Consider the following 253,056-nt stretch of genomic DNA (forward strand, 5'->3'; position numbering starts at 1 on the left):
TCATAAAAGTACTCATTTTCATTTTATCCACATATAATAATTATTTTACAAACAACAAAGTCAGTCTTAATATGCTTTTCATTTTCAATAATCAATAGTAAAATTTGACACTAGTATTACCCTTTTGTCACTCACTCAAGTTACACTTATCAATTTTTTTTTTTATTTGATTTGATTTTGAGGCTGCTTTTTTGTGTCAAATGTGACCGCTTTGTTTACTCAAAAAAAAAAAAAAAAAAAAAAACAGCCGCAAACGTATCAGTCAAATTTGCGAATGAATCATTCAACGGGATTAGAGTGAATCAAATTGGACAGAACTGTCTCAAAAGAAAAATTCAGTAGCCTCAGAGCAGGTTCAGATTTCTTCTAGAGATCAAAGATAACCCATTATAATGTAATGTTTTACTAATTAATTACACAAGTAAGACCCAAGAGTATCAGCCCATAGCTCATGGAGAATTACACTAAAGATAATAATTTCTCTTACCTCAGACAGCTGCTCCGGTGACACTCTTTCGCCTGCTGTGGGTTAGCAGGAAGTTTGGACTGGTTTTTAATCTGTCCCTGCCTTTGCTCAAGGGCAGAACATCCCCTGGAATGATTATTATTAATTTTGTTTTTTGGAACACCTCCAGTAAGTTACAAAAATAGAAAAGTGCTTCACTTCAGATCTTACATTCAGACTTTAGATTAGGTGACATGACAAGTGTCCGTCACAAAGTCAGAAAAACCATCTGTACACACATTCCTTCAGTGAGCTGAGAAAGAACAGTAATGGCAGTGTAGTACTATCACACATTCATTAGTCAAATAATACTAGCTTTAATTTACATGAATCAGATGCCAAAGTGACGGCAACACATTTTGCCTAATTATAAATAATATTACTAATCTGTCCACTGCAAATATCAGCAAAGAGTTAAACTAGGAAATATATAACAATCGTATATAACAAAATTAATTTCCTATTTTGATCCACTTAATAAGTCAAATATTAAGATACCTAAATATTTCCTATAAATGTAATTAAATATATAGTACAGAGTAACATAGCATTGGGGTTCAGATTTGGTTTAGAGTTAGTTACATTCAAACAATCTTAATCTAAAAGTCCTATGAAAATCCCAGAATTCATAATACTAATTTACAGATCTCAACAAACTATGCTTTTGCCCAGCTTTTCTAAGAGTGGACAATAATGCATAAGATATAAATATTACAACATCCTGAATTTCTGTGAAACTGCATTAAAAGTGCAATATAAAATGTAAAACTGACTTGAAGATGAAATGAAGATGTCTAGAGTGTGACCACGAGAAATGTTCTTATTTTTTATTTTTTTTTAAATTGCATAATTTCCATTTAAGATGCTTTCATTGGTTTTTAATTTGTTAATTCTTTGTACTCATGTGTGTGTTTGCATAGCCGTGGGAACATATTTTATCTGGGGGATGCTGGGGGCGGGGCTAGATGTTGAAGGGCAGGGCCATGGTGGGGGATTTTTGACAAAATCCTAATATTAAACAGCCTAGACTCTTCTAGATTAACATACACACGAAGACAGAGTTATATGCAAACTAATATACATTTGTGCTTTTGTGCTTTTAGTTCAATCATTCTTTCTTTAATATTTCTATTATTTAAGGGGATTTTACTAAATATTAACATTGTTAACAGGACTCTGGAGCTGAGCCTCACCTGGCAACAACAACCTTTGGTGGCGGTGTCTCAAAACGAAGGGAGTACCTGGGGATTTCCTGTTGATCTACCTGGCCTTCCAAACAGTGAAGTGAGTTTAATTAACAACACACTCAATGCTCCAAGGTATGACATCTCTACAATGCCTCCCAGTCATTTGACAAGATTAAAAGAAACGTCAGTGTATACCGCAAGCGCTTCCCTGTTCTGAAATCCTGCAGTAAGAAGGCAGTCATTGTGTAAGAGCTTTCAGACTGCTAATCATGCGAAGGTCCTATGGGATCCTAAAGTTAAACCGAGAGGACTTTTTTGCTGGTCATCTGAATATAAGAAGCATTGTTGCAAAGAGCAAACAGTTGACACATTTATTATCCAACTCAAATCTGGACTTCCTTGGTATCCCTGAAACGTGGTTGCAACATTCATCATCTTCTAGTGTGTTTATTATGCCTGGATATCAATGTTTTAGACGGGATAGATCTTCTGGAAGAGGAGGGGGAGTGTTAATATATGTTAAAGACAGTATTAAGTGTGAACGTCTCATGTTTAACACTGTTAATGGTTTAGAATTTGTGGGGCTGAAAATGATTTTATCTCCTCAAATGTCGTTCACTGTTTTATGTGTATATAGACCCCCTTCAGCAAACAATACATTCTGTGATCAACTCACAGGAATTTTAAAAGAATGTAATCATAACAAAGAAATAATTCTTATGGGTGATTTTAATTTTTGAATTGGGAAGATAAATTAAAAAGGACATTTTTGCAGATAAATTTCATCTAAATTTCATCAATTAGTAGCTTTTGATGAGGAAATAGCTGATTTAAAGTGGAATGATATCTTATCTTCCAAGGATATAGATTATGGTTGTAATACATTTTATAATAGAATTAATTCTGTAAGAGATAAATTTACTGTTAGTTTTCAGAAAAAACAAACAGGCATAAGAATGTTTTACCATGGTTCAATGAGAATTTATGGAAGCGGATGAAAAGTAGAGATTCCGCATTAAAGAAAGCTATTAAGACTGGGAGAGACACTGATAGGCCTTGTTACAAAAGTTTGCGAAATAAAGTTATTCGAGAGTTGAGAGTTGCTAAATCCAGTTATTATCTTCATCAAATTAATGAGGCTAAAGGTAATAGTAAGTTAATCTGGAAAAAACATAAATACTCTTTTATGGAAGGAACCAAATTTTATAGGAGATGTTAAGCTTAAAGTTAGAGGAAATCTAATTAAAGATGATTGTGCCATTGCTACTATTTTTAATAGTTTTTTTATTAACTCTGTTAAAGAATTAGGGGATACATTTGCAAGAAGGGAAATAAATATTATTCCGAATGAGGATGTATGTAAAGGTTTTAATCTAATTAAGACAAATTTAATGTTTATAAAGTTATTAGCTCATTGAAAAATTCTAAATGTAAAGATGCACATTATTTTGATAATATTTTTGTTGTAATACTATTGTTTTTCCTACTGCGTAGAAGAAAGCCATTGTTACTCCTATTTTTAAATCTGGAGATCATTACGAGGTAGTAACTACAGACCCATAAGCATACTGCCAGTACTCTCAAAGGTCGCAGAGAAAATTGTTTTTGAACAGCTAACATCCCATCTTAACATCATTGAGTCTTGGCTTACATTGTATGCAGTTTGGCTTTAGAGCAAATCACTCTACCGAAACAGCGACTTTACATTTATTAGAGCAAATAAAATCTAAAGCTTACAAATGAGGATGTGTTGGGGATATATTTTTAGATCTACGTAGCCTTTGATACAGTTAATCATGCAGTGCTCCTTTCCAAATTGTCTACATTTCAACTTTCATCTGAAACTTTAGAATGGATATCCTCATACTTGCTAAATAGAGAACAATGTGTAAAAATCAAAGGAGCTAAGTCTAGCAACTTGCATTATACAATGGGCGTACCCCAAGGATCAGTACTAGGTCCTTTACTATTTAGTTTGTATATTAATGATCTCCCGCAACAGTGTGAAGGGACGCAAGTACAAATGTATGCTGATGATATTGTGATTTTTACACATGCGAGAACAGCTGATTTAGCAGCTGAGAAATTAAAATCTGCCATTGAAAGAGTTACACAGTGGCTGGAACAATCTTGTCTTAGCTTGAATATTAGTAAAACTAAAGGAAATTTTTTCACAAAAACAAAAGTTAAATCTCCTGATGTTGACATTTATTAATGGTGAAAAGATAGAAATAGTTAATGAATTAAATTATCTTGGTTTAACATTGGACTCTAATCTTAGTTTTAAAAAACGTAAAGAAAATGGTGAGGAATATTAAATACAATATGGCAAACTTCAGACAAAGTAGACAATGTCTTTCTTTTGATGTAGCTAAGGCTCTGATGCATGCTACAATCTTCTCTCACATGTCTTATTGTTTGACATGTTGGGGTCAAGCTGGTGAAACTGTTATTTAACCCTTGAAATCGCTATATAAACAGACGTTAAAAATTTTAGATAAAAAAACCTGACCATTTTCATCCTTGTAGGATCATATAGACATCATTTTTTTAAACTTTGATAATTTTAGACTATTCAAGCATGTGTATGGTTCACAAAATTTTAAACGGTCTGGCTCCTTCTGTATTACGTATTACTTTATTCATCTTCGCTGTGAAACTTTTGTGAGATCAACCAGACTATCGTATTGCATATGAGTAACTGTCTAGTTCCCTTTCGTCGTTCTGCATTTGGGCTGTAATCTTTTACAGTGAAAGCCACTCATAAGTGGAATGCCCTACCAGAGGACATACAAGGGTGTAAAACTCATGGTCTTTTTAAATTTAAGTAAATTTTTTTTTTTTTTAAATCAATCCAACTAATTAACCACTAAGACTGTTAACACAGATTGGAGATAAATTGACTGACTGATTTATTTATTTTACAGCCGTTTATGGCCCTGACAGTATGTGTGTATGTATTTATTGTATGTTAATAAATAAGTATTTACTGTGTTTTGTAAGTGTTGACCTGCCCGGGGACTACGGACGAAAATTAGCCTTTGGCTAAATCTGGTGCAATGCTTGAAATGTGAATTTTAAGTAAAAAATTGTGCATGGTCCCTTTATAAATAAATAAATAAATGAATGAATGTTATATGCAAAATAATTGCAAAGTGCACTTTGGCGAATTCCCTGAATTCATCAGAAACAACAAAGTGCAGATGAGCATGGGATGTAAAAAGAGATTCATTCATCATACACATCTCATCAGACAACATCACTGATAATAACAGATTTTTTAGAGTGCTTACACTCTCGCTAGACTGAATTCAGTGATAGGCTACTCTTTGATAATGTAAATATTCTCTGCTCGCTGTATAATTTGTTCATTGTTTGAATAATGGTGGGCATGCGGTGTTATAGCCTAATTAAACTTACAATGTCTTTTTATTAAACGTGATCAGGTTAAATACAAATTAATTCTTATTAAAATATTTTATGTCATAATATGGATAACATGCATGAATGTGTGTGTGTTAATCTATTTGTGCCAGAGACAGAAAAGGACTTCCCTTTCCTGTTGAGTGACATTTATCAGTAAACACTTGTTTCCAAAGAAACAACGATCTTTCATGGAATTCTTCACACACATTGGTAAAGCATTTAACTCTTCTGTCAGCATCCAGGGGAAGTACCTTCATTCACTAGGTGGATGTTTATGTCTGTTGTATCCTCATTCTGTGTAGACCTGCTGATTTACATTCAGTATCTTGAGCAGAAATGTTGTTTTACTGACCAGTCATCTCTATCTCTCATGAGGAAAACAGACTATATCATTTTGAGGGCTTGTCGTACTTTATCAGTGTGATTGTGTGATTGACAAACAATATTGCAAATAGGCAAATACACACATAACAGAGAATATATGTCTGGGATAAAATATAATCATCGAAAGCGCCACCGTAATCTTATATCATTTCAAAACAAATGAAATTTGCATTGTCACATGCTCCTTCAGAAGTCATTGCAACTATATGCTCACAATTCAGACATTTTTCTTACAATTCTGCAGAAAAGTGTCTTCCATACACTACTAGATTATATGTTTATAAAAACCATATAGCACCTTAAAATGCATAAATATATGTATAACATATATATATATAAATCAAGCATCAGTATGGCTAAGGCCAAGCGTTATCTTAATTTCTATGAGCTTTTCTGGTAAAAGGCACCTGCAATGAGCCACCAGACTGGGTCAGTGTTACTCCATATCCAGTATGCTTGTGTTTTGTAGGCCACTTCTCCAGGCAAAAGCAGCTGAGGTCTGAACCAGAGAAACACATCAAAGGATGATTCATGATTTCCTTTAACATGTATCCAGGGCTCTTAACTAGCGGGCTTCACCGCTTCCCTGCTTTAAGCTCAGAAGAGCGGGAGTCTGACTATTAGGAGATGCTCTGTGATCACAGAGGAAAGATGACAGATGAGAGTTATTGATACTTACCCTCCTGAAGGGCGTAGAGATGAAACAGAGACACTTCAGGACCAGTGGGAACTTCATCACTTTATAATATAAGCAGTAAAAGTTGAATTAATTGGGAACAATATTCAGAAAGATACTTCAGCACATTTCTAGAGAAACACGTCCTCAGCACAATGAGAAATGTTGTGTTATCTGTAAATGGCTCTAATAAGCGAGCCACTGTCAAGAGCTTTTATCTCTCGTCTTTTTTCCTGCCAGGAATAACAATATTCTCATTATTTTGTGACTTTGGCCCGTAATTAACATTCGATTAATGAACGTATCTGTCTGCCGGCTGCATGGAAGGAAATGTCTTCTGTTCTTCAAAGGTCAATCAGATGCTGTCCAGATCAGATTGGTGTGATGTCAGATGTCTAAACGCTCACTTCAGGAGATTCATTACGTTCTCACATCTGCCGAGCAAACATCTATATTTAGGGAATAGTTGGTGTGCAACCTGCACACTGTAATAAACAATTAGTTTGTCAGGTACATTACCAGTCAAAAGAATAATTATGATTGTTTTTATAAAGACGTCTCTTTTGCTCACCAATGCTGCATTTCTTTATTTTATCAATCAATCCATCTTTAACAATAAAATACAGTACAAATATTGGGAAATATAAATACAATTGAAAATAATTGTTGTCTATTTGATTGTTTTAAAGTGTAATTTATTTCTGTGATGCGTAGCTGAAATTTCAGCATCATTACTGCAGTCTTCAGTGTCACAATCTTCAGAAATCCTTCTAATATGATGATTTGCTGCTCAAGAAACATTTCTGATTATCAATATTGAAAACAGTGGTGCTGATTCATATTTTTGTGGAAAGCATTATATGGTACCATTCAGCAGTTTAGGGTAAGATTTATCTATTAACTTACAGCAAAGACATTTTTTTTTTCAAATAAGTGCTGTTAAACTTATTTTATCTAAGTTAAAAAATATATAATGCACATTTTACTAAAGACAACTTAACACTTTTTTCACTGCCACGTGATTTATATGTTTTCATTTGATTTGATAACATACATAATGAAATATATTTAGGGAGTAGGATGTTTATGCCTGCATTAGTTTAAATCATATTTCTCAATCGGCGAATTTTACCCCACTCTCCTCCTGTACTACAGTAAATCAATGTCAGCATTATAATGAGATCAAACCTGTAGCTTCTGAGAGTTGCTAGCTATAAATTACCCAGCATAATGCAACAAAAATCAACATTTTATCTAAGATTTCTAACTATTGTGAAGAACAGAGACTGTGTGTATGAGAGAGAGAGAGAGAGAGAGAGAGATGCAAGTCATTTTGAGCTGCAGTTGCCGCTGTATCTCTGCTCTCATCTTTACATCTGGTGTCTATGGCCGGTCTCCTAGCAACGCTCCACGGCGTGTTATTGCTCTGGAAGCACCTGTGGTTTCTAATGATGCCGGTACTGATGCAAATGTGGAATTCCTTTAATCAGAGCATGGAGGAATTAGCCTCACTGTCTGTGCATCTGCAGTCAGAGACACACTGAGTGAATAAGTCTACACCCTCAGCACTGCACAGACTGATGTAGCACACACTATACTTAAAAAAAAAATCAGAACGGACCCTGTTAACATTTCTGTTCTTATAATGAATGATTCATCACGTTATTCCAATGAAAATAATTTATTTTATCAAGATGCACTTATTTAATCCACAGCTGAAATGACTTTTTTGAGTCTGAAACTATTTCTCAACCTCTTCCTTTCTGTCAACCAGGTACGATTCACTTGTTTTACCATCCAATCAACTTTAGGTGTTGAATTTTGGTTGAATATGCTCTTTCACTCATAAATACAGATGAATGTTTCTGTCAGACTGGAGATGTGTTTTTCAGATGAACAAACCAGCTGAGCAAATGTCTGAGATTTTAGTTAAAGTAAGTAGCATTATCATTATTACTTTTATTTTGTTAATCCAAAAACATCTTGTAAAATATAAATTTGCATGGTTTAACATTACATTTTATTATTACATTTTGATTAAAAATGCAAACTTGAAATTTCTTTTTTTTTTTGTGATCTTAAATATATATTAAAAAATATATATATATTATACTAACAAATTGCACTTTGTATTACAGCTATTTATATAATCAATATTTTTATTTATTTCTGAAATGAGTAATATATTTCAATAATTTAATACAATATAACCAATATTTTTTTCTAAAATTAGCAATATGAAATTTGAGTTTTGCATGATCTTAAATATTTTTAAATGTTATATTATTTTTTTATAAAGTTAACTAACATACAACGAATACACAACAAATCAATTACACTCAGTTTAACATCAGTTTCTCTGGAATCTCTTTTTGTTCTTTCTGAAATAATAATATGACTTTTTTTCATGCTCAGAAATATTTGTTTTAATATTTCATTCTATTTTAATAAAGTTAACAACAGAAAAACAATTATATAACACCTATATATATATATATATATATATATATATATATATATATAATGAAATAAGAATATGAAAAATGAATTTTGAAACGGTCGCATTCTTTAAAACCATAATCTGCTGGCAAGTGCCCACATAAGAAAAAAATTGTTTTTTCCCGATTCGTCAATCATGCAAACTTTCAGAAAACTCTTCCTTAAAATTCCTCTTTAAAGAAGCAATAAAAATATCAAACCATGATTTAACAAATAGCAAGATTAAGAATTAATGCATAATGTGAGTGTTTCTTCTCTTCTGGAATGGAAGCTGTGGAGCATGCAGTGTAAAATGAGCAAACTTTTATCTTCTAAAATTCTTTAATATCATGTTCAGCCTATTCAAAATCATCTCATTTTGCGCATGCTTTAAGCAGAAAGGCACTGAAGCGCTTGAAAGCATGGGCCGCTGTAGCAGAAAGTCTCTCGCTTCAGGACACAATGGTAACACAGCAGAAACGCAACCTCAGCACTCGCCTCCAGCCGAATCCCAGAAGAGTGAGTGATCTGGAACAGGCTCTTCATACACACACCACCAGCCCTTCTGCCGTATGAGTGCACATAAACCCCAGCGAATTACAAATGACTCCACAGACCTGCGCTGCACGGTAAATACACTCGGTTTCTGATTCGCATTCCTTAATCAGGAGCATGGAGTGATCGATGTGCTGATGGTTGCCTTGGTAACCTCTGCCAGAAAGGAAGTGGAAGAGGAGAGATTATCAGGACCCTCCACCCCGACCGGCGCTCAAGTGGCTTTTGTTTGTTTGTTTGGTCTTTATAAACCTCTTCAGACCTGCTCAAGGACTGGAAATGACTTCGCCCTCTCCATTATGTTACTGTAGTCTCTAGATACTGAGAGAGAGAAACAAACAAACAGGGAAAGTGTGATAAGGTCACAGACTGAAGCAGAATGAAAAACCTCCAAGAAAAGGAGTGATAGATGATGCCAAATACATCAGTATGTGTGTGAAGACAGAAACACAAACAGAGGAAATTACAGTGCAAATAATACATGTGCTGAGAGATTTGTAAAGCCCTGATGGCTCTGTAAAATGTGTCAAAATTTGGACTTAAACTGACTTTTGTTACCTGACCCGAATTGATTCAAAAGCTTCCTTCATATATATATAATGTACTCCAATAATTTGTATACGACTTTGAAAATTATTTTTTACATTGTAGTTTAAAGATGAAGTGTGTCATTTCCATTGCATTATTTGTGGCACCAAAAATCTGCTAAAAATACCCCCCAAAATACACACACAAACATGTGCGCAAACACACATTGCATTCCGAGTAATCATCAAAACTATAGGATGAATGCATGATTATCACGGCTGCTAAACTTGTCTTATTAAACAGACCATCAGAGCATCCAAATGGGTGCTGAGAAATGTGAAATGTGAGATGAGACTTAAAGACAATACACTGCATCTGTTACAGTATTTAATAAATCCCATCACTGAGGGTAAACCAGAAATGTAGCAAATATATATATATGGCATATTTGGATTAAAATATTTTTTTTTTTGCAACAATTCATGTCAATTTTAAACCATGAAAATTTTTTTTTTTGAAATAGGACACCTGTGCATTCATATATCCACTAAATCATAATATAATAATAAGAAAACAGACGTAGGCATGCGTAATTATATAACTATATAATAAAAGCTATATATATACACATCAGATTTTAAATCAGAATCAGGTTTGGATCTGATTTGTAAACATTAAATTTCATGTGTGTGTTTTTTTTTTGCTGTCTGGGCTGCAGACAAATAGTGATTTCAGTCTGATATTTCCAAATATATAAATAAATTGTATTTTACCACCTATCTGAACAAGACAAAAAGTTTCACATTCTTGTCCGTACAAACAGGTTATTTCCATGAAACATCCAGTATCACTGAATTATGTACGAAAGATCTTTAGTGAATTTTTTCAACTGTGACATTTCTGAACTAGGAAAGCCTGTGCAGCGAGAGTGAATTTAAATGTCTGACGAATAATTCATGTCAGCCAGTGTGTGCGCTTACGTGAAGAGAGGCGTTAAAAGATGAAACCCTGTTCATTACACACAGTCACACAAACCAAAATGTATTAATAGGAAACACACACACACACACACGGCACTAATGCACAGCCTGCTTGATAAATGAAAGTGGCATGTCACGTGCTGTAAACACATTTCACTCAAACCAGATACACACAACGGCTCTGCTCCAAAACACAGTCAGTGGCCTATATGCTGGATTTTACTGGAAAAATTAAAATGTCCTTAAACTTTACTCACCCTCAGGCCATCCAAGATGTAGATGCCACACAATGGATGCTCTGCAGTGAATGGGTGCCGTCAGAATGAGAGTCAAACAGCTGATAAAACATCACAATAATCCACAAGTAACTGTCCATCGTCCATCAATGTCTTGTGAAGTAAAAAGCAGCGTGTTAGTTCGAAACAAATCCATCAAGATGTTTTCAACTGATGCTTCCAGCTAATATACAAGTCCTATATCTATAATATTACTCTCTCCAGTGAAAAAGTCTGAATCAGGAGAGGAATATGGCACTGTTCAAGCACCGTTTACAAATGAAAACAGTTCAAAACAGCTCTAAACAAGCATCTTGGTGACATGTTTGACAAAAGGAGATGGACTTTTCACTGGAGGAAGTGGCGTTATGGATTATGGACTATTATATTTTGGTCACAAGGACTGGTTTAAAGTAAAACACCTGAACGACGGTTTAAAATAAAAACCCAACATGCAGCTTTCGTCTTCTCAAGACGTTAACCGATGGAGTGAGTGCTGTGGATTATTGTGATGTTTTTATCAGCTGTTTGACTGACTGACTTTGATAAACAGAGAAAACAGCTAATTGTCTACTTAAAACTCAACTCTCTTACACAGTATTTGTCTGTAAAGTGCATTTGGAGCTTGCCACTGCTAATCTTATTGAAATCAGTTGTGAAGTGTCTGATGTGTGCGATATGAACCGAATATCAATTTGCCTCTGAGTTACAGAAACTCTTTGGTTTTAATAAAGTGAAGTATTTCTGCACATGCTAAAATGGATTGAGAGAGAACTAAAGTATTTTTCAGGCAGTTCAATATTTAGCGAGCTTCTGTTCTTCAACATCACACTTTTATTTGAGCTAATCACTTTCTAGATTCACTGAAATAGTAGTTTGACTATTAGCATAAAGCCTGGTCCACTTTACAGCTTATTCTGGCTACAATACAGCACTTTTGACCAATTTGAAATGTTTTTGAAGCTTATGTTTAGCAAAGTAAAATTGTATAATAACATTACAATTTAAAACTACTGTTTTCCATTTACACACATTTAAAATTATTTTCAATTATTCAGCATCATTCCTCCAGTCTTCGGAATGACATGATCCTTCAGAAATCATTCTAATATGCTGATTTGATGCTCAAGATATGCCTTTTTTTATTATCAGTGTTGAAAACAGTTGTGCTGCTTCATATTTTTGTGGAAATCATGATGCATTTTACACATGAAGTAATAGACACCAGACTCTGACTTTCAACAGCAAGAAACAAACTGTGACTCATGACTTTTGTGTAAAAATAAATTCCCCCAACTACTGTATCTGTTTAGAAAATACATCAACACAAGAAAGCCAGAGCTAAAGCAACGGACTAATATCGGAGCATTGTTCACCGTGTCACTCGAGTGCCCTGATCGATGTGTTCGACTGGGACCATAGATTAGTGATTATATGAGCCAGGATCAATAGGACAAGGATGATTTTCCTCCGTATATTTGTCTCACTGGCAGGCTTGCCCACAACATTTACATAAAATCGATCAGAAACACACACCTAGTTTGGGATGGTAATTGGACGACTTTATAACGCAGCAAATCGATGCAGTCCTAGCAGTTCCCACATATACAATGTTTTCAGATTCAGCCACAGAAGGATCTATAATGGAAATTTGTAGGAAACATAATACAGTCTTATTAAATTATACACAGAAAATGTGTAAAAATGATAAAGTGATGTGAAAAAGTAAATGAAAAAGGCTTCTCTTTTGTCAAAATGTGCGGGCAAACAGAAAGTGAATCTTCATTTGCACAGTGCTAACAGATAATTTTATATATTAATACCGCACTGAAAATGCCTAATTCAGCCTACGATGGTTTGATAGCTGGTTTAAGTCTTACTTCCCGAGCTGAAATGTGTCCAAACCCCCTCTTAAACCAGCCAACCAGTTTAGGCTGGGACACCTGGTCCTATTCAAATATTTCCATTTTCAATGGGTCACTTATTGCACTACAAAAATAAAAAAAAAAAAAAAAAATACATTGACTTGCGAAAAAATTGGAGTATTACATAAAATATATATAAAGCAGTAAACAAAACATAATATTCCTTTCAATCCCATTACATTCCATTTTGATTAGTGATTTAAAATAAATGTGCTTTAAGTGATGCTATAGAAGAACCATTTTTTGGTTCCACAAAGAACCATTAAGTCAAAGGTTCTCTAGAGGAACCATCTCTTTCTTACCTTTTTATAATCTGAAGAACCTTCTTTTGCCACAAAGAATCCTTTAAGAAACATAAAGGTTCTTCAGATGTTAAAGGTTCTTTATGGAACCATATGGCATCGTGAAGCACCTTTATTTTTAAAAGTGTATTGTAAACTATGACTATTAAATATTATGTTCTTCAATTAAAATGTTATAAATTTAATTTGATAACATTTCACTCCAATTCATTAAATAAAATTACTAAAACCGAAATAAAAAAAGTGTCTAATCAGAATTTTTTCAGAAAACAAACAAAAATGACAAAAGCTAAAAGTAAAAAATGGAATTAAAATACGAAGTTCATAATTTATAAAATCAAGTTTATAATAATTCCAATTTTTTTTAGAACCCAAGTGAAATAAGCTGAGAAACTTGATATGAATAGGGATCATTATGCATTTTTTATTGTACTTTTTGATCATTAATACCTTTTGTGTTTTGTTCCTGTAAAGAAAAGATGACAACACAAGCCAGACAGCGGGAGACAGTTTTATCATGTCATTCTGGCTTTGAGCCTCAAGACACACAACAAAAAGCAAGGTCTCCAGACATCTGAGCCTCGAGCAGAAGCCTTTCGTTAGTTAAACTTGAGAAGCGTGTGTGGACACGAGCATGAAGTTATGCTCACAAATTATTAAACTTAACTTAAACATTACGTCTGTTCTTGAATTTGTGGGATGAGTGTTTGCTTTGAGCTATTAATCACTGCAATAGAACCACCAAGAGCATTTTGCTAAATAAACACAATGCCTTTAAATGCCACAAAAATTAAAATGCCATTAATATCCCTGAGAACAGAATCACACAATAAATAAACCTTAGCTCTCTGTTCCAAAACCTAGTTCGGTAACTTTTAGGATGTAAATGCATGCACCTTAATCATCGATTCTTCCTATTTTGTCACCTACTGTATATTGATGTTAATACTGCCAATATAAAACATTACAAATCACTAATTAATGAATTTACATTCCATTTAAAGGAACCGTACAGCCAAAAAAATTAATTTGATGTTTTTATCAACTGTTTGGACTCTCATTCTGACGGCACCCATACACTGCAGAGGATCCATTGGGGAGCAAATGATAAAATGCTACATTTCTCCATTATCTGATGAAGAAACAAACTCATCTACATCTTGGATGGCCTGAGGGGGGAGTATATTTTTAATAAATGTAGATTTTGAATGCACTACTCCTTTAAGAGGACATCCGTAGGCAGTATGCACCGAGGCAGCTCAATAGGTTTTGTAGCAGAGCTTCTAAAAACACAGACGTTAAGACATTTTTTCTGGGTAAATTCCACAAACGATTGTGTGGGATTGTTTCTGTACCCTGGGATCTTCAAGCTCTCCAAACCTCAGGCTCAAGCTGAGCTCTTGCTGGAAATGAGGGAATGGACAGATAACTCCGAAATAGACCTCGGCCTCCAAGGACTCAGTCAGTGAGATCTGCAGTGGAAACGAGTCGGTCTTTGCTTTTCTCACTGATCTGCTGCTGTAATGGGACCTGCAATAAAACACCACCAGCTGATCAATACCTGCAAGACAAGAGAAAATCTACCATGTCAGACGCTCATAATTCAGCACTGATACAGAAGAAAACTGAGTGAGCACAAATGGCTTAACTCAAGAGTATTCATAAAATCATAAACAATATTTATCCAAAATGACATACAGCGTAGAAAACAAAGGAATAAAAAGTGAGTGCAAACACACTAAATTGAGAGTTTCTCAACCTAAACCAAGTATTAAACTTCACAGAACAGTGCACAAAAAATATATATAATAATATTATATATAAAAAGATAATAAAAATTAAATAGAATCAGTAAATAAAAAGTTTTTGAATAATAAATGCTCCTTTCAAATTCCAAATATGTATTAAAAAAATTAAATAAATAAAAAATTAGTAACGGATGACGGCCGGTTGCATTATTAGAATGAAGAAGAAAAAAAAAACTTAATCAAAAAACACATCACCTTGGCTGTGCATTATTTTCTAATAATTCAACGCCCCTTCATCAATTATTATTTACATTATAGTGATAATACGTACATACATACAACAATAAATGAAGAAAACATGCATGTCATCCAGTCAATCAATGTATTAATTTCATGGAGAAATATCAACTGAACAGATTTTTTCCTGATTTAGATGGAAGTACGAAAGGTGAATATGGGTCTGTGAGTGATTTATTGAGACGGTTGGCTAAAAGCAGGCCAGTTTACCTAAATTCACCCCAGGGTTACACAAGCGAGCCATTTTTGTCTCTGTATCTGTACACAGACGAGGTTCAATGGAGGATGTTCCCCTCCAATCAGAGCCGGCTGTGACAGACCGCACCACAGAGACCAAACACAATCACAGTGAAATATGGATTCAATTTAGCCTCCGGCCCCTCCTGTATGAATATATATCAGTTATATTAAAATCAGAACAGCACAAAGTGATTCATAGAACAGCAAAAGAATTTCAATAAAGGAGACTCGAAGCGTCTGTCGGTAATGAGATGTTTATACGGGTCGACGTCTGAGACGGTTCGTGCAGCTTTGGACTAAGCTCTGCTTTTGCATTACAACTATTGTTTATTGTCAATCAGAAGTGAAGGCAATACATTACACGTGGCATACTCAATCAGCCGTGCCAGGACATCATTTCACACGGACTTACGGCCTGTTATTGATTTCTTGACCACAGATGATATTTGAGCACATAAATGACACTGGGTTTGTTCTCCATGTCTATTTCACTGCCGGCCTTGTAAATTGCTTAAGCAAATGTAATCATCTTTTCTCGCAAGGTGACGGTTTCATCACCTGGGATCTGACACGTATATCGAACAGACTTAAAATGAGGCACAAAAGATTTCTGAAGATGAACAGATGTGGATGTCAGGCACAAGATTCGGTCAACGTTTGAGCTTCAATGAACTAAAAATACTTCTACAAGAAATGTCTATAGAGAACATGAAACAATGGTGGATCCAGACAAAAGAATAAATACTGTACAGTCACTAGATTTGGCACAAGATTGCTCTAAGTCATTTAAATCAAAGTTGCACCAGCATTATTTTCTATCACTGAGATATTAAAATTTTCATTAATATTTTTGAATGTTCTTAATTTTATATTTTTCATTTTCATTTTAGTTGATTTTAAATTAACACTGTTTTGTTGTTAGTTATATCTATGCAATTCATTTAAGCTATTTTTTGTACATCAATTTATACTAAATGAAGAATAAAAATAAAATAAGTTTTATTTATTCTTAAATATTTTAAGTTAACAATTAATTCAAGTAACAAAATGCATTTTTATGTTTTTTTATGAATATTTTGAATTTGTTTTAATATTTTTCATTTTTATTTTTGTTGATGTTTGAGTAATTTCTTTTTTTTTTGGAGGGGGGTAATTAATATTAGTTATTTTTTAACATATCTATATACATTTTATTTCAGTTTTAGTACATCAAGTTATAGTTCATCAAGTTAAACTAAACGAAAATGAGAAAATATTATTAACTTCTTAAAAACTTGTTAAGACATGCAATTTGTTTCACTGGACTATTCAAGGAGCAAATCACATTAGTTCTCACTTAGATGGAAATCTTTTGGGAATGACGGAGTTAAGTTATTTTCTGCCTCTGGTTTAAATAGAAAGTTAAATTTAATTTGCTGCCGCTGTTGTATTAGGCCTCAATAACTCTGTAATTAACACGAAGGAAAAACGACTGACAGTCCAGCAGGATATTTTCTCAGCATCCTCTAATAAACAACAAAGTCATTTGTTTCATGGAAGCACAATCTGCTAAATGAATGCAGCTCTACTGCTCAATGAAGCGTAAAATATAACTTTGGGTTTATTTCAGTTCTGACAGCAGTGTGACTAAAATGATACGAGGTACAAAAAAGAACAGACAATATCTTTTGAAGAAAAAACTAAGCTACTTATATGAAGCTCAGCCTGGAGAGTCTGATTGAATTTGATCATGAAACGCCTGAATATGACCTTTCCTTTCAAAGGATCTTCAGCTGGATGAATCAGGTTAGATGTTGATAGCGTACCGTGGGAAACGGACTCAGTCGGGTATTAAAGACACCTTGAGACTGTTTATCTCGTTCTCGATCATTTCACACGTTCTTGGACTGGACCCAACAGCACCATCTCAAACACACATTTACATGAACACACACGAGTCATTCCTGCCGTGCACTACAACATCATGTCCCATTTACAAATGTGAACACAAAACTTAACTCAGTTACACAGTTAGGTTGGATTACAACAATTTTAAAGAATCAGAGGAGTTTGTTTCTGCATCAGAACAGGTTGGATCACCAATGGATCTTCTGCAGTGAATGGGTGCCGTCAGAATGAGAGTCCAGTTGGAAATCCTAATTGGAAAACGTATATTTTCATGTTCCAAGGACTTGATCACTGAGCTGATGAGTCAGTTTCAACAAGCAGTGATTTAATAAATGAACTCAACTTAACTTACCTCACTATCCAGACAGCGTTGAGCAGTGGTTAACATCACATAACTTGATATCTGCTAAATGTCTGCATTGCACTGGATTAAATTACTATCAAACGAGAGGCACTTTACAAACAGATTGAGTTTATTCAGAAGTCAGTAGTGGATTTGGAGCAGTCAATGTTATCGATATACTTGTATGTGGTTTATATGCTTGATAGGTACAATGACATTTATCACTCCAAATGAGAATGAACAACAACAACAATATAAAAACAATAAAAGATGCATGGAATAATATCTATACTGTCCCGCTCTTAAAAAAAACTAAATGAAAATCAAGCCCTTTTTGGATAAAAATGCCAATTTTTATAAATGGTGAATTAAAGGATAAAATTTACTTTCAAGAAAACAATAAAATAAAATCATATATACAAACCTCTGTACATAAATGTGTATATATCGAGGATAAAAATATCATGTAAAAATGAGAGAAAGAGGAAATTATGCGACACTAAAATGGATTGAATTGGTCACGTGTCTCAAAGATAATGTGCACTCCTGCCTAAAGAGAGAAAACCCTCGATTCATCTCAAGTGGACCTCCCTGACTCCGGTTCCTCTGCATCGATGTGTGCAGTGGTCTGCTTCTCTGAGGTGAGCGTGTACGGTCACCGGGGTCTGATCGGGCACTGGACGATCATCAGCCGTTTTGAGCGGGCCGAGGTGAGGTATTCATCATGCCAGACTGTCAGGGATGTTGACGGAAAATCATTGGAAGAGGCATGACGCGGATGTCTCCGTTTGACAATGCTGTCTTCTGGCTTATTGGACAATTCCCGAATCAATGGAGGTCTGCTTTCGAGTGGTCTTTGGAGGGGGAGGAGGAGGGGTCTTGCTGGGTAGCGGAGGCGGAAGGTGCTGGAAACATGAGGAAAAGAGAATACGGTTTTAAAACACTTGAGTGATTTTTATATTTTACTATAAATAAATAGAAAAATATAAATATAAAATAGTTTGCATACATATTATATACATTGAAAATTTTTAATAAAAGTTACATTTTCTAACTTTATGCAATAACAATAAAAATAAAGTCTCTATGATATGACTGATATATGAAAGCAACAATGAATGAAATAAATGTGTGTATACATACATATATATATATATATATATATATATATATATATACACAGACACACACACAGATATATAGTTATTTTTCAAATAGATAAATTATCAATTAAAAATATTGATTTTATTAAATATCTGTCTAATCTTCAACTTTAAGTAACTATGAGCAATGATAATAAATGATTGAATTAATAATACAGAAGATACTTATACTAAGAAAATAAAATAAAGAGAAAAAAGTAGAAAAAATGAAACATTTTGTATAAACTACTGTTTGGTTTCAGTATTTTTTTAAAGAAATTATTATTTCAAATCATCAAGGATGCATTGAAAGACATGAAAGGATTTCTGTTTCAAATAAATGCTGTTTCATACAATTATAAAAAAATGTCTCTTGTGCACCCAATCAGCACATCAGAATGATTTCTGAGGATTCTGAAAACTAAACTATGCATCACAGGAATCAATGACATTTTAAAGTATATTCAAATAGAAAGAAAAATATTATTTTTAATATAATTCTATTACTGTTTTTGTGATCAAATATATGCAGCCTGAGCATAAGAGACTTCTTTCAAAAACATTAACAAAATCTTACTGACCCAAACTTTGGAACAAGAAGTGTATCATAAAATAACAGCAGTCATAAAGCAAAGCAGCTGCAGAGAAGTTCAGGTTATGAGTTATTAAACTGTGTTAGAGACGAGCATCTGATCAAGGACACCTTCAGCCGCTCTGGTCAAGCTCTGTTTGACCATCACACACACATCCTGCCCTCTTCACACACTGTACATTCATGATGAGAAGAGTCTCACTGCGTCAGCATTCATGACACTGACAAACATCCTCGATATTATACTACACTTCTGCTTGTTTGGCCTCTGAAGGCACCTGACGATCCAGGAACAGACTTCTACACGGTTTTTTAAGCACTAATGATCGTGTACAGATAATGGAAATGAAGGTCAAGCAGTAAACCGCTTCAGGAATATGTACGACGCTCTTTGATGGATATGGATGATGTGTTATACCCGCTGGTGTGGCAGTGGAGGAGGGGGCGTGGTCGGACTGGCCAGGTCTGAGTTGTCCATCAGGTTGCCATAGTCACCCATGCTGCTCTTGACAGGAAGTGGAGGCGGAGTTTCGCCCTTATTTACATAACCCGTCCCATTCAGCTCCAGATCTGTGTAGAAACAAGACAAAGCTCTGTTGAGATCAATATTATGTTAATATTATCTTTTTAAAACATTTCAATCTGTTGTTTGAGGAAGGCTGCGCAGTGATTCGAGCACAGATGACGACACGCGATGCAAACTCTGAATCCAGACAGTGGGCTGAACCCATGGGAGAGCAAACGCCTCGCAAAGCCTGAATCCATTACACGTCTTCACACGCGGCGAGTGGGAGACCAGTTCAGACACGCTTTCATGCGTTCTTTAACAGCCTCCCACAGTCCTGCGCTTGTGTGTCACCACACTACAGAGCACGAGTGCTTTACTGTGCGAGAAAGTTTGGTTGTATTTAAATGGAAGACACAAATTAAACATTTGATCAAATTCAACTTAGACAAAAGACAAGATTGATTAGGGGTGGTGTTGGCGCAGTGGATAAGACACATGCCTTTGGTGTGAGAGACCCGGGTTCGAATCCACTGTGTCCCTGAGCAAGACACTTAACCCCTAGTTGCTCCGGAGGCGTGCAACCTCTGACATATATACTGTAGCAATTGTAAGTCGCTTTGGATAAAAGCGTCAGCTAAATGAATAAATGTAAATGAGTACAGCTCTATACGAGATTCTTTACATGATAAAAATGGTAAAGGTTTTTCTGGGTCCATAAGTCCTTGAAAGTTTGTCATGATAAATGTTTTATGTGGGAGAATTAAATGATCACAGCAAGCCTTTCATTTCCATGGGGAAAATGAAGAAATAAATATAAATGTATACATTAAATAAAGTCATAAACAGAACTAATATTAAAATGAAAATAAATAGTATGAAAATTAAACATATTATATATATATATATATATATATATATATATAATACTACATGCACTACAGTTCAAAAGTTTGGGGTCAGGAAGATGTTTCTATAGAAATTAATAGAAAGGATGTATATTTAGTTGATCAAAAATGAAAGTAAAGAAATGTAGAATAATTTATGTTCTTTTGAACTTTCTATTCAGAGAAAGTTTTAAAATTCATTTTAAAAATGTATTCTAATACAAAACTTTTTTTTTTTTCAATGCTAGTACTTCACAATATTATCGTTATACTGTATTTAGAATTAAATTAATTGGTAAGCAAAAGTTCTTTCAAAGACGTTTAAAGAATCTTATCGACCCCAAACTTTTAAATGATAAATGTGAATCAGACTGAAGGTCTTGGATAATTATCAAGAGCTCTATTTGTTCCAGAAGCTAAAATAGAATTAATTGTTGTTGTTGTTGATGAAACAACACCAGAGGACAATATGAGATGCCAAAACTACTTCTGCTGCATTCCAGTTTTTATTGATTTATTATTATTTGAGATATGCTGACTGCTGTAGGCGTGCAGGTGTGCAGATGTGTGATTGATTAGATATCTCCATGCTGATCTTCTATTTACAGCAGTCTTTCAGCTTCATTTATTCTAATGTCAGCTCTGGATCTTGAATTACGTATGAATGTTCTGGAGTGGCTTTCTTCCCAAAATAGGCAGATCTTCTTGTAAATTTAAGTTACTGTTGTAAATGTATCAGCTATCAACTTGTCAACTATTTATCCTTGCTTGCTTTAGTAAAACTGGCCCAGTTTCATCATGCTTCGAAATAAAACTGGAGGGGGGAATGGCAGATCAGTGTGAAGTATGACATACTGGATCCAGACAGTAAGCTGAAGTGCAGTTTGGCCCGGGGCGTGATGGGAGGTGGGACGCTGGCCACAGACGGGTTGGCAGGAGCTGCTGGAGACACCGAGAGCCTTTTCTCACCCAGCAGGTTGATCACCTGACTCTTGGGCCTCTGGGGCCTCAACGGACTGATCTGGAGAGAGGAAAACATGACAGATAAACATTACAGAGTTGTTTCTGGAAATCACTAATGAAAGGTTTCCTTGAATCAAGACTAAACGTGACCATGGAAATAGAAAGTGAAATGGATGGATACTATAGTAAGGTGTAACGAGTAAAGAACAGCAATTCAAACCGTTCAGGTCCTGTTCCATGAGCATACAGGTTTATCTAATGCATGACTCAGCGGGCTTATGAATTATTCCAGTTGTGCATTACATGTGCATTAAAAAGTAACATCCAATTCTACATTCTTACAAATTTGAAACATTTAGAAACCCCTCCGCAGTGTAAACTGCTGCTCAGAATCGCTAATGAAATTAAACTACATATTGTAAATATGCATATTTTTAACAGAAAGATACTTTTAGCATCAGGAAAAAAAATAAAATAATAATTAATAAGTAATAATTAATTAGTAAGAACATTAAGATCTTTGCATTTTTAACATGTCAGAAAAATACTTCATTTATATTTATTCATTAAACATTTCTATTTTGTTTTCATATTAAGGAAGTTTAATACAAAAAAAAAATCATTTGTAATAGAAAAAAAAATTAACAAATGTAAAAAAAAAAAACAACAACAACAACATACATTTATTTAAACATTTATATTATTTGTCCTTCATCAGATCAAGACATAAACAAATAAAAAAACGCTTGTTAAAGATGTCCAGTATGAAGCAGGTGGGCTTGCTATCGATATGACAGATTAATCGGGCAGTAAATCAGATTATTTAGCTCGTGTTTTATCGGCTGAATGTGAATCGCAGAGTTCAGCAGACTATAGAAAGGGTCAAGGTCATCATGATGATTTATAAAAGACAAACTATGCAGAAGGTCCAGGGCTAGTTTTTCCTTTATTCAGAGTTCAGAGAGGCTCTTAATGGGTCAATTAGTTCTTATTATGTGCTGTTTGTTCTCGAGCACATTCTGTATTCATATTCAAAGAGCTTGAAGAGACTCACAAGTGCTGATTCAGACGCGTGCCTCATTTCACACACAGCCTCAAAAACAGAAACACAAAGACGAGAACAACTGCTCCAGGAAGGATTCATTCAAATGGAAAGCACACAAATGAGAGTCTTTCAGTTTACACTGCATCAAATCAAGTCAAGAACACCATCACGTTTCAGGAAATCACTGCCATCCATTTTACCGTTTTATTATATTTACTATTACTATTATAGTATTTATTAAGATTTTGAACTAGCTTTTGTTTTTACATTTTCTGTTTTCATTTTAATTTTAGTAAATATTCTTGTCATTTGTAATAGTTTGTGCACTTCAGCTTGCTTTATCTTAGTTAGTTGGCTATGCATTTTTTTTTCTTTGTAGTTTTATTTGTAGTTAATAATAAAACTCGGAGGATAAAATTGTTATTTTGTAATTTAATGATATTTTCTTTTTGTAATGAAAAAAATGAAGGATTATGATTTTTCCACTTTTACATCATTTCAAAAATGACTGCATTACAGTAATGAAAATCAAGAGAATTACAAAAATCAAATGTAAAAAATGCGATTGCACATAACTAAAGAGATTCTTGGAGGAAAATGCACTAAATTGTCTTGAAAATGACAAAGCAATGCTCCTCATCTTAATGCTGTTAGATTCTAGACGTCATTTCCTCATACCCTCTTGATTTCGGGGTGAAATGCGAGCCAGATGTTGCAAAAGCAAACATTTTGTCTTTGGTTTGGACGTTTGATGCAGTAGCTCTGCTTTCAGTGGCTGATTCTTCCTTGTGTTTGTGTGGACAGATACTCACGGTCTCGGACAGAATGACCGCCTCGCTGGGCTGCAGCGGGATCTCAGCCGTCTTCAGCTCCTTATCAAACAGCTCCTGGTGTTTGCTGTTCCTCTTCTCTTTCTTCTTCTCCTTCCTGTCTTTCTCAGGTTCGTCTCGATCCAGTTTATCCTGAGACTTGGAGTGCAGCTTCTTTGGTAAGAGAGGCTCCAGGGCAAATCTATCAGATGAGAGAGAGAGAAGAGGAATCAGAGGAGGAGAGGAGGACGGAGAAAACTGTGTTGTGTTGGAGGATCTTTAATATCACAGAGAAGCTCTTCTGAGGTCTTGAGCAAATATTAGCACTCATTTGACATTTAGCTCCAACTTTAAACTCAAAAGCAGGTTTCTGGTGTACAGTCTGAAGTGTCATGGCAACCAACCGTGATTATTAACTGAAAATGATACATTCTATTTGTAGAACATTCTATTTCAGAGATCCGGGCTCAATCTTAGGGATATTATTTTTTCTTTTTTCTGCTGGCTTGGTCAGCGGAGCTGTTCATATTTGTACTTGGCTAATGTTTTCACAGGCCTCACCACAAATCAATCAATGAAAAAGAATTATAAAAACATTAAAATGAAAATACATTTCAAATTTAAATAAAATTATTTACTTATTATACTTATATAAATAACTTTATATAAGAAATCATTTTCAAGTTTTATACAACAGTTTTTCATTTGCATTTTATTAGTATAACAAAAAAAAAATATATATATATATAATAATAATAATAATAATAATAATAATAATAATAATAATAATATATATATATATATATATATATATATATATATATATATATATATATATATATATATATACTGGAATTAAATTCTTTGCATTTTTAAAATGGGTCTGAAATATATTTTATATATTTTTTATATACCATTTATATTTTGTTTTTTCTTTAAACACATTTTCTGAAGAAAGAATTTCGTAATTCGAATATAGTAATATTAAAGTAATTAAAACAAAATATTTTTATAATAAATAAAATCTGCAGAAATATTTTTAGTATGTTTTATTTAATGTTTAATGTTTTCCCATTAAAAAAAGTTTTTTTAAAGTCCTTAGTTTGTATCATAAAAAACAGTGTTATTTTTAACAGAAATAAATATATATATAAATTATATTCCATATATTAAGTAATCTGTTAAAAATAACGGAGTGCTTTGTTTATAATTTAACCAAGTCTAAATGATGCATTAACACACAATAATCAATTATCCTTTTTGTGGGAAAACATTGTGCAAACCAAGCTAATGATACTCAAGTAACATTTAAATCCACAAAAATCTGCAATAACAGTGTTTAATAAATCACAGGAAACCAAATGTTCAAGTTTGCAAAGCACAGCAGCACATGATAGATGAAGGTAAGATACAGCAACACCGACTCGAAATGCTCTCACGCCAAATCCATCCTTATCTGCCATTTCATAAAGTAAATGAAAACCACAGTAAGTGTGCTTGTTAGCACAAATGTACGTGATGCACAGAACAACTGTCATCACTATTGGATTTCTGGTCCAAAGCTCAGAACAAACTAGTTTCTTAAAAACGCAGCGATGCTGGAGAGAAATCTTACATCACCCATGCAAAAACACACGCTGGTTAAAGTGAATATCACTGCATTTAAAGTGTGTGAGAGTGTGTTTTCATATCTGCTGACCCGGCCGATAATCAGACTCGCAGGCAGTTTTGTAAAGTGCGAAGCAATGAAAAAGTGAAGCAGAATCTCTGGCTCAAGCGAATCAAAGCACTTTAATGAGCTGGATTAAGTCATCAAATGCTCCCCTTCACATTTAAACAGCAGCGGAGGGCATCTTTCTTCAAACACGCACTAATGGATGCTTCTGGATGGCATCTGTGCCACTAACCCGACAGGCCACAACACCACGAGCTTTACAGTGGATTTATACATCTAAACCCATCGGCTGATTCTGTCTGAGCTGAAGGAACTTCTCAAAGTGCAGTAAGATGATCTTCTTGGAGAAACAGCAGGTGATTCGGTGCATTACGGCTGTGAGAGTGTGAATGGGAACAGAACGCCCACAGAGACACGAGATGGAAATGACAAAGAGCTGCATTATGGAGACCAGAAAAGTCACTCTAACCGAGGAAATGTTCTGTACTAGTCCTCCAACGGCTAGAAGAAGAAAATACATGACTGTGGACAGAGGTCTGCATCAGTGCTCACTAATACTGCTGTTCCACTGGATCATACTGATCTCACAAGTCAAGCCATTAGCTGTACTTATTAGCTCAATTAACCCTTCAAATATTCACTTTAAATTAACAATTAACATATTTATCTTATTTTTAGATGTATAAATATGAATATATAGTTTAAATAAAATGTGTTGCATTTGTAAAATATTTCAAAAACATACTTTATATATATTTTTGATTAAACATTTACATTTAGTTCGCTCATTAAACAAGTTCTACACCAAAAAAACTTTGCAATAGTAAAATAGAAACTAAATATTATATATTATAAATCTAGAATGAAAATTACTATTCTTTGAGCTTTAAACACATCGTAAAATATATTTCATTTACTTTTCATTAAACATTATTTAATATAAATATGAAATACTGTGTGCGTATGCTAATGTTTAACAGTCTGGGATCAGTGAGATTTTTCATGTTTTTGATAGAAGTCTCTTATTGCTCACCGAGGCTTCATTTATTTGATCAAAATAAATTAAAAATAGTAAATTTGTGAAGTATTATTACAATTTAAAATAACTTTTCTATTTGAAATCTTTACAAGTGTAATTTATTTCTGTGATGCTCCGCTGTATTTTCAGCATCATTCCTCCAGTCTTCAGTGTCACATGATCTTCAGAAATCATTCTGATATACTGATTTACTGCTCTAGAAACATTTCTGGTTATTATCAATGTTGAAAACATTTGTGCTGCTTAATATTTTTGTAGAATCCGTGACATTCTTCAGGAATCTTGGACGAGCAGAAAATAAATAAAAAATTAAAAGCATTTATTTATTTCCAAAAATTGTGTATGAACAGTATAAAGAAAGAACGGTGGATTTCTGCAGATGTATTGCTCTAGATGGTGTGTGTGTGTGTGTGTGTGTGTGTGTGATTACCCGTCTGACCCCGGTCTGGAGGGAGAGTTGTCTGATGATATGGAGGTCACAGACACGACAGACAGCGGTCTCTGAGATGACGGCATGGTGAAGGAGCGAATCATTGACCGCGGACGACTGCCCCGTCGCTCGTCTGACATGGGAGGCTGAAACACACAGGAACACATCACAACATTCAGGTCTTTAAAAGAGGCTATATTTAACACTTTCTTGCACCCATAACAGTCTGAATCTTTCCCCTCTCTCTGACACGGTCTTGTGATTGCCTAATCTCTGTCCGTCTGAAATCACATTATACGTTAATTCACTCATTTTCAGATGCACTCAAGAGTTCAGACCACTCACTGACTCGACAGACAGCAATATAACAGTAGACTCCTGCTGTGTCCTGAGTGTGTTTTTGCTTATTCCCATTGCTTTAGTCCAGTTCTTGCTTTCTGTGTGTGAATATACTGTATGAATCACTCATACCTTCCTTATCCTCTTCCTCTGGATCACACAGTCCTGAGCTGTCCTTGAAACAGATATGCAGCACAGACGACGTTCTCAGTCTTTCACACACTACAGGAGGCTTCGCTGCTAATTCTAGCGCCTTCTCAGAGCGTGCCGATCAATACATGCCAGCTACAGCAACTCTCTCTCTCTCTCTCTCTCTCTCTCTCACACACACACATTTGCTCTCTTTCTCTACCTGTCTGCCTTACTCTTTTGTCCTCATCTCTCATTCCTGTCAGGGATCTCAGGTGCCAAAACTGCAAGTGTGTTTGGGAACGTCTTACCCACGGTTACAAAACTCGCACTGACTCTGGGCGTCTCAACATACAGCCGAGGAAACTTTCTTCACTCAAGACAACGTAATGCCAGACTGCATTCATGTAGGTTAAGGTTTTTGGCACCAAATGCAGTAAAAATTTGCATTGTTCGTGCTACACACATGATTTTCCACAGCAACCAGATGTGAAGGAAAAGATTAGATGCTTTAAACTAAAATTGCAAAAGCATTTCAAACTAAAGGTTTATGAAAGCGAGACTCATCAATCACATATTAAAACTATGCTGTATGAAGTAACTTCATAAGAAATCTTTCTCATTTCAAACAAGGTCATACTGAATAATAACAGAAGGGTGGTTTTGTTCAGTTCATTAGTGACTGGTGTGCTCTTTTGTTAGATTTAATTAAAAGGTAATGATAACAGCACTGATGAACTGCATGAGTCGGTGGCAGGTGTCACAAAAAATGACCAGGCTTTTACAGAAGACAATTTTGATGAGAAACCGATCATAATTTGATTTACCACATAATATCACTGATTAAAAGAGCAATCTTTATATATAAAAAATAAAATTAAAAATTAAAATAAAATTCTGAATCTTGTTAATTTTATTTACTTTGTTTAAAAAGTAAGAAGTTAATTATATAAGGATAAAAAGATTATAATGATACTATTTTTAATAATAAAGTCAGAATTGAGATAAAAAGTCACAATTATCTTAATTTGTTTTTATTCTATAGATTTCCTACAGAATTTATATTCCAAAAAAAGTTTATCATCTAAATAGCGTCATTTTTTCATGTTATTAAAAATAATTGATGACTTTAAAATTGATGACTTATATAAAATTTTGAACGTAAGGTTGTTAAAGATTCTGTTTTACAAAAAAAAAACTAAAAAACTAAAAAAGTATTTATTTTTGCATGCATATTATCATGCTGTAGCGGGAAAGTAAAAAGTATTGAAAAAAGAGTGGATGTTCAGATTTCAGGTCCCAAGATAGTGAGGAAGAAACCAAGAGAGGAAACCAAGATCCAACAAACATGAAACACACAAATCAGAGAATATGAGAGAATATGTGTAGAAGTTAAGAGTGATCTGTTTGTATTGTGAGGAAAGAGTCCATCCAGAGGCAATGTGATGCATGCAAGCGAGCTGTGATGAACAACATCCGTGAAGGGTGAGAGATGAATGCATGAAGGCTGATGTGATGATTCAGGCTCAGTGTGTCTGAAAAGTGACTGTCTGCTGGGACTCACTAGTGTTCTGACGCCGTACTGCTTCTCCACCTTCTCTTTCAGCTGTCTGAAACATGCCTCCAGACGCTCGTGAAACGGACGAAGAGCCTCCGTCACCTTCTCGCCGTGGATACGAACTCCTTCAGCCAGGTTTGGGATCTGAACGAGACGCACACAAACACAAGCAAAGGAATTCAACGACAGAAAAATGCTACAAAGTTACATGAAACTTGCGAAAAACCCCCCACTATGCATTCACCCCAAAAATCAACCTGACATGAATATGTGCGAAAAAAAAAAAAAAAGAAATATTCACCAAACGGCAACAAATAAACTAACGTGTAAATAATGACTTTTAGTATGTGGTAGGTCAAGCATTTATCTAAAGCCAGTACAAAAACATGTACCTAAATAAAATAACTTTAAATGTATTTTTACATTATTTTCTTCTCAAACTTCTATTGCTGTATTAATAAATATACACATTCTTTGTTACAAAACAATTAAGCAAATTAAAAGTCTTATGTCTTTATTCCCTATAAATGCATTTTTATATGTAGCCATGTAGTTAAATTCTATAAATTAAAATATAATATATATATAAAGATAAAACAATAAATCTAGGACAACAATGCTGCATTAACAAACCAAATAAAAAATTCAATAAAAAATCATGAAGCATTTACCCCCAAAAATTCAACCTGAAATTCAATATTTAATGAGTAAATAATGACTTTTACTATCAAATGTCATTTTTCTAAATTCAACCCCAAAAATCTACTTTACCTACCCTAACTTTAAATGGGTTTTCAATAGTTTTTTTGGTAACACTTTACAATAATGGTCCATTTGTTAATGTTAGTTACTTTAGTTAACATGATATAAGCAAGAACAATCCTTCTATGCCATTTATTAATATTAGTTGTTAATTTCAACATTTACTAATGCATTATTCAGATCAAAAGTCGTGCTTGTTAACATTAGCTAATGCACTGTGAATTAGCATGAACTAACAATGAATAACTGCATGTTCATTAACTAACATTAACAAAGAGGAATAAATACTGTAATAAATGTATTATTCATTGTTTGTTCATGTTAAATAATGAATTAACTAACATTAACTAATGGACCATTATTCTAAAGTGTTACCGTTTTATTTTTTTCTTTAACTTCTAAAAAGGTTTTAAAAAATATAAAAAGTTTTTGGTTGCAAAATAATACAGAAAAATAAAATCTTGAAGTCTATTATGTCATTATACTCCAGAAATGCATTTTTTAATTGTGTCATGTCGTTTCTGCCAGTTCACATGTTGCTTTTAAGACTTGTAAAAGTGTTTTGTGGGCGCCACGTTGAGAGAGGTTGAATCTGTCTGCAGTTTCTCTGACTGAATTCTGGTTTCCATACACCAAAGAAAGAGCACAACTTTTTGGATTAAAGGTATTCTTTCAGGGCCACCAGCAGTGCCAGGTTCCTCATCCAGCCCTTGCTGTCTCACGAGCTCCACACACTGCTCAAACTGTGTTCTTGTAAATCGCAGGTGTTTCAGGAACATCCTTGGGCTCTGTCAAGAACTGGCATCCGCACAGTGCCTGATTTCAGTACTGCTGGTGATGCCCTTTTATTTCCAAAGAAAGCTATTGCTGCTCTAAAAAAGGGGAAAACAGATGCATATATAATGTACTTTTAATATAAATGTAAGTCTAAGTGTTACGTAAGTTTTCATACTGTTATTAGGCTACTATTTTTTAATGCTGGCAATAACATATCTACATTGTCGTTGTTAGTAATAACCAAAAAACAACCAAACAAATATTAAGTAATTATTTTTACTTGATGTGCTTTCTGTGTTCTGCAATATGTAGTAGTAGCATACAAGTGTAATGTAATGTTGTGTTTTACAGCAGCCTACAGCATTCTTTCAAGCAGGTTAATTTTGCTGACTGTTGGTAATTACAACATGGCATGAACGCAGCATGATATGCATCCTTTTATTGTGGTGTATGACCCATGATGTCTTTCTGCTGTTGGAGAGAGATGTAACCTGCAACTCTTCTGATTTACTGAAGCCTCAAGTGCAGTGATTCACCTCGGACTGAAATATCACGAGGAGGTTCAATTTTCTGTCTTCTACGTAAAACCTCTGGTCTGACAGACACATAAAACAGGCAAACAGCCACTAAAGCACCAGCGCTGGGTTCTGCAAGCTACTGTGAAAGACGGACCATATTACACAGCATTAAAAACAAACCTTTGTGCACAAGCATGCATCACACAAGGCACTATGTTCTCTCAGAGTCTCCTGCTAATCTGAATGTACAGAATAAAGTATAATGCATCAGAAGGATACACAAACACACACATTCTGAACTGCTCAGCTAATTGTAAGGAGAGGTTACATTATGAGAGTAAAACAGAGGACTATAAAGATGAAGTATTTGCTTCCTGTTAACTGATGCAATGCAGTGCAATGCGATGGAGAGGAGCACTTTCTTTGACATGTTCACGTCGAAATGGTCATCAACCATGAGCCTAAGACATCATGCTTCTCTTCAGACTTTAAGCAATCACTCAAAAAAAAAAAAAAAAAAAAAAAAAATCTAACTTTTGTTTAATCTCTGAAAGAACAATTTTCTACCTCAGTATTTTTGTCTTGGTTTCCAATACAAATATGTCCATTATGACCCATTTATTTGAGATGCAAAATGAATCAAGAAGTTTTGAACTCTGTGAAACTGATAAAAATTAAGTGAGTTTATGCTTAAAACAAGGATATACGCCAGTAAAAAAAAAAAGAAAGAAAAAAGAAAGCAGAGCTCCTGAAAAAAATAAAAAATAAATTCCCTGTGTTTGCGCACACTTGGTGAAAAAATTCTCATTCTATTCTAAATCTTAATTTCTGAATGTTTAAGTACTTGTTGAAATATTTTAAATATTTAAGTATTTTAAACTTTAAAAATTTAAAATGTTAAAATATTTTAAATGCATAAATATGTTTACAAATTTGCAAATCTGAATTATTTTTATTGTTGAATTATGTATAAATATGAAAAATCTTTACACATTTGTCATGTATAAATACAATATTTATATTTTTAATCTTTAACTATTTGTTTAAATATTTAAAGCATTTCAAAAAAAGAATGTTTAATTATTTAAATATTTGAAATATTTACAAATTTAACAAATATTTAAAATATTTAATTTCTTTTGTTTATGTATTTAAATATTTAAAATGCGTTAATATTTTAAAATATACATATTTTACATTTTGAAATACTTTTCATTTTTAATAATTATTTTAAATATTTCAATATTTTAATATTTAATTATTTAAATGTGTATACATGTGATCAGTTTCATTATCATGAACACAGTTGACCTGAAAGACAAAAACAATTGTATATTAACACAATTAATGCTAATTCACTCAAAGCACCCTTTAGCTCTGATTACATTCACACTGTACTGTAGCACGAGCTCTCCAACTTCACCACTTAATTATAGGAATGTATAATCCGTCTAGAAATAATGCAGGGTTTGCTCAGACACAGAGTGAGCGGATCCTCCTGCAGTCCAACAGTCGTGAGTGACACTACAGCAGAGCGAGAGACAGAGAGGATTCCCGCTTTAATAAGAGCTGTTAGCACTGCAGGGAATTTCTGAAAGAGTCAGAGATACAGACAGATAGAGCAGCTGCAGCGCACTCGTGTCTCCAGGGAAACCCACAGCTTTAGAACATGATCAGAGGGAGGGAATTCTGGGTAGGCGGCCGAGCAATGAATCTGCTTTAAAATCACACAAAGACAACGACTCATACACCTCATCAGTGAACTCTGAGTGAGAATAAAACAGATGTATGGACACAGAATGAAGAATACGTGTGGTTAAAAACACCCAAGGTCACGACTCTAGTTAAATATAAAATAAAAACTAGTAATTAACCAGGAAGATATTGTCCACAGATCTGCTTATGGTTGTTTTTGTAGCATTTTATAAAAGTTACAAAGAAGTTAAACTGGAGCACTTATGAGTGAAGTGATATCAGAGTTCATCTGGAGTCTAAATTCTTGTGATCTGCCCTGAAACTAATTATCAGACAAACTAGAGGCTCTGAAAGTGAGTGGGACTAATGTTTTTGCACCATTTATGACAATGCAAAGCGGCAGAAAGATATACATGCTTTGATTTTTCATATGCTTCATCACACAGTCCATCAACACAGCGCTGGATGAATTGCTTGTCATTAACATACAATAAACTCACCAGATCCTCACGCTACGTTACCAGCTGAAGCTTCTGTACTTGCTTGAGGTAAGTGTTTTTCTCAGTGCAAAAGATGCAGGCCGACATGAACGAAGCGGAGCAAACAAAAGCACCTGATTTGTGTGAATAACAGCTCTGGCTCTGCGAGAGAGCAGCACATTCACACAGACCAGACGAGTCCCGGTGGCGCTCTGAGACCAAACGGCACAAAGCAAACGTAATCAAAAGCTGAAATCTGCAGGGGGATTGTCCTGCCTTTTCACCGCTGTTTACAGGATTTCAGTGTCAGCCGGTTTGACAGAGCATCGAGTTCTACCTTCAGGACAAGAGGATGTATCGATCGCCATATCGAACAGAAAAAGTGGCTTTGGGCTCAAACACAAACTCTGTCTCTTTGTCTGTCATGGCATAAACAATAAATACTGCATAAAGAAAACACTGGACACTGACAAATCTATAACAACTGAACATTTAAGATAGCGTCAACACGTGTCTGAGAAAACAGGATTTCATAACCATTTCTCTGTCTATATAATAAAGACAGAGCTTGATTTGTGCGACTCATCTTGTCATCGTCTTTGTGGAGGAACACGTCTTTAAAATGTAAGATAAAGCATGAGACATACTTTATTCTCTGACAGGATGACAGCTGCTGTAACTCATCTCATGCAAATGTCCTGACCTGACATGAATACGAGAGAAAAAACTAAACATTAAAAGCTACAGTAAAAAAAAAAAAATACAAGATTGATACATTCAACAAATAGCATCAAAGAGCTTTCATATAACATCAGAAATGCATTCTGGTTGTTTTACAAAACAATCTCTCTTTAATGTGTGAATAATGACTTTTACTGTCATCACAAGCATTTTTCTAAACTGAATATCAAAAATGCTTGTTTGGTTTTGAATGTTTTTCTCTAACTTCTAGCTGTGTGTTATTTTAGTATCACTGAGATGGCGTTTTAGTTTATTAATGTTTATTTAGTTCATGTATTAATATTTTAAATTGGTTTCAATTTTATATTTAATATTTATATTTAATTTAAACTTTAGTTAAAATGTATTATTTTGCTGTGAATGTTTGCTTTTTTGTAGTTTTTATTTTTTTATGTCTATATAGTTTTTTTTACATTTTAGTTTATTTTAGTAAATCACATTAAACTACATTAAATAAGAAATGTTGAAACTAACTGAAAAAAATATATATATTTTATTTCAGTTAATGTTTATTTTATTAGAAGTAACAAAAATGTTTTTTTTAATGGTTTTAACTATAATAACTGCTGCATTAAACATACTAAACACACACTTACAAAGACATTTTCTGTATTAGTGCTAACGATAAATGAATGTGTTTTTATAAATTACCAATATCATTAAATTAATCTAGATAAATAAATAGAGTAAATAGCTGTTGTTTATTTTTACCTTGTGATAGCTAATGCATTAATTGTTCACAAAGTGCACCAAAAATATGAACTAATGTAATATAATATGCTTGGTATTTTATAATATTTAAAATCTTCCAGGTGTATCTTTTTGAACATGAAAGGCACCGGTTTAATGACCCATTAGTATTTTGTAGGTGACAGCTAATCAAAAGCATCAAAACTTGCTGTCAACTCTCTCAAGATGAGACAACCATGAATCCCCACACATTACTGACATGCAGCAAGACACAGAATCAAGTTTATCCAGCAAACAGGTTTGCTTTCCATCTCTAGACAAAAGCTGTGCTAACTGAAAGAAAACAAGTTGACAAAAAGATCAAATCCAGGAATTGGTGATAATAAAGTACAATGGGGGATTAACAAGCAGTTTAGTAAAGGAGTTACAGCACATCACAAAAAAAAAAAGGAAAAGAAAAAAGAGCCGTCAGCGAGAGACGTTATTGTGCTGAATGACACACAGCAGATGTTGTTTTCGGAGAGAAAAAACGTATTTGTCATTGGCATGGGAAATATTTCCCACTAAACAGCTGCAAATTAAGCTTGATCAGGGTTCAGATCATCTTCTGTAGATCTCTATCTCACACACATACACAGTCTTGTGAGTAAGACAGCAGGAGGAGTTGATGCGCTGCTCTGCCCTGTAACCATCATCTCTGTTTCGACTGAGTACAGAGAGATAAAAGCGTTTCGATTCGATGATAAAGTCAGTTTGCAGCAGCAGACACGTGCTGCTTCACCCAAACATGTGGAGCAGACTCTGCTTTAAATAAAACCTCACACTGGATATTTATACAGCACGACAGATGCTTTAAGATCTTCTGAAGAACTCCGATCTCGCATCGCTCATGCTAGTCAGAAAAGTTAAATACAGCTTTTGATTTTTTGAATCAATTCTTTGAAGAAAGGACAGCTTGAATTGATAAAAAAAAAAAAAAAAAAATATATATATATATATATTTTATACTAACAACAAGTTGCTACTGAATTTTAAATCAAATCTGCTATTAAAATACTGAAACTTAATGCTGCAATTCTTGTGTGACTCTGAATTATTGCTATTATAAATATATAAATATATATAAATATATTATATATATATATATATATATATATATATATATATATATATATATATTTTTTTATATATATATATATATATATATATATAAATATATTATATATATAAATATATTATATATATATATATATATATATATATATATATATATATATATATATATATATATATATATAAGTATATTTCCAGCAAAATAATGACATATAGCTCATGAATATTCAATATATCCTCCAGCACTGCTGTGATTATATTATTACCTGCCAGGCAATCAGATCCTTTAGCTTTTCAATCTTCTCCTGGTCATTTGGATGTTCCTGGATGTATTTCTCAGTGAAAAATGCCTAAAGATGACAAAACAACAACTATCAGTATATATATTTATAAATCAATATTTTTATTCAGCAAGGATGCATTAAAATTGTCAAAATGACAGTAAACACTTTTATAATGCTATAATTTCAATTTCAAATCACAACTAGACTCAAAGCAAAACTGTTTTCAACACTGATAGTAAGAGATGTTTCCTGAGCATGAAATCAGCATATTAGAATGATTCTTGAAGAATAATATGACACTGAAGACTGGATGCCTGAAATTCAGCTGCGTATCACTGGAAAAATTACATTTTAAAATATATTCAAATAGAAATCAGTTATTTTAAATTGCAAATATATTTCATAATTTTACTGCATTTTTGATCACATAAATGCAGCCTTGATGAGCATGATAAAATATTTTCATAATATAAAATGGTTTCAATTGTTCATGCAATCAACTTATGTTGCTTCACGGTGTTTAATCTTGACACAGTTTGGCAATAATTACCAGAATAATCTCATACCTTCTCATAATTAGTGAAGCCGCCCATGACAGCTGGGTCCACGATGCCGTTGAGGAGCATAGAGAGGGGGTTGATGGGAAGGCTGGGGTCACTTAAGTGGCGCTGGACCATGTTGTTGATTTTCTCATTGGTCAGTTGCATTGTCTCCATAGCATTTTCCAGCGGGCTGATTTCCTCCTGCATACAGAAGCAAAAACATATTTATGTAACAAAGGATGATCTAAAAAAAAAACAATAAAAATAAACAGAAGCAGAATGCATTTACAAAAATTTACTAGCAAAGCGGCAGATGATGACTCTTACTTTAACTGGTTGTCTACACAATACTGTTACTCAACAACCAAAGCTGCAATGCAACTCCACTAATGAGCAGCGAAACAACAAGAGCAGGTCAAACTGCGTGTCACATCCTACACTGAACCATTTACTGAAGTACTAATGAACGGCTTAACATGTTCTCTTCCAATATCTGGCTCCCCTAATGCATCTGTGACGGGATCTGAAATCAATGCGTCTATCTCTGGAAACTCGTGCCGGCGAGGCTAATGAGAACGAAAGCACACGTGAAGCGTCAGAGAAAACAATCACATCTGAGCGTGTGGAGAGACAATGAGAAGGAGAGCTAAAAAGAGACTGTGCAAATTAGAACAGATAAACACCAGGGCATGCAGTCTGGGTATCACATGATGCTGGAGCCGGTCTGCAGTCAAATATCTGCATGCAGCGTGCCAGCACACGCAGCCACGATTCCCTCAGCGCAGGACGGATTCAGGGCGACATGATCAGAATAGCATGAGAGAGAGAGAGAGAGAGAGAGAGAGAGAGAGAGAGGGGGAGAGAGAGAGAGAGAGAGAGAGAGAGAGAGAGAGAGAGGGAGAGAGAGAGAGACAGAGAGAGAGGGAGAGAGAGAGAGAGGGAGACAGAGAGAGAGAGAGAGAGAGAGAGAGAGAGAGAGAGAGAGAGACAGAGAGAGAGGGAGAGAGAGAGAGACAGAGAGAGAGGGAGAGAGAGAGAGAGGGAGACAGAGAGAGAGAGAGAGAGAGAGAGAGAGAGATCACGTCTGCTATAATGCAGTGTGGTAAGAGTGAGACAGGTCTATTTTTGTTTTGGGGTTTAAAAACCTAAATTTGACTGCACTGATGATATGATGATATCGGATGAGAACAACACTTGAAGTAATGATATGTCGTCTGTAGAGTCGCTTTATAGATGACTCAAACTCTTAGGGTCACCAAACTTCTTCTTTCTCCTGTCTGGGATTTCTAAACAGCTTAAAATGTCCAGGTTTTGGCTTTGTCCAGAATAGACTGTGAAATACACTCATACGTTTTTATGTTTTTTATTCCTGTATAAAGTGCCTTGAGAAGCTACTTTAAAGGCACTGTATAAAATAAAGTTTATTACTAGTATTTGTTTTTCTTGTTTTGCTGAGGGTAATGACTGACAAGAAGTTTGACCAATAGCATGCAGGCATTGTACATAATCGAGAAGGCATGATCTACTGAGATTGGTGAAAGCAATGCAAATACACATATGAATACAATATGAGGACCGTAAAGAGACAGTTAATAGAAAAAAAAAGCTAAAACTTTTAGGCAATATAGAAAAAATCCCATCTAGGACAAAGAGAGGGTAGGGTCACCTTCTGAACTCTGCAACCTCACAACTGAATCAACACTGAACTAACTTCAGCTGAGAAATGATGCTACTGTCTTCTGTAGAGCGGTTTAGAGCTGAACTGAATTCTGTAATTGATTAATTTTGCAATAAAAAGACGTGTGGAGAGTGCAAGAAAGACATTGCAAATTTACTGCAACAGATCACATCTTGAGACAAGCTCCTTAAAAATATCTACTTAAAATACAAAATGCGTTAAAACAGAACATTGAGTGCTGAACTCCTGTCATGCAACTCCCATCATGCAGTGCAAAAACAAAACAAAACATTACGAATTAAAAGCTTCTGAAGCTTTTCATCTTGATCAGCAAGTCTTTGGAAATACCATCAAATAACACCAAAGACTGTCTTTTTCTTCTTTACATAAGATTTTCTTAAGAAAATATTTTGAGAACTTAAGAACTTTTTAAAAACTGCACTTAGGAACTTTCTTACCTTCTCAATGTTCACATATTTTCTCAATATGTACCTTTCTCTTTAGAAGAATTTACTGAATGTGTTTGCTTGTATTTAAACGAATTCTTCACTGAATCTTAAATTCAGCTATATAATACATACAATATAATAAAAACAAACATCTTATAGAATTCAACTTAGAACAAAAAATACAAGAATTTGCACAAACAATTCTATAAAAGATTCTTTAGATGAACTTTTTTAAATCAGAAATACCAAGACCATATGTTTTATGGACAAGCTGGTGCTACAATACTGACACTTTGGATCTTCTCCACACTTTAATAAATGCCCATGCTTCATTAGAATATTGTGAGAGTGAAACAGGTCAGTTCTACTTCAGACTGAAGAAGAGGTTGAGTTCATTCAAGATGAAGTGAGAGAGGTAAAGGCTGCTCATTTTCCTTCAAACCATCAAAAATGGCTGATATAATGAACCACTGCAGATGCTAAAGCTGTTGAACTCACCGTTGAGACGGACAGCACTTCAAACCAGCGCAGGATGCCAGGAAGCTTATAGGCTGTTACGAAAGTCGTCCTTTCAATCCACATGTTCTTTTGGAAAAATGAGAAAGAGAGAACAGTTAGCAGAATGAAAGCTTTTAGCAAAGGGACACATTTTAGGTAAAGAGTGGCCACAATTTATTCCTGGGTGGTGCTTTTTTTCTTCTTCTTCAATTTAAGCCTCCATTTACTGAATTTTAATGGATGTTTACCAATAGCAGATGTAAGAGGAAGCCACGGAGGTGGGACAGACTTTGTATTTTAGTATAAAGGTCCCGTGTTCTCAGGTTTGATGTATGCTATAATAACTCCACGTGAAGCCATCTTAAAAGGTTTTTAGACATTCGGTCATTTGAAAAGTTCTTCTAAATGAGGAAGTGCAGAGCACAAGCAGCGAGTGAAATAACAAAAGGAGAAATGCTGTAGTCACAGAGAAGCAAAAGAAAACTCACTGCAAACTCATTGTCCGGATCTTTCTCTCCCTTTCGGACCGGCCGTGAATACTGGAATTTCTGGACTTCATTCACGGTGTAAAAGCTGAAAAAAATAAAATGTGAATGATTCATTCCCAGAACGTTTGATGGTTTTGAGAGGGTTGCATTGGGTCAAGAGGCTGGAGATATATGAGCATGCTTCTAAAAGTGGTCTTGATGATGAACAACTATCATGCACCATTCAAGGACGTGCTTGAAAAGAGGAAACTGAAACACTGGACAACACTGAATCTTTGAATGCTGATCATTCTTTGATATTTTGGGCTAATTTGGTCACAAAAAGTACAAAGTGCATATTACCCACAAAAAACTTTTTTTAACAGCTTTGCAGATTTTGTGCATTTCAAGACTGACTATAACACGACTACACAACTTTATATCATTGACTGGACACATTTACTGAACAAATACGCCCGTCACTGAATGTAATGCTGTTTTTATTCTGAACAAGATGCTGAGTGAGAGTGTAAATGACTGATGACTAGCAGTGGAAGTGAAACTCATAATTCATTTATTTTTGCCAATCTGACAAAACGAAGGACAGGAAAATGTAAACATTTGACAAAATTAAGGAAAATAGATCTAGAGCAGAAAACCCTTAAAATGAGTCTCTTTTGAGTCTCTCAATAGACCAGTATACACTTGAAATATAATAAAAGTTAATAAGGCCAAATTCGGTGGTGCTTCTGTTGAGAAAAATGATTCAGTGAAGCAGCTCACAAACTATAGTAACAACTGCAAAACAACAATACATGAAGTCATGTACTTTTCAACTGCTACACAAAGTCATTGAACCAAGAACGAAAATTTACTCTTCTCATGTCATGTCTTTCTACTGTGGATCATAAAAGATGTTTTCAGTGTTTTAACCATACAACTGGAGCCAAAACTGGTTGGTTAAAAAACAACAACAAAAACGTGTCATGCATTTTAAATAAACCCATTCTTAAGTGGAACATAAACTACTCGGTTGCTTTACATATCAGTCATTTAGTCTCTTTCTGTTGGTTCTTGGTCAGAACAAGCTGCAATGGATCTGACGTACTGCTTTTTAGTCAAAGATCTGGTTACGCAAGTTAGATTTCCTAACTACTACTACCATCTTCATCAAAGAAACCACAAACTCGTCTACAGAGCAGCCAAACCATGGTGTCCTCTTTCGCTGTTCCGTTATGCCTGAATGCTAAAATATCTGCTTTGCTATTAAAAGCAAAAGATAGAGAGGGAATAAGGTCAGAATTTAGACCATTTGACCTTCCCAGTTCACCAATCCACATATATTCCAGCTTCGGTCAGACTTGTGCAACGCAGCTTATATGAGCATGACGGCGCCAACATGCTTCGAGTCATGCCTCTGGACTGGGTTATCAACAGATTTAAATCGGATTTAAAAAGACACAGATAACCAATTACAATATTTACAAATGTATCAGCTGCAGGGGAGAGAGATCCAGCCCGGGGCACGAGAGGAGAAACACAAAAATTAACCTCAACTGTGACATGAGGGATCAGGCCGATGTTCAATCACTGAAGTTATCCACCCCTTAAGCTCCTCTACACATGCACGCTCCTGTAAGCTCATAGAAATGTGACCTTTGGCTCCGATGCTTATTTACTCAGAATTGTGGGTAAATAGTGAGTTTTAATTGCTTTTCATGCTCACTGGCGGCTCTGATTGGCTGTGCTAAGCAGCTTCTGACGCTTTATCAAGATCGGTGATAACGCTGTTTACCCCATGGCACAGAATTTAGCCTGAAACAGAATTATGCTTCCGCTGCAGGTGTGTGTGTGTGTGTGTGATTTATTAAAGCACAGAGGAGTGTAGTAAGGTCAAACATGGTTTGCTCACTGCACTTTTCCATTTGAATCAGTCGCTCTGAAACACACAAACCCCAGAGATCTGCCTGCTACTGTTTACTGACCCGTCACACACACACACACACACACACACACACACACACACACACACACACACACACACACACACACACACACACACACACACACACACACACACACACACACACACACACACACACACACACAGGTCAACAGACAGACAGATGGAAAATAATGTGAGATACAACTAAACAAATGATCTTACAATAAAACTAAAGCTAGAACAGAATGATCTAGACAGATAGAACGAAAGATTCAGAAAAACAGAAGAGATAGAACATCTTTAGAACAGCAGAAAGATTGATAGTCGTAATTAGAACAGAAGATAAACCGACAGACAAGTAACTAACAGACAGCCAGAACAAAAACAGACATAGAGAGTGAGAGACAGACAGATGCTCTCTCACCTGACGATCTGCTCTGACACCGGTTTGTTCTGGAACTTTGGGGGCAGCTCTAGGATGGGCTTCACTGTGAAACACTGAATGTCTGGTGGAACCAAACTAAGAAACAATAACAGGAACAATCTGGAGATCTGAAGTCAAACTAAACACAGTTTTACACGTCTGGAGGATACACTGTCCAGAGGAGCTCCTGATGTCCTCGCTGGGAGGCGTCGTGGTCTTCATCTTCTCAGCGTTGGGGAACTGAGTGAGCAGTCTGGCCTCAAAGTCCTCCCGCCGCTCATACTCCTTCCCTCGATAGATGAACATCTTATTCTGAAAAACACCCGCAGCAGACATTCACATCTGGAGAGCAAACAGTCTTCTCCTGATTTATTTGATGACTTCTCTGCGCTCACCGTCCTAATCAATATTATTAGCATGTTATGAATTACAAAGCATCACGTTTTCTGAAAACAGTACTATTAAATTAACACATCAGATTTAATGAATGCACAGAAATATAACAAAAATCAATAAAAATCAAATACACAGATACTATAGGTACCAACATACCCAGATGTGATTCACAGCAGCAGTTTACATGGAAAAACAATGAATAAATAAATAAAGGTTTTCTGGAGCATCTATCAGTGAAGCATGTCTACAAGAACTTAACATTAAACAATAATGAAAAAATATAATGTTATAATGCATTAAACAGCCAATAGAAATATGATTATGGTTCTCGGGGTCATTTTAGTTTTAGCATTGCCAAATAATAAATTGCAACTAACTACGTAATCATGCAGTTCAGATAGTAAAATAACTAGACTTATGAAATATTTAAACAAAATGCTTTGCTGTCAATGTCAAAGGCTGTGTGTCCACACAAACTCCACAGTTTTTTGAAATGGCAGCATTGTGAGATATAAACTTTATAAGCATTGTGAGATATAAACTCAGAGTTACAAACTTGCAATTCTGGCTTTTTTCTTAGAATTGGGAGTTTATAAAGTTATTAATACAGTAATAAAGCCTTGGTAGCATGTTGGGATTCCTTAAGGAAAACCAGTTGAGAAACACAAATCTAGATTGTTCGGTAATCATCATCTATGAATCCAGGGATTTTATGATATATAACAGTAAAATGCCACAGAAAAACGCATCTCATCATCAGAGAAGCTCATTCTGGAAACGCTCGATTATTGCACTTTCCCATAAAGACACTGTCAATCATCTGCGCCCACCTACAACTCCGTCAATATGTTTCCACTGGCAGCGTCTGTGTGAACAACTACACCCAGACCACGGTGTGTGCATAAACACACACACACACACACACACACACACACACACACAGAGAAATATCACAGGGAGAGAGAGAGAGAGTGATGGAACGGGATACTAAATTGTCAATATGTGTGTGAGTTTTTATTGCTGAACAATGCATGCTCACATTTAATATTTCACAAGAGTAGAAAGCAGCATGCTTGTATTCGATCTGAAAACAGGCTGAGAGATGCACTGGTGCACACACACACACACACACACACATATTTCAGCTGCTCAATTAGTGAAATGTGAACCGGAGGTGAAATATGCCCAGGGCTGTTTTCAAATCTGCTTTGAGCGATAAGGTGACAAATTGGACTGAGCTCTCGACGGGTGTTTTCACATCGCTGGTGATTCCAAGCACGGTGGAATAAACCGGCTGTGTTCGCACGACTCTGCACGCATACAGAAGTGACACTTTAAGGAGAAAGAGGAGATTGCAAGACGTTTTGTGTTTTAAAAGGCAAAGCTTCTCTCCACGGAGCAACATGTCAACACTAGCAGGAGGCAACTGGCCGTTAGATGCACATTCATTTTTTGTTTCCCAGGAAGGCTGATGGGAGACGTGTGACTGCAGGCAGCTGGAAGGGTATTAAGAGAATTACAAATATATATCTGAGGCGATTCAGTGCCACAAACACAGGCTTAAACACACACATGATCTGTGGAAGGTGAATGATTCGGTTTCATTAAGAATGACAGAGATTTATATACATATATACATACATATATACATACATACATACATATACATATATATATATATAAAAGAATGCAAACACTTCCACAGTCACACAAAATCCACAGAACATTGATATGTTCCTGTTTTTTTATTCTGTCTGACCTTTGAACTTGATCAACTTTGCATTTCTACTGCATATAAGCATGATATATAGCTATATATATATAGCTATATATATATATATATATATATATATATATATATATATATATATATATATATATTAATTGGAATTAATTGAACAATATGACTGAATTGAACAACAAAAATCATGAATGTAATAAATATTTAGTAAATATTGAGGTTGTTTTTGGTTTTTATTTAAAAAAATAAAACAAATAGTAATCTTAAAAACATGGGCAAATAAAAAAAAAAAAATTGGTAAAAAAAGAATACAGACTGAAATAATAATAATACTTAATTTATAATATAAGTGAATTGAATTTAAATAACTACCTTTATTTAATAAATAATAACTGAATTAGATTTGGTAGTAAAATAATTTAAAAACAAATTATAATTTCATAATTTAACTGAAGAATAGAATTGAATCAAAAATATAAATAAATGAATTCAGCAAATAATATTTAATAAATAGTTGTTTTTTTTATCGTTTTTAAAGGCTTGAAACCATTGGTTTTGAGCGGGCAAAGTGGAACTGAAATAGATTTGGGAAGAAGCTAATAACACTAATACTAATAACAGAATTGAAATTTGAAATTGACAATTATATTTAGAGACTGAATGTCTATGCCTGGGACAAAAAGGTGAAAAGAATAAATTCACAAAAGGTGGAAAGTATAATGGTGAAGGCATGGTAGAAATTGACTTTCATATCTCAAAAGGAAAATAAATCTGTTAGTCTGAATAAAAATCAAGCCCTGGAACATGAAAATGTGTTTCAGTGCAGGTTTCTGAGAGGCCACTGACACAAAGACAACAGAAACTGATTTCCAGGCCTTTAGATACATATCAGACAAATTCACAATGCAATGCATTTACACAGAGAAGCAGACAAATATGCAATATGATAAGATTCACAATTATAAGATGAATTCTCACCCGCAGGAACGAGGGGAAGCCCAGCCCATAATAACCCACAGCGAAGTAGTCCGGCTTCGGCCTGATCACTTTCACGATGTTCTCATAAAACTGAGCCTGCTTCCTCTGAGAGACACAGAGACGATCAGATCATCAGTGCCCCGTTACAAAAACACAGTTCCTGTACAACAGCTGTTACGGATGGTTGCCAGGGCGTTGCTAGTATGGGTTGTTTATTATTAATAATTAAGCTAAATAATTGTACTTTTTCACAAATGCACTGATGATTAGCTCAACTAATTGCATGTATTACTATATATGTACATTTTAATTATATTACATAAATCAATCAGATACATTTATATGTACTGTATATACATACGTTTAAATAAAACACATTGACATTTTTTTGCAAACCATTTAAAAAAACAGGTTGAGATTAATATGTGAAGGGATCCAATAAAAGTTTGTCTCTGCAAAAGATGCTAACGGTTGATTTCAAATCAAATCAGACCACAAAATGTGTTGGCAATTAAACCAAACCGAACTAATGGACAAAATACAGAAAATCATTCAACTCTGACCATTTATATCAGGCTAGTTTATCTACTTTGGTGAACTTTACAAGTCTGGACGACTGACTCATCGGTTGTGTGTTTCACTGTAAAAGCTTGAGAGAGAAAGTTTGTACGTACCAGTAAAGCGCTCAGCTGCTCAAAGTCAAACATCTCGTTCTCGTACTGTTCGGCTAACTCCTTCCCCAGGATAATGGCCTCTTCCCACATCTGTACACAGAGCACCGACACACACATCATATCAGACGTCATCCTTGGAGCTCATTATGTCAAAACACAGTGCTGTGATATCCTTCTAACCATCGGTGAACAATGCGCTGGGAGCTGACTCAAACAAAAAAAAAGGTGCTTTCTGAGATTTATGTTGAAACGAATGCTTGCATTTTTAATGCATTGTTTTGAACAAAAAAGTGAAATATTAAATCAGGCTTCATGCAATTTTTATGAATGTAAATTTTAGACTTTTTAAGACTAAATAAAGACAATTTAAGATTAAATGAAAGGGAATGCAATATGTCAATGTATTGTGTTCTCCTAACGTAGAGGGTCTAATGAGAACACAGTGAGTCACAACTTCCAGGCGATCTTAATTACTTTGAATTTTATATTTCAATAAATAACTTAACTAGAACATGGAAATAAATTGTACAGTGTCCTACACTTTTGTTCTAGGTGTTAAGCATAAACACATTCTCAAAGAAACAAGATTTGATATCTTCATTTTGCATCTCAAGTGAATGTATCTTGAGATAAGAATGTTTTCATATTTGCACTGGAAAACAAGTCAAAATGTATTTTTATTGCATTTGAATTGCATTTAATGCCATCACCTTTTAAGGCCTTAAATTGTCAACACACACACACACACACACTTTCCATGACCTCATCTAAACTCTAAACAGTAATACGGATATTCCACGACTCTGACATTCTCTCATATCAAACTTATAACTTCAAATGCCAAGTGTAAATAAAAACCCAAGCTAGCATCACACTCTTGCTGCACAGGATTTGATATATAACTAATTCTTCTTCAAATGAAACTCTGAGTGCATCCTGGCGGCACTGAGAGAGAGAGAGACTGTGATTATATATCAATATCTGCAGTGCATTCTTATTGAGAAAGCTGCCAGTAATAGTATCTGCAGTCTGTAGGAGACGACATGGATTAGTTATTCAGACCGGAGGAAGAATAAAGCAAGTACGGTGCATAAAGTGAAACTTGCACTGTAAGATTGGACCACATGTTCAGCATGAAAATTACTTTCCTCAATTTTCCTGTCAAGACTGCAGAGCACTAAAAAAAAGAGTTCACCTCAGAATGAGAATTATTTACACAGCCTCACGACGTCTCAAACCGTACGCGGTTGTGGAAAAACAAAAGAGAACATTTTGAAGCATCCCTTTCCATACAAAGGGCTTTTAAAACACCAGATAAGACTACAAAACTACATTACAAGCCTAGTCCACATGACGTTATGTGCTTGAATTCCCAGTCATCTGAAGCCTGTGATAAACTGACTCAAATTTACATTCAGTTATGCACTGATAATTCTCCATTTTTGAATCTAGATTTCAAATTTGGTTACTCCAAACATAAGAACCATTGTCTTTTTTGCATCAATTGCAATCACTGACTGTATTTACAAGCACAAAAGAGTCTGATATTAACCAAATTGTGGTCATGCTATATTATAGTTACCACAGTGCAAATAATCTTGTTTTCCCTTTGAATTAAGTCCAGAGAGAGCAGGCAGGGAAAAACAGGAGCAGTTTATGAGTCTCAGCTCTCAGGAGACGTTCAGTCGTGACATGTGGGTATGTCCCAGCAGTCTGAGCCAGTTCAAAATACACTCTCTGAAAAGCTGGAATAATTTCCCATAAAATGTGTAGAACGGAAGAACTACGGCCCAGAGCTGCTCCTCAGCTCGCTTTCTAGGACTGACAGCCTCCTGCCTGCCGCTCTCCTCCAAACACACACACACACATACATACACACACACTTTCCGGTTCGATCCTCTTGTGTTCTCTCTCTATTTGACACACTGGGTCAAGATTTGGAGCTGCTGAGCCCAGTAATGGGGTCCAGTCCAGGGCAGCAGATTCGCTAAGAGTCCCCCACTGAGAGACCTCAAGGCTGGGAACAGATCTTGGCATGGCCCCTTACAACCCTCAAATCCCCTCGGCTCCTCTGTCCAGCCCGTCAGACTAATAGAGATGTAGCAGCCAATAATCTTCCTCTCTGCGGGTCACCTGTCCGTTACACAGACAGCTGCAGATTCTCTCAGTACTGCAGATGCAGGATGCATCTAAAGAGGTTCATGCAGGCCATTTGTGACATCTGAATAATTGTTGTTTGTTTAGTAATCAATTCATCGAAGAGTTGCATCTCATCAGCTCATTATTAGTTCAAACACAATACAGCTAAAACTCCACTATTCTAAAAACACTCACATTTCCTGAAGTTCATAACTGGTCATCATGTCTACATCAGGTGTTGTGAAGGTAAATATCGTTAGAAGTCGTTACCTTGCCCTTGTCGAAGTAATTGATGATCTCCTGGTACAGCTGGTCTTTGAGTTGACACTGAGTGCTCGCCTGGTAACCCTCTCTCTGCGTCAGGTGGGCGGCACAGGCCTCTTCAGACCACTGACAAAACAACAGCACAATTACACTCTTCAAACACACCGCATTAACCCGCCACTGACCTGCTGAGAGTCTCTATACATTAATACAACCACGACTCAACGTGAAACTTTAAAGGAGTCGTGTATAATTATATTTTCCATCATCTTTTGAAATAAGAAAGTTATTATATGACGAAAACCTAATGAAACTCAAACCTTCCCACGCAAGTGAGACGCAAAGCTGCAACACATCCATCAAAGTGACAATATGTGAATTCATTAACACAGCCGCCCACATATATACATTAAAGGCACCTGTTTGTCCAGTCAAGGTGAGGTAATAAAGATAACACTACTTCAGAACAATATCCCTGATGATTTCAGTCTCATCTGAACAGTTTGAATGACACGTTCAAGCAATGTGATATAAAAAGACCACGTTCAAAGCTCCAGAGAGAGTGGTTATGAAAAACCGACTGTTTTTAGTGCAAAAAAAAACTTTATTATAAGCATTATAAGTGGACCACAGGGAAAAAAACAAATGAAAGAAACAAAAAATTATGTGACCCCACTGAACAATAAATGAAAATCTGCAATATGCAGGTGCACAAACACACACACACACACTTATTGAGCAGTGTGGCCCGCTTTCAGATCGCAGCTGCTGGCGATATTAATTTTGTTGTGCTGAGAATCTGAAAGGTTTTGGCTGTATTCCTGTGCCGGCGTGGAGAGCCCATCTGATAACGCTGATTTATGTGGCCACACTGTAATATTCATTACAGATGCTGCCTGATCCTGTAAACAAGTGATTATAGGGAGAAACTGTGCAGATTAAGAACTCTTGGGTTGTTTTGTGGACTACTCCGTTCAAAGCCACTGTGGAATAAAAACACACACACAGGAAAATGAGCGATCTGATTGGCTTGAGCGTGTCAGCTGACTGTCCTGCTCTGCGATTGGCTGTCACACTGAGCTACTGTATTGTGCTAAAGGCTCGGTCAGGACTGATTCACTGTAGTGTGAACGTAATTGACCTTTCATGGAGCTATGCTAACAGCGGAGGTCGAGCACCGCAGGAAGTGCATCATCGGTGTGAGGATGAACAGAATCCGAGCCACGTGTTTGTTATTCAGCATGAGCGCTTCTGGGGCATTTAACCAGAAGGTTGTTGGAGAAGTTGTTCAGCACTCTGTCATCATCATCATCATCATCATCATCAATAGAGTGGGGGAACTATGACATCAGAATCCTGAAGTCTAATTCACCACGCGTTCCTTCCAGATTTCCCTATGGGGTTTTTCAATTAATGAGTAAAGCAAAGCCTGTGGTAAACAACTTGAGGATACTTTTACGTTTTGTTCTACAATGTCCACACACAAAACACAATTTTCGAAGCAGGTATATTCATTTTTGAAAACACATGTTTTTAATAAGTAACAGAGTGGTCTACATAGTAGAACAAAATGTAAAAGTATTGTCACATTAATAGCCTGAAGGCATGTTTAAAGACTTACTAAATATATTCTGAATCACTGTAGGCAGACATAAAACAGGACTGATCAGCTGCAAAGCTTCAGGATTTGGTGCGGTCTCTGAACAGGACTGAGAGGTGTGTTTGTGTTTGTGAATACAGGAATAGCGTGTGAAACACAAGGTGTGTGTAAGTATGTGCACGTAGCAGCAAACAGAACGACGCAGCTATTTATGAAAACAAGCTGCGTGGGTTCGAGAGAACGTGGTGTTCCCTCGCTCACAATGACAGCCGATTCCCTCGTCGAATTACTTCTGTAAAGCCCAGATTCACTACAGGACACACGCTGAGCCCGAACGCAGATGTGATTAAACAGCAAGCCTATATACATATTAATCCATTTGCTCAACTAACAGTTAATGCCAATTATCAAGACTAACTGCCAAGATTGACTAGAATAAATTAGCATTTCCTAAAGGACACAGCAGTGCTTGCAAAGAGCTTTGCATTGGTCATGAAACGCATCTAATGTGCGTAGAAATGCAGACTGGCTATATGACTATATGCTTTGTGCTTGTTTGGACTCTCATTCTGACGGCACCCATTGACGGCAAGTGAAGGAATTCTACATTTCTCCAAATCTGATGAAGAAACAAGCTCATCTACATCTTGGATGGCCTAAGGGTGAGAACATTTTAAGCAAATTTTGGGTGAACTATATTTTAAACAGATATAAAAAAAGTAACATTTCTATGCAAACAAATGACTCACTCGCAATTTATTATGCAAATATCACTGTCAGTTAAGTATACAAAAACCAAAAAGGGCACCTTTATGTTAAGTGATTCTGGATGAATTAATTACAGAAGTTTTAATACTTGGGTATTTAATGTAATACCTTAAGTTTCATACGTTTTATGCTAAATACTGATGAATTTTAATACTTCAAGCCTTGCGAGCTCCGCAATCATGTCTTTGCCAAAGTTTAAGTGTCTTTCTACCAGAGATTTGTTCTCAAACCTGCACTTGAGGTGACTTTCTAAATGTCAGGTGAGAGCGGCACACACTTGTTCACCTTAACAGAGAAAAAAAACATCCTTCTGTAGAACATCAGCACTCAGAAATGTAAATGCGCATGAATTATTCCCGTCTGAGCCTTCAACAGTGAGATTTCCAATTAAATCATACCAGATACTGTAGATCCTGCCACTGAACGAGTGTATGATCATCATTATAACATGTACTCTAAACCTTCCTATATTTGACATGAGTAAGAATCAATGTAGTGTTTACTGGAGACATCCAGAGACGTCTTCCAAGATAAAAGTCCTATCTAGTGAGATAAACGTGTGTGGAGTTACCTTGAGGAGTTTAGCGTGCAGCAGTAGTGTGTATCCGGCCTCGGTGTAGTTATCACACTCCTTATGCAGGTCACACAGCTTATACAGGTACCTACACACACACACACACACACACACACACACAGAGAGACATTAACAATCTGAACACAAACTCTATTACAAAAAACAAATAAAAAGCTTTAACAACAAACTCACAAAGGCCACCAGCTCAGAGCAGCTACAGAGCTTCACATAACGCACGACTCCGAACACAGGGAATCGCAGACACACTTTTCTTCTGTTTTTATATTCTTCATCAATGCATAGGTGGTTTTCCAAATAATGCAGAATGCATTTATTCTGTGCACTGTACTTGAGTGTCATGTGTTTATTATTTTGTCATCCAACGAGGATGTCTGATAGCCCCTCGCCCAATTACATAATTGAAGTTATGACAACTGAGTGCATGAAGCATCCAACATTACACATTTCATTATACTTTTGAATATTTTTTTTAACTGTTTATTTTAATTTTAGCTATGTAGCTAGTAATTTTCTTTGTGTTTTTTTTGTTTTTTGTTTACCGTATTTTCCGGACTATAAGTCACACTTTTTTTCATAGTTTGCCTGGTCCTACGACTTATAGTCAGGTGCGACTTATTTATCAAAATTAATTTGACATGAACCGAGAGAAATGAACCAAGAGAAAACATTACCGTCTACAGCCACGAGAGGGCGCTCACTGAAGACATAGAGCGCCCTCTCGTGGCTGTAGATGGTAATGTTTTCTCTTGGTTCTAAATAAATGTGATTTATAGTCCGGTGCAACTTATGTATGTTTTTTTTTTCTCATCATGACGTATTTTTGGACTGATGCGACTTATACTCAGGTGCGACTTTTAGTCCGAAAAATACGGTAAGTTGTTTTGGTAAGAAAAATGCTAAAAAGCAGTATTTACTGTATCTGAAATACAATTCTAAATATCTTTACTGTCACTTTGGCTTTATTTAGTGTGTCTTAGCTAAACAAAAGCATAACTTTCTTTGAAAAAACATTTGAAAAGATGGTAGGCTTTATCTTTCCTTCTTCCAAAAGTACGACTTGACGTGCATCTGGAATTCTCACACTCTCTCTCTCACACACACACAAACACACACACACACATATATATACAAAGGCACTCACCTGATGTACATCTCTTCTCTCTCGATCTCCTTGTAGAAATTCTGCAAGAGAAACAGGCACATACAAGATCACTTATTCATGCTAAACACTTCCTGACCTCAGTTCACAAAGACCTACAAATCTGTGTTTCAGAGATAATGGGCTCTAGAAGAATCCATCACCACCCCTGTGATGTCTTCTGTCCCTGTGCACTTGTGTCTACCAAAAAACATGTTCAGTGTGTTTGTAAAACTAGTGATTATGTTTGTGAAAGTACAGCCAATCACACAAACCAATCTTTCAGACGTGGAGTTAATAGCATTGTTTCAGTGAGAGATCATTTTTGATACGCAGTACTGTCCGATTCACGTTCTTCATTGATGCTACCTTTGAACAAAGCTGTAACTTTAATGCTTGTGGGCATCTATAAAGAGTTTGAGCCAATTATAAAGTTACAAAGGAGCTGATGCAATTACTCCACGCCATCAGGACGCCTACACACTCCGCCTAGAGCGTGCTCCGTCAGGAAATACTGGATGCATTTATGTAAGTGAAGATGCACCGTAGAAACTCAAGGGTTTGCTGCATTAATGCTCCATCGAGAAATGAAATGTTCTCCTCACCAGCACGTTAACTGTGCAGCTCATGCGGTTCTCCTTGTTCTCGTCATGCATTATGGTCCTGTAGTCCAGAAGTCTCTCCAACAGACGGACCACCAGAGTTACGAAGGTTTCGCCTGACTTAGCCAGATACTTGTGCTTCCTGCAGTGCTCCAACAGACTATCACAGACATATATACAGTACATTAATAGTGAAAGTCACACTGCTGTTTGAGAGACATTTAACTTAAATGTCCCTAAACTCCTTACGAAAGTCAATATAAATGACCATAATAAAATTTCAAAGCAAAATTAACTTTTTAATGTAAAGACTTAACTAGTTAGGCATTATGTAACTGGTTAATGATTTGCGCATTTGCCAAAGATTACATTGAAAGGAAGAAAAAAATATTTGAGAATCAGAGTAAGTTCCATTAAAATATGTCCAGTAAAAATAAACATTTCATACAAAATGCACTGAAAAATGTAAATAAGAAGCTCAATAAGACTAGAAACAATTATATGCAAAAAATAATAATAATAATAATTTTAAACATTTTATATTCATATTTAATATTAAATACTGGTGTCATGATTTTTGTTAGTATTTAGATTTTATTTTTAGACTTTTTTTTCACTTGAATTTTACAGTTGTGTGTTTTAGTCATTTTTATAAGTGTTTTTTATATGTCCCTTTAGTTTTTATTAATTTGTATTTATTTGTTTTAGCTTATTTAGTTTTAGTTATTTTAGCACTCAATTATAAATGTAGCCTTGGCTATTAGCTTATATATATATATATATATATATATATATATATATATATATATATATATATATATAGTATTTTAGTTTAGTTAAAGCCTATTTTGTTTTGTTAATGGTAATAACACAAATATTAAATATGGACAGTTATACACACATATTCTAATACAAATAAGGTTGAGTTTTGATTTTTGTTTTGTTTGTTGTCACAATTATCTTCTCCTCTATTCATGTAGCATCATGTATTAATTATATTAACATGCGTGTGTGTGTGTGTAATTTGCGCTCACATCTTCTGGAAGAGGATTTTGTATTGTTCATCTCCTCGTCCGCCTTCCACCTCATGATCCAGCTTGGTGATGATCTCGTTCTCAAACTGCAATTACACACAGCGGCCATAAATAACGAGTGTGGCTAATTTTTCTTTTCATTAGCGTCATTTCTTCCATCCCTCCTCTCTCTCCTCCTCCTGGGTTTTCTCGCTCTCTTGTGCTGGTGTCAAGAGAGTAATCAGCCGTTATCAGTCACACCGACTGTGAGCTCAACTTTATCTGCTCATTACCATCACTGCGCTTCACTGGAGACACACACACACACTCAACTCTGCATAGCTATCTTTGGGAGGACATTCATTGACACGGTGCAATCTCTAGCTCCTTACCCTAAACCTACCCATCAGGAATAAAGCCCCCGATATACTTCAAATGAAATCGAACAACGAACTCATATGACGTCATTTTGAACAAAATCAGGCCGAAATGAAGTTCATTTAGATTTTTTTTCCACTGCACTGACTGGAGTGTTTGTGAAGCTAGATCAGATGCAAGATTCGAACTAGCAAATCCTACAAACTACAGGATGTTAAAAATAATGCAAATGAACTTTAAAAATGTGTACCCATGCCTGCTTTTTTGGACTAATATTTCCACAATGCACTGCATTTGCGATGGTCCATCAGAGAAAAATAAGAACATAAAGCAGCGGTTTTTAAACATCATGAACGGCTGTGTTTGATTGTGCACGTGTGTATTTGTACACATGCTCTGGAAAGAGCTCTGCAACGGTCTGTTCATTCAATAATTACTTTAAAAAGCAATGAAGTAATGTTTAATTACTGAGAAACACCTGAAGACCATGCTCAGTTAAATATATTAGCATTTTTATATTTAAACATGATTTTAATATTTAAAAAGCACAAGTGGTAATAAAGAGTCATGATTTTTTTTTCGTATTTAAAAGCTTTTAGTATTTACTACTGAAATGTTGGTCTCCTGACATTACTACTTTAAATCACCATTATATATATATATATATACACACACACACACACACACACACACACACACACACACACACACACATATATATATATATATATATATACACATTATATATATATATATATATATATATATATATATATATATATATATATATATATACACACACATACACACACTTTCTTTAATCAAAACAGTAATATCAAAATAGTAATTGTAATAATCAAAGTAAATATATTTATAATGTTACAAAATATTTTTCAAATGTAAATTTTTTTCATTAAAAAAAAAAAAGTATCACCATTTCCACATAAAACAAAACAAATAAATAACAAAATTAAGAAGCACAACTGTGCTCAACATTATTAATAAAAACAAAACTGTTGTTGTTGTTGTTTTTTAGCAGCAAATCAGAATATTAGAATGATTTCTGAAGGATCATGTGACACTGAAGACTGGAGGAATGATGCTGAAAATAAACATCTTTGATCACAGGAATAAATTACATTATAAAACACTTTTAAATAGATTGAAATTGATCTTTTGTGTGCACAAGAGAAATAAACATTAAAAAATAATAATAATCTAACTGACCCCAAACTTTTGAATGACAGCATACGTTCCCATGAACTGTACTATTAGTATGCAAATTAGGATGCAATGATGACAGAAATCACACAGCTAGTGATGTCTGTGAGAACTGACCGTCTGGAAGCAGCGTCTGAAGTGAAACTCGCACTGCATCATGTCAAAGAAGATGGGAATGGTGGCTTTACGCAGCTCGATCTCAGGAACCAGCGTCATCTCCAGAATCGGACCCACCATCTCCGGGATGAACTTGATTTTGTGTGGACCTGCAGGATGTTGAGAAGACAATGCTCAAGTTAGCATGCCTGAATTCTTCAGTTTGTTTAAGATCTTTTCTGTGTGTTTTGTGAAGTACAAATAAGATTTGTTTGTGATATTTTTGCCGGCAGCTGCAACAGCACAGGGAATATCAACTCTCAGCTACTTCCTTGCACTGCCTGTTTGTGTCTAACAACAACTTTTATGTATTTTTGTGAGCTGTGTAAAACTTCTATTTCAGAGGCACGATTTCTACAGCTCTCCAAAGACAGACTTTCATCTGAGCTCCGCTAATCTTCAGAGTTTCGCGCAATCACAGCGCTGAAAGCAGCCAAACATCTCTGAATCTCTGGTGTGTGTGACTAAACCCGCTATCAAACGCTGCCAGCTAATCAACATCCAACGGCGGCTGAGAACCTCGTCTAGCGTGAGGTGGCAAAAACTCCTTCAGAGAGGAACGTGGGAGCTGAAAATACTTTCACAGCGGTTCCTCCTCAACTGTCCTGCCACTAATTAGCACCTTCACTTTCAGAGCATTTCCATTTGCACGACTCGAAATAACCGCAAGGTGTCTCGGTTGGAAAATAACCCGCCTGAATCAGTGCTAAAGCTGTAAGCAATACAAATGGGCCACACATAAGCCTTACAAAAAGAAGGCTTTTTTTGTTTGTTTCAGGACACACAAGGGTTGCATAAAAACTACATATTTTATGTGTTTTGATTTTATTTATTTATTTATTTTTATATAAATTACTGCTTTCATTCAGCAAGGATGCATTCAGTTGATCAAAAGTGACAGTAAAGACAATATTGCAGAAGATTTCTATTTCAAATGAATTATGTTCTTATAATTATCTATCAAAAAATCCTGAATTAAACTATCACTGTTTTTAACATCGTTAATAATTATAATAATAATAATAATAATAATAATAAATAAGCAGTCAATCTGCATTTTATAATGATTTCTGAAGATCATGTGACACTGAAGACTGGCGTAATGATGCTGAAAATACAGCTGCACATCACAGAAATAAATTATAGTTTTAAATATATTCAAACAGAAAACACTTATTTTAAATAGTAATATTATTTCACATTTTTTTCAGTTTTTCTGTATTTTCGAACAAATAAATGCAGCCTTGGTGAGTAGAAGAGACTTTCCAAAAAATAAAAAAAATCTTAAAACTCAAAAGTTGGTACAATAGTTTAATAGGACAAAACGTTAATTTTGTATTTGTCATTGATTTGTAGTTTTCCCATTGAGTATCTATGCAAAACTGCAGAAAACTACATTCTACATTCTATATAAAATGATCAAAAAATAAGCAGATTTTGCTAAACCATAAAAGCATTTGAGAAAATTGTGCAATAATAAAACCTCACTGTGTTAAGAACTTACAGAAAGACATACCCTTGTGTACTTCACATCTATTTTTGTCTGATTTAATAATGATCGGCTCACCCAGGTTGTACCACATGTCTCGGATCTCGAAGCCAATCTGTCGCCTCATGTCTTGATATCTGTAAAACAGAAATAGGAAGATATTAGAAAAGACTTTAGAAAGATGACTTCATAAAGTCAGAGAGATATGAAAACACAAAATATCTGACAGAACATTTAAATGATTCCTGATACTGATAGTCTCAGCTTGCAAACTTTCATAATAGTGTTCAAACAGGACCGGATGGATGATCAGCGAATCAGAAAGAGGAGTAGAAGCTGTTCAGAATCAATGTCAAACGAGTTTAGGAAACTGACAGAGGATGAGAGTGCAGGCTCGTCCCGAATCGGTGCTCTCATTCAAAGAAAGTGTGAAGTAAGCAGCACGATGACGGATCCCTCCACAGGCCTGACGCACATTCATTAGCGCTGGCATTACACGCTGACATTTTGGGATGCCTGTGGCCCTCGGCTGAATTCTGAGCCACCATTGATTGAATTGTCAATATCCTCTCATTCAGTCACAATTTATGATGACAAGGACGAGGCTCGCTGGAGCCCAGTTACACTCAGTAAAGCCTCCACAACTCCTGTCTTCATTCCTTCAGTTTGACCCTCGTTACTGAGGTTTAATCAGTTTCATGCAAGCACATCATGTGACTTCACCTCGAGTCTGACCAGGACCTGATTTAAACAGGATTTAACCTGTTCGTCAGCACCCCCCATTATGGGACTCACAGCTGAAAATGCTCTACCAAATTAATAATTGTGACAGTTTCCTACTTCAGTGTGTTACAAACATTATTTTGGTGTCTTTGGAAAGAAGAACCTTTGGGCTTTACTTTTTATCAACCAGATTTGATAATGCTCAAAAATATTAAAAATTATAGACTCTGAAGTGCCTTGATTTTTTTTTTTTTTTTACCACACTTAAGTAATTTTTTATTTGATATGAAAATGACATGAAATGAGTCCTGGAGCAATCTAGAAAAGTAATGGGTTGAAAGCCACATGTCTCATGAGTTTCTATTTCAAATCTGAAGAAGATATCATGAAAAATGAGACTCCTGAAAATATTTTTATGAGACTATGTCTACACCCCCCACCTCCCAAATATACAAAAATATATTTACCAACAGTATTGAAGGCTTCTACAAACTATTTAGTCAGTAAACATACCACTGCATAGTTTTTTTTTCCATTATAAAACACTAGACAGAAACTTAGACATCATATAAGTGATTTATTTGAGCAGACTATTATTATATGGACTCAAGGGTGGGCTTGTTTAAATTAGGTTAGAGACCACTTAGCAACTGCATAAAAACACTCAGAACAGCCGAAATACCAAGCAAGCACTCTTAGAAGAACCTATTGACGGTGTAGCAACATCCAACAGCCACTCACCCTAGCAACACCCTAGAACCACCCAGACACCATACAGCAGACCCAAACAGCTAAGCAACAGTGTAACAATGGTTTGGCAAAGCCACAGCACTCCAGCATCTGCTGAGCTTCAGAAAGACACGGCTCACAGGTTCTCCAGGAAACAGTGTTTTCTGAGAGACTGAAGTGAGCGGCCCGGTGCTCCTCTTCTGTGAAGCCAGTTCTCTCAGGTCAGCATGACACCTCCAGCAGAACACAGCGAGAACGCAGAGATGAAAGCTCCGGCTCCGGCTCTGAACCAATCAAAGCAGCTCTCTGAAAGAGGCCCGACGGGGGGCAAACAGCACACAAGAACAAAGACAGAACAGCGCAACAGACTGTTATACGCCGTCCTCAAGACATCAGCACTTTTTCCTGATGAAAGCCCTCAAAATGCCAACGTTGTGCTGCTTTACTTTTAGGGACATGAAGTGCAGTCAGGTTGAAATGCTGTCAGCAAGTCAACAAATTAAACTCCATTACAGCTGACTTGTGTTGAGCTCTGTGCGCTTTCTGCACAAGTTTGGTATTAAAATTAAACAGTTCAGCCAAAAACATCAGCTGTTCATCCTCAAAACAGATTTCCTTTGAAGAAGAGTAGAATATTAGAATATTTCGAGTTGACATTTCCGTGCCACAAGCTATATATTTCAGTCAACTTTATTTCTTTTGCAATGCAATGTTAATTTGTAGTTGAAATATGTTCATGCTATGTGCTATTATTAAGCAATGACTTGCTTTAAAATCTATGATTCTTAATTATAAATAAATGCACAATAATAAAAAGGAGCAAATAAATGTATAAAACACACACACACATATATACACACACACACACACACACACACACACATATAAGGCTCACATTTTTCTAGAGATGCCCTTGAAGAGTTTACTTTCTAATAACTATTTTTAATTTTAAAAAAAATGCACCATACAGTACTAGTTGATACTATAATTTTTTTTTGGTTGATTAAAATTAGTGGCATAATTAATGAATTGTTTAAAATTTGATGCGGTTAAAAAAAAAAAAACACTTTAATTCATCACTACACTATATGTTCTTAGCAAATAACTCAAAAATGCTCTTACGAGACAAGACTGTTTTAAGAGACGCTCTTTAAAGTTTACTTCTTTCAATTTCCCTTTTTAAGTTTGTGCTGAAATAAGATGGGAAAGTAAGCAAAAACAATTATAATAATAATCCATATCCAATGAATGGATATGAAAACGACTGCTATCAGGCTGTTATCATCTGATCTAATACTGTATGACTTCCATTTATCTGAAAAATACTGTATATGTAATGATATTTTCCCCCTTGAGAAAAATAATAATTTGGTGCTGTCGCTGGTTATTCAATTCCTGTGAATCCACCCACAACATTAAAGTGAAAGAGCAGCGCATGTCCTGAGAAATGGGTGGTTTTGGAAACGTGTGCTTGTGTCCCTGAGAAGAAGCTGCTGGAGAGGCAGAAGACTCCTGACAGACAGTGCTCAAGAAGCTCCTGGAGCTGATAACAGGCTCTTCACTGCACTCCTTAAAGGAACAGTTCACCCAAACATGAACATTTGCTGAAAATGTTCTCAAAAACGTCCTAATGCTGGATTTGTTACATTCAAACACGCAGCTTTTCACTTCACAAGACATTAACTGATGGACTGGAGTGGTGTGGGTTACTGTGATGTGTTTATCAGCTGTTTGGACTCATTCTGACGGCACCCATTCACTGCAGAGGAGTCATTGTTCAGCAAGTGATGCAGTGCTACATTTCTCTAAATCTGATGAAGAAACAAACTCATCTACGTCTTGGATGGCCTGAGGGTGAATGAACGATGCCTTTAATGTGACAGTATTTTGCAGCAGTGCATTGTGGGTAAGTGTATGCGATATCAATGCTTACTTTTGGAAGATCTTGGCCCGTTTGTCGCTCGAAAAGTTCTCCAGCTGCAAAGACTCCTGGGTAAGGAACGCCACAGCGAGGTGGAAGTAGTTATTCCACAGCTGAGAGAAACAAAAGAAGAGATCACTTGGTAATGCTCATCAAGTCGGGTGAAGAATCACTCATTTTTATGACACAAAGAAAGAGGGATGGGTTATGCAGACTTGAGATTTGAGCGATGTATGAACAAAGTATGAGGAACAGTCTGTACACACACTGCTATAGAAGAGCTCAAGAAGAACTCAGTTATTTCAAATGAATTCATCGTCTCTTGAAAGCCAAAGTGTGCATCACCAGAGGTTCATATGGAGGTAAAACGAGGACTGGGATAAGAATAACCACCAAACGCCAACAACAACCAAATATTCAAATATATTAGGCTGTGAGAAATGGAATGATCCCTGCTGGAAAGTGACGATTAAAAAACATGCTTTTCATAAATAAACTATACATCCGATTTCATTGCTTTTCAGTAGCACTTCAAGTCTTCATGCATTATATAGATATTAAATGAACAGAAACTGATATTCTTTCTGGCACTGAACACAAAATTAGACTCAATTTAGCTGGTATTATTCCAGTATTTACAAAGTTATATAATTAAATGACAACCAATAAAATTCTGAAAGCATCGATGAAGTAAACACTTCACGACAATCATGATTGTTTAATAAATTATATTAAATACATGAATTCTATTAAAATAAATTATTTTAAATAAATTACATTTTATTTTAAACAACAAGCGTATGACCAGGAACATGTATTAAGAAAATGAATTATATAAAATAAATTAAATCAATAAATACAGCAATATACTACAATATAAAACCCAATATAAACTGATTACAAACATTACAGCCAGTAAATATTATTATCTTAAATTGTGGAAATTGAAAATATGCTCAAAAAAAGCATTAAAAATAAATACATTATAATTAAGTAAACAAACAAACAAACAAACAGGAAAATAAATGAATAACATGCATTTATAAAATAAATAAAAATAAATACTGCAGTATATATATATATATATATATATATATATATATATATATATATATATATATATATATATATATATATATATAAAATGCACATGCAACATGAATACATAAACTTGGATTTACTTGAAACTTGAAACTTTGTTCCGAGCATTAAGGTCAAACAGATTTGTTGAAGTCTCACCTGCAGCTCAAAGTTGGTTTGATCAAGAAACTTCTTGCTGAGTACGGCGGCGTACTGATTGATGGCTCGCAGGAAGACTCTGAAATCAGAGAAAAATTAAATTCAATGAGATCATATCCACACTCTATCCATTCATTTTCATTATCATATTTAAAGAGCATGTTTTTTCTCAACCACAGCCTGTAAATGAAGCATAAACACAGCCAGTTAAACACAGAATAATGTCATTCCTGACACAGATCTACAGCACATAAACTAGAGATGATAAACTTAATCACAGGTCTTTAACTCCGCACACTGAGACCACATTAGGAGGATATTAGAGAGCTTTAAAGACGCTCTATTCACTTAGCTCAATAAAGGCCACTGCTAATGAACTATGAGAGAGAACAAGACATTTCTCTAACTGTGTCACTGCTGAAGAAAAGAAAAGAGCAAACAGAGAGGAAGAACAGAACAGAGAGACTCAAATCACTGCACAATGACAAACTGCAATCAAATCGAGATGAACAGATTCAAAGCATTGCATGTCCAGATCATTTCACATCTGTAATGTGACGTACAGTCATGTGAGTAGCTGTCATGTTCACTCTCTGCTATTTTTCCCTAACATTTCCCAAAAGGAGTCTCAAGATGCATAAGATGCAAATAATGCAAACAATCTATAGTGACTTCTAAAAACAAGAACAACATTTTTTTTTATATATTAAAAGACTTTGCCTGCAACGATATTGGGACAAGTTTTTATTTTTCTATTGTTATATCCATTAAATAAATAAAATAAATACATCAATATACTGCAACAAAATACAATTTGAGGAGATTATTTATATTATATCTAATCTCAGGAGATGTTCTGATTAAAAGCAATTTAATTCATTTGATGCAATGCTATATTTAACAAATAAATACATTTTAACATCAGCATCACCAGGAACGTGTATTAAGTGTACTAACTGAAAATACATAAAATCCATTTTTATTTCATGTTGACTTGACTTGTTCTGCTAGGTGGTGTAATGTCCGACATCATCAAACTGAGAAACATCAGCCAGTGCTTCAGTATCAAGTGTCAAAGTCACCATCTGAAGTAGATCGGATTATTAATTTCCAACATGAAAGTGCAAGCGGTGATGCTAACGCCTGACCCCTCGTGTGTGAGCGTCCGTCAGATGTTTGACATCTCATTAGCATCACTGCATATCAGCAACTGAATTGGAAGTCGTCTTAAAAGGCTCTGGCTGTGTAAACGCATCAGAAGTCTTATTAATCATCCTTTAATCTCGAGCTGAATGAATTTCTGCTTGACGAAGATAAAGAGTGTGAGCGAGCGCTAACATCACCGATCTGGAGGACATTTGACTCCTGCATTGTAACGGAGAGACGGAGAGTTTCTCATCAGGGCCAACCGATACAATCTGTTTATAATGAGCTGCTGAAAAATAGCTGCTTAATGAGACTGGAGACATTAATAATGTAAGTGAGCTTTACTGAATCAACAGATGGACAGACAGACTGACGACAGATTTAATCTGACACGCATGAAAATGAGCAGCAGTCGCTTCAGTACGATGCTTTAGAAACCTTTATTATAATGTTGATACGGCGGTTCATGCACTGCTTTCAATGAGTAGAACTGCTTTTTATTTATTAAGTGTGAGACTGAACATTAAAACAGAGAGATATGAAAATATAGAGAAGGATGTGTCTGATCTGTTGGTTTGTGTGCATAGCATAGCATAAAATAAAATAGGTTTCATTGTGATAATTAACTGGATAATACATACGCTTTGGGGTCAGCAAGATTATAAAATAACAATAATAATAATAATAATAATACTTTCATTCAGAAATGATGAAATATTTCAAATAAATGCTATTTCTTTTGAACGTTATATTTCTTTCAAAGAATCCTAAAAATATGTTTCATGTGCAAGCGGCACAACTGTGCTCAACATTAATAATCAGAAATGTTTCTTGAGCAGCAGATAAGTATATTACACTGATTTCTGAAGATCACGGGACTGGAGGAATGGTGCTGAAAATACAGCTTTAATCTCAGAAATAAATGACATTTTACAATATATTCAAGTGGAAACCAGTTATTTAAAACAGTAATAATATTTCACATTATTACTGTTTTTATTATACTTTTTAATAAATAAATGCAGCCTTGCTGAGAAAAAAATCACTTCCAAAAACAAACAAATTAGTAGTGTAATTAAGCATTAAACACAGGGTTATTTATACATTAATTACTTTTCCATGAAAAACAGCTAACTGTAGATGATCACATAAACCGTTACTGTGATATTAAATTACTCATCCTCAACATTACCCATGTTTCTGTACTATTGTTGTGGAAACTTGATGCGCACGAGAGCACAACGCCTTTCATAATAACTGATCTAGAATACTGAAGTACAGTGACATCTGAAGTCATTTTAACATCAGAAATGAGCTTCCAAACACGCAGTACAAAACTCTGTGAAGAACAGGGAAGAAAACATACAACAGTTTCATTGATTGAATATTCTTTTCTACAGTCAAAAAAACATTGTGTCAGAATGACAGATTGCCTGACATTATAACACAAATCACTGCTTAACGTCATCTTCTGGAAGGTAAATAAGTTATCGTTTCCTGAGCTGAATTTTTGGTTTTATATTATTTCCATCTCAGTTTAATATGCAGAAACAACCGTAAGTAAAAGTGTAATAGTGTAGTACTTTGTGACATTAAACATCACTCTGTCTGTCATCAACTGACAGGCATCAGTTTGTCAATCTACATCAGTATTCAGAAGGTCAGGGTAAGATTATTTGTTTTTTGAAGGAAAACTCTCGACTGCTCTCGAAGGCTGTATTTATTTGGTAAAAAATACAGCAAAACTAGCAATATTGTGTAATATTATTACAATTCAAAATAACCGTTTTCTGTTTGAATAAATTGTAAAAATGTATTTATTCCTGTGATGCGCAGCTGAATTTTCAGCATCATTCCTCCAGTCTTCAGTGTCCACTGATCCTTCAGAAATCATTCTGATATGCTGATTTGCTGCTGAATTACTTTTGATGAATTCAAGGCATCCTTACTGAATAAAAGCATCAATTTCTTTCCAAACAAACTGTTGCAAGGATCTGCAGGATCAGGACAGACTGCTACAGATCAACAGGAGATGTGTATTCTAGTCTACTGAACACTAAAGATTTACTGCATGTCACTGTAAATCACACCTGAGACTCCTGGAGAAAAGCTCATACAGATCGGTAAAGAACAAATTAGGATGAACTACTCCTCTAACTCACCAGACTAATTACAATATTTAAACACAGTTTATGCATTTGCATTATGGCAAAAATCATCATCATCATCATAATCATAATCATCATCATTTTAAGGATAGAGTGATTGCTAAGATGCTAAGACTGCAATTTTAACAAACAAAAACTAAAAATTAAAATACATAAAAAAATGAAATAAAAAAAGTATATATATATATATATATATATATATATATATATATATATATATATAATATATATTATATTATAATGTATAATAAATAGAATAAAATAAATCAAAGTAAAATTTACAAAATAAAATAAGGTCATGGAAACGTCTGTTATTGATGTGTGTAAATGAGAGTAACTGATAAAGGAAAAAAACTTTCTTAAAAAATAAATAAATAACATTAAAGCAAATTATAAAAAACAAATATAAAAATAAATACAATAATGGAATAAAAGTGCAAATAAAATAGAATAAATAGAATACAGATTTAAAATAATAAAATATTATTAAAAATAAAATCTGAATAGAATAAAATTAAAATTAAATAATAAAATAAATAAAATAAATTCAGAGACACCTCCATCATAGGTGTCTGTAAATGACAGTTTCTTATTAACACATTTAGGCTATTTTTAAAATCAAATACACATGGGACTTTATACAGAGGCTTTCAGACGCCTTCGAATGTGGATCACCCGATCCATTTCAGTCAAACTCAATCCGTTTCATCAATTCATTTGGACTCTATAAATAAACTGGATCAACAATCCAAGAGAAACAGCACCAGCACATTCTGTTGGTCTCTAACATGAGTAGCACTGATGAATGTGGCCGTGCTGATGAACTGCTCTCATTCCAGCAACGCACATCTGTTCATCAGAAGACCAAACAACCATTCCTCAATATGAGGCCACGAGGTCAAACGGATCCCACTTTAATGACCCCTGTATCCCTGACATGAGGAATCAATGCATGCAGACACAGTGGTGAGAGCCAAACACAAACATCAGCTGAGCTCTGATCTCCGGAGCAAACACAAGACATCCAGTCACAATTAAAGCCAATCAGTCAGCACGCTTGAGCACGGCAGGGCAAACACTACAAGCGCCAACAGATTTCACCCATTCTGATTCCATAGATTCAGTAACAGATGTGTTTAAGTCAGATCTAATGACGCTAAACATCCATTTACTACATCTTTCTAGCAGAAGACTGAGGTCAGGCTGCTAAAATCGGCTCGTGTGAACATGATACCGCATGCTGCAACTGTATACAGAACTTTCAAACATGAATATTGACATGCAAATAAATAAACATATGCATAGCATACATATAGTACTGGGTGGTAACTGATTAAAATCAATCTGCATTCTGTAATCAGATTCTAAAAAATTATTACTTGTAATTAGATTACAGTATGTTATAAAATGCTCATAATCGGATAGCAGTTACTTTTTTATGAGTCAAGTATGATTACATATAATTCATATTATACTGAGTAAGGTCAAAAGTAGTCTAAAAGTAATAATCTACCAAGCATATATATATATATATATATATATATATATATATATATGTGTGTGCGTGCGCTTTTTTTTTTTTTTTTACAATTATGAACTAAAATATATGAAGACTCATAAATATATGAGACTCACACCATTATGATCTAAAAAAAATATTATAATACATTGCATAAATGTTCTGACTTCTCTCATTGAGAACAGAGACTTATTTTGCATTAAAACAAATAATTATGCTTGGCCACAGCGGGCCTCCGTCTGGCCGTTATGAAGTGAAATCTCAGCTCTCTTCTAGTTTATGGCCCTCACTGTAAATTAATCAGTGCTGCATATTTATGCACATGATTTCTCACAGCCTCAGTCCAAACTGGAAATCTGTGCACAGCTGAAACGTCACCTGTTCATTTAACTCTAATTGAAGAAATCTCCAGCTCAGAGGGATCAGATTAACTTTATAAAGGGCTACACTTCCTTCTGAACAATCAAACCCTAGTGTTTCACAAGTTAATATGGTGCATGACTATGAAAATAAAATTAAATAAGAAATGCGCACTTGAGTAACAGTGAACTGTTGCAGTTGGCAGACATAATATACCATAAAAGAAATAAATAGATCGTGAACAGTCGAAGGAGTCGCTCCAAAACTGCTGCTTTGTGCAGTACACATTCATATATAATTAATTCAGTTCCACCCAAATGTATTTATGTAGCACAAACCCACTGAGCAAGCCAAAGTTGATCAGACGGAGGAAAACCAAACTAAGATCAGTTTTCACACTTTACCAGTCTTTTTTTTAAATTCAGGATAAGGATAAAAGATGGATGAATGAATGAATGAATCAATCAATAATGAATGAATGAATGAATTAATTAATTAATCAATAAATTCATGAATTAATCAATCAATATATAAATAACTGCATAAATGAATGAATGAATGATTTTTTCACTTTGTGCCACATAACCCCCCCCCACACAAACACACACACACACACACTTTTCCATTCTTTTGTGAATCTAGGATAAAACTACATAAATAAATGAAATGAATAAATAAATAAATGCATAAATAAATAATGAATGCAATAAATAAAATTAATGCACAAATAAATGCATAAAAACAAGAACACAAATATATGAATGAATTCCATTGTTTTTTTTTTACCAATTTAATTTTTCACATTTTCCAGTCATTTAGTGAAGAAAAAGAAAGAAAAAAAAAAGAAAGAAAGAAAGAAATGTAGATCTGTTAACTGGCAATCTTGGCCTCAGCTGAATTATTTCCCATTTTCACCATTAGAAGTGTGCAGTCGTGCAACAACTTCACGAAGGTTTTATTTAAAATAATGCTGCTCTGAGTCTGAGAGAGAGAGAGCGAGCAAGCGAGAGAGAGAGAGAGAGAGAGAGAGAGAGAGAGAGCACCTTGTTTCAGGTCTAAGAGCTCCTGTGCTAAACCTCGGGTCGGCTCTGTCTGCTAATGTCTCCTGCAAACGGTGTGTGTCTTTAAACACGGCTAGACAGAGCTGACTGATGAAGACGATGATTCTAGCGTGAGTCGGGAAGATGAGGTAGTTCTGTCTGAACAGGAAATGAATATTAATAATTAAGAGCGGTGGGGGGCTTTTAGCGAGCAGTGTGATTGTCAGTTACAGAGATTTGGCCTGCGTCGATGCTGCATTTACAGAGAGAGACTACATCACCGTTCACATTTCTGCTCTGTTTTACATCACATTTACAACGTCCCTGAGTCACGCTTTCTCTAACTGAAGAAGCTCTGTATCGGCACTTAATCATCCGCAGGGAAAATATTCCAGACAAAACATGACGACCGCCAACACGAACCGACTCTAATTTGCAGCAATAATGAGTAATAATGATTGCTAAAATAGATTTTGCACATTATAAATGGAAGTGTGAGTGTGAAGTTACCCAATATGCTGTGTTTGAGTGGTTGCTATGTGGCTGCTAAGATATTACAAGTCATTTTAGGGATTCTGTGCTTTTTAATCAATCAAATACTGATTTTTTTTTAAGTCTTGCCTGGGAAAAAGTATTAAAATGACATAAAAAAAAAAAGAAAAAAAAAAGTTGCAATACAGTTGCTAAGGTGTTCAAGAGTGATTCCAAGCAATCCAAACTTTTTAACCAATACATTACAGATTTATTTTTTTTCTAAGCTTGTGACGGTTAATGAATGAATGAATCAATAAAAAAAGATCTAAACTTCTGATTGGGAATGAATGAATGAATGAAGAAAAGAATAAACATTTATAAATAAATAACAAATGTTACATAAATAACTTAAACTAAAAATAACTTAAAATAGCAAAAAATAAAACAACGATGTTGAAAAAAATTACATAAAAAAACATTAAATATAAGAAATAAGAATAAGCTGAATGAGTTAAAAGCTTAAGTTTATTAACTTTTTTAGTGAATAAATATAAATAAAATCTAAAATACAGATATACAAAAATTCTAAAATAAAATCTAAAATATCAAATAAGAAATAACTAAATAAAATTAAATAACGCTAAAATAAAATCTCAAATACAATAAAATCACAGCCTTAGCAAACAGCACTAATTGCAGTTAAATGCAGTGAGAAAGCGTGAACACAGACAGAACTGAGAATTTCTTTACGTTTAACATCAGCGCTTCACCTGATGCTCCTCATCCCTCCAGGAGAGCAAATTCTCAGTTTCTTAAACTCCTGGTTTTCACTCTCCTCATCCCAGACAATTTTCAGCAGCAGTGAACACGCAGCAACATGATCCAGTGAAGAGCTGGACACGTGAGACACACACACACACAGCTCTGGGCTCTTTAGAGGATTCGTTCGGTGCTGAGGAAAGACGTTCTCCAAAAGGTACACCACAGAATACACAAAGAAACACAGTGTTCACTTCCCCAAAAACCCTGGAGATGGCCATGGCAAGACTTAGGACGAGACACTGTGGGAAGTACAGAAACAGCCTATAGACACACTTATATGGACATTTTTTGTTTCAGTCGGATTGAAATCATTTCAACTGATGAATCTGAACTTTGAGTTTATACGAACACTAAATAAAGTGATCGGGTTGATGCCGATGATGATCTGAAAACACTAACAAGCTGGAGTTTAGCGATCTGATGAAAGCGTCGTTCAGCCGGTCTATGAGATCTCGACTGGATTGTTTGTGATTGCGTTCACACTTACTCGAACGCTGATGTTTGAATAGAGAAACAGACTTCAGTCATTTGGAATTACTATTAGGGAATTCCACTATTATATTTACCAGTTTTCATAATATAGACAGAGAGAATGCAAAAGCATTTGGTATTCATTTATATAGATTTATATAGAAGAAACCGCTATGTGCTTCAGCAACTAGCTCCCCATCTAAGAGGGTTTTTAGTGTCAGTGGGAACAGTTTCATGCCACAGAGCTTCTCTTAAAACCGCAGACAGTTGACAGACTTGTGCTCTTAGCTAAAAAACGTAACTAAAAATATACTTATCACAGCTGCATAGTTAAAATTGTGAATTGTATATATATATATATATATATATATATATATATATATATATATATATATATATATATATATATTAGTGCTGTCAAAATTAGCGCGTTAACGCATTCGATTAATTTGAAATATTTAACGCGTTAAAATAAAATAACGCAATTAACGCGGTTGCAGTTTTTTTTATTTCCAGTTGTGGCCTATGTGTGTTCAACGTGCAAAGAAATATGGATAAGACCAAGGAAGGACTTTTAGACGGAAAGTTTCAGTATAAAACTCTGCCGGATTACTCTTCAGTCTGCCACAAGAAACATTACTCTTCATTTAGTCTGCCACAAGAAACAGCAACATTAAAATCATGAACTCAAATGTCATTGTTTAAAAAAAAAAAAAAAAAACAATGACTGTAACAGTGCGTAAATCAGACCTTTCTGTAACGCTAACGTTAATAAGCTTAAACGAAATAATTGTGTAGCGGAGTATTTTTTGTACACAGTGCCGCGAACTGTCAATCACTCCTGTGCGCGTGCATCACTGTCCTCCTCAGCTGCAGCAACTTGCGCTCTCTCTCTTCATCAAGCTTTAAAACAAAAAGGGGACAAAAAGATCATATTGTCTTTGTGCATAGGCTATAGATTAATTAGATAAATAAATATCTAAATTTGTGCCTTGCCGTCTACGGTATTTTTTTAGAACTTAGAAAAAAGATGCTGCAGCCAATGAGCAGCCAGCGGGGGCTGCAGGACGACTCAACCTCCGCAGACAGTTTTTAATGTTTATCAGACAATAAATACTCAAGATTTTGCTTTAGTATAACTCACAACGAGTTTCACACACCTTCTCCGGCCACGTTGAGTTGTTGACACTTAACAGCGGGAAAAGCGACACGTGCGCTATTCACTTGTATAACTTAAGGGTGAATGGGTAATGTAGTTTCTGCTCTCGGTGGGATGAATTAGGAAGCTTGCATTGTGAAGGGCGCTCTGAAAATCGGCGGTGCAGGTAAAAGATTATAACCTCTATTAAAACAGATGTCCAAATGAGCGTACCGGTACGCTACAAGCACATTCTGGGCGCACGGAGAGGTGGCCGTACGCTCAAGAGCTATATTTGTAAGTGGCGGTACTGAGTACTGGTGCCTACTGGCCAGTGTTGCCAACTTCTTTCAATAGAAAGTAGCTAAACCCTGCCTGAAAAGTCGCTAAATGTCGCTAAATGACGTCATATGCTAATTAGCATATTCATGACGTAAGTGCGTCATATTATCTTGCCGTTTCTATGCTCATGTACTGCGTTTTAAGGCAGCCAAAATTCTCAATAAAAGTTTTTTGTTATTATATTTGAATCTTTCTGTTGTCCGACAACGGAATTAATATTATAATGACTGAAACGCGGTCCATTAAGAACACATAACCAGCTCTCAAAGATGTTAATCTCTGCACTAAAATCCAATTCACGACATTGTCTAATGAAATCACATACACATAAGATTAAGATAATGATTGTACTGTGATCTCGGCTATACTTTTATGTAAAATAGCGTTAGAAGCAACAGAATATATTTTTTAACTGAAAGTGCTGCTCCTCTCTGCTCGCTGAACAGATCAGATGCACAGAGAGAGAGACGTGTGCGCGCCCTGGGAGGGAGGGAGGGAGAGAGGGGGAGAGAGAGAGAGGGAGGGAGGGAGGGAGAGAGAGAGGGAGGGAGGGAGGGAGAGAGAGAGAGAGGGAGGGAGGGAGGGAGAGAGAGAGAGAGAGAGCTCGTGCGGCAGTACCGGAGAGTCTCGGAGACTAAATAAGGTCTGTCAAAAAAAGTCGCCAGATTTGTCGCTAGTCGCTTTTTTTGGAAAAAAGTCGCTATGGGGGTCTGAAAAGTCGCTAAATCTAGCGACAAAGTCGCTAAGTTGGCAACACTGCTACTGGCCCACTTAAAGCACTGGCAATGACTATACTTTGGAATTTTTTTGCAGTCCACTTAGAATTCAACATGGAAATCATTTTTGTTTTTCATTGGCATTGATTGTTTTGAAATTCAAATGGTACTTACATGCCTGTGTTTTTATTTCTGTAATAAATATGGCTTTCAAGCCAACAGTTAATTTGGAGGATATTGATGGTTTATTGCAGGTATGTTGTTTACATGAGAAAATCTGTGTTACGAGTTAAACAAAATTTCCAATAAACAATCATATTTTGAATTTAAATATTTTGAATTTAAATTTAAATGTCTTGAGTTTACATTAATTATTTACATTTTACATTTACATATCCAAAAAGTTTCAGTCTTTTAATTGCGATTAATCGCGATTAATCGCGATTAATTTTTAAAAATTGTGCGATTAATTAGTTAATTTTTTTTAATCGATTGACAGCACTAATATATATATATATAGCCCAGCCCTACTAACCATCCTCCTTTTCTTTGTTTTAGAATTAATATTTATCTGTCGGATCCTAATTAGGAGACGACAAGCACACAATGTTTTGTGCAATGATGCTTGTATTAATCAAGCAGTACAAAAATGCATTCTCACCTAAAACAAGACGTCTGCAGATGAGAGCTCAAAGCAAGCTCTTGTGCCACAAGGTTATCATACACCACTCCACAGAAGATGAGTGGGAAAAGAATTTTAGACGAAAGGTCATTCATTATATTCAATGAAAACAATATTGGCTACTTCCATGTGTCATGCGTCATTGTGCCATTTCTATGTCATTGCATTTTCATTCAGACTGGACTTTTAAAATAATTGTAATCAGAACACAATGCTCCGTGTAAATGCATCTACTGATTCTCACGTAACTACCACAGACAAGACGAACTGTGATTGGTCGAGCTGGATTCAAAGATACTGTAAGATGCCAATAAACAGACAGGCTATATTAATACTTCATGCTGCTAGGAATCATAAAAGCCCTAAAAAACCTCAGACTAACTACAAGTAAAAAGTTTTGATTATTAATGTTAACTATGTCACCTATTTATGTTTTCATCACATTGCTGTAGCATAAAAGAAATAAACAAAAGTTTTTTATTTTTTTTTTACACACTTTTCCAGTCTTGCATGAATTCTGGATGAATGGATGGATAAATAAATAGATACATAACATGTCAAATAAATAAAATACAATACACTTAGTTTAAAACTGGACTTTTAATATTATTCAGAGAATGTTATATTATGTAAAACAAGTTTTAGGCAATCCTCTTCTGAGAGATTTCATGGATTCAGTGCTTTGACAAGTACATTTCTGAGACCCCCCACCTCATAAATAATAATAAAGTAATAATAATAATAATAAAAAAAAAAAACGTTTAAGACAAAACTTTACATAAACATGAGTGAAGCCGAAGAAGTTTAATACAGAATCACAGGTCCTACACTCCTGGTTTCCAGCCAGCTCTCTTAAGCTGAAAAACACACACACTTGCTAAATGGTTCTTAATTAGTGTTAGATGAGTGTGTGGTGTCAGCGGTGGAGTGGGTGTGTGGGATAGATGGGTCAGAACAGCACACGGGATAAAACCCTTCCTAAAGTGATTCCAGTAAACCCATTAGAGAGCCGCACACATCCACACTGATCCACAGCACCTTCTGCACTACATAGGGCACTACTCTTCTCTCATTCTCAGTCCTGAATTGAAAACAGCACACAAAAGTCATTCAGATTTGAGCAAGGGAAAAAATATAAATAATACAAGCCGCCTAAATAGCGCTAAGAAAATGTTCCCAACTTTCGCTAAATTTAAGCTTTTGGAAACCTCATCACGCCACATTATGCTAAGTCAATCATGATGAATTCGTCACCCTCAAACGAATAAGCCTGTTCTTTCTGATTAACGACTAAATTTATGCATTTCTCAGTCTTTATTTAGCCCGTAGCTGCTCTCTGGATGCTGAATGATCTGCACGCTCATCTAGCTTTAATGCTAATGAGAGTTTATCAGACAATCACGCTGCTAATTGAGTTCAGAAAGCGGCAGCGATAGCGATCAGCATCCATTAGCATGCTAGCATGAATAGACTCCAGCTCATTTTTGTGCTTAAAGATAAAGCAAGGTCAAACCCTCCACCGCCGGACTGATTCATCTTCATATCACTGCAATTTAGCATTTGTGATCTGATTAATAATTACCTTTGCAGATAAAGCATAAAGGAAATTCACCACCTGACTGCTAGAATCCACTAGAAATGTACCATGCTACCGTTCAGACATACTGTTAGCAATCCAGTTAACACTACTCCTAAAGATAGTCAGGCTGCTTAACCTAAACCTAATCATACAAGGCTTGATAAGAAGACTGACTAGTCTACTAAGGGTTTTGAGGAAGAAAAAAAACTGGGAAAATGATTTAATGGATTATTTAATTTAAAGGATCTAATACTACAGTACCATAGAGAGCACAACACAATTGTAAGAATGTAATGCAATTCAAAATAAAGGTTTTTATAAATAATATTTTACATGCATTAATGATAACAATAATAATACTAAATCTAACACTACAGTACTATAGTGAGTACAAAAAATCTTTTTTACAGTATAAATTGTATTTTTACATTTTCACAGTATCAATCTGACAAAAATTAATAAAGTCCTATTTTCTGAAAATGATTCAAACTTAACTTTAAAAGTCAGTATATAACGACTGAGTTTCCATTATAAAAGGGTCTATTTCTTTAAACTGAAAAATAAAGGACATCCAACTTTGAAATAAATCTAAATAGAAGAAAAGTAAACTCAGAGAAGACTGCAAAACTCAGCATAGAAAGTCAGATGATGTCTAATGATGTGGTATATGAAAATAATGAACCAGGTATCTACACTACTTCAGAAGAGCATTAAATAAGAACAAACAAACACACACTCATCTGAGATCAGTGCCAGCTCTTCATATCAAAAGTCCTGCGATAATTCAACTGACCGCTGAGAATGACACAGCACAGAGTATTTCCATCTATCTTTAAGCTTTAGTGACTTAGTTGAAATGCTCTCTAAATGAATTCTCAGCAAAGATGACATGGCATGGGATGGAAATAACTCGACCTTTACCTGAACTACAGAGCGGGCATGTGCATTTCAGAGGTCACCAAGCCCAGACAGAGGTCCAGGACTCACAAAAATGGTACAAACGTGAACTTTGATAGCATCACTGTCTGTCTCTGAGTAAATACAGCAGAACCGAAGGGCAAAATGTGAGAGAAAAGTGAGTAAAACTAAATAACAGCCCCTTTATACGGTAATGTTTTCTCACCGGTGAATGAGACATGAGCTAATTCTCACATCATTGCGTTCAATCCTCCACCAACGGCATCTCTCAATGGTTAGCCTCTGCTCGGTGAACGTTCATGTGTTTTGGAGGAGGTGTGGCTTTGGAGAGTGATTTGCAGGGAGGATGGGATCCCATGCTTTCTAAGCTAGCTTGCTATTGCTTACCAACAACAGCATAGCAACATGTTGAGAAATAAAAAACTTACATCCTAGCAACACTTTAAATAACACTCAAAACACCCTAGCAAAACTCTAAATTAAAGATGCACTGATACTGAATTTCCCAGCCGATACCAACAGCAGATTATTCAGACTTATATCAGCCATTCCGATGATGTAGTTTCCTTAAGAAAAAAAAAAAATCTCTCCCAACTAATGCTATAAACTATAGAGCGAGCCCTCTACTTCCGTGTTGAAGAATAAGGTGGATAACTTATTCATTAAAGTGGAAGAGACTAGTGCTTCATGCTGCCACCTGACCTGGAGCGTCTAGAGTGATCGGTGCCAAAATGGATTTAATGTTTTAATTTTGTGATGAAATCTACATGATTTGAAAGCTGAGTCTTTGTTTCTTATGAGAATGAGAAATGGGAAATGTGCTACAAATAATGCATGCTGGAGGGAAAACTGTGGATCTGGCAACCCTGGTTTGAACTACGGGTGATTCATAGAATCCAAAATAGAACCGCATTAACAGCACTGCATTAATGTGTTATTATTGCTTAAACACGGAGAGCCCTTAATTCAACCCAAGAAAAAAAAATCCACTCTGATACATGCTGTCTGACATGTTTTTCCACTCCATTTAGATTGACAGGATATAATTATACAGGATAGAACCAATGGCGGATGCATCCCTACTCTAAATAACACTCAAAACACCTTAGCATCCACATAGCAAGGCCTTAGTAAAACCTCAGCATTGTGATGGCTAGTTTGGCAAGTGCAATCACATTTTCATAAAAAACCACAGACATGTCTGCATGTGTCTGATATACTGTGCTATACTTCAGTTTGTTCTTCTAGCTCTCTGACTGAGACCTTACACAACGTCTCTGGAGGAGAAGCTCTGGATTATGGGTAATTGGGCTCAGAGGAACGAGAGCTGAGACTCCATCACACATCCCACCTTCCTCAAGACATAAAGCAGCCATGTAATAATCCTGAAAATTGAAGAACAGCTCATAATTAAATCTGCCGAACCTTTTAATTTACCCAGGAGTCACAGCTAATACTGCGTCCACCACAGAGTCCAGTAAACCAAACACATAAGACTGTGAAAAAACACAGTAAGACACATAGTGTACAGTCTTCCGTTAATAATCATGTGTTTTTGAGCACCAACTCAAAATATTAAAATATAATCACACAGAAAACTTTTATTTTAAATAGTTAAATGAGAGAGAAAGATTTTAAAATCAATTTCACATTGTTCTTTAATGAATATGAGATTTGTTACTCATGCAAACGAGCAACAAATGATGGTGTTCTCTTCTGGTTAGGAAAGTGATGAAAGTACTCAAGCACGTCATTTTGTGATTGGCTGCAGCCATTTGAAACCGTTTTCCCAGAATGAAAAAAAAAGAGTGAATAAAGGCAAATAAAATCATGAAACATGAATGGATTAGCAGCTTTTTCAATTCACGAGTGTATTATAGGATTACAGGCTGACTGATATTAACATGCTCATCATTATCCCCAGCATAATAATCACAGCTGTATAAATTCTGTGATTGATCAGTTCCATAAATGCATTTTGATACAACCATTCCATGGATTTCTAGGCATCTAAAGCTGTAAATAATAATTAATTTAGTGAATTCACCCCTTACTGTACAATGCTAGCATGTTTGCTCTGTTACACATTTGACTCTAAAAACACTCTACAAACCTTAGCATCTGCATAGAAACACACCCAACAACACACGTAGCAACACTGTGCTAGCTAGTTTTGGTGTCTAGGGCAAACACAGGCAACCAACGCAACAAATGGCTGGTCAGTATGAGATTTACAGCTTTACTCACTAAATTCAATTCTGATTCTTATTTGGAAGAGTTTATTTGAGAATAATAAGGCTCAAAGCTAGAGAGCTGATGGAGGGAAAGATGAACAATCACACAGAGGAGCAACACTGAGATTACGGCTGATAACCATCAGAGCTTTGAAACCAAACACGACTCGCTGAGATTAAAGGGCCGGTGTTCTGACACTCGTGAATCTGAGAGGCCTGAAGGCTTCATTTGATCCACAGCTGGGGATGTCTAAGGTGCGAGCCGGTTTGGCCCAGCTGATGGAGAGCATCTTCACACTGCCAGCGCTCTCCGGCTCATAATAAGATTGGCATCCAAGACATTACACCTCAGAGCCTTTCAGTCACTACAAGTGAATAACGTCAGCACTCTACCATACGGAAGATAAACAGCACAACAAAACACCAGCAACACTTACTCAAGCATGAGGGAGAGAGAGAAAGAGTGCTGGAAACTGTGTGTGTGTGTGTGAATGCAGATGCTTCAAGCTACATAGGACCGATTTCACACATCAGCTGTGTGTTTGTCTGATTCTGATGTGTTATTTCTTTCTTATATGAAACCATATCTCCCAAGTTCAAAACTCCTGTCACCTGCATTAAAATGAGCTGCTAGGTGTGAAGAGGAGCATTCAGGGACAGAGAGAGAGAGCAAAACAATGACACTGACAATGACACTGACGACAGGCCAGTCCTAATGATGTGCCCAAAATATTAATGAGACTGAGAGAAACCGATGATCAGGGTCATGGGGTCAGAGAATCACTCCTCTTCTGTTTTCAGCTCATCAATATATACTTCACATTTCAGCACAGCTCTGTGCGCTCTTCATGATTCTCCCTGGCAACTAGTAGAAAAAAAAAAACCTTTACATAAATATAACAACAGGTGTGTGTGTGTGTGTGTGTGTGTGTGTGTGTGTGTGTGTATTCTTAATAAAAGTACAGAAATAAAACTAATTTAATACAAAAATGAAAATAACTAAAGCTTGCCAATCCTTTTCTTATGGGAGACAGTTTAATTTGTGATTCAGAGTTGGTCTAGACTAAAAAGACCAATAAAAATAAAAAAATAAAGGAAATACATAAATAAAACAATACAATGTAATGGCAGTAGCAATGGTCAAAATAAAATTAAATACAATTTTTAATTAAATAGTACACACAAAAAGTGTGAAAAGTATAAAACACAAGATATTAACGCCAGGGTTATAATAGTAATAGTTATTATAGTTGGCTGTGAGTGACTGTGACCTTATATAAATGCATCATCATTCAATCATAATGTACTAATTAAGCTTTTAATGTGATTTAAACTTTAAAATACATGAAAATAGAAACAAAAAAAAAGTTCTTCAACATGAAAAGCAATAGAAATGTAGTAACTAAGTCATTTCATCAGATAACTGCGCTCTGCAGGGCTGCGGGACACAAATCTTTCATTTCCCTTCCTATGTTTACCACAGTAAGAGATGCCAAAACAGTGATTAAAAGTGAAAGATAATCAAATAAACCTGCGAAATTAGAGGGTTAGACTGTGAAGAATTAGGGACAGAAATAATGCCTAAATGTTAATGAATTTGTGGAAATTCATGACCAACCGGCAAACCAGAACAAAGACACATAAATGAAGGCTATAGACTCGAACGGCATCAAGAGGCATGGTCACGATCTAACATTGTCCAGTTAACTTATTCCTCTAATAAACAGAGGTTTTATACCACACTCGTCATAATCAGAGCTTATAATGTGTAAATAAATCACAGCTGGATTCAAAACAGCAATTAATGGGAGCTATAACTGACACAGAGCATTCAGTGATGTCACTAAACGCTGACACTATCGTAAGTTTCTGCATGGACCTAACTATGGCACAGGTTCTCAAGCCCTGGGACAAAATGGGATGCTTCAAGGAAAATGTATAGCCTATATAAGTAATAGGCCCAACATAAAAATAACAATTTGTTTTCATAATTGTTTCTTTTTTCTAATATGCGAAATATATCCGACTTAAATAATTAAGATAACGGATTTAAAACAGAAGTGTGGTGGTGCTCGTTTTTGCTCATATGAAGAGGATCATCTTTTCCGTCTATGTGTGAATGCATGGTAAGTAGAAGCCTAGTTTACATTATAAATAATAGTTTAACATTCAAATACATTGTGAATATGGAAACTATGGATTTGTGCCGAATGAGACATGAGCTATAACCTCCAAACAAATTTAGTCAAAGCCGTGCTCACTCGTCCTCGTATGCACTGTAACGATCTAATGCACTGTATGCCGGATTTTTAAAGTCAAATATGCCTACTGGAATGCAAAAATTCTAAATCTGACATTTTCTAGAACAGAATCCAGCAGGATCAAATTAATGTGAGCACCAGTGTGTTTAACGATTAATCGATTGTTAATTTAAACGGCGATCGATCATGACAATAATCAAAGTTTGACATCCCTTATGTATATATATATATATATATAATTACTTGAAATAAAAAAAAACACACACTTACTTACAAAATACAATAAAATAAATAATACTAAAAATTACTCAAATTGTAAGAAAAAAATAAATAATAAATTCCATTCTGACAAAAATCGGGGCTGCGCAGAAACCACTGGTGGCAATAGTTCAGTGATCTACTTAAACTTACAATGTATCTGAGAAACACAACTCTTTATTGATTTTACAAAAGGGGCATGAGGAACATCTCATTCAAGCACTTCAGATCACGTGATTCACTCATTCAAACAGGTCAACCCTGAGATCATGCACAGAATGGAGCATCTTAAGGGACCTTTTGCACCCTGTTTCTTTTGTGCTTTTTTTAAATAGTTCATTCTGACTCACAAGAGGCCTGCAACAACAGCAAGCACAAGTGAACAACAAATGTCATGTGCAAATTGAGTCACACTGGCTGAACAGAGAGCAGCTCTCAGCCTGAGAAAGGTCACGCTCACCAGACTACACCGAGAGACTGAGAAACAAGAGCAAGAATCAGCTCCTATCAGAGAGACATGATGTCCTCGGGCAGCACGAGGAGAAGCAGCCCAACCGTTTTAGAAGCAGATGAAACGCTGACATCACAAAAGCCAATCTCTGGAGGCAGAAATCACAAACTTTATGAGACTTTATGCAGGGCAGAGACGTGCTCTTAATAATGCATTGCTAACTTTTACACCGAAACCAAACTCATAAAAACTGCAGTTTACAACGAAAGCCCCTCCAGCTCTCTAGAGGACCAGATTTAATCTAGCAAGTTTAAAAAAATAAATAAAATAAAAACTATCCTGAGCTACAATGTTTCTTTCTCACCACGAGGGAAAACCGAGCGAATTTACAAAACAATCACACCACTCCAGCACTTTACTGCTCCAAATGGTCTTTTACACACAGCAAAATGCATGCAATTAAGCAGAATGCATTTATTTAACATTACATTAAAAACTATTTATTTTATATTAAAATTATTTTATTTAATTCTTTCTTATTATTTTTAATTTTATTCAGCATTATTTACATTTACTTTTTATCATCTCTGTTTTAGTTTATTAAGTATATTTTTTTATTCTATACATATTCTGATTTATATATGTATACATGTACGAATATATATATATGTGTGTGTGTGTGTGTGTGTGTGTGTGTATCATTACATTTTTATTCTTTTTATAAAGCAAGGATGCATTAATGTGCATTAAATTGGTTGCTGAAAATTTAGCTTTGCCATCACATTAATAAAATACATAATAAATAGGAAATATGATCTCATTGACTTCAAACATTTGAAAGGTAGTACAAAGTTTGATATTTTAATATATAATTCACATTACATTATAAAATTCACATGATAGTCATAGAAATGTGGTCAGTTATATATAAAAATATAACTATACAAATGTCTTGCCAGATTCCTATGAATATCAAGTGAATTTTGTGGGTGTGACTGTGGCATTATACCGGATTTGCATAATTACTATAATTAACTGGGTGCAAAGACAACAATATCAGCAGGTGCGGTTCATTCCCAACGAGAGATGTGTTGGAAAGATGGTTTTCGGGTTAAAAACTTGTAAATTTCAGACTATGGGACACTTTTATGAAACACAGATGATCAAAGACATCAAAGATGACAGCTCAAACAGAGAGGGAGCATGTTACAGAGAGGGGAGACGCCCGCTGAGCATGTTACAGAGAGGGAGACGCCCGTTAAGCGTGTTACAGAGAGGGAGACGCCCGTTAAGCGTGTTACAGAGAGGGGGACGCCCGTTAAGCGTGTTACAGAGAGGGAGACGCCCGCTGAGCGCGTTACAGAGAGGGGGACGCCCGCTGAGCGCGTTACAGAGAGGGGGACGCCCGCTGAGCGCGTTACAGAGAGGGGAGACGCCGGCTGAGCGCGTTACAGAGAGGGGAGACGCCGGCTGAGCGCGTTACAGAGAGGGGGACGCCCGCTGAGCGCGTTACAGAGAGGGGGACGCCCGCTGAGCGCGTTACAGAGAGGGGAGACGCCCGCTGAGCGCGTTACAGAGAGGGGAGACGCCCGCTGAGCGCGTTACAGAGAGGGGGACGCCCGCTGAGCGCGTTACAGAGAAGGGAGACGCCCGCTGAGCGCGTTACAGATAGGGGAGACGCCGGCTGAGCGCGTTACAGAGAGGTGGACGCCCGCTGAGCGCGTTACAGAGAGGGGGACGCCCGCTGAGCGCGTTACAGAGAGGGGAGACGCCCGCTGAGCGCGTTACAGAGAGGGGAGACGCCCGCTGAGCGCGCTACAGAGAGGGAGACGCCCGCTGAGCGCGTTACAGAGAGGGAGACGCCCGCTGAGCGCGTTACAGAGAGGGGAGACGCCGGCTGAGCGCGTTACAGAGAGGGGAGACGCCGGCTGAGCGCGTTACAGAGAGGGGAGACGCACGCTGAGCGCGTTACAGAGAGGGGAGACGCCCGCTGAGCGCGTTACAGAGAGGGGGACGCCCGCTGAGCGCGTTACAGAGAGGGGGACGCCCGCTGAGCGCGTTACAGAGAGGGGAGACGCCCGCTGAGCGCGTTACAGAGAGGGGAGACGCCCGCTGAGCGCGTTACAGAGAGGGGGACGCCCGCTGAGCGCGTTACAGAGAGGGAGACGCCCGCTGAGCGCGTTACAGAGAGGGGAGACGCCCGCTGAGCGCGTTACAGAGAGGGGGACGCCCGCTGAGCGCGTTACAGAGAGGGAGACGCCCGCTGAGCGCGTTACAGAGAGGGGGACGCCCGCTGAACGCGTTACAGAGAGGGGAGACGCCCGCTGAGCGCGTTACAGAGAGGGGGACGCCCGCTGAGCGCGTTACAGAGAGGGGAGACGCCCGCTGAGCGCGTTACAGAGAGGGGAGACGCCCGCTGAGCGCGCTACAGAGAGGGAGACGCCCGCTGAGCGCGTTACAGAGAGGGAGACGCCCGCTGAGCGCGTTACAGAGAGGGGAGACGCCGGCTGAGCGCGTTACAGAGAGGGGAGACGCCGGCTGAGCGCGTTACAGAGAGGGGAGACGCCCGCTGAGCGCGTTACAGAGAGGGGAGACGCCGGCTGAGCGCGTTACAGAGAGGTGGACGCCCGCTGAGCGCGTTACAGAGAGGGGAGACGCCCGCTGAGCGCGTTACAGAGAGGGAGACGCCCGCTGAGCGCGCTACAGAGAGGGAGACGCCCGCTGAGCGCGCTACAGAGAGGGAGACGCCCGCTGAGCGCGTTACAGAGAGGGGAGACGCCGGCTGAGCGCGTTACAGAGAGGGGAGACGCCGGCTGAGCGCGTTACAGAGAGGGGAGACGCCCGCTGAGCGCGTTACAGAGAGGGGAGACGCCCGCTGAGCGCGTTACAGAGAGGGGAGACGCCCGCTGAGCGCGTTACAGAGAGGGGAGACGCCCGCTGAGCGCGTTACAGAGAGGGGGACGCCCGCTGAGCGCGTTACAGAGAGGGGAGACGCCCGCTGAGCGCGTTACAGAGAGGGGGACGCCCGCTGAGCGCGTTACAGAGAGGGGAGACGCCCGCTGAGCGCGTTACAGAGAGGGGGACGCCCGCTGAGCGCGTTACAGAGAGGGGAGACGCCCGCTGAGCGCGTTACAGAGAGGGAGACGCCCGCTGAGCGCGTTACAGAGAGGGGAGACGCCCGCTGAGCGCGTTACAGAGAGGGGGACGCCCGCTGAGCGCTTTACAGAGAGGGATATGCCCGCTGATAGCGTTACAGAGAGGGAGACGCCCGCTGAGCGCATTACAGAGAGGGGAGACGCCCGCTGAGCGCGTTACAGAGAGGGGGGCACCCGCTGAGCGTGTTACAGAGAGGGGGACGCGTGTTACAGAGAGGGGGATGCCCGCTGAGCGTGTTACAGAGAGGGGAGACGTTACAGAGAGGGGGACGCCCGCTGAGCGTGTTACAGAGAGGGGGACGCCCGCTGAGCGTGTTACAGAGAGGGGAGACGCCCGCTGAGCGTGTTACAGAGAGGGAGACGCCCGCTGAGCGTGTTACAGTCTCCCGCTGAGCGTGTTACAGAGAGGGAGACGCCCGCTGAGCGTGTTACAGAGAGGGGAGACGCCCGCTGAGCATGTTACAGAGAGGGGAGACACCCGCTGAGCGTGTTACAGAGAGGGGAGACGAGACGCCCACTGAGCATGTTACAGAGAGGGGAGACGCCCGCTGAGCATGTTACAGAGAGGGAGAGACACCCACTGAGCGTGTTACACAGAGTCAGACTGCACAGTGTGTTCCTGGGCTCTCGTGCACCTGCTGGTGAAGGGTCTTCCATCAGTGCTCTGGCACACAGATGGCTGCTGAGAGACTATGTCTGAATTCCAATATGAAAGTCTGACCCACGACCTCTGCGTCAATCAGACCCCAACACACAATCTCAGCAGTGTTGCTCCAGAGCACAAGAATCCGAACATTTAATCCTGCCACATGTCTACAATACCGGCACAGACAGATGGAAAATAACTCTGAACTTTAGAGAAGATCTCATTTCTTTGAGCACAGGAACGTCTCCTCACATTCGCTCCTCTGAAGAGCTGCAGCCCTGCTTTATTTACGACAGCAGATCATCAGGCTTTCTGAGAGTGCTGCTCACACCTGCACGAGAGTGATGCACTGCTGTGTCCTCAAGACACACGGTTGTTGTATACATATATATGCAAACCCAATTCCAAAAAAGTTTGGACACTGTACAAATTGTGAGTAAAAAAGCAATATAATAATTTACAAATCTCATAAACTTATATTTTATTCACAATAGTACATAGATAACATATCAAATGTTGAAAGTGAGACATTTTGAAATGCCACATATTGGCTCATTTTGGATTTCATTTTGCAACTTATTAGGTCGATTGGCAACATGATTGGGTATAAAAAGAGCCTCTCAGAGTGTCTCTCAGAAGTCAAGATGTGCAGAGGATCACCAACTCCCCCAATGCTGTGGTGAAAAATAGTGGAGCAAAATAAGAAAGGATATTTTCAGAGAAAAATCGCAAAGAGTTTGAAGTTATCATCCTCTACAGTGCTCAGTCCCCAGACGTTTGCAGACTGTTATAAAAGGAAGATGGGATGCAACAGAGTGGCAAACATGGCCTTGTCCCAACTTTCTTGAGATGCGTTGATGCCATGAAACTTCAAATCAACTTATTTTTTCCTTAAAATTATACATTTTTTTTTCAGTTTAAACATTTGATATGTCAGGGGGTTTGTTAGATTAATGAAATGCTGATAATGAATGAAATCATAAAAATGTCAAATTAAAAACATTTTAAAATAACAACAATCAAAATAAAACACATACTAAAAAAATCTTCAATATTTTGTTTAACTGCATGTTATATGATCATTAACCAATGTCAGAGAATCATGAACTTGCAAATGTGTTTTTAACTTGTTAGCTTAAAAAAAAGGTTTTGCATACATGCTTTACATGCAAATAAGAAATAACGTGAATTTAAGAGACACAAGCCTTCCAAAGACTAATCATGTGCAATACAAAAGTAACTGTAGTCTAATACTTGTAGTCTGATTACAAGTATTTTAAAAGTACTTCACTTTTGTAATCAGTTACTTCCCAGCACTGACCTATCTCAACATTAAAATGACAATAACGCTGTGAAACTAGAAAACAGTTGGCTCAGATCAGGGACTCTCAGAAAACTCTCCAAATCTGCGACAGGAAACTCAGGTCTGACTTCCTGCTGGCTGTGAAAGCGTGCTAAACCTTCATCTTCACAGTCACGCTGGACGTGGTTTGGCAGAGGAGTTGAGAAAAGAGGCATGAATAAAACAAAACACAACAAGAGACACACACACACACACACACACACACCTCTCCGGATTCATAATTCATGGCTTTCATTTCAGCAGCCGCCACACTTCTGATACACGCAGGTGCACACAGAAACGCTAAATGCCCAACACATGCACAAACTGATGTTGCACTGATGGAAGAAAAAATGTTTTTGCAAACATTCTTGGCCATTTCTGACTCCTGTTTCTAAGCAACAGCAGCATGTGTTAAAGGGAGAGAGAGAGTTAATGTAATCGATGCTCGCTCTACACGACTGCACATTTCTGATGCTGCTCCAGCGCAAAACCAAAAACAGAAAAACTTCACAGAAGGCTGACTCAAAGCACAGGTGGAAATAAACTTGCTAAATGAACGAACAGCATTTCAATCAGTTCATTAGAAGTCAACATGAACCCTTCTCGGCAACTCATTTGACTTCCAGAAAACAGTGCTGGCAAAACGTTGCCCTAACCAAACAAGTTAACATTAAGAAGCATCAGTACTTCCACAGACTGGTTTCTGCTCTGGTGATTGACCTATAGAAACATTGCATTATAGTGGACAGTAGTAACAAACAGCACTGAGCATGTCTACTTACTTGTTCTGCATCATGTTCATTATGACCCAGTCGGCAGGATACACGTTCTTCCCAATGAGATCCTTAAACATGATAAACGTCTCCATGAGGAAATCCTAAAGGAGTGTCACAATGTTTGGGATGAACCAGACATGACAACAACATGCAGGTTGGTGTAACCAACATTTAATACATTTATACAATTGTAATAGATTTTATGATTATAAATATGTATGTAAATCTTTGTCTACATAATCTTTGTATACATTTTACCCATATGTCTGCAAGACGATTTTTAATCATTTTAAATAATCAAATTTAATAAGCTCACTTTTTCGTTAATTTCATTAATATTAATATTTTGATAAGTGCAGATCAGAACAAGTATGTCCTTTCATTTTTACCCAAATAAGTTACGCTGGATGACGAAGCAACATTAATTCGCCCATATTTTGACATTGTACTTTTATTAAAGTTATTTGAAACATTAAAGTAGACCCTTTACTTGAATGAAAGATTTGCTTCCGTGTATATAAAAACACTAATTTGACGTAGACACAAAATTGGACGTCTCATCTTTGACCCATACATGTCTTTTTTTCCCGCTATAATACAGGTTCACAGATGTGGGAGTAAAGTGTCTTGGCATTGAGCGGGAAACTTACCACCACGTCTGTGCGCATCTTCCCAAAGGTGCTGATGAGGTGGGTGTAGTGATAGTCGTCCATCTGCCGCAGAGTGCCGGTCATACACGCCACAAAACTGCCCTGCAAACACAGACAGACAGACAGACAGACAGCTGATCAGTGACAGCAGAACACCTCGAGCACCTGTCAATCAAACACTCACAGGAGCTAAGAGCTGCTGTTAAAGGGCCACAAACCCTTCAAAGCCACTCCACCAGGAATTTCACCCGAGACCCCGAACAACATGAAGACGCGCAGCAATTCCATTAAAAGCATTTCTGACAAAGTAATGTGGTGAACAGTGAGCATTTGATATCAATATTTAAAGCAGTGAGAGACACACTGAAGGAATCTAATGATACTTTCACTTCCCCACATATGGGAATTGAGACCAATTTAACATGCAATTAACCAGAAACCAATTGCTAAAGAAATGAAACAGAGGGGAAAAACTCATTTAAGATTCAAAACACAACAAAAAGGCAGTGAAACACCTCGAACATGGAGTGGGAATCAAATCTGTGCAGTGTATTAGAAAATGTCACATTACCTGCTGAAGAAGCTATTGAAATGTCATTTATGTAACATTACAGAGAAAATTAAAAACTCATGCATAACTTATAGTGTAACGACTCTTTTACCATAAAACTTGAAAATAAGCAATATGCAAAGTCATAGTTTTTTATTATTATTATTATTGCGGAGGACTTTTTTGACCTTCTACAGTAAAGTACAGTGAAAAATAATATTGTAAAATATTACTACAAATTTAAATAACTATTTTCTATTTGAATGTATATGTATAACATTACAATTCATATTTAAGACCATTAATCAGCAATTTCTTAATACCACATTGTGATGTTTAAAAACAAATATGATTATAAAGAAATATATAAACTATAATATAAAACCAAATTATAAAGAACATTTGTAAAGTGCAATTTAAAGTATGCAGCATTTTTCTTCTAATGATTTTTATTGCTATTACAGCGAAACACCTCAAATGACCTCAAGCATTATCCATTTTCCCTCTCTATCTTGTCTTGCAAGAATAGCCTCTTCCAAAAACAGTTCAATAAAAAGGGTCAGAAAGAAAAGAAGAAATGAAAATTACGTGTTTGATGGAAGAAACCTTGACTAACATTATGAGTGGACTTGAGGGAGAAAAAAAGAATAATTAAATACGACAGTGCGTAGGAGTCCTATTAGTTTAAAAGCCACTTCATTCATCTTCGTTAATTTGCAGCCATCTGAAAGCAGGAAGGAGATTTCCAGCAGATTCCACATGAGCAAACACCGCGAATAGCAACCAGTCGCACGCGAAGCCTTTGCACTTTGAAAGTGTGACCGGGGCCATTCCACGTTCGCCTTGATTTTCATTTGCAAGTCTTTCCTGCAGCGTTAATTAGGTCTGGCCTACATAACTCAGCAGAAACACAACACAGCGCATGTTCCAGACAAACTCCCCCCTCTCTCTCTCTCTCTCTCCGTCTCACCTTATGAAGAAAACACTGGAGAGGCTGAGACTGAAGAGGTACAACTGAGGTCTTCAGTGAAATATTCATGCTCTTCAACACGTTTGTCAGCTGGCTGGGTAAAGACACAGCAAACACAGTTAGCCTGGAGAGAGAGATTAGCGCCTCGTGGTTCTGCTAATGCGGTTCAATAGCTAATATTTATGTTTACTGAACATCCAATCTGAGCCTTTGTGTTTGAACAGGACTCATAATGACAGACAACACTGGCATCACATACACACACACACACACAACGCAATGTCAACGCCGTGAAGTCCAGATTACTAATATCAGGTACTCCACTAACTATTAACTTCATAATCAAAAATGACGATGAGGAAAGACTGTTAATATTGAGTGAGAACTATTCTCAATTTATATTCCTAAAAACATGGTGCATTTCAGACTCCTATTGCAAATATGATATGTTTTACAGCAAAGGAGCACTGACAGCTTATACTGATACCTAAAAGCAGAGAAGATACAATGACGTGAAGGACAAACGACAGGTCAGTTCTTCTTATATTAATATTTAAAGAGTAATCGAGGATTACACGAGTGATTTGGGTGATGGACAGATGAAATTCATGAATGGAAGTGCTGGCTGAAAACGCCTCAGTAATTCAGAGCCAGAAATGTTTCTTCTACACGAAGCCAAATCTGAATGAAAGTGCCAGTAAACGCTGGCTTCAAATGAGCCCAAACCAGCAGCCGTTCACGTCTGAAATGAGTGACGGACAGATACGGTGTCCTGCTGAGAGATCTCAAGGGAGGAGTAATAACTCACTCACTCATTCTGCACGTGGAAGCGTGCCATTACTCCTGATGAAGGATCCGGTTTTTTACTAGAAGATAACAGACTCCTGCTGTGTATTGCTCATGCAGGAATTACACATGATTGATTGTTGCTCTGCAGTGGGGTCCTTCAATCACCTGAACACATGGAGACCCCATCGTCACTTCAGAAATGTGTCAGGATGAGACGGGATGAACTGAAGATGACCTGACGCCAGAGAAAACCTCCACACTACATACAGTATGAGCTTTCCAATCTCACTCAGACTGAAAGGGGAAAAATGGATGGATGGATGGATGGATGGATGGATGGATGGATGGATGGATGGATGGATGGATGGATGGATGGATGGATGGATGGATGGATGGATGGATGGATGGATGGATGGATGGATGGATGGATGGATGGATGGATGGATGGATGGATGGATGGATGGATGGATGGATGGATGGATGGATGAAAAATGAGAAATGCATAAAATAAAGGAAAAATGGTTCGAATCATAAAAAAGATAAATGAATTGAAATAAATGGAGAATGAAAGCGAAATGGATGGATGGATGGTAAGAAAAACAAATGAAAAATGGATGGATGGATGGATGGATGGATGAGAGGATGGTAAGAAACTCAATAAATGGATGTGGAAAAATCTAATGGATGGACAGATGGATGGATGGATGGATGGGAGAAAGTTAGGAAAAATAAAAGGATGATGGATAGAAGGAAAGCAATAAAAGGATGGAACGAAGGAAGAAAAAAAACAAATGGAAAAATGGCTGGATTGCTAAATGCAAGTAAATTAGAAACCGATGGATGGATGCATGGAAAGGAAGTAAAGAAAAAACAGACAATCGAATAGAATAAAATAATAATAAATGGAAAGATTGGAAGAAAAAGATGGATGAAAGAAGGAAGGAAGGACAACAACAGAGGGATGGATGGATAGATGAAACTGAAAGGATGTAGATGTGCAGCTCTCAGACTTTAAAATGAACATCATGAATTAAAAAGGCTTTTCATTTAGACCATGTGCTGGTTCAGGTTCTCTCTCTGAGCGGACGGGAATCCTGCAGCCGATTCACTCTCATCTCAGCAGACAGAGACAAAGGCTGCATCCTCTAAGGTTCATCTCATCTGTGTTGTGCTCCTCAACCCGTTGCCATGGAAACTGTTTTCTTAAGGAGGTCGATCAAATGAAAGTCAGAGAGAAAGAATGAGATCTTTCTCAAAAGTTTCCCTGCCTTCAGCTCCAGAGATTCCTCAAGGTCAGTCTGTTCCATCCAGCAGCGGCTTCGTTCTGCACAACAGCAGCAAATAATCCAGCACACCACAAAGATCATCACTCCAGTCTTCAGTGTCACGTGATTCTTCAAGAATCATTCTAATATGTGACCCTGGACCACAAAACCAGTCTTAAGTGTCTTTTTTTTATTTTTTTTTGCAGAAACTGTTACGAAAACAGAAATAAATGACCTCCGTTGGTGAAAGCGCACACCTGCGGAGCAAAAACTGCCACTGTAAGCATCACTTGTGATGTGCTTTGCTGTCAACCCAACACCTGCAGAGCAAATGTCTCTCAATTAACGTTGCAGCTTATACGGTCAGAAGTTGAACATCAAGTAGGAAAACCAGCCTTCGAATGGAATGGTATCATCCCAAAAAGCATATGTACTGCATGCAGACTTTAACTGCAATGTAAATGCAATCGGGCTTTCAGGAGGCAATAGCAAGGAAAAAATAAAGACTGGAAAGAGAGAAGAAAAAAAAAACAAGAGTAAAGAACATGCGCCCGGCTGAACATCTTTCACATCTAATGGTTTCGTATTCTTGCTTCAGGTCGAGTCAGTTTTATTACAGCGCTGGAGCGTGTTCATTTACAGCTAAATCACACTAATTAAATAATGGCTCTGTCAGTTACAAATGGAGCCGCTAAGAACGAATCCCTGTCTGCATAACGGAAGACAAGAGACACCAGCAGGAGCCTGGAAACATCTGGAGCAGCAGCAGGAGAAATGCAGCGCTGCAAGAACAATAGCAAACTTGAAGGGTTTGTTCAGACAAAAATGAAAATATGCTGTTAGCTCACCCTCAGGTCGTCTAAGATGTAGGTGACTCTGTGTGTGTGTGTGTGTGTGTGTGTGTGTGTGTGTGTGTGTGTGTGTTTAGAACAGTAAAGATGATAAGTGATTCATAAAGTTCAAGTCAGTGGCTACCTTCACTTTGAGAGTCAAAAAATCATTTCAAGGAACACAAAATGAATTCCAGTGGCTCCTGATGATTTATGGAGGTCTTAAAGAGCAGGCCATATGGATTTCTGAAAAATATCTCTATTGCAGTTTATAATGTAGCAATTCTTAAAAAAAAAAAAAAAAACAATCTGCAAAGTCATTAATTAAAAAAAGTGCATGATAAATAAAAATAGTGTCTCTCAAAAGAGAGGGTCAGTGGTTATATTTTTGAATCTTTTGCCTGTTACAGGTATATGTTTGCAGCTCGATCAGCACAGATCTACAAGTAACTGACTTCCAGACGCCTGACAGTCACTCTGAAGAACTGAAGAAACAGCTCGACTCGGACCGATGAGCCGCTGATATGCACGTCTGAACCGAGAGCTTGAATGAAGGGGGCAAATTAAAGTTTTAATGTTTCCTCATGGTTTACGCAAATATGAGCTGATGAGAATTCACTTTATATGCTTTAGACAAGTAAAACATCCACGTTTCACATCATCAGTGGGTGCTTTACTAATATAAATAACTGCACATCTTTACATTGCGTGATTACATCATCTAGTGATTCAGTTTTTTGAACCAGTTCATTAAAACAAACTGTCCAAAAGAACCAGTTCACAGAAAATAATCAGATTTCCCTGTTTGCCTGAGGCTATGGATTGCAGGTAATAATGTTGTAAATAATGTTCAGTTTCATGTTACTACTGTTCTACTGAAAATAAAAGTATCACCTACATCTTAGATGACCTGAGGGTATCAGCTATCCCTTTAAAAGGCTGCAAAAACGGCCTTGGAAATCATAATGGTAATGATGTCATAACTGAACATTAACATATGACTGGCACTTTTACGCATTTGCACTGTTGGAGATTAATACTTTGCTACTAAAAATCTAATTCTCATTGAATGAATATAACCGATTAAAAAAAGATGGAAAAATGGTCATGAACAATAAAAATGATGCTTGTTTTGGTGCAAGAAGCCATTACCATTACTATAATTGGACTTCAGGGAAACAAAAGTTATAATGTTAACGCAGAACATGAGCTACTGAATTTGTAATGGACATTTGGTGTATACAGCAGCATCTTAGGGCTGTATCGACCAAAATATTCAGCTAAATAATCTAGATGGAACATCACAGCGTATCTACAGAAACTTCAGACTAACTCATCTCTGCGTGACTACATGTGATCGAGTCTTGTGAGGGTTCATCAAGTCCAGCCAGAACTGCTCCAGAAAGTGTGTTCAGTTGGTGTTCAGCTTAATGAAGTTTATTAGCACACACACACACACACACACAAAGCAGTTCAACACACTGTCAGCTATAAGGGAGTGTAATCAGTGTACTTACAGTACTGGCAGCATTTCAACTTGATTACAGCTACAGCTCTTGCTTTTATTAGCAAACCTGTGGACGTCTTTGTCCTTATGTACTTTTGTTTATAATAAAATAAAATATAATGCAATACATTACAATAAAATAATTCAGAAATAATAAAAAAATCTAACTAAAATAATATTTAACAAATGCTTCATTAGTACACTACAGACACCAGGCTGAATGAAAGACGTGCGGACACTCGCTCCCAACATAGACGGACCGAGAGAGGAAAGATGCCTGGCGTGAGCACAGATCTCAGCAGCTGGTGTTTTAAGATCTTAATTAAACCAGCAGGGATACAGAGCTGAGAGATTCTCATGTATCCCGTACCGTTCTGCAGACATCACACTCATACGCTGTTAGCTTACTATTGACAGATCTAGAAGCCTAATTTCATTAGTGCATGCTTTTATCTAAAGTGACTTCCAGAACACTTACTAGAAGCACAATAACTCACAGGTGCTAAACAGCGATGGTTCATACATCCAATCATATTTTAGTATGACTGAAATACTGTTTATATTTTTATTAGTATTTTATCATTTTTCGCTTTAACTTGTAATTTATTTATTTTTTCTCAGGTTAAACTAAATAAGAAATGTTGCCTTGGCAATTACATGAACAATATGAGTTAACATATTTCAAGTAAAAAACAAAATAAAAAAAAAGTATGTTAACTATGCTAACACTGAAGAGGCTCAATAAGCCATCTTTCCTCTGCTTTAACAAATCATTTGAACCAATCTACTGGGAAAGACCAGACAATTCATCACAAATCACTGGCTTCCAAGCTAGTTTTCATTTACACAAGAACAATATCTAGCTAATTACATTTACATTTATTAATTTAGCAGACGCTTTTATCCAAAGCGACTTAAAAACGAGGACAATGGAAGCAATCAAAAATCAACAAAAGAGCAATGATATATAAGTGCTATATCAAGTCTCAGTTAGCTTAATGCAGTACACGTAGCAAGATTATTATTATTATTTTTTTATAATATAATAAAAAGAAAACCGATAGAATAGAAAAAGAATAGAGTAAGCTAGTGATAGAGGTCATTTTGCTTTTGTTAATTGCATAATAAATGAAAAGAAAAGGGATAAAATACAAAAAGATTTTTTTTTTTTATGAATAGTGCAAGTCTAAAAGCTATTTATTATTATTATTAATTGACTTTTAAGACAGGTTGATAAAACACTTGAAGTTCCTTACAATTTCTAGTTTCTCCATGAAAGTGGAAACCCTGAGCTTCAACGACTACATCACCACACTCAGAAGGAATCTGCCGACTCATCTCTATTTTGATTGCTGATCTTGAGGAAAAAAACAAGGTCAAAGGTATAAGTGTGGAGTATTACACACTGCAAGCTCAATCGAATTAGCCAAACGATTGAATAAACCAACAAACAAGGAGATGACGCAGGTACAGAAACACGAGGAGAAGGCGGAGGACGTGAATTCTGCAGGCACAGAAAAGTGAGGATCTCAGCATCAGCACAGATAACACAGGATAACACGCTGCAGCGGGGCTGACAGCTGCGAGTGTTGAGAGTATGAAACTCGCAGTGTTTCTGGAGTGTGTCTCAGGAGATGGAAGTTCAAAGCCGTTTGTTTGGGGAACTGAGGTTCACACGTTTGATTTCAGTCATGATGGTTGGACAAAACCTGTGGGAATAAAGGCTGACAGATCCTGCGGGTTACACAAAGTGTGAAAATAAAAGTCACTCTCTATATGCATGTGTGCGTACGTACTGGATAACAGAGCAAAAGAACCATAAACCTGAAGAAAATAATAACTCTGCATGCTGAGTCAACAGATGTCAGTCTGGAGGACGTCACGAGGTGGTGTGGCCTTACTAGCAGCCAGGACAATCAAATCAGAAGAAGCTACTTTCCTCTTATGAGGGCAGACAGAACAAAGACAAGCAGAAAACACAGGGAAAAACAGAAGATATCAATGATGAACTGATGGTCTGAATTGCAGTTTCACTCTGTTTGACCCAAACGTTCTTCAAAATGTCTTCTTTTGTGTTCAAGGAGTGGTCTTCATGTAGGTTTGTTAAGACGTGAGGGTGAGTAGATGTTCTCAAGGAGTTCTGGCTTGCATGTCTCAAAAAACATTAACTTTGAATCTATTTCATAAACTTCCTCAAACACCAGTTTGTCCTCTGAAGCAACTTTGTTTCCCAGTAGACCGATAAAACATTTTCTTTTGCAGTGACAGGGTAAGTTTATCTGAAATAACTGAAAAAATGTGGTGACGTGAAGTGAAACTATAATGCGAGCTTGGAACTGCTTCAGTCATTCAGTGGCAGAAATATAATCATCTTAGAATGTCTGACAGCCAATCAGAATCAAGCATTCGACATCTTCATGCCATAATGTCAAACCACAACTGACCAATCACAGTATTCACATATATACACACACACACACATTTCATTTAGCATTTTATCAAACAAATTATACAATAAAAATGGATTTCACTATATATGCATTTAATATGTATATTATTTAAATAATAAATATTATTATTAATATATTATACACGGTCCTTATTTGTAAGTCGCTTTGGATAAAGGTGTCTGCTAAATGAATAAATGGAATTGTAAAAATGTTAAAATATTTAAATAATGATTGGAAAAATCATTTAATAATGTCTATAGAATCATACATAATAATAAAAAAAAGAGATCTGACAGCTACTATGTACATCAGTAGGTCATCACATGACCTAAAGCTGGATTTTCCTGGCAATTCCCCTTCTCTTTCACTCTCTCTCTCTCGCTCTGGTTTGCTGTCTTCCACCCCGCCTCCTCTCTCTCTCTCTCTCTCTCTCTCTGTGTGTGTGTGGCTCTCAGGTCTCTCAGTTCTTGGAGCGGCTGGTTCAGGATGGATGTCTCATATGCACACATGCCATCGCTGAGCTCCGGACCCCGCTGCATCCTGTCAGCAGTGTGCGCGTGAGTGTGTGAGTGTGCGTGCGTGCATGTGTGTGTGTGTGTTGTGTGAGTGAGAGTTGCGGGGGAGCACCGGTCATGTAAAGGCGCGTGTGTGTGTGTTCTGGGGCAGATCTCTTTGGAATCTCTCACTCTGGATGTGTAAGGATCACAGCAGGACTGACTGACTGTTACACGGAGAAACTTCCAGCATGGCAGACCCTCTCTCCAGACTCACATCAGTTCTCGCGCCCTGACGGACTCCAGCTGCACTGAGAGGGAAGACATGTGCTGGACATCTCTCCCTCCCCTTCATCATCATCATCATCATCATCACCACTGATCCGTGTCTGGAGGTGAGTCTCTTCCTCTTCATTTGAGCTCAAGTTTGGACTCGTGATCACCTTTAACCTTCCGGAAATGTACCTTTAGTCATTTCAGCTGGCAAATTCTCAATCTTAATGCTGAGAAAACATACAAATACACGAGAAACTTGAACACCAAAGTTGACTTGAGACAAAACGGCGAGTGCTGCATTGAAGAAGCTCATCAGAACAAACACACTGAGATCATCTGATCCTGTGGTGTTACAACCGGCCATCGCAATGCTTAGTTTAGCATTATAATAATCTTTTATTTTCAACCCACGCAGAGAGAGAGAGAGAGAGAGAGAGAGAGAGAGAGAGAGAGAGCTTATGTGATTGGCTTGACACTGAGTTTAGAGACTGTGTTTTAAGGCCATAGGTTAAATCAGGACTAGTTTGGTGAAAAATGTACATTTGGGGGTCATTTTCTCAGCCCCGTTCAAATTCCTATGTTCTGTGAATAACAAAAAAAAGGAGATGTTTAGCAGAATGTTCACTCAGCTCTATTCCATACAATGAAAATGAACAGGAACAGAAGTCGTTAAGCTTGTTGTGGTCTGTGTTATACTATAAAAGTCTTCTGAAGTCAAATGACAATGTTTTGTGACCCACATTTAAACTTATTCACTAAAAGTCATTCCCTTTACTGTACAATATCAGTAAAAAATGTGATTCTGAAAACTAAATAGCAAAAACCGGACATTTATGAAATATTCTTACAATTTAAATTAACTATTTTCTATTTTATTATATTTTAAATGTATTTTTTTCCAGTGATACAAATAATTTCAGCATCATTACTGCAGTCTTTTCAGTGTCACATGATCCTTCAGAAATATGCTCATTCTAACACCATGATCTGCTGCTCAAGAAATATTTCTTATAATGCTGAAACTTTTTTTTAACCAAACAAATGCAGCATTGGTGAGCATATAAGATAAAAGCACTACAAAATCTTAGAGAAGTACTGAAATATATTTCATGTACCAGCTATCAAGACTTGGTGTGTGACGAGTCTGACGTCAGAGATGCCAAACTGCATGCTTCCTAACACAAATCAGGTTTGAGAGCTACAGCGGTCACTGCGCTTTCATTGCAGAAAGAGTTCTGCATGATGTTTCAGAAAACAAATCAAGTCATACAGGTTTCCAACAAGGGGAGTAAACGATGACAGGATGTTGATTGTTAGGTGACGTGTCATAGGCTCAACTGACCTGATAGCAAGAGCGTAATAGAGATAAATACTGCCTGCTAGAGACCAACCCAACACACGTGAAGAAAACACTCACTAGCACACACTCTGCTCAGACTAACACTGCACGAGTGTGTGTGTGTGTGTGAGAGAGAGACTGAGCATGAGAAGAAACAGTGAGAGACTTTATCTGGGTTCTACCTGAAGGATCACGACTGTCTTTTAATTGGCTGGTTTGTGAACACGTCATCTCCATCTGAAACACTCCCACACTCAGTTGATCTCCTCAACCAGAGAGAGATGCACACTGCATGCTGACCGGCATTATGATGGTCAGACTGCTACAGTATAACTGGGTGAAGCACACACAAATATCTGGGATTTATTTATTTATTATGAAAATAAATATTTATCAATTACATTTGTATGAATAAATGCATCAATATTAAAATAAATATTTATTTACAGATACATTATTATTTAATAAATGCATGTTACTTCTGTGGACCCAGTTATTTCTGTGAGATTGACTACCAGTTATGACATTTCCATGACAGTATATTTGCCCCAATTCTCCTGACCTAAACATAGCATGAACAAATATCCAAAAACAACAGGGCTAAATAAGCTTTTCAACATCCAACCAACAATTATATGACCTCTGTATTTAAAAATATGCTGCAGGACAAAACATAGTGCACATTCAGTAGTTAATCAAGAACAAGTCATAGTTTAAGGCACTAACACTAAAGCATGCAGCAGCAGTAAAGGCAGTTCTGCATCAATACATGCTGAGTGACCAAGTTTAAGGTCACAGAACTTGGCAAAGAAAGCGAACCCTGTGCTGCAGCTAAACACCTGAGATGCATTAGAAATCATTTTGGAATCGGATGGTGACGCTGTCTTGCTCTTCACCTGTCCACACACACAGTAACAGCAGCCCGGGCCGTGAGGAAGCCAGATGTTGTCTTTCATGTGGTAATGGCTTTATTACGAGTCAAAAGCAGAAGAAGAGAGATCACAACCTGCCTGGAATATTGAAAAGATTCACAGAGTCACATGAGACACAAGGTATTTGAAAAGAAAATCTCTGGTCCACACTGCAGCTCTTCTGGCCAAGAATCACCCACTTAAGAAGAAGCCATCTGACCGATGTAAAAGTGACCAACTAAGGGGAATCTCAGACCCTGAACATACTGTACTGTACAGGCGTCTAATTTACATGCTGTTAGGTGCCTCAAACTAAATTCTGATTTCCATTCTGTACATCTGAACTTTAATCCAAACTGTGTTTCATACCTGGTTCGTCCTCAATAATCAGCCTGGAAACATAAGTCTGAGAAATACATAAAGCCTGTTAATAAGATTGGAGATGGCCGGTTTATCCATCCATCCATCAGAATCTAGTTTTTCTTCCATCTTCTCCTTTGTTTACCCGTCAATCTTTCTTTCTTCCTTTCGTCATCAGTCCATTTTGCTTTCCTTCCTTCCTTCCATCCTTCCACCCATTCATCATCTTTTTCCCTTTGCGTCCATCCATTCATCCATCTTTCTTACTTTCATCCAACCATTTTTCTTTATTTGGCATCCATTTTTCTTTTTCTTTCCTACAATCCATATTTCTTTCTTTCATCCATTGTTTCCATCCATTCATATATTTGTCTTTCTTTCCTGACATCCATCAATCATTTTTCTCTTTCCTGACATCCATCCATCCATCTTTCTTTGCTGCCATCCATCCATCCATCCATCCATCCATCCATCTTTATTTATTTATTGCCGTTCTTCCATCCCCCTTTCTTTCTTGCCATCAATCTTCTTTATTTCTCACAATTATCCATCCATCCTTCCATTTATTTTTCTTTCCATCCATCATACATCCATCTTTCTTTCTTTCCCTCTCTCCATCCATTTTTCTTTCCCTCCCCATTCATCCTTCTTTCATGATATCTATCCATCATCCATCTTTTTTTCTTTCCCTCCATTCATCCATCCATTCATTTATACATCCATCTTTCGCTTTACTGCCATCCATCTATCCATCTTTTATTTCTTGCCATCCAGACATCCATCCACTCACAATATCATTTAACAATCTTTATTATTGAAATGTACTATTCAATTCTGAGTGTAAATTGTTTCAAAAGTAAACACTACACATTATTTTTTTCTCAATACAAAAAGGAGAGCATGAACACCTCAAAGATAAAGTATTTACCAAGGACATCTTGTGCACATCCAACAACAATCTCACACAAGAACAAACACACGTGTGTTGAGTGCAGTGTGTGTGTGTGTGTGTGTGTTCTGCCTAGCTGGTCTCCAAGAGCAACCAACTTACAGACGCCACCTTTGCACCACTGCACACCTTCCTAAACCACACTGCACATTAAACATCAGCGCTAATGTTTGCTTGCTGAATTAGTCTTGTTTGGATGTATAGCTGGAGGACAGACAGACAATGCTTCTCTCCACTCATTCTCAATTCTCTGCTTTTCTGGGAAATAAGAGTGGTGTGGGTAATAGAAGCTGCCCCCCGCTGTCTGAAAAGCCACAGAGAGCCTCTCCATGACATTAACTGAGAGACAGACAGATAGATAATACACTGCAGAAGAGTTAAAAATCATTCAGTATTAACCTGAGCAAGTCTCTGGTAAACATCTACAAGAACCTGATTCAGAAATGTTTAAGAGCTTGGCTTCGCATGTGTGTGTTTGTGTAAAGCTCTGGGGTGAGATGTTTTACTACGGTACTCCGCGTCGAGTCAGATACAGTTCAGAGTATGAGTACAGCCACTTCCTCAAAATACTGCAGGTCTATCAGAGCTGAATACTAAACAGAGTAAAAGCCAGAGAAGAAATCTGTTCAGGGTCAGCGGCGCAGATCAGACTCTGACTCCACTGAACGCACCGATTCATTTCCAGTCAACTGACACTCTCATCTGAAACGTTCATTATTCACTTTATTAGATCATATAGTTCTTAGAAAACTTAGTTACTGTAAATGGCTTTACTCTTTGCTTCATAAATTACAACATTTGGATTTAAAGTGATCTGATATTTTAGAAATGTGTGTTTTTCTGCATCACACTGTTGAATCTTTACTCTTTGTGAGCTATCACAAACAAATGACTATCTATCTAGATCTAGCTATCTATCCAACTATCGATCTATTTATCTATCAGTCTATCCATCTATCTAACCATCTACCAACTCTGAGTCCATTTGTTTTAGTAGATTTAAAATATATATATATATATATATATTCAGTGCAATCAGAGTTTATTCTTTAGCGAATCAAACAATCCATGTCACAAATGACTCCTATGAACTGATTCTTATGAAAAGACTCACAAAATCAATTACCATCCTGAAACAATTAGTCAAATTAATCCTTCACAGCAAATCATTTTTTTAATGTTTGAATGTACTTGATCTACGATTTGTAAATGACTGAAGAAAGCAAGCCGCGTCCAACTATGCTATCATTAGTAAACGTTCACAGCAGTAGTCAGAAATGTCACAATGGTTCTTCATCAGAGTTTCAGTGAGGTGGCCGGCTGTAATGCTTGATGAATGTGGATTTAAAGGACTAACTAGCAGGGCAGATGTGATGATCCCGGAGCTCTCGCAGCAGTAAAGCTGCCGTTTAAAGAGTCGTCTCTCTACCTGAGCGTGACGCTTTACAGACCGGCTAAAGAGACGCATCTAATGGAAGGACAGCAAGCTCACTAACTCCAGATGAAATGACAGCCATGCATCATTAAAACATTCTAGCATCAGAGAGCCACGGTTATTAGAAGCACAATCCTCTAATAGCAGCCGTTCAGATGGACGGCCTCATCTTATGGCATTAGAGAAACGATTAACGGACAAAGGATTTGACTCCATACACTGGCTTTAATGCAGCAGTGATCAAACGCTAAATATCCTCCAGACCATCACAAACAGAGCGTCATACATATCTATAGTACAGCGTGCATACAAATGCATTCTAATGCACAGAAATAATTTCGATTTCTGTAAAACATTCAATGCATTCAATTTAATGACAAATTTTTGCAATTGTGGAGGTATGGAAAACTGTCAATGTTTAGACCTCCACCTTGTTCTCTTTAAATGAATCGGACACATCCGAGAACCTGCCAAACCACTTCCTTAAAGAGATGGGTAAAATGCCTGTAACTTACTCTTCTCCTAACTAGTTTTTATCCATCTCAATTATTTTTACTGAATCAAAAACATACAAAGTAGCATAGATGAACAACAACAACAACAACAAAAAGAAGACTTAAGATCTGAATCTTAAATAAAATTTCAAAAAGACAACCGTTTAAAATTCAAAAGATGGAAACTATTTAAAAATCAAAGCATACCGCCAGCCCCTTTTTTTTTTACATTAAATGAACTTAATGACATTTGCTTGTTTTCATTAAATGCAGAGTCATATCAACTGTAGATAATACAATTACTGCACCACAAAAATAATTACCACACATACATTTACAAAAACATTTGAATACATTAAAAATGCCACATGAAGACTAGTAATGAACAGATTCATCTGCTATTAAAAAATCTCGGTATTAGCCACAAGAGAAGAAATTGATGGTTTGGTTGAAACGATTGACAAAAATAATATCCTGGTCATATTACACATGCATATGAATGCTTTTCTGTGTCGTATGTGAACAGACCACATTCTGAGAAAGCACACTAATAATATCCTGCAGGGGAAATCACCAGGAGAAAACCCAGCAGACAAACCAGATAAATAAATAAAGCCGGATTAGGGTGAGCTCTCGACCTCCACATGCTCTCTACTACAAGTGCCACACTTTCATTTGTTCCTGCGGTGTTTTAAGACACCCTGTGCTCAAACACCACCGCACTCCTGTCAGCAAATAAAGAAACATCAACCGGTGGAGGGATCTCCTGTTTTATTAAAGCCCGCAGATGTAGGAGGATGAATATGAAATATGACCCCAGGTTCCTGTACAATGTTATTAGTATTAACACATTTGATTTGATCTGTTATCAAACCCGAAAGCGCATTCTTTACATGCACATTAATAGATAAGCAGATTAAACACCTCATCCTGACTGCACTGCACTTGTGGAAAAGAGTCAGAACACATTAAACGGCTCAATCAGAAACCACACACAAGCTGAGAGAAGCATATACAAGTATTCAGTATACAACAGAAACAAAGCAACAGAAGAATCTCCAAGCTGCTCTTTTCCATTCATTTCTGAAATGTGTAAAAAGGACACGCAAAGCATCCTAAATGTAGCCCACAGGTCAAACCTGTTATTCAAGGAAATCATTCAAATGGTCAGTGGCATCAAATGTGGCACACTACATTACATTTAAGTGCAAAAGTAAAAATATTAATAATATTTTTAAAAACCAAAAGGTCAGTGTTTCAATAAATTTGTAATAAAAATATAAACAATTTCATTTTAACATTCAGGTGAAGAAATTCAATGAAAAAATTATTCAATTTTATTTTATTAACTCAATTACAATTTTGGTCAGAGGCATCAAATGTGGTGCAACCATCTGAAGTGATGCATTAGATGTAATACTACAACTGATGAGTGATCAAATTGCATCAAATGTGGTGCAATCACACTAATTTATAAGTAATACTTAGGGCTGTAAAATTATAAAAATTTTTTATCAAATTAATCAGAATTTTCAGTGGATTAATCAGGATTAATCACTATTTGCAATTACACCTGAATCCTAACCATTTTTTTTTTCTGAAATGCATACCAAAAGATAAATAACAGGACACAGATACATCATTTTCATGTATTGATTCATCAATACACAAGTTCTTTTTTTCTGAATTTCAAAAGTTTAACATTTACTTAGATCAAATTTACCTGAGCACTATATCAAACCATGCCATTTAACTACAGATAGTGTAAGAGTTTTAGGTGAACCAGTGGTTAAATATAGCCACATATCTATGAAATTATGCGTAGAGAAACTCGAAAGAATGAACCCAGAAACACAAACATGCGCCACCATCACATAAGCAGCACTCTGGGCACTCTTGTTTTTGGGAGGTGTTCATTTGCTCTGCAACTATACTTTAGGATCGATATTTTCACGTTCTGAAGGCTTCAAGTGCCAGTAAAACAAGTAAAAATGCATATGCTTTTCCAAACAGCTGTAATTTTCGCTGCATTGCATGTAGGCGTTCTGCGCATGCGCAGTGTGAAACACAGGACGCTATAACAGGAAGAAGCTCCAGCGTATCAACTACCAAAGTAGTCTCTGTTTATCGAGCTTGGCATGAATGTATTTGAGAGTAACTGGGGTAAAACCTTAAGCTTCTTCTGTGTTTTCGTCGCGGCGCTCGTCGCTGTTTTTTACTATCTTGAGAATTCAGAGATCGACGAGACTTTCCTGACCTGAATAATTTGTCACACAGCACATGCGTGAAATGAGTTAAAAATTTTGACGTAATTAACAACAAACAACTAATTAACGTCGTTAACGGGCTATCTTTGACAGCCCTAGTAATAATATAAAAAAAAAAAACATAAAAAAAAATCTATTAAATTTTTTCCCCCATTTAAAAGACAAGTGCATCTAGGATAGTAGGAAGAGAAAATTAAGGCATGGAGAGAGGCTAGGGTCTCAGAAGCAAGTTTACATGATTTTTTCAGGAATGAAGAGGAAGGAGGACAGGATGTCCATTCATCCATCAGAGTGTGATCTCTCAGAAGACTGTATGTTAGTGCTGTGCAGTGTGAGGCAGATGAACCTGTCATCAAGAAAAATAAGATCTTGCTGTAACGCTTCACCTGAGCGAGGTACTAGCAGTTCAGGCACTGTCGATGAGTTACGATTCATAGCCAAGGACCGTCTTACAACCAAAGCCTGCTGAGACACACGTGTGACCGAACAGATGTGGCTCTTTAATTGAAGACACTAACAGCAGCAACACTTGTGCTTGGAAAATTTACAAAAATGGGTTTACTTTCTTTTACTAGTTTTTCCATCCGAAACTTCAGTCACTCAAGTTGCATGATTTGAGGTCCCACTCATATATAAAACTAAACAGCAAGGCTTATTCAACACATGCCCAATAGCAATAGTTAGTCTTGCCATATAAAGCAGCACTAATGAAAGCAGTGTGCAAATAAAAGCACTTTATTTAGTTCACCATCTTCCACCGTTCATTTCAGGGTCTTCAAAGATAAAGATGATTTTCAAGAGCTCAGGTTGACAAAGACCAGGAAGAGAAAACCACTCGGTTGTTGCTATGCTACCACAATATCAAACACCAGGCAACTGTGAAAATATAATTTGATGATTTAATTCTTTAGAGTCTTATGTAAATAAAGTCGCGCTTTGCTGTTTACATAATCCCAGGGCTGCTAATGCTTCTTTGGGGGACTCGAGCCGTCGGCAGTACCCTTTCTGATTAATGAGTTGGAAATGCATTTGGGATGGGCTTTCCCTGACAACCGGGTTACACTAGTAATACATCACACTCAGAAGTGAGTGGGTACGGGGAAGAGGAGAGACACCTACAATGTTCAATCGACTGCTGACTTGATTTAAAGTATTAATACAATCCCATGATTCTTAGCAGCGGTATCGATCTTGTTTGCGTGTTGTTCAGACAGCATGTGTTTGTTGCCGTATTGAAGGTTTGTAATGTTGTCTGCAGCTCACATCGATCCCGAATGGGTCTTGAAGACGGTTTGTCGCCGAGGGTCTGTCACCACTGGTTTATCTTTCCTTCCTAAAGACCCTTAACAAATGATTTAGAGTAATAGACATAATACAATAGAGCAGAGCGCGCTAGAGATGCTCAACAAGACACGCCTACAGAAGTGCAGCTAAGTAACTCTGAGATCAGCCTGCTTCGAAACTGCAGAGGAATCCAGAATCCATTAGATTACACATTATTGGATTTTGAGAACATATGCCACTCCTGTATGGATTGTTATTCCATGCTGTCTACACATGTGCAGAAAAAAAACTAGTTTGAGACTATTTTAGTGGTGTTACATAAGGCTTATACATAGGGTCAGTGACCTAACAAACAAAGAATAATTAAATTACAACCACTTTATTTACATTACAATTTAAATTGTAATACATATATACATACGTACAATAAATATACATACATACGTACGTACATGCATGCATATATATATTCGGTACACACTTGCACCGTACCGAAAGTCTTGTACCGAAACGGTCCAGTACGAATACACGTAACGTTAAACCCCTAATATATATATATATATATATATATATATATATATATATATATATATATATATATATATATATAAATATAAATATATATAAATATAAATATATATAAATATAAATATATATAAATATAAATATATATATATATATATATATATATATATATATATATATATATATATATATATAAAAGGAATAGAATTCATTTGTAACATCATAAAAGTCTTTACAGTCACTTGTGATCAATTTAATGTGCCTTGCTGAATAAAATAATGCATTTCTTACAAAACTAAATAAATTGAACGAAAGACAAGACAACTGCAGAAACTTGAGGGAAAAAGTAGGGAAGATTGTAGGACTAACTGTTAAATAATGAAGAAGGGAACACAAGACCAGAAGGTTGTTCTGCAAGACAAGAAAAAAGATGTCCTGTGCCACAATAAAGATTTACAGCTGCTGCCCCAGACGGTTCGTATCAGTTGTTGTGAATCTTTCATATTTGAAAGACAAGATTACTGAAGCAGAAATCAGATTTGGTTCAAGAGTTCTGGGCTTCCATGTTTGGATATCACCCAGCTTCAATAGTGTTAGCCGTCACTGAAAACTTCACAAAAATCACACTGAGACCTTGAAGAAAGAGTCATTCTTCTGTTTGTAACTCATTTCATAACAGTCTTTCCCTTTCTGTGGAAGAAGAAAATCTATAACAGAGTCGAGAGGAAAAAAAAACTACAGATGTGCAAAAGTACATCTTGCCATAATGGACATGTCGGGGGATTGTATGAAAGCCTAGTTGGTTTTAAGGAAGCCTGGTATAATGAGGTTGACTCATGTCCAACACACAGCATTATGACACATTTTTGTGTTCAATAACAGCTCAATGAAGCACAACAGAACAGAGCAAGTCTCAAGATGCACAAAAGGCTATCCTTTAACTAAACAAAATCATCACAGACCACACAAAAACCAGACCTAATGCACAACAGATGACAATCACAGAAGTTCAAAAGGAACGGTCCTGAAATATATCGGTGAAAGCTTTGAATTTCTTACACATACACATAAATATCTATATATTTATCTATCTATCTACAAACACCAAGTAAATATTTTTTTCTAGAATAAAAACGGATAATCTAAAAAAAACAGAGCATAAAACACAGAAAAGAACGCACATTTCAAAACACTAAAAAAGGCAATTTGACACACAGGCCTCAGAGGGAAGCCGGGAGTGTTTGTCAGGGTGATGATGCTGAATCACAGGGCAGACAGTGTCACTCTTTCTATTAGTTAGCTGAGAGATGGTGAACTCCAGGGAGGTAGACAGATGACGCACTTTCACTCCTATCATTCTCCCTGCATGCCGTCACTACAGGAGCACACAAGATCAAGAAATGCAATTAACTGTCAAAGACAAGCAAGTCATGGGCTACGAAAACACTCATGAGATTGCTCCATACATTTCGCCACAAACAAGCCGAGCAGGTTAGTGGAGGAAAGGAGACTAATTTGCTATATGAAACGTTCATAGAGTCAGAGGATGAAGGATGTTGCAGCTGTTCCCTTTTCTGGTTGCATTACTGATTATTTTCATATTTGTGTCAGATCATTTAAGCACATAAATCTAATCTACTAACACAATTGCATGCAAGATACAGTTGCTGAAAGCAAGCTTGTTTTCCCACTAATAAAATCTCAACCGGTTGTGTTTCGCAGGAACCATGGTGAGCAAGGACGCTGGTAAATGCCCGCTCACCAACTCTGAGTCAGACTCGGAGGCAACGGCAGCATCCATGGCCCTGGAGGTCAAAGGATCATTGGATGAAAGCCGGCAGGTGCGCAAGCGCAACAAAGCCCTTCAGGTGCGCTTCAAGGACATCTGCGAGGCGCAGAATGAACAGGCTGCTGCGGCCCGAGGGGAGAAGCCGGTCTACAAGGTGGCGTACCGCAAGTACATGACTGTCCCAGCTCGTAGATCAATCCCCAATGTCACCAAAAGCACCGGAGTGCAAACATCACCGGACCTTAGGAAGCGTTACCAGACTTTTCCATTTGAGAGGAAGAAAGGACATACGGTCAAGCATGCCGCTGTGGTGGAGAGCTGTAAGGACCAGGACGATGGGTTTGTAATTGATGTAAAGAGGGCGAAAGCTACCGAGGCAGGTAGGGAGTGTGTACCCACTCAAAATGTGAGGAAAACAAAAGCATTAATGCACACCAGCAAGTGTGTCGCAACCATAGAGCAGCATCCACAAGCCAGGGACTATCTGAAGAGAACAGATGGGCCTTGCTCGGACGCTCTGGTTCTCCCTTGTCCGACAGATGGGTCAACAGCAGGTACAGAAAACTCGGACTATCAGATCTGTAGCGTCAGAAGTAAACACAGTAAGGGCTTTCAGGGAGACTCTGAAACTCTTGATCGCTCAGGCAAGCTGCATTTACTGAACTCTGGGGAGAGCGGTGGGAATATTCTAGAGGATTCCTCCTCCAAAGTGACAGGACCCATCGCGTGGAACTCCCTCACGCAGGTGGAGTGCCTGGAGAGTCCATCCGAGCGGACCAAACGCAAGAAGACTCTGCAGCTCAATGGCCTGCAGTCACAGACACTGCCACGGACCAGGTGCACTACGCAGGTCCAGTGTCACGTGGGCACGCTGTCCGCTCGACCGCTGGGGGCCGTGGAGGCGGCAGTGCCGTTGACCCCAGCCTCTTCTACAGCCGTTCCCATGCCAGCGCCTCCATGCAGGGGCGGCACAGGATCAGGAACTCTACAGACTGATAATGAGGTGTGCAAGCAGATAGTGCCTGTCAATCAGGATGGGGAAGTTAAAGCGCAGCTCCAAGCCATGGAAAACATGATCAGCTCCAGCCAGGAAACCATCAAAGTGCTACTGGGTGTCATTCAGGAGCTGGAAAAAGGAGAAGCTCACCGAGAAGGGTAAGAAGATATACATTAACCAGCATGCAATGTGTACAATGAAATTCTGTGCCAAAAGAACTGCATCAAGCAGAATTGCAACAAATGCAATTGAACCACAATTGATTACTTTTTTGTTTCTGTGTATTTATGAAACTATTCCAAGACAGAGATCATGACCTCAGTGCCACATATTGTTTGGTTCACAAAGTGTTATACTAGGTCAAATTAGAATGGATGAGTACAACTTTGTTTGGTTAGCAAGACTTCAAAGGGTTCATATGATGCTTTTTTAAGATCATTATTTTGTGTATTTGGTGTGACAGAATATGTTGACTTGCTTTAATATTTAAAAAAACACATTATTTTTTAAATAATGTACATTATTGTAGGTCCTCTATCCCCCAGTTCTCTCAAACACATAATTTTCTATATATATAAAAAAAAAAAACTCATGACAAACGCAGTCTGCTCTGATTGGCCCAGTGCATTGTAACTGGCCGAACACCGCAAGAGCTCTTTAGAAATGTAACGCCCTTTTCCATAATTGCGAGCTTCATCTTTCAGAATAAATGTGAAGACCTTAGTCCTTAGTTTTACCATGAGTTCAAGCCCAGAATGGGAACAGAGTGGCGTGACGGTCACAGTGATGAAGCTGTCTTTCTCTGCGTGAACATTTTGGCCGCTTACGCAAATATTTCCACATGGTGACGTAAACACGTGGGTGCATGTTTGAATGAGCCGTATTAGGGGTGTGTGGCAAAGTCTTACTTTTATCTTTATCAAACTTAAATAATCTCTTTGGATTTGAGACATTAGTCTTTGCAACTTTACAGACCACCTTCATGCACCAAGAGCTTGTCACACTCTAAAGAGAAAGGAAAAATTTAAATCGCATCATATGACCCCTTTAAGGGAAGTACTCGATTTCATATAAATTCTCTGCCAACAGAACTGCACCAAGGAGTTCCTCACTTCCCCACAGGCTTCCACCAAATTTGTTTAATGCACCAACTAGCCATGATGCACGTTGTTCACAAAGTTGACCTAAAGATGGATTACTTTGGTTATCTCTATGCGTTTATCCATGGGATACAAGTAACTATTTCCAACACATACAACATTAAGTCGGTCCCGTGCATTGTTTGGTTCTCAAAGTGCAATAGCAGGTGCAGTTAGGATGGATGCATATTTGCTTGGTTAGCAAGACTCAATTTCTGCGCCAAAAGAATTGTACCAAGTAGAATTGCATTTCCCCAGACATTTACAACTCAAGCCAACTGCAATGTTTGAATGCACCAACAAACCACAATGTAACTTTTTCGGAAAGCTGACCTAAATATGGATTAATCTGGTTGTCTCTGTGCGTTAATGCATAAAATAAACTATTTAAACAAAGAAAACATTACTTCAGTCTAACCTATTGTTTGGTTCTCAAACTCCATAGTACGCCTAATTTGGACAGATGAGTACAGCTTTGGTTGGTTAGAAAGACTTTTGGTTGGTTAGTAAGAAAGGGAGCACTCGGTTTCATAAATATAAAATTCTGTGACAACATAATTGAAATTCCACACAGGTTTCCCAAAACATCCACACACCAATGCACGCCAACTACAATGTGTTGAAAACGCCAATGAATCACAACGCACACTGTTTGGAAAGTTGTCAAAGATGGATTACCTTGGTTGTTTCTATGCATTTATGCAAAAAACTATTCCAACAACAAAAGCATGACATCAGTTTGAGTATCACCATTTGGGTCTATAGATAAATTAGTTTAATTAGGATGGATTAGTGCATCTGTGGTTGGTTAGTAAGATTTTAAGGGCAGCAATCACGAAAGAATAAGAATTGATTTTTGTGCCAACAGAACTGCACCAAGCAGAACTGTATTTCCCTAAACATCTACAACTCATGCCAACTACAATGTGTTGAAATCACCAACAAACTAATGTACACTGTACAGAAAGTTGATCTGAAGGTGATTACTTTGGTTTTCTCTATGGTTTTCTAAACATTGAATCAGTCCCAGTAATTGTTTGGTTCTTAAACTTACTGCTTTAATATTATATATATATATATATATATATATATATATAATCTAAAGTCAAGGTAATTCAAATTCAAAACCACTGAAGGTAAAACACCAGTAGACTATTATTAGGCCTAACTTTCAGCCTGTCAGCATGATGCAAACATGAAATTTCAGACACACAGTACTTGTACTTTACATGTATTTATTCGATTTTGCTGTTGTATTATCTGAGTAAACATGGTCGTGTTTGACTGCTGCGCTCGCATCTCTTGCAGCTCCTTATACATGAAACAGCATTCTAAAAAACCTAAAGTTAAAAGTTCAACTCTCATCTTGTATTTTTTTCCTATTTCACTGCTCAGATAGCATCATTCTGTGTGAGAGCGTCACGTGAGAGGTTAATCACATGCACTGACATGCAGATGGATCATTGTTTTCTTATTTCTGTAAACACTGGCGCATTTTTAAAGTGTCTAATTCTAACGCTTGGTAATATTTCTATTCAAAATCGTAACTACTCGATTAAAAAAAAAAATTGTGGGAAAACATTACATTCAAATTAATCAATAAAACTGGAAAAATCACCCAGTCCTACTGCTATAGTAGGTCTAATTAGTATAAATAAGTGCATTTTTGGTTGGTTAGCGAGACTTTCAGGGCAGCATGCTTTTTCATATTGACTTTCATCACCATGGACTCAACCTGGGAAATGTGCTGGAGGCCTTCTAAATACTGTTTATTTAATGATGCCAAAAGCCCTTCTACTTTCAAGAGCACCTATTTAATCTAACAATTGAATCCACTCCAAATCAAGGCAGAGACATTAAGCAATGACAACCCTTTTTTAAGAGTGTAGATAAAGGCGATAAAATGTACAAAGACCTCACAGAGGAGAAGATTCCGCAGTATATTTAGATTAAACAGACACTGACTAATTTACTGTACACATGCAGGATATTTACATACATAACAGCTGAATATATACTGTCAGTGATAAACCAGTTCATTCCCACAGCAGGATATCATGCAAATCAGCCTAAACTCTCGCTTTAAACTAATCCAACACTGCATTTAGCATAACACACTGATTAGTTCAGCATTTAAACACAAAACTGTACAACATTTAGTAAGACCCTTATAAGGTTGGTTTGCACGCAATTTAGAAAAACACAAGACTAAATTTTATGTTTATGGGTAGTAAGGATAAGGGAAAACCAAACCGTGAGTTTGCACAGGAAACAGACCCAATCTCCCACATATTCACAAATATTTTCCTAAAGATACTTTGGGATGTAAGCACTGGAACCCTGCCATGATAGAGATTAAAAAACGGCATTAATTACCTGCAAGACTACATGTCTTCCTTATGCTGCATTTCCACCAAAATTACCCAGAACATTTGTACCAGGAACTTTTTCCCCCCAGACTTACTGCTTTCTGTGTTTCCACCGCGGTGTAAAGTACCGGGAAGATTAGGCAAATAGACCTGTGACGTAGGTCTGCGTGCATTTCTCAATGAAAAATAGTATCTGATTTTGGACGTGCATCCTCGGTAGTTCAGACTTGGGAGTGTGATGTCCGCGACGACGCAAACCCGGTAATTCTGCAAACAGCAGCGTACTTGATAACTTCAGTCAGCTGACCTTGACTACTGCAATTTTCCTCACTGTACATTTACAATAAAACGAATAGGATATCAAATACCACTGCCTCCTTTCATTTTCATTTAAACATAATAACAGCTGCAGAAATGTTCTTAGTTCAGGGAAATGTGTATATACAGCCATTACAATGAAACAAAATATATAAATTTGCCTTTTTGATTTTCATTTTAACATATATATAAATTTAATACAAACCAAAGATAATCTGTTAGATTTACCCAAAACTAATGATATTTTTTCTTAATCATGAAAGAGACATCAGAGCCAGCGGCAGATATCAGAAGGTCTAGCCGAGGTGAGGCTGCTCTCGGCGGATACATGATCGAGTGGAGCTGACCGTCTCCGAAACACATTTTTAAATAGGCGCTGTCTTTATAAATAAACCACAGATTTGAGTTTTAAACAACTCTCACTTGAAATACTTTTCAAATTACATTTTATGACACAATAACAGTAATATTTTGAAAATGATCTGAAATGATGGTGGTTGAACCCAAACAATGCTGCGGGAACTCAACCAATCAGGATGTTAAGCGCCAAAGCCCCGCCCCCAAAAGTTCCGGAACTTTGAAAAAGTACCACCTTGCAACCAGGGACATTCTGATGGGCATTTTTTTTTTTTCACCCGGAACTTTATTTAGCTCCTGGTTCCTGCGGTTGAAACACACCAAGTACCAGGCCAAAGTCCCTAGTTCCTGGGTAAAGTTCCTACTGGAAACGCAGCATTATATACTTGAAGCACAATTAAGGTCACAGCAAGAACAGTAAACAACTGATCCAGAGGATGATCAGGAAACTAGACATCATCATCACGAGGATGATTAGAGATCCGCTCAAGCACACACTCTGAGAATCATGGGACAAAGAACCGCTGACTGATCAAAACAACATATTTTGCATAATAGAAATGCATTATGCAGTGAATTATTAATTTTAGCCTGATATTATAAAGTGCTCATCTAAACATCTAATGGCCCGCTTTACATAAAAGCCTTGACAGAAAAACAAATGATACTCAACCTAGGTTGCAGAGGGGGAATTTTCAAGCATTGCCCAAGTAAACGCCTCAGAGGTGCCATATGAATACTGCTTTTCCAGATATTACACTTCAAGTAATATTTTAACGTGTTCTCAAGGCAATACAATGAGTTTTCAATTCCACAGCTCAGATTTGAGAAAGTGCATTTTCCTGTATTCAGCGCAGAAAGAGTTAATGCTTGTGTGGATACGCAACATTAGTCTCATTCCACACACTCAGAAATGTCAATCGCATGACAAAAGACTGGAGGACGTAGGTGAATGTATTCATAATTACATCTGCTACATTACCGCCGGCGTGATGTTACTTTTCAATATGTTCAAAAGCATGCTTCAGACAAAGATGTATAGAAAGAGGCGCTTGACTCAAAAACATGTGGTGCTGTAGCTAATCATGGTAAAAAGTGTGGTGTGCAGTAGATAATGATCAAAAACAAACATGGAGTGATTTGTGGAAACAAACCAACCTAATCATTTCTTTATCATTTTCAATACATAGAACATACTTTTAGACATGGCCTTGGTCAGGAGTTCTAAATAAAATATCAAATATTATATTGTTAATATCAAAGGAGAGAAAGTTTTTCCTCAAAGATATATAGCTATGAAGGTATAAGTCAAGGTATCCAAATGATATCCAAAATTAAACATTTTATACTGCATATTTAATCAATAATATATTTGAAATCGATAATTTCAGGAATCAAATCAATTCAATAATATTTAACTCACTAGATTATCAAAAACATTAAAACATTCAATAAAAAAATAAATAAATGTGGTAAATATATGCAATATTAATAATACTTTCAGACATAATGAGGTTAAAACAAATGGTATTGTTATTAAAAGTTATTGTTATTTAAAAATTTGGTTTAAATATGAAATATCTACCATTTTGCAGCATAATTTCAGCTGGTTGACATTTCTATAAACCCTCATTATTTTTTAAAAATGTGAAGAAAAAAAAAATTAATACTTTTGAGTCCTACAAAAAAAAAAAAAAAAACATTCGGGCAGAACTCATCCATACAGAAAATTGGACATTACAACATTTGTTATTGAGAATAATTACTTCTGACAATTACGGTTTCTCTGTGCATCTGTTTAAATGATAATCGATAAAGTCTGCACAAATAATATGCAGCCCTCCTTCGTGGGAGAATTCAACTTCTGTCCGAAAGGTCTTCTTTCTCTCTCTCTATTGGGATAAAACATAATTGGCTTCCTTTTTACATTCCAACACATTACCTCCCGTGCAGTGCCAGCTGCTCCGGAGGGTTCGGCCTGATCACCGCCGGCAGCCAGAGCCTTGTGACAGACATTATTCTGCCTTCCTCCTGCCCTCCTGTCCAACCTCAGGCTCCCAGCAACTGTGCTATACATCACTGTCCCCATTAGGCATGGGAACTAGCCTCAGACGAACCCCACGCATCAGCAAACAGCACATCACATGCTCTCATTAGAGCCAAAATGGCTGTTGGTGTGCTGCTCTTTTACACGATGAGCCCCGCAGTTTGACCTTTTAAAGGAGGCCGGTGCAGAGCTCAGGAGAGGGGGTGTTGAGATGTAGATAGACCGCCGTTGACTGCCCAAAATGAGCTCTGGACTGTTGTTACCGACCAAAAAAACTGAGTCAGAGTCTCTCTGAGTATCAGAGAAGCAGACCGTTCTCACACTGAACCATTCGCTGCACAGTCCAGTCACAATTAAATAGTTCACTGCAAATGAAATTGTATGTTTTATATATTTCAAAAACATATACATTTCAGATATCACTGGATTATTAAAAATAAATATTACTGAATAGCCAAAAAATAAATAAATAAATAAATAAAATGAACAAACATTGGGTGATTTTGAATAAATCAGCTATCACTGGTTGCCCACTGAAGCTAAGCAGGGTTGAGCCTGGTCAGTACCTGGATGGGAGACCTCCCTCATGCACCATCACAAGAAGCACTATCACAAAGATGAATCCACGAGATTAATCAAAAGGAGAATTTATTTTTAATTTTACATTAATGTTTAAATTGAGATTTACAAGGAATATTTCAACTGCTACTATGTAAAAGGGAATACAAAAAAGCACCTTGTTTGATGTGTTTGCAAACCAAATGTTATTGCACTTTTGATCATACAGCTGTATTTTACAAATAAAATTGCACAGTAGACTACTTTTGAATTAATTATAGAATTTTGCTCATAAAAAAACAACAACAGAAAAATCATTCAATTAAAAATGTATCATCATTCAATTAAAAATGTATCATTGCCCAGCACTAAAAGTGTTGAAAAAAGGGGTTATTTTGGGTCAAAGGGATAACACCAAACCCGTTAAAGCTTTGTTTGTCTTCGGAAAAGAATTTAAGATATTTTGGATGAAAGCCGGGAAGCTTGTGATTGTCCCATAGACTGCCAAGTAAATGCCACTGTCAAGGTCCAGAGAAGTATGAAAGACACCATCAGAATAGTCCATCTACCATCAGTGGTTCAACCGTTACGTTATGAAGCGATGAGAATATGGTTTGTACATGAAGAAATAAAAAAATACTGGCTTTAATCAACAATTCGTCTCCTCTGTCTCTCTCCACATCAGCGTAGCGCCACATGAGCCATATGGAGAATATGAGCTGAATGCAGGCAGTGAACGCTCTTCTGTTTCAGCTCTGCCACAAGAATATGTTTTCTACATTTATTTACTCTTTGATTTGACAGAAAACAGTGCATCCTTGTGGCGTGGCTGACACAGAAGAGCATACGCTGCCTGCGTTCAGCTCATATTGTGCAAAAATGTGATGCGGAGGGACACAGTGGAGACCAATTGTTGAATAAAGTCGTTATTATTGTTAAATTTAGTACAAAATTTATATTTTGGGGTGGAGTAACCCTTTAAAAACCATGAGCAAAACAGTGGTTTAACTACCAACATGTACCAAACTATATATCTCTGACTTGAAATTGTAATCAAAATAAAAATTAAATGTATGCATTTAGCAGACGCTTTTATCCAAAGCAACTTACAGTGCATTCAGGCTATCAATTTTTACCTATCAAGTGTTCCCGGGGAATCGAACCCCCAACCTTGCGCTTAATAAGGGAATGCTCTACCAATTGAGCAACAGGAACACTTATAACTTATTCATAATTTAGCTCTTTCAGCAGAAGTCTAGTTATTGTTTTATGCCCAAAAAACTATTTTGTATGTTTAAGAAAACTGTGATATGAATTGAAACTATTTTCTGTACTAATCAACAGGATGCCAGAGATGCTGTCAATACAGCTCAACTTCTATTCAACCCCTAATATTCCTGCATTGAGAGACTCAGATCGACAGACAGATCATCAGAGCTATTGATCACTCCGTTGGTTTCCCATCAGTCTGACATTGGCCCTCCATCACAGGATCGTCGGACGGGGCAACGGGTCGCCAGAAAAGCAATCATTACGACGACAGGCAGTAATTACTAATGGCAGCCAACAGTGAAAGTAAAGCTTCTCAGATTTTTGGACACTTGCAGTGAACACTTGTTGACGAAAGGAGATTAATGCTATTTGTTTTAGCATTTATTAATGTTAGAAATATTCATCTTCGAGACTATAGCATAATCCTGCTGGAGGGAGTAAACAGGACAGCGTCAAAGCTACCAAACAAACACATACGAGAGACTAGGAATCCGATGTAAACACTGACTGCTGTACACTGAGATCGGCTTCAGAACCAAAGATCCCCAAACTGCAGGCATTATAGAGCTTCAAAGTTTTTATTTTCAATTAAATATGGTGTAAATAAGATTTAAACTCTTGCTGTATGCATAAACCATTTAAGTCTGACAAACCTTCAATACGCAAAACTCTAATTACTCATTTCAGAGACATAAATCACAAAGATTAATAACTAGCAATTTAGTAAGTGAATGAGATGTTAAGGAAACACTCAGCAAGGCAGCATTGAACTGATCAAAAGACAGTAAAGACATTTATTATAAAAGAAAATATTGAGCAGCACAACTGTTTTCAACACTAATAATAATAATCTGAATTATTTCTGAAGGATCATGTGACTGAAGCAATAAAGCTGAAAATTCAGCTTTTATCACATGAATAAATTATACTTTACGATATATTCAAATAGAAATTAGTTATTTAACATTTTAATTGTTTTTACTGTATTTCTGATCAAATAAATGCAGCCCTGCTGAGCAGTTCTTTCAAATTAATATTTCAGCAGTGGAGAACATGCATTTATTTTGCAGATGCTTTTATCTAAACAAGGAATACAAGGCAATCCATCCTAAGATTTAAAATTTTTCCGTGTGTTTTTGCATGCAATCACTTCATGTCATCATTTCTAAATTACACTGCAAACTCAGAGTAATCTTAGAGAAAATACACATTATTTTACCATGATGCTGAAGACAGTGAGCTCGCGCTGAAAAACAAGGCTCAAACGGTCACTAGAAACAGAGCAAACCTCCAGTGATTGACAGTTAAGTGACTATAATGAGATGCATTCTAGTTTATGTATAATTTATTCAGTATTTGAATAACGGTTTTGTTTTTCATGCTGTTAAGAGCGCCGACGTGAAGCTGATTGCTGATTTACAAAACAGTGATGAAGTAATTCAGGAACACAGCTCTGCGCTTCAACAAACATTACACATTACAGAATATGATTGAATCAAATATTTACATACAAAGTTCTACATTTGAAAAATAAAAAAAGAGCGATAAAAGTGAACAGCAAAAATTAGAGGACAGCAACCGAGAAGATCTCACGAATGAGAAACCTCTGAAATCAAGCTCTGGTTTAGTTAATGAACTTCCCTTTTCCCCCTGAGCTCAGTCTATTTTAGGTGAGGATGATCACATCAGCAGAAATGATATCACGCCCGTCTGGACGAACCCAGTGGATTTTGGGAAGGAATTAGTGTCCACTGGTCTAAATGCACACATGAACTCTCCTGTCTGATCATATTCCTTGTTCACCGCTGGCCGGAGGCTCGTGTGAACACAGACTACATGTACAATGGACACAGCTGCATTCTTCTATGGTTGGGCAATGTCTAATTATGTTCCTGTGCACTCTGTACAGGGTTAAAGGACAAGAGGAGACAACTGAAATAAAGGAATTCAACAGAAATTTCTATACAATTAAAGAAAAATGTCTTGGCCGAAAATGACCAGTAAAAGAGTGTTTTTTTGTTTTGTTTGTTTTTTGTTTTTTTACAGTCTAAGTTGAATGAAAATAATAATAAATAATAATAACAATAATTATAATAATACTTATACTTGAAAAAAAGTATATATGAAAAAAAAGAATAAAAGAAAGAAAATATTATAATATATGGAGTAAAACTATAGGAAAAAATAAAGTAAATTACAATCAATATTGCAATTAAGAGAGTAGAAAATGCATTATATATATCAATTTATTATTTAGCAAAAACATTTTTTTTAATCTTACCAACCCAAAGAAAGCTCAATAAAAAGACCTGTTGTCTCGACATTACATTTGCCACAAAAAAAAAAATATATCAACAATCAATAAAGCTTGCATGAACTATTTGAATTTCATTGTAAAATTCAGTCTCTTGTTCAGTTTTTATTTCAACCAGGATGCTACCTTAAAAGGCAGCTGCCTAAGTGCACAGAAGCAGAGCTATATGCAACATCCATCAGCACATATTAGCTCCTGTAAGCAGACAAAGCAGCACGATTTGACATTTCTGCAGCGTTGCCGTGCAGAAACACCAGGATTTGAAGGCCGTTCTGTTCTCTGGTTTCTGATTACACTCACAAACACAGCCGGTGTCCCGCGTGTCCTCTGCAGAACGGCGGTGTGAGGAATGCTAACAAATCTTTCCCGCCGCGTGTATTGACCGTGAGCTGATAATGAGGGCCGACAGGGTGAACGGGGAGGCGGAGCGGCCAAACCGCCTGTGTAATGACTCGTCCTCTCTCTCTTTATCTCCTCACAGGCTCTCCTATCGGACCGGACAGGACACGGCCAACTGCGACACGTGTCGGAACAGCGCATGCATTATTTACAGGTTAGTTGATGTATTTTGTTTCCAGCCCAAGCGAGTGAGATACACAAGCATGCTGCGCTAATAAAGCTCAACTGCAGCCTGATCACAGATTGTGTGAGTAATGAGCGAGATAAAGAGAGGAAATACTGCTGCTGACAGGAAGGTGTAGGCTATTCAACAAAGGACCTTAGTGGGACACCCTCATCACAGGACCTGGCACAACATTATCTGGATGTGGAATAGGAAAAGTTCATCTGAGTATTCAAATGTGGTCATTATTTACTCACACTCCACACCTGCAGATCTTAAAAGTATAGCCTAGGTTTAGATCTTAAAGATCCTGAACAAACGGGAGTCTTGACACTCACTCACACACCAACAATAATCAGTTCAAAGCTTCTGAGTCACCTGTAGAGACGAAGAAATCACAGCAGAAAGGTATGTCTGAGTGTGTGAAGGTCAGGCTGTGTTTTTGTCTCTAAAGGAGCAATGATAGCTGAAGTACGTGCATGAGGGATTCTGGGTAATTGACAGGTAGCAATCGCCAAGAGAGCTTCTTGTGTGGAAAGCAAAATTGTGTTATGCGAGGTTTCAAAAAACTTGAAAGCACATGAGTCACAGGATCGACGTAGATGATGCCTGTTGTTCTGTTTCTGGGAGAATTAGCCATTTAACATGCATGCAAAGCTGAAAAAAAGAGCGGTTTCATTGTGATGTCATGCATAAGACAATCAACGTGAGAAGCGTCTCAGAGGACAGCTAAGAATGCTGCAGACAGAACGAGACTCCCTGCTGATCACAAGCAACATACACACAATCAAACTGAGCAGCTCTATCTGAAGCACAGCGAAGGATTTAACACACACACACCCCAGTGAAAACACTCGACAGGAGAAACACACTGGACAGATCATTACTTCAGCTAGCAGCCCAGTTCATGTCAGGGAACCGCTGAGTTCTGGATAAGTATAATAAATATTGATATTAAATATTGAAATTGTATGTGTGTGTGTGTGTGTGTGAAATTACAATTAATGTAATTATATTTAATTATAATGCATTAACTTAATTCATATTTTAATATAATTTAAATTAATATAATTACACATATATTAAAACGTATTAAAATACAATGAAATAATACATTATAAAATGTATAGTATAATATTTTAATTATTAAATTGATTAAAATCATATTCATATTTTATTGATTTACAGTATATTCATATTAATATACTTTTTTTTACTTTTTATAATCGTATTTTTTTATAATTGTTATTTAAATGTATCACTTATTTCTATCTATGTTTTTGATGCATTTGATATTTTTATTATATTTTGCTGTGTAAAGTCGAACAGTCTCAAATGTAAAGTTGCTCGTCAAACACTGCTATCTGTGTCTCTTGTGTGCATGTGTTTTTCTTGTTCCCATCCACATAAATCATGCTAATAGAGTTCAGTCTGAAGGAGCTAAAGTGTTCTACTTAGCATAATATGTTAGGGAGGAGAAATCTCATGAGCTCAGATCACTGCTCTTCAGTCCGAGTAAGTGTGCACGCAACATGAAGCACTTCTGAACAAACTGAAGCCAAATGATTCACTAAAAATGATTTGTTGTGAACAGAAATTAACTCAATTTAGAAATTGGCACCAAGGCAGTGGTGTTACCTAAAATTATTTTTAAAAAGTGTTTTTGAAAACAGAAATAAAATGTAATACAATTTTAAACAAAGTTGTATTATAAAGTTATAAAAAAAAAAATATTTTTTTTAAAATGTTTCTAAAAATGATGATGCACAAGACAATGTTAACCAAAAATATGCTTGTTAATGAAATAAACCAGAATATTTAATGCAAAATGTAAATATAAAACTATAAAAAAAAGCTTAATAGAAAACTATATAAACAAAATAATAATATAAATATAATACAAACAAAAACTAATTAGTGGACAAAAAAAAAAGTAAAAATAAATAAATACTATAATTTCATAGAAATTCTAAAATAAATGTGGCACGACTGTGTGGACACTTTACCCCAAAAAAACAATCAATCAATCAATCAATCAATCATCCAATATGGCAGACAAGTAGAGAGAAATGCTGATTATTAATATTCTGTGATAACAGAATATGCGTTATTGTAAAAACAAGTTAAATCTAATTAACCTGACTATGTTTCATGCGTTTCTTTTTCTGCTTGTATAGTAGAGAACCGCGCATCAATCATCTCATGTCAAACTCTATTATAATCGACTGTAAAGCGAGGCTCGTATGCAGTGCATTATTTGTGTGGCGTCCAGAGATGCAGCCTATGCAGAGCGTTTCAAATCAACAAGAACACTGACTTTTCTTGCAATATCTTGATTCCAAGGAAACGGATTAATGCACAGCAAGCGTTTTAAACACAGTGTGCGGTTGCTCACGAGGGTGTATTTCAGGCACAAAGCCACTTCACCTAGCCAACAGCAGTGTTTCAGGCTTCAGTTTCTCAGTTTAACCTTCTGCATCTCTCCACCTCTCATTTCCTGCATCATTATCCCTCCATCACTCCGCATTACTCCTCTGATGGGCATTCAGTCTCTCTGAAGGATCTTCCCAAGGCGGACTTCCTTAAAGAACATTCCCAGATCAATACGAGTAAAGCTCAATCGACAGCATTTGCACCGTGAAGTCGGTTTCCGTAATTTTGATGTATATTGTGCACGTTACCAGCATCCAGAGAGCTCACAGGCTGAAATATGAAGCTTCATTCCTGTTAGATCATTTAAATCAGTTTATTGAGAAATAAATAGGTTTAAATTGAATTTCAGCTTAACAATGATTATGAAAACTGGAAAGGTGTGGAATGGGTCACAATAATCATTTTATATATAGATTATTGATGTGTGATTACAGATGTGTGCTTTCACTCCTCAATAAAATATGGAGCGAATGCTTCACAAACAGACGTGAGAAACATATCTACAGAAAGACTGAAGTGTCTTCTTTTAAATAAACAACAACAAATCTTCGAAATACAAATATTCTTTGATAAAGTAATCTATATGAAACCAACAAGCATTACAGTTTTTCCCATCTGAGCTCATATATATATATATATATATATATATATATATATATATATATATATATATATATATATATATATATACATACATATACATACACAAAACATTTTATTTACAATAAATAAAAACCTAATTAATAACAATAATAAATCTAAATAGAAATGTTTAACAAAATACAATGACACAAAAAGTAGTACCAAAATAGATAAAACCTAAAGTAAACTTCCAGAGTTTAAAGGAAGAAATCGCATTTTTGCTATACATAATTTGACGTTAATGAAAATGACAAATGAAAAAATAGTGTGTGTGTGTGTGTGTCATTATGTTATTCATATGAAAAAATACACACACATAATTCCAATTTATTCCTTATCTCTTTTTTTTCCTCCCTGTGTGATGGTTAAACTCATGAAAAGGAAGAGATCGCACACAGTGGATTCAGCTGCATTCAATTTACTGAAGTCCAGCTGCTTTGAGCTAAAACACGTCTTTGTTCTCCCGGTGACCATGTCATCGTGTTCATCTCACTAGACTGCGTTCCCTAATGTGACCGTCCAGACGGGATACGGGTCTCTAGAGTCTATTTGGTGACAGATAACGGTTTAATAGTCAGTGCTTGAAGGGTTTCTGCTTCACTTTCACACTCATTTGTATAAAAATACCAATAGAAATATTCAACAGTAGTATTGATTCTTACCATTAAGATATTGTTACACTCATTAAGTTTTTCTTTTATCCAGCTGTATTTGATCAGACAACCAAGGGTAAAACCACACATAAAGCACCTCAATACTATGGTAAAAATTTAACTATATGATCTGGTATTTATCTGAAAAACTATTTAGTATAAATGCATAAACACCATAGCTTAAATCATAGAAAAATACTGTAATTACATTCCTTTACTCCTTTAATAATACGTCTTCATTAATAATATAATAAAATTCAATACGGATATCCCACATTTCTGCCACAATTAGTATTACTAAGGTAAATCCATAATAAATGATGGATCTCACAGCTCTAACATTACAGTCGTCTTATGCTATAGTCGTAGCCTAATAGAGAGACTTTTAACCTGAAGGTCGCAGGCTCGAGTCTCAGTACCAGCAGGAACATACAAACTGTGTGGTAAGCGGTGTGGTAATTCTATTGGAGCAGAGCTGAAGGGAGAGGAGCTGATCACATTATAGAGATGTATAAGCTCTCAGTGGAGAGATACCTGCAGATCTCTCTCTCTCTCTTCTGGACTAATGACGTTCTCCGTGCTAACACTCAAACTCTGGCTTCATACAGAGCCGCTGGTTGCTATAGATACTACAGTGATACCACGGTGAAGCTGGCGGGCATTGAGAGTGTATTGTGAGAGTGTGTGTGTGTGTGTGTGTGTGTGTGTGTGTGCTCTTTCGAGAAATGCGGATTAATCTGTAGATAGAGCAAAGCAAAGTATGATGGACAGCTGTATTAATACCATACAGAGAGAGAGAGAGAGAGAGAGAGAGAGAGAGAGAGAGAGAGAGAGAGAGAGAGAGAAATGCAAAACAGGATTTGCTGGATATACATCACTATCAGCAATATTAATATTTTGTGATTTTCATTTATAAATGAGTATATATATATATATATATATATATATATATATATATATATATATATATATATATATATATATTATACACCCTCACCTGGGTCCAAAAATACTGTTAGAGGTTGGAGCTGTGGTGCACGAAAAAAAAAAAATACTGCCTGTTAATGTCTGCTATCTTGTTGGTTTTCAAATCTAAAACAGCTTTACGTTATAAATGTGCAAAACGCAGGACCATGAGGCTAGAATAAAATGTGCTGACTGGTTTGCTGATAAAGCATTCTGATGAAAAACTGTAGTTCCATTCTTTAGAATAAAAGTACCTGCCTTTTCATTTCATAAATAAATAAACAAAAACAAATAAACAATACCTTATACCTAAGATTAATGAATGGTCAGAAGCATTTTTCATTCACAGTTTATTAACTAATGTTAACTAATGAAGCTCTAATGTAAAGTGTGAATTTACAATAAAGAATCAAAACACCTTCAAATATCATCTAGGGAATGTTGTAGTCCAGATTAAAATTAAAAGTTTGAAAATAAATAGCGTATTGAGTCTAAATACTTAAGTATTTGCACTGTGATGGACATCATAGCAAATACACAAATCTGAATGGCTATATAAAATTATTTAAATCTGTTTTAGAAAGAGCAGCTGCTTTATTTATGGGGTTTCCAGAGTAAGGGCTGCATTTTCTGCAGTTTAGCGCCATCTGCTGTCAGAGAGTGAATGTGCTTTCATTCTCTCAGCATACAGGGGTTGTGCAGTTTGACCAGTTGATGAGAATAATATTCTTAAAATGCATTCCAAATTCGGAATAATTTTTAATATATAGGTATTAAAGGTAAATGCCCATGATAACAATATTGAACATATTCATTACCGTGATATATCGCATTATAGAATACCGCCACTTGTCTAGTATACACATTTAAAAAAATTAAATAAAAAAAAGTTTAATTAAACAGTCTACAATAATAATTATTATTATTTAAAAATGAATGAATAAAATAAGTCATTAATATACATTTAGTATGCAAGTAAAAAAAAAAAAAACGTATATATATATAGATGTTTATTAACTTCCAGTGTATTGATGAAACATCTGCCTACTTGCTTTTAATTAGTTTCTGGTCTAAGTGTAAGGAATAGTGAAATTTGTTTTGTCAAACACTGATTAGCAGCTAGACTATCAGTATCAAAGGTTTCTCAGTGTTTTCGGACTACAAACACACTGTAGTTTGAGTGAGTCTCAACTAGAGATGAAAGTGACGGAACCGATGCTAAAAACGGAAAAGAGACCGTCTTCATTTTCAGGTCTTGCTTTGTGGCAACAACAAATGAAAGGAGCATGTTTAAGGTGTGTGATAAGTGCATGGCACCTCAACACACAGAGTGAGAAAAAGAATAATGAATGTTTCATTAAAGCTCTTCGGAGTCGTTTTCTCTCATTCAGATGATTATCTGGGCTCGCTGTCCCTCTGCTAATGAGGCTGAGATACGAGCTGAAAGGTCTCGACCTGGGCTCTTCATCTCGGCGTGTGTTTGCATGTTCCTCTCCATTCTAACGAGTGTTAGTGACGCGCGGCAGGCCGGCCGGATCCGGTCGGATGAGCGCTGAGAAACATGACAGACGGCACAGCGTCTCAGAAAAGCATTTGGTGCATTCATGAATCCCCCAGCGGTCGGCATCAAACGCTGTTTACTCACAGATCGGCGCTGGTGTGAGTGATGAGAGGGCATCTGCTACTAATGAGAGACACATACACTTTCACTGGGGTGTCAGTCTGTTGTCTCTGGCACGGACGCGTTTCCTTTCTAAAGCCAGAGTCGCACACAGACACAAACACAACACGTTTACAAATCCTTCCGAATCTCTCAAGACACAAGCCAACTAATTAAACTAACAAACTTTCACAGCTAAGAAAACATTATACTGAAATACACAAGAGGCAACAAGGCTGGGCAATGCAGCAAATAAATAAATACATTTGAGAAAATATATATATGATATGTAATATATAAAGAAAAAGTTTATTTACTATTCAAGTTATTGATTAATTAATGCATACCAAAAAGTATCTATTAAAATACAAATGAATCATTGCTTATTTTTGATCACTGAAAGACTCTGTTTCAACTCAAACAAGCTCAAACATGCAAGCCACTAAACATTGTCACCGAAATAAGTTATGTTTCAGGAACATGTATAAAAATGAATGATTAAAAACATATTTAAATATTAAATATACATGAAAAATATATTAATGCATGCCTACAAGTATGCAGTCATATATACCTTAAAAACAATCCATTATTGAAATGACTTACCAAAAAAAATAAAACAAAATTTGTAGAAATTACATATAAAAAATATTCACATATACACCAATATACAGCCATATTTACCTAAAAAAAGGAAAATGCATTGCAGAAGCATCAATGAAACTAAAAGAAGGAAATTAATTGCTGCATTTTTTGATTCTTTAAAAAAAGTTGCTAGTTAGGAAAGAAACAGATGCATTGACTGATTCAGACTCAAACTCAAAGCTTAAAGTGTTGATAAGTGGAAGAAACTTAAGACTACACTTACGTATATTTCGTTTTTTTTTTTTTTTTTTTTTTTTTGACAACCAAAAGTTGAAAGTGGGTCAAGAACACAAAAAAAGGTCTAAGACTTTCTAAATGATCAGACATCAACATGAAAACAGACAAGACACGGTGGAAACTGACACCAACGAGCTGGAGATGTGGGTGAGATGTTTCTCCAGCATTTTCTGATTTCATTACCTCTCAGACACACACACACACATAAAAACTTCGGGTCACTGCGAGCACTTAACCAACACAGTGATGTGTTTCCTGTGTAAACGCTGAGATCAGAAGACCTCCGACCGTAATGAGCTTAAACAGGAGGAGCAGAGCCAGATCAAACCACTCCTCATCCTCAGGGATGAAGGGAAGGAAAGCGTATATCAGATGAAAGAAAACAGCGCTGAGCTGCACGCGGGGGCAATGAGCGGGGATTATCAACCGCTTTCAGTTTCTAATTAGCAGCTCAGAAACAGAGAAAAGCGTCAGGACTGACAACAGTTGTGGGTGGAGAGCAGGAGACAATCAGGAGACGGCAGAGAGAGAAAGAGATCTAGGCCTGACAGATGTTTGGCTAGAGCTGTGCTTGTGACGCGCTCAAACACTGACGCTCTTCGGACAGCCACTTCACTGCGTTCCTAATGATGCTCTGGTTTATTTTATGGAGGACTGTATTGACCCAGAGAGAAATATTAAACATTGATTTGTGATTTGAAAGCTAGAAATACTGAGCATTGAAATGTATCTCATGCCTCGGCAGAAAAAGAGCCGCACATCAATTCAGAGAACTAAATTACTGCTCCTACTGTATCTTATAGAGTCGAAAATGGGTTTATTTCTTTAGATGTAGAAATGATCTTTCACAATACAATTCTGAGTGTCAGCTCTAATTTTCTAATTAGATTATTATTATTATTTTTGCATATCAAATCCATAAAAACACGTAAAAAATCTAATGCATTTAATAAATAAACATTTGTTGTGATGGCAATGGAAAAAAAAAAAATCTGGTTGACACTATTTGACATCAACAGCATCTCTCATGCAATACTGAACTATAAAGTGCAATGAACTTTCACCAAATTATTAAGTTGCTCTCAGAGAAGCTCAAAGCAGCTTTCAAAGAGCTTCTTGAGACTTCTTGAGATAATGAGTGATTTGTACGTGTCTGTCTGTAGTGAGAACATGGTTATATTGATAAGGGCATAATTAACAGGCTGTGTCGTGTGATTAATCTGCTAATTGCTGCATTGCAGTATGCTTAAATGCAAAGGCCAGACACACAGTGAACAAACACGCTGAGTCTTCAATAACACACACACACCTTGAATAACCTTCCACTCTCAAGCCTGTTCAACAATTTCAAACCAAACACAGGTTTAAATACAGCCTGGCTTACAATATGCTATTCAGTGCATTTATCATGTGAAATGAATGCTTCTGAAAGACAATCTAGTGCATGAAATCAACAGGAAAGCAATGCAATTCAAATAGAGACTTCCTTTCTCATGATGAATGGCAGCACTCTGGATGTCGTCTGCAAAATAAACAGCACTGTGGATGCGTCACATTCATGAACTGTACTGGACAGGGTTCAGAAGTCTCTCTCTATCTGTTCATCTCAACACTCTGACAGCAAGAGAGGAATGAGAGTCTTTCATTTCATTACCACTCACAAACATATTGCTTTTGACTCTCACCACATTACAAGCAACTACTGAGAACTGAAAACGTAAGAATGTCCACTAGATGTTTAAATTGTTTTATTTATTTTTTATTTAAAATTGTCTTGGTTGAAAAAGCTTTAATAAAATATTCCTTGTAACTATGTAACCTTAGTACACATGTGAAGACTATGTTCTAGCAAAAGAAAAACATCCATTTTAACCATTTACACAAACAATAAGACATTATTTACTTATTCAACATTTATAATTATCATATAACATTATTATATAATTATGATATATTATTATTTTTATTGAGGGAGAGGGGTATCAAAAATAATAAAATATATTCTACATTGATCGGTTATTTTTCATACTCCCTTGTTCAGTTCTAAAATCTACCAACACTGGATAATGCAAATGCAAATGATTAAATATTGTGTAAAAGTTAGACAGATATCAGCATTATACCAACCCTCAGCCACAATCAGCTCAAGCAAACTTTTGGAAAACTCAGATTAGTTGACAACTATTTTTCCGAGGCCTTTGAAAATGGCTGATCCTGAACTAAACTAAACAAATCCAGTGTCCAGGTCTGTGAGTACACAAACACTCGGAAGTTTGTCCAGTCAGCTGGAGTGAAATAATCCCTCTCTCCAACACTTTCATCTCTCCATCTCTGCTCTCTAATGGTGGCGTTTAATGTGACTGATCTCGGGAATCAGATGTGTTGAGGACACTGGATTATCTCTGGCACATAAGACGGAGGCTCCAGAGGATAAATCCCACAATGCAACACCCACAGACACCGAACACTTCCACACAGTCAGCAACATCAACTCCACAAATTATACTCTTAAAAAGCATAAAAATGCATCACAGATCATTAAGCTTCTCATCTGTTGAACCTGAAGCTCTTAATTCACTGCTTTACCTCGAAGGAAAGTACAACAAATAGAGGCTTTAGATCATCTGGAAACTCAGTGGTGTCACCGCTACCTTCCTTCAGCCCATAAATATGAAGATTATAAACAAAAATGCTTGAGAAGAGCTGTCAGCAGTAAAGCCCAAAGCATGGAAGTAAAAAAAAAAAATATATATTTTTTTTTTCACACCAAAATCAAAAGTAAATTACAAAATATATATTTTAGGTAAAGAGAATGAAGCCTAAATTTAAGACATTTTTTTTAAATAAAAATGACCAATAGAAATACAATTACAGTATTATTACTATTATTTATAAGAACAATACCACCTTTATGGTCTAAAATAGGTTAATTTTCTTTATGAAATATATACATTAATGCTAGATTTAAGAGATTTTCTTGAAAATGAATGATGATAGTAATACTACTACTAATAAGGAAAATAATAATAATAATAATAATAATAATAATAATAATAATACCTTTGTTGTCTAAATTAGCCTTACTAGTTTTTTTCTGAAATGCATACATATTTACACTTAGATATTGGGTTGAAATGAGAAGGCATTTTATAGAATTTTTATTTTTTTTATTTTGTATTATTTAATTATCTATCTTTAAGTCAGTTTGACTTTATCAGTCTAATAAACGTAACTCTTCAATTACCTGTAAATACACATTCTTGGTTTACTGTGCACAAGCCATCTGTGCATCTCATTAAAAAGTTCATATTAAATAATAACCAAGTATCAATTTAGACACCAATTCAGCAGACTTGCATTCAGTTTTGCCTCAATTCTTTTATGCAAAAACTACTTTTTGTGATCCAACAAATTCTCAGTGGATAAAACTCTAGGTCCAAAACCATGCATTTAACTGATTAAATATCCCGATTGCCTCAGAATTGTCATTATACAGATGCAAACAGTGAAGATAATTTTTGACTGATAGCATGTATTGTGTGTCGTTCAGGGCATCTGACTCACTCTCTCTGTAGTATGCATGTATTAATGTTGTGAAACTGCATTTCTTGTGTCCTTGTGCTGCAGCGTGGAGCTGGACTTTAAACTGCAGGAAGATAAGCTCCAGCCTCTGATGAAGAGACTGTGTCCCACCGAGGAGTCCCCGTTCCCCCCTCTGACGTATCCTCAGGAGACCATCGGCTCCACGCCCAAACGCAAGTCCAAAGCGGAGGCCAAGAAACACGCGCGCTGGAAACTCTGGTTTCTGTGACCGCTGGATTACATACACAGCTTCCCATCATATTTTCAGTACAGGAGTTCAGCAACAGAATGCATCGCTACAGGAGCATCTGTTCACTTGCTTTGTTTTCCGATCAGGATGATTCAGGAAAATCCTATCAGAATGATTTTGGTTTTTGACCCTTTGGTACTTTATGGATGCAAGTACTGAACTAGGTTTGGAAATATTGCAGCTAGTATTAATATATAAAAAATATGTGTATATTTAACAGAATAATGGAATTTTCTCCTGGAAAAAAAAGGAATAATGAGACTATTTCCCTCATGGAAACTGGATCGATAAAAAATCTTGCTTTGCAAAGTTTTTTTTTTTTTTTTTTTTTTTTATCCTGCTAAAGGTTTGGAAAATCAGATGGATTTAAAACACAAACAGGACACAAACTTTTTTTCTTCATTTCGGTCTTCTCTTCCTCACGGAAACCACAGCATTAAATGGAAGCACAACTCTTCAGATGCACTGGATGATGTTTCCCACAGAGGACTTTATGGATCTTACCCGATATCAAGAACGGAAAACTTACTCGAGGATGTGAATATCAAACCGGTGAAGTCACAACAAACGCACTATAGAGGATTTATACAGAAATAATCTTACAAGCCTCTGTGAATTCATATAAACTTTCACTTACTATTATTACCAGGAAAAAAAAAATAAGGAAGAAAAGTGTGACTTATTTTTGTAGATTCGTAATAATCATATTTAAAGATTTTCTAGATGCACTACATGTATAAACTTCTCTCACTTATTGGATTATTGGAATTTTAAGAAGCATTTTCAACTCTGTTAATTTGAAATCATTTAATTCCAATTAATGTTCTTCTATAGAGTGCATTAGTGTCATCCACTTTTTCAACAACGTTGGTTCTGGAAGCAATTTTCCTTTCATTTTCCCATAGGGATTTTAAAAAAAGTCTGTCAAAACATTGCAAGCCATAAAACAAACCATCCAGCTACAACATTACAAACTCTGATTTGAAAAAATTAAATATTTGAAAATCGGAGAAAAAGGCAAAGATGTGTGTACTTAATGGCTTTAGGGAGGGAAAGGACTACAATCCCATGAATCATTGTGAATTAGATAATCAAATTAAATAAGAAAATATATAACTATCCACTTGAAGTTGTTGATCAGAAACAATATATTTTAATATACAATATAAAATAGTCTGCAATCTTTTGGCGAGATTTGCTCGTTGTGACTCTATGATTGGAATTTTCTGTAAAGCATCATGGGTAATGTAGTTTTGTTTTTTTGTTTTTACCAGAAATCTCCACTGTTTACCATGATTATTTAAAACATAAGTTGAAATTCTGCAGACTGATGGCTCAATAGCTTATATCACCTATTAACAACTGAGTTTACAGTAGGTCAGATCTAGCTATAAAAAAAAGAAAAAAAAAATGCACTTCCCTATGGAGAAAATAAATGGCATTCCGGAACCCAACTGTTGCACTCTATTACAACTACAAGTGTAAACACCCACCATGTGAAACAGTCACCATAAAGCTGCAATCACACTAGACTTGATGAACTCTGATCTGCATATAAAATAAGCTGTTGCAGGAATGTAGATTACATTAATATTTTATTGATTTTAAATCTATTTTTAATTAAAAACCTAGCGTGTGACATCACATCCTGTCTAGTGCGACCGCACTCTCTACACCTGCACTGAATCAAACAATGTTCCTGGTGTGAAAATGACAAGGAACATCAGAGCAAATAAGATATCCTGGAGCGTGTGTGTGTGTGTGTGTGTGTGTGTGTCTCACAGGTCTGAGAGAGTAATGAGAGCAGTGCCAGCATTCAGAAAGACTGTTGAGAACGGAGAGAAGAAATGTAGTCACAGGTGAAGGAAAACACCAGAAAAAGAAAATTTATACTGCATAAAGAAAATTGAAAAGGTGAAAAATGTAAATGAAATGGCTCTCAGAACCTATTTTTTATGACATTATTTTACGACAATTAAACAGATTTTGCTCCGAATTCTCATTACCCTAATTAATAGATTGGAACAAATTAATCATATCTAATAATGCACACACACAAATATACTAATTAAATTACAAAATAATATTAGTAATTAGTATAATTTTATAAGTATATATATATATATATATATATATATATATATATACACACACACACACACACACACACACACACACATACACACACACACACACATAAATATAATAAAAATATGTGTGTGTTTGTATGCACATTTTTTTTTTCTAATTTATTTTTATTCTATTTTATTTGAATATCTACTTCAACATTATAATGATGAAATAATGAAGAGAGTTATTTGCATTATGGTAATGAGTACTGAATGCGGCAATATGCTTGTAAACTAAATGTCGATACAAAAAATCTTGGTTACATTTTCTTTAAGCAAAATTTTTCAAAATTTTTACTTGATTTTGGGGAGAATAATACATGTGTTTTGTCATTCAAATTCACTCATATAGCCAAACACAGAGAGAGAGATGATAAAAGGAATCCCACACAACCTAAAGTCATTTCTACAAGCACTGCGATGCTCAAACATCTCACACACCAACAGTCCACAGCGAGAACGCACCTCGTTCTTTCCTGACAACATACAGGCCACATTAGGGTTGGGTGATTTCTACCAAAAAAAACTCCCATCGGATGACGCCTAAAGTGAAACACTGCGATGGATGAAGGGGTGGGGGGTGGATTTCGTCATCAGAAATGTCCGTGGATGTCGGAGCACAGCCCAACATTTGTGACCACCTGGTAAATGTTGAGACCGAGCAAGTCAAGAAGGTGTCGAGCTCAACCATCCACGCTTGAGTATACTTTGAACACTGTGCACAGAGCATTAAAACATTCAACTGAATTATTATTTTATTGTAATATATTTATTATCCAACACCCATGATCGGACCCAAATGTTCTCGTCTGTTTAATCTACTTTAAATTGTATGCTTTGTGTAAAACATCTAGCCTATAATTAGTTTGGTGTTTTTTTACACCATACAATCATTAATGTTTAAATTGTGTTATAATTGGTATTGTGATCGGGAACAACTTAATTATGTTACGTTGAAATGATTTGATGTAACTGTGTGGAAACTGAAAGCTTGGGGCTGGAATCAGGATCATCTGTCACTGTCAGTCAGCCAAACCCTAGGCCACATACAGTACACACCGCAAAATGACACACGTGTTTATTCATCAAATTAATCTGCGTGACTTACTACCACTGCACCTAGAAAAGCCAGACGCACATCTCAGATGCATTAGTTGGTTAGTCCGGAGTGAAATGTAATGAAAAGAACCCTGTGTGTGTGTCCAGAACCAGAGCGAAAGCCATACTGATCAAACATCAAAGATGGGTTTAGATGACAGAACATTTCAGCGACCAAAATATCGAACAAAACAGGGTTTAAATCATCTCCAGTGATACAGATTCCATGACATCACAAGAGCAAAGCATTCTGGGAATGTGACAGCAGAGGCCAAACACATACGTGCCAAAATCTTTTAAGAAAGGGCAAAATAGTCCACTTGACTGATAAAAAAACACAACATCTCCACTGAATTCACTCTCTCCCTGCTGAAACACAGTTCAAACTCCTCTCGTTTCACCACGGCTGTGATTCTCAACAGCTCTACAGTAGCCTAAAGAGACCATTGCTTGTTTTCTATTCTTTTAAAAAAGTGCAATTGATTATGTGCAATATTGTGTATTTTATACAGTTTTTAAAACTATTTACTATACAAAATAAAACATTAAAAAATAAAAAGAGTGGCTCCGTTATCTGAGTCTTTCTGACACTTCTTGGATGTATCATGCATTTCACAGCTTTATTTTATGCACAGGCATTATAAATAAATATATGAGTAAAGTACATTTTACATTCATTTTACTCAACGCGAAAATAGTATTTGGCTAAAAACAAATGATAAATTAATTTTACACACATAAAACTGCGTATTTATCCAATTTTATGAGGGAAGGAAAAAAAACTACAAATCCTAAATCACTGCAAATGAAGTAAATAAATGAGAGTTAGCTGACATTTACTAAGCTCAACTAGCCTGAGGATGAGTTTCAATGGTGGTCTCGTATCAGAATTGTACAATGTCATATTTCACTGGAAAATTGTCACTTTTGATTTCAGGGACCCTACTGTGGCGGAGCAGATGCTAATTGTTGGAATGTGTAATTATGTGTGAATAGCAGCTTTAGATTGGAGAGGATGTGAGATCTGTTCCCCATCATCAGATTACACTGGAAAAGAATAAACCCACTGCAGTGATCTAGGAGCAGCAGGGAGAAAAAAAATCAATCAAGTACAAATACAGACCCGGTGACTACGATTCACTCCAGATGGCAACAGCAAGATCATGGGATTGATTCTGTGGGATGAATTCATATTAGTACAAAGCCTGCTCTGAGGATCATGATAACAGTGTGGAGAGAGAGAGAGAGAGAGAGAGAGAGAGAGAGAGAGAGAGGAGAGAGAGAGAGAGAGAGAGAGAGAGAGAGAGAGAGAGAGAGAGAGAGAGAGAGAGAGAGAGAGAGAGAGAGAGAGAGAGAGAGAGAGAGAGAGAGAGAGAGGAGAGAGAGAGAGAGAGAGAGAGAGAGAGAGAGAGAGAGAGAGAGAGAGAGAGAGAGAGAGAGAGAGAGATTGAGAGCGATTCAGAAGAGCATTTGAGGCGGAATAACCCTCAAAACTAAACTAAATAAAAATAAACTACAATAATAAATTAATAAAAACCTAAATGAAATCAATTAAAAGTAGCTTTGTGTTATATAGTAATTTTAATAAATAATTAGTTCAGACTGTTACATAAAACTGTCAATAATTACATTAAAAATAAAAAAGATAATTTATATATATATATATATATATATTTATATATTTATAAGTTCATTAGTTTGAGCGGGAATAAAACAAAACAAACTAAGCTGTTTTGGAGCAAATATATCATTTAATAATAATAATAAAAAAAGAAATCACTTTTATTTTAGTGATAATAATACCTCCCTCTCATTCCCAGCAGCAAATCAAAAGAGACTGAGAGTTATTAGATTTCTCCAGGTCACAATGAAGGAGTGTGTGTGCATTTCCATGTTTATTAAGCAGGGAATTCCCACGCAGGCTTGCAGAGGGAAACGTTCGGTATTTCCCATGCGAGAGTTTGAAAAACTCATCTGAAAAGCACTTAAAGGAGGACAGTCAGCAAAAACCTACAGAGAGAAAAAAATCAATCTGAAGAGCCTCTCTATCATCACAAATGTATATTTAATGCACAGAGAATGTGGTGAGAATGTAAATCTAAAAGGATATTGCTGCACTGATGCTGCAGACCGCACCTGACGTAAGGCATGAATTGTCAATCAAACAGAGCAGCCAATCAAAGGCCTAGTTTCTCCACCTGGCCCCTCCTACTGCAGAGGAATGGGAGGAGCCTAAAAACTCTGAACATAGACAAGCACTGATCCTGACAAAGAAAAAAGCCTCCTGGATGGTATAGTTGAGGTTTATAAGGCTCTTAAATACAAGACAGGCAGAGAAAAGACTAAAACACTAACTGCAGATCATAAAATACCGGAGTGATGATCCTCCAAATCTTTTTGTCTGATCATGAAAAAACTCATTATATATGCAACACATGATGGTACAGAGGTTGCTCAGAGAAGGTTTAGCATATTGCTTGCTATGCACTCAATGTGTTAGATGCACAAGATGGTTAACATTGCATTTCGAAATGGTTGCTTACGTACATTAGGAGAAAAATAGCAAAATAGCTCCCTCAGATCTAAAGCTAATACACAATCGGGATCCTCCTTTATCCATGGGATTTTTAGACTCTTATTTCATTGTCAAATAGTACATACAAGCCTCTCCTCAACCACTGCATGATGAGATGTGTCATTCACAGATAATAATCCAATACAATCTGTAGGGTTCAGACTTTTTAAAATTTAAGAAGACTTTCTTAACTGTAAGACACATCTGTATGCACGACGTGTGTGTGTGTGTGTGTGCACTGATCAGTCTCATTTAAATTCTACACTCAGATCCAGCATAACCACAGAGAAAAGTTAATGCATAAATCTGAATCCAAGCAACAGAGCCCTGACGAACAAGGTCAGCGTGAAAGAGCAGCCCACAGAGAGAAAATACACACACACATACACACACACACACACACTAATCTACACACAATTCAACTGAATCTGCAGCACATGCATTCTTAAACATACTTACTACATAAAAAAGTCATACACAGACATAGCTTCAAATCACGAGCAGTCAAATCTATAAATCTGAGAACTTCAAGTATTGAAATGCATCATTAAATAATGACATGTTTGCATAATTAAACGCAGGGTCTGGGATATATATTTCTTTATTTTACTTTTGGTTCTGAAAGGCCATCAAATGTTTGTTTTTTTATGATTTGTCAAGCAACATTTTAACAAACGTTTGGGATCAGTAAGACTTGTAATGTTTTTGTAAAGGAACATTTTAAGCCATTTATAGCCGATAAGATCCACAATGTTACATTTTAAATTAACTTAACCAAGAATTAGTCTATTAAAAAACACAATCATTTTTAACTGCATATAACAAATGCAAAAAAAAAAAAATAATCAAATATTTGATTCAATGAAACTGAACCGATTCACAGAAAATATATTTAAAAAGTCTTAATTCTCTGTCAGAATGAAACTAGTTGAATGGCAGTCTAATACTCTGTTTTCATTAATGTTGGATATTTTGCCCAGCCCTCTTGCTGGCAGATGTGCTCAGTTGGCATACGATTGCACAGCATAAGACAGAGGGATTTACTGCAAAGGTCAGCAAAGAGTACAGTATGTGTACCCTGAGAGTGATGAATGGGCATTATGTGGCTCGAGCATCAGGACTTGAGCATCTGGAGTTTGGACCCCTTTTAACATAAGCTCAGTAGAAAGAAGAGGCATAAATCAGAGGATCGTTCTATAGTAACACCACAGCGCAGAGCTACTTCCTGAACTCTAGAGGAGAGAGAATGATGGAGGCAGGAAAGTACTTCAGTGGCACATACATGTTCAAACGTCAGTCACTAGAGACTTCTACACAGTCTCATGAATGTTAGGGGTGTAACACTGCACCAATGCCACAGTTCGGTCCGGTTCGGTTCATGGCACCAGCAATGCTAAAGAATACTAGATTCACTTTTAACTAGCGCTGTCAAACAATTAATGACGATTGATCACACCCAAAATAAAAGTTTTTTCTTTACAAAATATATGTGTGTACTGTTTATACTTATTATAAATATATAAATACACAAACATGCATGTGTGTGTGTGTGTTTGTTTATATTTACATGTGTATTTGTGTGTATATATATATATATATATATATATATATATATATATATGCTACATATATTAATAGATATATTATATATTAATATTTTCTATATAAACACCATTTTTCTTAAATACAGTATATACATGCATGTGTGTGTATTTTTATTTATATATATTAAACGTATATCTTTTTTTTTCCTTCTCTCACTTAATATTATTATTGTTGTTATTGTGTGAGGTTGTTGTACTAGTGTACTACTGCAGCTTTCGAGTCCAAGACAAATTTGGACAATAAAGTATATATTATGTAAACGAAAACATTTATGTTGCATGCAATTAATCATTTGACAGCACTACTTTAAACTTAATAATTGCTCTCTGTTAGTTCACGTTAAATAAGGGACTTTAAAAATTGTTGTTTTGTAAAGTATTAACAAGAATATAATATATTGCCTTGGAAATAAATGTAATACAATAAAACAATGCCTAAATAACGCAAACAAGTCATTGGACAACTTAATTTAGGCTACATATAAAAATGCATGTGCCATGGATAAATAAAATGGAATAGTAGGTTTATATTTTAATGTCTATTTAATATAAATTATATACAGGTCCTTCTCAAAAAATTAGCATATTGTGATAAAAGTTCATTATTTTCCATAATGTAATGATAAAAATTAAACTTTCATATATTTTAGATTCATTGCACACCAACTGAAATATGCTAATTTTTTTAGAAGGACCTGTATTAGAATTTCAATATTGGTGCATTCGCAAAATTCATGGTCCATCTTTGGTACTTTTGCATATTTTGAACACTTGAAAGCTCTATTCTTCATTAACTATTATTGCATTAATGGTTTGGAAAAAATGAAGACTATGCGTATAGAGGGCGAGGAAGAGATGTTTAGCATGCATATGGAGAGATGTGGCTGTAAAAGTCAAGGACGACCACTATCAGCATCTCTGCACTTCTGACAGCCTGGAGCTCTCTGATTAAACTACAGCCTAACACCTGATCTCAAATCAGCTCAGACAGGAGGACTGCAAACTAAAGCAATGTGTGCTTCTGTAATCACAGGAGCTGTAAAAGCAGTGCCAAAAGACGCTGTGAGTTTCCACCATCTGCTCAATATCAAATGAACACAAACACAGAGACACTAACAAACCAAAAGTGATCAAAATACTGAAAAATAGTTACAAACATCAGGTGGAGCGGCTTTGCTCAAATATATGCACTGTCTCAACCAAAGGTGTGAGTTTGGGGGGGGGGGGGGGGGGGGGGGTCTATGAGCTGATGACCAATGAGGATGAGAGTTTGGGGAAACCTGTTTGAAAACAGTCAGAAATGACACATTTCAGCTTTAATGTGTTATTTTTCTGTTTGGATCACAAAGACTAAAAGGATTTGAATTGGATATGCCAAAAAATCTGAAATCTGATTTTTTCTGCCTGCCTGAACAAAGCCAGGCTGTGAGTCTGTGTGTGTGTGTGTGTGTGTGTGTGTGTGTGTGTGTGTGTGTGTGTGTGTGTGTGTGTGTGTGAAGACATTAGAGGATTGCAGACAGCAGCCCAACTGCACTGCTATGGTAGAACACACTGTTACTAACCACAGACACAGGAAAGCCCAAAACTCAGCACATCCCAGAGGAACAAGCCTGTGACAGAGAGAGAAACACTTACTATGAGAGGACAATCTCGGCCCATGGAGATCACAGTCCTGTTTACCGTCCGCAGCAGCTTCTCCATTATGATCTGAACGTGCCACTGCGTCGGGCCCTAAAAAAACACAGAAATACAACACTAATAAATGATTTATCCACATAAGACAACATTTTCAAAACAAACTGTGACAAACACCATTTCGGTGGCCTTAAAGGTACAATTTGTAAGATATTTGAGGAAAAATTTCCAAAAACCACTTGGCTAGTGTTATATATTTTGTCCAGCTGATTACTAACAATATAGTTTTCAACTTCTTGTAAATCATGAGAAAATTCCCATTCTAAACAGCGCCGCGGAGCAGTGCAGTCGCCTGTCAATGACGTTAGTTACTTTGTTAACGATTTTACTGACGTAGAAACCACATGACAACAGTGTTACGGACAAATGCGGAAGTAGTGTCTAGCGTCCGGCAAACCACTAGCTTGCTTCAAGCAGTTTCTTATTTACTATTCTTGCATGTTTTATGGTGGATTGTGTTACTTATTTATGGAACATAATAATTACTGTTTACCGTCTTCCGCTGGTTCTGTTGACAAGGGAAGCTCCCGTAAACGTATAGGACAAGAGGAGAGAAAGAGTGAGGATCAATATCGGTGTTACTAGATGGAGAGAGCTTCGCGACAAACTTCAACTAGAAAGAGATGCCGATCTCGCTTGTGTTTTACTCAACAGGTGAGTTGTTTTGAATCGTATCTTTACAGAAAACGTATGCTATTATAATGACCAACAAGATTAGTATTATGGGGCATGCATGCCAAACGCGGGGCATCGCGTCTCTAGACCCGCGAGAGGACGCGTCTTATCGCGCCTTTGCATTGACTTTGTATGTAATCTACTTCCGCATCGTTGAACTCGCGTTTGCCATGTATGCCCAGTTATTGTGTTTGAATGTACATGAGTGTATATATTTGTTGAAACAAGTGGTAATCGTTTTCAGATCGTCTGATTGATGGCCGTCAGCGGTTGGGTAGAAGACAACAAATCCCATCATTCCACACTCCTCCTTAGCGTCATCAAACCACGCGATTGTTATTGTTTTGGTAGTGCGCCTTCTAGTGGCAGGTCCAACAACCTGTACCTTTAATTGGTCAAAAAAAAAAAAAGATCATGCGTTTTTTACCATTTATCTAGGATTGCAACATTACATAATTTATATCAAGCAGCATGAATGATAATCTTAACCTCGCTGAAATAAGTAACATGAGTGACTGAAATACATATATTTTTCCTTTTATTAAATTTTCAATTTCAGACACGCTGAACATGACCTTGTGTTTATAAAATAAACAAATTCACTTTTAAATGTATTTGGTCTATTCGATGACTTGTGAATGTGAAATGTTGAGTAGAAAAATTGCATCACTGTAGGGAATGTGTGATCGTGGTGGGTGGGTGTGTGGGTGTGTGAACGCTGCTGGAGTCATGTGTACTAGACAAGGACAGATATATAATATATTAGTCAGCACAGTTAACAGATTTCTTGAAATTTCACTAGTGTAAAATCAATCTGCATCAGATCCACCACTGCGAGCTGTGTGTATGTTTGTTTGAGGGCATCCTGATACACTCACAGCAGATCGTCAATTATTAAACAAGCTTTTCCAAGATCCTCCTCAAAGGATGCTGCTGATCTCCAACCAGAGAGAGAGAGAGAGAGAGAGAGAAAGAGAGAGAGAGAGCTCTGCTCTAGACTGTGATCTGATTATTATTTAACACACACTTGCACAATGGTTCAAAGGATGCTTCAGCCACAACACCAGGAAGTGAGGACATCAGTGATGTACATACATGCGTGTGTAAAGCAGAGTTATTTTAGTATCTTCAAGATACTATTATAGTGTTTATTAATATTTTGAATAAGTTCTTGCTTTTTGATTTTCTTCTTAATTTTAGTGGGTTTTAGAGAATCATTTTGTTGTTTTTTAATAAAAAACACGATAGTTTTAATATCTCTACTTTTTTTAAAATAATTGTTAATTTCAGTTTTAGATATTTTATTACATATTGTTTTTACATTTTATGATTTTATTCAATTTTGTTAATTTTACTAATTTTGTTTGTCATTTTTATTTGTTTATGTATCCAGCTGTTTTCACTGTTATTTTAGTTTGTTAGTTTTATATTCTCTACTTCCATTTTTTGTTAAAGTTTTAGTCATTTTTATTAGTGGTTTTAATGTATATATCGTTTGTATATATCGTTTACATTTATTTTATCAGTTTTAGTTATTTTTATTGTTATATTTCCTGCTTTTTAAATGTTAGTTGTTTTGTTACTTGTATTCCTCTTTTTAACTAAGTCTATATAGTTTAAGTTTTCTGTATAGTTTTTATAAATTTTACTTCGGTTTAAATTTTTAGTTAACTTAGTACATCAAATTAAACTAAATGAAAATTAGTTTAGGTTTAGTTAAGGTTTTATAGTTAATTACTTTTCATTTATGAGACATGGACAGAGACGTATTCTGAAAGTAGTGCTAATAGACATTTCCTTTAACAGAGACGTTAAGGAAGTTTTCTATTGATCACGACGGCAGCAATTGATCAAATGACGGAGAAGAGAACAGTGCATCTGGATATCTGCCCGGGTAAATTGCAGTCGAGCGCCATAGAATCCAATTAACGGTCAGAACATGAGCCAAAAATTAATTAATCGTACTTCAATAAACTCACATCTCTGAGTGGGTCACATACAGGTCATGAGAGATGAAGGATGTGACAGGAGATAAACACAAAGAGATTTGCCTTTCAGTGAATACTTCACTTTAGGAGACTTTCCTTTTCCATTGGTGAAATACTCCTTTAAGAAGCAGAGACCTGTGTGTGTGTGTGTGTGTGTGTGTGTGTGTGTGTGTGTCTCACCACATCCTTCCTGTAAAGCACCTCCAGGATGTTGCTGAGCAGCTGACAGCAGGAGTCCAGCTCCTCATGATTCTCCAGGTGAAGTTTGAGCTGCTCCGTCATCAAAGGCAACAGGATCTCTCTGCAGTCTACACACACACACACACACAACAGGTGACATAATCTCTTTACAAGCTGAAGTGAGCAAACTCGCTGACCTGAAATATTAAATATATCAGCCTACAAGCCAAGCTGTTTTTAAATCAATAACTATAGAACACAGTGAAGACATTGAAATGAAAAAATAAATTGTATTACATAAAATAAACAAGAAAGAGTCTTCTGCACTACAGCTAAACCAATGTAAGCTAATGAATTAATGAAAATCTATCTCCATCATGATCATTTACATAAAATAACAGATTTGTTCATTCTGAACTTAGTTTATTTTTTATAAAAAAAAAAAATCTAAATAAATAAAAAATGTAGGTAACTAAACACATGCAAGTAAATAAGCATCAATGATTATAAAGACAATCTGTAATACAAATAAAGTTGAAAAAGCTGCATTTAAAATGACAATTATTTTATTAGAAAGCTCTAAAATTAAAAAAGAACAAATACACAAATGGACAGATCATACTGAAAATGTGAAAATCTAAATATTTTTAAAACCACAAAATCAAGTTAAAGCAAAAAAAAAAAAAAAAAATTGGTCTGACTTACTATACAAGAAATATTTTAGCTTCTTCAGCGTTTATAGATGACTAACCAAAAGTAAATTTATATGATCATTTTTAATAATTAAACAAATCAAAATGTTGAAAGCACTGAAGAAAACGATTTTATTCAAAATTCTAAATAAATAGAAAATAAACAAACTAATGAATAGATCATACTGGAAACGTGAAAATCTAAATCTTTTTAAAACCATAAAATCAAGATTTAAAGAAAAAAGGCAAAACAAATAAATGGCATTAACATCTCACCAAATGAGAGTATAATGAGTCTCTATGATTATAACAATAATTTGTTATAATAAAAGTAAATGAAAATAGATGGGAAAATGCTAAAATTAAAAGAATCAACTATATTTTATTAAAAATACAAACAAGTGTTTGCTATGAATTGTCAAGGAACCAAATGGCCAAATATTTTCTGATTAAAAAGCCTCAACAAAATATCTCTATCCTAATATCCTTATATCTCTATCTCACACACACACACACACAAACACACACACACACACACACAACTTGAAAGTGCAGATTGTCATCTGCTCCATAAAGGAAAGAAAGCAAATGCCATAAAACCAATAAAACAGGAAGTGGGCGTGGCACACAATCTGTCAATCAGCATGGAAGGCGGGGTTTGGTGAGTCTCTGTGTGAGAGCTGAATCAATGTAAATCAGTTTTTCTTCTAGGAGTCATTACTGGAGCAAACACACACAGAAACCCCCGCTGGCCTTCCTGAGAGCTCATTTATCATGCTGTTCAGGCCGGTTTAAACTCGTACAAATAAATCCACACTATCCTTTTACAATACGCTTTTGCATTAAATAACTGACCTGGCCGTGAACTTTGAGACGGCACTTTACCAGGCAGAATTAATCACAGCGTCCGACATCAGCAGCGAGACGGCGTTGCTAAAATGAGTCCTGACTTCTGCTTTCCTTCATTTCACTCAACAAAGACTAATTTGCACAAGCTATTCCAGGACAGAAGTCTGAGACTCCCAGGACGATATATATATAGTACCAAGCTGAAACCATGCATTTTTCAGAGAAACAAATACAGTAACTGCTGAATTATGAGTTTTTACATTTATGTTTTCCATACATTCTATGCAGAGTTATGTTATTAATCAAAAAGTATTTGATTCTGATCATGGTCATCTGTGGCCAAATATTTCCCACATTCACTCTATTCTTGCAACTGAAACTTCAATTGCTTTCTAATAATAATAATGGCATAACGGCAACGTTATTTCAATGAGTTATAACTATTGAATAGCAGTCTATCATTTTGGCATAAAGGATTTTACATTTAATTCTCTAAAAATCACATGGAAATAAAATAAATAAAATCTATGCATAAAAATAAATGTATAAATAAAAAGAAAACACACATAAATAAATGCATAAACACATTCAAATATAAATGTATAAATAAAAATAAAACCAAAATAAATGTATTAAATATAGATTAAATTAAATACTATACAAATACAAATAAATTAATTTAAAAAAATGTTCAATTAAAACAAAAATAAATGCATAAATTAACTGAATATAAATAAATGCATCTAAAAAAAATACATAAAATAAAAAAAGTTAGTACAAAGGCATGGTCGCTGTAAAGGAACTAAATGCAAAGATCAGTCTGCAGGTTCATTTCAGCTCAGGGTCGTTCAGGTCAGCACAATGAAGAGAAGAGTTTCTCTTGTTACCTTCATAAAATCTAAAAGCAGAATCGCAGATGATGTTTTCACACTCCTCTTCAGTCGGACAGAAAAGGTCATTGAAAGTTTTTCCAGCAGTGGATTTACAACCTCAGATGAACACTGATGTTACTTTCATCGGCTGAAAACATTCATCTATCCTCCGTGAATTTAGAGAGGAAAAAAAAACCAGATTACAGGAGACACGGAGAGACTGACCAAAGCTCAGTGAGCAGCTTTACTCGGACTGAAACATCGACTACGGAGCCAATGGCTCCTGTAATTAAAGACTCACTTCTTTAAATTAAATTAAAGAATCATTTAAAAAGATAGTCATTTAGAAGCGCAGTCATCCTTGCTCAAATTCAGTTTTGTGTCTGACTGTTGAGGATATACTGCAGTGGCTGAAAATGCATATGGAGAGACATCAAATTTGGAAAATATTAGGCATCATAAGTAAGATAGATTAAGCATGCTACTGTTTGGAACGGCTTTCGCACATGTGCAATGATGCCTTCAAATACCATCTAGGTAGGAAGCTCAGACCAAGGCTAGAAAGTGAGAGAGACACCAAAGAAACAGAAAACCAGGGGGAAAGTTTAATTATGTTTCATCCGAATTTTTACCCCCTTTACAAAAATAAAAATGTACAATATATAAATAAAAATAATAAAATAAAATAATGCATGCATACATTTTTTTTCATACAAATGCATGCATGCATAATTGCGTTAAACAAATAAATAAATGTATAAATGCATTAATGTACAAATGCATTTTTTTTTAAATAAATAAATCTGTATATGAATGCATGAATAAGGGCAGAAATAAATGCATAAACATATTAATATAAAGTCTTTATTCTCCAAGTCAAAAGGCACAGTCTCCATGAATCTAATGATGATGAAACCAATATCAATCTGTGTTTACAGAAGTGAAAAGCTGTCCATGATTTCAAATTGATGTGTGGCACCACACCAACACTACATCTGACATTTTCTGAAGAAAACATGAGTGGTGCATGACCTCAAGAATGAGCATTAGTAATAGTCACGCTCACTCAGCTTGGAAAAACAACCATTAAAAATGCATATTAGCATGCTGTCAAACTGAATTCAGAAATTAACTTCAGAATAACGCTCATTAGACAGAAATGAAAAGTGAAATCCTCTGGAAACACGTCATTTGCGCAAGTCAACAATCATGTGTAGTTTACATTAGCTAAATCTGTTATAAACGAATAAATGGAAGTTGACAAATCTGTGCTGTAGTGCAATGAACCACACACACAGTCACTCACACACACACATTGCTCAGAAAAACAACAAGTGACACCAGCCGGGAGCGCTCAACACTTCTGTTCAGGTTAGACAGGCCCATCTGAGGGTCATTTATTCCAGTGGATCTGTTGGCACTGGAAAGCGTGTGTTGGAGGAATCAGCAGCCACAAACACACTCTGAGACGAGCCGGCCTTCAGCGAGATACGACAAAAAGATCTACAGCTCAACAACTTCTCAAATCTCAGTTTACCACTACTACTGGTGCCAAACACACTGGCAGAGCACTGCGCCAGAGCTCGGAAGAAAAGACAAACCCAGAAAAAATCAGCTCAACTATTATTTAACCAGCTTACAAAAATAAGTTCTATTATATCATAATAATTCACTGTACATGGGAACTCCAAAAAGGAGTAATAATTTTCAAAAAATAATATTCATTATAATTTAACAAACAAGTAACACTTGTGGATTATTTACCAAATAATCAGATTATTTGGAAATTAAACATTATTTATTGGTCTCATTCATTAAATCCTGATTTCTTTCTGTCGTTCCTTATGAGAGCGATTGAGACTGAAGCGCAAGGACGCGTGATGAGTGATTTAATTCAATCAGAACAGGAGACACATCCACAGATAATTACTGCTGAATGACGTGCATCTACTTACAATCTACCCACAGAGCTGCCATATGACACTGCTTTAACACACACACACACACACACACACTGCATCATACATGCCATTGACAAACATTCATGAGTATTACCTGGATTTCTGCAAGAAAAAAAAAAAGAAAAGAAAAAAACCTAGAATAAGTTACAATATCTGACATATTGCTGCTATTTTTTTTTTTACTTGAATGCCATTGCTTAAATTGATATTATTTATCTTTTTGACATTTAATCGTGTTCAGAAACATTGTTTAATATAATCGCTGTTCATATTTTTATTCAAAGTTCAGAATAAAGATAAATTTATTACTCTTATGTTTCTAATTATAACTGAGATAATGCTGCTAAATTTATTCTCTCTTTACCTTGAATGTCATTGCTCTAATTAATTTTTTATATTTTGACATTTCATATTTTGTTCAAATGTTTAATATATCTGCTGTTCATATGTTCATTTATTAGTGTGTTATATGATTAGAATTTTGTCCCGGATTTAAAAAATAAAGCACAGCAATGATATTTGAGAGTGTATTTTCCCTTTTCAGGAAAAGTATCGAAATTGCAAATCTTGACTAGGTATCGGTATCGAAACAGTAATTTTGTTTTCGTGACAACACTACTGGCCAGGTCATTTAAAGTTAACTAAATTATGCTATTTTACTAAAGTTTAAATGGGAAAATTGAGACCAATATGGGTACTGATAATTTTTTAGTCAAAGTAAAATAAAAAGGTTCTACCACTGCACTGTAAACATAAGGCTTCATTTTACCATCAAAAATATCAGAAGAGATGCAATTCCACCAAACGCACCAATCGCAGCGGCTCATGCAGCTCACAGCATGAAGTGACCTTTAGAGAGAACGTGTGTGTGTGTGTGTGTGTACGTACCATGCTGAGTAAACAGGTCGCTGTGGACGACATCAATCATGCAGTTCAACTTCTGCTTCACCAGACGCCCCAGAGGAACTTTGAGAATAAACTCACTGAACAGCTTACTGCAGAGAGAGAGAGAGAGAGAGAGAGAGAGAGACAGAGAGAGGGGGAGAGAGAGAGAGAGAGAGAGAGAGAGGGAGAGAGGGAGAGAGAGAGGGAGAGAGGGAGAGAGACAGAGAGAGAGAGAGGGGAGGTCAGCACTGCACAACTAGAACTTAGTTAACACTAGCAGGTGTGTGAGAGTGTTTGTGCATGCCTCTCTTCTCATCTCTACTTGCTGTTGAAGTGACAGCTCATTTCTAAAACATGCTAAGTGCCAAGGGCTACACCTCTCTGTCCTCATCTCAACACACACACACACACACACACACACACACACGCTTGAGCCCAGGGTACAACAGGAGAGCAGCGGCTCTTTTTGTGGAAAGAACTGGCACTTGAAGAAAGCGGGATGAGAGAGGTCTGGCAGACGATGACAGAATTCAGAGATGGCCTCATTCAGCATTTGTTTGGTCTGAGTGTGTGTTTGTGTGTGTGTGTGTGTGTGTGTGGAACTCGCAACCTCTCTGCTGGGCAAACACTCTTCCGTGACAATGAACTCTGAGCAAACAACACAATGCTTGCACGGTGTGTGCCAAGCAGGCCTCCAGTCATTTTTTCTATCCTCACTCAATGATAGTCAAAAGTGCCAAACACATTTCCTGAAGCACCTGAACTGGCTCTTCCATCATCGGTCAGCCAAACAAAAGTCCCATCCCCAAATACTGCTCAGGATGCTTCCTGTTCAGAATCTGTGGTTTAACTTTTTAGGAGAATCAACAGAGAAATGACTTCCTTACTTTCGTCTCTGAATATTAAACTGTGCAATAAGATTATGTGATGCTTGTCATGCCCAACAGTGCCTTTTACCAATCACTGCAATCACAAGAATGTAAACAGGCAGGAAAGCAAACAGAAAGAGAAAGATGAAGAAGAAAAGAAGGTGGAAAAGAGAAGATGAGGAAGAAAGGACAGTGGGAAAAGAGGCCAGGTTTATTGTCTGGAAGTGAAGAGAAGCGCAGGAGTCTGAAGAGACACAGGAGGAGCTGAAATCCTCTTAACCACACCAAGCTCTCCAACAGCAGGATTAAAGAACAAGCGATGAAGAGAAGAACAGAAAGAAGACAATCACAGCGAGAGGTCACTTCAGTCAGCACACACAAGTGTTTATCTGGCACATCTGAGCCCAACCAGCTGTTAAATACACCACTAAACTAAACACACCATCAGCTACTGACCAACCCACATCAGCTGACCACTAGCTGTACTTGGCTCTAACTACTCTATATGCATGCACACAATCATTCAACAGCCCTCAGTCTGAAACATCTGCAGCCAAACACAACCACAACACAAATCACTCCGGGAATCTAACAAGATTATTTTTAATCTGTTACAAAATGTCACGTCTAGGAAAATTGGCTTGGTGTAGAAAGGCCTTTGTCAGCTAAACTTGTGAGAAGCAGCAGGATTCTTGCCATCATCTCTCACCACGTGTGTGTGTGTGTGTTTGTGTGTCATCACATGAGCCGCCTAACTCCATTATAATGCCACTCAGGGAGGAACACATTATCCAGACCGACAGACAGGCATCTCCACAGCAACGGGTCACTTTGCACCGATTGTGTGTTGAATATAAAGCGTGCGAGAAAGACCTGAGCGGCAAAGTGATAAAGTAACTGTAATGACATATGAACAGAACTCCATCAGGCAGAAAGATGATGATGATGATGATGATGTGTTTGTGTGAGGAGCATCAGACTGAAGAGCTCCACTATACTCAGACCTGATTTCATTAGCAGCCTCTCACAGTCACTTAGATGGAGACGGACACACGAGGAGATGAAGGGCATGTGGGTTTATTCATTTAGTTTCATTCATTTCACAATTGAAATTTAATTTAAATTTCATAGACATTGACTCATGTGATTATAAAATAAACATAAAAAACAACTCAAAATGGTATATGTTTTCAATTTGTTGCTCATTCTTCAATGACACAACACTGAAACACTCACTTTTTTGCCTATGTGCAAACATGCCAGTATTAAAACATGCTACTGACAACAACCGTTCATTAAAGTCTGTATCCCAAAAAGATATAAACATGAACAATGTCTGATAAACTCACCTGAGCTCCTTGGGATCAAAGACCAGTTTCAGATCATTGACGATAGTCGGGACGTATTTCAGTGCAGCACCCTAGAATTCACAAGAAATATAGATTAGCATGATCAATGCTCTCAAAAATACTTTCAAACATTGTTAAATAAATGGAAAAAGATGGGAAAATCATAGTTAAGCAGCATAAAAAAAGCATTTTAGAGGATTGTGTTAATTTCTGCTGAAGAGTGCTGTTCAAAGTCTGTAAGGATGAACAATGAGGAATCGGAGTGACTTCACATTGTTTAAGGAATGACATGAAGGTGTCAACTGATGATCATCCGAGACGCTAGCTGCTGATAACATGCACCTCAAGCAGAGAAGTTGGTCACAAAACACACATACTAAAATACTCTCCAGCACAGCACTCAATCAATAAAGAGAGCACAGATGAGCCATGAACACGCTCGTTTTCTCCTTTAACTGCTTCTCTAAACCCTTAACACTGACAAACTAACTTACTCTCCAAACAAGCAACTAACACTTATCATAATGCAATGTAATGATATAAATAAACAAATAAATAAATAAAACACAACAAACTATAGAAATTGTTCATTGCCTGACATATAAATAATATGAAATAATATGAAAGTGAAATACATAGTCTGTAAAAAAAAAAAAAAAGTTGATAAAGTTTTAGTATGCAAAAGAAAATGAAAAAAAAATGTAATGAAAAAAAAAACATTGAAAGTTTAAGAATGTTAATTACACTGTCTAAATAATAAATAAAACCAACCAAACAGTTAATAAAATATAAATACAAACAAACAAGTTTCAGAATGTGAAATACAGCCGTTAAAATAATAATAATAATAATAATAATAATAATAATAATAATAATATTAATATATATATATATATATATATATATATATATATATATATATATATATATACTGTATATAAATAATACAAGTTTAAGAATGTTGCTGGGGTATATTTGTAGCAATAGCCAAAAAACACTGTATGGATTAAAATTGTTTGTTTCTTTTATGCTGAAAATCATTAGGATATTAAGTAAAGATCATGTTCTTCATTCAAGATCAAGTACTTCATTCTGACAACTTCAAAGAGAATTTTTTTTTGCTTTCAACAGCCTTCTGGTTTGTATTGGTAGCTTCAATTGTCTTTGATGAAGTTTGACAGGAATCTTGTTACACGATCAACAACAGGAAAACATCGGGAAGCTTTAACAATCTTGTTTAAGGAAAGTCTCAACTCGCAGCTTCTTTCTATAACAGCTTCACTGCTGTTCAGCTGATAAATGTCTGCTTTTATTCTAGTCACACCTGGAGATGTGTGAGTCCTGAGAGTTTACAGATCTGGATTTAAAGCGGCTCCTTCCTGTTTGATCCTCATCATGGTGTCAAACTCTGACGTACTTTGAAATCATTTAAAAGTAAAAAGAAAGCATCTGAAAGCAGAGTGGAACAAGAGTCAACACAGGCAGTGATGGATGGGTTATGAAGTTTCCCATTTGATAAATATTCTCTTCCCAGAAGCCCACATAGCGTCTGATTTAACCTGAGAGTTTGCTGCAAAATGAGCTGTTGGAGTTCAAGTGTTCACTAAAAAAGTGAATATCTGAGGCCATGACTTGCTTTTGATTTAATGTGTTTTGAAACTGTAACACCAGTCAGGCCGAGACTTTTACAGCAGTGACTTCACTGAAAGTTTGTCAGTTTGCTGGAATACATCACATCGACTGCACACATTTTAGGATGCTGGAGAGTCTGGATCACAATTACACATATTTTCAAAGAACCGCACAAGCAACACAAGGAAAAAACAAGTTATAGCTAAGAACTGATAAGATGGAAGATGATAATAATACCAAGACAAATATGTATGTATATATGTAAGTATGTGTAATACATGCATGATGCATTAAAAAAATTATTGTATACTGTATTTTTCTGACTATATGTCGACCTGAGTATAAGTCGCATCAGTCCAAAATTACGTCATGATGAGGAAAAAAACATATATAAGGCCTGGTTCACAAGGGACGATTTTAAAATTGTCGGCCGATTTTCCAAACCTGAGAGACCCCACACACGGCGATAAAAAAAATCATGGGTCTAACAGTTTTGGTCATTCAGTGTGTGGTGTGCAGCCACACGGCAATATCAACACATCACACACGAACCGATTTGACTCCCGAGCATTCCCAGGTCAGACGGGAAATCTCGCAAGATCCCTCGAGACCAAACGTGACTTTAGAGTAAACAATCATGGCGGACAAAGAGGATGCAGTGGCTATAATTTGTGCTTTGTTTTTAACGGAAAAAAACATAAGAAAAACAAGAAAAGGCGATGGTCAAAGAGGTGGAGACAACGCGAGCATGGACTATACTTGCTATATCATGATATGGAGGTAAGTTGTTGTTTTAATCTTTATTTCAAGTGCAGCAGCAATTTCTGCCCAATTCCTCTCCTTGTCATTTTGGTTATGATATTCTTTACACGAAACGTTGTACAAACATTCATGGTGTTGCCACAGGTCGACGAGTTGGTCCTCCATCTCCGACGTCCACCGGACTTTCTGGTGCGCCATGCCGCCGGCTGTTTTGATTTTGTTTCCCGGTACTTCCTCACCGCCTCGTCACTTCACTTTCTGATTGGCTACACTCCACAGTCCACAGGCTGCATGATCGTTTGTCTTTGGGGGACACCACACATGAGAAGAAATCGGGCCAAATAAATCCAACATGTTGGATATCCTCGATTTGAGATCGGAGCGGTCCCGACATTCTTCCGAGCAGAGGAGAGCAGTCTTAACACACCACACATGGCAGGAATATTTGATCAGATTATTTTACGATAATCGGAGCATCCTAAGATTGTCGGAAGGGGTGAATCGGGACTAAAATCGGCCTAATTATCCTGCCGTGTGAACCAGCCTTTAGTCGCACTGGACTATAAGTCGCATTTATTTAGAACCAAGAACCAAGAGAAAGCATTACCTTCTCCAGCCACGAGAGGGCGCTCTACACTGCTCAGTGGTAGACTACAAGAGCACTGAGCAGCATAGAGCGCCCTCTCATGGCTGGAGAAAGTAATGTTTTCTCTTGGTTCATGTCAAATTAAAAAGTTGCACCTGACTATAAGTTGCAGGACCAGCCAAACTATGAAAAAAAGTGTGACTTATAGTCCGGAAAATACGGTGGGGGTGTGTGTGTGTGTGTGTGTGCATATATATATATATATATATATATTTATATATACATGTACTGTCAAGCCTCTGCAAATGATCCAGAATGCAGCAGCGAGGGTTGTCTTCAATGAGCCAAAAAAAGCTCATGTTACTCCTCTCCTCATCAGGTTACACTGGCTACCAGTAGCCGCTCGCATCAAATTCAAGGTACTGATGCTTGCCTACAAGACGACCACTGGCACGGCACCAACTTACCTAAACTCACTGGTTAAATCCTATGTGCCCTCCAGAAGTTTGCGCTCTGCAAGTGAACAACGCCTTGTGGTGCCATCCCAAAGAAATTCAAAATCACTCTCACGGACCTTTTCCTGGACTGTGTCCAGCTGGTGGAATGACCTCCCAATCCCAATTCGTACAGCTGAGTCTTTACTAATTTTCAAGAAACGTCTGAAGACTCATCTTTTTCGCCTGCACTTAACCTACTAACACCAGTACTTTTCATTTTCTTGTCTTTGTTCATTTAATTAAAAAAAAAAAAAAAAAAAAAAAATCCTGGCTATGCGTTCTATACTAGACTAACTGAGACTTGTCATGGCACTTGTATACTGTTGTTGTTCTCCTGTTGACCTGACTGCTTCTATTGCTCTCATTTGTAAGTCGCTTTGGATAAAAGCGTCTGCTAAATGATTAAATGTAAATGTAAATATATATATATATATATATATATATATATATATATATATATATATATATATATATATATATATATATATATATATATATATATATATATATATAAAAATAATGTAAAAAAAAAAGTATTCAAAAGTATAAAAAATTATTAAAGCCTCATGTCATCTCAAAGTTACAACAGTCAGAATTATAAATACATAAATAAATGAAAACGTTTCATAATGTAAGAAAAACAAGTTTTAGTGTGGAAAAAAAATTATCTCTGTAAAAATAGATGAACAAACTAATTATTACATTTTTACAAAAGAATTATAAAAATTTAATCAATGTGTCAGAATGTGAAATAAAGAGACAGACCGGTGTTATTTTCAATTTAGTTTGTTAACAATAATGGTGAAAAAAATTAAACACTTGAGCTTCATTTCCCACTAAAACAACTCAAAGCAGAAAAGAGAAAAACAAACCTGACGTGCAGTAAAAACAGAGCAGCACACGCTGAAACTGTTATACTCTTTAAATAATAAGTGTGAGGGCATGTGAACACAATGTACTTCGAGCTGACACACCGTTTCACTCCCGTCGTCTCTAGCTTTCCTGTTTCAACAAGGCCAGCGGAGAGAAAAGCACATTCCTTCCCTTGACAGTGCGTCTTAAGATCAATTTTTAATTTTCTGACAAAACCACTAAGATCTGAGTCAGCGACAGACCTGCATCGCTCCAGGCCGACTCACGACCCGTCCACAAGGCCACAGAGCATGTGTGTGATGGAACAGAGGTGTGTTAATGCAAAAAAGGAGTGACAGGAAAGGTCAGGGACAAAAATAAATAAATAACGGCACACAAATGTAGGAGGAGCGGAGAAACAGACAGCAGGAGAGGAGGACAGATAGAGTACCTTGAGGAGAAGCTAAAGATTGTGAAGCCAGAGCCACAGTGGACAGAGGAGGAGGTCATGTGACGAGAGAGACACACAAACACACACTTCAACACATCAAAGACAGAAACATACAGATTCATGTCCAACAGAAGAAACAGAGCAGCATTCTGGGAAGACGTCCTGAGACACAGAGCCTCCAGAGACACTTTTTGCTGTACACTACCATTCAAAAAGTAGATTTTGGTTAAACTTTTTCATGTTTTTTTAAAGATGTCTCTTATTGCTCATCAAGGCTGCATTTATTTGCTCAAAAATACAGTACAAATAGTAAAATTGTATATATATATATAAAAAATATAATTTATCTCTGTTATGCAAATCTGAATTTTTTAGCATAATTACTGCAGTCTTCAGTGTCGCATGATCCTTAAAATTTTTGCAGAAACCATGATATATTTTTACTAGAACTGATGTACAGAATAGCATTTATTTTAATAAATATATTTTTTAATTTCATAAATGCTTCAATTTAACTTTTGACCATTTTTAAGCATCCCTGATGAATAAAAGCATTATTTTCTTCAATCAATAATTCAATCTCAGTGATCCAAAACTTTTAAATGGTAGTATACAACATATAGGTGTGCATTTTGAATTCATTTTGAGATGGGATTTTATAGCAATCGAATCAGATTTTTCCTCTCATAAAGCATCATGCTACTTTACAAGAATTGGAATATATCCTACGTCTAATGTCCTTTTTCGGCCTTTGTTATATGTAAAAGAGCAGCATGAACATTTTGAGAAACATCTCCTTTTGTGCTGCATGATTGGAGTGAAGTCACACCAGGCACAAGTGTGTAAATGTTTTAGTTTATTAGCGCATCGCTTGAACGTCCAGCTCATCAGAAAGCATCTGCTAGAGCGTTCTCACCTTCACCCCGCCGCTTCCTTCAGCACTGCTGTTCATCATGCCGTTAAACGAGGCAAAGAGATTCCTCAGGGACTCCATGAAATCACTCTCGCCTTTGTTCTCGTAGAGCCTGACGGAAAACACACAAACAGCAGATGATCAGGGGCTTGAATCATTTCATCTAAATCATCAGAGAGGAAGCAGATCCATGACACCAAACTAGCCGGAGCCACATAAATCCACATCAGAAGCACTGTCTCGAACTCCACACACACACACACACACACACACACACACACACACCTGTTCACTGGCACCTCTAAACTAGCTCCTGATCACAGGCTGATCAGATTGATGAATTGCTTCGTAATCTAGTTTGAAGGGCAGAGAGCTGACGGGCCGTCTCGGCTCTGCTCCAAAGAGCCACACAAACACCAGGAGGATTCCCGCACTCACGCTTTCATTAAACGCTTTCATCCCAGCCGCCTTCGCTGATGAGATTAGTGCCCGCTGGTTTTCTGTGCTCTGGTTCTAGTGAGGGTCAGACATTCTCCACCTCATCCAGAGCGTTTACATTAGACCGGCCCTCCATCAACACAAACACACGCTTCGCTAATGGACTGTCAAATATACCCCAAAACTGTATTCTTCACACTCCCGCTGACCATTCATTACTACAGTTAAGCGGAGATATGGTAGAATTTTTTTATTTTTATTTTACAGTTTCTCGGTCATATGTAATTCCAAATTCAAATAAAAAAGTATATTTTGCAAAAATAATTAAAAACTAAACAAAGAAACTGCACAGAGCAAAATAATTAATGGTAGTATGTCTTGTATACGTATGTGTGTGTGTCCATGGACCACAAAACCTGTTGTATTTAAGATGTATACATCATCTGAAAGCTGAATAAATAAGCTTTCCTTTTTATGCATGGTTTATTAGAATCTGACAATATTTGGCTGAGATACATCTATTTGAAAATCTGGAATCTGAGGATGGAAAAAAATGGAAATACTGAGAAAATTCCCTTTTGAATTTGTCCAAATGAATTCTTAGCAACGCATATTACATATCAAAAATTACATTTTGAAATATTTATGGTGTATATATATATGTATGTATATATATATATATATATATATATATATATATATATATATAATCATATAATTATATATTTATTTATTTATTTATTTATATACACACACACACACACACACACAAACTAGGGGTGGCACGGTTCAACTTTTTCACGGTTCGGTTTGTTTCACGGTTTTCGGTACAGTTCTATGCTTATGAAAAAAATATACTTTCTAATAAAAAAGAAGAAGAACATTATATCCAACTACAAGCCGCAGCACAAATAAATACAATAGAGTAAAGATACAAACAATAAACAGTGATTTTCTGTTTTTTTTTTGTTTGTTTTTTTTGCCAGGTCTAGCATAAGTTTTTAGGTACAGAAATTGAATAAAGTAATCAAATGTAAAACAGCATTGCATATTGGACTATATAAATTAAAGATAATTCTTTATTAAAGTTAAAAAAGCTTTTTAAATCAAGAGCAATGAGTGATTTCTTTGTTGCTGCTGTTTCGATTAATATAAAGACTGTCCCTTTAAGAGAATACACTGATACAGTGGCCTGCGTTCAGCCGGCTCTGTCTGCTGTAGGATACTTACCAAGACAGCCATTTTGACATCATTTTTGTCTGAATTTGTCCATTTAAACAATACTTCAGAGAGAGCACGCGTTCTGAGGCATCTATCAACAGAAACATATATTAACTGCTAATATGGTTTATAGCAAACCATATTACAGATGCTTTGGATTTAAGTTGAATGCACGCGTGTTGTGAACCGAACGGTACAGGTTTTTCTCAGCGAACTGTGCCACCCCTAACACACACACACACACACATACACACACACACGTGTTGTCATCAGAATCATTTGAATGAGAATAATGCGATAGAAAGATCCTGAGCAGGGCTGCAGTAAACACTGAAATTGATGAACATTTGTTGAAACCGCATATCGACTCCGTTTTTATGTCTGACACTGATAGCTATTCAAACTTACGATAATTGTTATTTTTGGCCATATTTCTCATCGTTTCCATGGCGGTGTGCAGCCCTGTCTAGCTGATCTCTGACTCAGGACGTGTGCGGTCGGCTTGGGCTGAGTCAATCAGATCAGACTCTGCTCATTAGTGTCTCTCACAGCGGTCTGCGGTGTCAGACGCTCGGAGCGCTCAGGTCGTTAAAGACAGGCCTGAGAGACACCATCATATACTTCACCTGCAGACAACAAGCTAATCACCAGCGCTGAACTTCATTTAGGCTAACTCATTACTCAACATGTCCACCGTCTCCCTAAATCAGCCCCGCTGCCCATTCCACTTCCTGTCTGCCCAAAACACATCCTCCATCCGTCAGGAAACAAGGGTGCTTCAGTTTGCTGAAGGTGTGGCATTTCAGATCTGCCCAGTAAATCACCCAATCACATCTCTTAGCCTTAACTGCAGCTTATTGGCTGAAAAACACATACATCACGAAATAGGAAAAGAAAAACTTTTTTTCAGAGAATCTGCTGGAATACTCTAACATTTATTATCTGTTATTATCTGCTTGCTTTCTGCTACTCATCACCTACTTCACAATACAGATATTAAAGCTGAGCAATTAAAAAATAATAATAATAATTTGCTGTTTTTGTTTGTAAGGCTGCACAACTTGGCCAAAAAGTTGAGATCATATATCAATATGGCTTTAAAATAACTAATATTATTGGCTATAATACGAATATTGTTGGCTCTGTCAAATTTCTGTCTTCCCCTTTCTTTAAGTGAACGCATAAATGTAAATAGGAATTATAATAAATAAAATAATGACTAAACAATAACTTATTAACCACTAAAATACTAAACAAAAAATATTATTGTCATACTTCACTGTAAAAAAAAAAAAAAATCATTTAAAAATAATAAACAACAAAAAAAAATTATTACTAATAACAAAAATAAAATAAAAAAATTTTTACTAATTGATACCACAGTCCCTGTTTATATATATATATATATATATATATATATATATATATATATATATATATATATATATATATATATATATATATATATATATATATATTTATTTTTTTTATTTTATTTTTTTTGCTAGCACCAATATAAATCACATCATTTTAATTGTTATATTTCTTAATGGTCATCAATGGATAATGGTGCTTCTAGCCCCCAAAGTCTCTCCTGCCAAACCAAGTCAAGCCAACCTTCATTCCCTGGTTCAGACTACAAGCACAACTCCTCGGCTTTGGGCATGACATTCTTAAAGCTCAGATGTGAGTTGAATAAAAGATCTGGGAGCTCTGAATGTGAAGGAAGAACATACTGGTTGAAGAGAACGCGGGATCTCACGATGAACTTGAAGATGTACTCCAAAGCCTTCAGAGCTTTCAGCAGCTGCTCCGTCAGCTTCTCGGCGTTATCCACGTAGTTCTTCAGGACTTTTGTCAGCTTTCTGAAAACATATCCATACACAGGGTGTTACAAATCAAAACAAGGCACATACATACACCGAGACAGCAGAGTTTGCCCCTCACGTGTAAGCCAGGGTGGCACTGAAGTGCTTGCGGATGTACGTCTCCAGAACCGGATTGAAATGATGGAACTTCCTGTCTGCGATCAGTCCGATTATGAACACCTTTCAGAACCAGAAGAAATATTAATTTAAAAAATAAATAACTCAGAAAATTGAACATGCATATTATTATTTTGTTTATTTTTTTATATTATTAGTACTGATAACATGCTATTACTCTAATTCAACACAACACACAATACTCATACGGAGCGGTTTAGATTACGCAAATATTTATTTCCGCCTAAAATAATCCTACGGTTTAAAACTAAAACATTAAATACTGGGGCAAAAAAACATTTGTATAAAACCATTATTAATAAATATTAAACAAGAAACAAAAACAGTTCTTGTTTAAAACTGAATCGAATTCATATTTAACAGATGTGCTGATGACCTTTTATTGTAATTTATAAAAGATAAAAACATTTATTGAACATGACACACATCAGACTCAGACTAAGCTGTTAAAATATGTACATTTACATATGCTTAAATGAATCGTAATATTTTAAAATTAATAATTGTAGGCAAATCTGTAATATATATATATATAAATATATATATATATATATATATATATATATATATATATATATATATATATATATATATATATATATATATATATATATATATATATATATATATATTTTTTTTTTTTTATGATGTTTTTTTTTTCCTGTGCAGATTTATTTAAGCACAGGCCATGAGTATCTTACCAGAGCATCAAACACTAGAGTATCAAAGGTCTCACTGTCCGAGTTCTCCATCATAATGTTGAAGAGGGCATCCAAAGTGTCCTGCAGAAACTAAACACACACACACACACAGAGATTATAAGACGAAACAGGAACACACACAGCATAGTGTGATGGTCAGTGTAACAGGACGATTTTAAAAGCTCTGTGCTTTGCTCTGAATCATTTACTGAAAAAGCATAAATGGGTAAACAGATACGCTGTCAGCTTCATGGACTGTCTGTCTAAAGTACATGCTGTCCACTTTAATGTCTGCTGTCATTCAGTTGATGCTCAGTGACAATCCACCAAGGACATTACAGCAGGAAGAAAATTACAGCTCCACAGACCTAGATGTGCCACAATTAAGACACAGGAGCTGCACTTCCATTCACTCGGCTCACTTTCACTGAATGTATCGGTGTGATACCTAGATTAGTTCTCAATGCCATAGAGCATTCAAAAATGTTCTCAGGAATATATATATATATATATATATATTTTTTTTATGGTTTATAAATAGATTATGGTCCCTTCAAGTGGCAAGAATAATTACTCATCAATTAAAATGAGAATGACAATACTAAGGTGACGAAGATACAAGATAACAAAATGTAAAATAAATAAAAGCAAAAACAAATAAAAAAAATGAAAAGATTAAATAAAACATTCAAAAAATTATAAGAAATTATAAAAATGAAGCAAAAAACAATTAACAAACTAAAAACATTTGGAACAAATAAATGTTAATTTTATTTATTGATACACTGAAAACATCACTAATGTGTAACCACAAAATGATAAACATTATACATTTTCCTGAGAACCACATACTGTATACATCTAAGAGCAAAGTGTATTATATTGCATTATGAAAACAAATGCATGATTCATGTTTCTAGAAAGTGTTGCCAAGGATCTTGTTAAAGCACATTTCACACACACACACACACTTTGAGGTTTATAAATAAGATTGTTCGAACATTTGCTCCATTTCTGCACTTACAAATGTTCAGTGTGAAAACTCATTTAAAAACTGAAAAGCTCAACCTGAGGACGAGCGTTTGTGTTTGGCACATCTGCTGCGAGGAGAGGAAGAATGTGTCCTTGAGGGGAAATAAATAACTGCTCACACTTACGGCGTTCAGGCTGCCCCGTATATTCAGGACAGAACAGGTCACAACAGATACGAGAGTCTAAGTCAATAACAGTCATCAATCTGTCCTCAGTTTTTATCGGGGAACCTCCTGGAAACGCGATTGGGCTAGTTTTTGGACTAGTTTAAGAAGCAACTGGGCAGGATTTGTTGTGAAAACCTGGCAACCCTGATCTGAACGCACGTGCTGGAGATATACTTTTAATTACAGGATCATCTTTCCTGATGAGATGCCCATGAAAATTGCAGCCCTATCTCAAAGTCATGTCAAGTTCCTCCTCAGGTGTTCTGAAAGAAGGTTTCATCCTCCAGATGCCAGATAACAAATAAACCGGGAGTAAAAGTTGCCAGTTCTTTTCTAAGTTGCGGTGACCTTGAATCATTCCGCAGATGTTTTCTCCAGTGTGTTTATAGTGAAGTGAGTGATCTGGGCCGATTCCTGAAGAAACCCCTATCAGGAACACAAAAGCCATTCTGCAGCATTATTACGACATTCACAGCTTTTATGCAGCACGCCTGCATCGTCCGCTGAAATCCAATTCCAAACTTGGCAGTGCAGGAAGGTGTTTTAGTACACAGCGTGAGGAAAGTACATAATCATGTTGAGTGGGACGCCTGCAGGAAACATTAAGGGAAGTCTGTGTGTCTATCGCTCTGGGTGGTGAGCGCTGAATCATTCACTCTGTGTCTGGCCAAAAGACCGTGTGTGTGTGTGTGTGTGTGTGTGTGTGTGTGTGTGTGTGTGTGTGTTGAGTGAGAGTGAGAGAGAGAGAAACACACGTACTGTAATTGTAGGTCGTCCTGTGAGTGTGTGTTCTGCATATTAACAGCTGTTTGAATTAACATCTTCCTTCAGGCCACCCAGAGACAACTTTCAAGCTTAAACACAACTCAGATTTCAATAGTATTCATGTGGTTGAGAAAAATTTGCAATATATCTGTGATGGTGCCTTGTCCCAAATTAAATCAAATTTTTACACATACTGTAAAAAGATCACCGTTCCAATTCCACATACTGATTACAGTAGTTATTACAACAAGTCCAGTCTAATAATTTGAACAAGCAGTGACTGGGTTGATTTTATTCTCATTCATTTTGCATCAGGGTTCCTCCAATGATTATTGTAAATTATTTGGAAAAATTTTAAAATGTAACATTTATTTTAGATATTTTTGCATTTATTTTACACGTTATTTTAAATTTTGTATAAAAAAATAGATGGATGGGTGGCTGGGTGGATGGGTGGGTGGGAGGATAGATGGATGGGAGGATGGATGGGTGGGTGGGAGGATGGATGGATGGATGATGGGTGGGAGGATGGATGGATGGATGATGGGTGGGAGGATGGATGGGTGGGTGGGTGGGAGGATGGATGGATGGATGGGTGGGAGGATGGATGGATGGATGATGGGTGGGAGGATGGATGGGTGGGTGGGTGGGAGGATGGATGGATGGATGGATGGATGGATGGGTGGGTGGGAGGATGGATGGATGAATGGGTGGGTGGGAGGATGGATGGGTGGGAGGATGGATGGGTGGATGGATGGATGGATGATGGGTGGGAGGATGGATGGATGGATGGATGGGTGGGAGGATGGCTGGATGGGAGGATGGATGGGTGGGTGGGAGGATGGATGGATGGATGGATGGATGGATGGATGGATGGATGGATGGGTGGGTGGGAGGATGGATGGATGGATGGATGGATGGGAGGATGGATGGGATGATGGATGGATGGTTGGATGGGTGGATGGATGGGTGGGAGGATGGATGGATGGATGGGTGGGAGGATGGATGGGAGGATGGATGGATGGATGGGTGGGAGGATGGATGGGAGGATGGATGGATGGATGGGTGGGAGGATGGATGGGTGGGTGGGAGGATGTGGGTGGGAGGATGGATGGATGGATGGATGGATGGATGGATGGGTGGGAGGATGGATGGGTGGGTGGGAGGATGGATGGATGGGTGGATGGGTGGGAGGATGGATGGATGGATGGATGGGTGGATGGATGGACGGATGGGTGGATGGATGTCAACTTGAAACATTTGCCAGACTTTTGCCACATACATTAAGAGGTAAAGCGGTGAAGGTCTTCAGCAGCTATCTGAGACACCTGCCATAAGGTTCTGCTTGGCTGTTTTATATTTATGTGGCGAGACATGACAGAAAGGCTACAGAATCTGTTAAAGAGAGAGGTGAGGGGACATTTACAGCACACATGTCTCTGCCTCCATCTTTCTCTCTCAGAGCTGACAGCTCGAGTGTGTTTGCCTTCAAACACGGCCAGAGAAATCACTGCATGAGACACACCGCCTTCAGGAGCAAACTGCCATTCAAACACATCTGCCTCATCTCAGAGGGGCTTTTAAACCATATGCCACATTATATTAGCCATCTGAATATAACACTCTACAACAGACAGAAATCACTAGACGTTCAATGACTGTTGTTCCAATTCCACTTCCTCATTAAAGAAGTTACTACAACAAAAATCACTCGATTCTGAATGTGTAGTTTAATTACAAGAACAACCAGCGAATTGGTTATATACACAACCAATTCATTGGTTCGTTCAATGAATTGTATTTACAATAATCTGACTTCCAGGCCTGGAAAACAATTCAAACATTTGCTGAACATTTCATTTTCAAACCTTAGTAAGCTTATTTTGAGTTAGATATGATGAAAGTAATGACTTGAGTTCACCGATTTAGTGAGTGAGATCATTTAAAGTGACACTTTCTATCCTATTAACGGCAAAAACAAAAAAAAAACAAAAAAAGTAATACAAAAAGTAAAAGTAAAAACAGTCAGTGTGAGTTATTTGTTCAAATCGCACAACAACTTATTTTATTTTATTTCAAGCTAGTAGAACACAATTTAAACATTTTCTGAACGTTTAAATTGCAACGCTTATTTAAAGCTATGCTTATTTTGAACATTTCTATAATTTCACAGGCCTTAACCATTCACCGTACTGCAGCACTTAAAGAAATGCAATTTCTAAAAATATCTCGGGATGTTTTGCTGTTGCCTTCCAAAAAAAACCTAATAAGCAAAAAGCTTTTGAAGTGCATCGTAGAGTTCATTCACAATTTCATATCGTAAATCACAGCGCAAGTCTTCACACCAACTTCAAACATTCATATTAGCAGCACGAAGGAAATCTGCAAGTTTGTGTTTCTGTCCGTCAGAAGATTCACACGTACCTTGACCACCTCACCTCCCTCCACTTTCATCAGGTGACGGAGGTTCTGCTGGAGCAAACTGGTGTTGGATCTCCACTTCAGCAGCCCCAGGAGATCAACTACAGGAGAGCAGAGGAAACCACATTAACACATTCACCTCTCCATCCTGCACATGAAACATTCATTAGACAGAGCCATAGGAGTAACATCTGCTCTCAGTCTGACTGCTCAAACCTTAAGCCATGAGAGGAATGGATTTCACTGCAGTTGATATAATAGAAGAAAATGAAAATCTGCACAAATATGAAGCTATTAAGCACGTTATCAATTCAGCGTTCAATCAGAATCAACCACAATGATCCATGAGGTCACAAACACTCTTTAAATGATTTGATGATTGTCACATGGAGGAACTCTGGGAAACACTCTTGAGCACTGGAGGATACGGAGAGCTCCCTTGAGGACTCACATCACCGCCTGAGCGGCTCCCATTGTGATAGTCATGGTAGGGTGGCCATTCATACGGGACATGTCCCGGCCAGGATTTTAATATTGCCTAAAACATCCAGAGCAGTTTGACCAATAACATGCAGGTATTGTACATAATCAACCAATCGTGGGGCTGCGAGTGAGAAGGTGAGAAACAATCAAAGCGATGAAAATATGCGCAAGTGTTTGTTCGTTCAACTGACTTGAAGCTTTGCTGCGCACAAATCCCCAAAAAACCAAAGTGCACCACAATGCTTCAAGTCAAACGAACGAACAAACACGTGAAAGAGATTCGAAAGCATAAGGAGCCGTCTGCTCTGCTCTTTATATCTCTCATGAATGTTACTCAAACGATCAACCTGCACAGTGCAAATAGCCAAAACCTGGATATTTTAAGCATTATTAAAATCCTGGCTGGGACGTGTCCCGTATGAACAGCGCATATGGTCACCCTAAGTCAGGAGCGGCTGACTTTTTAACCTGAAACAAGGTTTCCAACAATCACTTGGAAATAAACCAAAGTGAAATGACGTAACCTGGTGAGTGAAGAGTTTCTCGAAGGGCCATCATAGAGAGAGACTGACACAAACCTTGGTCCAAGTAGACAACATATTTCAAATTTAGAAATGTTGTTTATAATATTGTGGTCTAATAAATGTAAGTAATGTGAAATATTTTAATTTATCTATATAGTAATAATAATAATACATTTGATAAATTATAATTCAGGTGTATTATGTATTAAATATATATATATATATATATATATATATATATATATATATATATATATATATATATATATATATATATAATTTGAACAATTATACATTGCAAAAATTTTAATGTGAAGTATAAATATATAGTAATAATATATATTATATAAATATAATAATAATAATAATAATAGCTTTTAATACATTTATCATTATGTATTTGCATTCACTATTTATATCTAACGTTATTTGTAGATTGTGTTGTGATTAATTGTAGATTTAAATAATCAATGGAATTACATAACCTTTATGTAAATCTATAAACATTTTCAAAATGATTTAAATAAATCAAAAAAATATTAATACACTGAACTGATTAAATTTTATTTGGCCAAGACAAGATGTACAGTCGACCGGTCGTACTCGCAAAATAAACCCCAACACGTGATCAGGACTCTGACACTTACGGTTTCCTGATCAAGTATGTAGTTAAACATTAATCAAACAAAAATAAAATGCCACGACTGACCAATCAGAACCAAGAGAGCTGCATAATACATAACTAAGGCAGTGGATTTGAGCAGAAGAAGAGCGTAGGCTGTGATTTCATATCATCATATCACATCAGCAGGTAATGTGGCTGTGTGGGAGAGACGATTCAGAGTTAAAGATCCCGACACTTACGAGCCAAGCCTGTGGGTTTAATAAAAACCACGTCAGAGAGACAGAAAGAGCTGTCAGGCCACGAGTGAGGAGAGCGGCGCTGTCATTCTTTATTAAAAACCCCTCATCTCTCAGTCCTATTGGTCGAGAAGCGCTTGATCATCCAGGAAATGTGCTTCACAAAAACGGGATGCAAAAATAAAATATCTAAACAAAACCTGAGTCACAAACAGCGCTCCCGAATGTCACATCGATTTCCACCTGCGTTTCTGACACAGATACCAGAAATAGTGTAGAGGAACAGCGGGGATCCACAGCTCAATATGCTAATTTTGTGTGCGATAAAGAGCCTCTATTTCACTTTTGAGACAGAAAACACACTGGCATTGATGGACAAGGTCTCGCAAGGGACAAAAACAGCCTATACAACAATAAAAACCTGTGCTTATATGCTAATCGATCTGAGGAATCCTCAGCGACCTCATTACTGCGTCTGCTACCTGCCAAACACTGATTTTTGACAAAGGTCTTCATTAAAACAGCGTCTGAATTGCCCGTGGCTCAGGGTACCTCTAAAAAAAAAAAAAAAAACACACGCTTATAGTAACGCAGGTCACCTCTGTAATCGATTCACAAGCACGGCCGGCCTCATAACAGGCGATGTGAGGGGAATTATGCTGTCGTCCGGCGGGGATAAACATAGACTTTCAACCGCTCAGATCGCACTTTGAGATTAGAGCAGAAAACATCTTGGCATTCTGACAGCAATGAAGTGTTTGCAAGCTCCAGGTTGGAGTGTCTCTGAAGCACAAGCTGATTTACATCAAAGATCAGCAACTGTTGTGAAGCTGAATGATATCGCACTTATTTCTCACCACTCATTAGAGTCTGGGAATGGGACACGCTGCAAGTCAGGGGTGAAAAATGTGAGCAGATTTCTGAAATGGAAACCGGGCATATTTCCTAGGTCAGTTTTTAGTAATTTAGTTGTTTTTGATATTTGCATTACTTATTATTATTTATAGTGTTTTTACATTTTATTTCAGTTCATTCTTTTTTACAGTTTTTGTTTTAGTTAACTATAATAACCCTGAAGAGAATATAAGATAAATCTGTGACCCTGGACCACAATAGCAGTCTTAAGTGTACATTTTTCTAAATTGAGATTTACACATCATCTGAAAGCTGAATAAATAAGCTTTCCATTGCTGTGTGGTTTATTAGGAGGACAATATTTGGCAGAGAAGCAACTATTTGAAAATCTGGAATCTGAGGGTGCAAAAAAAAAAAATCTAAATAGAGAAAATCGCCTTTGAAGTTGTCCAAATTTAAATTAAGTTGAGATATATTTAAAGTAGGAAATTTACTAAATATATTCATGGAACATGATCTTTATTTAATATCCTAACAATAATATTGACCCATGCAATGTTTTTTGGGCTATTGCTAAAAATATACCCCAAAGACTTAAGACTGGCTTTGTGCTCCAGGGTCACATATATTTTAATGTATAATTTAATTATAATTTTAGGCTCATCTTTGTCAAAATGTTTCATTCATGATGAGTTTGCATCCCTGAGTGTATTTCAGAGTTATTTTAATTAACTAAAACTAAATTGTTACTTGAATTATTATTTTTATACATTTTTAAATGAAACATTTGATTTCAGATAGTTTTCAAAGAATTTCTAATTTGCATTTAGTTTCATTTGTACAAAACAACACTAAACATAATAAACCTAAACTATAACAACACTAAAACTGAAACAAATTAAAAACTACACAGATATACATGAAATGGCACAAACAAAATAAACCTTTCACCAAAGTAAAAATTAAAATGAGCAAGTGAACATTATAAATCTAAAAACAAAAACGAATTCAAACTATAAATAAAACTAGAATTTTGACTTGACTAAAAACTCTAACAGTATCTCAATGATATCTGTGCTGTAAAATGGGGGCAGTTCCAGTCGTACACAGGACATCAGAAAGCATTCGTAATGACCTCTGCACGTTCTCTTGTTCATTTTTCAGTGGTCCGTCTCGTCCTCAGACCTGCTCTGGTCTAAAGCACAAATGCCAACCACTAACCAAAGCTATTTTGTCTTCATCGTTGCGGTGGCAAGGCCAGCACGCTCTCTGATGTGACTTCATGCATCTCCATCTTCATTTCTGCTGTTTTGCCCAATTTCGATCCCCCTCACTGAAGTCACTTCCTGATTGCGTAATCCTAACCCCTCCCCCACACTGAATCCTAAACCTACCAATACTAGGGGGGTATTAGACATTTGCTAATAAATTCTTAGATTAAACTCGCCAGTGTGTGAGCTGGAGAACTAATAACTGATTTCAAGTTTCCTGACTCTCCCCCTGTCTGTCATTGGTTGGCTAAACATGTAGCCCCGCCCCCAAACTCATGCTAATGTTGTTGTATCAGGATGCTCACAAATACACATCGTCATATGAACGTCTCAGAACGAGTCTGATGTTAATTCAGTATCCATTCATCCAACTGATTCAAACTTCTGAGTCATTAAAAATGGCTCAAATGAATCATTTGACACTAGAAGACAACGTAATTTAAAACCGTGTTGTCTATTGACTGTCATCTAAAAATCACAACTCCAAAGCAATGCAATTTTGTTTGCAATGGCGCTGTGGAAAAGAAACACGGGTTCATTTCTGTCTTTTATTTGTTATCATATATTTTCATTGTCCTACGCTTGGATGCCAGCACTTTCTCCCTGTGATGTACATCTCTGACTTTAGCATTTCAAACCTTCTCCTCAGATCTACGACCGCAGGCCGCACATACTAACACCTGCCCAAAGGCTGATGGGTAAGCAGTTTCTGTGAGATTCATAGAGCAACACACACATGCTTAAAGAGGAGAGGAGGGTGTAAAGGACTGCAGAGGACTTCACTGCATCCTGTATGTGATCCGACTGTAATGATCTGCACACAACATCTCACACTAAACTAACAGATGGCATCCATCAAAACAGACCATTCATTTGCTTACTACACATTTCTTGTCGTTTAACCCTGATGATTGTTATTCCCAATGAAAATACTGTTTTTGTCATCTTTATTAAAATATGCTTACTTTGTTCACCAAAACTAAAACTACTAGTGTACTAAAAAATAATAATTTGTCACTTGAAATGTTAAGAATTTAAACTTCTTTTATTTCAGCAAGTTGACAACACAGCACCTCTTATTTTATGTGGTTTAACTTGTTTAAATTAAAATAAAAATTATTTTTAAAAATCCTAAAAATAACTCCAATTTAATAAAAATTTGACAATAATAAAACCAAGAATTTAGTTTACTTGTTTACTAAAAATAAAACCATTTAAATATAAATAAATCAATCAATAAAATACATTAAAGTTATAAAACAAAATATTTAATAAAATAAACTATAAACTGATATAAAAAATTAAATTATAATATATAATATATATATATATATATATATATATATATATATATATATATATATATATATATATATATATATATATATATATGCCATCTGAAATAACTAATCGATAAAAACTATACTAAACATAAAAAAAATAAATAAATACGAGACATTCCTGGTCGAACAATCCTTATGCTTGTTGTTCAAATTAAAAATCTTTATAAAAAAAAAAATGTAAAACTACCTAAACTAAAATCTTTTAAAACTGCTAGTTTGCTAAAACTAAAACCTTAAAAAAATTATAATTGTTACTTGAACTAAAATAAATCTTAATTTTTTTTTTTTATCCAATAGAAAATTTTTACATTTTATTGCAGCTAGTTTATCATTTTATTAACTTGATGAATATTTTTTTTTCAATTATAAAAATAAATTAAAACTAAAAAATGAATAAAAATTACACAGACATTAAAACGATTAAAACTAATACAAATTTGATAAAAAAAAATGTTTATATGAAAACAGGATGTATAAAAACAAAACCTGATTCAAATTATAATAGCATCTCAGTGATATTAAATAACACTGGGTGACATCAGCAAGCTCTTACTTTTCAACTCATTCATATAGAAACTACATTTTAAAATGGGATACATTTTTGGATAAAGTTAAAAATCTAGCTTGAGTCTGAAATACCCCACATTACGCCGCAGTAAACTGGTTGCAAAAAATGACAATGATTCTTTATGTGGTCACTTTTACTGACAGAAGGACAGAGAAAACAAGAGTACATGATGGGATTGGGATTGGAAAATGATGAAAGTGGACGTGTCTCACCGTTCTGCGTGAGTTTAGTGGAGCAAACAAGCGTCAAGATCTGAAACGAGTCTTTACTGATGGAGAAGCTGCCGAGATTCTGCGTGTTCTTCCCAGATGACGGATTTCTTTCCTCCATCTCAGGTTTGGTGGAGGCCAAGCTCAGGTACATGCTGGAGTCCTCCAATTTCTTAGCTTCGGCCTACAAATAGAGAAACACACATCGTGAGAACAAAACCTGTTTGCATGAGACCGAAGAATGCATTCAGTGACTGACAGCTGTCAATCACTAAACACATTCTTAATGCTCGTTTAAAATCTAATTTTCTTTAATGTTGCATTTTTAAATACATTTGATTTGAGTTTTAGAGCCAGTTTTGCACAAGCAGTAAAACCAACATCAGATCAGTTATGAAGCGATGGTTTGTACGAAGATTAATTTGCATTGCTCAGAAAGCACTTGACCAGGCAACATTCTGCATTAATGAAGCTCTTTCATATGCAGATAAGAAAGATTGAATACATGAACAAAGCTTAATTGCATAATTATTACACTGTGATGTGGGGTCAGAGGTTAAATGGGACAAACGAGGACAAGCAGCATCAGTACACAACTCACATGTGTGTGTGTGTGTGTTTCGAGATTACTAGCAATTGTGTTGGTTTCACCTTATAGACGATGAGATCATGTTCTCCATCCCTAAGCGTCGTGCCGTCGTACCTCATCAGCTTCACAAATGACAGAGCAAAGTTCTTCTCTGATTTATCCTTGCCTGTACAGAAAGAACATTGCATATTTAGAATTCATAATTTTTAATAGTTGACCTCTTTATAATGTTTTTTTGTTCTATAATGCGTTGAAAAGAGAGTCATGCCAATATAACCAAAAACTGTTTTGAATCTGAACTGAACTAAGACTGGACATGAATCTGAACTGCAGCTGAATCTAAAATGAATTTAGACCATGGATGAAAGTGGAAGAGGACCGTTAATTTCGAATTTGAATAAAATCTGGAATTAATGTAATCTGAATTTAAATCCCAGCATTTCGAGGGTCAGGTGAGCATGGAGATCTGTACGTTTTATATTTACTTCCTTTTCTCGTTCACATTTACGTGGAGAACCGCATTAAATAGGCAAACAACTTCAAAATGTGCTAAAAGTTCGGGGTCGGGAAGATTTTTTAAACGTTTCTGAAAGAAGTCTGTTACGGTCACCAAAGCTGCATTTCTTTAATAAAAATTTAACAGAAACAGAAAAGAGTGTATAAAAGAACAGCATTTATTTGGATTTAAAATATTTTGTGATATGATATATTCCTTTAATACCCCTTTCTACCAATCGAATGAGTCCTTGCTTAATGAAATAATAAATTTCTTTAAAAAATTTTTTGAAAAAACTAGCTAACTTACTGAAATAACTTCCTTTTGTGATCTGGGTTCTTTTTTTAGAAAGCAGGTTGTGTGACGAACCGGGGTGTGTTTAAGGATAAGTAAGTGGATAAACTCAAAAATGAAGGTAACTTTCAGGCTACGTAAGTAGCTACAGCAACTGAACATAACCTGCTCCAAACCAAGAGCTACTGCATGTATCGAACTGTGAGCTAACTCTTTTGTTGAACACACTAGCCGAGTCCAGATCTGCCACAAAAACACACTTCAAAATGACAGCTTGTTTAAAAAAAGTGACATTTCAGCACTTTCTAGACAACAGCAGCCGGCGTGTGAAACGTTGATACTGTCATAACGTTTCTTCTCAGATCAGCTGATGAGATATTTATTTCCCCTGGATTGTCGGCTTGTGCTAAATGATTTGTTTTACATCCTCCGCCCAGTGCCTGGAAACCAGAGCCTGACAACGAGACCATGTGGTGGGCAGATGGCGCGACGCGGCTGCCAGGGTAAAGTTGAACACGCGCGGCTAAGTGTGATGACCGCAGCCGAACGCCAGACGCCTCTTGGCCCATAAACAACCTCTAAGGCTTCACAAACACGCTAATGTGATTCAGAAACTCCCTCTCAGAAATAAACAGCTAGTAAACCACTTCAGAACTGCAGAATAAACTCCAGTTATTCAAAACGTATAACTGAAGAGGTTATGAGTGGTGTTGGGTGGCTGTCGTGCCATTTCATGTGGTTACTAAGCTATTCAAAATATTAGAGTGTGCAGGGAATTGTGGGTGGTCGCTTGGGAAAGGGAATGTTCCACATTAAACAAGCCTTGGATGAGTGTACACTGCCAGTATAATGGGTTAAATAAATGACTGTGTGTATTGTGTGTACTAGTCTTCCAAAAGCAGAATATTCAGCAATTCAAATGTTCAGTAACCTGAAATATTTAGTATTGGTTAGATTTTTTTTAAATAAATACATTTACAAAAATGTGCAAAAACAATTTATGAAACAAGCATGAAATAAAATATTATGAATATTGGTTTTCAGATACCTAAAATAATTAGTATTGTTTAAAAAAAATTTTTAATAAAAACAAACTGACAAAAAACAAATCGAATAATATTTTTTATAAAAATAAATTTAATTTAATTTACAAACTATGCATTATTTCCTTATAGTTTTGATTGGGTTTTAATGTTCAAATAATAGTATATAATCACAATATTAACATAAAAGATGCAATGAAACTCACAGTCCTGAGACGACCGGTGCTTGAAGGTGAACCGCAGGTGACTCCGGTTGACGTCTTCAATCGGGATCGCAACCTGCAACACAGCATTTCACAAAAATAAGAGGACCTAGAGAGAAACTAAGGCTAGCAAACACCTTAAAGGTCTTGAATATTAATAAAAGACATGAATATGGATCCAAATAGACACAGGGTGCAGTCTATGTGACCTTTACGCTGAACTTTATTCTTATTTAAACTGTTTCAACCGTGTTACCCTCTTTTAAGACTTTAAATATTTAAAAGGGTCAAATCATGCATTTTCCCCTTTGAAGCTTGATTATTGTTTAATGTTAATATATGGTATTTTAATGGCAAAATACCCCACTAAAGCTAATAAAAAAAGCCAATATTAGCATAAAACAAAACAAATTAAAATTATAAAATAACATTTTATGAGCGTTGGTCTTCAGACACCTAAAAATGTCAAGAGGGTCTGGCTGCAGACTTGCACTTGCACTCTCGCAAAGTTTCACGTTAAGCATTTTTCCATATAGAATAAACTGTCTACAACTCGTTTATATCACTGTCTTTGTCCATTAACCTACATTATGTGTTTTATTTATAATGATTTTCTATAGGAGGAAAACGTTTAATGTACAATTTAACGCACTGCGTTCTGGACTCGTCTGCTTGCCTGTATGGAGCTGATCCTTTTAAAATCACTTAATGCATTTCATAATGCACGTTCATATTTGCTGGTCTGTATATACGTTGAGTCAACAACAAGACATATAGCCTAGGCCTACTGAATTGTCTTTATCATCTTAGGTCTGTTATTAGGCCACATTAAGCGTTCGCATTGTTCATAGCCATGTGCTTGCCTTGTAGTACATTAAATAATAACTATATATCGAATTTGGTCTTTTAATTGAACTTAACGTATCCTAAAACATTATGCCATATTAACTGTTTAACTTCTTGTCTTTTTTTTTGCAGTACCCTGTACATTATAGTAGTAGGCCTACTAATTTAGTTTTAATCGTTAAATCACCGCCACAGTGTCTTGTCTCTATTGGCAACATGCACGAACGTGTTGATTGCAAGTGACGTCACAGGTACTGGAGAGTGCAAGTAGCGATTGCAAGTGACATTGTAATTTAGTTTCTTTTTTTTTTTCTCTTCGCCACCTGGCTGCTGTTGTAAAATGGTGAAAGATTAAAACAAAAATGTATCAATAAACAGAAAAAACAACAAAAAAACAAAACAAAGACTGCAAGTGACGTCGCTAGCGGAAGCACAAGTGTCTGAGAGTGCAAGTCTGAGAGTGCAAGTGCAAGTCAGCAGCCAGACCCTTCTCAAAAATGTTTATAGTGTCAGAAGTAAAGTCAAATATGGACTTTGGAAGAAATTGCACACCTAAACTTTCCCAGAATATATCTGTCCTGAGTATTATTCCTCTACTTTGGCAAGTAAGATAAATGACTCTTTGCTTAATGTAGTAGACATTGCATCTGAAAGTGTGTAAGTGTTGCTAACCTTAATGGTTTCAAACCAGCGAGGCTGTTTGACCTGGTAGTAAATGACGGATTTGTACTCCAGAATACCTTCATCACCAGCTCCAGGAAATATCACGTTCTAGATGGAAAAAATACAAATATATAAAAGACTATTAAAACATTAGAAGAGCCTGAGACTATTATATTGATCATTTTGTCATCGCACCTTCATGCTGACCAGTCAAACACAATCTGTTGCACAGATTCATGTCATCTGACTCCATGCTAAATTCAGAAACTAATTAAGATGACAAGATACGAGATATGAAATATTAAATGACAAAATCTGTTCTACCTGCTGGAAACCATAAGGTGCCCATATGCTGTGAAAAGAAACTTATTTTTTCTTTCTTTCTTTCCAATGCACAAAGTGAGGGTCATGCATTCAACACACAGCTGGTCTGTCAAACCCTGACGAACAGCTGACAGCCACCAATTATGAGCAATAAGTGACCAGCGACCGTACAGGCACAGGACTGAGTGAGTGCATGAGAGAAAGAAAGATTAGGTGGGCAGTAAAAAACTAAAGCACAAAGCAGGGGTGGAAGGTGGGGAATTCACCAAAAAGTAACAAAAGAAATACATGTCAACTTGCTAATAATATAATGAATGATATAATGGATATTAGCATTTTTTATGTTACTTAATTGAAGCTGCCTTGATGTATTCACTTTTTATTATATTTATATATTAAGAGCTGTGTCTAAATCTTCTTTCTGACGGGCAACTACTTGTCTTGTCTTTTATGAAACGATGAAAATAATATAAATGAAAAATAATTATTTTTGCTTTTCTCAATAATAAAACAAATATTACTATAAATAATAATTATAAATAAACACACACACACACACACACACACACACACACACACACACACACATATATATATATATATATATATATATATATATATATATATATATATATATATATATATATATATATATGATAATAGTTTCTTATTACAAATTTAATGTAAAAAAAATAATATTTGATAATCATAATAAAAAAATGTGCTGCATGACTACAGCACTACAGTAACTTATTTAAACTGCAGCCTTTGATTTTTTTTTATATATTTGTATTGGTTTCTTAACAATGGGAAAGTACAAAAAAAAAAGTAAAAGTAAAAATAATTATACCACCCCCCAAAAAAAAATACTTAAATAATATACTTTATACATAGAGAGTACAGCATAAGATAATTTGCATCTCAGGTCCTTAGAGAGGCTTCTCTTAAAAAAATTAAAAAACAAAATAATAAAATAAACTACTTTAACAACCCTTACATTGCTAATATAATATAGCCATATACATTTACACATAAAAATAAAACTTACAACATATAAATAGAAGAAATACATTTTAACATACATGTACAGAATCTGGATCATTTATCCAAATGTGTCACACACAAACTGACCACTATACAGTAGATTACCTCCAGTTTCTTTCCATCTTCATCATGTACAGACATGGTGACCTCCACGTTTTTAGGTGTCGTCTTACTTCCTTTATCGAAATCCCCCTGAACCAGCGTCACGTAAATGTCATTCCGAACATCACCTAAAAAAACACGCACAAGGTCTCCGTGTGTGATCTAGAGCTAAACATAGACCGTTTGCAATACAGACCTTAGCTTTTAATAAGGAAAACACACAAAAAGTACTGCTTGTACATCCATAGTTCATAATCAATATTTATAGGGTTGATTATACGTGGAATTAAATAGCTGCTGTACCTTTAAGAGTTCTAAATCTAAATGTTGTGATTTGATTATTTCTGCATGTGAAGTGAATACCAGGATGTAACAGAGAGGAGGTTGATATGTGGATAGTCGTATTTTAATGTCCATCATGATGAGTTCCTCATTACTGCAGTGTAGATTTCATGAATGGTCTGGTTGAACTTTACATTGTCACTGTTGTATGTTAACTATGATTCAAAGGGGAGGAATAAAATCCTGTGTTTTATTGTAAATACAATCAGTTTGATGATGCATACCTGGCATGATGATTTCTGGGAAACCCATTTTGCGAGCGACAGCGGTGGAGCGGTCCACCAGGTGAGGGAAATCTTTACGGATCTGATGAATATCACCTGGAAGCAACTTCAGTGTAACCCACAAACCTGGGGACCGGAGGAACAGACTGCAGTTAAACACACACACACACACACACACACACACACACACACACTCTTCCTATTTGTGCTTTACAGCTCACAGGAACTTGGCTCATTTTAATATCTCATTATTAGTGATCTACAAAAAAATAATTAAGAACACCGGATTAATTTAATTGCTGAGAAAATACCCGCAGGAAGCAGAACGACTGTGTTATTCAAAGTTTACAGATGAATCGTGCTGTGAATATTTCATAATAACACACTTAAGATTCAATTGAGCAATCTGAGCCGATAACATGAGCGGTTCAAAACAAATGAAGAAAAATGTCTCTGCAGATGAACGGACAAAACACTCAAGACCAATTTCACCCCAAAATCCGTACATACATAAATGTGGTTTTATCATTTTTTATATTATATATACACATGTTCTATATTATCTCCAAGTTCTCATTATTGTAATGCAAAATAAATCCTATTTATTATTAAAATCAGAATAAAAATACATTTTAAATAAACTTGAAGTACACATCATGAAGGTATTTGATGTGCTTAATTTAAGTTATGCTTATTTTATGATCATTTTTATAACATTAATATTTACATTAAGTATATATTATTAAATTTGTATAATAAAAGGTAAAAAAAAGTTTACATCGTGTTTTGTTGTGCTGAATTTGAGTTATGCTTGCTTTGATGGCATAAAAATAAATATTTTACATTAAGTGTATATCAAGTTATTTGTGTAATAACAACAACAAGGAAAAATAAGGACAATCAAACGAATAAACGAATAATTTATACATATTAGGTATACATTATGATCGTGTTTATTGTATTCATTTAAGTTGTACCACTTTAAAATAAATAAAAAGAGAAATCTGAGGCTAATATGTGCTTAATTGCCATTTCAACCTCCACTGCTGTTCTTGATTAACCTTGTTCATAAACGAGAAGGACCTGCTCATATCTGACTGGTCTCAGGTTATACTGAAGCTCTCGATGTCCTGCTGGTGATAGCAGCTTTTCTAATGCTAGCAATCACAGGAAGCATGGATTATGTCTGTGGTGATGGATTGTGATGTGATCTGACAGCAGTGCAACCCGACATGTTCGCTTCCCATTCTCCTCGGCATGAACCAATTCTCATGCTTGTTAAACCCAATTCAACTTGAACTAATTTTGTTCATTAACTCCGTCATTTGTAAGATTCAGGCCCCTTTAGATTGTGAAAGTCTCTTGGCAGGAACTCGGTTTGATCGTATCTGGGACAGCGTGGCTCTCCATCTCCTCACATCAGTTTTATCTTCCTGTATTTTTAACTTCCCACACTTTAACTAGGCTACAAAACAAGCTGCAGATCATTAACTCAAGCCAAATAACTTAAATCAGGAACATTTCTTTATCTTACAGATTTCATTTTTACTGTAGGTTAAGACGCGCCATTAGAGAAACCCTCCGGAAATGTAGGGCCCTAGAAAATAGATTTTATTTTATATTTCCCAAATAGTTTTTTGTTTTTGTTTTAATGTTTCTGAATTCAGTGTCAATCGTTAAAAAAAAAAAAAAAAAATTAAAAAAGCATGTCTAATTAATTGAAATCATGAAACATACAATAATACCACAACAGTTTATCAAGTTACATTTTTAGGGCCCTGTGAAATCAGCTTTGATTTTTACATTTTTCCCAAATTCTGTGTTGTATGTTTTAATAGTCTAATTAAATTTTGATAACGAAAAACGTCAAATAAATTGAATTCATGAAACTTTAACAATTTAATAACTTTTTTAAATAATAGGGCCCAATAATTCTGTTTTAGTTGTTAATTTAAAATGTAGTTTTGTTGTGTCTGGTTTATTGAACTCATGAATCTTATATTTAATAACAATTTGATAAAAATTAAACCGAAATTATTTTTGAGCCCTATAAAATCTTTTATAAAATTTTATTTTGCATTTTCAGTTTTAATTTATTTGGATTACATTTTAATGGTTTAACTGCATATCAATAATTTAAAAATCATTTCTAATCAAATAAACTCAAACAATTTAATAATTTATAAAAAAAATGGTACAGTAACATGAAATGTTTTCTTTTTCAGAAATTCTGTGTTGTCCGTTAACATTTTTCCAGATTTAATTATACAAAATGGTTTCAATTATATGACGGCATAAAATTAACAATTAAACTGATCTTTAAATTGTTCAATTCATTTTATTTTTGACAAAGTGCTTAAAATAAAAGCATGGAAAGAAAACTTAACGCAATATTCCTTGAAAAAATCATTGAGCTATTTTATTATTACTTTAAGAAGAATATTCTACTGAACAATAGTAATATATTTGTCGCAATTTCTTCACGCTGAAGCAAACTTTTATTTTGACTGGTTGGTGCGAAGACCTTTATGAAACAGCATAATATACACAATAATAGGGTTTTTCGTTTGGTTAAGTGACTCTCAAAGCAGCTTTGGAGATGAAATGTGTTCAACCCGGTGACCTTTACCTTGACCTTTGTGATTGACCTCTTTGGCGGCGATGACCTTGTTGATAACGGTCTGGAGGAAGTCGTTCTCGCCCGCCACCCTGGGTGAAAAACGGGAGATGTTCAGCTGCCTGTGGCGAATGGCGTCATCCAACGCTAGCCTGGAGTTCACACGCGACAGGCAACACGCCAACGGAGAGAGAAAGAGGAGGAAGACAAAGAGAGAAGAAGAGTAGTAGCCACAGAGAGCCAGATGAGAGTGGACATGAGCAGAAGGAAAAGACAGAAGAAGAAGAGAAGAATGAAGAAAGTGAGAGGGAAGACACCAAACAGTGATACAGATACCATGACAGGGACAAAAGCCATTTTGTTAGCAAACAGTGATGCGGGATGGGTGACAGGAGAGACACAGAGAGATGCTGTAATTTCAGAATGACCCTCATCTCACCCAAACACAGATGAAGCCACTGCCTCTATAAAAGACACAAAACCTAGTGAGCTGCCTTCATAACAAAGACAGGAAAAGGCGCACTACAGATCAATGATGCCTAATTACAATAGTAATTATAATAAAGCTTATTAATAAAGTACTTATAATACATAATTCATCCAAGATGATGGACAGGGTCAAATGTATTGATTATAAATAAAATGCTGTTTAAAAATACATTTGTACTTATATTTGATATAGTACAATGAAATAACAAATATTAGATGATTATTGTATTATATGAAAATGTTTTTACTTATAATATAATTTTTTTTTTAAATATTAATTTATTATAATTGTCTGGCCCATTTAATATTATTGCATAATATTAATATTAAAATATATTATATTGAATCTATAAAATATATAAAAACTTTTTATATTATTATTATTATTATATAGAACATACATATTTAATGTATTTTTTAAATATATATAATATACCATTTTTTATTTTTATCATCATTTATTATTTAGATATTTACGTTTGTATATTATAATGTAAAAAAATATATATTTAATTACTATAAACCATTTCTATATTATTGTTGATAAAACAATTCAACTAGAAGAAAAATTCGTATTAAAATATTTAGTATTATATATGTCCAAACTGTAATAGAAATCTATTTTTAATAATAATATATACGGTTTAATTTATAAATAATAATAATAATAATAATAATAATAATAAATTAGTATTATTAAGTTGGCTTGAGAAAGCCAACTTACTGATATTCTATTTAAACTTAATATTATTATTATTCTTCTGAGACTAAAATTTTCAACTGCTACTCCTCCTAGAGCTTTAACTCTACAAACTCCAAACTCAGCCCAGCTCTTCAGACTGATCTGAAGTTAGTTGCTATATCTTTTTAGACTGATCGGACTTATACTTTTCATTAAACTGAAGATTAAAAATCATAAAAACTCCCATAGACTTGCATTGAAAAGCCTCTGCTCAACTGAACATTCCGTCAAACTCCAACTGTCAAAAATTCAAATCTAAACACACTGAAGCCCATTAGACTCAATCAGACTAACCTATGTACTATTACTAACCCATTCAAACTCATTCAAACTCATCTATCTATCTATCTATCTATCTATCTATCTATCTATCTATCTATCTATCTATCTATCTATCTATCTATCTATCTACTAACTGTTTCTATCTATCTATCTATCTGACTGTTTCTATCTATCTATCTATCTATCTATCTATCTATCTATCTATCTATCTCTCTATAAACAAACTCATCTGTCTATCTATAATCAAACTCATCTATCTATCTATCTATCTATCTATCTATCTATCTATCTATCTATCTATCTATCTATCTATCTATCTATCCATATTCAAACTATATCTATCTATCTATCTATCTATCTATCTATCTATCTATCTATCTATCTATCTATCTATAATCTCACGCTATCTATCTATCTATCTATCTATCTATCTATCTATCTATCTACTAACTGTTTCTATCTATCTATCTATCTATCTATCTATCTATCTATCTATCTATCTATCTATCTATCTGACTGTTTCTATCTATCTATCTATCTATCTATCTATCTATCTATCTATCTATAAACAAACTCATCTGTCTATCTATAATCAAACTCATCTATCTATCTATCTATCTATCTATCTATCTATCTATCTATCTATCTATATTCAAACTATATCTATCTATCTATCTATCTATCTATCTATCTATCTATCTATCTATCTATCTATCTATCTATCTATCTATCTATCTATAATCTGTCTGTTTCTAATCTATCTATCTATCTATCTATCTATCTATCTATCTATCTATCTATCCATATTCAAACTATATCTATCTATCTATCTATCTATCTATCTATCTATCTATCTATCTATCTATCTATCTATCTTCAAACTCATCTATCTATCTATATTAAAGCTCATCTATCTATCTATCTATCTATCTATCTATCTATCTATCTATCTATCTATCTATCTATCTTCTGACTCTATTCTATCTATCTATTCTCATCTATCTATCTATCTATCTATCTATCTATCTATCTATCTATCTTCATAGCAACACTCTAGCAACTATCCTAACCAACCTAGAAACCACCCAGGGTATCCTAGCAACCTCATACCAAAATCTTAGCAACCACCCTGGGTACCCTAGCAACCACATAGCAACACCTTAGCAACCATTCAGGGTACCCTAGCAACCACATAGCAACACCCTAGCAACCATCCCAGATACCATAGCAACCGCATAGCAACACCTTAGCAACCACTCAGGGTACCCTAGCAACCGCATAGCAACACCCTAGCAACCATCCCAGTTACTCTAGCAACCGCATAGCAACACCTTAGCAACCACTCAGGGTACCCTAGCAACCGCATAGCAACACCCTAGCAACCATCCCAGATACCATAGCAACACCTTAGCAACCACTCAGGGTACCCTAGCAACCACATAGCAACACCTTAGCAACCACTCCTGGGTACCCTAGATCTATCTATCAGACTGAATACCATCAAACTTAAAACTTTTTAAACTTCTTAAACTTTTCAAACTTTTCAAACTTTTCTAACTTTTCTAACTTTTTCCGACTTTCTGGCCAGGCTTTCTCAAGCCAACTTAAAGTTTGTCTTGACGAACTTTTTTATCTAGTTATTATTATTATTACTATTGACTTGCTATTTGTTGCTGCCCATAAGAAGCATTCAAATCAGTCACAAGGTTCTGTTTGAGTTAGGATGTTGTCTTAAAATGTAGCTACCTATGTAGGCAGCAGCAGACAGCAAGACAGTACCCTAGGTTTTGGACCAGAGCTAATCTAAAGTCAAAAATAAGCTGCTACAAAGTAAAAACCTCCCTGAAGTGAGAACTCGCATCTTAAACACCCCACAATTCCCAGCAAACCCCTGGACTCCTCTCTGAGTGACCCGGCTGGGCTGTGAGAGCGGCAAAGCACAGAAAGACTGAAGTGTAGTCTTATTGAGTGACAGAATGAACGAGTGAGTGACTGTGAGGCACATGTGCATCCCCTACAGAATAAGAGTGAGTTTGTGTACTGTTGCCTTTAATGAATAAACACACTGATCATTGAGCTGACTACACAATACCTAACACACTACAAGTGTCTGATGCACCTGACTGAAGGTCAAAACTGTTTCACGATAAGTCTTTTTCGTCACAACCATCATGAAGTCATACTTACGGCTGGAAGGGAATGAAGTGCTGCTTGTCCTCGTCATCCATCTTGCCCGTGATGATGTCTGTGACGTCCATTACTGCAAAGAGAAGAATGAGATGAGAATAATGTCTGCACAATCACACATCATGTCTCCGCAACTGTGGATGAATCTCATGAAGAATAACCCATCTCAGATGACCATTGTATTCTAACAGTTTTTCCCATTTACTTTACAGACGGTCTGAGCAAATTCACATATTTAATGCATGATACCTTTTCATACACCTCAAACAAGTAATCACAAAAAAGGTGTAATAAAAGTAATTATATTATGTAATCTATTCTATTTGATATACAGTAATAGAACAAAATGATTAAATAACATTAAAATAAATATATTAATATTGTGTTATATGTATATTATTTATTTATTAATAATATAATCATGCAAAAATGTAATTCAGTTTACTTAAATATATGCTGATTAAAAATATGCTGATTAAAAATCACTTTGTCCAAATTCCCGCTATGATGCAAAAAGTGACATATTACTTGCATTGTATTATGCATATTAAAAAATAAAATAAAATAAAAATATAAAAATTAAAAATAAAATTAAAATTAAAATTAAAAATAATTATATATATATGTCATGTCATGAAAATATTTATTTAATTGAATTTATTGTTATTTTACTTTGGGGTGTAATTTGACGTGAATGTGTCTTTGCGAGATTCATCAATCACTGTGAAAAAAAATAAATAAAAAAATGTAAAAGCTAATAGAAACTCCTGAAAGTTTAAATTCGTGGTTTATAAGGGTAAGAGCAGGCAAAACTTTTGAGATGAGCTGTCAAGCAGCAGCTATTACTGACTGAACACATAAACATCGCCTCTAAATGGCCATTTGTCCTGGTGTGAGATTGGGTTTACAGCAGGCAACAGGAAACTGATGAGCCATAATGGAAGCGTTGGCTTGTCTCTGAATGTGACGCATTAAAGGTGACATTTCACATACAGGTTCTGCCTCTACCCGCCTGACCTGACCCACATACAGACATACTGCTAATATATGGGCGGGGGGGTGAGGGAGAGAGAGAGGGGGGGGAGCGAGAGAGAGAGAGAGAGAGAGAGAGAGATAGAGAAAGAGAGGGGGGGGGGGGCGAGAGAGAGAGAGAGTGTGTGTGAGAGAGAGGGGGGGGGGGCGAGAGAGAGAGAGAGAGAGAGAGAGAGAGAGAGAGTGTGTGTGAGAGAGAGAGAGCGAGAGAGAGAGAGATGCTTTCCCACTTCAAAACCCGTTTGATGTTCAAACCAAAGGCTGCATGTCTGCCCTCATTCTCCTGTTCGGCCTTATTTATTTATTTATTTATTTATTTATTTATTTATTTATTTATTTATTTATTTATTTATTTACAACTGAAGAACAGATTTTCGTTTTCCATGAAACTAAGGGAGAACCCCTTTGTGCACAACCACAGACAACAAACTTGCACAATAATCAACCTTAGCGTCAGGATTTAGCAACAGTAACAGTTCCAACAGACGACACAATTGTTAGGGTCACTTCACTCCAACCAGATCAAGGCTTTCTAATGTATACTGTGATTGTAGATGTAATGATGTTTAACTCCAGACAGACAAAATCAGTGCAAAGGCCATGTTTGTTTTGATGTCATTAAAAATGCATGAGTGCAGTAGGATTGTTGCACCATCTTCTGTATCGCATATAGCAAACTAAGATTATATGCAATATATTATTACAGCTGATTTCACACAAGGCTTAAACAATTATACTTATAGGTATATGCAATCACTCAAATAAATATTACAAATAAAAAATGTACATGTACAGTAATAACAATGGCTGTATGGTTGGTGTTTCCGTAGATGAACGGCTCATTTATAATCACTCTGGATATAAGCATCCACCAAATGCATCCATGTAAATTCCAGGTGGTATTTTAATGGACACTGGTTTCCATGCTCAGTGTGCATGGTGTTATGTGTGAGGCTCTACCTGCCACACCGAAGGGTCTGCGGAGGCCGGACGTTAATTTCTTAGTGTTGTTATCTCTGAGCTCCATCCGGCCCACTCGAACGATCTGACAAACAAAACTGATTTTCTCCCTCTTCAGGTCTTCACTCCCCAGATCCTGGAGAGAAACGCACAAACACACAAGCAAGAGAGTAAAAAAGCATGCACAATCATGAACTCAAACAGCAGATATTATTATTATTATGAGCCCTGAAGAACCACCAGACATGCACCAGGTGTTTCTGCCTACAACCATCAAGTTAAACTCAAACTCGTTAGTTGAGCAACTATCCAGGAAGACAACGACTGATGCATGGATTGGTTTGGTGCACACAAACTGTTAGTACGCTGTCTGAATGAAGGATAAATTGCTGAAGCAGCTTTTGATTGGGGGCAGCAACTCATTCCCCGCTGGGGGTTTGTGCAAAGAGCAGAGGATTCTGGGGAAATAAATTGACCCTCACGAGCCCAGCATCTATTAAAGAAATGACCTCTAGAAAATGAGAACGTATGGGTGCAAACAAGCACCAACTCGTAACAAACAAACCAGTGTATATGCTCTAAAATGAAAAAGCATGCACATGCAAATACACAAAATGCATGCAATTAAAAAAAAAAAAAAGATAAAGCTAACAGTGTGTGAGAAAGACAATAACTTCAACACAATTCACATTCATTATATGTTTTTGGCGGTACAGATAATTATTTTTTCTGTGTTAAATGACCTGTAGACACCAACACAGATACATGGATGCACAAAATAAATGTAAGAATGCAAACCAGGCCGTGTCTCCATTGAGCTTCTAACAACCGTTAGCTTGTTACCCTTTACAGCTTTAATGATGCTGCTGCTTTCTCCAACACTTTAATTACCAATTCTGCAATGCGACTGATGAACACGAATTACAGTGTCACCCAATAATACTGTGATTACTCATTAAGGAACAAAGCGAGAGACAGGAACAGATGAACGGAATCAAGCCGTAAATGAGTCATTTACATGACTGTGTTTCTAGGAACGAGCTGGTACTGAAGCATTGGAGGAAATATTTGAGTGTCCAAATCAAACAATAAGGTCATGCATGTAAAGGATTTAGTGTAGTCTCGCGGTTTGCAGTTAGAAACCTAGTTAGCTGAAAACCTAGATACCTTTTTAAAACATCTCATTATCAGCCCACATTTTAGGCCAACTTTTAATTCTGCACTGCACGCATTTTTAGCAAAGAACAGGATTGCTATCGTTAACTAAAACTAAAACTATTAAAAAAATTTAGTGGTCATTTAATAATAAAGGTGAAATAAAATTATATAAATATTAGACGAAAAAATTAAAGGGATTAAAATAAAAATTAGAAATGCTGCGTTTGAAACTCACTGAAATAACGTTAAGTTAAAGCACTATAATAACTAACAGGAAAAATAACAACTAAAATGTTACCCCAAATTAAAAAATAAAATAAAATAAAAACATAAAAATAAATAAAATATATATATGTTTTAATTAAAATCTGGAGTGTGGGGGGGTGAATTAAAAAATATAATGTTATATTAATAAAACTATAACACTGAAAAAAAGAACAGCTACAAATATTTTAACTATTAAACCCAATATTTGTTAAAATGTTACATTTACTGAATTTGTCCAGCTAGAACTACAAGCATTATTATCATTATTATTATTATTATTATGTGATGCACACCTTACTGTTATTAATACTTATGTAGAGTTTTAAATCAATCATTTATGTAGTTGCATTTGAGTTCCAGATTAAAAAGTAGTTATCAATGAGTCACGGTGATCATGTGGGTAATATGGGTCTGCATCATGTCCCAATATCATTTCCCCATCTATGATAATCCTGAATATAACGTGTCAAAAGTAAAGCCCAAAATAATACATACAGTGAATACGGCACGCAGGTTATGAAGCTGATCGATGTCTTTGGCCAAACCTGAACTGGACCAGCGCACAAGATAGTTTTCACTGCAAGAAAGTAAAAACAACAGATATTATATATTTTTACATCAAGATCATTTACTGCTGAAACAAACCACTGAGAACTGTGTGCATGGCACAAACGCTGTGGTTGATTTACTACGGAGGATGTGAAACATCATAGTTACTGGTCACTGAGGCAGTGACAATCGTAAACTCTGAACAAAGTTTTATTTGACAGCAGGAATGTTTATGGATGTGAATACACATCTATAAGTTTGAGTTTGTGTGTGCACTGACCTGATAAACTTGGACTCAATCGGGTCGTATAGAGACATCAGCACTTCTGCATCTTCTCCGATTTTGCACACGACGTTCTTGAGTGTGACGAACAGGGCGAACGAGGGTGTGGAGGCAAACTTGGCCTGCCGGCTCAAATCCATGTTCTGCTTCTGAGACTGAAAATATAAATACATAAAAAAATGATGGGCGTCTGAGCACACAGTTAGTCTTTCAAACTTGAGTCTTACAGTCAGCAAGACTAATTACACGGGCGGTAGTAACGGTCGGTCTCAAAGAATCTATAATCTATAAAACCTAAGAGACTCAAGGACAGTGAACATCTGGGTAGAGTCAGAAGATGCTGAAAAACAAAGAATGTGCATAAAACAGTTGTGGATCATCCAGGAAATGACACGCAGTATTAGGAATCAAGAGGGTGCAGAAATTTTAATAGGGTCATTTTTACAAATACAGCTATTATTTTGTCTGAAATAGTTTATTCAAGTTATTTTATTACTTAATAAAAAAATAACATGCGATTTTCATGATACCTCTTTTGTTGTTAGAATAATAGAATAATTTTGCATATTCTGCAAGGGGTATGTGAACTTACAGTATGTGCACAACTGTATTTGCAATACTTTGCTGACGATATGAAACGAAGAAACATCGTGAATATTTAGTTCACTTTATTGAGCATTTCAAATGACCATTAGGTTTCCAAATATATATATATATATATGCATAAATTTATATATATTGTACATATTGTATGTTACATATATTAAATATATGTAGGCTAATATTGTTATAAGTGCATATAAGCAAAAATTATAAAATAGCATCCTTGTATGCATTTAGTGAAAACAGCATGGAAAACGTGCTTTAATTATTGTTTATATAAATATGTATATGAACAATAGTTTTTTTGTTTGGTCACACTTCAGGGTCCAATTCTCATTATTAACTAAGACTTTTGCCTCAATCTCTTAAACCCTTAATTATTAATAGTTAGTGAGGTAGTTAAGTTTAGGTATGGGGAGGATTAAGTCATGCAGAAGGCATTAATATTTGCTTTATAAGTGCTAAATAACAGCCAATATCCTAGTAATGTGCATGCTAATAAACAAATAGTAAATAAAGAGAACTGGACAGTAAACTAAAGAGTTTTTTATATTATTTATATATTAAAATACATACATTTCATTGCTTTTTTCAATCTTTGAAGTTTTTTGCTGTATTTTATTTATTGCACAAAACGTGTGCGTTTCCAATGGCTGTTTGAAAGCTATGTTCTGATTGAGACTATATCACCCAGCCATGTGTCACATTGCGTCTCACAGTAACATGGGAAGTGAGATGGTGCGCTCTCACGCTCTCTCTGTTCCTGTGTAACCTCTCACACATCAGCGGTGGTGTTTCAGAACTGTGGTCAGGGACTTTTCATGTGGTTTAGAGGTTGTGCTAGTCACATCCAAATATAAATATTAGAGTTTATTAAACATCACTGCAATTGTGTGATGAGAAAACATAAGTGTGGCTTCGGCTCTCGGGCCTCGTACATTCACAATCCAGTAACACCTACAAACCCATTCAAATTACAGACAAAAAAAAAAAAAAGCAACATGTTCAAATCAGTGCCATGATGGATAAAACAGTATAATATGGTTTACCCTCTCCTCTTGGATGCGAGCATCAATCTGCTTGGACGCGGTTTCATGCGCTCGGAACAGATCGACGGTGCTGGTCAGGTCAGGATCCAGAATATTCCCGTCTTTATCTCTCACCACCAGATCCAGATCTAAATACCTGGCAAACACACAAAACAGTGTAGGAAAAACACATAGTAGTTTGAAAGAGATGAAGATCTGTGTTTTACTAATCCAAATGAATACTTTTATTTGGACATTACCTGCTAAATACATTACCTGCTAAATAAGCGTAAGAAATAACAGCAGGTATTATCAATGGTTTCAAGCATGTTGCTATGCGGTTACTATGGGCATTCTGGATTTGTATTGAGAAAAAAAAACCTACACTTAAAGTTGACAAAGACAGAACTGAGAAGTGAGAGTTGTACGTATGTGCGTGTGTGTGTGTGTGTGTGTCACTAGTGACTTTTTCACCTAAGCTGCTCTATCATCCCACTGTATGCTCACTTCCTCCTTCTGAAGTTAACAGTAACACTAAAACGCTCTGAGAGAGAGGTAATAATAACCCTGCTGCTATTAGACCCTTTGAATGTGTTCAATGAGCAGAAATAAAGTATATAAGTGTGCAAATAGAATAACTTACTGTAAAACATTCAAACTGGTTTCCATTTTTTACTTTGATCAGCTGAACAATAAGCCCTGCATCTACAGTATCTATATGCAAGCCAAACACACACACACACACACACACAGTACATGCATACATACACACATGTACATATACGCCTGTTGAGTTCTGATGTAATTAAATTATGGTATCTGCTTTTGTTGCAGTGTCAGTTCACATTATTTCAAAAGAAAAAAAAATTTAACAACTGAATTTGTTGAAAAGTGACTATCCATGATGCTGTCCATGAAATCCCACCAATCAGAGAGATGCAGCAAGCAAATCAGGTAAAGACTAGTGTTGTCACGATACCAAAATTATTGTTTCAATACCGATACCTAGCCAAGAATGGCGATTTCGATACTTTTTCGATACTTTTCCTGAAAAGGGAAAATACATTCTCAAATATCATTGATTTATTTTAAAACCGGGACAACATTCTAATCATATAACACACTAATAAATGAACATATGGACAGCAGATATATTATAAATTTGACAGAAGGTTTGATAGAACTGGCTGGAAGACCTGCCAAGAGAGCATTGCAATAGTCCAGCCTGGACAGAACAAGAGCTTGAACAAGGAGTTGTGCAGCATGATCCGAAAGAAAGGGCTTGATCTTCTTGATGTCGAATGAAGCAAATCTGCAGGATCGGACAGTTTTAGCAATGTGGTCTGAGAAAGTCCGCTGATCATCAATCATAACTCCAAGGCTTCTAGCTGTTTTTGAAGGAGTTATGGTTGATGTGCCTAACTTGAAGGTGAAATTGTGATGAAACAATGGGTTTGCTGGAATCACAAGCAGTTCTGTCTTGGAGACGTTGAGTTGAATGTGATGGCCCATCATCCAGCAAGAAATGTCAGTTAGACAAGCTGAGATGTGAATAGCTACCATCAGATCATCAGGATGGAATGAGAGGTAGAGTGGAGTTTCATCAGCATGGCAGTGGTATGAAAAGCCATGTTTCTGAATGACAGAACCTAATGATGCCATGTAGACAGAGAAGAGAAGTGGTCCGAGAACTGAGCCCTGAGGCACCCCAGTAGTTAGATGTTGTGACTTGGACACCTCACCTCTCCAAGATACTTTGAAGGGCCTATCTGATAGGTAAGACTCAAACCATTGAAGTGTGGTTCCTGAGATGCCTTTTGCCAGTAGGGTTGACAGGAGGATTTGGTCATCAAAATCGTCAGCTATTAGAGATGAAGCAGGAGGGGGAGGAGAAGGACAAAGAAGTGAGGAAAATGTTTTAAAAAGCATGCGAGAGTTAAACGAATTGTTAATTTTGCTATGGTAGTATGTAATTTTAGCAGTGGAGACATTAGCAGAGAAGGAAAACAGGAGTGACTGATACACATTAAGGGCAGTAGTATTTTTGGATTTGCGCCACATCCTTTCAGCAGCTCTAAGCTTAGAACGATGTTCGCGTAGAACATCAGATAACCAAGGGGCAGAAGGGGTTACGGGCTGGCCTGGAAGATAAGGGGCAAACAGTGTCCAAACAAGATGTAAGAGTGGAGAAGGAAGTATCAGTAGCACTGTTCGCGTCCAAAGATGCAAACAGTTTAGGGGAAGGAAGTGAAGATGAAACCATTGCAGATAGCCGGGACGGTGAAAGTGCGTAGTTTACGTCGAAAGATGACATGTGGAGGGGTAAGTGATGTGTCAGGGACCATGTTGAGGTTAAGAGTGAGGAGGAAGTGATCCGACGTGTGCAGTGGAGTAACCAGAACATGATCAGTAGAGCAATGTCGCGTATAAATAAGGTCAAGTTGGTTGCCTGATTTGTGAGTAGCAGTAGTTGACACTCGGTTGAGATCAAAAGAGGCAAGCAGAGTGTGGAAATCAGCATATAGAGGTTTATCTAGGTGGATGTTGAAATCTCCAAGCAAAACTAAGGGAGTATCATCCTCAGGAAAGGTTGAAAGCAACACATCTAATTCATCCAAAAAGTTACCCAGTGGTCCTGTGGTCAATAGACACATTTAAGTATACAGACTTTTACGTTTTACTTTTTTGGCTGATTTTAAAATACTTTTTTAAAAAGTTTTCAAAATACTCTTTTACTTCAAATAAAACACTAATGTTGTGATTGATCTTGTAGCTGGATGGTTTGGTTCATGGCTTATAACACTTTAATAAAGACTTTTTTGCAGAACGAAGACTGTTTGCCTGAGAATCTGGATTGCAGGTAATAATGTTGTAAATAATATTGAGTTTCTGCCACATACCGATCGTTGTGCTTCATAAGACCTCAACATATCATCAGGAGCCACAAGTATTCATTTTGTGTTGCTTGATATCTATTCTTTGACTCTCAAAGTGCAAGAAGCAACTGACTTGCATTTTATGAATCCCCAAGCACCAAAGATTCAGCTAAAGTTCTTCTTTACTGTTCTACTGAAGAGAAGAGTCACCTGTATCTTGGATGGCCTGAGGGTAAAATAAACAGCCAGTCTTCATGTTTGGGTGAACTATCCATTTCAATTAGGTTTGATTTCCTGAAGATTTTCTGAAAATGCCTGAAGTGCACATGCTAAAAGAACATTGTGGATGGTTGCCAGGGAGGTTTTATGCAGTTGCTAGGCATATACTTACTGGTCCTTCAATGCAAGTCTACTTTTGTTTTATTGCTTGCCAGATGAGAATCATCTACTAGTATCACCATTTAATACTTGGGGTTAAGGGGTTAAACTTTTAACCACAAATAACAGCACACACTGCTGATTAAGAACATCTTTTATTTTTATTTTCTTCCCCAAATGAAAGCAGATAAAGTGCTGAAATCCAAAGTCTTTCACAATGACCCTTCATAGCAAAAATAGATCACGAATCAAAATGAAAAGCAATAAAACGCTCTCATTAAAAGTCTGATTTTATGAAACCGACTGCAGTCGTGACTTCAAGCTCACGCTCTCTCTGTTCCAACACGACCTGATCAGCACGAGTCAGCAGCAGTGTGTGTGTGTGTTCATACTTGTTCCCGTAGTCCATCTTAGAGGTGACTTTCTGTTTGAGCTCGGACATCTCATCCTGCGGGAGCGTGCCGGACAGGATCTGGGAACGCCATTCAATCAAGTCGTAGATCATGTCTCGGACCGTGTTGAACATCTCACGCTTGTCGCCCTGTTGGAAACACAAAGTCTGGTTAAAACCCTGCTATGCGTGTCAATTAATTAGTTAAAGCACATGCTGCAGCATAAAGGATGCTCTTAAACTCTGTAGACATACAGCCCCAGAGGGTCATATCGCTGGATTATGTAATTAAAAGATTTACAAACTTTCAGTGGGATGCTTTTCAAAAAGTTTTGAAAACAAACTTTCTTTTCTAATTATGTTATGTCAGATCTTTTCAAAATCTTGTCCTGATTTGTCCACTTATTGCATGCTTTATAACAGTGTACCCTTTGTGCAGAAGAAGTGTGTGCAACTTTTGGGAAGCAACATTTAAATTTGGAATAAAAACAAGCTTACCACATATAGGTCCCTCCATATTGACGCCCATTCTCGCAAAGTAGTGGTGACCTCATGAATGAGCGGAATCTCAAAAGGAATGACCGTCTCCTTTTGTCTAAATGAACAGTGACAGAGTGCAAAGCAGAAAAAGCACAATAAGTGAAGGAGTTTTCCAATAATATTGCTTGTGTGGGAAACAATATACTGTTTAACTGCATTCGCATCAGTAATTCCTGCTTACTCCAAGCTCCTGAGCACCCAGAGTCATTCAGATCCCTTCATGCCAATGAAAACTAATTACCAGCATCAGTCATCAAAAGAGCTGTTATGGAATCTGAGCTGGGCTTTGCTCACGATTCCAATTACTCACACACTTGCACCAGCACTCACTCGTGCGTATTATATTCCTGAACCACGCTTGAAAATCCATTTCAAACTCCAAAATCTCCCATTAGGCTAGCAACGGGCTGCTGGGGCGCTAACTTAGTAAGACGTCTAGGGAAAAATACTGTTAACTGCACTCAGGCTGGTTTCAGGGAGCGACGCTGATAAAATCAGAACAATAACAGAAGTAACAGGATCTTCAGATGCAGCAAAGGAGAGTAAAGTTTAATGAGGATGTTCCAAAACATAGTAAGCTATACCTACATAGTGAACTTCCTTCAAAAACTGCATCCTAACCGTCACAGAATCTCAGAAGGGCAGGTAAGAAAATATCTGTGTTCAAAGGTCTTAAAATGGTGAGAGGTGACAGAAATGGAGGGGGAGCGGGGGAGTTTAAAGGTCTTTACAGGAATAGAGTGTGAAACTCTTAAAAATACTTTTTTTCTAAGCAATTGAGCACTTAAGAGATAGCACTTAATCTTCAAAAAATGTCAAGGGCAAATTAAATATTATATAAATATTAAATATGAAAAGAAATGGCAACCCTCATATAAAATTAATTTCATGACAATTTAAAACCATGGTTTGCATTCCTTTTTTTAGCAACATTAAACAAACAAACAAACAAAAACAGATAAAAAAAATATAGAAAAAAAATTATAATCATAAAAACAAACAAAATATAATATACAACAAAGTAAACAATTATAAAAAAAAAATTACGATATTTAAAAAATAAAATAATTATTTTTTTATAAAAAATAATAGAATAAAAAAATAATTAATTATATAAGAGAGGAACATTATTAACAAATGATCACTGAGAAATGCTACGTAACCTTCAGAAACATTTGGATAAATTAAATATTTTATAAATATTCATTTTATACGAAGTTTGCCATTATTCCAACATATTATTTTAAAATCATTATTTGCATGAATTTGTCTCTTTTTTTTAAGCAATGATAATACATTTGACAAAAAGTATAAACAAAAAATAATATAAAATAAAAAAACCTAAATACAATTTTTGCACATGGGAGAGACATGACTGACAGCGGTTAAGCTAATAAGCTAATGTCACAATACTCTAAATCTGCACTGCTCTGGTCATTAATCCATGTTTAATTGGACAAACAAACTAAACTACATCTAGTTCTGATACTTCTGAGTAGTGAATGAAAAATAAGCAGATTTATAGTCAACATTTCTCCCGTTGAGCTCGTCACAGCAAATCCTAGGATTGCCTTATCCATGAAGAATTTGCAATCTGAAGCTAATGTCTGCTAAGATGTTGCTAATGCTTTATTTCATATTCAAATAACTGCAAATTTCCAGGAATCTAAATGAACATACTGACCCATTGCCTTCGACCGTGGCCTCCTTCAGATGTATGTAACACGCCGGAAACACACCCTGTACATAGAGGAAACAAATGAGTGAGCTGAAGAAGAAAACTGACTGTACTCTGGAAGCACTTCATAAAGTAACTCACCTTCTTCGATTTTCTCCTCAGCCGATACCCTCGATACCATCCTGAGAAAAGAACGAAATATCACAGCAGTCAGACGGAAATGCCAACAATTAGATCACAAAGAGACGCCACTGTGTCCTATAGCACATCTAGAAAACAATATTCTGAGATGATAAAAGACATGTTTCATATTCAACACTAAAGTGCATGTTATTGAGATCAGAGAGAGGAAAGCTCTGATGATGACACATCTGTGTCCTAAAAAGGTGACTGAAACTAAATGGGGTACTATATATTGTGTGAGACTAATATGTGGTACTTTACCTTTAGAAAATATCAAGAATCATTTAAATATTATATGAACTGTTTTAAGTTTCTTTTAAATGAGGTTTGCAATTATTGCAACTCTCAAACTGAAATAAAATAAAAAAATACTGTGTGTGATTTTGTAATATTCAAGGTTCAAGGTAATATTCAAAGGTAAACATGAAATAAACATTCAAAAATAAAGAGACACATTCCACATGAAATAAAACAAAAGATAATATAATAAAAGATACAACTAAATAAAAGATACAACTAAATAAATTAAATAAGATAAAACTAAAATTTGATAAAAAAATATTTTAATTTTAATTACATTTAAAAATAAATTGCATTAAAAGTAAAAACAAATTATTATTATTTTTGCTTTGTAGTTATTTAAATTTTTTCCATAATTTAAATAAATCCTTATTGATAAATATATTTTCTTAAAATAGTTTTGGTGAAGGCTTAAATGGTTGAGCTTAAATAATTTTATTTTCATATCAGTGTAGTTACAACATAAGAATCTCTATGTGTGTGTGTGTGTGTGTGTGTCACCTTCGTAAGTCTCCAGAATGTGTACAGTGTCTCCGATCTGTAAGGACAGCTCTTCATCACTGCGAGCATCGTAGTTATAGATTGCTGCAGACAGAGAACATAAAACACTTTACTGAGACACATGGCATCAATTTCTGCTTGCTGTGTGAGAGAGAGAGAGAGAGAGAGAGAGTTATAGATGCTGCAGCAATGCATTAACTGACTACACAACAAACAGTGGCTCCACTCTGACACACACACACGCACCCAAAAGATCATGACTGAACCCAAAGTGTTTGAATGTTTTCAAATCGACATTTTCAGTGAAGAACCACTTTAATTATTGTTATGGTGCTTGAATGTATTTTTCTGGCACTGGCCATGACGTTCCAGGGTTTTTCTCAGTGACCCTGAATGACCCACATGACCCAGTGACCGAGAGACAGCAGAGGACGAGAAGGGAGCGAGACCTGTGAGGGTTAATTACTGTCTCTATTTCGGTCTCACACATGCTGATTCGATTCTCTGCTAACACAGAGACTCTCGGCAGAGAGAGAGTGTAATTACACAATATTCTTACTGTGGGCCTTGTGATACCAAACACACACATCCAAAAACACAAAAACACAAAGCAGTCATTTCTCTCTTTCCCTGAATCTGGATTAAACACCTCCGCAGCACTACATGACAAAAACATTTCAATGCACATCCTTGTGTACCTGCAATAACATGCATGCAAACCAACAATCGAATGTTATTAATAAACACAAGCAAACAATTGCCACATGACATTTCAGATTTGAATATTAAATCAACTGTTTAAAAGAGCTCCTACACTAAGAATCCTACTATTTATTCACATTGAATTAGCCTTTACTTTTTGCGACTTACATTTCTTTTTATTTATTTATTTTATTTTTAGTAATTCGTTTTCATTATTATTTGTTTTTATATATTTCTTAATTTGGTTTATAACATATACTATTTAGAATTAATTTACTTTTAAGTTTAAATAAGCTAATAAATATGCCGCTGTAATTCTGAAACATTGCAGCATGTATATGTCTGAAAAACAAACATTTCATGCAAATTCGGAACGGATTATTGCCTAGAAATCAAGCAAAGTGCATTCCCATTATCATCACTAAATGCATCACTCATTTCAGTTCATAATGATTTCACAAAGTTCTATTAGAATCAATGAAGCTCTAAAAACTAGACAATGAATCTCTTGTTCAGCCTACATCACGTCTGCACATACGAGATGATTCACTGGTAGTCCCAGAAGAAGCCAATCCAATTACACACACAAAAAACATGGAGAGAGAGAGAGACACTGCCGTGATAGCAGAGCAGAGCAATGCCTAGAGAAAAGAGGAAAAGGAAATGGTTGAGAATACGTCCCTAATGAGCATACGAGTAACAAACTGCCACAGATCCAGCTCTTATCTTAGTAGGAAGAACACTTTACCAGATGACATCGTTCTGAGCTCTCTCTCTCTCACACACACACACACACACTCGAGGAAACGCACACTTAAACACACAAATGATCACTGGAGCTCAGCTCAGACTGCTGTGATTGGAATTTCAAAGCCTGTCTAAACAGGTGGCTAAACGGCATAATAACACAAACCGCTACAGGTTATTAATTATATAACAGAACTTTAGAATGTGAAATAGAGAGGAACAGAGGAAAAACAAACACATAAATATTACATTAAAATATTAGCAATAAAATAATAATAATAATCCTGAAGTGAGTAAATAAAATTAAACTATAAATAAAAAATAAACAAATAAATAAATATGCTAGTGACCTGAAACTACAGGAATAAAGAGCGCAAGTAAAATAACATTAAAAAAAAAGATTTATAAAATTAATATTTTGTAAAAAAAAAAAAAAAAAAAAAAAAAGAATTGTATTAAATTAATATTACCACCCTGATGCTATGCTATTGAGAAAAACAAGCAAGCGAATAAATTTAAGCAACAAATAAAAAAAATAAATAAAAATTATATTGTGATAACCATGTGGACAAATAAAAGCCGTATCAAATAAAAAAATATCCAATGTATAAAGAAAAATATCAAATAAATTGAATATTACCATTCTGATGCTACTCTTATAACCACTTGAGCAAATAAAATACAAATCTCAATACATATATTTTATTTTTTTATATAAATATAAAATGAATATTAACATCTTGATGCCACTGAAATAACCAATTGAGCAATCAATCAATAAATAAAAATAATTCCTGGCAGCCTTGTGATGAAACGAAATGAAATGTGATGCTGACTAAAACAAGGTATAAAGCAGAATGATTTCACTGCCAGTTGTTTGTAACAGCTTTCATATGTGCATGTGATGCATAAAAACATTCTTCAGTTGTGCAGCTCACTAGGTTTCAGATCAGAGCTGAAGGAAGGAGACTAAACAGAGAGAGGAAGAGAGGAAGGGAGACACACAAAGAGGATCAGAGCAGTGTTTGACAACCCGTGTGTGTGAGAGACCCTGACAGGAAGTTCAAGCCCCTAGAGATGCCCGTGTCCCCCGAGAGAGAAAGCAGACGCTTCAGTCACCTCTCTTCCAGCCTGGCTCTGAGTGAATGAAGCCCATTGAGCTGGACACGGACACCAGCTGCAGCAGTCACTCGCCTCGACTCCACACCTGTATCTACACCACAGGCTAGAGATCAAACACTAGGAACATTTTATCCTAAAAATTAGTAAAAGGCTGAAATTTTATGAAATTTGAAAATGTATATATACACACAAATATATGGTTTCCGAATTAGTCTGAACAAAAAAAGTCGACAGGCTGAATGAAAATGTAATTCCAGTTTCTGACAGCAGGTGGCGCTTATGGAACGGCAGAAATAGAGAGGTTTCCATGGTAACCACTGTAAACAAAGCACTGTGCTCATAAACACTGCTTCATTTGGCTTTTCTGAAGGCTTTATGCATTAATGAAATTCATCCATTCATATAATTTCTCTCAGTCTGTCATCCGTGCCGAATTGTGAATAAAGTCCCGGCTGAAGGGCATAGGCAAGTCACAATGTAGCACGCCTCGACCACCGAGTTACTACAACCATCAATGTATGTACTGGTATTATTTTTATGCCATTCTTATGCTAAAAATTTGTTACTGACTGTAAATGGGAAGTGAATGTTCCAGTATAACATGCCTCATAAGATGTGGCTCAAATACAAACAGAGGATATGAAGTTTTATATAGAAGTTTTAGTTTAAAAGAGACAGATTTGCAGCATATGATTTCATATTTATTATTTGATTTACTTACATTTTATTATTATTATTATTATTATTATTATTATTATTATTATTATTATTATTATTATTATTATCTTGTTAAGGGTGATGTGCAGTGATACACAGAACTGTTGGATTCAGCATTCATGTGCTTTATCGTGAAGAAAACAGAGTTTTTCTAATCAAATCTGGTTTAAATGATCACTGAAATATGAAACGGTAAAACTAACCAGTGAGACCTTTTACCGTGATTTACACCAGAGCTGCAGAAACACTTCTAAAAACAGTCTGTACAGTCCTAAGGGCTAAAGCATGGGCATTTTCAAGCATGTTATGATTGAATGACGTGCACAGAAGCATGCAAAAAGAATGCTAAAATAATCTTCGATATCTGGTTGTAGGTGATGAGGTGTTACTCCAGCCAGAAAATAACCAGCCATTACAGCCAGATTGTGTGAGCCGCCCATAGCATGGAGAGCTGGTATACTTCACGACGGTGGGAATAAGGCAGAAGTTGAACCATTTCTAACAGAACAGATGGCACAACGAAGGTGCTCGAGCAAAACTTCAATCAATTCCAGAGAGCCAGAAAGGTTTTATAAAATAAGAGCGGGTCGACAGCTTCTCTTTGAGGTCTGGAAGAGTAATAAAGGGTTTTATTGTCTCACTTAGCCAGACATTTCAGTGTCGCTACAAAGTCTGGTCCATATTGCAGTTTATTAGCGGTGTTTGGACAAACCCTGAACCCCGAGTATTAAACTTCACCACGCATCTTGCTCCAAGGCATTTGTGCTAAGACAAAAAGGTCTTGTTTACTATTATTGCTTCTAAACAACTGAACTTACAGTTTTCACCTTATTAAATCACAGCTCCTAAACCTACAACTGAAGGAGGGTCTAGTATGGCAGAGACCTGTGACTGGGGTTTCCTGGAAACTAAAGCAAAAGTACGGCCAAAACAGCATGAGCTTCTTTCCTGTAACAATGTTTAATTGGGATTCGTGCTCTGATCACACTCGTTTAGACAGGGCTGAAACAAAAGAGACTCCCAATTTAATTGAGTGATAGAGAAATCACAGTTTCCACCTAGGATTATGACGGTATCAAATTTTCCTGTTGCGATTAATTGATCATCTTTTATCACAGTATACGGTATTGAAATTTAGTTTAAAAAGTGGTCATAATACAGTATAACAGGTTAAATATCTTTTCTGATAACAAATATAAAATGAACATTACAAATTAATAAATTGACATTCACGATGAGCAATAGCTACATTTGCTACAGAAGTTATTAATATTTGTTAATAAAATGCAAGTCTTCGTACATGTAAGCGCATGAAATAACACTGCTGCAATTTCAGATTTTAACAATATGTTATTAAATATTGGAATACTTAAGATTAATGAATATTCAGAAGAATTATTCACTGCAGTTTATGTTAACTAATGAATTAACTAATGAAGCACTAATGTAAAGTGTGAATGAACCAGTGTTAATTTCGTTGACTAAATATTTTCGTCATTATTTTCGTCACAAATATATTTTTGCGGACGAAAACGAAACGAAAACTAGAAAAGAAGGCACTGATGGAGACTAAAACTATGACTAAATTGATTGACATTATAGTCAACGAATAAAGGACGAGACTAAAATAGACTGTGACGAAAATCAAATCAGCAGACGGGAATGAACAAAAGAACCGGCAAAACGGAACAGGCGAGACTGCGTGAGAGAAGAGAACCAATCCGAGCCTGACTTATTGAGACGTGAAGCGAAGGTTTTCAGTTTTTAAATGAGCTCCCGGGAAGACGGCATTCGAAGAGGTGATGTCTAAAAGAGTGACAAAATGTCCACAGCTCACTTCACGTTTGACGACGAACAAAACAAAACAAAGTGTAAAGCACGCGGAGCGCTCATTCATGGCAAGAACACAACCAATTTGAAAAGACATTTACAGACGAGCCACCCGGACATTTTCTCAAATGTAATTTCACAACGATGTTCTTTTGTTTATTGAGCTAAGCAAAATTGGAAGACTGCAGTGCGTAGATGTTGTAGCATTAAATATTACGAACTGAAAAGTACTGTAAAATAGCCCCTTCTTCAAGTTAGATGAGAGCACAATACTAATAAGTAATATTATGATACATACATTTGATTAATACTAATGTTTAGTATATTTTATAATGTTCTACTTGTTGACAATATCACAAATGTTTCTATATTAGTCATGTAAAACATGAATGTTCACATCCTATCATTATACATACTAATCTAGCAATATTGTAGTATTTAAAACATACAATATTGCTAGACAAATGAATACCTTATAAAATCTTGTTACTTTTTTTATCCACCCAACTTATTAAATAGTTACTTTAAATGTATGCACTTATTGTTCAGCTCAGCTGTAAGCTTTAAGGTCCTGGACCTAACTTTATTTTTCTTTTATTGATGGTCAATTGGCAGCTAGTTATTGTTTACATTATCATGACAGTGTTTGTTGCTGCATAGAAGCTTTTGAATCGAAATAAAGACACAGTTGTGTTGAAATAAAGTTGAATTTGTGTTTTATATATTTTGGTTAAGTTTGTTTCCTATACCAGCTGTAAAAAATTGTCTAGTAAATCTGTTATTGATTTTAGTCTTATTTTAGTCGACTAAAATACCAAGCAATTTTAGTCGACTAAAATACCAAGCAATTTTAGTCGACTAAAATAAGACTAAAATTAAAACAAATCAGATGACTAAAACTTGACTAAAACTAAAAAGAATTATAGTCAAAAGACTAAGACTAAAACTAAATTAAAATTTCGTGTCAAAATTAACACTGGAATGAACAAAGAATCAAAACACTTTATAACAATATCTAGGGCATGTTGTAGTCCAGATTAAACTTTTAAAAAAAAAGTTGAAAATAAATAGCATATTAACTCTTAATATTAAAGTATTTGGCGCTGTGAACACCATAGCAAATACACAAATCTGAATGGCTATTTAAATACATGTAGGAAAGTAGCACAGCTGCTTTATTTATGGGGTTTCCAGAGTAAAGGCTTTTTTTGCACTTTAGCGCCATCTGCTGTCAGAGAGTGAATGTGCTTTCATTCAGCTCATCTCACGTGTTTTCTCATGCACGCTTGTTTACATCAGAGTGAACATGAGTCTTTCAAGTAGCATACAGCGGTGTTGCGCATTTTGACCAGTTTATAGGAAAAGTATTCTTAAAATGCATAAATTGCAATGCATAATTATTAACGGTATTTAGAAATGCCCATGATAACAATATCATGCATATTCATTACAGTGATATAATCGCATTACCGAATACAGGCACAAGTCTATCTCCACCTTAAATGAACTCCAGAACACAGATGATCATGTTTATTCATGCTGGTGCTAAGACTGAGCACTTTACTACAATTTACTACAATTATCATGCAATTTAACACAGACACTAAATATTTTAATATTCGCTGAATTATATGTCACCTTATCATGTGCATATCAGGGATGTTTTAGTTAACCAAGATAATAAAAACCTATAAAAGGTGCAGTGCATTGTATTATGGGATACATTATTTTTATGCAGTGTGCACTGGTTGAATACAGCACATCTAACACAACCTAGTAAAGTATTAGGTTATCGGAATACTACATGCATACAGGAAATGAATGCATATTGCAGAACTAGCATACATACTATGGTAGTGTGATAATAGTATCACATAAAACCGAGAGAGAGAGAAAGAAAGAGAAGTGCTTAAATTATACTGTAGAAGTGGAGAATGCGGAAAAGAGACTGATGAAGAGAGGAGATATCATCATGTTGAGACAGTTTGTCTACTACGAATTCAGCTAACAGGTAGAAACAAGCCTGATGAAGCTGAAGATAGCTACAGACAAAAAACATACCCCAACATTGCATTAAAACAACATCTGTAATGAAATTCAGTGACTGACTTAACACATGTGCATTGAGTTCCGTGCTCATGTCCAATACATCTTGATACAAATATATATTTATAAACACATACATTAATGTCTGTCATAAACACAATTCACCAAATGAATAAATCAACCTTTATGATGCTTTGTGTGTGGTGAGACATGAAAGCTCAAATATTTGCTCTGTATGTATTCCTGTATTATAGTTCAACACGTTTCAAGCAGATTTCAACATTTTCTGATCAACAAAACAAACCCATCTGCTTTTTAATCATCAATAACATCTATCAATAAACCATCTTCAACTGTTCGTGAACTTTGTTTTGGTAACACTCATATCGCAACGCCTTCATATCACACTAATTATTACCCAGGCACATTTCCACAAAGTCCGACAGTGTTTCTAAAGATCTTCATTATTCTGATGGGAGGACAATCATGAAGGGAGGAAAACTTGCACTAATTATCTTGTTTGCATCTAGCACAGATCCGCCAGCACACAGCGACGCCGCTGAAACCTGCTGAAAACCCGCCCCGGAGACCGTTTCTGTCATGTCCAATCAGAAGCGGGTCAGATGCACGCCGTTCATCATCATCATCACACAGCAGCGGGTCAGCGTCCGTGATGCCAACATACCTAGAGTCCTGCTGTCTAATTGCTTCATTTTAATTGGCCAAGTACACTTGAACTTCTGCAGGCCCCAAATTTAATAATGGGAAAATTATTTCTCCAGACTGTTTGGAGAATTAGTATAACAGAGTCAAGTATACTCAAACACATGTAGGAAATATGTATGAAGTCATTAAGTGCAACATCAGACTCAAATCGCACTAATTAATTATCATTATTCTATATTACATAAAAAAAATCTGATCAAATTTTTATACATTAATGTAAACGTCAGTTCACTCATATTTGCTGAAAAAAAATCAACTCCAATGAAATGTAATTCACTGACTAAAAATAATAAATGAATTAAATGTATATTTAAAAATCTGTATTAAAATTTAAATTATTTGAATAAATTAATTCATATAAAAAATATGGAATATTTAACATCAGATTATTGAAATTAAAATTAGGTAAATTTATTTATATTAATAATTATTTTTTAAAAAATGTTAAAATACATTTGAATGATGCATTTAAATAAAAATACAAATATGATTACATTTAAACAGGTAAATTTAAATTAACATGATTAAAATATATATATATAAATAAACTGAAAAAAAATAAGAAATTGAAATTGGTGAATTTAAATAATTAGAAATAACAAGATTGTCAATTACATTTTAAAAGATAAATTTAAAATAATAAAATACAATTCAAATAAATTGTAATAGATATATTCAAATAAATGAAAAATTCAAATAAACTGAAAAATAAATTAGCTTGAACCGAAACAAAGGAAGGAAATTTCTGGACATTCACAATATATGTACATTTGTAGGCTGAATTTCTAACAAAAAGTAGTTGTGAAATTCCTTTTACTGATTCCACCCACTGCTAGTACAATGTGAAAAGAGAAAAGAGGGGCCGAATCAAATTGTGCAATCGAAATAAGTGTGTAAACAACTTCAGATCACAGTCAACAAGGAGAAAACATCCATCATCTTAAAATAGCATTTGTAGTTCTGATCGATTCCTTCTGAAGTGGAGACACGCAATTAGCCGCGCATTTCTACCGCGGTGTGTACAATGTGTGCTTAAAGACGGAGTCCTGTGCAGGTTTCTGTGTGGGCCGAGGATAATGAGATGAGTGAAGAGAAGGTCTGCGGAGGTGAAAAACAGCAGGAATCTCCCTGAACGAGAGGGTCAGCGCTACGGAGGCAGAGAGGATTGTGGGTATAATGTAGAGGGCCCAGACAGCAGCAAACGCCCACGCTAATAACACCAGCAGAGAGACCACGCTGCTTCCTCACAGCTCAATATCAGCCAAGCAAAATGATCGGTTTCATTAATGAATACAGCAAAACCTGATCCAAACGTTAGCCCATAAACAATCTTACTTTATTTCATCGGTGTTTGCAAAGATGAGCTGCTCTATTATTATTGCTAATCCTAAGGGTTAACAGATGCTCTCATCACAGTTCGCAACTCTTCCCACACCATTTGTGTGAAACATCAGTTCATATAGCTTCATTTTTTTGACAATAAAATGCTACAAATTGCTTTTTCAACAATCAACACTTCGCTTTCATCCACCTAATGACATTTCATAACAGAAAGCATTTGGAGCATATTTTTAACACTGATCTGTAGTATGCTTTCTTAGCAGCCAAGCTAACGTCATTGATATAAAATGACTTGCACTTGAGATTTACTTATGAGAAGTTAGCAAAACGTGTCTGAGAAATATACTATAGTTATGCTAGCATGCAGTCATAATTCTTTATAGCCACATATTTATACTGTGGTTACAGTTACGGTTACATTTCAGGTTTCAGATCATGCAGACAGTGTCAGGGACCACAGGATAATCTATAATGATCATGTGACACTGAAGACTAGAGTAATGATGCTGAAAATTCAGCTTTGATCACAGGAATAAAACACATTTTACAATTTATTCACATAGAAAACTGACATTTTAAATTGAAATACTTTTTCATAATTTTATAGCATTTATCTGTATTTTTCATTACATAAATGCAGCTTTGGTGAGCAGAAGAGAAAACATCATAAAAGAGCGAATACACCTTTCATGGAAATCATTAGATTATTAAGGCAGGTAAATCCACTTATTGTCCCTGTACATTAAATTATGTGTATGGTATGAAAAGGTCAATCCATGGTCAGCACGTGTAAAGAAAAAAAATTGCATTATACAAAGAAAAACAATTCAGAAGAGGGAATTGTGGACTCCTACTGGCAGCCTCTCCAGAATATCCTGCATTAATGAGACGGGAGCGAAACACAGATGATACTAATTAACCTTGTCTTTTTATAGCAGCGTGTGTAAATGCCACATGAGAAAAACCCCTGGCTGAGAGCGAGTGACCATCCTGACCAGAACAACATCCTCACAGTGCGCCGCTCTCTCTTAAACTCTCTTAATGGATTCTGGCCCCTGGATCCCAGTTAAGAAGCAAGTAGGGACTTTAAAAGAAGGATGAAGAGAGTCAGAGGAAGGGGTTAATACTGGACATTTATCATCATGTCAGCCAATCAAAAGCACATGTTTAATGAGCTCAGGGAACTCTGGGAGATAATGAGCTCCACTGTCACTTGGTAATTAAAGGTTTCACACGTCACTCCTTTGCGAAACATGTAACTTATGGCGAATGAGCAGTGCGTTCTTATCAAGTACGATAGTGGACGTTAGCATATAACTATGCATTTACTTGTTCACTTTCAGGTCAATTAAGGTACTGGTAGTGTTTTAATTTATTTAAATAAAAAAATTTTTGAAAAGCATAAATAAGTAAATTAAATTATTTGTATTTATTTATTTATTTAATATTTGTATTTTATATAAAATAAATAAATAATATTTTTTATTAGAGATACACAATACTAGATTTTTGATTCAAAAAGCCAATATTTTGGCGGACAGACAGACGGACGGACAGATATTTCATTTTGTTTTAAAACAAGACCAAGTCTCTCCTGTGCAAAAAATTATAAAAAAAAAAAAAATTCGTCTTGGTTAGTTTTTAGCCCAAAAAAAAACTATTTGAATTCCAGATTATTTTTTTTTTTTTTAATACATAAAAAAAAATAAAACCTTACCATTTTATTTGTGGATTTAACATTACTACATGGTCTTAAACAAAATATCTGTAAAAAAAAAAAAAAAAAAAAATTCTAAAAGCTCCTTGTGTTTAAGATTTCATAGTCCATTTAAAAATAAAAAATAAAAATTAAATATTAATGAATTAATCTGTTTGGCGTCTCCTACAGAGTGCGTTCACGATGCTGCTGATGTGTCCAATAACAAAGATAACATGTCAGCAGCGTCGTACATCAACAGTCACAGCAGTCGCACTCAACTGACACGGAAGATAAGGCAATGCTGAATAAAGTCTTAATTTTTGTTATTTTTGGACCAAAATGTATTTTCGATGCTTCAAAATATTCTAACTGACCCTCTGATGTCACATGGACTACTTTGATGATGTTTTTCTTACCTTTCTGGACACGGACAGTAGACCGTACACACAGCTTCAATGGAGGGACTGAGAGCTCTCTGACTAAATCTAAAATAGACTTGTGCCGCTATTCGGTAATACGATATATTGCGGTGATTAATATGCACGATATTGTTATCGTGGGCACTTCTAAATACCGTGAATAAATATACATTACAAATTATTCAGAATTTGGAATGCATTTTAAGAATAGTATTGCCATCGGCTGCTTAAAATGCACGACATCGCTGTAGTTAAACTCCAAAGATGCAAACAGTTTAGGGGAAGGAAGTGAAGATGAAACCATTGCAGACAGCCGTGAGGGTGAAAGTGCGTAGGTTACGTCGAAAGATGACATGTGGAGGGGTAAGTGATGTTTCAGGGACCATGTTGAGGTTAAGAGTGAGGAGGAAGTGATCCGACGTGTGCAGTGGAGTAACCAGAACATGATCAGTGGAGCAGTGTCTTTTATAAATAAGGTCCAGTTGGTTGCCTGATTTGTGAGTAGCAGTAGTTGACACTCGGTTGAGATCAAAAGAGGCAAGCAGAGTGTGGAAATCAGCATGTAGAGGTTTATCTATGTGGATGGTGAAATCTCCACACATAACTAGGGGTGTACCATCCTATATAGATATTAAGAGAATTGACTCAAGTGAATAAAATAAAAATTTACATTTTATTTTAATTTAAAATGTGAATTTAAAAAAAAGAAAAGCTAAGAAATGTTTTTTTTTATATATATATATATATAAAACAATTTGTTGGAAACTAGTGCTAGACAAACTGATGTAGAGACACATTGCACTCAAAGCATTAAAACTGTTTGTTATATTTAACTAACCAACCATAATGCAACATATCCTGAGGGAAACTTAATATAAGCTTGTGACTATATGATGAAAATCAGGCCATGATGATATTATTTATATGTCAATCAATTTAAAACAACAATATTTTCCAAGTAAACTCAAAATAAATTTTGACTTTTTTCTTTTTTTTACTCAAAACTTTCATAAGAAGCTGAAGTCACAGAACACAAACAACGGTCAAAAGCATCAGCGGCAAACAAAGGCACTTGAGGCCAAACACTTCTTAAAAGCCCTTAAAAGACATTTTCAAGAGCCTCTTTAAAAGTCAAAGGGGCAAAAAAGAAAGCGTGGAACTGAAAATCCTGACCCAAACGCTCACAAACAGAATCTCTGATCGATATTTCACACATAATAAGACTGTTAACCCTCCTGGTCTTTTCAATGAATCTCAGTCATGAAATCTGGTCTGAACAGCAGTGTATTTGTGCGAGCGGAAGCTCTGTTTTGCACATGATGAGGTAAAGCACACATTCTGATGATTCGCTCAAAGCCCTGAGTCATCAGCGATCGTTGTTCAGTGCACAACAAAGAGCTCAGTTCAGGCCTGCACACAATAAAACAACGTCACAATCTCATAATAGACCCACTCATTTTAAAGGTACAGTCTCCTAAAAATGATCATTCTGGAAGTTGCTCACCAGTAGTGACCACAACTATCAACCACCATCAGCAAAAGCCAGCATAAAAGCATCATGAAGCCTGTGTGCAGCAAAAAAAAACTGGCTGAATTTGCATGCTCTGCTGTAAATTTTGACTGGTTGATTAAAACCAAGCTGATTTAAATTTTACACATTTAAACAATTCGGAAAAGGTATCTAGAATTAGTTATAGAGCATATAAAATGCATATGATCATTTATTAATCATTTATCATTTTAACTTGACCCTTTCCTTTATTTAAAGGCTAAAATTAAAATAAATAATCATTACATAAACAATAAGTAAAAAAAATACTAGATACGATCCATATATGTAAAAAAATCTTGTAACCTAACGAATTTATTTAATTAACTGAAAGAGTATTGATAAAATATATTCATAAATATATTTACTAAATAATTTATATTTATATAAAAAAGTGTTTGTTTAATTACAAATAATTTATAAAAATGTATTATTTCATAAACAATAAACAAACAAAATGAATAAATTTAAAAATAAAGACAATCATTTGATGATAATTAAATCAATTAATAATAGTGAGAAAACTAAAGAAAAATTTAATAAAAATAAATAAACATGATATAAATAAGCAAACAAATTGAACAGGTAAATGTTCAAATAAAGCTGATGTGGCAGTGTCTCATATGTTAATCAGGATGAAGGTAGGAACAATAGCTCTGTTGGGCAGCTATAAGAGACGTCACAGGTCTGCTGCATCTACACACACACACACACACACACACAATAGACCAATTCATGAAACACCACTGACAGGACGAGTCTCAAATCAAGCACACAAAACACACACTCACTCAACAAATCTCACTAAAACAGCAGTATTACAGCACATCCCTGTTTGCTCTGCAGCACAGAGAGGACTCATTAATCTCCGTCAGTCATGAAGACGCCAACACAGGCATGTCACTTTTGACATTTACTTGCATGGTGCTTTCTGACAGGCCCAAAGCTGGAGCATGTTTGATAGAGGATGCTATCAGGGGTCTCACGGGGGCCTCATTGTTTAGCCAGTGAAACATTAGTTCAAAATAACAGAAGCACAGTTGATTATACGAAGTCTTCGACAGCATCCCAGTCTGACAGCTGGCATTTGCTCTCCCTCATGTCTTTCCAAACCTAGGCTTTATTGCCTTTATTCTTCATCCTGCTCTTTATCCATAGAAAGAAACTTAAAGAAGCTGCTGCTGAACATCAAACATGACCAAATAAAAATACCATAACATTGATCCATATAACTGTTCATGTACAGATTTATGAATTCAGTGCTGAACGTCTCCAGGACATTTGCACTTTTACGTCCGACCTAATGGTGTGACATGGTTTTCACTTTAATTCTGCTCTGTCTGGTCTCTGAGGTGGCTGAACTGATCCAAACAAAGACCACAGACTCATCTCTGCTGACAGGATGGGGCGTGTTAAATATGGCAGAGAGATGATGTTCATATCTGCCCATCTGTCACAATGAATGGGGTAAGAACAGCCTTCTTAACTGTGTGTGTGTGTGTGTGTGTGTGTGTCCTGCAGGGTAATGACCCTTTATTTCACAGTCAATAGCACAGCATCAACCATCTGTCCAGAGGAGAGACTTGGATCAGACACCAGCAGGACAACTGAGGCCTTTAAAAACACAAATCAATACACACACACACACACTTTCTGAAAAAAAGCTGAGTGTGATGAACAGATCAACATTAAAAGTCAGTCAACACCACAGGTTAATTGGTGTTTTTCTGAAATGATAGACCTCGTGGAGGTACATAACAGCTGTTATGACCGATTTAAAATAGAATATAAAATATTTTTTATAATTTATTATAAAAATTTATATTTCAGATAGTTAAGGCAAGATTTCACATTTTTATTTCGTTTATCTTGATGTTCTAAAATAACACAAACTAAAAGTAAATAAAAATATACAGACATTTAATGTTAATTTTGAAAATTGATACATTTTAAAGACAAAAGTTGTATCTGTATAAAAAACAAATGAACAACTAATTTTATTAACCAACTTTAACATTAGTGAATGCTGTAAAATTATAAATTGTTCATGTTAGCTCGTGCATTAACAAACTAGAAGCTTCATTAATGTACACTAAAGCTAAAACAATGAACAACTCCGTTAGCTTAACTTCAACTTGCACAAATTTTAATAAAACTGATGCTAAAAAAATACCTAGATTATAGAACTAAATTGAAAATGGAGTGAAAACAGCAATGAGACCTTAATGAAAACTATTTGTATCACAACCAAATAACCTTAAATTCAATGCAAAATAGTCTACAACAAGATTAAGCCACGAAACAGCAGAAATAACACCATTTTCATTATGTTTTCATGTTTTGTTTGTGCTCTACAGACCGCTGTAATTTCCCCCCATGTGACTGAGAAAAAAAATATATAATAAAAAGAGAAAGATGAATTACACATTTTATTGAATCACTACTACACATGTATTAAAAAGATTTTAAATGGGAGGGATTTTATATTTGAGCAATATTCCTGCACCCTAAACCCCCGAGCGTTTCCCCTCTGAGAAATCCAGTTATCACATCTTCTCAGACCAAAGCTCATAATATTACATACAGTAACTCGACTCCATAATCCCCAGATTATTTAAAATTCAAGTTGAAAATCTATTAAGAATAACTCAAACGTAGACTAATCTCCAGACCGGCATCATGCACCGACTTACCTCAGACTGAGAAATACAACTCTAAAGAGGTATTACATCACAAACACCATCCAGAAGCAGGTTTAAAAATGCTAACACACATCCACATACACCTGAGACCTGGATTTAGGACATTCACACTGGTTTAGATTGAAACCTGTCAGCAGCTGGCACGTATTCTTAGGGACTTCTCACTCTTTCAAATAAAAATATACAAGTTTGAACTTCATACAAGATACTGAAGAAGAACGAGGAAGGGAAAGATATGCACTAAAAAACTAATACAGAACATATTTCACTAGGGATGCACGATAATATCGGCACAACATCGGTATCGGCCGATAAAAGCTTAAAATGACCATTATCGGTATCGGCCGATATGAATATTTCTGCCGATGAGCCAAACCGATATTCTCCAAGTGAAATAATTGACCTGTTTTTCAGATGTGAATGTCTGTCTACATTTGTAAAATAATAAATTTATGGTAGAATCAATACAGAAGAGATACATGGATTTCTCTTCAGTAAAATTAAAGTTTAAATATATCAGTATATATTTGTAAATATATCAGTATATATATCGATATCGGTATCGGGCAAAATTATTTAGAAAATATCGGCATATCGAATATCGGCCAAAATCCAATATCGTGCATCCCTATATTTCACTACTTAATATTTTACTTGTAAACAAATTTATCAAGATCAACTTCTTAAAAGCACACATTTTCAATGTTAAATCACTTTTAACTTGATGCAGTGCCTTAAAAACGAATCAACTAAGATATAAACCTCGATATAAATCACCACAAATGACTTAACCTGTTAACTGTCACCCGTCCACTCTGTGGGACGCCTACCTTTACTTCACTATATTACAATTAAATCTAATCTAATCTTGACAAACTATATATCATTGGAAAGGTCTAAGACTCCCAAATATATAGTTTACCAATGTTGCTTGCTAAAAATTATGTAGGAAAAGTAATCGATTAATTTATGACAAGAGTGAAATCTCAAAAATCTAAATTATAACTGGAGTTTTGATCTTTGTTGAAAAAAAAAGACTTCTTTGTTGCCTTTTTCTCTATCACATTTTAAAAATCATAAGAAGTTATATATCGACTGAAAACTTTAAAATCTCAAAATTCATCCTTTAGAACCCATTTTAAAATCAGACATTGCATTACAATATCATGTTACAAAATATTTCCATTCATGAATTATAAAAATGTAAGTTTGGATCGTGCACTACAAAGTCAATGTTCAAAAATGTGAGTGACAGTTAAGGGGTTAAAGGAAAAGTTCACCCAAAAATGAATGTTTTTCAGTTGAAACCATAGTACTTGGTGATTCATAAAATATGACTGGCACTAATATACTAGGGGTGCTTCGATTTATCGGCTGATCAATCGCTTTGAGATGATTGATTGGCGGTCTCTAAAAAGGTAATTGCAAAAAAACGATCTCAAGCAGATGACGTGACCTCAAGTGAGGTTTGGCATGACGCGCAGCAGCAACGTCTCAGTATCCGTCTGGTGCAGGTGAAGTAATTATAAAGCTATATTTCTTCATTAAATAACTTCTAAAGTAATATGAAAACCTTGTGTGGGAAGTAAGTTCACAAACAGCGCAAGTGAATCACCGCACGCTCTCTTTTTCTCTTTCTCTTTCTCCCTCGCAAGTCTTCACAGTCAACACAGGTGTCTTTTTGGTTAGGTTTAAAGGAAAAGAGCACTTTTAGATAAACAAGGCAATAAGATGGCACTTGTGGAGGATGAAAAATAAAGTTATGTATGAAAGTCAGGATTGCTTGTAATAAATATAAAAAAGGAAAGGAAGAAGAGCTGACTATTTCTGTCAATGGTAAGTTTGTGATAACGTAAGAAAAATTAGTTTAAATGTTTTGCCACTTGCTTGAGCAAATTAATATATAAATCTAGAAGTAAATGCAAAAGTATTGAATAATGTGTTGCTTAAATTTATTGTGTTTAAACATGTCTGCTAAAGATTGTATTACTGTACTGTGTAAAAAAAAAAAAAACCTGCAATGCTGGAAAAGCATTTTCAGTACCCATGTTTGAATTTGAAATCAAAATAAAGGATAAATGTTGTGTTTGTGCCTTTGTAGTAAACAGCCACGTATCAGTCGTGGACTCTTCTGTGAAAGCACAGTCCGTGCTGCTTCCCCTCTCACAAAAATGAAATTCAGGCCCTGAATAAACTTCTAGAAATCCTTTAATAAGATCGTTATTGGTATCGGCAGATACTACATTCTGTGATCGGGGATCTGCCTCAAAAATCATGCTCGCAGCATCCCTATAATATACTGTATATGAATTAGTGTTGAAAGTAACAACTGAAATGTAATAAATGTCCTGCTAGCATTTTGTGAAACAATCGGTCTGAACATTATTTACAACATTATTACCTGTAATTCAGAGTGTCAGACAAACAGTGTGGAGTGATGTATTTCTGTACTGCTTCTATAAAAATAGACTTTAAAATAGAGCATATAGTGCATTTGAGAAGTTTATCTTCAGATGAATGAGTGTGTTCATTTAAACGGTTGTGGAAATGTCCTTCAAGGACGTGTGACACCACAGAATATTTCCTGCCAAACACAATACTAACATCAATGCAGAGGAAGCTTTTAGAATGTAGTTTGCCAAGTTACACATAATCTGATCCTGAAGTACATGAACTACAGTTAACTTAAGCAACTGAAAATAGTTAGTTAACCAACAAGCACTACTATATTTTTTTTAAAGAACTGCCAAACTACGCGAAAATATTCTATGAATTATTGGCTTTAACAGGCTCCATATCAACCCTGCTCAGAGAAGTTGTCCTCTGCTCAAAAATCAACAAAGACAAAATGACAAAGTGATGCTGAACTAGTCAGACAGTAAAGGGAGACGTACAGATTCATAAGAGCAACACATTCAACAGGAGATGAGCTTTTAACACCTCTTTTATTACCCTTTGGATTCCAGGAGTTCAAACATGGACTGGGAACCTAGAACCGTTTTTAAGATAAATCGGCAAAATTAATAAAAAAAATTGTTGCATCTCAAACTGCATAAAAATGCAACAAGCCAAGAAAGAAAATTTGAATATAAAATTAAATAATACAATTTAAATATATGATCAGCTAGATTAAAAAGTGATTTATTTTTTAATGATTTAATGATTTAAAGATTAATTACAAAATTAAATGTAATAAATGACATATTATATACCATATATGTGCAATGTCACACAACCAAGACAAAAAAAGCTAATTTTATCATGATTTAATTGAAAAGAATTTCCTAAAAAAAAAAAAAGTTAACTATTCAATACGATATATGTACAATGCCACATTGCCATGATAAATAAAATAAAATGTAATTAAAAATGTAATTCACTTTTCTGACTGCTTCACTTGTGTACTTACTGCTTTACTAAAGTTTATGTTGCTGTATAAACTTCACAATAATGCATACCACAAATACAAAATTTAATACTCAGCAGGTTTCAATCAAAATTAAATTCTATTTATTCAGTAATATATAGATGAATTACTAAATTAAATGTTACATTTAGTATCTTTACAGCACACAACTTTAGTGTACAGCATTCACAAATTACAGTGCCGGAAATTACGCTGCATCCAATCTGGTTGGCACATCTTATAAACTTTGATTGGTGTGAAATATTTCAAAGTTAAAGCAGTCAAGCCACAAAATTGTGTCATCATGATTGATCCTTGCTGTCACTGTACTTGAGCACTCACACTCATCTCCCGCCCCGTCGTTCTGACACTTCTCACCCGAAAGGGTCCAAACACAGACCAGACTGTGGTTGAGGTTAATCAGGAGCACACTGGAGATAATGAGAGATTATACGCTTGTGTGTGAGAGTACAAACAGAACTATTGTCTTCAGTCAAGCTGCACTTCTCACTGGCGGCTTTACTGAAGCCAAAGGAAGTGGCATTTCCTTATCTGGGGAGCCAGCATGTTGGGGACAGCAATCCTGTCCACCGCTGCAGAAGCCACCAGAATATCCGCGTAAACAACACTGTCTACAGCCGGAGAAAGAGTGATAACAACAGAGAGGTAAGTATTAGTTTGGGAGGACTCAAGTCAGCCAGTCATTTTCAGCTTTCATGCTCTTCAGAACAGTACTGATCATTTTCATTAGTGGCCAACCGATATATCGGCCGATATTTTACATTTTTCAAATATCGGCCGATAAGTTTTTCTGCTTGGTCGATGTGTTCGAGGCCGGACTTAAATATTAATAATATATATATATATATATATATATATATATATATATATATATATATATATATATATATATATATATATATTTTTTTTTTTATATATATATATATATATATATATATATATATATATATATATATATATATATATATATATATATATATATATATATATTTTTTTTTTTATATATATATATATATATATATATATATATATATATATATATATATATATATATATATATATATATATATATATATATATTTTTTTTTTTATATATATATATATATATATATATATCGGCTTCATATCGTCTATCAGCCCCCTGCTTTTCAAGATATCAGCATCAGCATCAGCTATCAAAAAAACACATCAGTCGAGCACTAATTTTCAGTGGAGTCTGCATACAGTTATTTTCATATACATCCAAAAGTAATGGATTATTGAAGAAGTAGTGTAGGGTGGGACTTGGTTCTATGCATCAGTTGTTGATTAGATGTTGAGATGTGGGTGTGGGAATCAAAAATGGAGGCAGATGTATGGTTATTCATGTGACAAACATAATTTAAATTTGAAAAGAGATGAATGTGAGCTTGCAGTGGGTGGGGTTTAAATGGAGTAAATGATTAGAGACATCACCAGAAGGTCCAGTTATGACATTGATTAAAATTCACAGTAAGTTAAAAACAAAAAAAAAGATTTGCACGTATTAATGAATTGTTCACAATAAGATCTAGAGCATTTACTTAGAATATATAGGATAAACTTACATTTCAAGTCAATTTTCATGTTTATCATATTTTCTTTGATTTCATTATACATTGAATATTGCAATAGTGAAATTTATTTTGTTGTTGTTATTATTAACATAGCAACACCCTAGCAAAGCCCTAAAACTACCCAGAACACCTTAAGCAGGGCAATGGCCGAGCAAATATCCACAAAACCCAAGTAACCACAAAAACAAAGTGAAAACAAAGTGACTGCACCCTATAAAGTTTTGGACCGGCTACAGCTGTTCAGAAAATCTACTTCTTGGACTAATTTCTTGTTTCTCTGAGCTGGATTGATTTAGGCTTGTCAATATGAAAAAAAGCACATGCCGACTCTACAGTGGCACACAAAAATAAATCTTTCATAAAGCAAGAAAAATCTTTCAGCTGTTATTTAGCGAAAGTCTCAAAGGACTGAGAAACAGTAAGAAGCGGAAGAGAAGTCTTTCATCCTCCTCTCCAAATTCAAGGAATCCCTCTCATCTATGTGTTATGGCATATTAATGCTGCTGTGTTTACAACACAACACTTCAGCTTTAATCAAAAGGGATTAGAGTGACAACATGACAGAAATTAAGGACAGGAGAACAGCGCTGGCGTCTCCCTGCAGCTCAGCACATTTCATATGCACACAATGAGCAGAGTCAAACTCCAAACACTTGTTTGATTGTGACGGCAAATATGAGGTAACAGATATGACATTTGCATGCTTCTGTCTTCAAGATTGTTATGTGAAGACAAGCAGCATGAAGAATAAATCTACAAATGTGAGAATGTCACCAATCAAATGATGTGTTATTATGCCAGATGACATATCTGAAGTTATGACAGAAAGAATAAAAGAGAAAGAACAAAACAAGGAATAAAAAGAAAAACAAGCACAAAAATAAAAATTTTACATTTTGGAAAAGACACATTGCTTGTTACAAAGCAGTTGCTTTGCAAGGTTTTTAAAAAGAAGTTCATCCAAAAATTACAATTTTATGAAAAATTTACCCCCAGGCAATCCAAAATGTAAATGAGTTTGTTTCTTCATCTGAACAGATTTGGAGAAATGTAGAATCGCACTACTTGCTCACAAATGGCTCCTCTGCAGTGAATGAGTGCCATCAGTATGAGAGTCCAAACAGCTGATAAAAACATCAAAATAATCCACACCAATCCAGATCATCAGATAACAGCTTGTGAATCTTTTTAAGAAACAAATCCATCATTAAGACATTTTAAACTTCAAAATGTAGTTTTGGGCAAAAATACAAGTTTATTATCCATACTACCATAACCCACAATCCAGTGAAAAAGTCCAACACCTGTTGTCTCTCACATCAAAATTCACCCACATATTTGTTTAGAGCCATTTTGGCTTGTAAACGGTGCTTAATCTGTGCAGATTTCTCTCCTGGTTCAGAAAAGACAGTTTTTTTTACTGGAGCAAGCAATATTATGAATAGACGACTTGTATTTTAACCAGAAGCAATGGTTAGTTAAAAATGTCTTAATGATGGATTTGTTTCTTACAAATACAAAGCAATTTGATGGACTGGAGTGATGTGGATTACTAAAGACCGTTGCGATAACTGCAATAACGCGCTGTTGACAAGCAAACCGAAGAGGAATGCAAGAACCGCTGCAACCGTGATTTTTTCATGTTTTCTTTTTTCATAGTCTTATGCCCTTCTCGTTTTACACTTAGTGCATGTGTACTGAATAAGTTCACTATACTGGGGCACTAGGACCCACACAGCAACCTAGTTTTCCCAGGAGGTCTCCCACCTCGGTACTGACCAGGCTCAACCCTGCTTAGCTTCAGTGGGCAACCGGTCACGGTCTGCAGGGTGATATGGCTGCTGGTTCATCTTTCTTTAAATGAATCAGCGTTTTTGACCCTGTAGTTGAATTAATTAAAGACCGACTGACAGCAGTCTAGTACACACTGGTGGTTTCTGAATATAACCTCATTATATACACTAACACGAACGTGTTATATATATATAGGGATAAAACCACATACTGCGCTATTGAGAGACTCAAAATTATCTCAAGGGAAATTCCTTCATTGTGACAGCGCTATAATTACTTGTGGATTATTGTGATGAAAAGAAAAAAAAACGCTGTCCCTTTAAGTGCATGTTGCTGTTGAGATGGCCTGTGGGTGACTGAGTCTCGTCTTTTGGTGCGCCATGCAAATATTCCAAAAATGTCTGTGAAATGGCAGAATATTTACAGGAGTCAGGAAGTTCAGCTGAGCTTCTCGCCTGACAGCAAAAAAGCTCCAGATCAGAGACGACCTTTCAAAAGACAAATCACAAACACAAAAACACTGAAAAACTGAATTTCAGCATGTGCCAAACTTCTTATGGAAGTGCAGAGCTGGCACCTTTTCCAAGGTGCCTTCCAGGATGCAATTCCAAACGGCTGGTTTTCATTAAATCTATCCACAAATGTTTATTTCCACGCCTTCAGAAAGGCATACAATCATCCAAATTAACACACAAGCATTGATTTGTTGGCAAGCACATCATAAAGTAATGGTTCACATGCAAATGTTGCCAGGCACAACCCAAACTTGAGAAAACAGGTTACAGCTTAACTGGTTTTAAATTAGGAATCAGGCATCAGGTTATTAAAATGACTAACCACAACAAGAGAAGGAAACAGAACCCCAGAAATGATTCATGCAGCAAACATAATGCATGGAAATAATGAGTATTCATGATATAGATTCACTTAAATTGTACACAATGTTTGATTAAATAGTAACTGTGCTGAGCAAAATAAATAAATGACAAGACCGACTGCAGAATCCAAAAAATCTGAAAAATACTATGATTATTATAATGATGAATATGCATGCATGCATATCTGAGAAATTCCATATGAGAAATAGTAATTTTAAAGAACGATAGTAACTTTATTGTTCATCCAACAACACAATGCCTTCGTCTCTCTCAGCCAGAAATCTTTGTGCAGAGCTCTCAAAGCAAACTTCACTGCTGTTCTGCTCAAGGCCTGAATGAACGGAACAAACTACACACACAAAGCCTATTAAAGTTGCTTTGGAAACTTTTATGGGACGGCAGTGCGTAAGCAGCGCACCTCTTTCAGAGAACACTTCCTCAAATACCACAAGACTTACTCATGCAGAGAGACAGAGGTGCGCGGAGGATCCAAAAAAAAAAGAGGACATGAAAATGAACACATTGCTGTCAAAACCATAAACTGACAGATGTGACTGGTCTGTGTTTTAAGCATGGTGAATGCAGAATTATGCTGAGAAGACATGGGTGAACATTAGCAGCTAATGTGTTTTTATTTATACAGTTCAGTTTGGATTACAAACCCAACGCTCGTTTTAATTATCTCAGAGTCACTGTCTCCATTCTAGTAGAAGTTATTTGATTGCAGCATCAATGAAATGACCTTGAAAACCACAGAGCTGTTCACAGAGTTATGACTGATTTTCGGGGTCATCCTGATGAAATCTTTGATCCAGACATTCCAGACAGACCCAAACCCCCTTCTCACCTGACTCTCAGGCCTGGTTTCAACATTCAAATATTTCAGGTGATCTGCTCAGAAGAAGCTGGTAGAAACGATTCACTGTTTATACATTATTATCAACCATCTTAAATGTATCTCCTTTGAGTGCTTGAGATCAGATTTTTAGTGGAGAGACTATGATTTTGGGACTACATGCATCATTCATAACAAAAAGTGTGAGAACTATTTTTACTATATTACTAATTTACGATTTTACTATTTAACTATTTACTAACTGCAAGTAAATTCCACAGTTAATTACAAAAAGTCAAGTAACGCATTGAATTAAACATGATCTTATAAAACATACTCCAATAATCTTTTATATTACAATAAAAATAAAAAAATATATATATATATATATCTATATCTATATATCAGTGTATATTAATCACTGAATAATTAAATTTACATATAAGCAGCAATATATCTAAATTGAATTTATATATTAAAAATTTTTAATTTCACTTACCGAAGTAGTTTAGTAATTTTTTTTTATTTTTTTATTTTATTTTAAAGTTTCTTTTTGAAATTTGAAAAATGTATTAGTACATTTATTCCTAGCTATTTTAGTTCTTCAAGTAAAAACTAAACAAAATGAAAAATATTGATACTGAAATAAGTATAATATATATATATATATATATATATATATATATATATATATATATATATATATATATATATATATTAGGGATGTCAACGATTAATCGATGATCGATTAATTGTCGATAAGAGATGCAATCGATTAAGGCTATCGATGGTCGGTTAACCGATTCAATGTTGGGCTGCGTGCGGCTCATGCGCACTCAACACGTGCGAGCGGCTGTGAGTGACGGTGACGATATATAAAAGCATCATCATTCATTCACAATGTACAAATTAAGCTTTTAATGTGATTTAAACTTTAAAGTACATTAAAATAGAAACAACATAAAAGTTCTTCAACATTAAATGCAATAGAAATGTAGTTACTAATCATTTCATCAGATAACTGTTTTATATCGTGCGCTTTGCAGGGCTGCGGGACACAGTGACAGGACAGTCTATTCATTCCTACAACTTGTTAATTCATTCCTACGAATTATTAATGTGGCAATTGTCCATGTTTCATTAATTTTGTTCCCTAAATAACCCATGATTTAAGTGAAATAAGGGAACAAATTAATAAATCGAACGAATTCTTAATTCATGAAATCTTTAATTTCCCTTCCCATTTTTACCACTGTAAGAGATGCGAAAACAGTTATTAAAAGCGAAAGATAATAAAATAAACCTGGGAAATTAGAGGGCTAGACTATGAAGATTTAGGAAAAGAAACAATGCCTAAATATACTGAATTTGTGGAAATTCGTGACCAACCGGCAAACCAGAACAAAGCCGCGTAAATGAAGACTATGGGGTCCAAAAGCATGGTCGCGATGTAACATTTTCCAGTTAACCTATTATTCCTCTAATAAACAAAGCTTTTATACCACACTTGTCATAATCAGATCTTATCATTTCTAAATAAATAATTGCTGGATTCAAAACAGCGATTAATAGGCGCTGTGACCGACACATTCCTGGAGAATTCAGTTTAAATAGACCGTAGTATACCGGTCCACTCTGCTGTTATGCCAAGGACGTTTTTGCTCATATGAAGAGGATCATCTTTTCCGTCTATATGCGAATGCGTGTTAAGTACAAGCCTAGTTTACATTATAAATAATAGTTTAACACTCAAATACATTGCGAATATGGAAACATTTCGATTTGTGCCGAATGAGACATGAGCAATAACCTCCAAATAAATCTAGCCAAAGCCGCGCTCGCTCATCCTCGTCTGCACGCATGCACTGTCACGATCTAATGCGCTGTATGCCGGATTTTAAAAAATCTGACATTTTCTAGGACAGAATCCAGCAGGATCAAATTAATGTGAGCAACTGTGTTTTGGTGCAGCAGCGCCGATGTAGTTCACTTAATGTGCAGCGCAGTCACACGCGCTCCACATTTCGGATAATTTTATACAATAATGTCAGTTGAAAACATCGCAATTGTGCTTTAAAATACAACAACGAGCACCACAAAACCATTTAAAGAGGCGCGTTCAGCGTTCTCCGTGCAGGATTGGAAACTGTCAACAAAGTAAAATGACCTCAAAAGTATGGCGCGCTCTCTTCATTTTATCAAATGATCATAATCGCATCTATTCATTTTATAATCCTGCTACTAGCATTTTATTCAGACTAAAACCTCTTTAATTCAAGTGAGAAAGCGTTTTGTGTGTGTGTGTGGCTTTTGCACATCCTGTCATACCGCTGACTGTGTGCCTGCAATAGACGCATTTTGCAGTATTATGGTTAACGATTAATCGATTAATTGATCGTTAATTTAAACGACGATCGATCATGGAAATAATCAAAATTTGACATCCCTAATATATATATATATATATATATATATATATATATATATAAACTCATATTTTATATTTATATATATATTTTATATTTTAAAATATATTCATATATTTTTATATAGTTACCAATCCCAAAGTCGAATATTCCTGGCTGTTATGATTATGTCATTCTGTATATATGTGAGCGCTGAAATGTCTGATTTCACATAGAACTTGCGGTTTTCTCCCAATAAGTTAATATGTAGCCTATTACGATAAAGAAGTGAATGAGAATCTGAAAAGAAAGAAGCTTCAAATAAATATTTTAAAGTGCTTGAATAAATCCAACCACCCCAATAGCTTTATGTTTCACTTTCCATAATCCATGACCGAAAGAGGAGCCTCTTGGCGGCAGAGATTTAAAACTTTACCAAGACTCAAACTGACACAAGCAGAGACTGGATTTTTTTCAGACAGGTAGGTACAAGTGACTTCAAAACATTTCAGCCGGTTTATATATATTGTGGATATTTTATTTACCTGATATAAGATGCATTTGGTTTTGAGTCAAGTGCTTTATTGTAGTACTATGGTGATATCTCTTCAGCGCACAACATGAGCAGGTCAAACTACAATGCAGAATATATTAATAAGAACCATGACTGGGACTGTTATATACATACTATTATAATGAGAAGACCATTGTATAAATGCTGTGAATTTTTAGTTTATAGCTGCAGTGTTTCTGAACATTGTTTTATGAAGAATGCATCCACAACAGGAGTTTGCATTCAGAGGCCCTGCAGATATGTTCATTTGCAAATAGCCTTTTAGTCTTAATACTAACGTTTTGTTGTATAAATAAAGCACATTCTACATGAAATTATGAGTTAAGGCTAATCCCATTGATTAAAAACGTGCTACCAAATGCTAACTCTACCGGTCATCTTCAGCGTGCGCACCTCAAAACAGAAATGCAGAAAATTAATAACTACGGTCATATAGCCTAACTGTATAATGAGAGCACTACTGTAAAAATTGTGAATTGTTAGGGTTTCACTGACTTTTAATCAAAGCATAAAAACATTAATTACCCGGTTGTATCTGCTAGGCATTTGTTACACATTTTACCATTTTTATTAACACATTTGTTTACACACATATACACACATGGAACTATACAAAATCTGCCCAATCTGAACGTACATGTGTATTAAAGAACAAGGTACAATGATAAGACTATGTATTCAAGAATGCAATTATACATATACATCAATGGTATATTTAATCTGAAAATATCAGAAAGTATGCCCCTTTCAACAGCTAGACTATCAAGGAAGCAGCACACACAAATGTTTTTGAACATGTTCCTCTTTTACCTGCCGTAGTCAGAAAAGGCTTCACCTCAGTCTAGTGCACTTGAGAATTTAAATTACACCAATACAGAGGCAAAACTATTTCAATATTACAGAGTAAAAATGAACCGCCCTCGGGGTAAAAATACACACACAACACAGACCAGACATTTTTACACACACCGCCTCGCGCTCCTTTTAGCTCAGAGTGGAAGTACTGAGCAACACAAACAGGTAGAGAGCAACCTTTCACTCACAAACTCAATGAGTTAACCACAATATTTCAAAAGAGCCGAGCAACTCTTTTCTCCTCCTGCAAGCAGAACACACATTATCCAACATGAATGATGGAGATATTTTGAGTCTCCATCAAGGAGGGCAGATAAAACCAGAATTATGGGATAGACGGAGTTTGCTGCCAACAGAAGATTCTACTGATCCAACGTTTAATGCAACCCATAAAGTTCTTGTCCAGTTGAGATGGAATTAAGATTCTTTTATATCCTTCAATCATTTAAAACCAGATCTTCTCAGGGACTTTCTAAGTGAACTTTAGATATATTAACTACTACTATGGGCGTTCATTGAAACAGTTCAGTTAGAAAACACCAACAGCATCTGCCTGCAAAAGTTTCTGCCAGGAAATACAATAAAGTAACAACAACAACAATAATATAAAAATTGGGACTTTTTCTTCAGATTTTTTTTTTATATTAATTTTATTACACAATGTTTGTTTTCTAACTTTATATAGCGTGATTTCGTCCCATTGATAATGACAAGCTTCCACATCATCCAGTGCAATACTTCTCTCCAAATCATGCCATGTCAATCACAGCTGGAGGAATGACGCAACACAACCAATAGCATGAAAACAATCCAGTCTATCACTACACACCAGAAGGAAGAAACGCCAGGAAAAGAGTTCAACTTTCATTTACAGCTGATGTTTTTGGATTAACAAGTAGTTCTAAACATATTTGGACACATTATAGAAACAGTAGTTTTTTATTATTATTTACAGCAAGTCAAGTGGAAGGAGAGGAATGAAACTTGCTCAGATATGTAGGTAAGCAGCGCCTGAAATCATGACACAAACTTGCTAGCCAATGAAGCAAACCAATCAGACTGAAGTATTTCAGAGAGTTGAATGCGATAGGAGCACAACATACAGTACGTATGATTTTACAAAATATTTACGCAAAATTCGCTAAAGTCTTAAAAATAACAGATAGGATCAAACACACGCATATATAGTAGTCCAATAAAACGAGTTTATTTACATCAGGCTTCCCACGCCTTTCAACCAATAACTTTGCATGCGTTTTCCAGGGTTTGACGCGGATTTAATAAAGCACTTCAGTTCACTGCGTGTCCTATTTTAGGCCATGGATATTTACTACAGAAACTGTGTGAATTAAAATCACGGTTTTTAAATATCCTAACAGTTCCAGATTTCCATGACAGTGGGATCCCCGAGACATACATACACAAAACAATCGGGCGACTGAAAGCAGCAGGGGCTGGTAGAATGAAGCCCGTTCAGAATCTTCCGCGCGGAACACATCGAGAACGAATCTTTAGAACGTATCGGCGCGAAAAGTTGTTACAAAGTATCAGCGCGCGATTAATAAGGAGCAACAATGTATCCATCAGCTCCATTCAGGCCGCAGTGCAGGAAACACTGGAACTAGGCGCGTCTGTGTGTAAATCACACACACACACACATATATATATATTTCAAACACACAACTACAAACTGAATACACACGGACCCACAATCATAAAAACACATCAGCACACACCTCCTTAAATAAGCCAAGCCAGCCGGGAAACATAGAAACTGGAATCACAATTTCTCCCAAAACTTTTGTAATGGGACATTAAGAAGTTTGGTTGTTCTGTACTCACCGACTCCATACTTCTCCTTCTTCGTAGGCACCCAGCGCGACATCCTCACTGATGAAGGAGTTGTGATACGCCCTTGAGTGTTGCTGTCGATATTCCAAAGAGATATCCAGAGTTTTTCCACACACTTTTTCTTTTCTCTGTAGGAGTGGAGAGAGTCATCTAGCCGCCATTTTCCACCATCACTGAACTCATGAACCGCGAGGGGGAGATATGAGAAACTTTCTGTCATGTGGGACACCAGCGTCACCGGACGACCGGCCAGTCCCTCACAAATATACCATGAGAACTACAATTTACCAATGTGCCAAAATACCGGAGTAAAGTAAAAGCACTGACAGTATTATTGAATGTGTTGAGATAATTATTATATGAACTTGACATGTCTTTATAATTTATTGTTGTTACTTTTCTTAGTTAGTTAGTTAGTTAGTTAGTTAGTTAGTTAGTTAGTTAGTTAGTTAGTTAGTTAGTAAATATGAATCATTATGGTCTGGTTTCACAGAAAGGGTTTAGGTTAAAGGGTTAATTCACCAAAAAAAGAAAAGAAAGAAAATTAGCCCATAAATTACTCCCTCTCAAGTTATCCTATGTATAGTGTATATGACTGTCTTCAGCGTGTGTTGTAGTGCACCAATCCAAAAGAAGTTAAATAAAAAATGCCCATTCTTAATAAATAAAAAGTGTCTCACTCAATATTGTCATATTGAATTAAAAATACAATGTACAGTATACAGTTCAAAATAATAACTCAGTTATTCAGTTTTGCATGATCCTTCATAAATTATTTTAATATGCTGATTCGCTGATCAAGAAACAATGATTTTTATCAATGTTGAAATCAGTTGTGCAGCTTCAAATTCATTATATCAACAATGATACATTATAATTTGATACATATCACATGATGTGTGTGTGTGTGTGTGTGTGTGTGTGTGTGTGTGTGTGTGTGTGTGTGTGTGTGTGCACGCATGCTTGCATATTTAAATAAAATCTGAATCTGAACAGAGATCCTAAAGCCACTTTATGGTGGCTTTTTGTGATGGAGAAGTCCAGATCTTTTGCAGTTTAAACCGAGCATGATGAAACTGCTTGTAATGTCGTTTTCATATGGTCAGTGTCTTATAATGTTTATATATATATATATATATATATATATATATATATATATATATATATATATATATATATATATATATATATATATATACCTGGGGTCTAAATGGACTGACTAATCTGTTTTTCCACTGCTGGTTCTGTTCCATTTTTCAAGTAAAAAAGATTTTTAATCAAAATATGGAAAACAAAATTAACAACACGCCATAATACATTATGAATCCTCTAATGCTCATAACGAGACAATTTTCACTGTCATAAATAGCTGCAGACTGTGGCGACTGCTGAAAATTTGATTATGGGGACCAATTAGAAAAGATTGCTCTGGGATACTGTCTTGTAGCCACCAACTTCACTTAATTCCTGCTTTTCCAGCTAAATTATTATTCCGCTTGAGGTTAATTGTTGTTTCTGTGAAAGTATGTTGCTTTGCACACAAACCATCCCCAGATGCTTGCAATTTAAAGCTGCTCTGTGGAACAAAGACATTTCTATACAAAACCAGGAATGAGCCTTTTAGATGGCAACTATGCATTCAAAGTTTTCACTTCGTTGTTCATTTGTTGCTGTGTTTTGTAGCCTGCAGTTAATGTTTTAAGAATTTGACTAAAACAACATTAAAAGAAGCTCTTGCATCCTGTGTTTTCATCTGAAGCTTCGGTTTAAATGTTACAGAAATGAGCTTTCATTGTTAGCACACAGATACAGTATATGCCTTTATGAGGTAAGTGTAAGCACTTTCTGGCCCCGCAGCAGGGTAAAAGAGGATGTTTACTATTAATCAGTGTGTATATCAGAGGTCTGTTAGTTTAGTGTGGACTCTGTCACATTAAACACCTGAAGAATAGAGCTCAAACACTTCATCATCATTACCCAGTGAAATGCCCATCTGAAAGAGATTTTTTTTTTCTTTGGCTTTTTATTGGTGTTTGCTAACCCAAGTACATTTATTACTATTGTTAAGCAGATTTATTTTTGTATTGTTTTTTATATGAAGGTTGCATTAAAAATATATTCTTAATTTATTTAGTCACTTTTCACATTATTTAGGTTTTTATGTATGATTACTAATTATTAATTGATTTAAATAGGATTTGTCAGATGATTAAGGAAATAAGCACGATAACAGGTACCTGTACGTTTTCTCCTATTTTAAATGTAAATATGTACATATGTGTGAACATACTTAAAAAAATAAAATGATGTAATGATACCTTCTGTTGCTTTTTCAAGCTTCAAAGATCATCATGAACATCTCATCCTAACATCTCCTATAGAGGAAGTAGCATTAAATGGGTTTGGAATGACATGAGTTGAGTAAATCCTGACAGAAGTTTTGTTTCAGGGTGAATTATTCCTTTAATTATTCTCCTGTGTCTTTCTTATTTGTTTGCTCTAAGCCTCTGAGACATTTGACAGCTTTAATTAGGAAATCCCTCCGTATATAGAGAGAGTAAGCCATGCTTTGGCATGAGTCACGGCCCAAAGCACAGAGAACAAAACAGCAAATTACCCACTTAAAATTAGAAACAAATGCCAAATCGATCACAGGAAAATAATGACAGGGAATAAACATGAAATAGATGTACAGAGCAGGACAGGGCTGCTTTGATTTTGCAAGTCATACAAGCTTTTTTTATCTTTTCTTTATCTCTCTTCTCTAATGATAAAGATATGTCTTATTACCAGCAGAAGAATGCTGACATGTCCCAACATCAGAGGAATGGACCAGACACACACCAATCTGCCGTAACATGTTTATTTATACTTCATATCAGTCTTCCCCTAATTAGAACGCAGTGCACTTTCACTCAGTTACATCATCTGGCTGCAGGGGGCGCTGCTAGTTCTGCTCGTTGAGTTCAGAATTAAATACTATCATACTTACTATTTCTGCATTATGCATACTTTGTATAGTATGCATTAATTGCTTATACATTGAATATTGACCTTTTTAATACTTTACTGAAATGATAACTAAATCTTTATTTCCAAGGTGTCCTACAATGAGATTTATAGAAACATTTTAGAAGACATTAAACACTTTGCACACACAGTATGCATTCTGCAAAAATAGTAAGGACAGTTTGGTAGTACACTACATGAACATAGAAGGCTATATATACGGTGTATAGTATGAATATATTCTTTATGCAAGCAACATTGATTCCAAGACTTAAATTAAGATTACAAATACTAATTTTTATTTCCAAGTTGCCATATGATGAGAAGATTTATAGAAACATTTTAGTAGAAATTAAACACTGTGCACCCACAGTATGCATTCTGCAAAAATAATAAAAACAATATGTATGTAGTATGCATGTAGCCTATTTCTTATGCGTGCAACATTTATATTTTTTAGACTTTGTTTTACTAAAAATACTAACTTTTTTATTTTCAAGGTCAAGTAATGAAAATATTTAAAAAATAATATTTCAGAAAAAAATACACACTTGCATACTGCAAATATAATAGTAAGGTACATTAGTATACCATTTCAAACATATTACTGTGTATAATTTGCCTATATTGTTTATTCCATGCATCTTTCAAATACTTTTTTTTAACTAAAAAGACAAAAAGATGCCATGCGATAAAATGTATAGTGACATTTTAGTAAAAACTACACATTGTGCATAGTATACATAATGCAAAAATAGTAAGAGTAGGATGTACTGTAAATATGATGCATATATCTTAAATGCATGATATTTTAAGGACATTTTTACTGAAAATGCAAACAAAATTTTTTTATTTCCAAGGTGCCATGTGACGAAAAGATTTATATAAACACAGTATGCACACAGAAATGTAAGAGCATTATGGTAGTACTGTATACTACTCTGAACATAGTTTTTCTTTGCGAGTCCATAGGGCCCGACAGAAAACACAAGAGCCAGCGTAATTACAATAATGATGTAAGTTAGGTGCAGTCACCTCTGGGAAAAGCTGCATTTCTGTGTCTCACATGAAGATATTTATATATTATATTATCATATATCATATTATATCGTACTGATAGTTGATAATAGACAAGTGTGACCATGGATCACAAAACCAGTCATGAGGTTACATTTTTCTAAATTAAGATTTATACATCACCTGAAAGCTGAATAAATAAGCTCTCCATTGATGTATGGTTAGTTAGGATATGACAATATTTGGCCGAGATACAACTATTTGAAAATCTGGAATCTGAGGGTGCAAACAAATCTAAATATTGAGAAAATCACCTTTGAAGTTGTCCAAATGAAGTTCTTAGCTATGCATAGTACTAATCCAAAATTACGTTTTAATATAGTTATGGTATAAAATTTACAAAATATTTTCATGGAACATGATCTTTACTTAATGTCAGAATAATTTTTGGCATAAAAGAAAAATCTATATTTTGGACCCATACAATGTTTTTTGGCTATTGCTACAAATACACCCCATAGACTTAAGCCTGGTTTTGTGCTCCAGGGTCACAAATCTGAGAACAGTTGGAGACATTACTGAGACATTCATTTATATGTCTTTTATTTGGGAAGTAAAACATCTGAAGTAAAAAATGTTACTGAACAAAACCTATTAATGTTATTTATTTGTCAGAGAAACAATGGACTCTGCACAGAGTGTTCTGTAGATCTTCCGCATTAAGAAAAGCCAGCTCGTAACCTTCCGGTGAAGCATCACTTGATGTTGTGGTGTATATAGTCAGAGTCTCTTGAGACACTCATAGAAACATCTCCTGCCTTGTTATTTTAAGAAACTGAGAAACAAAATGATTGCAACAACATTTCAGTCAAAATACACACAGCAGCACCTTCACAGATTTCTCACTTGCGATTTCTCCTTCTTACAAGTCAAAGGGCTGTTTTGAACTTTGCAGATGACCCTGATGCAGCAGAACTGATGGGTTGTTACAGAAACCACTGAAAATATCTTCAGAACGCTCTGTGCATATAGTCCATCGTTATAATAATATTTCACATGTGTCCTCACACCGGAGATGTGTTTTGTGGACTTGGGAGATCATGTGGGTTTCCCGACAGAAACATGAACAGCCTCATTATCTGATTCAACTCCCTGAAGCGCTAATCGCCTGAAGGCAATCACATGTCCTGCTCCAAACCACGGGACAGCAGCAGCTCCCAGTGTGTTACACGATGCACTTCTAACTAAGATCTCACTTTGATTTTCACAGTTTCTGGAGATTTTCTGTGTGCATGTGAAAAACTCACTGACATAGACATCTGTGCAGTTGCTATGCTGTCCTTTTGGGGTTTTCGTGTGTTGCTATGCACTGGTGTCCTGTTTTTAGTATGTTGCTATGCTAAGTTTGTGCTAAAGACATTAATTGATTGTTTATTTTTGGCAGCTTGTTAAACAAAGTTTTGCTGTTACTTTTCTGGGTGATTTTCAAAGTTTCTTGCCTGGTGGATAATTGGAAACAATCCAATCAATCATTTTGAAGGAGATAACCGAGCCATATCTAGAGACCAAAATATTACACCACAGAAATGTAAAAGTTGGAGGTTTTGACTTGGCTAAGTGAGCAACAACCCACTCATTAGCTCATTAACACCACCCACAAAATCCATTGCGGCAGTGAGTTTTGCACTATTTATGCATTTTTGAGAAATGTTAGTTAGTTTTTTCAAAAACACTGAAAGAGAAGAAAATGCAAGTGGTATGAAGTGAGGAGTTTATCAAGATAATGCTGTTTCACTTTAGGTTATCTGTGTTAAACTAAACAGTTCTTTGTGACCACAAGATGAATGTGAAAAGCATCTCTGGGAGTAAACAAAATAACTCCAAGCCAACATGTCCAGGTTGAAAAACGGGGTATTTGCTGGCTTCAAGCACACACACACACACACACACACACACACACACACATATGTCTCTTTCAGTGAAACAGAAGTTGTTCTGTAAGTCTTTTGTTCGTTCAGACAAACACACATATTTATAGTCATGGCTGAGAGGAGACGGCACCAGTGGCTCTTCTTCACACCACAAGAGAAAGAGACATGGAAGGAAAGCTGGGATTGTCTCAGTGCTATCGCCTCTTGAAGTAAGATTGTGTCATCCTCTTCAGAGCCGTGTGACGCAGGTAAAGTATTCTGCTAATCGTGGATGCTATCATGTCAACTTGTTGAGCATTGGAGATTTGAAGTGTGTTTGTGTAGGATTGTATTGACTAAGCAGTCTGAGCTCAGTTAGGATGTCCCTTTAAAAAAAATCTATGAAACTGTTTGGCAAAAGCAATAGAAAGATCTGAACCGCTTAGAGAATTTAGAGGTGTTTTGGTGTCTTCTGAAACAAAATGCAAGAAACAGAACATTACAATATTATTTCCTATAATCCATAGTTTGGGTAAACAGTCCGGAGAGATGTACGGTTCACAATGAACCATTCTTTTGAACTGGTTCTTTTTAGAGAACCGAATGAACCAGTTCACCAAATTGGACTGAGTCTTTTAAACCAGTTCACGGCTTGAGCAGCACAGATCTACAAGTCACTCAATCATAACTCACTTTCAGACATCTGACTCGAAATGAGACAAAATGTCGGTTTATTTGATGATGAATGATCTCGTTCAACGCTCTACTTCCCTTGAATGAAGGGGTGAAATGAACGTTTTTATGGTTTCTCATGGTTTATGCAAAAAGATGAGCTGATAAAGACACTATATGCTTTAGACATTTAGATCATTATTTGGTACTTTCATAATATAATTTTGTATATGTTATTACGTCATTGCATGATTACATAAATAAATGATTGAACTGAACCAGTTCATTGAAATGAAAAGAACCAGTTTGTGGAAAAGAATCAGATTTCCCCATTTGCCTGAGACACTGGAATACAGGTTGTAATGTTGTAAATAATAGTCAGTTTCTTGCACAGACTAATCATTTCACTACATTTATCATTAGAAGCCACAGGTATTCATTTTGAGTTCCTTGATATGCTTTTTTATTCTCAAAAACGGGAGAATATTTTATGAATCACTAAGGATCACAGTTTCAGCTAAAAATTTCTTAACTGTTCTGCTCAAGAAAATAATTCACCAAAATAGTTTTAGCTTGTGTGTGAGTAAATGTACAGCACATTTTCGTTTTTGGCTGAACTATACCTTTAAGATCAATTTTCAATGTCTTTCTCAGAGAGTTTTTTATGGAGGATGTGAAGCCTGAGGGCTGGCGGCAGCTACTTCAGTCCCATGGTGCAGCTGGTAAAAACAGCACGAGTCTCCTTCGCAGGTCCTCATCATGGAGGAGACCTGGAGAACAGGGTTATTACGAGGGCCCTGCGGTGCAGGTGAATGAGCCCCTTCGCAGAGCTCGTCCACTGAGCTGCATAGAGGGTGGCAGGACAGACAAATGGCTTCAGACGCTGGAGAGACTCCAATCACGTCGACTTCAGAACCAAATACCTCAGTTTGTGGACGAGACGGTATCGATGCCGGTTCTCACAAATGAGACGGCGAGAAGTAACCCTCTGTGTCCTGATGCTTCCTCTCTCTGCAGGAGGAGTCAGACCTCTAGCGTCTGTCCCAGTGTGTGTGAACGCTGCTCGAGCAGCCTGGAGTCTGTTCACATTAAAGCTGCTCCCGCTGGAGAAAGAGCTCAGTTCTGCACTCTCGCTCCGGTTCGCTTCGGCTGGTTACCCATACAAAGACATGTGATGCTGACAGACATCTCTAACAACAACAGGTGCCAGGTAAGAAAGACTAATAGAAAAGAGAAGTGATGTCACACCAGGAAGTTCAGAGTAGTGTACTATAACTTTTTCAGATTTTTCAAATGTATAGGAAGCATTTTAAAATTCTATTAAATTATATAGTTTTTTTTTATTTATGTATTGTACATTAATATATATTTTATTTATTTACATATTTAAATTATTATGAATAATGCTGTAAGAGTTCTAATGTATTTGAAGTATTTTAATTATATTTTAATTAGTTATTTGTTGTTTATTTATGTTTTTTATTTTTATTTACTTGTTTCATTTTAATTTAATTTGCCAGATTATTTTATTAGCCTGGTCTAAAGATATATTTGCTCAAAATTTAATAAAAAATTCAAAATAAATTTCCAAGACAGGGGTGCGTTTCCCAAAACCATAGTTGCTAACCTGTAAGCATCTTAGTTGGTTGGCAATGAAAAATTGCATTGCAACCAACAAAGTTGCTAACTTAGTTAGCAACTATGGTTTTGGGAAATGCACCCCTGGATGCTACTTGCAGAATTAGACATGCAACTTAATGAGGTCATGTGAGAACATTATACTACTGTATTAACATATTTAATCATTAATGGTGCTTTCTAAAGCAATCATCACTGACTACTGCTCATATTTACGGATAGAGAGCTGAATGATTCCTCAAATCATATGTCTTTTTGGGAGAGATGTGCTGTTACTTCTCTAACCCAGTGGTTCCCAATCACGTTCTCTGACAGAGAGCTATTAAATACTTTCTGAATCATTTTAAAGTGTCCATGGATAATGGCGTCTCTTCTTTTTGTAGAGGAAAATTGTTCTTGCATAGTAATCCGAATATCAGATATCCACTAAATCATTTAGATTCAGCCTTCATTTTTTTTTACATTTCAGTTTTTAAATGAAAATAAGATTAAAAATGTAATAAAAAATGATCTGTTAGCGTTTCATAAGACTGCTTCACTGTATCCCGCAGAGTGTATAGTATAAAACTTTTTTTTTTTGCCCAGAAGTTCAGATTGATTGAGTCATTCAGACTTGAGAGATAAAAGCCTTCAGAGTCCCAGACTTTCTGCCACCGCTGTACACCACACAACAATCACTCTCACCGGAAATGAACAGCCGAGCTCTCAGACCTGATTTACCTTAGTGCCAGCTGATGCCAGGAAGAGAGAGAGAGCAAGAGAAAACTGAAAGGAGGGAAAGAGAGAAATCTTTGTAAGACTGCCAAGTATGTGAACTTCAGTGGCTGTTTGGGTGCTGCACGAAGTCAAAATAAAACCACTCTGTCAGCAGGAGCTTGGATCCATTCGGAACAGATTTGGGAACAAATAGATCCAAGCGTATCTGAGCCAACAACAGGATCACAACAGTGCCGCAGGGCCCAGAGGAGAGAAACAAATCCAAAAGCATTTGTGAATACTCAAATCTCTCTGTCTTTTCACTTCAGTCATTTTATGTTTAAACTTACTTGGTACTGTATTTTTGAAACTTAAAATAATAGTTCATCAAAAAATGAAAACTGACTGATCATTTACTCACCTTCAGGCCATCCAAGAGGATTTTGTTTGGTTTGGAGAAATGTAGCATTCCATCACTTGCTCAACAGTGGATCCTCTGCAGTGAATGGGTGCCGTCAGAATGAGAGTCCAAACAGCTGATTAAAACATCACAATAATCCACAGCACTCCAGTCCATCAGTTAATGTTTTGTGAAGAGAAGAAACAAATCCATTACTAAGATGTTTCTTTAAACCATTGCTTCTGACTAAAACATCACTTCCTCCAGTGAAAAAGTCCATCTCCTGTTGCCGTCTCACATCAAAACCCACCGCATATTCGTTAAGACCTGTCTTAGACTGTTTTTGCTTTTAAATGGTGCTTGATCTCTGCATATTTCTCTCCTGATTCAGACTAAATTACTTTTTAACTGGAGAAAGCAATATTATGGCTAGAGGACTCATATTTTATCCGAAAAAAAAAACAGTTTGATATTAAAAAATTATGGATTTGTCTTTTACAAACACGCAGCTTTTGGTATCGCAAAATGTTAACTTATGTGCATTATTTGTAGATTATTGTCATGTTTTTAACAGCTGTTTGTACTCTCTTTCTGACGGCACCCATTCACTGCAGAGGAGCAAGTGATGAGCAAGTGATGGAATGCTATATTTCTCCAAATCTGTTGTGATCAAGAAAAAACTCACCTACTTCTTAGATGACTGGACAGCGAATACCTTTTCAGCAAACGTTCTTTTATTTTTGGGTGAATTATTCCTTTAAGCCAAACTTGAAATGTCTGAATGGCGTTGATGAGATCAGAAGATATCAAACAGAGTGGCACGTGCTTGGAAAGACTTCAGGACATTGATGTTATCAGTCTTTACCTGCTTCTAATGTCTGTGTGTGTTGTTTTAGCAGAAACTGAAGTCTCCCATCACTCCAGTGTTGCTCCGCACTTCGGCCAAACTTATAGGACCAAGACCAAATGGTGCGTACTGAGACAGCATATTCAATTTCTGAACAAGTGAATTATGTTTGGAGGTTTGAGCTTTACTCAGTGGTGTTATAAAATACAGTTTTCAGTAAATTCAGTGAATTGCTTCATGCAGAAATCCAAGTTGTGTATATAATTAATGTTTCTAAAGTTGCACTATGAAAGATTTTTGGGGTAATATATTTTTACAAATGGCATTATTGAATGAGTACATGAAACAATCAGTGTTCTGTGATACTCTGTGATACTCGGATTTGGGTCGAATAGGGATATCCTATTCATTATGTATAATTGCCTCATGTCCATTGGTGTAGAAAAGAGGGTGATGCAATTTTGAGAGGCCTTTGATTTTTACAAAAGTGTTCCTAACAAGAATAAAAATGTAATTCCTAAGGAATTTTATATATATATATATATATATATATATATATATATATATATATATATATATATATATATATATATATATATATATATATATATAAATTCAAATATATATGTTCGAATGTGTGTCTATTTGAAAGCTGAAAAAAAAACTTGTAAGTTTTGAAAGTTTTTTGCAACTTCAAGATTTTAGGTCTTTTTGAGTTTTGTCTTAAGAACAGACTTAAGACATTTATTAAGAAGTTTTTTGGGTGATATACAAAATCTTCTTAGTTAGAAAATAAAATAAAAATGCCAGTTAAGAAGATTTTTGTCCGGCCCTTGTATGGGCCAAATAACTCTTAAAGTAAAAAGAAAGACTGAGAAAGTTAGATAATATTTATTATTTATATATTCTATCTCTTAATTAGTTCTTTTTTATTATTGTGCTTCAGTATAAATCAACAACAACAACAAACATACATCAAATTCTGATCTCTTTATAGTTTATAAAGAGTTTACAGTAGTCTATAGAGTTTCTATAGTCAAATATGAGTTTTTAGTCGTGCATATTGTTTAGAGCCAGGGCCAGATTGTTTGGAGTCAAGGGAAGACTGTCTGGACTCAGAAACGAATGGTTTTGGTGCAGAAGCAGACTGTTTGGAGTCAGGAACAGAGCAGTATCAGGTTTTCAGTCTCATGCGGTGGTTCCCTCAGTGCTGTCATCCTCTCAGTGCTCCCGCTGCTGCAGGGATCTCTTCTCTGGGGTCTGTCAGCAGGTGACGAGCGTATAATGATGCTGCGCAGCGTCACTGTGATTACAGCCGTGAGAGCAGGACCGAGTCGAGGGGAAGGAGGAGGAGGCAGCGGTGCAGGAACACGGAGCACTTACTCGTCCAGAAGTGTTTACAACACAATTCTTTGGGAATTCATTTCTTTTTTCTGACCAGCTCCAGATAGTGTGAGACTCTGACAAAACATGAGTGCCATGCTGATCAGTGTGTGTGTGTGTGTGTGTGTGTGTGTGTTTGTGTGAAGGCCGTTATTTGGTTGTAAACACAGAATGAGTGACTGGTTCTCATTCAAAGGGTCAATGACAGACACTTGCTGCCTGTCACTCTGGATCACACTGTGTTGCCAGATTCCCAAAATAAGTGATGGAAAAAGAGATGAATTCTGCTTTGATTCTGGAGACAATTGCATGATTTTGAAGGGAATTAAAGAAAAGCGTTGGCAAAATAAATCTTCCAGCCTCTCTTTTTCATTTTTTAAAATCTTTAAGATGAGAATTGTGAAAAAACTGAAGGGTGCACATTGTGTATCCAAATAATATTAGTATATTAATAATAATTTATTTTATCAGTCATCTGCTGTTCTAAGATATTCAGAACCTGGCTGACACACAACACCTGAGCGGTTGACAAGAGTGCGTGCCGCAATGTCCCGTGAACCAGGAGCATGCTGGGAAAATAGCTGCCTGTCAGGTTTAAGCTGCCAGTGTGAAGTGCTAAAAAAACGACTGCAAGAAATAGTTAGCTTGCACCTTAGCTGTCAGACGATGCCATGACCGTGTCTCCATGACAACGCTGACAGAGAATGGTCCATCAGAGCCGGGTGGCGCACGACTGCCAGATTAAAATCTCTGTCTTCCTGACACCTGTAAGTGATTCAGGTCTAAGCAGACCTCTGTTGACAGTGTAAACACACACACCAGGAAGATCGGCCTTACACAGGAGTGCCACTGGATTCATATCATACACTCTTTAATTGGCTTTAAGTTCCATTTCTCGATGAAAAACATGGAAAATGCTACTCAACGTGGACTTTTCTTGTTTTATTCAGACAGGGAAGCTGCGAGGCCTGAACCTGTTGGCTTCAGATACTGGAGGACACCTGAAAACACACCCTCCGTTCTCCGTCAGGTGAGACTAGTTTGCTTTATGTTTTGTTCTCAGTGTCTTAATTATTAATCATTCAAATACTGTATGTTTTTCTGAAATACTCAAGGTGTTCTTGAAGTTTCAACAAGCTCATGTATCATAAACTATGCATGATGCACCTTTCAGAAAAATGATTATTATACAATACACTTTCTGTTTTTGGTCAATTTGACACCAGCCCAAACTACTGCAGAACAATAAATAAATCAAACTAAAAAGCTTGCAGAAGTGTATTTCTGAAGTGTGCACCTCACCAGGAAATCCATTGCATTTATTCATGTTTTATATCTCGGGTCTCTGACAGCCAAAACAGAAATAATGAAATATGTTTGGTCACAAAAAATGAGTTATGTTGTAATTTTGCTTCAAATCAGAAAATGTCACCAAGTATGAGCCTGATGCTTTGAAATGAAATATCCTCCATGTGCACTGGGTCTGTTGAGAGAGATGCCTGTTTGTTGCCCTACATATTATAAATACAAAATTGACCCAAAAGACACTGCTAATATAGATTTGTATGATTATATGGTTCATAAAGCCTTGCTGTTCTTAATAGAAACTTTTAGAATAATGCCAGTGGATATATACACTGAGTGCAAATAGCCAACCTTGTTGGCAAAGGATATTTTCACTAACTCTCATTTTGTACAAATGCACTTTTGTATTATCATTATTCTTTTAAAATGTTTAAATCATTTTAAAACATTCAGGTTTAAACTGTTTTACGGAGGTCTCTTCTGCTCACCAAGGATCCAATTATTTGTTCAAAAGTACAGTCAATATAGTAAAATATTTAATTATTATTGCCATTCGAAATAACTGCTTTCTATTGTAATATATTTGAAAATGTAATTTATTGCTGTGATCAAAGCTGATTTTTCAGCATCATTTCAGTTCATCGTCTTCAGTGTCACATGATCTTGATGCTGATTTGAACTCAAGAAACATTTCTGATTATTATCTATATTATTCTTTTTCTATTCTATCTGTTTTCTTTTTATTTATTATATAAAAAAAAAAGAACTTGCTACGTGTACTGTGTTAAGCTAACTGAGACTTGATATAGATTTATATTTCATTGCTCTTTTGTTGATTTTGATTGGTTTCATTGTCCTCATTTGTAAGACACTGGATAAAAGCATCTGCTAAATGAATAAATGTAAATGTAAGTATAGTGTAAGTTGTGCAGATCTGAAGTGGTAATGTTCATGAAGAACTAAACAAATCGTTTTTCTGCGCTGTGCTTCTGTTCCTCAGCAGTCTTTCATTTAGAAAAACTGTAAACGCTCTTTAAAAGCATCTTGTAATCAGTTACATGAAGAATTGCAGATGACCTACACACAAGTGAACACTGTATGTATCGTTTCTATCAGATAAACGTGTTCTCTAAATACTAAATCTCTTTCTGTGTCTGTTGATGTGCTGCTTGATATTTGCTGCAGGCAGCTTTTCTGCATCTCTCTAATTTTATTCTGTCCTTCTGTTTAACTTTTTACCATTTTATGCCCCCCGATGGGAAACTGTGGGGCTGAAGAAAGAATAAACTGTTCTATCTACAGAAATGCTCCCTTTTTTCTAAGACAAAATAAAACCACAACTGACTCTGTTCTCTCTTAATGCATGTTCCTGGTCGTATATCAATTGGATTTATACAGACGTATAAAATCAAGCTCTCTCCTATGCTTTTTCTATTTAAAAATACAGTTTTACACTCAAATATTAAATATTGCAGAAGTAATATTGGTTATGAATGCTAGTTCATGGAGGTACAACAGCAAAGTGAAGGTACTTTGATATATATACATCAGATAAGAAGAAAAAGATAAGAAAAAATAATATTTTGTATTCCTAAAATAATTCTTAAGAAAGTTAAGTAAAAAATAATACAGATCATACATCAGATACTGATCTCTTTATAGTTTGAAGTCAGGAAAGACCTTTGATATCAAAGTTTTTGAAATCAGTTTTATTCTGTCTTTTTGCTGTAGTTTTTACTGTTTTTCTCTCTAAAGACAACATGAAATTCAAAATTATTACATTTCTTAATGCATGTTTCTGGTCTTATATCTATTAGATTTGTACCGATATATCGAATCATCTACATTTACATTTTTTTATAGTTTAAACATCCAATTTTACGCTCAGACATTGAAATGAAATATTTAAAGTTATAGTTAAATTGGCTATGAGTGTCATTCCATGGGGCCATGTTCATATGCACAAATCTCTATTTTATCCATTCAGGCTCTTTGAAAGTAAGGCGTTTCTTTTTAAAAGATTAAAAAAAACTTCTGTGATTCTCCTAATATAATAAAGAAGTGCCTCGAATCCCGACATAACCGAATTGCCCCCAAAACTGATATGGTTGCTATGGAAACGGTGGAATGCACCAGTTCCGAATGATGCGAGCTGTTACAACGTGGATTCCGGAAGAATCGCTGTGCGTGCAGAGAAAAGGCAGAGAAGACCTCTTTCATCCACACAGAGCACAATTCAAGAGATTTCATTTGTTTGCTTCCAGGCTTCAGGATCTTTGAGCTCCGAGGGAGGACAAAATGGACCGCAAGCCAGGGATCCGAAAGCCGAGATGGACACTGGCCATGCTGGACCTCATCCCGTGTTGAGAGATCCCACACGCAGGCGTGGAAGTGCACCGGACTCCTCCAGCTCCTCAATATCATCCATCACTATCACTTCCAGAAAGGTCACACAGATTTCCAAGCCTTTGTGTCCGACGATGAATGACCTCGCCGGTGGACGAAGAAAAGCCTTAGTGGTCAAAGTCATCGAACAGAGGACGAAAAGCACCTCCAGCCGGCCCATCGTCTCGACCTCTGGCTCTGATCATGAAGAGATCGACCACGGCGTGGTACTGAGGAGAAAGGCAACCATTGTGAAAAAGACCGAACAGAGAGAGCGTTTCAGTCCAGCACAATACAGACACAGCTACACTGAAGGAATCAACCAAGCCCAGTTAACCGATGAGTCTAAAGTCAATTCCTCACCATTAAACCAAACACTCACTATATCTTTAAAGCCAGGAGCCAGGTCCCAGCACAGATCTAGCCTGTCTCTATGCCTTAACAACCTAAATACTAGCAGCACAGCAGGGGAGAAAAACACCCCAAAATACAAGCCACCTCGAAGGCCTCTCAGCTGCGACGCAAGCTTGTTTAACAGCACTGAAGCAGTTACACATCCAGCGTTTCACAACAAGATCTCTCCTGCTTCCCAGAAGACAAATATTGACCTTGTTAGTTCCAGCAGCAGCGAAGCAAGAAGGTGCTCAGCCTCCAGTGGAGAGGACGGGAGCGCAAGGAAAGAGGGATTGGAGCGGGATCGAAGGCTTGAGGAGCGAGAGGAACCGATTTCAGCAATCAAACCTCTCACGCTACTAAAAGCAGCAGGTAATAGCAGAACCTCTGGATATCCGGCGGTAGATGTACAAGAACATACTGCAGGCCGAGGCCGCGCTGGGCTGCTTTGATGTATAATGGATGAGTATGATCGTGTGAGAGACCGGAGGTTTTTAATTGAAGCTTTTCACGGCAGATACACACGGTAGCGGTGGACGGCCCTGAAATGAGAGATTTCTCTGCTGTCTCTCTCTTTCGGTCTTGCGTGTTCTCATCTTTTCATTTTCCCACACATCCCTTTGCATGCATAATCTATTTCTACCCTGCTTTCAATAGCGGTTTTTGAGCTTCCGTGGGAATTTAGAGCTGCTACACACAGAAAGAAATCTGACAGCGACCGGAATACATGCATACACACAGGTTTATTTATCTGAGGACATTCAGATCAGAGATGAATATTGTTTCAGATAAAGTAATTTATAGTTTGTTCTAATTCACACCTCTGAAAGTAAACACACAGAATTTTTACATGAAAAAAAAGCTATTTACTTGATATGCTTATGCTTTGTTCATTTTAATTTTTTAGGACATTTATCGGGTTTTTCCCTAGAATGAAAAAATCTAGCTTGCATAGCCAGAAGCGTTTGCGTTCTGACACTTGTGTGCAGTGTTTTTCAGGCCTAGTAGAGACTCTGGATGATGCACAGTCTCTTTGTTCTCAGATAACTCGACTGATCTGAGCGCAGACGCCGTCCTGGCCCTGAACGCCGCTGCGGTTATCGCCAACATAAAGCTATGGGCCCAGCAGAGACCAACTACATCCCACACAGCAACAGCAGGTGCACCTGATCTCTCCTGACCTTTGGCATCCTCAAATACAAACTTCACTTGAAACACATTGACTTTTAGCATTTTATATAGACGACAGACAGAGATTGATGTCTTTACACTCTGGACATGCTGGCATGAGTTTTTCTTCCATACGTGAGCTGCAGAATATCTGCCTATACCCTTGAGGTGTCATGACCGAATATTGTTCTCTTTATCAGTGAGTTTAACAGAGGTTAGAGGGCAAAGTGAACACAGAGAGCTCAAAGAAGAGGCTGCTGGTGCTAATGGAAAGGACAAAACATGTCCAGAAGAACAATGTGTGGATTTTGTCCCATTTGAGTCCGAGAATGACCTCAGTGAAACTGCTTTGGCTCCACTGTCCCTTAGCGTGAGTTACTCTTCTCTCTTCTGTTGTTTGCAGGTACTTCTGCACCAAAATAATATTAGTTGTGATGTAAACCAGGACATAAAATAGATGTCTACAAATGAAGCCATTTATAATTACTGTGAACCAACTCAAGCTTAACCCTACCTCTAAAAGAAAATGTTTTTCGAATGTAAAAAGGCAATTATTTACTTAAATGGATTTTGATCTTGATTTTGTACATTTCAGGGTAGTTAAGGATTTTAGGATTTTTAAAATCATTTATTTATTTAATTTATTTTTTATAATTTGCAGAATATATATATATATATATATATATATATATATATATATATATATATATATATATATATATATATATATATATATATATATATATAATTTTCAAGTGTTAATCTCTCACCTTACTTTCCATTTATAATTTGTATGTTAAAAATTAATTCATCAATAAATGTATGCTTAATAATACACAATCCATATAATATTTTAATAATATACTTTTTACTTCAGTAAAAATTTGAATGTTTTTTTTTTTTTACCCAGGAGAAAGTTTTTGCTTGTCCATTTGTGTGTGTGTGTGTGTGTTCTAGGCATTAATCTCTTTCCTTGCTAAATACATTTGTATTTTAAAAATCATGTTCCAAACACAGCTGCTATCTTAAAGACTCCGTTATATTTCCATTTAACTTGTTACTGTCTAAGTGAAATAATTCAATGTCAAAGAAATCTAATTTGTGATTTCACTGACACAGCTTTGAACATCTTGATTTCTGAGTCAGATTTTAAATCTCAACTTTGACTCGAACAGCTCTTCTGGTTTTTTATTGAATGTTGCTGTGTGTGCAGGAGGCTTTAGCGATCAGACGGCCTGGTTTCATCCAGCGCTCGCAGGCCAGAGTTCGAGCCCTGGAGAGGAGGTCACAGGAGAGGCAGACACCTGAGAGCGGAGGTGAGCCGAGCGACAGGCGGCTGGAAAACTATCATGACATTCACACACGTTCAGATGCAGTCGAAATAAACAACACTTTCAGGTCCCTAATATTCAGACAGACTCTGTTTATCAAATCAGCATCTGAAATGAGAGCAGGGATTGTTCAGAACACTGGGGAGAAGAGCAGTGGCTGTTTAAAGACAGGAAATATCGCCCCCATCTGAACACTGCTAAAACTTCATCACTAACATCAGACTTGCTTCGGGTGTTTTAACAACATTATAAAATTCATTACTGACTCTGACTTTTTTTGGGTGAGTCAAGTTTAAAGATGTTGTAAAATTACTATATATTTTTTTTCAATTAAAAAATAAATAAATATATATATATATATATATATATATATATATATATATATATATATATATATATATATATATATATATATATATATATATATATATATTAGCTATTATTATTACTATCATTATTATTTAAAAAATAAAATATATAGTAAAATATATTATATACAAAATGTATACAAATTAAAAAGATACTTATCAAAAAGGAATGATTATATATATTATTTGTATATATTTTTCAATTAACAATATTTTTCAATTAACAAACATATTAATATGATTGGGGTATTATTATGATTATTACAAGTAAATAGATAAGCACTTTTCAAATAATTTTTTTATTTTGTTTTATTTATTTTTCTATATTATTATTATTATTATTATTATTATTATTATTATTATTATTATTATTATTATTATTATATTTATTATTATTATTAAAAATATAAAACATATTGATATATACCAAATTATAAAAAATATATATATTAAATTATAAATGATAAACAATTATAAAAAAATATATAAATACAAAAAATTTGCATCATTGTCACCATATTATTATTATTATTATTATTATTGCATATATATATATATATATATATATATATATATATATATATATATATATATATATATATATATATATATATATATAATTTACATATGAACACTGCTTTCTTAGAGAGAAAAAAAAAAGCTGCTTTCTTAGAGAACTATTCACTCAAGGTGATAACATACACTGATATTATCAAAGTGAAAAAACAAAACAAGTAGTTTAACTGCATGTCTAGCTGCTGTTTCTCTGCTTGTGGTCCAAATATCTAAAACCTGACCAGTAGAAACCAGTTTGTTGCCAAGCTGAGAACAGCAAAACACATTAGGCTGGTTTAAAGGTTCTTAATTGCGATAAAATCATTTTAACACATGGCCTCTCATTATTAAACGCACCACACAGACAGAATCTGAATGGCTGTAAACATGGACATGCATAATCAGATTAGACAAAATATTACATAAACATGCAAAGATATGTCTGTATCTTAAATAACAGATGTTGAAAATCTGTGGCACTTTTTGCATGCATAAATTCAGCGTGTGCATGATTATTCCTGTATTTCACTGCAGAGGACAAATTGTAAACATAAAGCTTGCTTCTTGTCATTTTTCATAGACTGGTGCACCAATTTATTTTCAGATTTTTGGGGATCCATAGCAAGCTGATGTTCTATGATAGTTAATCATAGATTATGCTGTTCCTTTAATATGATTTTGGCATCAAATTAGAGTTTACCTTTGCAGGAACCCCATTTATTGTGTGTTTGTTTGTTCTGCAGAATGCTTTGTGAAATCCAAGGACAGGAGCATCATGGGAAAGAGTCTAGAGCTGTGGTCCAGGAGGTAAAGAACATGCCAGTTCCTGTTTTGAGAAACACCTTTCCTGCTTTATTTGTCTTTCGGACACACACACACAGATGGATGTATCAGCTCTGTCTGTATTGAAGGTGTTGTGTGTGTCTGTGTTTTTCACTGCTTGTTTGTTTTGCTGCCTCTGAATGAAACCTATTCCGATTAGATCTGCTCTCACTGTGCTTGTGAATTAAAGCTCCCTGATGCACGACTGGATGGATTCTGTGAGAGCCTGTGTTCAGAAGTTTGATTTAAGCCTCTGATGTGTTGTGTGACTGAAAAACACGGGCGGTTATGTCAGATAACGGCGTAAAAATTTAAATTCTGACTCTGAATATATTCTGATCTCAGAAGATGTATCAACACAAATATGATATATTCTTTCATTGCAGTGATTTTGCATGCGCAGGCAGCACTTTCTTCTGCATCACTGTCTTTTATATTCCAGCTGCTCTGTGCATCAATGCTCTTTTATAAACTGCAGCTAGCACAGTATGTCACGCATGCTGAGCGTGAGCTTTGATTGACAGGAGTTATAACCAGCTCCCCGAAGTGAAGAAGAGGAGAGAGGAAGAAAAGAGGAGAAAAGAAGAAGAGAAAAGAAAACTGGCCTCTCGGACCAACAGGCTTCGGGCAGAGCTCTTTAAAAAGGTAGATGTGTAAGACTGATCTGAGAGCAGTTTAGAGGAGTTCAGATCAGCTCTGAGATGCATCGGTAATCATTACAGCAGAGGCTCTCTCGCGCGCTGTGGGATTGGATTTTTGAGTCGTCGTTAACTGGTTCAACAAATTAGATTCATTCTCAGCATTAATCCTGAAAGTGAAGCTTTTCCGATACGCCTTTTGCAAGGTGTTCTGTTATCTTATCAAAATTCCCCTAATTCAATGGGACCGGAGAAGGACGCCTTCTCTCAACCCGTTCCGCTCCTTTTGCAGAAGAAATAGATTTTGGCCGATGTATTTTGTTTCTAAACACATCTTACTCACTCTAAATAAATATAGACTAGTATCTGACACAGAGCGCGGAGAGTGATATTCGACACATTTCAAGGCCTGTCTTCACATCACACACATCACAGCGACTGGTAACAATCATCTCTGCTCAGAATGTTGCTTTCAAATAGCAGCTTGTTTAAGGAGGTTTATGATATTATTTGTGGTGTCAAGCATCACTATTAATGCTGTTCATACTGTTAGTGAGTTGAATAAATCCTGACCATGTCCAAACCAGGCTCACACAGTCAATCACATTATATTTACTGTTTAATATATTCATGAGAGATAAGATTATAACCTAATGAGATTTTACAATGGGCGGGGCTACCCAGTGTGATGTCACAGCAGTGTTATTTTACTTGTATACTATAATAGCTTTTAAGATTTTGAATTAGCCTTTTTTACATTTTACATTTTTAGCAATTATGTGCTTTTGTAATTTTTTTTAATCATATTTTTTATATATATTTTTGAATGTAACTTTAGTTGTATTCATTTTTTTTTTTCTAATAAAAAGTTGGTCCTTTTAGTGCTATTTAGAAAAAAATTAACAGTTATGTCTATATATATTTCAGCTTTATTTCAATTAATAAAAATGTTTTTGTTCATGATAATAATAGTAACCAATCAACAAAATGTCATGCTGTTTGTCAGTTTATGGTTGAGATAACAGCTTTGACTGTACTTGAATAGATGAATAGATCCTAAACTTTTGTCAGCCAAACCTCTTTGACCTAAAATATTTCCCTGAAGTACCTCTTGACATTTTGCATTACTGTTTTAATATTATAACAACATTTCTATTTATTCAAAGTTATCTGATGATCACATGGCATGCAGGAAAACAAGTAAAATATTATTAATCCAATTTTATATATAAATTCATGTAATATTTTTATTTATTTATATTTTTTAATTAATTATTTGCATTTTATTATTCTTTAAATTATTTCTATTTTTGTGATTTAATTAATAGTTTTTTTTTTTATCAACTCATGACATTTGTGTGAATCTGTGACACTCTTTCGAAAGTCTCTCGGTTGTGAAGGCTGAAGGCTTGAGAGCAGACCTGAAACAGGGTCAGAGTCCAGTGCTGTGAGCATTAATGGGAGACACACGGGTGTCTGTCGTGAGTCATTATTCTGAGAGAGGTGAGCCCTGTCAGACTCCTGCTGACACCGCATTATAGTGTGAGATTTCTGATGAGATCCTGGGGTTAATTAAAACCTCTGGGCTTTTGATTAAAGTTGTGTGTGTGTGTGTTATCAGGAATACTTTATTCTGAATTCTGAAAGTATCATGGTTTTGGACATAGTACTATAATACCATGATATATAATGGCAAGAAAATAGTGATGGTCATTCAGTACCATAAAAAAGTAAGTGCAAAAAAAAAAACAGAGCAACAATTTTTTTAATCTGATAAATATCGATTGACCACATTGTTAAAAATCTCGATATTAAGATTTCATTTTAAATTTAAATTATTGCATGTATAAAATATTATATATTTAGATTTTTATAATTCTACAATCAGGGTACATGTCATACTTTCTGGCCACCAGATGTCGCTATAGGCCAGAATATCAGTGTAGGTTCGTCAAGAAATCATCACTGAAACCTACTCCAGCATATTCACATATACACAGAAATGTGCATGTATTCTGCTCATGCATTCTTGTCATATGGCAACTCTTTCAACAGTTTCATCATAAACTCTTTCATCAGTTTCATCATGAGGTTAGTTATGATAGTATGCTGTTCTGAACATGGCAAAAGTTTCATCCTTTATTTAGATATTTCTTGTTTTAACATCATGTATTGATCACATTCAGTTATTGATGATGGTGTGTGTGTATGTGGGTATGCATGTGAGAAACGAATAATAGGAAAATATTCTGTGTGCAAATGTGTGTGTGTGTGTGTGTGTGTGTTTGTGTGTTTTGAATGCTGTCTGGTTGGCAGTGCTGTAAAGAGCTTCATTGTGCTGTGTGTGTATAGAGCCACTGTTCACAGGGACCAACACCCATCCATTGCCAATCAAACCACTGCACATGCACATGGTAACACACACACACGCACACACACACACACAAACATAGACACTTGAATTATTTCCAGCCAGTATGTGTGTGTCTGTCATGAGGCTGGACATTTTTCCAATATTTCCTCTCTGTTTCCGCCTCTCTTTATGGCGATTCTTCAGCATACATCTGTTGAGATGAACATTTATCTCACATCCTGGAAAATCTGAGCCTGTCCTTGATCAAATACATTTGGAAAACTGACTTACCCTCAGGATAGGTTAAATCTAGATGAGTTGGTTTCTTCATCAGATTTGGAGAAATGCAATGGCTCCTCTGCAGTGAATGGGTGCCGTCAGAATTAGAGTACAAACAGCTGATAAAACATTACAATAATCCACAGCACTCCAGTCCATCAGTTAATGTCTTGAGAAGCAAAGAGGTGCGTATTTGTAAAAAAACAAAACCATCATTAAGAAGCTTTTAACTTCAAAGCAACATACAAGTCCTCTATCCATAATAACGCTTCCTCCAGTGAGAAAGTCCGTCCTCTTTCTCATCAAAATCAACTGACGTATTTGTTTAGAGATGTTTTGGCTTGTAAAAGGTGCTTGATCTGTGCAGATTTCTTTCCTGATTCAGACAAGATGACTTTTACAATGGAGAAAGAGTTATGATGGGCTCATTTCAGCTGAAAGTGATGGTTTGAAGTTAAAATTGTTTTGATGGATTTGTTTCTTAGAAACATGCATCTCTTCACTTCACAGGAAATTAGTTAACTATGGGCTGGAGTGGTCTGGATCACTTGTGGATTATTGTTTTTATCAGCTGTTTGGTCTCTCATTCTGACGGCACCCATTCACTGAAGAGCATCCGTTTATGAGCAAGTGATGCAATGCTACATTTCTCCAAATCTGATGAAGAAACACCTCTTCATCTAGGATGGCCTGTTTCAGAGGATTCTCTTTTTTTGGGGTAAACTATTCCTTTAACACATTTTGTCAATGTTACAGAAAAGGAAATCCTGGTGGGGAACGAGCCATAGAGAAAATTCTGAAAGAAAAAAAAAAAAAAACCTTTCAACACTCATGAGAAACAAGAAATGTTTAAAGCTACTTTCAATCTCTTTCTTAAAATTAGTGATTGTTTTTTATGCAGAATTTTTTTCTTTAAAACACTGTATGGGATTAAAGAATCACCCAGACATCTAGTATTAATTATGATGGGTTTCAACAATAACATTCAGTGAATCCAATCTTGCTGACTACAAATGATGGATGTTTGGAATAAAACTGACCAAAGGATTTTACAATTTATTTATTTATTTTTTGCAGAAACTTCTGGAGCAGATTTTGCAGAGAGGAGGGAATCACTGATACTGCCTTGGACCCGTGTTTCTTCTCACTCCACAGTTCTCATGCCGTCCCTTAAAAAACATGACTTGACATTAGTTAGAAATGATATAAAATAGTTACTTTTAGATTGAATGTGTCTTAAACATGGACTGCAGCCTTATTTCTGTGGCTCTGGATTACATCTTCTCTCTCTATACATACAAGACTGGTCAAAAGTTTGGAATTAAAGTTTTTTAATGTTAAACTATTTGCTCAAAATTACAGAAAAACAGTGAAACATTACTACAATTTAAAATAACTGTTTTGTCTTTGAATATATTTTAGCGTGTCATTTATTCCAGTTCTGCGCAGCTGTATTTTCAGCATCATTCCTTCAGTCTTCAGTGTCACATGATCTTAAAATCCTAAAATCCAACATTTGAAGACATCCTTATAACACGAAGGGCCTGGTCCCGCTCTCATGCAGTCGTTGGGTTCTCCTCTGTCCGTGTCTCTCCGAGCCATTAGCCGGGAGCAAAAGGAATTTGACCTCATCTGAATGGGAATGCATCACTAATGGAGCTGAGTGTTTGCGCGGGGTGAAAGAGGCTTTTGTCCTCTCTCCGACCAAGCCAAGGCTGTCCCACATGTGCCTGCTTAGACAGGACATGACGAGTTATAAACCCAAGTCTTGCAGTAAAACTTGATTCAAATGATGTCCTTTTATTGTGTTTGGTATATAAACAACTTTACATTTAAAAATCAAAACAATGGGCCAGAAGATGTACTGTAGAGTGGAGTCTCATAACGTAGCTTTGTGAGTATTATAAAATTATGCATTTTAGGCCAGACTTTTAACACTGAACCCAGAATAGAAATGTAGGCACAAAAATGCTCAACCAACTGCGAATGATCAAAATCCCTGTAAAACGTCATTTCACGCCAGTAATGCATGTGAAACGGTGCTGCATACTTCATATTAAATTTCATATTTGACATCAGCAATGAAGTCTGACAACTGTCTCATAAATTTCGATTCTTTGTGTATCTAAAACAGGGGTGTCAGACTCAATTTTGAGTCTGGAGTTTTGTTCCAGCACACACTCCATGTAGTTTTCAAATAAGCTTGAAGGGCTTGATTAATTGGATCAGGTGTGTTTAATTAGGATTGAATCTAAACTCTACAGGTCTCCGGCCCTCCAGGAATTGACTTTGACACTTCTGATCTAAAGCATTTGCTAAGGTCTTTGGTTCAGTACAAATGTCTGCTCTTATACGTGCATTTACAGGTTACTCAGGGTGCATTCAGATTTCCTTCTGGATATGTTATTTAGAGATTATATATTATATATGTTGGATTTAAAGAGAGTTTTTGATGATTTTTTTGTAAACTGAAACCGTTTGACCTAAAATATTATAAATTATATATACTTTAAATATTAAATATATAATTGCTTGAATTCCACCTGATATTTAATAATTTAACAACACAATTGGATGTTCACTGTTCTCTAATGACAGTTAATAGTCATATGACACGGTACTAAACAAAATAAAATATTGAATCTTTTTTTTAGCATTTGTTTATATTTTTTATTATTTATTATGTTTCATTACTTTAAAAATGTATAAACAATTTAATAATTATTGTCTTTTCATAAACTCAAAAATCCCCACATTTTGGGAAACCCTTTTTAACTTGACATGCCCATCGTAAAAAGCAAACGTTCATCACATCAGATCATATTATTTTATAGATTTTACTATACTATTTTGAATGAGTTTTTATTGTGAATTTTCATTCTATTTTTTATTTTAGTTTTAGTTAAAGTTTTGTTTGTTTATTTTTTTTTTACATTTTATTTTTACAATTATTTTAATATTACTTTTTTATTTCAATTTGAGTGTTTTTAGTACATCAAGTTAAACCAAATACAAATGAGAAATGTTGCATTGGTAACTAGCTGAAATAAAATATACAATATATATATATATATATATATATATATATATATATATATATATATATATATATATATTAGTTTATTAAGTTTTTTTTAATTCAAATAACAAAAGTTTCTTTCTTTCTTTTTTATGGTTGTAGGTTTAATTAACTGTAATAACCCTGGTTCCTGCACAAGACAGAGACATCCATCTGACGTATGGCTACAGAAAACAGAGCAGACATTACACTTGAACATTTCCTGCTCAAAACACCCCCGAGACTCTTTTACATGTCAGTGTTGACAATTCAGCTTTGTGCTTCAAAAAAACCCTGTTTTATACCTTCTTATTTCTCTTCTAAACCTTTAGCACAAGTCTCAGTAGATTTTGTCTTCTAGGCCGTACACATTTAGAGTCTGTTCCTGTCATGACGAATAGATTGATGTGTTTTTGCAAGAGGCTATTCTCAGTATTCTGGGCTCTGAGTTTGATGCTGATAAAAATGACAGAATCCTAAAAGCACAGTCCTAAATAACAGGAAATCGAATGCATTTCGGCTGGATGGATGGATGAATACTGCTCTGAGAAACTTCTTCTGGCCTCGGATGAAGAGCCGTGATGAATCATAGTGGGATGTTGATTACTACATGAAAATACTGACCTAGAATCAGAGCGAACCGCATAAACCCACAAACCGCCTCTTTCTCTGAGAATTATTGTGGTTCCTTAGATACAAAAGGGTTTTTACAAACTTTTAAAAGTGACATGCTGAATGAGGAATAGGATTTCTCAAAGGCATTCGTGAAACTGGAAACCCTGGTGTCTGGGACTGGAGAGTCTGTTCTGATAGTTTGGACCCGATCACCCCTGCTGAGGGGGTAAAGACGGGTCCATACCTGGAGATATATGAACCAGACACCTTCTTTGATAGCAGAACTGAAGGACAACTTCATAAAGTGAAATGGAGACGCCACAGCTAATTGATTATAAAGCATTTCTCTCACTCAGACACTGGCCTAATGGTTAGAGGGTTGGACTCCCAATCGAAGGGTTGTGAGTTCTAGTCTCGGGCCGGACGGAATTGTGGGTGGGGGGAGTGCATGTACAGTTCTCTCTCCACCTTCAATACCACGACTTAGGTGTCCTTGAGCAAGGCATCGAACCCCCAACTGCTCCCCGGGCATAAATGGCTGCCCACTGCTCCGGGTGTGTGTTCACAGTGTGTGTGTGTGTGTGTGTGTGTGTGTGTTCACTGCTCTGTGTGTGTGCATTTCGGATGGGTTAAATGCAGAGCACAGATTCTGAGTATGGGTCACCATACTTGGCTGAATGTCACTTCACTTCATTCACATTTCATTCAATCGTTCTTGGAGAAAAGCTAATCGCTGTTTAAATGGGGGTTCTAAATGATATGATGAGAGGTCACAAGAGGTCAGCTACAAGACTTAATACAAGTAATCACGGCTATGGGGAAAAATGCCACCAAAAAATTACAAAACTAGAGTCATTGGAATCAATGATTTTCTGATATATAGGTATATATTTT

The 253,056-nt window shown here is 36.0% G+C and overlaps 3 protein-coding genes across 6 annotated transcripts; 2 read left to right on the forward strand and 1 right to left on the reverse strand.

Moving 5' to 3' along the window:
- Positions 1–17,845: 17,845 nt before the first annotated feature.
- LOC128025507 (dedicator of cytokinesis protein 1) lies at positions 17,846–225,553 on the reverse strand. 3 transcript variants are annotated; one of them, XM_052611937.1, is made up of 52 exons: positions 225,310–225,553; positions 195,505–195,588; positions 194,662–194,702; positions 194,527–194,582; positions 192,801–192,897; positions 192,304–192,452; positions 188,679–188,814; positions 187,024–187,181; positions 186,690–186,771; positions 184,770–184,905; positions 182,778–182,850; positions 179,090–179,169; positions 176,461–176,586; positions 175,898–176,022; positions 174,434–174,532; positions 172,919–172,991; positions 170,942–171,045; positions 170,294–170,474; positions 164,180–164,277; positions 159,792–159,881; positions 159,032–159,132; positions 158,821–158,949; positions 155,429–155,537; positions 149,733–149,803; positions 147,518–147,624; positions 142,256–142,383; positions 139,353–139,448; positions 86,827–86,928; positions 86,183–86,277; positions 61,676–61,754; positions 60,449–60,549; positions 57,142–57,200; positions 55,536–55,684; positions 53,841–53,926; positions 52,810–52,966; positions 52,208–52,248; positions 51,043–51,133; positions 48,110–48,229; positions 45,701–45,790; positions 45,027–45,131; positions 42,082–42,223; positions 41,912–41,993; positions 39,564–39,648; positions 39,076–39,162; positions 36,475–36,651; positions 35,891–35,974; positions 28,856–28,993; positions 26,824–26,969; positions 23,683–23,881; positions 21,718–21,883; positions 19,889–20,040; positions 17,846–18,641 (listed from the first exon to the last, which is right to left on the reverse strand). In XM_052611937.1, the coding sequence occupies exons 1-52, from the start codon at positions 225,536–225,538 to the stop codon at positions 18,546–18,548; spliced, it is 5,787 nt and encodes a 1,928-aa protein (XP_052467897.1). In that variant the 5' UTR covers positions 225,539–225,553; the 3' UTR covers positions 17,846–18,545. The 3 variants fall into 3 exon arrangements, with proteins under 3 accessions (XP_052467897.1, XP_052467896.1, XP_052467895.1); XM_052611936.1 differs by having other exon boundaries at positions 26,833–26,969; positions 179,090–179,229; XM_052611935.1 differs by having other exon boundaries at positions 179,090–179,229.
- On the forward strand, positions 95,670–132,307 carry LOC128025514 (inhibitory synaptic factor 2A-like). 2 transcript variants are annotated; one of them, XM_052611945.1, is made up of 4 exons: positions 95,670–96,076; positions 107,244–108,465; positions 119,163–119,234; positions 130,107–132,307. In XM_052611945.1, the coding sequence occupies exons 2-4, from the start codon at positions 107,249–107,251 to the stop codon at positions 130,288–130,290; spliced, it is 1,473 nt and encodes a 490-aa protein (XP_052467905.1). In that variant the 5' UTR covers positions 95,670–96,076; positions 107,244–107,248; the 3' UTR covers positions 130,291–132,307. The 2 variants fall into 2 exon arrangements, with proteins under 2 accessions (XP_052467905.1, XP_052467906.1); XM_052611946.1 differs by lacking the exon at positions 95,670–96,076 and having other exon boundaries at positions 106,693–108,465.
- Positions 225,554–231,351: 5,798 nt separating the features above from the next.
- Positions 231,352–250,571, forward strand: LOC128025511 (uncharacterized). The gene is made up of 11 exons (XM_052611940.1): positions 231,352–231,523; positions 232,581–233,136; positions 235,560–235,629; positions 237,841–237,920; positions 240,460–241,345; positions 242,017–242,133; positions 242,344–242,513; positions 243,357–243,459; positions 245,141–245,204; positions 245,744–245,864; positions 249,567–250,571. Exons 2-11 carry the CDS (start codon positions 232,591–232,593, stop codon positions 249,606–249,608), a joined length of 2,199 nt encoding a protein of 732 aa, XP_052467900.1. The 5' UTR covers positions 231,352–231,523; positions 232,581–232,590; the 3' UTR covers positions 249,609–250,571.
- The last annotated feature ends 2,485 nt before the right edge of the window (positions 250,572–253,056 follow it).

This window comes from Carassius gibelio, chromosome A12, assembly GCF_023724105.1.
Source record: "Carassius gibelio isolate Cgi1373 ecotype wild population from Czech Republic chromosome A12, carGib1.2-hapl.c, whole genome shotgun sequence".
Lineage (NCBI taxonomy): Eukaryota > Metazoa > Chordata > Actinopteri > Cypriniformes > Cyprinidae > Carassius > Carassius gibelio.

Bases quoted from the DNA above. Each gene is read 5' to 3' on its own strand.
- LOC128025511 (XM_052611940.1), top strand. From the start codon at position 232,591: ATGGAGGATGTGAAGCCTGAGGGCTGGCGGCAGCTACTTCAGTCCCAT. The intron at 235,630-237,840 runs GTGCGTACTGAG...TGTTTTATTCAG, and splicing joins TATAGGACCAAGACCAAATG to ACAGGGAAGCTGCGAGGCCT. The intron at 245,865-249,566 runs GTAGATGTGTAA...TATTTTTTGCAG, and splicing joins GGGCAGAGCTCTTTAAAAAG to AAACTTCTGGAGCAGATTTT.
- LOC128025507 (XM_052611935.1), bottom strand. From the start codon at position 225,538: ATGACAGAAAGTTTCTCATATCTCCCCCTCGCGGTTCATGAGTTCAGT. The intron at 45,791-48,109 runs GTAACGACTTCT...CTCTGTGTACAG, and splicing joins ATTACTTCGACAAGGGCAAG to ATGTGGGAAGAGGCCATTAT. The intron at 18,642-19,888 runs GTATAACACATC...TCATGTTTCCAG, and splicing joins CTCCACTGCCACACCAGCGG to CACCTTCCGCCTCCGCTACC.
- LOC128025514 (XM_052611945.1), top strand. From the start codon at position 107,249: ATGGTGAGCAAGGACGCTGGTAAATGCCCGCTCACCAACTCTGAGTCA. The intron at 108,466-119,162 runs GTAAGAAGATAT...ATCTCCTCACAG, and splicing joins GGAGAAGCTCACCGAGAAGG to GCTCTCCTATCGGACCGGAC. The intron at 119,235-130,106 runs GTTAGTTGATGT...CTTGTGCTGCAG, and splicing joins AGCGCATGCATTATTTACAG to CGTGGAGCTGGACTTTAAAC.